This window comes from Plecotus auritus (assembly GCF_963455305.1).
Source record: "Plecotus auritus genome assembly, chromosome: 8".
Classification (NCBI taxonomy): Eukaryota; Metazoa; Chordata; class Mammalia; order Chiroptera; family Vespertilionidae; genus Plecotus; species Plecotus auritus.
Window position 1 is genome coordinate 70259826 of NC_137782.1, and position 288358 is coordinate 70548183.

The window sequence follows — 288358 nt, forward strand, 5'->3', positions numbered from 1 at the left end:
ACTATGCTAAGTTAGTTGAAGCCAAGTTAGAGAAAAACATAGGAAGAAATTTTAAAATTTCTTTACACAAACTCAATTCTTCCAGTGTGAAGTCCATCCAGGGTATTAAGATAGCATGTGGTACGTAGAATCTCTTTCACCTGCCTTAGGGAAATCCTAGACAATGAAACAGGTTCTTACATGAAAGACATTTCCTATAAAAAACATAAAATATCTATACATTTTCAAGGAGAGGGAAAGATAGGTTAGAGCAGTGGTCGGCAAACTGCCGCTCTGTTGACTAATGAGTTTGCCGACCACTACATAAGGCATTACCCTTACCCAGACATTTTGACTTCAGGTTAAAGACATTAGTACATTATTAAAATGTTTTTTAAGTGTTTTTCCCTAAAGCAGTGGTCGGCAAACTCGTTAGTCAACAGAGCCGCAATTTGCCGACCACTGGGTTAGAGCAATCAGTGAACTAAAGAAATTCCTGGGAAAAAATAAATAGGTTTGATCATTAAACAGAATGTTGGTGAGCTCTTAGAAAAACAATGAACTTTCATGTATCTGTTTGTTTGCAACAGAAAGTTGAACACCCACCTTATAGAAAGAAAAGTCTGTTCTATGCATCATAATTAAAAAGGGCAAACAACCATACCTTTATCTTGTGTAAACTAGTCAAAATTCAAAGTCTCAGGAGAGAAATTCTGATTGGCCAAGCTTAATTAAATGTCTGCCCCCTTGCCCTGTAAAGGCAGGTAAAGAGCTGATCTAGCTCCTTGGAAGATAATGTCTGAGATAGGAAGCTGATTTGCCCATGGGCCAAGGCTGCAGACACAGAGGTTATAGTTCATTCTCTAAAAGGAAATCAGTATGCTTTATTGAATGGATTCCAAACTACAAATGTTGGCAGTTGTCCTCTACAGTTGAAAAAATAGATTGGATTCATGATATGTTTGCCTCTATCATTTTTTAACAGTGTTTTTGGACAAGTAGATATGTAGGTGATTCATTCATCAAGGTCCTTGTGAAAATCTTATGATATCCTTGGAATAAGATAGAAAAGTGGAAGCTGGGAGATAACATGTTCATATATGGTAGAATAATATGAAAATCAACATTGAATTGAACCTCAACAAAGATTCAACTCTTACCCAGCCAGCATGGCTCAGTAGTTGAGTGATGACGAATGAACCATGAGATCAGGGTTCAATTTTCAGTCAGGGCACATGCCCAGGTTGTGGGCTCAATCCCCAGTAGGGAGCTGAAGGAAACAGCCAATCAATGATTCTCTCTCTTCATTGATATTTCAGTCTCCCTCTCTCCTCCCTCTCTAAAATCAATAATATACATATTATTTAAAAAGATTGAACTCTTGATGGAGAGAGTGCTGTATTCTTTTCTACTTAACATGATAATGAGGCATTTGAGTGAGGAAAAAAAGAGTTAGATGCTCTTTTAGTTGCAAGTGACAGAAACTCAATCAGAAAATTTTAGGAATGAATCTATAAGCACAGCTTGGATTATGAAACTTAACTGACATGATACAAATATTGTCTATTTCTCACCCTTTCTTGGCTCTGCTCCCTCTCTGTTGATTCACATCATGTAAGCTTCTTCATATTATGGTAAAGATGACCCCATGACTCCATTCTTACATTGTATCAGGTTAGCAACTTCAAAGGAGAGTAATTCCCAGCAGAAGCCCTAAAGTGACTGGCTTGGCCATGTATCTAATCCTGAATCAATAACAGTGGCCAGGGGGAGGGAGTATTCTTATTAGCCAGGCCAAAATCACATACCCACCCATGGAACCAGGGCATTAGGTCAGCTCTACCTAAACTACCTGGATAGAGAATAGAGAATGCTTTACAAAATTTTTTTGAGATTTTGTTATAAAGAAGGGTGATTCTAAGCAGACACAAATAATGAATATCTTTTAAAACTCAGATGTCTTTTAAGCACAAAATTGAGAGAAACAGCAAATATTGATAGGCTGGAGCTTCAAAAGATTTTAGTAGGCTAGTAGAATAGGCTTAAAGTAATAAAATTTAATTTGAACATATAGAAAATATAATGTTAGTATGAAAATCTCAGTTATATGAGTAATAATGGGGTCCTTGCTTCAGTGGCCCACCATGAAAGTTTTAGTTGTCTACAGAGTCAATTATTTCTTAATTCACTTATAAACAGCTAATGCCAATCTAGGCTGCTTTGTAAAAACTAAACTGCCACAGCGATTTTGGTCTCACTGTATCATGTCCTGCTTGGGTCATTTCTGGGTTTCTATGTTCAGTTTTGGGTAATTGACAATGACAAACTACATAACCAGGGAAAATTGTCCATATGAAGAAGAGGCAATTATTTATTGCCAAGGAAATTACTCACACAATATATCCCAAGTCAAATAGAAACAATATTTTCTCCGTAATTCACATACTAGTAAGTTGACTATGTCACATTTAGAGAGTTATACACATTATTTAGTGTTTTATCTAGTTTCTTTTAGACAGTTGGTATAAGAATAAGTAAAGCACGCCTTGGCTAAGTCTTTATTGACCCTAGGCCCTAGGGGCAAAGCAGTTCTTTAAATATGTAATCTATTAAGCATACACATTAAAAAGAGAATCCTTTTGGCCTTGATGCAAAAGAAACTAGTCATTAGAATTTTTTTAAACAGAGACTCATATGTTTGTGGACTAGTGTGGCTGTGGATACATATACAAATATATACAAATACAAACACAAATGTACACATGTTCATATATTTGTGCATTTGTTTAGCAAGACTAGGAAACTATTTTTGTATAAGAATAACTAGCACAAAAGCACTAGGACTGTTCTAACCCATGGGGAAGGACTGTGTTATCTCAGATGTTCTCTTTCTGAAGCTTCCTTTAGTGACACATTAACCCTTGTACTGTTGATCATAGCACAAACCAGTTTCCCTCACTTCCTGTTATCTTGGTCCCTCTTTAGAGTGAGGCACAGAGGGTGACTGATGGGAGGGAACATTTTTGGTACAAAGGCAATTGGCAAACAGGAAAAACAACCAGCTTACTGGTTACAGGTTAATAAGGACAGGAGGAGTTCCTTAGACTGCCCTTGGGCTGGTCAGCTTCCCTTGAGGTCAAAAAGTCCCAGAGCAGCTTTAATTGATTTTTATAGACAAGGAAAAGTGGTCCTAGTTTGTCATAAAAACAAAAAGAGCTCCTGGCTGGATCAGGCAACAGCTGCAGAAAGGGTTATGGTCAACAGAGACCTGGTTGCGGAGACCTGATGAGGCCGGTGTGTTAGAACACACTTTGAAAGCCATAAGCTCTATAGAAATAACTTGTGATTGTTAGCCAAGGGAATTTCTAGTCAGCCCGAGACTAACCACAAACAAAAGAGTTATTTGGGCCTGATTTTTAGATTCTTCGTTCCTATAATGGAGGATTTGAAATCAGGTTGGAAAGTCCTCTGTCATCTGCAATGGCTACAATGGCAGCCGTAAGAGGGACCCATGTAGTTTGGGAGACCTTCATAATAGTGCTTTCAAATCCTCAGCCTTCCCCCATGGGCCACTTTAAGGAATAGGCCCTCTAAGCTGTCAGTAATCCTCCTGTGTTCACCTAGGTGAGACATTCTATTCTCACAACATTTGCCTACTGTATTCCAAGTCACAGTTCATTTCCCCCCTGTACCACCTGCTTTCACACTCCTTGCAAAACCTTGTACTTTGGTACCCAATGGTGTTCAGCACAGTTTGCCTGTGATAGGGTGTCTTCTCAATGTGGGCAGCAGGATACAGAGTCTGCTGGTCCGCTCACTAGCTCTTCTGTCATTTTCCCCAGTGTTTCTTGATGCGTCTCCTGGTACTAATTTCCTTTAAAAGTATGCAAACAGTTATTGTGAAATTCTAAACCATTCTCCATTACCCGCCCCCCCCCCCCCACCCCTTCCCCTAACAACTCCTGATGGAAATCCCTGTAGGGGATAGCATGACAATCAGACATTATGTAGCAGAAGAAGGGCCTTCTATCAATCATGGTTCAGTCATGAGCACAGAGGCCATGCCACATATTCCAGTAGAAGGGATTTAGTATGTGGAACTAGTTACAATGGTGCTGGAAGAACTGAAAAACCAAAGGCCAATGAGACAACAGCTTAAGCTGCTACTCCTCCTAGTAGAGCCAGAAGGATAAAAGGAAGAATTAGAGTTATCAGAGTCCAAGAATCAGAGCCACCCACAGGAGTTCACTAATAGCAGAGTCTTTGCAGCAGAAGCAGAAACCAAGGAGGAGACACAGGCACTGCCCGAGGTCCTGGCTGAAGCTGAAAGAAAAGTAGTACCCTAGCTTTCCCTTCCTCCCCTTCTCCAGTCTTCCGAGTGTCTTTCATTGACTAAACTAAGCCTGCAGCTGGTTGGCAAGAGAGTCCAAGAAATGAAGTTTACAGAGGAAGGACAGGGAAAGGATATAAGAGCAAACAAGTAAATGACCCAGCATACTAGTTCTGATTCATTCTCAAGCTTTACACTTTCTGATAGTTTTGAGATTTCTGCTATCTGCCCCCAAATCTTTATTGATCCTGAAGAGTCCATTTTTAACATGCTAGTTTCTTTCTGCTAGTGGCTTAAAAGAGTGTTGATCTGGTTTTTCATTGTAAACTCTATCCTCCAACTCCTACCTCTGACCACCCACATATAACTAACTATGTATTTGTGACCATATTAAGTGGGAGAGCACATTGGTGTAAATGTTGACTGTTAACAGAGCATGCATGCAATTGATAGCAAAGATTTATGTAAATGATTGATATTCCTCTCACTTTCACCACTGACTGGTCCACTGAGATACTTCAATAGCTGGTAGGTCCTCCCACCTCTCTCTTCCATGATCCCTTTATTTTTTCCATTGTTCACCTTCATGGAATTTCTTGCTTCCTTGCTAGTTCTAGGCCATGTGTGAAGAGCAACTATGGCTGTGTAAGCGATTTAGCTATATTGTGAAAGCTTATTAAATGTTTATGATTTATTAACATTCTCACTAGATTCTGGATACATACTTATCTGTCTCTCTCTGAGTGTGTGTTCTTTGCTTCCTTTAGTATGGTATATCTTTCCCAGATTGATTCTGTTTCTTACTCAGGAGGGGTTATTAAATGATGCTTGGTTTTGCTTCTGTTTGTGGTCTTCTTAGTGTTCTGTTTCTTAACTGGACCATGAGTTTCTCTGAGGTTCCCCACATGCTCAGAGCAGAAAACTGCATTTGTGTCCTGTAAGACAAGAGTTCCTTCAGAGCCCATGACTTGAATGGCAAATGAGAGGGGTGGGAGTGGCAAGGGTTAGTGTTTATGAAAAGGCTTTTCACCCCAAGTCAGCAGACATGCTTGGTACCACACTTTCTTCTGCTCAGGAATGGAACCTGAAGGTGCAGAGGGTAGCTCTTTCATTGCCTCCCTGGCCCAAGACCTCTTTTTGTTGTTGTTGTTGTTTTGTTAATCCTCACCTGAGGATATTTTTTTTCATTGATTTTTAGAGAGAATAGAAGGTAGGGGGAGAAACAGAGAGAAACATTGATATGAGAGAGAAACATTGATCAGTTGCCTTCAACAAACACCCTAACCAGCACCAGCAATCAAACATCAGACCTTTCAATTCATGGGCTGATGCTCTCGAGGGGTCCTCAAACTTTTTAAACAGGGGGCCAGTTCACTGTCCCTCAGACCGTTGGAGGGCCGGACTATAGTTTAAAAATAAACTATGAACAAATTCCTATGCGCACTGCGGGCCCGGGACGAGTCGGCTGCTAAGCAGGACAGGCAGCGGCACCCAGTGGGCCGGATTAATGTCCTCGGCGGGCCGCATGTGGCCCACGGGCCGTAGTTTGAGGACGCCTGCATCACTGAGCCAAACCAGCTAGGGCCCACAACCTCTTTATTGAGAACTGCCAGAATTATCACCTTGTTTTCATCTCTGTTGCTCCCACTCTTTTCCAAGTCACTCAGTGGCCTCCCCACAGTTATCACACGGTAGATTAGTTTTGCATTTTTATAGAAATGCAGTCTACAGTATGAAAAATTTTGTCTGTGTAGTCTTTTGCTTAATATGCTTATGGAACTCACCGTGTAGTGTGTACAGCCACAGTTCAATTCATTCATTCTCTTTGCTGAGTATTACTCCATTGCTTTGGTTTGTTTGAATGGATATCTATTTCTTGCAATGAAGCAAGCCATGACTAAGGAAGATAATGAAGCATGAAACTGTCCTTCCCAGAGAAACCACAGGCATGGAGTAAGAATTCCCTGAGGAGGCCTTTCTGTCCTTCCCCTCATCAAACTGGGACATTCCTTTCATACGCAGGGAACTTCAGAGCAACACTGAATTTTGCTGAGTGGGTTCAGAACTCCATATGGCAACTGTCTTGGATCCTGGATACAGGCCAAAGAATGACAGTTCTTTTCTCCTTTCATATTTCTTTACCCTGTGATGGCTCATATCTGAAAATCTTACACTTACAATCTTCCATCAGCTCAATCCCATGTGTTGTTAATGCTTTGCATGCTGCAGTATTGAGCTGAAAAATACCATGTATTTTCATATAATATAAATAACTCATTGAATCTTCACCAGTGTTTCCAGATTTATGGCCACTTTGTGGAATGAAGATGCATTTTCTCTCTTTTTTTTCTCATAATTAGTTGAGAAATTTTAGTTGAGATAAGGGACCAGGGGAAGCCATTATGATTTGGGCAAGATTCCTCTCATTGTGCAGGTACTTTCAGATACATAATTCTGTTTGGTACGAGTAGCATTGTGTGGGTGGTGCACACTTTTATTATGTAACTACATCCTGCTTTCCCCATCAGTAATAACATATTAAAGAACACAAGGAAATTCAGGAGGGAATATTTCATAATATTTTTTAAATGACACTAACTAAATTATTCTTCAGAATAAATATGAGCAATAGGTTGACATTTCCAAAGCCAGTAGGAATTGAGGCATGATAATGCCACCGTATTTTTGTTACTATTCCTATAGAACTACAGTTTTGGAGGCCGGCTCGCTAATTTTCCAGCTTACTCTCCTTTGTGCTGCTACACTCTCCTCATGGGATGCCTGTAATCCCACTGACTCTTGTCTGGCAATGGGGACATTCCTTAATCAGTAGCTTTAAGAGTTTTTACCTGAGAAATTTAATCAAAGAAAATGCCTGAAGTAGTGTAACTAGTGGACTATCCAGCCTATGGGCCAAACAAAATGTAAGTTATTAAATGTCTTCAAGTATACAGGCTCAGATTGGCAAAATGAATTCACAGCCAGAATGCCCTGTCTTTCCTTCTAGGGAAAATGAGATACAAAATAAATACAGAGGAAAAAAGTAAATGGCCATTTGTCTGCTGGGGGTGAAGAGACTTACTGAGAGGTGAAGGCACATTCAAATTGGTTGATCCCATCAAGACTGACTCTGTTCTTGTGAGACTTGTCTTCTTTCCTCCATTTCTGTTTCTCTTTATCTCTCCATCTTTTCTCTCATACCCTTCTCTTTCTCTTTGTCCCTGCACAGAGTACAGATACAGGTTTTATGGGACTGAAGTTTATATAATATTATCTTCAGGGGCCAGAGTAGAGGAGGAAATGATGAAAATATATCTGGGAAAATAAACATTTATTTATACTAAACAACTAAATCACCAGATATCACAAATTCTAAAATGTTGAAAATACCTCAAGCATCATCTAATCACAAAAAGTAAAACAGTTTTATAATGAACTGCTTTATACTTTTTTCTGCACATTTGGCTGCATTCCATTTCTTGCCTCTTCATATGGCAATGGATTCAGTAATTTTTTCCTTATGGAGAACAGAAGGATAATTTAGTTCTTAGGCTAGCATGGCTAATCAAAATTTATTTTTTATTGTTCATGAAATGCATAGATCATGCCACCTCACACATAAGTACACCCATTCTGTTTAGTACTGCAACAAGTTTGTACCCTGCAAATCAGAGAATCTGATAAATTATATTTCACATTAAAAAAGAAAAAATTATATAGGTACATTTATCATTATGCATGCTGGAAAACTGAGTGTATTCTCATAGGAGAGAACTTGCGTTCTTGAATTTTTGACAGGTTCAATAAGAATAGAATCCTCCACTTACAACTTCACAAGTTCACAGACTAGCTTCTGGCTCCTTACATGCAAACCTTGTTTCTCCTCCACTACCCATATAGCTCCTGTGTCAGGTAGCTTTGACTATAGGACCATGGGATGCTCTGACATGACCTGGATCCTACACCTACTTGTCATGACACTGGCTGAGTTTATGCAGTGCGTGGTGAGAGTACTTCAGGGGACCATTCCTATGCTGGAGTTGACAACAATGCATGTTATACATTACACAAGTGATTCTGAACTGCTTAAGTATTTCCCACTAAATGGAAACTAAACCTATCTCCATTCAACTTTCCTTTATGCAGATCCCCCAAACACTCACACTCATTCAACATCACCTAACACCAAGGGAAGTATGCTGGAGCAGAAGTCGGAGTAGAAAGAGACAGCAGACTTAACTGATTGTGGTTAATATATTTTTCTTTTGAAAAATTTGCAAAATCAAAAGACAATATGAACCATTTCTGTGATCTGCCCCAGGACGTAGAGGGGCCTATAGGAATGAAAGCCCCAGCACTTAAACATCCTGGCGAGTCTTCCTCTGTTCATGCTGCCATTGTCAGACTTGTTTCCCTGTCTGCTGCTCTTCCAATCCAAGGAGTGTGGAGCTTTCAGGCATGAGGAGGCCCCAGCACCAAGCTGGGATAGTGCCATGTGTCCTAGAGCCTGGATGCTGCCAGGGAGACAGGTCTTACCACACACAGAGATGAGGAGTGGTCCTGGGCTTTCTAGATAGGAGAGGTGTGATTGATGCCCTCTGAGGTTGGGGTTTGGAATTTAGTCCTTTCAGCCTATGCATAAAGCCTAAAACATCATGCCCAGTGTTCAAAATTAAGAGACCCATTTAAATGGACTAATAAGAAGGCCTTGTGCTGTGCATTTAACTCCTTTCTTTCTTTCTTCCTTCCTTTCTTTCTTTCTTTCTTTCTTTCTTTCTTTCTTTCTTTCTTTCTTTCTTCCTCCCTTCCTCTCTCTCTCTTTCTTATTCACATTCTGAATATACTTATTTTTTCCCACTTACAGTTTACTTTCAATATTATTTTGTATTTATTTCAGGTGTACAGCATAGTGATTAGACAATAACATACTTTACATAGGTTTCCCTCGCTATTTCCTGTACCCACATGGTATCATATGTAGTTATTACAATATTATTGACTGTATTCCGTCTTCTGTACTTTACATTACCCAGACTACCAATCTATACTTCTTAATCTCTATACCTCTTTGACTTAGTCCCAAATTTTTCTCCCCTCTGGCAACCACCAGTCTGCTGTCTGTGTCTATAAGTTTGTTTCAATTTGTTTTTTTGGTTATTTTTCTCTTTTGATTCACATGTAAGTGAAATCATATGGTATTTGTCTTTCTCTCACTGATTTATTTCACTTAGCATAGTAACCCCTTGGTCCATCGATGCTGTCAAAAATGGTAATATTTCATTCTTTTTTATGGCTGAGTAATGTTCCATTGTAAACCACAGGGTTGTTTTTTTTTTTTTTTATCCACTTGTCTATTGGTGGGTACTTGGGTTGCTTTCATTATTGTAAATAATACTACAATGAACATAAAGGTGCATATAGTTTCCGAATTAGTGTTTGGCTTTCTTTGGATAAATACCAAGAAGTGGAATTGCTGGGTCATAAGGCAGAGCCATTTTTAATTTTTTGAAGACCCTCCATATTCTTTTCACCGTGGTGGCACCAGTCTTCATTCCCACCATCTATGTACAAGGGTTCCCTTTCCTCCACATCCTCACCAGCACTTATTTGTTGATCTGTCTTTCTTTCCTTTTTTTTTTTTTCTTTTTCCATTTGATTGTCTTGCTAGGAGGCAGAATTGAAAGCTTGATTCCTGAATTTTTGTTTGAACTATCTGTCATAGTTGTGTGTCCTTGAGTGATCCTTTAATACTTCTGAGCCTCAGTTTCACCATCTATAAAGAAAGTGAGTGAATTTGATGGTCTCTCAGTTCCCTTCTCTCACTAACATCTGATTTTTTTTTACCTTAATATTATGCCAATTTAATATATTATATTGCAATCTGCACGATTATGCTCTAACCACCAAGTTATTTCCACTAAATCTTAATAAGCAAAAGTTATTATGCATGTATTGTGAACCTGGTACTACACTGAGTGCTTGACATGTATAATCCCCTACATTCCCCAAAACCATTGTCTTTGGGAAATGAATGTATTGATCACTTTGCTGTCTTGGTTACTGTGATAAGCTTTTCCCATAAAGCCCTTATGATGCCATTGGACATAAAATGTCATAAAACTGAACAAAGCATGCAATTAAATCTTCACAACAACCTTAAGAGATGAGTGATGCTATTATTGTCTTTCTTATTTTAGAGAAGAGCAAACTGAGGCACAGGAAATGTAAGTGGTGGTGCGTCAAAGTCATACAGCCAGGAAGTGCCATTGTTATTGCCTTGGATTATCTCTGTGTCACAAATGAGAGTAATTAAGTTATTTACCCAAGATTATGCAGCCCCTAGATGGCAGAGATAGAAACAGAATCCCTATTGCCTCTAGATAAGGGGACAATGTAAGAAAAATTCACTAACTTGCAATCATTTCTATTTTCCAAATGGGATTTGCAGTTATCACTCCTTTGCTTTTGGATTTATGTATTATTAAAGATTATCAACTTTATATAAAGAGCTAGGAAATAAAAAAATTGATTTTGGCAGTAATCACTTAATCTTTGAACCTGTTTCATTTGGCGACATTTAAAGGAACTCTTATGCAAAAACTGGGGATAAAACTGCTCTTCTGGCATCAAATATGGAAGAAGTGGTAAATGATACTCCCTGTTTCATAGGCATCCCCTCTCCCTTGCCTAGCTAGGATTTATTACAATGATCCACCAGGTGGTGCTCTAGTGAAGACATGACCCTAAAGCTCTCCAACCCCAAGGTTTTATGCTTGGAAGTATTTTGAGTAGGTTAGGTGGTTACTTCTGAGAAAAAGGTGGCCCAGTCAGGGGGATATAGTTGACCATCCTGCCAAGAGAATACAGCCTGCAGACAGAGGAAAGTCCACAAACAGGAATGCTCAGACCAAGGCCAGTTGTCTCAGAAAAAGTCAGTGCTGAAACATCTATTCTAAGGAGGTATTAGAATAGCGGTCCGTGGGTAAGTCTGGTGGGACTAGAATCAGGTGTTGGAGTTTGTGTCTCTGCTACTGAATTGTGACTTTTGGGGGGGGGGAAGGATTTAGACTTATATCTGGGTTATTCAATTGAGGGTCATGAGCCCAATCCATAGAGTTTGTAATCCAACTTCCTGAAGTTGTGTGAAGAACTGTGTATATCTGGGGATAAGGTCCATTCCTTTCAACAGATTCCAATCAGAGGTAGTCAGTCCCAAAATGTAAACAACACCTGGGTAATATAATTTCTAAGATCTTCTCTAGTTTCAATATTCTACAATTTTTCTAAGACAGAGTCTATGGCTGACAATTTAATTGGATTAATCCCCTGGCCAAGTTCCACCAACATCCTTTCTTATGCACTCTCTAATGGTTTTGTTGGGGCAACCACACCTAAGTCCAAGGAGTCCTGAAACACCCTCTCTGGTAGATTAGGTGGCTCATCATGTGACTGAAATGGTTCATTAGGGACCAGTGGCCAGGACGGACCAGAGGAACTATGAGAGCAACATGCCAGATCCCACAGGAGTTCAGCGGTGGAAGCAGGTGCTAATTATCATCCTTTGGACGAACAGGATATGCATTTTTTGGGAGTGGGTAAGAATTTCTGGTTAGACAAGCTCCAAATTCTTTGGCCTACTTAGAAGGCACTACCAGTTCCATCAGCAAGGGTGAGATTTTGTTTCCTGATGAGTACCTATTCAGCTAAGAAGGAAAACCCAGTAAGGAGGTAGGAATATTATTTTCACAGGCATTGTCATGTAAATAAAGGCTCCTTCCAAAACCAGGCTGTAACTGGGAGGGAGTGTCACTGTCCCACCTTACTGGCTCAGGAAAAAATATCTCTTATGTCCTTTTTACAGGACTAGGTTTGGTAGCTGAGTAATGTAATTATGTAGATTACCAACAGAAACTGAGACTTCAACCTGTCCTAGATATCCATTATTTCTGAAGGAAGAGACGTGAAGAAGGGCAGGAATATTGATTATATACAGCCAATGGAGAGCTCTGTTATTAAACAGAGGATACTGTCTATACTTCCCATCCATCGTAAAGCTTAGACTAGGTTATGGAAATGATGGGAGCCAATATTAGTTCTTGAGGAGAGAACCTGGGAGTCAGGGCAATTCCTCCAAATTATCAAAATCACAGTGTTTTTTTGTCCAGAATGTGGGTTGAGTATAGGAAAGGAGTTCTTTTCTTGGACTTTGGAAGATCTAAACTGGATGAATGGTCTAACCTATGGCATAGGCTGATGGCTCTGAATCCTGGTTACATATTAAAATCACCTTTTAAAAAATTACTGATGCCTTGGGCCCATCCAAGACCAATAAATCAGAATATCTGAGGATGAGACCTGGGCATTTTTATGTTTAAAACATCTCTGCTGGTGACTTTAATATGCTGCCAAGATTGAGAACCACTGGCTTAGACAGATGATGGCAAATATGGGCCATATATTGCCAATAACCACTTCCCAAGCTCACAGAATGTGTTTAACAATTACAGAATTCTTTGTACAATATAAGGATATGTATACAATGTCTCGTGCATAGCTCAATCACTCAACTTGATTTATTCAATCAAGTAATAGTTGGTGGTAAGATGGGCTAGTAAATACCTTCCATCTCAGTGTAAAAGTTTGAATTTATTCTTTTCCATGAGAAAAGCAATGAGAATTCCTTTCTACTATTTGAATTTTTTATTCTCTTTCTTATTCTTTCTTCTCCTTTCTCTCTTTTCTTAGGTGTGCTATTTATATGCTAACTGCAGAAGGTTGGGATAAAAGTAAAATGCATGGAAGGAAAGAGAACAAGAACACTGTCATAGTTTTCTTGACTACTTGGCCCAGGGAATGACTAGGGGAACATAAATGTTTCTCCTCCACTGCCATGCTAACCTCAAAGAGCAGGAGCTCTGCTATAGCTCTCAAGACAGCTAAGCTGACTCAATGAGGCCACTTGGCCTGAGGAAGTGGTAACATTTTCAGAGTGGTGAATAAAGGGAATGGGAGTAAAATAAGACCATGCAAAAGGCTTTTTATAAAAGGAGACCTCTTTTGTTCCCTCACCATGTTGTCAGTAGGTGGGCTTGATCATGGAAGGCCACATTGGAATCAGGTAAAGGAAACACAGCTTGAGAAGAAGAGGAGGCAGACTCTAAACCAATGAAGAGGGCATTTCTCATACCAGGAGAGTGCTATCTGGGATGTGTTTGGAGGAAAGAGAAAGAATAAACTTCTTAGGTTGCTTTTAGTTTGAGCTGCCTTCAGTTAAGAGGATAAAAGAAAATTTTAAGACTCACACAAGAGCCAGTTCAATAATCCAGAGACTCAGAGACCCAGAAATAGAATGTGCATATTTCCTCTGTCTGATATATCCTTCAAAATTTTTTCTATTATGCACTTATCATAGGCATGTATTTATTTATTGTCTACCTCTCCCATTACACTTTTGGTGCCATGAAGATGAACTATGAGTATTTGGTAACATTGAATCCCCAATGCCTTGCATACTGGCATGTGGTAGGCACTCAAAATTGTGTGTTGAATAAATGAAAAGGTAAATGAGAGAGATGAATCTAGTGTGGCAGTTGGCAGCTGATAGGGGATTCTGGGTTTTTTTTATTTGGCCATGTCTAAATGGGAGAGATGATTAACTAACCACCTCTCTCTCTTGACCATTTCCTTTATCATCTTATATCATTGCATAAATATTCTCACAGCATTTATTGTCCAAAGAGGAAGAGAACAGGTGGCAATAGTTTATGGTTATCCTAGTTTGTTTTTTATATTTTAAATCAGTTCTTTGGCTTTTATTTCTCAATTTGATGAGGAGTTTTCGAGCCCCTCCATATGTGTGATGGGAGCAGAGACAGAAAAGGCTCAGGCTAAGACCTAAGAGCACTCCAAGAGCTCACAGACTAGAAGGGGAGCTCATTGATGGGGCAATTTTGAGAGCTTAGCTTGGGTTTCAGGGTACTCTGGGGACACAATGAGAGCTAGCTCACCTAGACAGCAATGGCTTCCAAGAGGATATTTGTGAGGAAAACGAGGGCAAACAGTGCTATAAAGACCAAGGGAAGAGTCAGGTCCAAGAAGGAGAAATGCCTTCACCTTGAGAGTGGTTAGAGAATGGATTGGAAGCTGAAGACAAAGAGGTGAGTCAGGCAGTCTCTGCAATAAGCGAGGGGTGAAGATGAAGGTCCACAGTAAGGCAGCATGTGGGGACGGTGAGGAGGGACAGACAAAGGCCAAAGGAAAGGATTGAGAATAGAGACTGGTCACAAGATGGAGAACTAGGAGCCCCCCATGGAGGGGACACTGAAAAGAAGCATCTGGAGTAGCGAGAACCCCAGGAAAAGTGGAGCTAGGCAGTTGAATTGGTAGGCTATAAACAGAGGGAGTGTCAGATGTCAGTGACTTTGGCAGAAACAACAGCCATGGTGAAATGGGGACAGAAGACAGATTGTAGGCGAGAGAAGCGTGAAGTGCAGACGAGTTATTCTAGTTCTTCACTGAGAAAAAAAGGAGAGAGATACCATGGTACCCAGACGAAAATGTAGGGCCAAGGTGTGACTTTTAAAATGGAAGAGAATTTCTCATTTCTGTAGGCTGAGAGGAAGTATCTACTGTAAAGGGAGAGATGGAAGGCAGAGGAGATGGGGTATTGGTTCTACCCTTTTGCTATGGCTTTCATGTTTAAACACTTTTGTTCTTGTCTTCGGTGACTCTTCTTTCTGAAGCATTTCCTGCTGAAACTAATCCAAAATTAGTCTGCAAGCATCAGATAGCATTTAACCAAATCTAATCTTGTCATACCCACTTAGCAGGTTCTGATAGTTGGGTTATTTTGTCCCTTGGCTCAAGGATTCTTATTCTGGTGTTCACAGATTCCCAAGACATTCATAGATAGAATTATACTTCAATGTAATTAATTTTCTTTATAATCAGATATATTTTGTTTTATGCTGTTAAAAATGTTACTCTGGGAAATGATGTATTATTGACTTTCCCTGTCTGCCAAAGAAGTCCGTGGCACAAAGATGCTATAAAGTCATAGCTGTGGCCAGCCTTGTATCTAGAAACTAATGCCTCTGTTTCAGGTTGACGAATTGGGGAAATAGATAAAACTGAAATACCTTAGCTAGCAGTTCTTCAACGATATGTAAGAATCACCTTGAGAAGGAGACACAAAGACATATTTCAAAAGCCCATATTTTGAAATCCCATCCAATGTGAGCCCGATTTAGTACATTTAATATGAAGACCAATAATCTGCATTTTGAAAACAAGTTCCTCAGTTAATTTTGTTGTAGATGGCCTTTGGAAAATGTGAGGAAACATTGCATACCTTTCCCTGTTGTTTTTTGTTTTTGTTGTTGTTTTTTAATGACTCCTAAGTACATTTCTATTTTATCAGATGTTTTCAGTGATTTTAGGAAATGTTAAGTCTTCAAAATTAAATCTATTCCAAACTTCCCAAAGGAATTCTGCTATCTCTAATATTTACACATGTGCACTAACCAGCCTACATTTATATTCATTTAAGTGTTCACAGAGGCTAATCACATTCATAGGACAACATGCACAACCCTGCAATTGGGGAAGGAGCTGTGTATATGGAGCCTTGCAGGATGGCGGGGAAGGAAACAGTGTTCCTTGAGAGGTACAGTTTTAAACTTTTGAATATAGCAGGGTTGGAAATGACTTTAAGAGAAGATAAAGTATAGCAAGTAATGACGCAGCCAGGAAAAAACCTAAATAATACAGTCAACAATTTTTTCCTGTGAAACAGCCATAAAAGAGACCAGGAATTTCCTGTAGTACCAAACCATTGGGCAGATTTCCCAGGGGGTTGCTCCTTATACCTGCTCAGAATTTCAGAGCATCCCAAGGGACACAATGTGACAAGATGCCCCATGCTGAGGAGAGCTCAGGACTGCAGCATTCTGTTGATGCTAGTTTGAGCTTCAACCAATGAATGGTTTTGCCAGATCTGATTAATGGTTCCAAGGAACAGTGGAGTCACTAATCTTCCAGATCTGGGAAAACCTTGAGTAGAGCCTTTATGTTTCTATCTTTTTGAGTTGAAGAAGGAACTCATCCTTCATCTCCAAGTCAATGGTACAAGCTGGCTTCTATTCCTAGGTATGTCAACAAATTCCTGCCAACAAAGTTGAAACAATATTTCAGCACTTTGAGGCTAATTGAGGAATTTTTAAGCTAAGTTTTGAATTAAAGCTAATCATGACAGAGGAAGTAAAAAACATAAGATTTCTCTCTGATGTCTACACTTAAGCCAAAGCCCGTATTCCAATCATAAAATGAGTTGAGTCTCTACATCTTTTGACTTCTGAATAATTTTAGGTCTCTGTACACTTGCAAAGGCACATCATATGTTCTATCCAACACTGAGCAGTCTGTGATCCCTTTGGTTCACCAAACAATGTCTGTTTAACAGTGCTCACTGAGTGTTTTGCTTGATCTGGTAGGTACTTGAAATCAGCTTTTGTCTTTATTAGAAATAAAAGAATTAATAAGAGCATAGTGTACTACTTCTCCAGACCCAGCAAAACCATTTTGCTATAATGGCAGTCAGTAATGTACAGCTTCCATCAGTTAAATAACACCAGCCAATGTATGACAAGATGAAACAGGATATAATTCTGGTACTTTTCTCTGATCTAATAGGAGATCCAAATAATCTTCAAGGTCATCATGTTGACAGCGTTCTTTCTTATCAGACATGGGTGTAATTATTCATGAAGCACTTTTGGATTCACCTGTTTATCTGCCTGTCTGGGCCAAGGAAAGCTATGTGCTAGACATCTTCCTCCCATGTTCTTATGGCACAATGGGGCTCATATATTAATTACATATTTTTAAAAATATTGGTGAATAAAGAATACAGTGATTGATCCTTCTGGAAGACTCTTAATTGCTTTTCAGTAGGCATTTGCTCACCTACCCCCCCCCTTTTTTTTCTCACAGAGCCCTCCCATTGTTATAAATATGAAAAATTTCCCAGACTTCCTTTTAGGTAGGCTAAGGGCATGTGACCTATCTTGGCCAATGGGAATAGAGGGAGAAGTCTGTGCAGAAGATCTCTGAGGATTTTATTTTTTTAATAAAAGACTGTATTTGAGAAGTGATCTCTTTCCTTTGTGTTTACTGGCTTTAAACCAAGTTGTGTGAAGATGTGTGCTCGTAATTATGGCAGCCACCTGGTGATGATGAGGGGAAACCAAAGACTGATACTACATCAGACTCAGTAGCATGTCATGTTTGAGCAGCTCAGTTAATCCTCTCTAGACACATCTGCCTCTGGACATTTTATTAAGTTCAGCTGGGTATTCTGTTACTTGTAGTCAAAGTCTTTCTAACAATGAAATTATGTTATCTAAAAGTTGGCATAGTTTTCTTTCCTTCATTTATTCATTCAACAAATGTTTGCTCAGAATCCATTAAGTGTTAGACACTGGGGCGATCATGGTGAGTGTAGTAGAAATTGTTTCTGCACTTATGGGGATTCCAGTCTAAGGGAGAGACAGAAACCGGTTAGGAGCTGTAGTGCATATATAAATTACATATGTTTTATAGCCCCAATCAGTTTGGCGATATGGGGGTTTATGGTCAAAGAAGGCTCCTCTGAGAAAGTGATGTTCGAGCTGCTATTGAAAAATGAGTGGGAACTAATCAGGTGGAAAGGATTGCTCTCATTGTGCTTTTGCAAATTAATGAATTTTAAAAATAATCCCCTAGGAGCCAATAAAGTCAATGAATAGGGTCACAGGAGAAAAAAAAAAAGTCACCCACAGATGTCACACGGTGCAGCCGATGACTACGGAATCAGGGTGATACATGGTGTTGACCAGCAGGATTCTTGTAGACCCTCTGCCTGATCCTCCTTCCAGGGGAACCTCAACAAACCTTATAAATAGAAAACATCGTAGTGTTTGTGGTAGCTGAGGTCAGGGACACCAGTTTTCATTTGCACGTTGTGCTCATTATAAATGATCTAATAAATTATCCCTTTCGGCTAAGAATTTCCATAATTGGTTTCAGCCTCAGGGCACTTTTTGTTTGTTTTTAAACATTCAGCCATTTTGATTTATGTGAATGTGAAAATACCTACATTTTTTTTTCTGCTTTGAATCCAATCTACAGAATATTATTTAGCACAAGGAAAACTCCAAAATAGCTGAACCTTCCCACTTATTTAGATTTCACCAAAGAGTCCCCAGGGTAGAATGAAAACATCTCTGAGCTAGGGTAATTTTACAAAAACTGCTTAGAGCTCAACAGCTATTTCTGTACTTTCGGAATTCTGTAAACATATGGGGGGAAATCTGTCCACAGTTATGCCGGAGCAGTGCCCAGGCCCTGAATTCTCCTATCGTTTTATTGTTGGGACGGTCTAGAGCCAGAGATTCCATGTCTGAGTTGGAAAGGCACTGGCGAGTTCACACCTTTCGGCTTCTGCCCTGTTAGACAAGGTCTCCTGTCTTTCCTTCCTTGAAAAATATGATTGTTTTATTCCCCTTTCTCCCCCCATTTATCCTTCCTTCTTTCCTGCTTTCCTTTCTTCCTTCTTTTCTTCTTTCCTTTTTTTCTCCATGTTCCCCCCTTTTCTCCTTTCCTTTCTTATTTCATTTCGAGAGATCTAATTTCCACCATGCCTATCCAGGATTACATTCTCTTCTAATTGCAAATTACCCTGATGGGTAGTACCCATGCATATCACTGTTTAGTTACTAAGACAATATTGTCTGTTTGCACCAAAGGGGGTTGTCATGATGAATGGCAGGAAGGATTTTGGTTTGTGGGTGAGAAGAGGAAACGCAGAGAGGGAAGTTTGTCTTAACTCTCAAAGACAGGGAGTATTTCTGAAGTAAAATACTTCTTATGTACGTCAGGGTCCTGGATGATGACAACTCCAGAATATCAGCCACTTTCCCGTTTTTGACCAGGGCCCATTACTGGGCCCTTCTGTGTGACCTCACATTTATACTTTCCACGTTCAAAGTGAGTTTATAAATAAGACTTTTGACAATTTATTCAAATGCGGTTTTATACACAAGCGTACTGCTATAGAGGTTAAAGATGAATGCAAAGATATCCATTCTACAACTTTACACTTGTGTCCTTTTTTCTTGAATCAGACAATCTTTAATGAACCATGAAGTAATATTATTTATGAATATGAACACTAATTTTACCACTATCATAATTATGTAGCATTCTATTTTTAAATTAAAAGTGTTACCATGTCCAAGGTAACTATCTAATATATTTTTGTAATTTAAAAAAATCAAATGATAAAGTTTCTTTATTTTTAATATTATAGGAACTTTTTAAAAAGTATTTTATCTCAACTTTTTCATGACCTCTGGGAGACTTTGGTCTTGACTCACCCAGGAAAGTATTATTTTGGTATTATAAACATAGTTTATAATTATCTGAAATCTAAAAAGTTACTGCTAGCAGTTAAGTGTAAAAACTCAGTAAGTCCCTTTCCTATTTGAATTTTGAAAACTGTGTGACTGCTGGGTATAATATGTATTAATACAAAGTAATTAAAGGCATTTTTTCTTAATGCATTTCTTTCAATTTTATTCTTTTGTTGTTGTTGTTGTTAATCCTCACCTGAGGATATTTTTCCCACTGTTTTTCAGAGAAAGTGGAAGGGAGCGAGGAAAGGAAGGAGAGATAGAGAAAAAGGGAGAGAGAAAGAGAGAAACATCAATGTGATGTGAGAGAGACACATTGATACATTGATTAGTTGCCACTGATAAGCGCCCCAACCAGGAGTGGGGAGTGAACCCGCAACCCAGGTATGTGTTCTTGACTGGGAATCAAACTCTTGACCCTTCATTGTGCAGTCCGATCCTCTAACCACAGGGCTCAATCTTATTCTTGAAGCCTCAAAACAGCATATAATGCTTAGAATATAATAGGAACTAAAAAACAGTTATTAAAAGGAACATTTCAAATAAGAGACATGTATTCTAGAACTGGCAGTTTTCTTGAACCAGGAAGGACTCAGGGGAGACAAAAGGAATCTCAGCTATGTACCTCAAATTTCTAAGTCCACAAGTTCATTTCTAAGTGTGGGAGATTTTTAGTTAAAATATATCTCTTATTATACAGGCCCACTGTGACTTTAAATGTATTTCTATTACTTAACAGAAATTACTAATATCTAATTTATAATGTGAACTGGGCTTCACAGGAATAAAACTGAATTTTCAAAAATAATGTAGCCTTTTAAGTAAGTCAGATACATTTATCAATGTACTTCCAAATACTTGGAAACACACATCAAAATGAAGAATCAGTCTGTCCAATGGAAGAAAATATTTGCAAATCATATGTCTGAAAAGAGGTTAGTATTGAAAATGCATAAATAAGGAACCCAGAGAACTCAATAGCAAAAAACAAACAAACAAAAATCCCCAAATAATCTGCTTTAAAAATGATAAAGAACTGGAGTTATTTCTCAAAAAATAAAAAAGACATAAAAAAGACCAATAGATGTATGAAAAGGTGCTCACATCACTAATCATCAAAGAAATACAAAACAAAACCACAATGAGATATCACCTCACACCTGTTAGGATGTCTTTTATTAAAAAGGCAAGAGATAACACGTGTTGGTAAAGATGTAGAGAAAAGAGAACATTTGTACACTCTTGTTGGAAGTACAAATTGGTACAGCCATTATGGAGAACATTAGAGATATTCCTCAAAAAATTAAAAATAGAACTATCATATGATCTAGTGATCCCTTTTCTGGATGTGTATTCAAAGGAATTGAAATCATCATCTCTAAGAGATATTTTCACTCTCATGTTTAGTGCAATATTAATCATAATAGCCAAGACATGGAAACAACCCAAGTGTTCATCAGAAATAATGGATAAAAAGATGTGGTTTAGACAATGGATTATGCAGCCTTAAAAAAAGAAGGAAATCCTGCTATTTGTGACAACATGGGTCAACCTAGGGGGTGGGGGCAATAGGGAGATGTTGGTCAAAGGGTACAAAGTTTCAGTTATGCAAAATGAGTAAGTTCTGGAAATCTAATGTACAGCATGGTGGTCATTCCACAATGTACTAAGCATCAGTCTGTACACCTTAAATACATACAATTTTTATTTGTCAATTCTACCTCAATAGAGCTAAAATAAACAAACAAATAGCCCAAGACTCTTGTGTTGAATCACAGAATATAAAAAATCAACTGAGGCTTCCAGCCAAGATGGCGGCATAGGTAAATATAGTACTCAATCCTCCCACAACCACATCAAAATTACCAACTAATTAGCCCTAGCCAGTTTGGTTCAGTGGATAGACGCTGAGCATTGGCCTGAGGACTGAAGGGTCCCAGGTTCGATTCCGGTCAAGGGTATATGCCCAGCAGGAGGCAGCTGATCAATGATTCTTTCTCATCAGTGATATTTTTATCTCTCTCTCCCTCTCCCTTCCTCTCTAATTAAAGAACTACCATCATTTAGAACCAGCTGAAATCTAGCTGAATAGAAGTACTACAACTAAAAAAGAAGAAGCCACATCACAACTGGTAGGAGCCACATCATGGAACTGGCTGGTCTTACACCTAAGTGTGATGGATAAAAATTGAGAAGGATATCTCAGCTACAGAGGTGCCCCCCGAGGAGTGAGGGGTCCCAGCCCCACATAAGGCCCCTGAGCCCAAGCTTCCAGAGTCTTCTTTATGAAGAAGAAGAAAAATATTAAAAATACATATTTATCAATAATTGAATCTAAAAAAGAACACAAAATAAATGAATAAGCAGAACAGAAACAGACTCATAGATTCATAGAACATTTTGTTGGTTTCCAGATGGGAGCGGGGTTGGGGGAATGGGTGAAAAAGGTGAAGGGATTAAGAAGTACAAATTGGTAGTTACAGAATAGTCATGGGGATGTAAAGTACAGCATAGGGAATATAGTCAATAATATTCTAATAACTATGTATGGTGCCTGGTGGGTTTGAGATTTATTGGGATGATTAGTTAGTAAGTTCTATAATGTGTAATCACTGAGGTATACACCTGGACTAATATAATATTGTATATCAACTGTAATTGAAAAATAAAATACGATTTAAAAAACAACTGAAAATATTTAATAAAGTTACTATTTTGTCTTATCTATATGTTTATGTATTGCAATTTACATATATATCTATCTCTATTTATCTCTGTATATCTACTTATATTGATACATACCTATAATCATATAACCATATATGGAAATCTAAAACAAAAAAGAAATATTAAAACAATTTTTACATCAATTAGAATACAATCTTATATTGTTGTATTCTTTCCATGATTTTTGAATGCATTTATTCCAGAAAGACCTCCTATGCAGCAGGCTTAAAGATACATGCAATCAGCAAGAGTGATAAGTGCTTTGGAGGCAGAGGTATCAGGATGGTACACTGAAGAAGCAGATTTTTGAATCAGGTATTTGATAGGAGTTTCCATGGAAGGGGAGAAGGAAAAAACATTTTTGGTTGAACAAAATTAATAAAGGAGCACATTTTTAAAGATCACTGAGAACTTTGGGTGACCTGAATAGAGGATGATTTTAATGGAGAAAGTGAGCAAAAATGCTGCCAAAATACGTTCACGTCAGAGTTTGAAGGACCTGTGCACTATGCTAAGTCATTTTTTTTGGCCCATTCCAATTATAAACTTCAGACATGGCTGTCTTTTCATTATTGAATCCACAGTGACTACCATTGGACATGGCATGTCATAGGTGCTCAATAAATGTTTGCTAATTGTATGAACAGATAGGAGTGTTTTAGGAAGAGAAGTGCAGGATCAAATCTGTGTTCTATTTATTAGACAAGAAGAGATATTTTCAGAGTGTTTATGTAGCAGATAGAAGCATCTCTCAAGCAATAATGGTGGGAGTTAGAATATGAAAACCCCAACTTCCTCACCTACCTTAGCCTAAATGAGCTATAGTTGTTCACAAGGGTAACATTGTCACTAAAATACCCTGTATTGGCTTTCTTCCTTTTCTGTTTCATGCCCTTACTTCCCCATGAGTATTTCCTGGGCTCTTGTAAAAAGACTGCCCATCCTTTCATTATTAACTCAAGTTGTGCTTTTGGGAGAATCAAGTTTAGGACAGTAAGATTGTAATTGTAAAGGTCTATACAGAGATTGTTAGGACCTCAGGTAAAACAGTGACCACGGAATTCCCACCATAATCTTTTCAGCACACCTTCCCCTAGTTATTCAACTGAGCTTTTATCTTGGTACTGCTATGAAGGGGTTTGCAGAAATGATTAAGGTTCAAATTAGTTGACTTTAAAGAAAGGGAGATTATCTTGTGTGAGTTTAACCCAATCATATGGGTCCCAAAGAGCGACGGGGGTCATCCTGGTAAAAGAGATTCAGTGTAAGAGTAATCTATAATATTAAAAGTGTAATATGCCAATTAGACTGGATAAAGCTGGGAATGTGAGGGTAGCCCGAGTCCTGGGTGCCAGAGGGAAGCCAGTGCTGGCAGCCAGGGGGAGAAGGCCTACTCTTGCATGAATTTTGTGCATCGGGCCTCTAGTCTATAGGGGTAATATGCAAATCGACTGGATGGTAGAACGACTGGTCACTGTAATGCGCACTGACCACCAGGAGGCAGACGCTCAACGTAGGAGCTGCCCCAGCCCGCAGGCCCTGATCAAGTGATCAGGGCCTGCCGGGCAACCTCTTGGTCTCTCCCCCCAGTTGGTAGGCTCTGATCGCCCAATGAGGAACGGGGAACTGGGGGTGGGTGGCAGTGGATGTGGGCAGCACCAGGCCAAGGCAGGTGTGAATGAGTGGGGCCCCGATAGCCCCGCTGGTCACCCCACACACAGAGGGTGACCGGAATCAGCGGCAGGGGGTGAGTCCAGCTGCTGGCAGCTGGAGAAGATCAACCCTGATCACAGGCCAGGCCTAGGGACCCTACCCATGCATGAATTTCATGTGCCAGGCCTCTAGTTTGATATAAGGGTGACTCTTTATTGATAACTTTGAAGATAGAGAGGCCATGCAACATGGGATGTGGGTGGGCCTCTAAGAGCTGAGAGCAGCTCCCAGATGACTACCAGCAGGGAAATGGAATCTCAGACCTACAACTGCAAGGAACTGGAATCTGTCAACAACCTGAAAGAGTTTGGAAGCAGATACTTTCCAGAGCCTTGAGATGAGAATGCAGCCAGTGAGTCTATGATCTGAAGACTCAGCTAATCTGTCCCTGGACTTCTTACCAAGAATATCATTAGATAATAAATTGTGTTATTTTTAAGCTGTTAAATTTTTTTGTAATGTGTTATGCAACTATAAAAAATAATACCCAAAGAAACGATGTTCAATTTAAAAAATATATATACAAGTCAGGTGTTAAAATTGAAAGGATTTGGTGACTGATTGTATGGAGTTGTTGGTTGAAAGAAAAAGAGGAATGATTTTAAGGTTCTAGTCTGGATTCATAATTATGTCATTAATGGGATAAAAAATGTGCAAAAAAGAATCTTTTTAGAGTAAGAATTCTTTTTCTTGAGTTTTCCATGTTTGAGATGAAGATACATAATAAACAATTTAAAAAACCAAAGAACTTGTATTCATACATGCATAACCCACGGACATAGACATTAGAGTGGGGAGACTTGGGATGGGGTGTGGTGGGTTAGAAGAGGTCAATTGGGGAAAAAGGTGGACATATGTAATATTTTTTAATAATAAAGATTTAATATAATTCAAAGCTTAGGAAAGCTTCTTTGTCTGAAGAATAAACAATGGAAGTCACATTTGAATGTCAAAGCTCAAAGGAAGGGTGAGGGCGCTCACATATCTGGTATCAAGATGTTCTTCCCTGGTTAGCCTCTCAGATTTTCGGTAATAGGGCTGTTTTGAATGAGGAAAGATATGGAATACTTATGGCAATGGGTATAGATGATGTGTTATCAATATTGTGTTCCAAAATATTTTGAGTAAAATAATTCTTAATATTCTGCTTGGGAGGTAGGGTGTGTATGGCAAACAGATGAAACTAAAACCACTGATCTTCAATTCTGAGCCAATGACAAATATTACTTGTCAATCTGATCATTTCTCCTCAGAACCAGTATCTTTTCAACCCAGTGCTTCTGGCAGCAACTAATTGATTATAGTACACATATATTTGCCATCTGGGGTTAGTTTAAAAACAATATACATTTAGTAACATTTACACTGAATCAAAAAAAGAGTTTTCTCTTAAAAGGGATTTTGTTTCTGTTTTTTGTTTTTGTTTTTGTTTTTTTGTTTTTTTGTTGTTTTTTTTTACAAATGGTATTTTCTTATCTGTCTTCATAATGCTGAGTGTTATCGGTTGGCCTCTGGAGGAACTTACTCAGATGGCAAAACATGGTTCTTGTAGGATCTCTGGGCAACAAACTTTGCAAAGCTAAATCTAAGTGTTAAGGGGAAGATATAAATAGGGATTTCTTTCATTCTTTCAAATGAAGCCAAATGGCATTGTCTTTACAAGTTATGAAGTTCAAATATTATAATTTTTAGTTCCTATCCTGGGATCTAGGATTAGTTCTTGCAGATCCAAGAAAGATGGAATAAAGTTAAAAGCCAACATAAATGCACAGAAATTGATCTCTTTTCAACAACAATAACAAAAATGGTTGAGTTGCACAGTCATGCATATTCATCGTCTATTTGCTGTCCCATTCTACCACATCATCTTGGAAGTCACTGAAACCTCTGCCTGAGACACAATTTATATGACCCAGCCTTAAAAAAGCGTAGGCAACTCCACTTCTGGATCACAGGGTGTTAATCTATTAGTCAATCCATAAAAGCTCCCACTGGTTTATATGGAGTTGCATCATCACATCACAGGTGGAGGGGCCTAAATTGTTTTAGGAGAAATATAGGGCTCTGTCTTCAGGATCGTGACCCATGAGTCATACCAAGGATTCCCAAAGCTGAGGCCAATGGGGACCTGGAAGAACTTGGCTTAGACACAGGGATATGACTCATTAAAAAGATGAACTGGTTTTGAAAACTAAAAAGAACCACCTTCTATTCTCTGCATACCTATCTTCCTTCCATAACACTCTCTGTCCCTCTCCTTCCTGCCCCCTCCCCAAAAGCAACCTAGGGTATTTGGTAGTGTTTATGAGATATATAAACTTATTGTTATCATTATTTACTTTTAGAGACCTTGCTTCATTTTGCTACTGGTGGTGGTTCAAGTTATCCTTTGAATAACAGATTGACAAAATGACTTTTTCCCCCCACTTCTTTTTTCTTTATTAATTAAGGTATTACAAATGTGTTCTTATCCCCCCATTGTCCCCCCTCACCCCCCCCCCCCCGCCACACACACACATGCCCTCACTCCCCTGTTGTCTGTGTCCATTGGTTAGGCTTATATGCATGCATACAAGTCCTTTGGTTGATCTCTCTCCCTTACCCCCACCTTCCTCTACCTTCCCTCTGAGGTTTGAGCATCTGATGGGTGCTTCCCTGTCTCTAGATCTGTTTTTGTTCATCGGTTTATGTTGTTCATTATAATCCACAAATAAGTGAGATCATGTGATATTTATTTTTCTCTGACTGACTTATTTCACTTAGCATAATGCTCTCCAGCTCCATCCATGCTGTTGCAAATGGTAGGAGTTCCTTCCTTTTTATAGCAGCATAGTATTCCATTGTATAGATGTGCCAAAGTTTTTTAATCCACTCATCTGCTGATGGGCACTTAGGCTGTTTCCAAATCTTAGCTGTTATAAATTGTGCTGCTATGAACATACGGTGCATATGTCCTTTCTGGTTGGTGTTTCTAATTTCTTGGGATATATTCCTAGAGATGGGATCACTGGATCAAATGGAAGTTCCATTTTTAGTTTTTTGAAGAAACTCCATACCGTTCTCTACAGTGGCTGCACCAGTCTGCATTCCCACCAGCAGTGCACGAGGGTTCCTTTTTCTCTGCATCCTCGCCAGCACTTGTCGTTTGTTAATGATAGCCATTCTGACAGGTGTGAGATGGTACCTCATTGTCGTTTTGATTTGCATCTCTCAGATTATTAGTGACTTTGAGCATGTTTTTATATGTCTCTTGTCCTTCCTTATGTCTTCTTTCGAAAAGTAACTATTTAGGGCCGTTGCCCATTTTTTTATTGGGTTGGACAAAATAACTTTTGCTCTACTTAAAAAAAAGGTTAGCCAAGTTAATTCACTAAATTGAGTAGTGTTGTGATAAATAGATATGATGTGTTATCCAGGCCCAGTTTCCTAATCATGTGAAGAACTCCAATTAGTAATTTATGAAGCTCATTAACACAAAGTCCAAGGCAATTGCTGAATTACAGCTCTAAATGCAGTGATGGGTGACCTGCAGGCAGAGTGACACCTCAAGTGTGGGCGGTGGTGGCTGTCACAGCATAGTCCCCAGTGCATGCCAGGGAAAGCTTGCAGTCTTTGAAAAGGTAAGACATAGTTTGGGCCAAAGGAAACAACACTTTGATTTCAGGCTGGCAGAACTCTTATTATGTGATGCCTAAAAATTAAGTTGAAAATAATTTTGATATTAATTTTGAAATGTAATATTTTAGCATTAATTCATTTCTATGACTGCTAAATGTAGCTGAGAAACTATAATTGAAAAATATAAAAAACTTGCCATTTTCTTCTTCTATTTCTGAATTTCTGGCCTAGAAACATCACCATGCAGAAAAAAATGGAAAAATCTAGCCTACAGAAAAGATGAAAATGAGTGATGACATATCTGACGTTCTAGAAGCTGTTTCAAATCAAATCTTCTCTCTACATAACTAAGTTGGGTGGGGAGCTGGTCTCAAGAACAGCTCACCCACACCACCTGGTCTGCTGCATGAACCTTCCAGAGCACGAAGCCTGCCCTCTGCCCCGTTCTCACCCTGACCCCTGCAGCACCCACCATGCCCCCATTAGTCACTCAGGAGGAGACATTCCTTCCTTTCCCATTCATTTGCTCCGGAGGAGAGGTTCTGATTTCCTTCTCTCCTGCAGTGCTTTTTCCTCTATATAGCTTTTAAGCCCAGCTCTCATTCTTTCCTTCTCTACCTGAAAGGCCCTATTTCACAGGCCACTACAATCTTGCCTGAATGACTGCCCCAGTGGTCTCTATACTTCCACCGCTTGCCACCATGGGCCATTCTACTCTCAGAAGCCAGAGCAGGATTAAAAATGCAGACATGATAGTGTCTTCCCAGTGTTAAACTGCAAGGACTTTACATTGCCGTCAGCACAGCCTACAAGGCCTTGGGTGACCTTGGCTGAACTAAAAAGCACCACCTTCTATTCTCTGCATACCTATCTTCCTTCCATAATATCATCTCCCACACCCCCTTCTCTCCAGCCACACTGGCATTTGGACATTTCTTCAGAAGCCAGTTCCCACCACAGGGCCTTTGTTCCAGCAGCTTCCTCCCTGAGCCTGGAGAGCAGTCATGTGCCCTGACAGCCTGCAGCATTTACCACAGGGTGGGTACTTGTTTTATTTCTGCTTTCACAGCTGAACAGGGACCCCTGAGAACATAGGCTTGTGTGTTACCAAGGCCTACTACAGAGTTGGTGGCAAGTAAGTACCTAATAATTACTTGCTGAGTGCTTCCTAGAAGTATGTCAGTTTTCTGATTTCTGAATGTCCTTATTTGATCATTCCTAACAAAATGGTTGCTTATATCGTTACTAAAATGTCACTTAGTGTACAAATTAACTTTCTCACTTCACAGCCTTTGTAAGCTCTGTCTCCTCCACCAGGGCCTCCACTGCTCTACTCTGCAATGAAGAGGAGTTCCATGACTTGCATTTCCCTGAGACTTCTAATAGAACTTTGCATGTGCATAGGTGAATGCCCTTAAGGATCTCAATAAATAAGTGTTGGATGGAAGGGTGGATGCATGGATGGATGCATGGATGGATGCATGGATGGATGGCACACAGATATATGGAGATAGATGGTGCACTATAGTTATGGATAATTTTCCTAGCCTGTTTATCTTTAAAGTATTTCCCCTGCCTATGAAACAATAGTTGAGTCCTTTATTCTCCAGGGGAACTGTCAATATCGTCTAGTGCCTGTGAAATAACTAAAACAAGAAGATGTATCAGTAGAAGCCTCTATCCTCAAGGCAATTGTTTAAAAATTTATTTTAAAGTTGTTTTATTTTTTTAAATTTATCTTTATTGTTGAAAGCATTACAGATGTCCCTTCCCCTCCCTCCCATTAGCCTCCTCCACCTCACACTCGCCCCTCCCCCCTCAGGCCTTTACCACACTATTGTCTGTGTTTATGGGTTCTATGCATGTAAATTCCTGATTAATCTCTCCCCACCCCACCCCACCCATCCCTGCCTTCCCTCGGATTCCTCAGTCTGTTCCATGCTTCTATGTCTTTGGATCTATTTTGTTCATTAGATTCCACATATGAGTAAGATCATGTGATACTTGTTTTTCTCTGTCTGGCTTATTTTACTTAGCATAATACTCAAGGCAGTTTTTAGGAGGGTGAATTAATTTGTGTTTTTAAATACTTAAAGGACCCTTAAGAAAAGACTCTATGAATAAAACTCAGTACAGGGCCACTGTTCCAGACTCCTGGTTACTACTCTGTACAACTCTTACAATTCTTTTAACTATAACTCCCCTTTTTAATTGGTGTATTTTGAGCAAGATTGGAAACAGATCTCTCTCCCTCTGTTTCCCTAATTACACTTAATATTCTCTAACAGACACCTGTATACCAGAGGGACGCTGAGAACCTCAGGCTATTCTACCTGGGTTTCCCCTCTGCAATTTATGATGAAATTTGACTTGTGAGTCCCAGCCTCCTCCCTTTCTCTCCTTTGGTTTTCGAGGTAGCAGACCCTCTGGTCCCTTTAGACCTGAACTCCCCCAGTTGAGTCCCACTTGGCATTTCCCGGTTCCTAGGTGAGGTTATGGGTATGCATTGAGACCAGAACTCATTGCTTTTTTGGAAAGGGCAAAATAAGAGGGGATTTTCCATATTCACATTTTTCCACAGAAATGTATTCATAAGCTTTAAACTTGCCCAAGCTATGTTAATGTATGTGGTTGACTTCTGTGCCAATTTTCATTGTGAATAAGATGCTAAATAAAAGGGTCCTTGTCTTTCCCCACTCACCTCCCCTCCCATAATTTTAAGTTCATAAGTCCATTTTGTAAGTGAATCAGGTTTTAGGACAGAATCAGGAATGATGTTGTTCTTTTAGTCGCTTACCGTGTTTGCTTTAAACCCTTGATAGGAACATGGGGCTTGTGACAGCAGCAGCTGAGGTAAACAGATGACTTTATATATAATGCTTTTTACAAGGTGGTTCAGTTCATTTCTAACCTTGGTCTTGGCGTCATGGAATGAGCCAGGGAAATTCCATCCCTTAACCCTACCCTGCATCTCCTCCCCTCAAAGTCAAGAGAATGTTCTATAGCCTGTAGTTTCACATGGCTTTCTCTGCAGTAGGGCTCGCAAAGTGCTATACCCCCAAGTACCAGAGAACCCCAATAGTATCAGCAAGTATTTTTATTATTATTATTATTTTAACCAAGTGACTGAATGTTCACAATAAAAGCTGCAACCTTTATGAGCCATTAGCTGACGTGTCCTGGCGTGTCCTGGTTGTCAAGCTGCAGTGCGTTTTGGTTCAAATGTTCCCTGCCTGTGTTTATTCCTGGTCACACCACACCTCCTGGGACCGTCTTTGTGGCATTTACTCAGTTGCTGACTCAAGTTGCAGGAGACGTGGGGGATAGTGGGAGGATGTCTGTAGATTCTGACTTGAAGAAATGGTCCCAGTGACTCTGTACATCTGAGATGTTGAAATCACCACCCCTCCCTTTCCCTGGAAGGTTCCGTAATACCACTTCGCCTAGAATATGTAGGGCTGGAGGGGCATTAACATAAGTGATAGAGTGAGAATCAGAATCCCTGATAGAAAGGGAGAGAATGTGGAGTTTCTTTTATAGAAGCCTGGGTTCCAATTCCATGCCTCTGAGGAAATAACGACTGGTTGCTAGCTGTGGGACCTTAGGCAAATTCTTTAGCCCCTGATTTCTTCATCTACAAAATAGCCATACTAATAGCACCCATCCTAAAGGGCTGTGCAAAGATTATTTGAGAAGATAAAAGTACAGTGTACTGTCCATAGTCAGATACATGGCAAGATGCAATATTATTATTAATCCTGCCATTTGCAACAACACGGATGGACCTTGAGGGTTGCGTGAAATAAGTCAGGAAGAGAAAGACATTTTGTATGATTTCACTTATATGTGGGATCTAAAAAACAAGGAAGAAAAATCAAACTAATAGAAAAAGAGATCAGCTGTGTGTGGTTACCAGAGGCAGGGGGTAGGGGAATTGGATGAAGGTGGACAAACTTCCAGCATAAGATAAATAAGTACGGGGGATATAATGTATGATGTAATAACTATAGTTAACACTGCTGTATGGTATATTTGAAAGTTGCTAAAAGAGCAAGTCCTAAAAGTTCTCATCACAAAGAAAAAAAAAGTGTTCTTTTTTTTCTTATTTGTAACTATATGAGGTGATAGATGTTAAGTAAATTATTGTGGTAATCATTTCATAATATATGTAAGTCATCATTATGCTGCATACCTTAAACTTATACAGTGCTATAGCTCAATTATCTTACCTAATAATAGACAAACATGTAAATTGACCATACCTCCGCTACGCCACAGCCAATCAGAGTGAGTATGAATTATAAGGCCAAATTGGTTGCTGCCCAGCTGCTCCAGGATGCCTGCTATGAGAGGGAGGGCAGGGGGTGAAGGGATCTACAGGAGCAGAGTGCCACAGCAAAGACAGGACTGCAGACTCTGGAGCAAAGACGAAGATGGCAGACTCTGGCCGGAGCGAAGGCCTGGGTCCCGGGTGCCAGAGGAAAACCGGTGTTGGAAGCCAAGGGTAGGAAGGCCTATTGCACGAATCTCTTCGTGCAATGGGCCTCTAGTATCTCAATAAAAGTAAAAACACTATTAGCTATTATTAATATTACTAGAGGCCCGGTGCATGAAAATTCATGCACTGGAGTGGAGGTCCCTCAGCCCAGCCTGCCCCCTCTCACAGTCCGGGAGCCCTCAGGGGTGGGAGGCGACCTGGCGATCAGGGGACGGTGATGCCCCCATCATACCTCTGCTGCTGCCAGTGCCGGCAGTGCAAGCCTTGGCCGGCCCTGGTTACCTGAGCCTCGGACAGCCCTGGTTACCTGAGCCTCGGACAGCCCTGGGCAGCTGGGCAGCTGCCATCTGAGGCTTGCCTGCGCCTGGGGCTGGCCCTGGGTGGCTGGGGGTCTGAGGGGACTGGGGGACTCTGGAGGCAGGCACGCAGAGCGGCTGGACCCACCTGGGGGTGGGACCGGCCATGCTGCATGCCTGCTGCCCCTGTGGGGCTGAGGGGACTGGGCGCTGCCATCTTGTGGCTGTGGGCACTGCCATCTTTAAGGGAGTGGCAATCAATTAGCATATTTCCTCCTTATTGGCTGTGAGCGCTGCCATCTTTGTGAGGATATGAGGTCAATTAGCATATTTCCTCTTTATTAGATAGAATATTAAGTAGTATTGATGTTAATATCAGAATCTAAATTAATACTTATAATCCATAATCCATAATTAATAATTAATACTATTAATAATAATAGATATCAGTATTATATAGTGATGGTCTTGCAGAGCCTCTTTTTCTTCATCTGGAAAAGGGAGATAGTAACAGGGTCATTGGGAAAAACCCTGACTTTGCAGGTTTTTTTTGTGAAGATAAATAAATGACTTCATCCAGTACTTCATCCATCAGCTTGTCACAAAGGATTGCTGTTTTTAATGTGTCGTTCCTGTCCTTCTCAGACCTTGCCAGCAAGTGTGGCTGATTCATTCTAGCCTGTGGAATAGTGCCCCTTCCAATGCTGCCTAAATGGGATAGCTGGCTAAGTGACCTCGGAGGCAGGTCGCATGCCTGGCGACAGGCAGGTGTGAGGCTCAGCCCAGTCTCCAAAAGAAGAGGGTCCCACAGCCTCATATGTCCCGAGTCACCCCTGGCACTGTGGATTCTGCCTGGCCAAGCAGTGGGTACAGTGTACAAGCTGTAGTCCATGCCAGCAGGCACCCAGGAGGAATGGGCTGGCTGTGGAGGGTGCCTGGGAGGCCCTGCTTCCCCTGGGGAGAGGCACAGGTAGAAGGAGATCACCGGAGTCTGTTTAGTAGACTTGTAAAGACCAGACTGGCTTCTCCACAGTTTAGCTGTTCTTAATCCAAGGCTTCTGGTACATGGATCTCTGACAGTCTGCTGGAGCCTGAGGAATGTCTTAAATCCATAAAATACAATATTTAGCATTACAAAGGAAACCAATTATCTATCAGAAAATTTATGTGATATAATAATAGATGTGTTTTTAATAGTCTATTAAATAGCACACTGTAGCAGGGACCTAGAAACGATCATAATTTTGAAGACATGATGAGTGAAAATGGCATTGTAAGATATCTCTGTGATATAAAAATATCTGTGATTTCTTTTAGAAAAAAAGTTGTGGATCTTGCTCGTGCCACTGTGGTTTGTTGCCTACATTCAGAATCAAGTGAAGTGCTGCATTTCATTCAGAGATTAGCACAAACAAAGCGGAATTTTCTCTCTGTCCAGGTTTATAGACCCCACAACTAGGAGCCCTGCTTAAGCCCACCTTGCTCAGCTCATCTCCTAGTTACTGTGCAATTGGAGGTTACGGCCCTAACTTCTCATTGTGCTGCCACCTCTTTTTCACCACGGCCTCCAGTGCAACCTCTGCATGCTCTCAGGCCTTCATGTAGTGTGCCTGGAACCACCACCCTGCTCACAGCAGACCTGTCTTGCAATCCCAGGTTTGATGGCCAGATCCTATCTTCCTTAGTTAGCCACTTGAAAAAGGCTGGGCGGATTTTTAAAGCCACAGAATACACCAAAATCATGCGAAGCACACTGAGGTTCCAGATTTTTAAACTGGAACCCTAGATCAGCTTTTTGGGTCTGGGAGGGGCCTTGGTTTCTATATTTTAAGCAACTTCCTACATGCTTCCAAGGCAGGTACTCCTTGAAAAAAAAATAGTATTTCTGCTAAGGTCCAAGCCTTTTCCTGATTGAAAACTATTATTTTATTCTTTATTCTGAGCAGCAAATTAATGAACAGCCAGTGAACAAAGGTGTGATATACAAACAGGGATACAATTGTGAAAGTGTGGAGGGAGGGAATGAAAGAAGGAAGGAAGGAAGGGTGAGAAAGAAAGAAGGGAGGGAGGAAGGGAAGAAGGGAGGGAAAACGATGTCTTATGTGCCATTAAACCTATGGGAAAAGAAATTTTTATCAGCAGCAACCACAGGTAAATATAAAATTAGCAAGAAACCAGATGGATGATTTCAAAATTCAACAAATATTTATAATGTGCTTATTATATACAGGGCACGGGTTGCACACTCAGAGCACACAGAGGAGCCAGGCAAGAAGGTGCTGATAGCAAAGATTCAGGGCTCGCTCTATCTTCTCTTTCCCCACTTTGAAGGACAAAGTTCTGCTGCGTAAGGAAAACATCAGGCTGAGTGTAACAATTTATGCCATCAAACCTCAGTTTATTGTGTCAGAGATGGCAACTGAGCAAAACTAGAGAGTACATTCATGACCATCGAGCATGTTTCCCGTCTATCAGCCACTAGGTTGGCTCCCTGGCTTCTTGTTTTGGAGACACAGGGGCTCCATCTGCCAGACCTTCCAGGTTTTCAAGGAACTCTGAAAGTTCATGGGAAATCTCTTTATGAAACTGTTCTAGTTATAATGTCTGCCTAACTAGTTAACTTTAAACATATCTACTTAAAAACAACTGCTTTAGCATTCTCATGGATTCCCTTGGGTTGGAAATCACAGGTGAACGGGGATGTCTTGTGTCTGCTCTACCGTGTCTGAAGCCTCAGTTTGGAAGCACAAAGGCTGGGGGCTGGAGTCATCTGGAGGCTTATTTACTTGTATGTCTAATACTTGGGCTGGAGCATTCAATGACCAGGACTTCCAGGTGTAGCAACTACACGTGGCTTCCCCATGTGCCCCAACTTCCTCACATCATGGCAGCCTCAGGGCAGTGGAACTTCTTCCATGGTGGCTCAGCGCTTCAAGCACCACACCAGTGTTCCCTCCAAAAAGAAGAAAGCTGCATGGCTCTTTATGACCCAGTCTTAGAAGCCATGCAGTGTCATGTCAGCTGTACTGTATTTGTCAAAGCATCACAAGCTGCCAGGTCCAAGGCTCTGCCTCTTGATGGGACAGTGATAAGGTTATATTCTAGAAGAGCATGTGGGCCAGGAATCAGGGTTGCCATCATCTTTGAAAAATACAATCTGCTGAAGTAACTAATTAGATATTTTATTTTAAAAATGAGTTAGATGTTTTATATATATAACACTGTAGAAAGCAAGTCTGTGACTATAGGTTAGGTATATCAGGAGGCCGCTAGTTTTAAACTTCTGCTTTAGGGTGTAAGAATTAAAAGGTGCTTAAAAATGGGCTCCTCTCTTTCAGGAACACAATCTGGTATTGTGAATTTTTAGAATTTTTATGAATTATATATTTACTATTTTTGCACCCTTATTGGAGTTGGAGGGGAGTTGGTGGAGGGGGCGGGGTTGAGACTAGATGGCACTATATGTCAGAATAACCTGAAAAGTAGGCCCTCCTCATTCCCGGTCCCAAGAGGTTGACTCTATATGCAGGGGGGGGGGGGGGGGGGTGGAGGGGGTATTTGCATTTTAAAATGCTTTTGAAAAATCCAGAAACATGAACTCTCACCTGGCCCATGTTGAGAAGCACTGTTCAAAACAGACCGCCACATTGCAATTGGAACTTATAAATTCTGAAATCACTCCTACATAAGGTCACCTAAAATCTTCGTTTCCTTGTAACACTAGCTCTAGACTCAGAATAACCCATTACCCACCTCCCTCTGTCTCTCATGATCATCTTTCTAAATATGTTTGAAAATTGACAATAAAGATTCAAAAAAAACTTAAGAGATATTTAATAGCTCAGTTAAGGACTCGCACTATCCTATATAATAAAACCCTAATATGCAAATTGACCAAATGGCAGACTAGTCGCTATGATGTGCACTGACCACCAGGGGGCAGACGCTCAATGCAGGAGCTTCTACCGGTTGGTCAGTGCGCTCCCACAGGGGAAGCACCACTCAGCCAGAAGCAGGGCTCACAACTGACGAGTGCAGTGGCGGTGGCAGGAGCCTCTCCCACGTCCACAGAAGTATTAAGGACCCCTTGGGGGATGCCTGACTGCCTCCAGGGATCGGGCTTAAGCCAGCAGTTGGGCATCCCCCGAGGGGTCCCAGACTGCGAGAGGGTGCAAGCCTGACTGAGGGAACCCCTCCCCCCATGCACAAATGTCATGCACTGGGCCTCTAGTAATGTTATATTATTGTTTTCTAGTCCCATTCATAGAAATAGTGACCTTGGAAAAATTCTAGAGGGCCTCCTTCTCATCTCTCTCTCCCTAGCCCCATGGATATGCAAGGAAGAGGCTAACAATCCCAGTCTATTTTCTTACTTAATAAGGGACCTTTTGCTCTGATAAATAAATACTGCTTCTTGTTATTTTATTTACAACCTGTTCACCAACTCAGCCTTTGACAAGTCTGTTCATTTCATAGAGTGATTCAGAAGGCTATCACTGAAATACACCAGAAATTCTGAGCCGTTCACCACAATCCTGTGTTCCAGGGTGGGGTATGTTGGGGAGGTTAAGGTTTATTGTCCAAATGTTAATTGTGTAAATAAGGTGGCAGCCCTGGCAGCCCGGTACCAGCCCCCCTCAACATTGGCATGAGTCCAGGGAGGTGTGAGATCACAGCCTCTGTCTGAGCTCACCTTTGCAGGTAATGGGGCAGGTATGTGGCATTAAACAGCAGGAAGGCCAGCACTTCTTAGTACATGGACCACACCTGCAGACCTGGCAGGATGTGCCATGCATGACTGGACGGAGGTGCTTGGTACACTCGGAGCCAAGGAATGGGTTTAGGCGGGAACCTGGGACTCACAATGAGCCCAGCCCCGTGGCTGCTTGAAGTCTCAGGACTCAAATGCCTTTGCTTGAGGAAGGCAGCTGCTCATTAGCTAGGTGACATTAACCAGTCATGTCACTTTTTGGCACTCCAATTTCCTCATTTGTATAGTGAGGGATTTGAGCATATGATTCCTAAGGTAACTTTCAGCTCTAAGACGCTCTAGTGCAGTCGTTCTCAAACTAGAGGAACCAAACACAATCACTTGACATGCTTGATAAAACATATTGCTGGGCCCCACTCCTTGAGTTACTGATCCAGGTCTGATTCAGCCAGAAAGTTCGCATTTCTAACAGGTTCCTGACTGCTGCTAAGCTGCTTGTTTGGGGACCACATTTTGAGAACCGTTGTCCTAGTCTACAATGCCTGGCTATGCTTTGGGAAATCTTCCTGGCTACCTTATATAGCTTCAATGTGGTGTGAGAAGGGCTCCTTTGTTCAAGGAATGAATGAGGTTTTGCTTTCTGAATTTCCCCAGCCCTTTGATGTTGCTTCTACCATCAGATAGACCACCTTTGAACACCAGAGTTTGAAATGAGAAAATAAAATGAGACATAGCTCATTTGGTCAGGACACAGGGGCTATATTTTACCCAACTCTATGTCTTGAAGCTTGCTTAGTAGTTTTTCTTAAACATAAGAAACACTAGAGAAATACTAGTTGAATTAAAAATAGTGTTCAAATGAGCTTTACTTACAGATTGCAATCATCAGTGTGAAGAGGTCCCTGATGCAAATTGTGCAGGAACCAGGCTGGCAATGTCACATTGTCAATCTGCTGTATGTAAGCTAATAGGGAATGGTGACGTCTGTGGTAAAGAGAAGAGGGCAAGGCTGGGTAGCTCAGTTGGTTAGAGCATTTATCCCGATACACCAAGGTTTCGGGTATGATCCCTGATCAGGGCACATGCAAGAATCAGCTAATGAGTGCGTAAATAAATAGAACAATAAATTGATATTTCTCTCTCTTTCCCTCCCTTACTCTCTCTCTCTCTAAAATCAATAAATAAAATCTAAAATAAAATAGAGAAAAATAAAGAACTTCAAATGTTTTCAGCATTTTACTGGCCCATTTGGAGCTTTTGCGCTACAAGGTTGTAATGTCTAACTGTACCTTTCCAAAAATCTCATACCATAGAGACAAGAAGGAGAAGGGAAAGTATTACTAGGTTATTATTCAACTTGCATTGCCTTAACTTGTATCGCTTATATTATAATTTGAAATACTTTTAGCATGGACAATGTGGCATATACTCTAGGCCAGTGATTTTCAACCAGTATGCCATAAGAATTTTTAAAACATACAGTACCTGACTATTTAGTCAGGGGCACTGACCTCTTTTCACTTAGTAGATTGTCAAATAAAAAATGTCAACAGGCAACATAATATTGGCTGTCCAGTGTGAATGAATCAAAATTATACCTATTTTTTTTATCAGATTGGCAAAAAATATATTTTTGGTGTGCCACAGAGTTTTAGTAATTAGTTTATGTGTGCCATGAGATAAAAAAGGTTGAAAATTACTGCTCTAGGAGCTTGCGGTATGTTGTTTGTAAAATAGTTCCCAGTGATTCCCACCTCCTGGTATTCATGACCTGTGTAAAACCCTCCCTTTCAATGTGACTTGTTTCTAACAAATGGAAAATGGCAAAAGTGATGGGATGTGGCTTTGAGAGTAGATTATAAAACACCGTGGCTTCTCTCTCTCTCTCTCTCTCTCTCTCTCTCTCTGACTGACTTTTCTCCTTTGCTGGCTGTGATGTTGAAGCAGGAGAGACCCACATAGCAAGGAATTGTGAGTAACCTCTATTTAACTGCTAACATGAACTGGATCCCACACCCTCAAGACTGAGTCTGGATGTGGATCCATCCCTGGTCAATCCTTCCAGTGGGACCATGAATGAAGCCAATACCTGGTCATTGCCTTTCAAGAGACCCTGAAACAAAGGAATTCCAGATGAGTCATATCAAGATTCCTGAGTCACAGGAACTGAGATAATAAGTGTGTATAGTTCTAAGCTGCTAAGTTTTAGGGTAATTTTTGTTCAACATGATATAACTAATGTAAAGCTTTTTATTAACATTGGATGCTTATTTGGGTAGTCAGCATTTTGAAAACTCAAATCATAAGACCATACTCAGTCGTATCCTGGAGTTGGCCTGAACTGGCTCATGAGAGGCAGTTGTGTATATCACTTTCTAACTCGAATTCAAGGACTTCATGTTAACAGCTTGAAGTCAGTAGGGTGTTAGTATTTATTCAGTGAAAATCAGCAGATACTACAAGTTTGAAATCCAGGTAACTAGTACACCACTGCCTTCAAAAGTTCTACTAAAAGCCCTGGAGCTCTCTTTATTTTGGGGAGCATCAGGAGCCTGGTAAATTAGCATAATGGGTATTAGAGGTAGTTTTCCATTGGTGGAATTGCAGTTGTTTAAGCCATGTGGGTTGTGAGAAGGTGCCATGTAGTATCCCTCACCCCCCTTCATGAACAGGGTGAGTGAATCTAAGTGTCTGCAAACTTCTGAATAGCATCATCAGTATAGGACCATGAGATGGTCCTGACTCTAGCTGTTTATAGAAGGATTTTGTGAGCTGACTTGGGCTAAATTCTGTGACTGAAGTTTATCTGTTATAAATGAAATTTCTGGGCAAGGCTCTGTAGAAGCATTTAGTAGAACAAATAATTAAGTCAAGAATTTCTAGCCCTTGGTATCTGCTTATAAATAAATAATTGTACTTGGAGCAAATTTCTCTCTATAAATTGTTTTTATTATTACATAGTACCTGGTGGGTGGTTAGGGAGAGACTGCTTCACTTACTTCAAATGGTGAAAAACTACCCATATTAATAATAAAAAAAGGAACCAATAATTATGAAAGATCAAATTGACTTAGGTCAGTTTGAGGTAACAGTTATTAATAACAACCATAAAATATAGATATAGTTATACATTCTCATTGTACACTTGACAAATTTGGAGTGCAGGTATGGGGGTCATCTAATTGAGGTCATGAGGCTTGCACATGATAAAGTTAAAGGGCTCCAAATCAGCTATGACCCCGAAGTCATGCTTCTAACCTCTCTGATAGAACTTATTTCCCCCTTCTTTTAGTATTGTAGTCTTAAAACCTTGGAGGGGAAATGCTGGGGAAGGAAACTCCACAGTCTCAAATTTCACAGCCTTCTCTGACAGGAAGTCCTCACCAGTCTTGAACTTCAGGGTTATCTGCTGTGGTTTAACTTTACTTTTTCATTTCTAGTTTAAAAAGCTCTGCACACTGTGTCAGGCACTTCAAACAGCTCAACCCCCCATTGTTGCTACCTGAAAAAAACAGATTCCCCAAAATAACAAGTCCTCAAAATTCAGATAACATTGATTCTCCTTAATTAATTGTTATATCATCATTTACAATATTAGAAAGTCTTATTTCAAAGAAAAGTTGGGTCAATGTCTTAATTAGCCTTCCCATCTCAGAACATGCCAGAAGTGTGATTGTGGCTTCTGCTCTGTAGGTGGTTTAGCCCTAGGACCCACAGGCTTCCCAAGGGAAGTCACTATCTCAGAGCTTTTCACTGTATGTGCATTTCTTCTGTCAACTAGGCCTTGGGGAGAATATCCACCCAATTTTGTGACTGAGGCATTATAGCAGAGAGGTGGAGACCATCAATTTCAAATGAGTTTAGTGTTTTGCAGATTATAATTCTTGGTGAATTATTCTTTACCTGTCTGTGCTTATGTTTTCTTATCTGTGAAATGGAGGTAATGCCCACCTCATAAGTCATTGCAAGAATCAAATTAGTTAAGATATAAAGTGCTTGGAACAGTGCCGAGCACACTGAAGTGCTCAGTTAATATTACTTACTACAGTTGGTGGGCTTGCTTGCCACTCCTGCTTCCTGAAAGTGCCAGTGCATGCTGGGAAGAATGTCTTTGTACTGTCCTGCTTGCAGTCGACCTGTATTTTAGTTCATCTGGCTTGTCTTTCATATTTCAGGAGCATTGTATGAGCTAGCTGTTGCTGTTTAACAAATTTCCTCCTGATTTAGCAGCTTAAAGCAACATATTTGTTTGTTTATTTTATCTCACACTTTTTGTAGGTCTGAAATCCAAGAATAGCGTACTGGGGTAGTTATGGTTTTGGGTCTCTCATGAAGTTGTAGTCAAGTTGTCCTCTTGGTTGCAGTCACCTCAAGGCTGGACTGGAGGATGATCTATTTTCAAGCTCACTCACAATAGGGGCCTTTCCATAGTCTGCCTGAATGCCCTGATGGCATGGCAGCTGGCTTGCTCCAGAATAAGCAGAGAGAGAGAGAGAGAGAGAGAGAGAGAGAGAGAGAGAGAGAGAATTCAACACAAAGCTACAATCTTTTAATAATCTCATATAAGAAGCAACATCCTATAACTTCTGCCATATTGTATCCATTAGAAGCATATCACTAGGTTCAATTCATAAATGGGTGCGGAATTAGGCTCCACCTCTTGTGGGAACAGTAGCAAAAAAAAAATTGTGAACATATCTTTATAACCACAACCAGTATCTTTCACAGCCTTGGAGGTCTTAGAAATTTGAGTTGAAGTGTATTTAGGAGATCAGCTAGCACTGCTGCCTCAGTGGACAGATGAGGAAAGAAAGAGGAATCAGTGACTTGTCCAAAGTCACACAACTTGCTGGCCACAGAGATGGGATCCAATTCTCCTACTGTTGCTATATTTAACTTTACCTTGTTTCCAAGTCAGGTTGATGGAGTCCCTCCATCGATATACTGTGGCATGTCCTGGTATGTTAGGGTATAGAAAAATTAGAATCTGTATGTGGTTTCTATAACTTTGCACTGACCAATATGCCAATAGCCGTGTATGTTGTAAGTAACATGTGGTGTAAAATATATATCAAATTTCTAAGACTTAGTATGAATAAAAGAATGCAAACTACCTTGTTAATTATTTCTGTATTGACTGCATGTTGATATTGGGATAAGTAAATATTGGGTTAAGTAAAATACTGTATATTACTAAAATTTATTTTCCCCTGGGTCTTTTTACTATTTTAATGGCTACTAGAAACATTGAAATCACATATATGACTTGGACTGGATTTCTATTGCACAGTGCTGCTCTAGACAGGCCAAACCGACATCCTCATTCTCCATGTCTTTGTTCCATCAGGATTGTGCCTATACCTACAGCCCTGTATCTGGCCAAGGTGCTTAGGTCATAGCATCACAGGCGGCTCCAAGGCTTCTGTTCTCCCAGCTGGAGCAACTGCTGACTCTGCAGAGTGAGTGCCTGTGATTTCATAAGTCTGCTCTTTCAGACCATTCTGAAGCATGTTAATAACTGAGGGTATCCTGGGCACCTTATGGCAAGGGTTTCTGATGACTTCCATGGTCTGATAAGCTCAAAACCTTCCTTGAGGATTGAACTTCCACCCAAAAGCTGGCTTCTAAAATTACCCTCTTTGGAAAGATCATGGCAGACTAAATAACCCCAACTGGGCCCCTTACATACTGTTCCTTCACTCCTTTCTTGCTTTTTATTTTCTTTTTTGTAAACTATGAGTCAGCATAGAAATATCCAGGCCCAGATTTGGTCATGAAGATTATTGTGGATAAAATGACCAATTGCATCTCCCCAGTTTGGAAGGTTGAGTGGTGGTGGATGTTGAAAGACAAACAACACAGGTCTCACAATTTATTGAACAGATTTTCAGCCTCATTTGCTATAGAGTGTTGCATTCAGGAGATCTGCTTGCTCAAGATTCTTGATTGTAATTTGTCTCATGTCTTGGGGAAGATAAATCTTCCTTGCATGTTGATTCAAAGTGGTTAGTCTGTACACTCTTTCCAAAGAGCTTCTAGCTTTGACTCCTTTCCTCTTGTTGATCAATGAGTGGGCCACAAAGCCTCTCACAGGCCTCTGCCCCAAACCACCCTTCTTGTTGACATTCCAAGCTGCTAAGCTCACAAATGTCCTGGGAGGACAGTAGCACGAGAACACTTATTCCCTCAGAGAGAATCCTTGACTTTCACGGTATGTGACTTGGTTATTTTCCCATCCTTGTAAGGACTTGACATTGTTTCAGAAAATAATGTTGAATTGGGGAATGTCATTTTCAGTTACTCTCTCATTGACCCGTGCCATCCAATGTCTTCATTCTCCTCAAAACCTTGTTTGGATTAAAGCAGGATATAAAAAAATAATTATATAAAACTGTCTTCAATGTAAAAGGAGTTGGGACAGTTTGAGGATTTCTTCTTTCTCACACACTTGAAAGAAGATAAAGACAAAAGAGAAAATCTGCCTTATTCTAGATATAAACAAGAACAACGGAATAAACAAGGACCATTGGGAAACAGGGTAAATTATGAGGGATCAGTATCTGATGACTTTTGATTGGATGAAGGCACAAATAGGTAAGTCTACATTTTTGTATTAGTTGTGTGCAGCATAGAAATCCCAGAACACCAAGTCTTTTGTTCTATCTACCACTTGAAATTCTACAAAGTTGTATGTATCACCAATGAATGGCCCAACCTATCTGGCCACAAGGGATGCTGAGATCTGCTAAGTAGAAGTAGGATCAAACCAGGAACCCTCTGAGTGTGGGTAAAAGGCGAGTGAAGTAGAGATGATGGGTTTGGGTCAGAAAAGACATCTCCTCCCCAAAGGAGAGTTTTCTGGAAGGCAGCATTTTATAACAAGTTGGGATCTAGTTTGTAAAACCTTTAGGTTACAAAGAACAGAACCATGACTGTATCAAGTATGATTACCGTAAGTTACTATAAAACAAGACAGACAGAAGCTAGTGCCTCCCTTAGAATAAGATAGTACTTTCAACTGGGGTAGATTTTGCCCAGTTGGGGGACACTTGGAAATGCCTGGAAATATTTTTGAGTGTCACACCTAGGGAGGGTGCTGCTGGTGTCTAGTAGGTAGAGGCCAGGATGCTACTGCACATTCTACAAAGGCCAGCTCCTGACAACAAATCCAACTCAAAATGTCAATAGTGCTAAGGTGGAGAAACTTTCAACCCCACTCCATGCTGGTGCTCTGCAGACCCTGCATATCAAAGCTTAAAAGATGAAGATAAATGGGTTTGGTATTGTTTTTCCTTCATTCATAAGAAAGTTCTTTATTTACCTGATTGAACAAAAGGGAGTTTCAAGATGAGAAGCTAACAAGAAATATCCATGAGTGCTATTGGCCATGATACTGTTATCTAGATTCAAAGACTAGACTTGGGGTTTTAATGGAATTTCACCTGAACATAATCCTGCAAAGTCATTATTATTAAGCACTGTAACTGATAGACAAGGACAAGACTTCCTCATTCCTGAAGATCTGAAGTAGAATGAAGACCCAACTGCCAGGAGTGGTTAGGGGAATGTCCACCAGGGTGAGCAGACAGGACAGGGAGTCCTATAGAGATGTACTGCCCTCCACTCTACTGGTGACTTCAGCTGCAGATCTTATATTTCAAAACATTTAGAAATGATTCAATAATGCACTCTTGAGAAATAAGGTTGTACCATTAAAAACTTCCCCCAAAACAAAAGTGCCCTTGTAAGTGCACACATTATTGCTTTGACCATAATTTTGTAATGCTTATGTGCACCCTGCTTCCTTACAGTTCCGCTAGCCACTCTTCTCTGCCCTGTTCTATATCCCTGGGGGGAGGGTGGTGACCCTTCCTGACAAATCACATGGATTCTCTTGTTCTCTAGCTTCTACCTGGCTTACCTACTGGGAGGCGCTGGCAGGACAACAGTGGGTAGAAGGAGAAAGAGATCAGGATACAGTAAAACCTCAATATAATGGACTAATTCGGGCAGGGTGGATGTCTGTTAAAGTTGAAAGTTCCGTTATATAATAAAGTAGGTTTTCAGAGTGCGTATGTTAAAAACTTGACAAATTTGTTGTTTACCTGGGTTCACTTATGTAGACACATTTGTATAATTAAAATTAGTATGTATGAAAAGTTTAATTTCACAGAAAGGTTTTCTATATGTATTACAGTACTTTTAAATGTATACTGACTAGGTCTAGTAACTGTGTGCATTCACTAGTCACTGCAAGTCAACAAATGCACACGATTGGGGCATGGCTTGGCGCATGTGAGAACAGCAGCCTGCAAGAGTTAAAACTGTACAGAAAGTCACACCATGCGACATCAGAACCAATTACCTTGAGATTCGGCGTGATCACATCATGCTAACATTCGCCTAACATTGTTTATGAGCAGTGACTCTTGGATTTAAATATGTAGACAATAGTTGTAGATATGTAATATTTATTTATTTTGGTGAAATTACTACAGTGTTTTTTCCCAACCTATGGCCTATTAGCTAAAATTTGTTAAAAATAGCAGTTAATGAATAAAAAATATTTTCTTAATTTAATTATAAGCAAATCTTGGTTGAAAGCATTTTAAAATTAACAGGGTGTTAATTTTCACATATGAAATACAGACCAGAAATTTTGCACGTTAAATCTGAAGTCCATTAAGTGGAGGGTTTACTGTACTTACTCCCCTGCCCCAACCTGGCCTGGCATCTCTTTCCTGGCGGTGACACCAGGCCTCCGTGATTGTGACTTGCAGTTCTCTTTGGTCTCTGCCAACCTCAATTTCCTCCTCTTACCTTTCAGGTCTACAAGTGGAAACAGCTTCTAGCTGATGCTAGTCTCAGAGTTCCTCAGCATTTTTTTGTTGCTTCCATTAAAATTCCCACATAGAGGAACAGGAACCCTCATTCTTTACAGGTGGGGATACAAAATAGTACAACCACTTTGGAAGACATTTAGGCAGTGTCTTACAAAGTTCAATGTAATCTTACCATATGATTCTGCAATTGGCCTCCTAGATATTTACTTAAAATAGTTAAAAACGTTTGTCTACAAAAACCTGCATACCAATGTTTATAGCAGCTTTATTCATAATTGCCCCAAATTGGAAGCAACCAGGATGTCCTTCAATAGGTGATGGGTAAACAAACTCGTACATCCGGACAGTGAAATATTATTCAGTGATGCAAAGAAATGAGCTATCAGGTCATGGAAAGACATGGAGGAAACTTAAATATATATTTGCTAAGTGAAAAAAGTCAATCTGAAGAGACTATATATGCTATGATTTCAATTATGTGACAATTTGGAGAAGTCTACACTATACAGATAGGAAAAAGATCCATGATGGCTAGAGGCAGGGAAGAGGGAAGGAGGGATGAGTAAATGGAGTGTAGAGAAGTTTGAGAGCAGTGAAACTATTCTGTATTAGCACAGGCAGTGGTACATACGTGTCATTATGCATTTTTCAAAACACAGAGTGTACAACACCAATGTTGAACCCTAGTGTTAACAATGAACTTTACCTAATAATGATGCATCTATATTCATCAATTATAACAAACTAGAGGCCCGGTGCACGAAATTCATGCACGGGGGGTGGGGGTGTCCCTCAGCCCAGCCTGCATCCTCTCCAATCTGGGATCCCTCTCAGAATCCAGGACTGCTGGCTCCCAACTGCTCGCCTGCCTGCCTTCCTGATTGCCCCTAACCGCTTCTGCCTGCCAGCCTGATCACCCCCTAACCACTCCCCTGTCAGCCTGATTGATGCCTAACTGCTCCCCTGCCAGCCTGATTGCCCCTAACTGCCCTCCCCTGCAGGCCTGGTCACCCTTAACTGCCCTCCCCTACAGCCCTGGTCTCCCCCAACTGCTCTCCCCTGCAGGCCTGGGTCCCTCCCAACTGCCTTTCCCTGCAGGCCTGGTCGCCCCCAACTTCCCTCCTCTGCCAGCCGGGTCACCCCTAACTGCCCTTCCCTGCAGGCCTGGTTGCCCCAACTTCCCTTCTCTGCCAGCTTGGTCACCCCTAACTGCCCTCCCCTGCTGGCCTGATTGCCCACAACTGCCCTCCCTTGGAGATCTGGTTCCTCCCAACTGCCCTCCCCTGCTGGCCATCTTGTGGTGGCTATCTTGTGTCCACATGGGGGAAGGATCTTTGACCACATGGGGGCAGCCATCTTGTGTGTTGGAGTGATGGTCAATCTGCATATTACTCTTTTATTAGATAGGATAGAGGCCTGGTGCACAGGTGGGGGCCAGCTGGTTTGCCCTGAAGGGTGTCCCAGATCAGGGTGGGGGTTCCCTTGGGGCATGGGGTGGCCTGGGCAAGGGGCCTGTGGTGGTTTGCAGGCCGGCCACGCCCCCTGGCAACCCAAGCGGAGGCCCTGGTATCTGGGCTTTATTTATCTTCTACAATTGAAACTTTGTAGCCTGGAGCGGAGCCAAGCTTTCTGCTCACACAGTGGAGGCAGCCATTTCTGTTTGGGTTTATGTATCTTCTATCATTGAAACTTTGTAGCCTTGAGTGGAGGCCTAGGCCGGCAAGGGCAGGCGGAAAGCTTGGCTTCCTCCATTGCCAGGGAAACCCAAGCCTCCCTCCTGCTCTCTGTGGCGGTAGCCATCTTGGTTGAGTTTATTTGCATATTCGCTCCTGATTGGCTGGTGGGCGTGACTTGTGGGCATGACTTGTGGGTGTGGTGGAGTGATGGTTAATTTGCATATTACTCTTTTATTAGATAGGATGGAACACGCTGATAGATGTTAATAATAGAGAAAACTTTGTGGGGTAGAAAGGTATATGGGAACTCTCCTTTCAGTTTAATTTTTCTGTAAACCTAAAATTGCTCTAAAAAGTGTGTACATATATAATAAAGTGAGTATATAAAGAGAATATATATAAAGCAAAATAGGTATAGATATCTGAAAACATATAGAAAGTGAAAACATGCTATCACACCTCTGTGCATAGCTTCATATTAATTTCTCTTTACTTTCCAGGGAAATTGTTTCCTGCCCAGTCCCTTGTTGCTTATAAAATGTGTTTTAGAAGCCAGAATACTGGTGGCTATTTATTTCACCAATGCTAAAAATTTAGTCAACAAGTATATATATCTTTGTTTCTATGACAATGTCTAGGCTTTAGCACATGAAGAATGATCAAACATCTAGGTTTGCCTGGGACAATCCTGATTCAGACCTGTTTTCCTGATGTAATTATTAACAGAACTCCATTTTATTCTTAAAAACATCAGAATAAAAAAATAATTTCTTAATTTAATTATAAGCAGAGTTTGAACAATAAATTATATATTGTACCTTTAAGCCTTTTCTTGGGAGAGAAGAGGAGTTACAAAGTCTTGTGAATAAAGTTGCGTTGTATTTGCTCCAGTTTGTGTGTTTGGACACTGTCTGGAACAGATAGACTAGACTGAGAACAAAGGTGTGTCAGCAAGGACCCAATGTTCCAAAAACAAATGGCATTATCAGATGAAACTATAACCTAGATCTTAAAATGATTGAATGCAGTTTCTGTGGTGAAAATTCAGCTTAAATAGTATAAGGACTTGCTAAAGTTGAACCTCAGGCTATGTAAGATCCTCAAGAACTTGCACGTAGAGAGATGGTACAGAGGGACTTTTGGGGGTCCTCTGTGCACTACGTTTACTGTGAACGAGGCACAGAACACAGAGGTCTTGCCTCTATACCCTTATATCTCCAAGGCAGCCCCAGAAGCCAGTTTTCCAACTTCCAAGGACAGGCAACTTCCAAATACCCTTCATTATTATTCATTCATTTAACATACCTTCTCAGGTAGGTACTGTTTTAAAAAACACAGTGGTGATTTAAGTAAGCAAGAAAAATTCCATTCAATAAATAGATAACCAAATCAGTGAAATAAATCATATAATAGTGAATGCTCTGAAGAGTATTGATGGAAAATCTGGGCAGGAGAGAGCAAGGGCTGCTCTCAAGATGCTAGTTCAGCTGATTCTGAAAAGGACAGGGAGATAGCCATGTGAAAACTTGGAGGTTCAGCTCATAGCCCCCTGGAAGTAGTGAAACTGTTAAATGAACAGTGTCCCAAGAGGAATTCTGATGAGTGCTTGAATGGTTTTTCTTGGTAAGGGGAAAGGAACTCAGAATTCCAAGTAATATTTGTGGGTACCCCACACTCTAGAAAAGAATTGCTGTCTTGCTGGCAGTCATTTGTTATTGATGGTAATTTTCTCCATCAAAATGCATCTCCAAAACTAAGGTAAATCATGTTGACCCATCTTCCCTACTCCAAGGCTTTCCCCAGCTTGTTTCAGTTGCTATGGCTGCATAACAAGTGATCCTAAAACTCAGTTGCGTAAAACAATGCACACTTAGTTTGCTCATGATGTTAGAATTGGGGCAGGGCTTGTTGGGAACAGCTCATCTCTGTTGCACTCGGTGTTAACAAGGGATGCTCAAGAGGGGACCTGGAATGGTCCAAAGGCATTCTCATTATATGTCTGGCAGTTGGTACTAACTCTTAGCTGAGACCCTAGCGAAGGCTGTTGGCCAGAAAACCTACATATAGCCTCTCCTTGGGGCCTGGGCTTCCTCGGGTTATGGAGGCTGGTGAGCATGCTGAGCGAGAGAGCCAGGGTGAAGGCTGTATTGCTTTGGGTGACCTAGCTTTAGATGACATATCATGTCACTTCAGCAAACTTTACTGGTCACAGCAGTAATGAAATCTGTCCAGATTCCAAGGAAGGGATTATAGATCCATCTGCTTTTGGAAGTCACAGTGTAGGAACATGTGGATGTATATTGGTGCAGCCTTCTTTGGGAAATATAATCATCCATAAAGTTCTATTCTCTGAGCTTCTTATCCCTCTGTTCTTCCACCTTTCCTCTTGTTTCTATATAACAGAAGCCCAAAAGAGCATATTGGGCAACTGCAGAGAGTAGCGCAATAGAAGAAACTGAGTGGGAAAACCCCCAAATCCTCATTGGTGAGCAGGCAGACAGGAAAGCCTAGCCTCATTTACTAGTAATGTTTGTCCCATGTCTTTGTGATAAGTGTTGAATTAAAATGAGTCATTGTCTATCATACACAGAACTGTTTGAAATATATACAAAGGAGATAGTCCCAAAAGGAGGGGGGATAATTAAGATAGTGAAATATTTATTTGCCCAATATTTATTAAAGCAGCTAGGAAATTAGAAACAATCCAAATTACCAACAATAAGAGAATAGCTAAGCACATTACATTATCTTAACATAATATAATGCTTCTTAGTCAATGATGGCACATATATAATTTGTGTCATTCCATGAAAATGTGTGTAAAAATGTTAAAAAAATGAGTCATTGTCAAATGAGTTTAGAAAATGTTGGTTTAAAGAAAGTAAAAGTTTTTATATGCCCTATTTTAGTGACTTTAACATGTCTATGTACATTCTCCAAGAGGGTGACATTGTTTGAAATTTTCCCCCAGCTTGTTTGCCCAGGGAACCTTTTTTGCATGCCATCCTTAGACAGCTTGTGGAACCGTTTAGGAAATTCCATTTAGCCAGTTTGCCCTAAGAGAGGTTATAGTAGCCCCACAGAGTGGGACGCTTCATGAGTTTATAAGGGGATGGAAAAATTCTTCTCTTCCAGGCTGACGCTGTGAAAGGAATGCAATGTCTGCTTTTCGACTCTGGGAGAGTGTTGTACCTTATGGTGCCTGAATGAAATAGCTGAGCTGAGCGTGTTCAATAAATACGTTGTTTCTAGTGCACTAGAATTCAAAACCAGAGCCTATTAGCAGGAGTGCTTCAAGGGATTACCACTGACGTAACCTTTCAGGGGAAAGGCTGGTTCATCTACAAATGACTCAGGATGTGATCAATGGTAGGAAGCCATGCTAGGGAGTAAGGAACCAACTTCACGCTGCCTCATTTGACCAAGTTCATTACCCATGTGTGATGAAATGAGGCGAAGGAGAAAGTCCTCCCAGATCACAGAAACATACATAAGAACTGTAGGTTAGAAATCTAGACCAACCTCAGGATGCCAAGATTCCACTTAGAAAAGGAAACACGACTGTGGAAATTAATGAGAAACACAGATATTCCAAGGGAGTTCAGAACCTGGAAATTAGTGAGGCCAAGAAAAGATCTAGAGGGACATGACAGAAGGCGAATTTCATAGGAGTTTGCAACATGATATTTGAGTGGAAAGGAGCTTGGTTTGGTTTCAGCAGCAGGAGGAAAATCCCCATTTCAAGCACCCCCAAAGGAACATTTTCACTCTTTGCAATCCTGGTGAGGCCTCACCTGGAATACCATCCTGGTATTTGGTGCCTTGTTAGAGTAGGCGAGTAGGGACTGCACTCAAATTTCAACAAGATTCAGAAGAATGCCTTTGGGCCTGGGTACGCCAATTAAATAAATCATATCCTTTTGGCCTTTGGGCATCTTAATTTCCAATGATCACATTCAGGAAGACTATGAAAACCCTGGAAGATTCTAAGGGAAATGTTCCCGCCCACAAGTGTACGAAGATTAAAACAGCCAATAAAGGGAGGAGAATACTGCTCTTGGAGAGTGTGCAGTTTCAACCAGAGATCACAAAGACACTCCATACTCAATAAGCATTCAATTTTATATGCAGCCTCTTGTGGACTCTGCTTGGACACATCCTGCCACTGGACACTTCAGATTAGCTGCAGCACTAGAGTCTGATGATCTTTCAAAAACCACGAATCCTTCCTGACACTGGCAAGGAAGCTTGGAAATATGAGACACCATATGTGATTTAATAGCAAAATGATTGTTTAGTGATATTCTTCCTTCTTTCAGTCTGACAAGAAAAAATATGTTTACAGAATAGTATGTATGAAACAAGTTATTCACACTTAGGCAAAAGTTTTGGATTTGGGCAAATCCTCACTGTGATCAGGATATTAAATGCACTTGCAAAATTTCTAGTATTAATTACAAAACCTAACCAAACACTGAAATAATATGATTGCTTCCTTTTTCCCTCTCTGGATCCACTTTAAATGATTTATTTTCAACATCCTAGTTCTATATTGGTCTGACTATTATCCCTCTTCTAGTTTCCCATACCCTACTTGTTTGCTGGTTTTTCTTCCTTCTCCTCCTCCTCTTCCTTTTGTCCTTATTTTTCTATACTTGTCCCTTCCCTCTCTCTTCACTTTCTTCTCCCATCTTAGGCTCCATATTCTTTTTTATTCACCCCTTTTGCATCAAGTTGTTTCCCTTATCACCGTGTTTATAAACCACACTTTATATGCAAGAAATTTCTTCTTCAAAGGAATTTTCTAGCAATTGTCTTTCCATTCTGAAAGGATCTTGTGCAAATGAGAAAAATACCTTTTTAGTAGCTTCTTTATGAACCATTTGGTGTTCAGCCTAAATTTGGAAGGAGAAATTGATGTCTATTAATTCATTGGCCTGTATTTTAATATTACTCTTTATAATGTAGGTACTAGGAAGAAGTATAAAAATTGATCTCCTTTTCCCAAAGAGCTTTTTAGCTAGCAAAGTTCATTAAACCCAAATGAGAATGTGATTAGAAGTCTTAAGAACAGGCACAGATCACAGATATGGTAGCCCGGAGGGTACAATGTAATATGAAACCTGTTTAGAAATTACTGAACAGGAGGGTCAATAAATGGTGTTGGAAAATGTGGCTCGGACCAGTGCAGAGGGATTTAAGTATAATGAGAGATGATGTACATAGAAATAACAGCACACAGTTTGAAATCACATAGAACTAAATTTGAATCCAGGCCTCTCCACACACTGTTTTACCTGATTGAGCCTCAGTTTCTGATCTTTAAAGTGAGATTAATTAATATAACCTACATTTCACTGTTATAAGACCTAATAATAACAAGTTGTAAAAATTAAATTAGGTGATGAATGAAAAATCCTTTGCATAGTGTCTGATACTTGTAAAAGTTCTAAAACGTAATGGCTCTTATTAATATTATCATCACTCTGGAAGCTAGCACATTTATTGAGAAAAAAAGAGTGGCTTTCAAATAATCTTTTAACAATGTATAGCTATTGTCTTCAGAAGGAAATGACGTGATACATAAAAATATTAATATATATATACAATGTTCCAAAATATATATACATACTTTAATAGCTAATAACTCTCTTAATTTTCACTCCTTTTCAGGTTTAACTGATTTGAAATAATGGATGAAGCTAGACCAAGCTTTGAACAAAGAAAACTTATCCTAAAGTGCCACTAGACTTTTTTATGGGAATTCATAAAAGATAAACTTTATGGCACAAAACCAGCAACAGTCAATGAATTGAAGACACACAAATACTGAACGAAATGATTCTTGATGTTTGCTATTGCATTGCTTTGCGTTATCAGCAGTGCCTGGACCAAAACGGTCATCAGTTTGAAAACAGGCATTGACAAAAAATTTTTTCATTTCTGTAGATTCTTTTGAATTTTGAAAATGACGTGTCTGTTAAACAACACTAACTTTATAATCGTTCAAAGTGTGTATACATTTTGGGGGAACATCCTGTATGTATAAATAAATTGCATTGTTAGTCTCAATTCTCTACCCTTTTCTATAACCAAGTGCTATGTGATTGAGTTTGCTTGTTTGTCCCCTCAACCATCCTCATGAGAAGAATATGCCAAGACAGCCCATAGGCCCCAAGAAGAGAATAAGTAAACTGGCGCAGGCACACCCCCAATAATCCAGTGGAGACCAGAAGAACTACCCATCCAACTACAATCTAGATCAGCCAGCTCTCCATCAACCTGCAGACATATTTGAATCGATAGAGTATGAATGCAACTTATTATGTAGCACTAGAGGTCCAGTGCACAAAAATTCATGCACTGGAGGGGGGTCCCTCAGCCCAGCCTGCCCCCTCTCACAGTCTGGGAGCACTCAGAGGCGGGAGGTGACCGGTGATCGGGGGAAGGCAACCCCATCACACCTCTGCTGCTGCCACTGCCGGCAGCACAAGCCTCAGCCAGCCCTGGTTACCTGAGTCTCAGGTGGCCCTGGGTGGCTGGGCAGCCACCATTTGAGGCTTGCCTGCATCTCTGGCCAGCCCTGGGTGGCTGGGGGGCTGAGAGGATGGGGGGGTGCTCTGGAGGCAGGTGCGCGGCAAGCCCAGGCCTGCCCCCTTGCCGTGCACCTGCCACCCCAGCGGGGCTGAGGGGACTGGGCACTGCCATCTTGTGGCTGTGGGCGCTGCCATCTTTGAGGGTGTGACAGTCAATTAGCATATTCCCTCTTTATTAGTTAGGATTATCTTGAGTCAGGTACATGCAGATCATGTAGAATAGCTCTTGGCATAGAGTAAGTGCTCAAAAAATAGTGAAACTTTTAATTTCAAATATTTGAAACAAAGCAAAATAAAAATTAATTCCCCTAGAAGTTATTCTTGAAAATGAGTATTTTTTTCATTATATTTCGACATTTGAAATCAGCCTTTATTGGTATTAAACATTGTAGATTAAAGACAGATACTTTAATAGATGTTTCCATAGATTGGTTCTTAGGAATAAATGAAAACACAATTAAGTTGTGTCAATGAGAAGGTGAGAGCTAAAGATGTCTACAACTTTAGTAGCCTTTGGCTCCAGAATTAATTGTATCATTTTTTCAATAAAACTATATTTTATTTCATCTAATATTTAAACTTGTTTGCAGTAAAGGTTGGGTTTCCAAATTATGCTGAGGGACAAAGGATAAGCAGCTTGATAATGATAGATAGTGTATTCACAGGTGATAACTAATTCAGTATGCCAGATTCCAACTACTGAGTAATGGAAACACCCAAGGCAGGAGGACATGAATGTGCTTTAAGATAAAAATTCTGATTGGTTCTGACTGGCCCTCATTTTATCTTCAGTGACTCTACCATTCTAAGAGATGCTCATGTTGGGAATTATTTACTCTCTCTGTGTCACCAAAGGTACATAATAAAAAATCCACAGAAATCAGATCACATCACTGTTTTGCAGTGATTCCCATCCCTTGGCAATCTCTCTGAAGTTTACTGTCCTGGACAGTTGGAGATTCTGCTAACATAAATCATGTGAACCATTTGTGGGATAAATGCTAGAGAGAACCAGGATGAAATATCTGTTATCCAAACTAACCCTTGTTCACAAGTTATGCTTCTTATGCCTGTTTCCTGGGGCCTGTAACATGGAGAGTTCACGTGAATTTCTCTTTTCTACTGAAAAATCAGGGAGGTAGGAAAGGGGTCAGATATTCTGACATTTGTCTAGCAAGTGAAACTGAGTCAGCCCTGGTCACAGTGGACCACACAGAGCCACAGGGAAGGGAAGCTGCTGTTCTTGAACAAAGGCATCATTTCCTGGAGGGTGAAGGGGGAATTTCATCTAAAATTCCCTTGCTGGCCCCACAGCAAAGGCAATAAAAGTCACTAGTGGTGCCTGGCTCCTTTTATTCTATCCATTTGTTTACTTTTGATTAACATTTTACATTCTTGTATTTATTTTGGATTATTATTTTTTTTTAAATAGAGCCATTGGCTCCTACATTGGAGGCTGACAGGGAAGTAGCGATGGGTGTTTTTGATTGGATACCTCTTTGTACAGGGATTGGCACACCAGCAGGTTTTCAGGTTGGTCGGTAACTTTTGAGATAAAAATGAGTCTCCCTTCAGCCCTGGTCAGTGTGGCTCAGTTGGTTGGAGCACCATCCTGTACACAGAAAGGTTGCAGGTTCAATTTCCCATTAAGGTATATACCCAGGTTGCAGTTCGATCCCCATTCTGGGTGTGTAAGGGAGATAACTGATTGATGTCTCTCTCTCTTCCCCTCTCCCTTCCTCTCTCTCTAACTTCTGTAAAAACATATCCTCAGGTGAGGATTGAAAAAAGAAAAGAAAAAGAGTGTCCGTCTCCTGTCACTAAGTGAATTGGAAGCTATGTGGATATTACCTATCAGAAGAGAGACCCTGGACTTCACATTGAAGGCTCCAGGCAACTGGATAGACTTCTCTTTTCCTCTGATGCCCTGCTCCAATTGCATTTGCCACACAGTATCCTTTCTGGCCATGTCACTTCTCTGCTTAACCTTCCCATATCCATTCTACCCAATGGCTTCCCACTGCGGTTAGAGTGAAATCCACACCTGATGTTGCCTTCCAAGATTCTATGTGACCTGATCCTTGCCTACATCTTTGAACTCACATTTCTCCAGGTCAAGCCCACCTCAAGGGCATGGGCTTATAGTTTCTTCTCCTGGAAATAATTTTCCCCATCTTTTAAAACCACATCCCTAATGCCTCCTCTTCGGAGACACTTTCCATCTTCATCCCTCTTATCTACATCATTCATATCATCAATCACCTGCTTTGTTTCCTTTCCAGCACATATTCCTGCCTGTCATTGTCTTACTCATTTACTCATTTGCTTATTTATTGTCTTTTTTAACAAGCAAAACATAAACTCAAAGATGGTGGGAACATCTGATATAAATGGCTATATCTTCAGTATTTGAAATACTCTTGGGCACAAAGTTATCACTCAAAAAAGACTTGTTGAATAAAGTAGCAGATACATCATTACTGTCATATTATTAAATACACTGAAGCCAGTATGAGTGGTTTCAAGGAGCCTCTTTTTATCTCTATGTCTACTAAAGTCTGTTCTCTGGGCATGTCATGTTGTCCACCCCCGCCGCTTCCCCTGCTGTGCCACACATACATACCCTTTGTCCAGCTTGACCTTCGAAACTCCTTTTCTTATCATCTCCATCATTCCTCTTGGCTGTCCCAGAGAAGTGAGTGCTTCCTCTATTCTTCTTTAAGTTAGAGCACTAGTCACACTGGGTAGTCATGTTTCCTAGAAGCAGAAAAAGTTCTATTTCTCTGATGATCTAGAGTGTTCAGCACAAGACTTAACCCGTTGAGAGACTTAATGCCTATTTGTTAAACCCGTGAATCAGGATGTTTTCAAACATGTCAACTTTATTACCTTTCTATGTTGTACATTAAACGCCCATGACGTCCCACAGGAAAGGCATAAGTCATCAGCCTGATTCTTTTTTTATCTCCCTGTTGAGCCTGGTAATTAACACCCTTAGAAGTGCATATGTTTTGCGAGGCTGCAGCTGAGGCTTTTGCGTGGTTAATCTCCCTCTGTACTGCTCCAGGAGGTAGGAGGTGTTGGAACCATTACCATACATTTGACAAGGCTAAAGCTAAATTGCCCAGCAACACTCAGTTGGTAAATGCTGGGGACAGGATTTGAACTCAGTCCAGATGGCAGAGCCTTCACTGCTAATCTTATAAAGCAAGTTTGATATAAATGCCACCAGCATTTTTTTGCCCTTGCAGACTCAGTATGGTTGCCAATATTTTACTTTAAAAGTATGATTAGGTTTCTCCCCTTTATAAAACCTCTCTGACCTCATGAAGACCTAATGAACAAATTCTCAGCTCCCTGTTGCAGCAACCAAGCTCTTCTCCCCAGCACACTTTTCCCACGGTCCTCAACCTGAGCACAGTACTCCAGCTCCTCACAGCCTTTTGCTGGTCGTTAAACACACCCGATTCTTTCTTTCTTTGTGCGTTTATCTTGTCTTGGTTCTGTTCACCTCTCTGGCACCAGCACGCATATATATATATATAAAATATATTTTATTGATTTTTTACAGAGAGGAAGGGTGAGGGATAGAGAGTTAGAAACATCAATGAGAGAGAAACATCGATCAGCTGCCTCCTGCACGCCTCCTACTGGGGATGTGCCCGCAACCAAGGTACATGCCCTTGATCAGAATCAAACCTGGGACCCTTCAGTCTGCAGGCCGATGCTCTATCCACTGAGCCAAACCGGCTAGGGCAGCATATATTTTTTATCACCTCTTCTGAGGAGCTGGTTGAGTCCCCTTGACGCGTCCACTGCATTATATTTACTACTTTGAATTGTGTATGTTCATTCCTTTCTCTGTCTCTCTTATCAACAAATTTCTAAGATCAAGGTCTGGTTGTTTGTGCCTATCCCGGTGTTTAGGACATGCTTTGGAGCATGATATATTCATATACTAAAGGCCCTGTGCACGAAATTGATGCACTGGGGCAGGGAGTGTGTGTCCCTCAGCCCAGCCTGCACCCTCTCCAATCGGGGACCCCTTGGAGGATGTCCAACTGCCGGCTTAAGCCCAATCCCACTGGGACATCCCTCTCACAGTCTAGGACTGCTGGCTCCCAACCACTTGCCTGCTTGCCTGGCTGATTGCCCCTAACCACTTCTGCCTGCCAGCCTGATCGCCCCATAACCACTCCCCTGCCGGCCTGGTTGCCCCCAACTGCCCTCCCCTGCAGGCCTTGTCCCCCTCAATTTCCCTCCCTCCCCTGCAGGCTCGGTCGCCCCAACTGCCCTCCCCTGCTGGCCTGGTCACCCCTAACTTCCCTCCCTCCCCTGCAGGCCTAGTCTCCCCCAACTTCCCTCCCTCCCCTGCAGGCCTGGTTGCCCCTAACTGCCCTCCCCTGCTGGCCATCTTGTGACCACATGGGTGTGGCCATCTTGTGACCACATGGGGGTGGCCATCTTGTGACCACATGGGGGTGGCCATTTTGTGACCACATGGGGACGGCCATCTTGTGCAAGGGTGTGATGGTCAATTTGCATATTACCTCTTTATCATATAGGATTCTCAAAAACAAACAAAAAACTTGCTAAAAGTGTAAAGAATGCACCCAACAGAACAGCTAACATGTAAAGGTGAAAAGCACCAAGTGTACAGGCTCTTTGGAATACTGTCTGGACATATCTACTGCAACTGAACGTGCCACATGACTCAGTGTTCTACTCCTGAGCATATAATACTAAAGAAATGGGTGTTTTGATCATCAAAAAACTTGTTCAAGAAAGTTTATAGTAGCATTATCCACAATAGCCAAATACTGGAAATCACTTAAATACATTAATAATAGAATGCATAAATAAATTGTGTTATATACGTACAAAGGCATACTCTACACAGCAATGAGAAGGGACAAACTAGAACTTGGATAACATGGATGAAGGACATGGATGAATATTACAAACATGTCTTTAGCCAACAACAGCAACAAGCCAGATACAAAAGAATATATCTGCATGACTCCATTTATATAGAGTTTAGAATTGGCAAAAAGAATCTATAGAATTAGAAGTCTGGAGAGCAGTTACCACTGTGGAAGGAGTAGTGACTGGAAGGGGACACAAGGGGGTTTCCTAGGTGCTAGTAATTAACCTGGGAGCTGGGGATACAGCTATGTCCACGTTGTGAAAGTTAATCAAGCTTTCAGACTTTTCTGTGTCCATTTTGTACTCAATAAAAAGTGGAGATAGAGAGTATAAGAGGAAAGGAGTAGGGAGAAATGAGGGAAGGAAAGAAAGAAAAGGAGAGAAGAAATTTTTAAAATCTATTTTTATTGATTTCAGAGAGGAAGGGAGGAGGGGAGAGAGATAAAAACATCAGTGATGAGGGAGAATCATCAATTGGCTGCCTCCTGCATGCCACCCCCTCCCCCCCCCCACACACACACACACAAACTAGGGATGGAGCCCCCAACCTGGGCCTGTGCCCTGACTGGGAATTGAACTGGGAACTCCTGGTTCATAGGTCCAAGTAAGGAAGAAATTTTATGAATAAGTTAATAAAAAGTTCTGATTTTTTATGAAATCCTAAGTCCCACAATTTACTTCAACTCTTTATTCAGAACCACAAAATCTGCATCTGAGAGGACACAAAATCCTATTTCGTTGGTTTGGGAGTCTTACCAAGCCTTGTTCATATCTCAAATTATATACAAGTGAATTCCCCACATTTTTAAGCACAGGGTGGTACCTCTGAGAATGGATGTGTACTTCTAAGCATCCACCAGCTATCAGGAAGCAAATGAACAATTCTAACTCACTTAGCTTAAAGCATAATTTTACTTGCTTTCCCAGGGGATTTCTGATTGTCAGTTGTACTTGAAGGAAGTGGGTATGAGTAGATACAGACATTTCTCCCTTTGCATGTAGTGGAAATGATAGGGGCGCACACCTCCTGCTAAATTGCAGTGACTGGATTCTATTCACAAGTTTAGTATGATAATACGCACATTGCAACGGCCACATTTCTTTGTAAGTCACAAGGCTATATTTCTTCCCCATGTCATAGAAGCCGGATTTGAACTGTGTTTGTTGGCTAGGGTAACACGGGAAGATCAAATGCAAGCTGTGTCAAACAGACCGTAGTCCTCTGCTGAGGAAAATGATTCTTTTTTTTTTTTTTTTCCTTTTCTGAAGGCCAGTAAGTGAGAATTTTAGGAGTTATGATGGTGTTGAATTTCAGATCTGGTAAACTGACAAAAAAGCCCTGCTGTGAATCGGAGTGCTTCATTTTGTATGTTTTGGCAGCTCCTTGAAAGCAGAAAGTAAGACTCGGACTGTCAGCCATCGTGTTTGATATTCCTTGATGTTGATACTGGATATGAAAGAACATTGTGCATTTGATTTGAAATGTGTGTGTGTGTGTGTGTGTGTGTGTGTGTGTGTGTGTCTGTCCTCGAGTTATTCCTAACTCGAGGACAAAGAACCACTAAAAGAATCACAGGTCATAAGTCAGCAAGTAAAAATATTTGAATGACATCCCCTAGCTGCTAATCTTTTCTAGAAAGGTACACACCTTTACTTTTATAGACAGTTAAAAGCAATTGTGCCTGTCCTATATGCTTATAATATGTATAATTATCTTTGTTGTGTATATGAGACTATGTGTTCATATATAAATTCAATCGTCAGAGCCTCATCTATGTGATGGAAACATATTAAGCAATGTTTTATTAGCAGAATGCTCAACAATTGACCTGCCTCTTTTCCCTTGCTGCTTAAACAAAACATTTCTTCTAAGGTATTGAGAATTATTTGGATTCCTTACAGATACAAAATCTATATCTTCCATTTTGTGCTTCAATAATAATCCAAGTCAAAATGTCCCTGGGAATTATTTGCTCTTAGTTATTATCAGTTAAATATTAATGTGCATAAATTTTTAAAAATTCCTGTAGATTGGTTGAATTGCAAAGGGATAATACTGAGAGGCTTGTGGGAGGAGTGAGTTGCAAGGAGAAAGGGAGAAGGAGATGTTTAGAAGAGTCCTTTTAGAATCTGATTAAGACCATGGATCCTTCCTCAGAAAAAAAAGTATATGCATGTATGTAGATATAAATGTTGATGACCATCTTTGTTTGGGTTCCCCCAGAACCAGAGGCAAGACAAAAGTTTGAGAGCAAGTACTGTACATGGACAGAAAAAGGAAGTGTATTGAGGTTGACATGGAGTAGGGGGAACAGGCAGGCAGTAAAGGGTGGAAAATTATTTCCACAAAGGTGAGTTAAGCCCCTGAGAAGTTCTGGAAAATGGTGCAACACACACCTCAATGTTATCCCAGCCAAAGACCTCAACACTTATCAGTCATTGTTTGTGAATTCACAGGGGCATCTGTTGGCAGTGTGCCGGGCAAAGTGGGTTCTGGCAGTCCCAGGGCAGACCCATGACAGAGATGCAGGTCTTGGCCATGGGTGGTCAAGCTGGTGTATACAGCAATGGTAAAACAATCAAGAGAGGGTGGGTAGATAGACTTTGCTATGGATATAGCTCATGTCCCCTGTTCATTTGATCCCCTAAAGGTCACCTGGGACTAGTTTTTTAAAGAATTTTCATTGTGGGGAAAGGGGCACCTTAAGGTAAGAAGGCCAATTTGGAGATGACTTCACCTATTAACATCTTTGAGAAGGGCCAATGTGCCCAAGAATATTTTCAACTTATAAAGTTGTTCTAGAAGGAAGGGCTTCAATGAGTCAGTGAACACCTTCAGAAAGATTGTAAAGAGTCCTGGGGACTCTTTAAACTCCTCTGACTCACTGTTTCTCATAGAGGCAATCATGTGACTTCTCTTTATGAGCGAGTCTCGATCTAAGGAATGGTATAATAAAGGTCTTTATCATTCTGGGGAAGAAGGGTGCCCAAGCGCATGATGCCATGAGACCAGTAGCTTCAACGCCCCTGCATGACACTCTTCCTATTTGTAATCTCCTCTACCCCAAGCAATGAGTTGAGTCAACAGGGCAATCCTATCTCAGACTTTAGGAAACTGAGTCTGGAGCATCAGTTGATGTACCAGAATCACCTGGTGAGTCATAGTAGGAATTAGGTGCTAGAACATCTCAATTCCAGGGCATCACCTGGAAATGGGTGTTGTTAATAACAGGCCTGGTCCTCTCAGGAGCCAGAAGGACTTATTCACAACCTGGGAATAGAGTCATCAGGGGAGGTGAGTTAACTCTTTCAGGTTACCATTCCATGACAAATGCCAGCCTAAAACCCTAGAAAACGGTAATAGGGTTTGCACTATTTCTGTGTTCATTGCACTAGGATCGCCAGTTGTCTGATCCATTTTATACTCATGTCATTGACATGTTGCTTAATGTTTTGGGCATTAATGGACAGAATCAGGAACCCTGCTAAGGTCTCTTAAAATGTTTAGATGAGCAAAGAAAATGGCAGATTAGCTTTGACAATATTTGGCAATTTCTTATCATTTTTTACATATTTGTAAACTTACTGTACAACCCAGAAATCTCACTCCTGGGTATTTATTCAGGAGAAATGAACACTTAATGTTCACACAAAAGCCTTGTGACTATTTACAGAAGCTTTACTCATAATTGGCAAAATCTAGGAACAAGCAACTGGCGAATGGATAACTGGTATACCAATAATACATTGTAGTGCATCCAATCAATAGGAAATTACTCAGAATAAAAAAAAAATGAACTGATACATCCAATAGCATGGGTGAATCTTTAATACATTATATTATGTGAAAAAAGCCAGACACAAAGGCTATGCATGATATAATTCCATTTATATGATATTTTATAAAAAGCAAAACTGTATAAGGACAGAAAACAGATTAGTGCTTGTCAGGGTCTGGGGATTAGAGAAGTTGACTACCAATGAGCAGCAGGAGGGATTTTGTGGGGTTTTTTGTTTAGTTTTGTTTTTGGGTGTGTTTTTTTTATTGAAGGAGCTGTTCTATATCTTAATTATAGTGATGTTACATGACTATATGCATTTGTCAAATTTCACAGAATTATATACTAAAAGGGGTAAATAAATTATACCTCAGTAAACCTGATTCCCCGCCCCCTCGATTAAGAAAGGAAAAATGGTAAATCCATGTTAGGTCACAAAGGTGGTAGTGACATAGGGAGGGAATTGGAAAGAGAGAAGTGTTATAAAAGCCATACAGAACTCTAACAATAATATAATAATATGTCATGGTAATATTATATTATTACATTACTATATTTTCTCAAAAGCAAAGCCTCTCTCTCCCCCTTCCTTCTCCCCCTCCCCCTGCCACCACTCTCTCTCTCACACACACACAGAATAACAAGCTTTGCAAAGTGCAAACATTTCCATTGCTGCCAAAGGTCAGGCTGAGGATGAAGCTCTAAACCTCGAATTTGTCCAGCTGTCATCCCCCAGTCTCAGTCAACGCTGTGAATGTCCAGCTCTCTCCCGAGCATACCTACAAATACATCTACTTGGAAAATACTGGCACATAAATTTAGAGAGGTTTAAAGTGGGAACGAATACCTCAACCTACGGGTGGAAAAAACCTGTGCCCTGCTCCTTGTGGCCAACCCAACCTGTTTGAACTGCTAAAAACACTCAGGGCAAAACAAGGAGAGCTGAAAAAAAAAATAAGCTTTTAAGAAAACAGTTCTCTCAATATTCCTAAGTTTAATAGCTCAATATTTAGCATGCGTTTCATAACTCCAGCTTTTTTTGGGGTGGAGGCAGGTAAGGGAAATGGGAATATAGTAAAGAGTTTTCAAAAACACTTGCTATTTGTAAGACTTCTTTTTTTATGTACCGTAACACATGCAGCCTTCTCAGGCATGGGGTCAGGATGTTTCCTTGCAGTGGAATTGAACACTAATGAGGAAAAGTGAGAAACTGGGTTAGGCTACCATGGAAAATATGAAGAGCCCTGAACATGTCAGGCCAGGGTCTGACAATGGTTCCAGGGTTAGTGGAGGAATTCTTTTTCCTTTCCCTTCTTTCCTCCAAGTATCTATCAGGGTTCTTGATGCTGATAAATGAATTATCAGTGGGTCCTGCACCCAAGAAGCTTACAATCTAGTAGGACATACAGACAGGCAGATCAATACCCAGGTAAACCAATGACAAATGGTCACAACAAAGTGAGACAGGGCTGCTGAGAAGGGGCTGACCGGATTGGAGATCATCCCTGTTCATCTTTTGGAGCCATTGGTAGCTATGTGGCTTTGGGCAAGCAACTTAACTTCTACCTCTCACATTTTTCATCTGTCAAGTGGAGATAGTAATAGCACCACCCAAAAATGTGTTTGAGGATTAAATGAGAAACTTATGCAAAGCACTGTGAACAGTGCCCAGCACATAGTAAGTAGTCATGAGTGGTATTAGCTTTGACAGTGATTTCATGGGAGGGGGAGGGGCTCGGCTGAGACCTCAAAGCACCAGGTATGTTTAAGCTGAGTTTTCAAGGAAAAGTAAGCACAGGTCACATAGATGCAGAGTACCTGCTTGTGGACCTTAGGGGATGTATCAAGTAAGGGGAGGTGGATATGAAAAGGGTTGTATGTGGGGAAAAAGCCTAATATGTTTAGGTTAAGACCAGAATAAGACCTTTGGGGCACCTACAGAGTGATGGAACCAAGGTACAAAGCCCCTCCCAAATGTAATGTGACATCAGTCAGTGTTAAACCATAAAGTATGGGCCACATTCCTGATTGACCTTTCACAACTAGATTGAATGCTTTATTTTGAAATGTTAAATCTCAGATTTCTTCAACAGAGTGTTGCATTGTTGGTGTTGGTGTTGCTAAGAATGCGGAATCTTCCTGTAGGGTCATCCAGGGACCTCAGAGTCAGCTATGGATGGTGTGATGGGGTTTTGGAACATGAAAACTGAAATGTGGGAAGAAGCCAATTGTGAATGGTTGGTCTTTGGAATCTTCCAAGGAGTCAGACAGGGAAAATTTGGTGAAATTTTTCACACTGGTTGAGTGACACAGAAAGGTAACTCTAGTGGCGTTATGGAACGAATTTCAGTGGCAGTCCCCATTCAGAATGGGGGCTATTGGTGGGAGATCAAGCTATGTGAGAAGGCTTTTATTAATACAGAAAGACCCTTAGATCTTAGGGGGACAGGGTCAGGAATGGGTTGGGAGATCCAATGAGGAGATAAAATGATAAGAAGCCTGAGACAAATTATTAGGAGGCTATTGAAATATTACCTCATTAACCTTCTTATTTCCCTCTGCTCACATTACTATTAGGTTTAATTTCACCTTGTCCCAATAATATATATAGTGAGAGGGGTGACATATCCATATAGCAGCTGTTCATCTGGGAAATAATACAACGATGAATAAATAATAATATAAGAATAAACTCTGAATCATATATATGAAATAAGTTGAAAAATGTGTACAACTATTCTTAAAGGTTGTTTTACACTTACATCAGCCTGCTCTAAAGCCAGAAGCTCACCTCCTTTTTATTCCTTTTGAAGTCCAGAACTGGGGCAGTGTAGAGACAGAAGAGCCAGGTGAGGGTGGGAGCCTTTCGACTCTGTGCACTTAGTGGTGGGGACAGTTGAATCAGCCTTCTGGTCCCATGTGCACTTGGTAAGAATGTTGCAATCTCATCTTAGTTTGGAGCCAAATCTCTGCTTGTTTTTGATATCTAGAATTTCTACTTTGGTTTGCACCCCATCTTTGTTTACTAAGTCACACACACACACACACACACACACACACTTATAAAACAAGAGTGAAATAAGATTCAGGGGAGTGTGGCCACCTAAAGATTTCAGGATTAGGTAGAAGCTACCAGCAACCTATTGTGTGTGTGATTTGGTGTAGTTGTTGTTCATGTTCTTATACAGGATGCATCACCATTTAAGTTTCTGAAGAGAAGAATTCAAGACTTACAAGCCTTCCAAAAAAATCTATAAGTTCATGTATGGCTATTTAAATTTTTAGGCAAGTTAATCTTCCTAGGCCTCAGTTCCTTCATCTATAAAATGGGAATAAAAATTGCACCTAAGTCATAGAGTTATTGTGAGCTTAACTGAGCTAATGCATGTGCCTGATGCATAGTAAGTGCTCAATAAATGTTAGCAAGTGTTATTTCTTTTTCTGTTTTTAACTAACACTTCCTCACGGGTTCACAGTCCAGTGCAGAAGCAAACAGAAATCTTTACAACATAATGATAAGTGCTGCAATAGAAGTTAGTGCAAAGAAATGTAGATAAGAGAATGAACAGGGAGGTGAGGAAGGCTTCACAGAGGAGAAGTGAACTTTGATCCGTTTCCTGGAGAAGAAATCTGGTTTCAACTAGTGAGGAAAGAAGTAACTGCAGGCCGAGGGAGTAGCCACTGCACTGAAAGGGGCTGATGGTGATGAGCCCACAGGGTCCCATGTGTGGTGGATGGAGGGGAAAGAGATGTGGGTGACGGATGGGTTGTGGGGGCATGTGTGGTTCCAGGCAAAGAACGTTAGACCAAAGAGTGTACATCTCCATGTGTTTGTGGATTTCTGAAACTTCTTCTTTCTGGGAACTTACATTCCAAAGTTGAACATTATTACATTATTTATGGAAAAGGCATAAGTAGTATCCCTCCACCCCCACATACCCATTTCTGCGACATTGATAACCAATGATATGTCTCCAGGGGAAAGAGCTTCAAATGCAGTCAGACTACGTACTATGATATAAGTTGCTGTGATGCCATTAACATTGACAGCCAGAGTTACCTGGACATTGGCCATGATTTCAGGGCTCCCCAACCTCCAATGATGCTATGATAGTAGGGAATATGCAGTGTTGCTCCTTATGCATGCTCCTTACCATCCAGGCTGGACCTAGGAAGAAGGTTCAAGGTCTCTGGACTCAGAAAGAACTGAGCTGTAATCCTGGCTCTGCTGCTTATTTTTCATTTGATCCACCGATCCACAGACCCCTTCTCTAGTCCCACCTGCCCTACTCTTGTATCAGGAGGCTGACCCCTCTGGACTGTACTCCAGGCTCCTTCACCCTCTGGCTTTGCTCGGGTTCAAGCAATGAGAGGGGTTTGCAGGATGTAGGAAGGCAAGGAGAGAGAGAGAGAGAGAGAGAGAGAGAGAGAGAGAGAGAGAGAGAGAGAGAGAGATAGAGATAGGTGGGGATATTTATTCCTCTCTCTTCTTCCCAGATTCTTTCTGGTTCTGGTGGTGGCTGTGTTCCTCAGTGGCTACAGCTCTTGCCAGGTGGCTCTTCTTGGCTCCTGCCCGCCCCCCCCTCCCCCAGGCTCCATGACATCCATTTCCTCCCCGGGCCCCCTTCAGCTCCCTGCTGTTGCCAGTCCCAGTGCCTGATCATCATCCCCTGTTGGTTCTTTTGGTTCTTCCCATTCCTCCAGAAAGAGCCCCTTTATTAAATTATTCTCAGCTAAATCCTTTCGAACATGTCATCTCTTTTCTGCTGAGACCCTGACCACATCAACTATGTACTAGTTGTACATGACTTTATTCAAGGACCTTAACCTCTTGGAATCTCAGATTCCCTGTTTGCTAAATCATATTAATAATGTTCTCTGCCTCATAAGGTTGTTTGGAGGAAACAATGAGATCATATGTTTTGATATAATATTTTTAAAACTCTAGTATGTTGCCTGTCACACAGAAGGCCCTCAATAAATATTAGCTACTATTGCTATTGCAACTATTACCAAAATTATCACTGTTAATATTCAGTAGGATTGAGGGATGGCAGATCTGGAAAGTACCTGGGGCGTTGCCAAAAACAACCCCATTATTTTATATTTGAGGAAACTGAGGCCCAGATGCCTGCCCAAATTCACAGAGCTAATTAGTGGCAGAGCTGAGGATAGCATCAGTTGACATTGAAAGAAGGCCAGCTGTGTTGACATCAATTCTATGTAACTTCTTTAATAAAGATGTTGATCCCTTCAGTGACGTCACCCACTTGTTTTAGAAATGAGTTACATAAGCCTGACTGCCTCCACTAACACTTTATTTGCTCCCTCTGAGAAGAGCATCATACTGTCCCAAAATAAGCAAGAATTCAAGAGAAAACCCCTGTTTCACTGCTCCTGCTTCCCGCTGCTGACTCATTTAGTCCTGGGCCTCTGAGCTCTCGCACATCAATCACCCATCCTCAGAAGAGCACGCTGGTGGGTGTCGTCACGGGCTCCGGCGCTGCCCATGCAGGAGCTGGGCAGTGACACCGCCCAGAGGCTCCCTGGGCACCGCGGAGGGAGGCCGCCTTCTGCCGTCTGCTACCCACCTACTGATCACTTCCAGCTGCTGCCCGTTTGCTTTTTAGAAGCCACGTCAGGACATGCTGGTCTATGCAGAACCCAGCAGACATGCCTTTTAACCACACGTTTTTGAAAGAACTAGATAAAAAGTGAACATGTGCTCTATAATCCTATTACTGGCATTCAGATCTCCCTAAGTTTTAAACTGATATACGGACATTTCAGCTTGGTAATGCCCACTCCCAGGGCCCATGGGGCTTTCCCTTCACATATAAATGCTTCATTATCTTTCCCCTTCAAACAGTAATAAACTTTAAATCACCTTCTTCCCTTTACTCTCAAACGTGCTCTGCGCCCAGCCGGCGTGTCTGCCAGTGCCGAGCTGACATGACCAGGTCTTATTGCACAGAAAGCCTGTGTTTGTGAGATGCCCAAATAAGTGGTTGATTCAGGGAAAAATATTAGTCGAACCATTTGTTTCACTGAATTAACGAATCAGTTTGGGTAAAGCAGAGGAGCTGGTGGGCCCGAGGGGGCAGAGCTGTGTGTCCTGGGATGATCTCTCCGTTTTCAGTACAAGGAGCGCTGGGCCCTCAGGACGATCCTGGGGGCACCGCTGTGGCTGAAGGCAACATTTCCCCCAGCAGCTGTTCTTCACATTTTCAGTGTAGATCTGAGCCCCTTCTCAGGCCACCTTCCACCCAGCCACAAGCAGTTTTCATCTTATCATGCTTGAAAGACTGAGCTTTCTCTTCTTTCTTTCCTTATTTGTAATGTGATCTTTTAAAGCAACACTTTTTTAAAAACCCAAAAATATTGGGGGACATTTGCTGTAGCATCTAAAGGTCAGGGATGAAGAGAAAGCTAAAAAGTAATAATAATAATAATAATATTGCGAAAATCAGTGTGAAAATTTCAAAAGTGGCCTTGGCCGGTGTGCTTAGTGGTTAGAGCATTGGCCCATGCACCAAAGGGTCTTGGGTTCGATTCCCTGTCAAGGGCATGTACCTGGGTTGCAGGTTCAATCCCCAGCACCTGTCAGGGCAGGTGTGGGAAGCAACCCATTGGTATCTCTCTCACATGGATGTTTCCCTCCCTCCTTCCCTCCCTCCCTCCCTCCCTCCCTCCCCTGCCTTCTACTTTCTGAAAAGCAATAGGAATAATATCCTCATGTGAGGATTTAAAAAAATTTTTTTTTCAGAAGTGGAGGAAACAATCTCTAACATGCCTACTGTGTGTCACGCATTTCACTGCATTCATTTAATTGTTATAGTAGTAACCCTGGAAGCTCTGTGCTATCAGAGCACCTGTGTGCAGTGGTGTACATTGTTTTATAGTATCAACTAGAGGCCCGGTGCATGAAATTCGTGCACGGAGGTGTGTGTCCCTCAGCCCAGCTTGCACCCTCTCCAATCTGGGACCCCTCGAGGGATGTCCGACTGCCCGTTTAGGCCCAATCCCACCACGATCAGGCCTAAACGGGCAGTCGGACATCCCTCTCACAATCCTGGACTGCTGGCTCCCAACTGCTCGCCTGCCTGCCTTCCTGATTGCCCCTAACTGCTTCTGCCTGCCAGCCTGATCACCCCCTAACCACTCCCCTGCCAGCCTGATTGATGCCCAACTGCTCTCCTGCCAGCCTGTTTTCCCCTAACTGCCCTCCCCTGCAGGCCTGGTCACCCCCAACTGCCCTCCTCTGCAGGCCTTGTCCCCCCCAACTGCTCTCCCCTGCAGGCCTGGGTCCCCCCCAACTGCCCTTCCATGCAGGCCTGGTCACCCCTAACTGCCCTTCCCTGCAGGCCTGGTCTCCCCCAACTGCTCTCCCCTGTAGGCCTGGGTCCCTCCCAACTACCTTTCCCTGCAGGCCTGGTTGCCCCCAACTTCCCTCCTCTGCCTACTTGGTCATTCCTAACTGCCCTCCCCTGCAGGCTTGATTGCCCCCAACTGCCCTCCCTTGCAGGCCTGGTCCCTCCCAATTGCCCTCCCCTGCTGGCCATCTTGTGGTGGCCATCTTGTGTCCACATGGGGGCAGGATCTTTGACCACATGGGGGCAGCCATCTTGTGTGTTGGAGTGATGGTCAGTTTGCATATTACTCTTTTATTAGATAGGATAGAGGCCTGGTGCACGGGTGGGGGCCAGCTGGTTTGCCCTGAAGGGTGTCCCGGATCAGGGTGGGGGTTCCCTTGGGGTGTGGGGTGGCCTGGGCAAGGGGCCTGTGGTGGTTTGCAGGCCAGCCATGTCCCCTGGCGACCCATGTGGAGGCCCTGGTATCTGGGGGTTTATTTATCTTCTACAATTGAAACTTTGTAGCCTGGAGCAGAGCCAAGCCTTCTGCTTGCTCCGAGGCGGCAGCCATTTTTTTTGGATTTATGTATCTTTTATAATTGAAACTTTGTAGCCTTAAGTGAGGCCTGGGCCGGCCAGGGTGTGTGGAAAGCTTGGCTTCCTCCATGGCCATGGGCAACCCTAGCCTCCTGCTCTTTCCAGCTCCGTGGCTGCCGCCATTTCTGTTTGGGTTTATGTATCTTCTATCATTGAAACTTTGTAGCCTTGGGTGGAGGCCTAGGCCGGCAAGGGCAGGCGGAAAGCTTGGCTTCCTCCATCGCCGGGGAAACCCAAGCCTCCCTCCCGCTCTCTGTGGCTGTAACCATCTTGGTTGGGTTTATTTGCATATTCGCTCCTGATTGGCTGATGGACGTGGCTTGTGGGTGTAGCGGAGTGATGGTTAATTTGCATATTACTCTTTTATTAGATAGGATAAGTCACAATGTAGCACTCACTGATCATCCTAAAAATACACCCAGAAATCTTGCACAGACCTAGTGTGGGCTGCTGCTGGTGGTGTGGTGTGTTTGGGGATGTGTGGGTCTGGATCCTTCCACCCTTCCCCCACCAGCACCACATGAAGTGCCAGCCCTATTAACCCCTTAGAAGCCCCATATCCCGCATTCAACATGAAGGCCATGTAGTAGGTCCTGCTACAGCTCAGAGTAATTGGGAATTCTCTGTGCCTCACCAATTTTTTCCTTGGGCTGCCAAATGGTGATTTAAAAGCTTTTACACTCTGATGCTGTTTTGCTGTTTCATGTTGCTATGCACAAGGCATTTTATATTCAAGGGATAAAAGAAGACAGGAGAGAAATCAATTCTAATTTCAGCAAGGCATGGTGTGACTAGCAGCCTTTGGGGAAAGCTAAATGTTAAAAGTATTTGAGTGGCAGTGTCTTATGGTTAAGTCCAATGTCCCATTTCAGAGATGAAAAAATGGAGGCCCAGGCAACTCAAGTGGCTTGTTCAAAGTCACAAGGACTGGTCTGTCTCCTGGGTCTTTCTTCTGTACTGGGAGCTTGTGTTCTCTCCGGCCCCCCCAGCAGAAACTCCCTCTGCGAGTTTGGGAAAGTCACACAATGTCTCTGTATGTCCCCCAGATGCCACCTCTGCCATTCTTTGTCCTTCTCTGTATCCAGGAAGCTATGACCCCTTCCTTTGCCCCTAGCTTTCAGCTGATGCCAGGGCAAGGCTGGAGTATTTATTCTTCATGTTCCTTCAGGTCAGGTTATGGTTTTGTCAGTGGCTCTGCTCCTCAGGAATGGCCATGGCCATGGCTCCAGTCATGTGGCCTCCCTTCATGGCTGTGATCCATACTGGGTACTAGTCACACGAATCTTCCCTTCTACTCTAAGTCTACAACTAGCGAAGGCTCCCACTGCCACTAGTCCTGGGATGGCTCTTCCAGCTATTTCTTCATCTTGTCCACTCCTCTGTATGCAGTCCCTTTATCAAAGTCTTCTCCGTTAAACCATCTTAATGGGCTGGGGGCTTCTTGCTAGGTCAAAAAGATACACTTATGGCAGACTTTTTCCCTTTGAGAAATGGCGATAAAAACTGTTTACTTGGGGTTTTGACAAGCGTCAAATAAGGTGATGTGTGTACACATGGTAGGTCTGGCCCAGGTCTGACACCTCTGGGCTGAGTCTTCCTGTGTTCATTCTGAAAGCAGGGCCTCACAAACGAATTCCTTGGTCTAGACATACATCAGTGAGACACACCACATTCCGGTTTTATATCCTAGGCAGCTGCTAGCACTGTTCGGCAAAGGATGCCCTGCCTCTCCTGTATCCACCTTTTACTTGAAAGACAAACCAGAATGACTCACTGGTGGCCTAATGCAGCAAAGAAGGGAAACAAGTTCTTAACAAGTGGGGTGTCACCAACTACGCTCCATTTAGAGTTCTGAGCCCAGGAGCCAGGATAGGCCTTGGGGAAAGGACAAATGGGGAAGTCCACTCCATGGGCCTTGCTCCACATTCCCCATCTGCTCTGCCAGTCTTCATCCTGTAACAGCTGCTTCTCCCTCGGCCTCATCTCTAGAATACTAACCCTCAGTCTTCCAAGGACTTCACCAAAGACAACCCCACTCCCTTTAATGTCAGTCGATTAAACTCAGTAAAATGCCATTAACATCTATGGATGTTAACCACTCTATCAAGGTGTGGGGAAGACCACTCTACCAACGTGTGGGGAAGACAAAAATGATCAAGACGTTGTTATTTCATCTGTGCCAACAATTACCATTGTGATTATCTGTGAAATTACCTGATTAAGATAAACATTCCAATCAGTCTGCTAATCAGAGAGGGCCCTTCTAGTTGGTTCTGGCTGTGCTTTGTTAGTGGTTAAGAGTGTGGATTTTGGAGCAGGGTGGCCTGTGTTGAAAACTCAGCTCAACCACATTCTTGCTCTGTGACTTTGAGGAGGTAACTTAATGTCTCTGTCCAGTGTGTGCTGGAGTCAACTCGAGAAAACTGATTGTGCATAACTCTTTCCAACTCTGCAGTTACCAATAGCAGGTTGGCAGTTTAAAAGCTCCCATGACATAGTGAGGATGTAACCCATAGAAACTGGCAAATGTTACATGTTGGGACTTTTTTTGCCCGGAGAGTCAGTTGTTGAGAGGTACCAGCACACTACTACCTCTTTCCCTATATTTCTTTGCCTCTAGAACTAAACAGTCCTACTTCATTGAGTTGCTGTGAGGATTAAATGATATTGAAGACATCCCTGTCACATGGTGTTTGCTACATATATATGACTGGGTATGGTGATTATTGTCATAGGCAGTGGAGTTTCTCCTTGTGATTCCTTTGGGTAATGACTCAGCAACCAGGCATTCTAGAAGTTGCAGGCTGCCCTGGCCAAGAGGGATGAAGTTCCTTCCATTTCCCTATCTAGAATCCTCTAAAACGCCGTTTTCTAAAAAAAAAAACACCAAACAAACAAAAACAAAACACAAAACAAAATAAAACAAAACAAAACAAAACAAAACAAAACAAGTCATTCTTTGCTTGGGAATGACTCAGCTTCCTTTTAGGGAGGCACTGCTCTGCTTCCCAGGAATCCACAGTGATTAGTGAAAGAAGGAATAGCCCTCCCAATTCCCCACCCCCACGATCATCAGGCTTCTGGGGAAGGAAGAAGCTTGTTGATTAGGTGCTGACCTGCAAAAACCACCAGCACAGGTGCCCAACAATTTCACCCTTGAGAAGCTGGGGTTGAGTTTCTGGGGTTCCTGGGGTTGGGAGGGTTCAGGACATACTGCAGGGTAATAGGAAGGACATGGGGTGAGAAAAAGGTTCCTGCCAAGTTGCGGAGAGACACATGATAGCTCAACTGGGAATGGAGAGTCAGGTTTAATATTGTTTCTGCTCCACACTTAATAATTGAGGTCAATGGTTTATCAAGTCGTCACTGAGGGCCATGGGGAGGCCAGGCATCTGAGTGCAGAAAGGCAGTAGTGAAGGCTGAGGCTGCGGGAAATATAATCAGAGATTATAGCACTAACCATTACCTGCTGATGCGATGGGGAGGCATTCCAAAGACCTGTGGCCCTTGACTTTTCACTGTGCCCAAACTCTCACTCTTATATTAGCTCCTGAAGAAATTTGGAAACATGTGCCCTCCCACCAAGTTAAGGCAAAGTTGCCCAAAAGACAAGTCTTACATTGGTACAGAGGCTCCCATCTGATCAGTTGCCATCTGTGGTCCACATCTGGAAGCAGGATCCAGAAACTGCACAGTGGATACTCCTACTCGCTTTAGATGAGATGTGTGTACAAAGAAAAGTGGAAAAAGACTTGATCAAAGGTATGCCTTTGGTGCAGTAGGCAGCCAAAGTAGGGACCCTAGGAAGTCAGAGGGTGTGTCTTCTTGGGGGAATAAAGTGCTGGGTGCAGGGCAAAACTAGGCAGGAGCCTGGCCAATATGCAAAATGAAAGCTTAAGGCCATGGTGAGGCCTGCAGGAAGCACGAGGGACACAGCTGCTTGGTGGACCTTTTCCCCTATGCTAACTGATGAGTTAGAAGGCCCAACAGGAAAGAAACTTCTGATAGCAAATGGGTCAAAAACGGGAAGGGCACTCGGAGGGCAGTAACCATGATGCAGCTCTGTGGCCTTGTCGGCAGCAGGCAGAGTGTATTTTTGGCTTGTGGATCTCGTGAGCAGAGAGAAATCAGGAAAGGGAAGCTGAGCATTTTAATCCTATGTAGACCATGGACTAATCCTACTCTATTTAATGCTCCTAACTGAGAAGCTGTGGAGACTTTTTGACAGCCTTAAAACTGCAGACATCAGTAGGTAGATGTCCTGAGCTGAGGGAGATGCATCCATCATCCACTCTGCCTATAACATGCTCCCAAGTCATCCCAAGAAGTATCAGTAATCAGAAGTGCTCACACTAGTGCTTTAATGTAGCTTATATCATCTCTCTCTCTCTCTTTCTCTCCCTCTCTCTCTCTCTTTCCCTCTCAAAATCCCACCCTTCCTCTCTGAAGGACATATGCCATTGGACCAGAGGTTTTGAATCTTCTAGAAATCACTATAGCATGCAGGAGAGAAGCAATCTTTCCTCCACCAAGTAAATATCTATTGAACACACTAAATGTCAGGTATATGCCTCACACCGGGAAGCAGAGATGAGGGGCAAGACCCAGAGGGGGGTCCTCCCATTTGTATTACCTTGTGTCTGGCTTTTCCAGTAGACTTTAGAACTTGTCATCATAACTTCCTGAACCCAGCTCTTTCTGTTTTTGTCCCTTGCACTCTGAAAAGCAAAGTAAATTCAAATCCAAGGTGTGGGGTATAGAAGTTTCTTTTCTAAGGACTCATTCTGTATTTTTTGCCCCTTAATGTGACCTGCCACCCACTCCACTTTGAATCAACACCTAGGAAATATTATTTTGTCCTCTGTGAAATGATGAAAGCTTGTGGATCATGCCCGTGAGATCATATGAGGAATCAATGAATCAATGCATAGAAAAATACTTATATAGTGCTTGACACATAGAAAGCACTTAGTAAATTTTAGCTATTATTGTTGTCAATGTTATTTAAAACTGATCAGAAATTATTGGGTATAGGTCTGGGACAACATAGTCAGGGACCAGTTCACACATATGTTGCTGAAGGTCTGAAGAAAGGAACCTCCTTCTCAGAAGATTTGCTTATTCCTGGTAGATGGGTCTATTCACATTTTGAATTGGATCCTGACAAACTTCAGTGAATATTTGCTTTTAGTTTTTTTCACAAATCTACCTCATATGCCTGTGTTGGGAAGGTGAAGATGGTATAGTTTTCATTTTAAGAGAAAGAAAGGAAGAGTGAGAATGTACAAAGGAACAAATAGATTTATTTTGGTGAATAATATCTTCTCTTGGTCTTATAACATGTGGCAAGATTTTTATTTCATTGTAGAATTTTCAGTTGTTTTTTTCCTTTTAAAGTGCACCTTCAGAGGAAACAAAGCTTTCTATTGACATTGAACATGAGTCATAAAAGAAGTGCTTTCCTTTTGAGGGATTTTTTTAGTTGTTTTTTTTTTTTTTTTTCATTGAGTTTTAGCAACAGGAAAATATGGACTTTCAGCATCCACAGGGATATGATAAAATGGAAACATACGTCCCCTGTTTATCCATTACTCAGAGCATGAGAAAACTCACAAATCACTCATAGACTTGCTAGAAAGTTTGATTCTCAAATAGCCTCTTGCACCCTTTATTTTTCTAAAACCAAATGGGTATTAGTGTTTCAAAGAAGTGAGGTTGATAAAAAGCAGTTGACGGAAGGCCCATATTGAATATGGGTCAATTATTTTTATTGCAGAAACACTAGAGAGTGGATGAGAGACGAATCCATGTGCCCGGAAGCCTGCTCGCACCTGCACATGTTCCTTGGCCTGCACTGCCAAAGAGGCCAGCATTCTGGCAATTGATTGGAAATCCCTCCTCACCTTCTTTCAACCATGGTCACATGTGTGCAAATGCAAATTAGCAGCTGGGCATAGTCAATAACATATGAGTTAAAGATATTTATCAACCCTTTGGAAAATTAGGTGTCTTGCCCAACTTTGTTGGGAATGCTACATGCAAACCAACTTTTAGAATCATTCAGCGGGTTCCTTCAGGGTCTTTGAATATATTTTGACAAAGTCAAAAATTCTGTTTTGTATCCTCAGCACCTACAGAATCAGTTAATGTTGAGTAGAGACATGACAAACACTATAGGATGAAGGGGGCTCCATCAGTAGCACAGGTGCCCAATTACGTTAGATGCTCAGCTGTCATGGCCAAGATGCCTGCCTTCAGTTAAAGTAGTTGTCCAATGAAGAGGTAAAACAATTTGGCTCCCCTGGCTCTCCATGTCCTCCTCTGCAAACTAAGGGATTGGACATTATCTGGTTATTTCCAGTTCACTGAAGGAGAGAGGTCAAAGCCATGTTTTGTTGCTAGGGTATTTCTTTTCTTCTGTGTAAGATAACTGGTTTTTAGGGTCCCTTCTTTTTAAAGTTTTTCTCCTGTTATTCCTTCTTTTTCATCGTTTTCTACTTATAGTTGCCCACCAGAAAATATATGAAGGAAAGGGAAAAACACATTTCCTGCCCTAATTCTGTCTTTAATGTATCCCCCAAAAGACCGCATCATAGAAAGGCTATTCAGATGCTCGGTTCCTTGTGGGTTTCTATTTTTATTGCTCTCTCTAACTTACGTGTTCATGTTTATTTCAACTTTGACTATAATTTCTTTTACTCTCCCAGATAAGGTGAATAATAATGCTAATATATGTTCTTTTAGCAGGGCATTACCCAAAAGCACCCAGTGTCCCCTGAGACGTCTTACTCCAGCCACCTTGCAGCATGGCTATTTTAACAGCTTCATGGGACTATTAATCATGTGCCTAGAGGAAATAGGTAAACCTTGAGACAGTTTAGCTCAGCAAATGTTTACTCATCATCTCCCATGTGCCTGGCTCTGATGCTAGGTGTATGGAGGGTACAAAGATGAGTATGTCAAAAAAAAAAAAAAATGAGTATGTCAGAGGCTCTGATAGAGGAGGCAGGAGAAGCTGAGTGAGAATTTACTTTTGCACAAGGTTAGGTAAGAAAGGCCCAAAGTGCTTAGAGGATTTAAGCAAGGAAGAGATTATGTACATATATGTGGAGGTGATATGTTTGTCAAAGACTTTGGGGTTTAACAAAGTAAAGTCTTTTCATACCCTTGAGTTCTGGGTATGGAATTCAAATCTCCCTCTCTTGGCAATGGGGTGTGTTGGAAGGCTTGTACGCCAGGAAACCATGACCCCACTGGCGCTTTGGGGAAGATGAAACTGGCAGGAATATTCACAGTGGTTGGTGGATGGGGAGCAGGGGGATGGGACCTGAAAGGAGCCTTCTCGGAGTCCTGCTCCTGGTTGTAATGCTTCTTTGCCAATCCCCACTCCATGTGGTTGGAGCAGCTCACAGCTATAAAAACGTGTTGACCCAAGAGGTTTAATATTAACCAAAGTTATAGTCAAAGTCAATTTGGAGGATTCGAGAAAAAATCTGATGCTAATAGAGAAATAGAAGTCAATATTTGTAATGTGAGTCACAGGCTCGAAATAGAAAAGTAAAACACATCACTGCTGCAGCTCCCTGAGGGCTGTGGGTTCCCCAGGGCAGCAGATCTGTGAACCGCGCTTGACTACCCTCTAGGGCTATTTTAACATTTCCTCTGGCCCCTTCCTCTAATTCCTAAATTCCAGAGCATGATATTCTAGTGGAATTTACCAGATAGCCAACCCCAATGAAGTCATGGCTTGTTTTGAGAGGGTCAATGGAAAAAGATTTTTCCTCCCAGCTGTGTGTAACCTTGCTCTCTAGTGATGTGACATGGAACTAACTTATCATGATTTTATTTTGTAGTCCACACTTCATTCCATAGTGGTTATCATTGTTTAAGTCCTAATATCTGCCTGTTGCCTATTTTGGAAAGTGAAGAGAAGATACTGGAAACAAATATATTCTGATATTTCAATATATATTTTATATGTATTTTTATAGAATAATACATATTTTTGTTTTATCAAAGGTTTGCTATATCAACACCCAAAAGGGAGGATGTTTTCCATGGAAGAAGTCAGACAGATTGAGAAGCTTCTGGAATTTTTTTTCATAAGATGGTCTTTCTGAGCATTGATCTGGTTTTATTCTGGCTCTGATATTAATCCCAGACTGAGGCTTGAGTGTCCTTTACTGAGAAGTTTGGAAAACTAGAGGATTAATGAGGATGGAGGAAAAGGAGGGCATAATTCACATTTATGCGAGAGAGATATAGCAAGCATACCCTCTGAATAGACATTACTTTCTTAACACAGTGCCTTAGCCAGTTCATGGTGTGTAATATGCAACAAGAAAGGCTAAAATTAGCTGCACTTTATCCAATATATTGGAGTGTCTTGGAGTCAGATAACATCTTATCATTAGTGCCCACAGGAAGAACAACTCATTCAAAACTGAGTCTTCAAGGGCTACAGTGGGTTTGATTATAGTCTGATATTCCAGCCCAGACTATCCTTAAAATGAATCCTCTGGAAGGCTTGAAAAATAAATGTGTTATACTCATACTCCCCTGCTTCCTTTTTATTTGGTTTGCAGGAAGTTATAAAGTTCAGCTTGGACAATATCTGCTTCAATGACGTGTTTATGTTAACTGGTTATGAGATTAAAGATGATCAGACAAGGAAGAAACAGCAAATGGTGATGATGGATGGGGCCAGGGCAGGGTTGACTGGCAATTGATGACCAAAGCTGGGCAAGTAGCTTCAATGCTCTGTCTCTGAGTTAAACATTTGTTCCTTCTTCCTATCCAGACCTGGTCAAGATTGGGTGGTTTATCATAAGTCACCGATCCCTGACCCAACATCTGCTTCTTCATCAGCACGATGGTCATAACCACCTCTCACTCCCAGCATGTTTGGAGAACTAATTAACGCTTATGAGGTGTTTTGAGATCACTGATAAAAGGCACTCTACCTGCCCAGGGTGTTATTATATTATTTTATTTTCCTCTTCATGGTCAGGATTGAGCCAGTGATAATCTAGAAATGAGACAAATTTGTTAAATGTGAGTGTGAAGGCCATCCTAACTATTGGATTTCTATTGGACTAGACATTGCACTTGAAATAAATATATAAATATATAAATATATAAATATATAAATATATATATATATAAAAAGAGATGCTGAGCTATGCTTAGGAAATCTCAATTGCTTTCAGGTTTGACCATCAGGCTACATTTGTGACTCTACTTAGACCTCCTTTGAAATGGTAAATCATTAAGAGCACATCATCTGCACACATTGCCTATAAAAATGAATTTACTACTTGGCTTCAGAAATGCCCAAACTACACATGACCTTGTGCAGATTTGTTTCTGTTCCCCTAGAAGATTGTGTGACAGTCATTGAAATCCTCCAGGATAGGATCCTCCTCTTACAAAACTCAAAACTATGATGCATGTGAGGTGAAGATTAAGAGGGCTTTTTTCCCTCCAAAGAAGGGGCACTGACCTGAAAGCTTGATGGTTATTACAGGATACTTCCATCAGATGTTTCGAAAGAAAGGTGGAGATGACCAAAGGGCAGGAGGTCACCTACGTAATAAGATCCATGTGAGACATTAATTAGAATGGAATGCCGAAGGAGAATGCATATGTCCTGACCATGTAATTCCCATTAAAATTGCTCTAAGTTGATCTTCATCTTCCTTGAGATTTTCCAAAAGGCCACATCTCATCTCCTCTGGAATTCTTTATAAGTTCATGGATGCTAAAGCTCATGGGATCAGCAAATGTCTCAAAATGAATACAAAATGTTATCTCCCTTTACATTTTTTCCTGGGGATATAGTTTATCCTTATTTCACTATATTCCTATCATGGTGTGTGATCCTTAGGAACCACTGTGCCATGTGAACTAGTGTAGAGGAGTCATGTGTATTTGAGTAAAATATGAATGATATTTATATGCAGTATAGATTTGTCTCTACTTTCAGATTAGCATATTATTTTAAGATAATATTTGTGTTTTCCTTGATGCCACATGCTGTTTTTTTATTGTCCTGTAATCCTTATCCAATCACAACTGCTCAACCAAAGTCTGAAGTTACGTACAAAGTATATGACCTTTTACTCACTCGGATATACAAAAAGCATCCTATGGGGTGTGTCTATCACGGCCCTTCTCAGTAGAGAGCAAAGATCATTTCTTGGAATTTGGCCTAAGGTTGAAGGGGGAGGAAACGGGGACAAAGGCTTAGTGTCAAGGTGGGACCAAATGCATACATTCTAATCAGTTTTCATTTTCCATTCTGCATCCCCCCCATGCAACATGCCACATAGGTATTTTAACCAAGAGGAAGACTTTAGGAAAAGTACAGGTAGTACAGGTTACCTGTGAAGATTCTAGAACAGGGAAGGGACATACAGAGCCAATGAAAATAACACTTAAACTCTGAGCTGAGAGAGTAAGTTGTGGAAGACCCAATGGCACATGGTATACAAATGTCTGCAGGGTGACCCAGACCGAAGATCAGGGCTGGAGATAGGGAGGGAGAACGGGGTCATTTCTCACCACAGTTCTATTAGGTATTGGTCTGGAGGTCTTTGGAAATCAATAGCTTCCAGCTCCCCCACTGCTACATGAACAGTGAATGTGCCATGAGCAAGTACACCCAGGGTATGCTCCAGGCCATGTCTTGAGTGGGTTCAGATTAGCTAAGGCATATTAGTTATATGCCTGGTCTGGTACTGAGAGAAACAGAGATTGGGCCGGGCAAGAACTTAGGGGCCACCTTACATATCAGCCTTACAGAGAGCAGCAGTTTCTAGTGGTCCCAACCACAGGGTCTACAGAGACAACAGCTCACCTCACAACTTCTCCCAAGTCTGTCCATGTTTGCTACCTCTCCCATCAAAAGGGAAAATTCGTTTCCTCACCTCTTTAGTCTGGGCTGACCTGGGGATTCTGATCAGTTGAATGCTGCAGAAGGCATATTCTGAGACTTCCAAACTCAGGCTTTAAGAGACTTTATAATTTCACCTTTAACTCTCCCAAGTCTAAAAAAATAAAAACGAAAATAAATGCCAGACTATCCTGCTGGAGGAAAGAGAGAGCAGGTGGAGACAGAAGCCCTGGAGGATGAGAAACCATATGGAAGTCCTTTGAGGAGAGGCCGAGAGGAGGAGAACCAAGGTGACCCAGCAGACATTTAGCATCAGGCCTTCTTGGGTCCTCCAGCCTACCCCAGCCAACAGCTGAGTGCAGCTGCATGAATGAGTCCAGCCACATCACATGAAGCAGAGACAAGCTGTCCCACTGAGCCCTGCCTGAATTCCTAACCCACAGAATCATGAGCAATAAAATGATGGCCCTGTTATACCACTATGTTGTAGGTTACTGCAACAGTGTCCGAGTGGCCCTGGAAAGTCAGGCAGGATTTAAGATTTGTAACCTCTCACATGAGTTAAGTGAGGTTTGGAAGTGGGAGATTTAGGCAGAAATGTGCCAGCAGTGTGGTCTTTTTGGTTTATAATGAAATCCTAGAGTTCCCAAAGTACAGCTCTTTGTGGAGAAGACTTGCAAATCCAGAGTATAAAGGCAGAAGAAGCCTTTAGTAAAATTGTGTAGTGCTATGGAGGTCAAGGCATTCATCCCCCCTCTTTGCTGTAGATGAAATTTCTAATAGGCCACCTGTCTTGGTCACAACTGGTGAGGGTGGTTGTGCAGACTGGATGCTGGGGGAGCTGGTGGGGTTATCTCAACCAGTTAGTGCTTTTCAGAAAACCAGCTCATGTGTCCACTATTCAGTTGAAAGTTGAAGAGAAGCCCATCCCTACCAACCAGACAGTAAGGAAGGTTTGGGGCTATATAACTTGGCTAGTACCTTGAGAGACAAAAAGATAAATAAGACATAAGTCATTTGCAAAAAGTCCACCATCTTGGGTTGTGCTTTTATTATTTGTCTTCCTCTCAAAGCTTCTCATGGTGTTAATGCTAATCAGATCTCTCTAGCCAAAGCATGCCAGGTGATGGGATTCGAAAGCCATTCCAGGTTCTGCTGACCTCTGGGATAGGAATTCAAACCCAAGTGTAGACCCTACAGCCCCATTTACCAGCATAAGGGGGCACAGAGCTACATGGGTTTGTATGTAATTCTGATTCCCACACATTTTTTACAAGCAGATTTATCCTCAGTGTCTCAGTGGATATGAAAATACCTAAATATTCAGCAAGAATCTAGTAAATCTCTATTATATGAGCCCCAAGCTAAGCCAATTGTGGAAGGATAGAGAAGTCTTCTTGACATGTTGGCCTGGGCACAGCATGGTAGCTCTTAATTTGCTTTTGTTGTGTGTGCTATTTCTAATAGGTTTTGTTATCTCCGTGCTTTGTGTTGAATTTCTCAGAGGTGCAGAGAAGTTGAGGCAAGAGTAAAAATTATATCATGAATTCAATCGTGAAAAAGCAGGATCTTGGTAAGAGAGGAAAGGAAGGAGGTGGAACAATAGGTTATCTACAAGCCAATCCCTCCTACTACCCCTTCACGGAAACCATGAAGAATGAGTCCAAGCTTAACACCCTTTCATGTCCTCTATCTTGTATTTGTGCACGTGACATTTGGGGGTTATAAAGGTGTTGCCATTGAGTTCACCATTGTTCCCTTAGAACTCTTAGTGGAATTCCATTAAGTCCTGATTTAACCCATGAATCAGCGCCATAGATTGGGAACAATTTGCCTTCCTGGTCTTGCTGGGGCAGACTTTACTCAGATTAAAAATGGTTAAAGTTCCAAGGGAATCACTAATTCTCTTTTGATGGGAAAAGCCCTCTTAATCTGACATTTCCTCACATTCCACCCATACTTTATGCTAGGGAAACTAGGAGATTTCCGGGTCTATGATATATGACTTAATGATTTGTGGAAGGCAAGAATGTTAACTTAGTTGATTACTCAAAAGTGACTGATAAGGTATCAGACAGATTAATTTGCTGCTTTTCTAACCTCTCCCAGAGGACTTAAGCCAAAGCCTCCTTCTCCATAGTTCATCTTTATTGCTCTCCACATGGAAGGTTATGAACTTAGGAAGGGAATAAGCATTGTGTTCCTTGTGTTTTCATTTGCTCCATCATTTCATTCTAGGGCGATAAGCCTTTATTGGTGATAACCTAATCCTCTCCTCAATAACCAATGGTGATGTCACAATTGGAATATTTTTGCCTCATAGAAAAAGAACCCTGATTACACTGAGCAATAGGATTTAGCAATAGGAGTAAAGAGTAAGGCATTCTAGACTTAATTCCAACACCAACTCTTATCAGGGAGATAAACATCCAGGGATCCTGTGATCTAAAGGTTGCTTTTGCCTCATGACCTTTAGATCCTTACAGCCATTTCCTCTGTTGAATTCTAGAACCCCAGATCTAGAAGTATCGTGAATGGAGCAGCTGACCATTCCTTTTGCCTGCAGAGGTTTAGAAATATCCTGCTTAGCCTAGTCTGGAAAGCCTATCTTATATGTATTCTTGAGAAGGTGATAACTCTTTGAAATGAGCCAATGAGGAGTTAATCCTTTATAAACGCTTAGTTCAGGAAATGATAAGGTTAAAATAAAAAAGTTTAAAAGTGAATTATAAATGGAGATGGTCTCAATTGCATCTTTGACTACTTGGCATTTAATATTCCAAAGGATGTTTCTAAATAATAAAATACCCTTTGGGAGGACATATAAAATTCCACAATATAATTCAATCTCATATTGGATTTTTTTAAATATACCAACAATAAGATATAAATATATCTTATATTTATAGTAGTATATACATTTATAGAAGATAAATATTCAAGAGTATTTTAACCTAGACCCCCCCCCCCATGAATGTTCATACAATTCAAAATGACCTACATTTTTATCTCTTCTGAGCAGGTTTGATTACTATTTATTACTATTAAAACACAAGTGCACCTGCATACTTTTACTTTTTTATTAGGAACACAGGTATTTTTTTTAATTTAAATTAGTGAGATACTTATGACAAGTGAATAGAGGCTTCACATGTGGATTGAGTAGGAAGTAAAATTTATTTAAGTGTTATCACCTAAAGCATTATGTCATTAATATTACAAAAGGTACAACAATGCCTTCACACTGAAGACCAGAGAAAAGTTGGGCAGAGTTTGGAAACAGTGGTGGTCCTAAAAAAAAAAAAAAAAGACATGATAGATATTTAGCATTAAGTTGTGTAGTCTTCAGTAAGAATTGTAATTCTATACATTAAGCAAATATTATTCAATTTAACTATAACCTATGGACACAGACAATAGTGTGGTGAAGGCCTCAGGGGGAGGTGGGAGGGAGAGGAGGAGGTCAATGGGGGAAATAGTCAGGGGACATCTGTAAATAATAATTTATATTTCAACAATAAAGATAAATTTAAAAAAAATGATAATCATCAGATAATTCCTTGATTAAGTCTTTGTAACCTACCAGTAGTTTCCTTCTAGTTTCAGACTCTAGAAGCAGTCTGTACAGACAAGGCAGCCTCTGGAGATGGGTGCGTTAAGTATATCATCCATTTGTCACCAAGTAAAGGAGACTTTCATTCCCCTAGCCTTATACATGCACTGAGGACTTTCCAACAGGGTGACATATGCAGGGCTTCTAACTCACTTAGTAGAATTGCCCTTGGTCCAAGATGCAGAATTATCCTACAGTACTATTTTGCTATTGACAAAGGTAGAAAAGAAATGGTCAATAAAAGTACATTTCCAACTATCCCAAACTGCATTATAGTGAGAATGACCCACAGAATGCCTTGCTTCTGTAGAGTCCTAATTTTCTAAGGCAAATAGTGTTAAGTATTAGCATTTCACTATTCAATGATTATTAAGAAATGAATTCTCTCAACCCTTGGGCTTCTTGGAAGCAATCACTCTGCAGTGTAGATTAGATAGACAGCTATAGAACAGAACGCCACTGACATCATAATCTTTACAGTGCCCTGATATGGGTGGAGAAAGGAGGGAGAATGGAGGAAGGTGCTCCCGCTGCAGAGGCAAATCAGGCCAAGGAAAAACATTGTAGAGGAGTCGGGAAGGAGAGACCAGTGGTAGGAAAGAGCAGCCAGGGGATGGAAGGACAGTGAATGTGGTTCTCAGGGCATGGATCTCTCAGCCAGCCTAGCTAAGGTTCAAAAACTAGTTCTGCAACCTTCTGGTTATGTGACTTCAGTATGTTACTTAACCTTTCTGATTCTCAGCTCTCACCTTTAAAAATTTGATAATAGTATTGCTTTCAGAGTCATAAAGATTCAATGGCATAATGTGTGAATCATTTAGCATAGCACCTAAGACAAACTCAATAAACAGCAGGTGTTATGTCAAAAACTGTATTATTATTATTATCTTTAAAAGCTGCCCCTGTGATAAAATGCATATATGCCCCCCCAAAGAGATGTATGAAATGAAGCCATTTTGATCCAAGGTGACATGTATGACACTATGTTCATTTTAAGAGCAATTCTTATTTACTCACTTATTTAACCAGTATCAATTTCTCAGCCACATTATTACAGGCACTGTTCCAGTCATTTGTGATATAAAAATAAAGTAAGGATTCTAGTCCTCAAGGAGCACCCAGTCTACAAGGGAGACAGCCACACAGATAATTACAATAAAATATAAGAAGGCAAGTAAGTTGCTACGGCAACTCTAAGATATGGATGGCAACCTGAAAGCAAGGCGACTAACTTAGGCTGTGGGAGTCATGAAAGCCTGCATGGAGACAGCACCCATTTTGAGTCTTGTAGGATTAGTGGAAGTTTTCCAGACTGCCAAACAATAAAAGAATATTCCAGTTAAAGGGACAGCATCAGCAAAATGACCAAGGTGTGACTCTGCCTAGTGTTTCATGAATGTGGGGCAAGGAATTGTGAGAGATGAGGCTGGAGAATGACATATAACAAGTTGCAGACCTGGGAAAAGGAGGGTGGAGGGAAGCAAAATGTGAAAATGAAGAATCAATGGGAGTAATTGATATGAGCCTGGAAGAAACTCAATGATGAATGGGGAAGAAGTGACCAGTGCAAAAGTGATTGTGTCTTGCCTTAAAAGAAGGAGAGATACCTCATCATCTAAGAATGCAGAGGAAGAAGGAAGTAAAGGTGGGTGTGGATGAAGATAAGCTTATAAGATAGTGGGAGATAGAAGGAGTTCACCTAGGAGAGCTGCTCTAATTTTAATGTAATAGTTGCAGATTATCCATTGAGGTTTGAAATGTGGACTGGATTGAACTGGAGATTTGAGGAGGGGGTAAAAGTCTGGAACAGTGGCTCAAGAAACTGATCAACTGTAAATGAACGAATTATTGAATTGTGCAAGGGCCCAGTGGAGGTTAATACACGGCCTATGTGGTGGCATCAGTTTGCATGACTGTGTTACTCTCTTTGGTCATGTGCAGCTTCCCAGGTTTAGGAAGAATAAGGGCAAATGATGCAGTAATTTATGAAAAAAAAAAAAAAAGGAGCACAAGGAATATACAAATAAAAGAAGAGTTGGAAGTTGGAAGTAATGATCATATAGAAGACCCAGGCTACAGACACAAAGACAAGAGGTCAGGAGACAGTGGATACATCAAGGATGGAGGCTTTAAAAGATCAAGGATCAGCACAGGTAGAGCAGAGAGACTTGGAAGGACAGGAAGTCAGGGAGTAGGAGATTAGGACTTAATATCTCTGATATATGGCAGTTCTGGGTAGTGGCCAAGTCTAGAGTGTGGATCTTGGAGTGGTTAGCTGTAGTGGAATGGAAGTAAAGTTCATTTTTATTTTTTAAAAATAGGTAAGAAAATTGGGAAGGCAGGTATTGGATGAGCTGGCTATATGGTTATTATAGATTGATCACAAGAGGTAGATTGGAGATGATGGTTATAATTCAAATGCCATTTTACCAAATGATGGGATAGACTTGATCACAAATGACAATGACAAGGGCAGGGAGATGGAGATAGAGTCAGACTTCAGAGGGATGAACTATTTTTGGGCAAGGGTAAAAAGTAGCTTTGGAGCCATGAAAAGGCTACCCATCATGATAACATAGCACAAGGCTATGGAAAAGCTATAGAATTACTGTAAAATGGGACACAAGACTGGGAAGTTTAAATAGAATGTGGAGAGAAGAGGAGTACTGGCCAGTGGAGACAGTCTAGATGTGGTAGGGAAGGAAATAGCTGGTGGCTAGAGAGTTCTTGAACTCCTGGCCACTTTAAGTATGGTTGAAGACCAGCAGATCAACATTGCCTGGTGCTTGTTAGAAATGCAGGATCTCAGGCCCCATCCCAGACCCACTGAATCAAAATCAGCATACTAATAAGGTAATCTGCGTACCAATTACAATTCTAGAAGCACTCCCCTAAAAATAGACATGATGATTACAGACGGGAAAGGGAAGAGTGACTATAAATTGTTTCTGATGATCCCAACTCTCTCTCCATGCTCACATGATAAATTAAGCTTTTTCAAGGAAGAAGAAAATGGTCCTCTCAACTCAGGATGTCAAAGTACCATAAAAATATCAGTTTTAATTCCCTGTAGGCTCAATGAACCAGTTCCTATCTCATATTCATTTATGCAAGGTGAAAGAGTGTCGGCACCAATAGGTTTCTTACCTTAATTTCAGAGAGAGAAAGAGAGAACAACAAAAAGCAATTGCCTATGGTTACATTGCTTTCAGACATGAAGTTGGTGGAGGAGCCAGGAGACAGAGCCAGGGCTCAGACTTCTCCACCACTGTGTGTTCTAAGCATCGAACCACACTTCCTCCTCAGCCGGTCCCTCCTGGCCAGAAAGCCAAGAAGAAATGATGCCAGGGAACCGGTAATTGTATAGCTTTTCCAGTGGACTGCTCCAGATACACATAACGGACATGTCAAAGCCTGCTCTCCCCTCTGAACATTCAGCAGTGACCAAAGGGGCTGGAGGAAGTGGGAGAAATACCATGAAAAATCCTGGGCTGCACCTCAGAGACTAATAAATAATTACTAATGGGAAAGAAAACAGAGGAAAGAGAAAAAGCAAAGTAGCAGGCAAGACAAGCAGAGTGGATTCTGGCCCACAAGAGAGGAACAAACTGGAGGTTAAATGCAATCGAAAAAATATCCAACACACCAAGTGCAGTGACCCAAAGACAGCAAAAGACAGAGAGTAAAGCTCGTCAGGGAAACTTTCTGTTCTCACATTTGCTCCCTCTGCTCACAACATTTCAGTGACTTATTGAAGCTTAGAATTCGACTGTTAAATCATTCAGCATGTGAGATTTGTCCCAAGTTAAATGGATCACTTTCACTTGTATGTTTTTGGATACTGGCTTATTTTTAAGGAAAGACTTGGTGGGTCTTTGCTAAATTATTGATGTGAGGGAGACTTTAACCCAGGCCGTAGGAATGACCGAATGGAGAAGGATGGGCAGGTGCCATACTGTAATTTGTCCACCTCTTAAATTATGTAGCATATGTATCACAATATATTGAATTTAAAACCTGAAGTATGACATTCAGTAAATAATTCACACTGGCTCTTTCATTAAGTGTGAGCTGAGGCTTAGGATAATGATATCCAATTTACTGGGGCATCGTTTAAATACAGATATGAAAAAGGGAATTTCTTTAGTTCTTTTGTAGATGACATGCATTGCTGTGCAAAAAACTGGAACTGAATTACACACACACACACACGTACACACGCCTTCTCCAGGGATAACTCAGGATAAAAATAAAAAAATACATTACCTTTTTTTAAAAATATGAGTTTGTTCACCCTTCTCCTGTCTACCAATTTCTTTAAGAGACATAACTGAAAGGTGGTTAGCTCACTAAGAATACTATTTTCGCCTCACAGAAGACTTTGATACTGAGAAATATGCCTGGGATTTTAGGGATAACTCTGATTCATACAGTAAATATCCATAAAGCCCCTTCTCTAGGTCCTAATTCTCCAAGTCCTATAGGGAACCCACAGCACAGAGATAAATCTCTGTTCCCAGGCCACTTGTGATCCAGTTCTGGGAGACTTTGCATGCACATTTGAAAGTTGAAACAACCGTGCAAAACAACCATGCATGCAACGTTTCAGGCAACATGCATCTTGGCTTCCAGTGGCTGGTACTGCCAAAACGTGTCTTATGGTTTTGCAGAAAGGAAGGAACTTGGGCTGATGTGACTACAAATATCTGAGCTAGAAAACTTGCATGGAAGTTAATGCCCCTTCTCACTGCTTCTTTCATCTACTGTTATATTGTTTCTTCTAACATTTTTATTTTATAAGCTGAAAAGCCACCATTTTAAATTCATACTACTTTTAAAATTTTGTGGAACTTATGGAGAGTATGATCAATAGGCGTAATTCCCTCTGCTCCCTAATCCCCCCATATCATGTTTGAGGCAATAAAGATATAAGCAAGGTCAATTGATATAACTTTTAAAAAGACTGAGTAGGTAAAAGAAGACCATTGGTCTGTAAATCCCCAAGGTAAGCTGTTTGGGTTTTGTTTGTGTTTTTTTTTGTTTTGTTTTGTTTTTTTTGTTTGTGTGTGTGTGTGTGTGTGTGTGTATTTTAAAATATATTTTTATTGGTTTCAGGGAGGAAGGTAGAGGGAGAGAGAGCTAGAAACATCAATAATGAGAGAGAAATATCAATAATAAACATCATTGATTGGCTGCCTCCTGCACGCCCCCCACTGGGGATCAAGCTGAAACCCAGGCATGTGCCATGACCAAGAATCAAACCATGACCTCCTGGCTCATAGGTCGAAGCTCAACCACTGAGCCATGCCAGTCAGATAAGGTACGCTGTTTGTAAATTTAGAGTACCCAGAGACATGATTTTTTACCTTGATCTTTATTAATATTTTCATTTAATACATGTTTATAGATAGAATATAAAATGTACACAGAGTGCTCCAGTCTTATAGTAGGAAATGAATCCCTCAGCTAAATACCCATTGTGCATGAGCCTGTGCCAGGTGAGGTGTCAACTGAATGCAGTGGTAGAGGCTAAAGACAAAAACGACCACTTCTGGTTGGAGTTATTAAGGAAGGTGTATGGAAGATAAGTGTTTTAAATAAGATACAGTTTTATTAGTTAGACATTGGGAGAGGGAGATGACATGCACAAAAACACAAAACCTTGAAAAGATGTGGGAACATAAAGCTAGAAGATGGATTTTGTACAAAGCAATGGATATGTAGGTAGAGCTTGGTCTTCTGGAACTTGTAAGTCAGACTAGGGAGGTGAAAGGTATTGGCTGAGCAGTGGGGAACCTAGGAAAGGTGTGAAGTGCATAAAGATGTATTCAAGTGAGCATTCAGAAGATTACTCTAATGTAGAGTGTAGAATTTGTTGAGTTGGGAGGGACAGTAATTAGGTGAGCCTGTTAGGAGGCTAACATTATGCATTTTAAGTACAAGATAAAAGTACTAACATGTAGGGGAGGCCGGGGGAAGGTCAATGGGGAAAAAAAAGAAGACATATATATTCCTATTTGTAATACTTTAAAAAATAAAATAAAATTTAAAAAAAAGTACTAACATGGTGATAATGGGAGCTTGCCATCTCCACCTTCTTGCCTCTAAGTCAATTCTAAACCTACTGATAGCTGGCTTACTATACTCCCTATCCCAAACAGAATTTATTGCCTTCCTCACAAGCCTCCTTCTACCTTTACACTCTACATCTCACTTATGACACCATTTACAGTGCCAGCCAAACCAGAAACTTCCAAGTTATGCCTGACTTCTTCCTCTTCCTCCTTCATCCAATCAACCTCAAGTTCTCCTTATCTAATCACATAAAAATTTACTAACTTAAATCCTTGTGACATCTACACTATCCCTACCTAGGTCATCTAATATTTTGCAGTCCCCTTTTAAGTGGTCTGTCTATGTCCAGCTATAACAAATAGTGTAGTAGTTCAGCATTTAATTTGATGCCAAATTTTCTGGGCTCACACTTCTTAGCTATATGGCCAGGGACACATTTTTTTATTTCTTTCTGCCTCCCTTACTTCATATGTAAAATGGTAAATCATAGTAGCTCATATCTCCTAAGGCTGTTAGAATAATTAAATGTGCTAATGTTTGCATAGCACTTAGAACGGAAGGTAAAAGGTGCTCTAGAGTGTTTTCTGTTTTAATTAAAATAAAAAATAATCTACCATTCCTCTCTTTGGTAGGTTGAAGTTTAAGCTTGTGACATGGTGTACAAACTTTTCCTCGGCCTAGACCCTGCTTAATTCTCCCAGCTCATCTTCTACCACCCCTAACCTCACAATTTTAGCCTAGATAACATTGAACCACATGATATTCCTAAAATACACCACACTCAATCATGCTTCCGGGTTATTCTCAAAATAGTCTATCTGATTGCCATATCCCCATCCCCTTTCCTCCAAACTGCTTACTCATTCCTGAAATGCTAACTCAGGCATCATTTCCCCCAGGCAGCCTTCCGTGATTGCCCAGGTTGGGCTAAGAGCCTCTCCTCTCCACAAACAAGATAATTTTATCACAGTATGAATTGTATAGTGTTGAAGTCATCTTTATGATCCTACTCCCAGACCAGGCTAAAGACTTCTTGAGGGCAGGGGCTGTGTCTTATTCATCTTTAAATCCTTCAGAGACAAGGACCATGATATATCTGTAGTAGTTTTTCATAAATATTTATTGAAATAAATGGGGAAAAATTAACAGGGTTGGCAATTAACTAAATGTGAAAGTAGTGAGAAAGAGAGAGATTAGAAGCTGATTTCAAGGTTTGAAGTCCAAGTTACTGTGAAGATCAAGGTCATATTTATAGAAATAGGGAAGTCAGAAGGAGGAACTTTGAGGGGAAAGAAAATAAAAGCAAAGCCTGATGAGTTAATTTTTAAGCAAACTAGATTTGAGATGGCAACAAACCATACAATTAGAAATATAGATTGTGTGCTACAACAAAGAAGCCATGGTAGATTTTAGAATGATTGTGTTTGTCATATTTCACTAAATTATGCTGTGTAACGAATATCCCCCAAAATTCAGTGGCTTCTAACTACAAAAGTCTATTGTTGTTCATCTAACATGTCATCTGTAAGTCAGCTTCAGCTCTGATTCTGCGGCTCTGTTCCAGGTCATATGTGGACCTGGTACATACTGTTCTCATAATGAAAGGTCAGAGTAAGAGGGGACACAGAACCAAACACACAATCACATTTAAAGCCTATTCTCAAATATGAAATACATATATAATCCACTCATATTGCACTGGCCAAAGCAAGTCACATGGCCAAGCCTGAATGCAATGGTGTGGGGAAGCGTGACAAGGGCATGGGAGAAAATAAGATATCAACAAGTAATGCACTCTAGCACAGTGGGAATAGTTGAAATTATATATGTGTAGCAGAAAATGCCCTCAATTTCTAATTGGAGGGGAAAGAAAATAGAAAAAAGACAGGAAGTAGCTTAAAGACACTCAGAGAGGTAAAGAGTAGAACCAGAATGGTCAGTTATAATGCAAGTCAAAGAAGAAGACAGCCCAAGGGGAGGTGGACACATTATCCAATACTGCAGTTGTCAACAAAAATGAGAATGCCACATGACTATAAGGGGGAAAATTGAGATGTTTGAGAGAAGGGATGCATTACCTTTGCACAGATTTCTGGCCAGGTTATACTTGTCTAATCTGGGTGAATGGTGACATTCATGGGATATTGCTTAGAATGGTTTTGGACTCTAAGTCCCATAAGAGCTGAGTTGCATGGACCAGAAGATAAGAAACTGGGAGTACATAACACAGTACTCCTAATCCTCATCAAATATTAGGGATATTGTCATGAGGTGGTGGGGTGAGACCTCCAGGCCTGGGATTAGTCTAGAGAGCAAGATTCCTAATGGTTGTTATGTGATTCTAGGAGGCAGGATTTTGCTCAATTAAGAAAAGAATCTTCTACAGCCTAGAAAATGCAACAACGGAATAGTAGCCTTCATGAAACACCAATTGTCAGAACCATTGAAGTTTCCAAGCAGAATCTAAATGACCATATAGCAAATATGCTGTGGAAAAGTACATGCACTGGATCATGATCATCATATGAATTATGTGAGCTAGCATATGTCCACCATTTACTTTTTTAGCTCTACAACTCCTTGTGAAAATGCTCAGCTTTCTTTTTCCTATTTAATAGGTGTTTTCAGGTATCTGAATGCTATGGTTTGAATTGTGTGCCTTAAAACGTTATGTTGAAACCCTAACCCCCAATACCTCAGAATGTGACCTTATTTGGAAATAGGGTCTTTGCAGAGGTAGTTAAGATGAGGTCATATGGAAATACTATTGGAAGTTCAGAATTACCTCACTGAATGACTAATATGACTTTTGTCCTTATAAGAAGAGAAGGGACACACAAAGACATAATGCCATGGGATGATGGAGGCAGAGCTTAAAATGCTGCAGCTATAAACCAAGGATTGTGGGCAGCTCCAAGAAGCTAGGGAAGAAACAAAGAATTCTCCCCTACAGACTTCAGAGAGAGCACAGCCTTGCCAGCATCTTAATTTTGGACTTCTAGCTCCAGAACTGTGAGAGAATACATTGCTGTTGTTTTAAAGATTTGAGCTCCAGTTTGAGGTCAATATATCTAGAAATTCTCTGGAAACTTCCTTGAGATGTTTAGTGGTTATAACTACTTGAAGGAAACAGGGAAAACACAGATTATCATTTAACTAAATAAAATACGTCTGCCCGTTGTGTTAATTGCAGGTGCAGTGAAAACTTTATACAGCAGTTCTGCCTTACCTGAGGTTTCACTTTCCATGGTTTCAGTTACCCACCATCAACTGTGGTCAAAAATATTAGATGGAAAATTCCAGAAAAAAAACAACTTATAAGTTTTAAATTGTGTGCTGTTCTGCGCAGCATGATGAAATCTTGCACTGTCCTGCTTCATCCTTCCTGGGATATGAATCATCCCTTTGTCTAGCATATTCACACCATATATGCTACCCACCCATTGGTCATTTAGTAGCTGACTTGGTTATCAGATCAACTGTCGTACTATCTCAGTGCTTGTGTTAAAGTAACCTTTATTTTACTTAAAAATGTGTAAGAGTAGTGATACTGGTAATTCAGATATGCTAAAGAGAAGCTGTAAACTTTATTATAGGAGTGTATGTATAGGAAAAAACAAGTGTATATGAGGTTTGGCATTATCCAAGGTTTCAGGCATCTGCTGAGGGTCTTGGAACTTATCCCCCATGGATAAAGTGGGAGAGGGGGCTACTGTATTCTATTATTTGCATTTTTCTGCAAAGTGTTTCTGAAGGTTACAAAGCAAAGGATATTGGGCTTGCAATTTAATTGAAAGGGTATGTCTTCAAGAAAGGTGATCTGTGCTACGGAAAGTATACTTGACTCTGTGGTGAATGCTCATCCAAGTATATGTGTGGGCACAGACACAAAGACCATGGTACAGATGTCTCTGGAAACAAAGGAACGTTTGCAGCCAAGAACCCACATGGGTTTATGGTCAGTCATGAGAGTACCCTAAAGGGAAGATTTTGCCTGGGAAGAGGCCAAGATTAGCACTAACTAGCTAAAGATACAATAAAAATAATAAATATAGAAGTTACCAGATCCAGACACCCATTATATGCCAGGAACATTCTATACTTTATTGTTACAATACCACACAAATTAGTGATGCTTATCAACATTTTCCAAAAATTGATGTTGTGAGTTTTACTAGTACAACTTGCTCAAAGTCACCCAGCTAGAAAGTGAAAAAGCTGAGACTGACAGATAGTGTCCAATTCCAAATTCTATGCTTCATTTTTAAAAACATATATTTTTATTGATTTTTTTACAGAGAGGAAGGGAGAGGGATAGAGAGTTAGAAACATGGATGAGAGAGAAACATTGATTAGCTGCCTCCTGCACACCTCCTACTGGGGTTGTGCCCACAACCAAGGTACATGCCCTTGACCGGAATCAAACCTGGGACCTTTCAGTCTGCAGGCTGATGCTCTATCCACTGAGCCAAATCGGTTAGGGCTATGCTTCATTTTTTTTATACTATGTTGCTGCTTTGTAAAAACCAGCTTCCATGTATTGAGATTTAACATAACAGAAAGTACTCAGCACTGTCCTTGTCGCATTGGGCTCACAGCCTTCCTGCTCACAGGCAGGCATCATCATTTTGCAAATGGAGACCCAGGCTGAAGAGGTGGTTTGCATGGTAGTGAGGATGCTAGCATTCAGAGCCACCAAGTCTCCAGGCCACAAATCCTGGCTTCCTCCCTTCCAGCCAGGCTATCTCTCAATGGAACAATGGGAGGGGTGCTACATGCACTAAGGACTGAAATTTCAGTAGCTAGTGTTCAGCTACTGGCCTGAAATAATGATATGCCCTTATAAGATGCAGATTCCCTTTAAACATACCCTCTTTCCATTCTGACTTCCCTGAGCCCCAGAAGAATGGGTGTTGACGTCCACAAATCAGCTCTGTCACTGGATTCCCTACAAAGCCATGGAGACCAGTGCCCTGAGAAATCATTCACATCTGAGACAGTTCTTCTGGATATCCAATTAGTAAATTTTAATAAAGTGATACATTTCATGCTTGGCATATGAAGGCTAATAATTATTCATCCTCCAACTCATAGCAGCATTTCTGCATCGTATTGCCTACTGCCATGTCAAATACATGTTGTTGTTTTCTCTCACTTCTTTCTATAAAAGTGCTAGCTGGTCAGTGCTCAAAGTTAGCACTAGTAATAAGGCATCATCATAATGTACTCTCTGACATGATGCCTTGAGGAGGACCCAACATCACTTTTTTGGTTTTCTTGACAAATGTTCATAACTTCAATCTAATTATGAGAAAAAAATTCAGACAAACCCAAATGGAGAGACAAAATAACTGAGTGGTACTCTTCAAAAGTTAAAATATTATGAAAGACAAGGTAAGACTGAAGAACTGTCACAAATTGGGGGAAAGTAAGGAGACATAACAATTAAATGCAATGTGGAATCCTACTAGTATATTAGACCTTGGAACATAAAGGGGCATTATTGTAAAAATGAGTGAAATTCAAAAACATCTGTAGTTGAGTTAATATTGTACCATGTTAATTTCCTTGTTTTTGTCATTGCGCATGGTCAAATTTGGTGTCATTGGAATAAGGAGTGGGAATGTTGGCTGGTTATAAGTGGTGATTCTTTTTAAAAATGAGTCACATTTTTAAAGATGAAAAGCCTTAACCGAAATGAATCAATCTATAATAGTGCTATTCCAGACAATATTGGGGAAGATATTTTAAGGATGAATACTTTGTATTATACTTCATATTGGCTTGCAAACATGACTGCAAACTCTTCATTAGCTCTCCTGACCCCCTTAATTAACTTTCTGAAAAACCAAGACTAATGACCAACAGGTATGAGGAATTAGTGGAGATCATGAGCTGATGGGTACAATTTGCCAGATCTCCTTTTTCATGCTGCTAAAATGAGGCCCAGAACCTTTATGGATACTTCCAAAGATTTATCTAATTTTATGATACATGATTATTCAGTTATCATAGGTATCTCCACTTACAAATAGGTCTGATGCCTTTACTAGCACACCTCAATTTGTGTCACAATTACTTTGGCCTCCCTGACAGGGACTTGGACTGCTAGGCACCTGCTCTTGCCTCATGGCCCCATTTTATGAATCACAATTGGCAGCATGCTTGACCAACAATTTCTCAGTTCCTGTGATGTGTGTGTGTACGCGCGCGTGTGTGTGTGTGTGTGTGTGTGTGTGTTTGTGGGTGTGTGTAAATGACAGTGGAGGTTTGGGAACATAAAAGCTTTCCTGCTCTTTGTTGAATAACACACAGAAAAAGTGCACAAATTATTAATTGCATATGTCAATGAATTTTCACAAACTGAACATACCTGAGTGAGGTCAATAAACAAAACATTGTCAGTGCCATGGAAGCTGTTGGTGTACTCTCTTGCTGTCACTACTCCACCAAGGGCAACCACCATCTTAACTTAACACTATAGAAGAGTTTTAGCAATGTATATGAATGGATTATATGGTATGTACTCTTTTTCATATGGCTTCTTATGCTCAACATAATGTTTATGAAATATCCATATTTTAATGTATGTGTTATTATATGCAGAATGTTCACTCTCATTGCTGTGTAGTAGTCTATGATGTAAACATACCACAATTTACTTATCTATCCTACTACCAATGGATACTTAGATGATTTTCTGTTTAGGGTTATTATGAATAGCATTGCTATGAGCATTTTAGGACATGTTCCTTGGTGCACATATGTATGTGTTTCTATTGTGCATGAACCTAGGAATGGAATTGCCAGATCACAGATTTGTATTATGTTTTGGTTCATAGTGCCAAGCAGTTTTCAAAAATGACGGTGTCAATTTATAATATTCTAAGTGCAGCATGAAAATTTTGTTTGCACTACATCCTTGCCAACACTAGGTATTATCAGTGTTTTTCATTTCAGCTCTTCTGGTGAGGATATGACCGCAACTCGTTTTAGCTTCAATTTGCAGATGTCAGATATTTGTATGTTGTCTTTGTGAAGTGCAAGTTTGTCTTTTGCCCATATTTCTATAACTGTCTTACCCTCCCCTTCTGACTTCTCTACCATCTTCATTCCTTGTAAGACTGTATCTTATTTCCATTTAAAAAATAAAAAAAATCCAACAGCATATAAATGGATAAATACACTGTGGCATACTTCATACAACTGGAGCACTGCCCAGAAATAAAAATAAATGATATCCGGATACCCATAACATCAATGAAATTCAAAAACGTTGTCCTAAGCAAGAGAAGCCTAATGCAAAAGAGTGCATACTGTATGATGCCGTTTGTATGACCTTCTACAAGAGACAAACTCATTTATAGTGACAGAAAACAGATCAGTGGGTTCCTGAGATTGGAAGGCAGTTTTACAAGGTGCATGAGGGAAGATTTTATGGTGATGGAAATGTCCTATTGGGATTTCAGTAGTGGTTACATGGAGGTGTACATTTTCCAAACTCTTTGAACTGCACACGTAAAATAAGTGAGTTCATGGTATTAAATTATACTTCAATAAAAATGATTAAAAATAAAACTTGTACTGAGCCCTACCATGTGTAGCCCATGGAATATGATCAAATTAGGGCTTTTCTTCAACCACGGTGATCAGTCCAGATGCCCAAAGATCCATGTGTGCTCCACTGGAGGGAAGGAAATGCAGGGCCGCCAACATCTTTTGAAATAACTGTTTTGATTGAAGACATCACAAAAGCCTGGTTCTGGCTACTTTGGCTACCTCATACCCCACAAATGGTTTAGTTTCCGCTCACTGACGGCTCTCTGCCAGTCACTCAACTATCCAGCCAGCACACTTCACAAGCTGGCTCATCACCACGTTTAAAATATACAAGGAGAACACAGGCATGTCCAGCCCTGGGCTGGGAGAGAAACCTCCCCAGTTAGTTTTCCCAACACTTTACCTTACAGGAGCCAAACTGCAGTTGTTTTTTTTCCCTTTGACTCTCAAGGGCAACCTGACAGGGACCATGTTTCAGAAAGGTCCTCTCCCATTCGGCACCAGAGCTGTGGTATTTTAACAGCCTCTCTCAGACCCTCCCCTGGGAACATATTATTATGCCATCATTAGTGATGGGCAAACCTCACTGGGTTTCCAGGTTTGAGTCTGTGCCAGAGTGGAGAGTTTCTCTTTTCTAACAACTCCAAATCTCCCCAATTTTCCCTTATTTGTTGTTTTTTGCCTCCTTGACTTGGTTCCTTCTTATTGACCTAGGTGTGATCTCCAACTCTTTACCTACTACTAACCCTAGAAAGAAGAAAGGGAAGAAGATGGGACAGGAAGCATGAATTCCCAGCTGGTCTCTCACGTGGCTGGCATGCCATCTCTCTATGTTGATGTGCCCTGTGCCAACAGAAGTGTAATCAGGCCCCAATTATTGATGTAGCCAGGAAAGAACGACGGGACATTCACTGTGTGCCCACAACAACACTTCCAGGAGCGCCCAGTGAATTTGCGGGTGGGTAAAGATGAGGCCTTTCAGAAGGCCAATAGGTGTAATTGACAGGCATGCGAACATCACTGACAATAGTGCCCTTAGGACTAAGTATTCAAAGCTATAGGAAAGCTTTAAGAAGCTGTGAAACATATATGCACATTCTTCATTTGAGGCAACAATTTCTGTTTCTAGAATATAAGAATAATCCATTAAACTCACTATATCTATACTCAAGCACTTCTATCAAAGATTCCTCTCTATGTTTTTCTTCTTTCAGAGGCAGGAGTGTTAATATTTATTCCATGAACTACTTTGTCAGTTAAGAAGCTGAGTGGCATGCTGAATTTATAAATTAGGGATACTATTTCATTCAAAACCATAGAGCCTTCATTTCAGGGCTGGAAGTCAAAGCCTGCATTTGTAAACTGGATCCACCAGCCAGGGACTTGTGGGGTCATGAGGTCAGTGGGGACACGTAGTTTCAAGCCCTTCCCGTCTTCCATTAGAAGAATCCCAGAATACAGCATGTCCTGTGACCTTGTAGAAGGCTGGGAATGTCCAGGTCAGAGGCAGCAGCTGGCCTAGGAGGGCTGCCAGAATTTCCAGGACACTGATGCATTCAGAATAGGAGAAAAGGGAACATTGGAGGGGGTGCCTGGCAGGAGGGAGAGGGGAAAGAAAGCATAGGGAGCCCTGAACTGATATATTCAGATTTGTATATTTCAGTATGAAAACACTGATGAGTCACTTAGGCTAATATGTATTTTCTCTTTAACACATTTTCTCCAGTTGGTCTGAAACTATACTGTCTCCTATGAGGAATCTCACAGTCACAACACAAAATTTGGTTTTCTGCCCAAAGAACGTCACTTTTTTTTGGACCAGATCCCCCAAATGTGTAGCTAAAGCTGGGAGAGCATTTCTCCCATAGTTTAAACCTTTCCGTGAAACTTCAGTAAAAGTACCTGTTTGTTTAGGAATTTTTCTAACAGACTGAAGAGATCTGTTCCCTATTAATTATTTTCTTGATTCTCTTTAAGCAGTAGTTTTGATTCTCCCTGAGCCTTTGTTTATCATGTTGTATTAGCATCTTTAGACAATAGCAGGTCAAAATAATGGAATGTGTATCCAGAGCATTATCTATTTTCCAGTTTGTCCATTTATGATTGCATTGATTTTATTTTTAAAGTGGTTTTATAAGTTCTCAGAAGGTGGGATGAACATAGAACAAATGATGTCAGAAATGCACAAACTGTAGGTAAAGCAAGGTAACTAGTTGCAATCTCGGGTGCCAACTTCCTTGATTAGGGGCTACTGCTAGCAGTGTTGTCCTAAGAAGGAACTGAGGCCACTTCCTGGCTGAGCAGGAAAGGGGGCCTGGAGTTGATTAGTAATGTCTGTCACGGCAGTGTCTTCATAGTAAGTTGGGAAGGAGATGAGCAGTGGAGTGCTAGCATAGACATTATGTATTTGCCTTTTCTGGTCTTAGCAAACTATTCATTCAAGCAACTAACATGTCAAGTGGAGTTCTATAGTAACTGATTAAATTGAATAGAGACCTGAGCATTTCAATTTAAGTGTGTAGCTGTATCAAAATATACTGAGGGCACTTCTAACCCAAAGATTCCTTATCTATGTAATTCTATTTTTATTCCAACAAAGAAAAAAGGACTTGAAGACTGTCTTATAGTTTTAGGCATACAGAGTGGAAGCACATTTATAATTTGTTTCAGGAATTGCAAGTCCCTTTAACATAAACACATTTGACATACTACCTACCCTCCCACACTGTTCAGCATTCTTTCCAGTTCCATGTTCCTTGCGTGTTCCATACTGAAGTTGTACGGCTGGTGTGCAAGGAAAAAGGGGCTTTTAAATGAGGACATGATGGTGTCTTTTTTTTCAGCCATTGATCTGTGCCTCTTTTTTACCTAGAAACCTGTTAGAAAATTGAGCAAAGAGATCTTTGGTGTTAGGCAGCACTGAGAAACCCAGTCTAGGTAATGAGTCAAAAGAGAAACAGTGGCCCTTCTTTGCAGCATATAATCCATAATTGCATGACCTTATGAAAAGTCCTTGGACAAATCTTAAATATTTAAATTTTAATAAATGTGATTGTTGGTCTTTAAAAAATGAATTATAGTGTCTTTACTGTTAAACAGTACCCCTTTTCCCTCATCCTATATAATAAAAGCTTAATATGCTAAGTGTCTGATCATCCAGTTGTCCGTTCAACCAATCAAAGTGTAATATGCTAATGACTAGAGACCCAGTGCATGAAATACATGCACAGGGGCGGGTCCCCTCAGCCCAGCCTGCACCCTCTCCAATCCGGGACCCCTCGGGGGATGTCTGACTGCTGGTTTAGGCCCAATCCCCTAAACCAGCAGTCGGACATCCCTCTCACAATCCTGGACTGCTGGCTCCTTAATCACTCACCTGCCTGCTGGCCTGGTCACCCCTAACTGCCCCCTGCTGTTGGCCAGGTTGCCCCCAACTGCCCCCCCCACCAGCTGGTCACCCCTTACTGCCCCCCATGCCAGCCTGGTCGCCCCATGCAACCTGCTTGTTTGTTTGGTCGTCCCTCACTAACCCCCCTGCCGGCCTGGTTGTATGCAGCCATCTTGTGAGGGCATGATAGTCAATTTGCATATTACCTCTTTATTATATAGGATATGCTAAGGCCGCTCAAATGCTTGCTATGGCATGCACTGACCACCAGGGGGCAGACGTTCCAACCAGTAGGTTAGCTTGCTGCTGGGGTCTGGCAGATCAGGACTGAGCAAGACAGGCTGGACACACCCTGGAGCCTTCCCACAGTTCCTCCCCAGCTGGCCAACCCCCCACATCCCTCCCCAGCCTGATCATGCACCAGTGGGGTCCCTTGGCCTGGCCTGCACCCTCTTGCAATCTGGGACCCCTTGGGGGATGTTGGAGAGCCAGTTTTGCCCCAACGGCAAAACGACCAGTGGCTATGTCATGCACTGACCACCAGGGGGCAGACGCTCAATGCAGGAACTGCCCCCTGGTGGACAGTGCACTCCCACAGGGGGAGCGCTGCTCAGCCAGAAGCCGGGCTCAGGGCTGGCTAGCACAGTGGTGGTGGTGGGAGCCTCTCCCGCCTCCACGGCAGTGCTAAGGATGTCCATCTGCTGGCTTAGGAAGGCTGGCCCATGGGGAGCGGGCCTAAGCCGTCAGTCGGAAATCCCCCAACGGCTCCCAGACTGCGAGAGGGCGCAGGCTGGGCTGAGAGACTTCCCCAAGTGCACGAATTTCATGCACCGGGCCACTAGTATATGATAAGAACCTCAATTTCACTAGTCATAGAGGATGTAAATTACATTTTGGTCTATGGGGGAATTATTTACTTACATGAGATCAAAATAATATGCTGTGTTAAATGTTCATAATAGGTGCTCAAAAAGTGCAGTTGTATACAATTGTGCTAAATAGCAAAACACTTGCCTTTCAGCACTGTACCAGTATTTGTCAGCTCTTTCAACAATAAAGCTGCATAGCAAACTACTCTGAATCTCAGGGGCTTACAACAACAGTATTTATGTTTCTCACTCATGGGTCTACAGATCAGCTGGGACTGTTCTGCTTCAGGAAGAGGGTCCTAAGGTAGGCTTGGGCTTTGGGTTGGGTTCAGATCTATCCCATGTGTCACAGTTTGAGGCTCAGGATGATAAGGCTGTTGCTCATTATGATCTCAGGAGTAGAAAGTGGTGAGTGAACAACCTTGTCTTGGAACTAGCACACAATCATTTCGAACCCACATTTCATTGATTGAAGATAGTCATATGGCCAATACCATTATGGATTGATAGAGAAATTGACTAAGGGTGTGAATATATAATTCTAAAGCAGGAAGCACATGGGAGTTGAGAACAATGAACTGATTTACCAAAAATATTATTAAGTTCTATCTAAAACATTGAATAGGAAAGGAATATAACAAGGTTTTAAAAAAAAATCAGGCTTTAGAGCCAGGGAGATCTGAGTTTTCAATGTGGCAGCATTTTTTTCTGACCATGTGACTTCAACAGCAACAGGTCTTATAAATGCTAGATCTGAAAAGTGTTCATCAGCTGGACTTTGTGGATATCTCTCCCTGTGTTCTGCCATGAATGGGACTCCATTTCATTTTGCTTGTCCGTTTCTCCACCTGACTGTCTGCTTTCTATATTTGGCAGTTTAAATTCCTCAAATGTGGCATGCTTTTGAATCAGTTAAGAGTCATTGTGCCAGTTGGGGCATAGATTTTTTATAATAGGCCACACTTGGTGCCAATGACCAGTTTATGGTCAGGGTAGGTGATACTCTTGGTTCAATTAGCCATGGCTGAGGGAAAGTCATATGAAACATAACTTCCACTGGGAAGTATGGCTAGTTGTCCACCAGAAAGTCATGCTTTTAAAGCAAAACTGCTGTTACGTTGGTAAGTCTCTTTCTAGAGAGGGGCCACAATTCCCAGTCCCTCTTGAGTCTAGGCTGGGCTATGTGACTAAGTCTGCCTAGTGGAATACTAGCAGAGATTATGTATAACACTTCTAAACAAAGGGGTTAAGAATCTGGTGACTTTCCACTGTCTATTTTCCCACTTGGTACTTAAACGGTGAAGACACCACAACCCCTAAAAAGGATAGAGCCACAAGATGGAAAGAGCCTGGGTTAATGACTGATCAGTAGAAGGCTTTTTGTGAGTGAGAAATAAGCAATTAAGGATTAACATTTAGGGGGTTGTTTTTATATCGGTTAACAAAGACTGTCCATTCTGTAGGATTGGGAGAGAAGAATTGTCCCTAAAAAGGGGTTGATGGTATGATAATCATTGGGATTGGGATGTGAAATGTAGTGAAGCTGAAAAAGCTCATCAATGGCAAAGACTTCAGCTGGAGAGGTCCCAGTATGCCTCCCTGAGATGGCATGATACTATGCTCAGCTGAGAAGGCTGACTTCAATAAGAAGTCAACTGTAATTGTCAGGAAGAGTGGCCTTTGTGAAGAATAAGCCACAAATCCAAACAGTTGTCCACATTTCAGCTCTCACTCATGAAGGACAACTTTCATTCAATACAGGAAAGTGTTTCCTTTGTGGGCATGTTACTCCCTTGGACATGGTTTCTGAAATATCTTAAGTCTAAGCTTTTCTCTCTTTTCTAAAGGGGCTTTGCTCACCCAAATCAACCAGTTTTAATAAAAACTGAAAATTCATTATCTTTCAGGAAGAGGCACACTGCCTTCTTGGCCTCCATTAGTAACAAGCCTTGGCACCAAGTATACTTAAGCTGACTGATGAGAAGAAGGAGCAGGGAGCTGTTCCCTCATGACTAACCTTGAACCCAGCCTCAAGATTGGGACTTTGATGGGGAAGAGGGGGAGGGTGGGAGCCTGGGCCAGAGGACTTTGCTAACGGAAGTGCATCTTGATTGCAGCAGGGTGTTGCAAGGCCAAATAGGAGTGGTGAAGAAGAAAGCTCAATCCCTTGCAGTTCTCCTTTCTCTCCCTTCCACCCTCTCCTTCTCCCCACCCCACCCCTTCTCTCTCTTTCCTGACACAAATCCACTTATCCAGTTGCTGCCCGCTTCCAGCTGGCACATCAGCCACAGGAGTTGAATTTACTCTACGCTCCAACACTTTCTCTGTGAGCTGCACTACAATGCTTCTGCTTTCCTGCTTAAATAAGGTTCCTGTCTTCCCTTGCTGGATCTATGTTGCTCAGTAATTGAGCCCAACCTCAGCCTGTGTGTTTCCTCCACCTACTCACCCAGTTCCTCTCCTTTCCTCTGTCAGGTATGTCTTTTTCTGTGGGACTGACTTCCTTTTGGACCCCAAGGGTCTGCTAGCTTGGTAGTTCCCAGTCATAGGTACAAAAGCAGAGACCCCTCCTTTTGGATCTCCGTGGAATAGTCATAAACAAGAACCCATAACCTCAGTCGTGGAATAGGAGCCATTCAGCTGTTAAAAACAAAGGCTTTATTCTGAATCTTCCTTTCCCAACTGATAACCAGAGGCTGTCACTGCAAGTGGGAAGGGTGGGGGTGGCAAGGCATTGAAGAGAAGGGAGCAGCAAGCTTATTAACCTTTCCAAGAGGCTTGTGATTCAAGCTTTTGGAGCTTAACTTTTTTTTTTTTTCTCTCCCAATTATTTTAATGATGCTGCAGAAAGTCCTAACTTCTGTGCTGAGACTGTGTTGCTGCCACAATTTGGGCTGATCACATGGTAACATTCCGACCCAGACTGGGTCACCCGTTAGAAAAATCAGCTTGGGAAAACCACTCCTCCTGCTGCATGTGTCTCACCCTCTCTCTTAAGGGGGGAAAAAGCCTCCGTTTTAAAGGCTTTAGAGCTTAAGTCTCAGATGTGAACTTTGCTTCAGAGTTTATTAGTTGTTTTTTATCCCCATTCACCATCCTTCCTCAACAAAAGTTTATGTTCACTCAGAATGGCAATTGTTTGATTCTAATTCAAACCACTTTTGTGTCATTTAGATCCAGGCACATGGCTTGATCTCAATAATAAGGGAACCAAATATTTTTGTTGCTAAAGGAACTGTAGTCATATAAGCCAGTTCATCAATCATTTTTTTCCTTCACAGTCTTAATGTATTCCTCATTTCATTTTGAGCAAGAAAATTAAGCCTATAACATAAACTTAAAAGCCAACTACTGTAGTCTGTACTTTGAACCCAGATACAAAAGTAAACATTCCTTCCTATTAAGTTTAGATCAAGATGTATTGATTTAGGAGGTTAACTAATACTTAGCAGGAGGCTGATTGGTGTTTGGAAATGTGGGAGCAAGAAGGCGGGGGAGTAGAAGAGGAAGTGACTTCTTTTGGCACATACAACTTAACTGGAAGCATTGCTAGGTTTTCAGTAACCCGCCATGAACATTGTCATGGCTGAGGGGATCGAAAAGATGGAGAACATCTTTCTGCAAAGCCAGCCTCCCTTCCCATTTAACAAGAGCAACTAGACAATGTTGAGGACTAGAGAAAAATCAATTCTAACTCAAATTGTCACCTACACATATGTTAATTTTTTAAAAAATATATTTATTGATTGATTTCAGAGAGAGAAACAGAAGCATCAATGATGAGAGAGAATAATTAATCAGCTGCCTCCTTGCATGCCCCACACTGTGGATCGAGCCTGCAACATGGGCATATGCCCTGACTGGGAATCGAACTGTGACCTCCTGGTTCATAGGTCGATGCTCAACCATAGGTCCATGCTGGCTGGGCCATATGTGAATTTTTTAACTTTTTATTGACATATCATCTACATAGGAAGAATTGCACTTACTATGAGTGTAAAGTTTGGAAGATTTTCACAAACTGAACACACTTTTGTAACAAGCATCCAGATTATGAAATGAAACATCACTTGCACCCTAGAAAACCCCCTCTTAACCCCACCCCAAGAGTAACCACTATTTTAAATTCAAATATCATAGTTTAATCTGTTTTGAAATTTCTATATATGGAATCATAACTATATACACTGAGTGGCCAGATTATTATAATCTCTGAACACATAATAATCTGGCCACTTTATATATATCTCCTATCTAATAAAAGAGTAATATGCAAATTAACCATTACTCCACTACACCCACAAGCCACTCCCACAAGCCATGCCCACAAGCCAATCAGGAGCGAATATGCAAATAAACTCAACCAAGATGGCTACTGCCACAGAGAGCAGGAGGGAGGCATGGGTTTCCCCGGCAATGGAGGAAGCCAAGCTTTCCACCTGCCCTTGTTGGCCTAGGCCTCCACTCAAGGCTACAAAGTTTCAATGATAGAAGATACACAAAACCAAACAGAAATGGTGGCAGCCACGGAGCTGGAAAGAGCAGGAGGCTAGGGTTGCCCCCGGTGATGGAGGAAGCCAAACTTTCCACACACCCTGGCCAGCCCAGGCCTCTGCTTAAGGCTACAAAGTTTCAATTATAGAAGACACATAAATCCCAACAGAAATGGCTGCCACCACGGAGCAAGCAGAAGGCTTGGCTCTGCTCCAGGCTACAAAGTTTCAATTGTAGAAGATAAATAAACCCCAGATCCCAGGGACTTCGCTTGGGTTGCCAGGGGGCGTGGCCGGCCTGCAAACCACCACAGGCCCCTCGCCCAGGCCGCCCCATGCCCCAAGGGAACCCCACCCTGATCCAGGACACCCTTCAGGGCAAACCAGCTGGCCCCCACCCATGCACCAGGCCTCTATCCTATCTAATAAAAGAGTAATATGCAGATTGACCATCACTCCAACACACAAGATGGCTGCCCCCATGTGGTCAAAGATCCTGCCCCCATGTGGACACAAGATGGCCACCACAAGATGGCCAGCAGGGGAGGGCAGTTGGGAGGGACCAGGTCTCCAAGGGAGGGCAGTTGTGGGCGATCAGGCCAGCAGGGGAGGGCAGTTAGGGGTGACCAAGCCGGCAGAGGAGGGAAGTTGGGGTGACCAGGCCTGCAGGGAAAGGCAGTTGGGAGGGACCCAGGGCTTCTGGGGAGAGCAGTTGGGAGTGACCAGGCCTGCAGGGGAGGGCAGTTGGGGGGGACCAGGCCTGCAGGGGAGGGCAGTTAGGGGTGACCAGGCCTGCAGGGAGGGCAGTTAGGGGAAAACAGGCTGGCAGGGGAGCAGTTAGGCATCAATCAGGCTGGCAGGGGAGTGGTTAGGGGGTGATCAGGCTGGCAGGCAGAAGCGGTTAGGGGCAATCAGGAAGGCAGGCAGGTGAGCAGTTGGGAGCTAGCAGTCCTGGATTGTGATAGGAATGTCCGACTGCCCATTTAGGCCCACCTAAACGGGCAGTCAGACATCCCTCGAGGGGTCCCAGATTGGAGAGGGTGCAGGCTGGGCTGAGGGACACCCCCCTCCCCCGTGCACGAATTTTGTGCACCAGGCCTCTAGTATATATATATATCAGAGGCCCAGGGCATGAATTCGTGCATGGGTGGGTCTAGCCAGCCTGGCCAGGGGGAGGGGACATGGGTGGTTGGCTGGCCTGCCTGCTGGTCAAACTCCTGGTCAAGGGGACAATTTTCATATTAACCTTTTATTATATAGGATATACACTGAGTGGCCAGATTATTATGATCTCTGAACTCATAATAATCTGGCCACTCAGTGTATACAAAAGCTTAAGCAACAGGTCGACCAGTCGACCGGTCGACCGGTAGCTATGACCCGCACTGACCACCAAGGGGCAGACACTCAATGCAGGAGCTGTCCCCTGTTGGTCAATGTGCTCCCACAGTGGGAGCGCCGCTCAGCTGACCAATGGGTACCAGAGCCGGGCTCATGGCTGATGAGCACAGGTACCACGCACTTGAGCCTCTCCCACGGACACTCCCCCTGTGCGCCCCTCCCCCATCAGACCAGACTGGAATTCGACAGGTATCTGGACTGACTGGGTGCGAGCCTGTGGCTGCTTCTCCGGCACCATGCGAGGAGCGAGGCTGCAATGACGAGCAGTGGCTGCACAGTCCTGGGCGTACCTGTATTGCCCTAGGATGGGCACGCAGAGACCACAGTGGAGCAGCAGCGAGCCTACCAAGTGGTGGCAGCAGACAAAGTGGGGCCGGGATGAGTGGGAGCAGCTTGGCACCCAGTCCAGGCTCGGGCTCCTCCCTGACCACCTGCCGCTTCCTATACTACTTCGTGCTGTGTGAGACCGACGTGGACAGCAGGCTGGGGCCCAACAAGCTGGTGGGTAAGGCCAGACTGCAGCGGTGCAGAGGTCCACTGATCCCCACAGGCCAGGCAGAGGGACCCCACCAGTGCACGAATCCGTGCACCAGGCCTCTAGTATAATATATTCTTTTGTGTATGGCCTATTACACTAAATATTATGTTTGATATTCATCCTCTGTTTGTGTGTATTGTAGACTGTGCACTCTCTTTGCTATTAATATTCCATTGTGTGAGTTCTGTCAATGGGTAATCAGGCAATTTCCAATTGGGCTATTATAAGCAGTGATGTTAGAAACATTCTAGTACATTTATTTTGGTGAACATTTGTCCATATCTTTGCTGGGTTTATTTCTAGGAAAGGAATTGCTGTACATAGGGTGTGCATGCGATTAGTTTTAGTAGAAATTGAACAGTGTTCCAAAGTGGCTGTAACCGATTGATACTCCCACCTGCAATGTACAAGAGTTCCTGTTGCTCTACATCCTTGTTAGTATTTGATATTTCCGGTGTTTATTTCAGTTCATCTGGAGGGCATGTAGTGATATTACATTGTAATTTTACTTTGCATATCTCACACTCATTAATTTCCATTTCTGTGTTTTAATTTCCAATCATCCCTTAGCCTAACAAGAGCCAACCTGACCATCATGTCTTCCCTCTCAAAGATGATCTTTTCAAGTCTTCCCTCTGCAAAGATATCCTCACATCACCTCCTCCACCCATCCACGTGCACTTTTTCTTTTGGTGAGCACTTACACATGGAGCCACCCTATTTGTGCTTGATTAGCCACTGGGTAGTGTTATGCTCTACGTGTTTCTCCTGTGTTATTCTGTCTTCCAACTGGAGGCAGAGTCGCTGAGGGCAGAGTCCAGCTCAGCAGGCCTTATTAACCCACACAAACCCACTGGGCTGAGTTCAGATGAACATAGGCTATATCCTAATTGAAATGGACTTTACACTTTTTGCCCAATCATTATGATGCCCAAAAGCTTTAGCCAGATGCCTGATATTGATTAAAATCACTCAAGTGTGGTGCAGTGGTTTGACCCATGTACCAGGAGGTCCTGGTTTGATTCTGGATCAGGGCACATGCCCACGTTGGGGGCTTGATTCCTAATAGGGGCATGCAGAAGGCAGCCAACCAATCATTCTCTCTCATCATTGATGTTTCTATCTTTTTCTCCCTCTCCTTTCCTGTCTCTGAAATCAATAAAGATACATTTTTAAAAATCACTCAAGACCCAAGAAGTTAAATAGAGCAGGAAGTTGAGTAATGTGGTTTAGAAAAAGGAAAGAAAGAAAGTTTGTTGTAGTTAGAGCTGGATCTGAATCCCACACTTCCTAGTTTGGTTCTTTGTAATCTTAAAAAGTTATTTGGTGATTCTGAGCCTCAATTTCCACATATACAGAAAGAGAAGAATAGAGTTTTGGTGAGGCTTCAACAAGAAAACCTAGCAAAGTGTTTGGCACTTTGTAGATGCTGAAAAATCTCATTTCTTTCTCCATGCCTTTCTTGTTAGGAAAGGACTCAATCTCTCAGTCTTATAAGAGGATGAAACTCCAACAGCTTTGTAGATATTTAGTTTGGTCTGGAATTAGCCAATCCCCTTTGCCAGCCTCTCTGAAATCAAGTTTTATCCTAAATTAGGTGGTGATTTTTGAAATAAATTTAATAACTTAAAAAATAACTCTTTTGAGATAAAATTGAGGTCTTTGCCGACATCTGACTAGATCCCTTGACAGCAAAATCTTCCTTGAGGCAAGGCTGGTTAATAGCTTTCTGTGTAATCTCTATCTTTCTGTGTGCTCAGCCCACTACAACAAAAGGGAGGCGCCTTAAGTGCAAATGATGCAGGTGGCATTCATCTCTGCTCTTACGTATGTGACTAAAGTTCAGACAGCTTTACTTCCAGAAGGGCTAAGTGAGTAAGAAAGGGATTTGTCTTAGGGCTTGTTGCTCTTCTCTGGAGGTTTCCAGCAGCCTTTTTCAATGAGCTGGCAAGCTCTAGAGTCACAAACTGATTTTTGCCCCTTAAAGTGACTCAGGACTTGGAATGGTGGCCTCTATTTTTCTTCTTGAACACTTGACTGTGCTGTGCCAGGGTGGGTTGATGTGTCCAAAACCAATTTGGCAGGTCATTCGTTTGTTTCCTCTGATAATGCTACACTGGAGGCAGGGTTACACAACACATTCCAGCTGGCTGGACTTCTGATATGAGTATCGCAAGAAGGTTCCACGGCCTTTAGTTAGGTTTAGTGGTCAAGATTCCAGTAGGCTTCTCTTTCTCTTTACTTTTTAATCTCCAGCCAATTTCTGAAGAACCACATTATAGTAAAACTGAACGTATTATACATGTATATATTTAAATATCATATAGTAGCAATCTTGGATGTTAATTCTGTAACCAAATTTGCTTACAAAGTAATTCCTGTATAGGTATTTGCTTTTTGCACCTAATAGGAGAGGAATGAGTGGGAATGTTAGAAGGAGAGACTTGGAAAATGCATTTAATCATGTACCAATGGAATAGGTGAGAAAACAAAGAATGAGAAAACAAAGGATCAGAGTGGTTTAACATCTTGTTTTCAAGGTCACATAGCCCTTTGAAGTTGGGATCAGAATCTTGGGTTCATTTAGTTCCAAAGCCTCAACTCTTTTTTCTCTCCTCTCCCACCTAGAATCCACATAACCCTGATGAAAATCTTTGAATATCAGAGTTAGACATGACCTGGGAGATCAACTTAGGTCCTATTAAGTAGAGAATTCTCTCTATGAGATCCACAACAGCTCATGGAACTTCTGGTAACCTACGAAAGTAAATACTTCACTCTTTCACAGGCAGCTGCTGGCCATTTTGGATAGCTCTTTCTCTTATTTAGACAAAATTCACTTCTTGAGACTTCTACTCAGTGATGGACTGGAGCGGGTCCATGCCTACTCACACCAATTTGAGAGCTGACTGTGCCTAACTCCACACTTAGTGACCTCAAGTTGGCACCTTCAAATCAAGATGGTGGGTGTGTTTAAAGCAAAGAAATTGCCCAAAACTACAAATCAGAACTTCTTTCCCACCCCCCACACTGAGAGCCCATTGTTAGACATTTATCAGCATTGGCTGCCTTAATCCTTAAGGACTGATTTTTGCCCTTTGTGTTTACATAGAAAAAGGTCAAATCTTCTTCTATAGCAGCCCCTGGGAGGTTTAAGACAGCTCTTTTGTTCACTCTGTCTTTCTATAATAGCTTCAGAGAGAGCAGAGTTTGAGTCTCAGGTCCGTCCCTTAGTTGCTGTGGAAGCATGAATAATTATTTAATCTCTCTAGATTCAATTCCTCTGTATGCAAAATAGTAATGATAAAAACAGACCTCTGGGGTGAATGTGAGACTTAAATGAAACATTGCACATAAAACATACTGCCTGACCTATAGAAAGCTCTTTGATTTTATTGTCAGAATGATCATTATTATTGATCATAGTTCCACAAACGTTTAGCGTTACCCAGGACCTCTAGCAAATGAAATTATACCTGTCAGAGTTTCAGCAGGAGCAGCCAACCCATGAAAAGGGTTTGATTTCAGAGAGTTTAATGCCCAGACCATGTGCAGAAGAGTAAAGATAGTTGAATAGTTAAGGGAAGTAACACAGATTGAGACGCCAAGATATACCAATAGGAAATAACTGTTACCACCCCAGTTCTGAAGGTACAAGAGAAAGGAGCAGTATTGCCAAGAGGGGCAGTTACACAGGAGCATAGCATAGGCATAGGTATAGCGACATACCCATCCTTAAACATGAGGCCCAGCAGAAAGAGAGAGGAAATAAATACTGTGACTTTTCCATCTCTCTCCTTACCTCCAACCTCTTGCCAGTACCTGCTAGAAGCCAGAAGCCAGAAGCCAGAAGACACAAGGAATGAGGATTCCATCCATAGTTAGTGCCTTATGAGACACAAAGCAAGGTAGAGCAGAGGAATGTAGTTGGGAGATGGGGTGAGGTTAAGTGAGTATGGAAACAATCAGAAGTGACCAGCCAGCATTTGAATTTCCAGTCTTATACACAATTTATTGAATTGACTTCTGGCCTCTTTTTTCCTGTAGAAGATCCAGACTAAAAAAATGTATAAAAATTTAACTGTCAGAAGTGTGGGAAAGATCTCAGTGTGTTTGGTTCTTGAGCTTAATTATGCTTTAAATTAGATAACAACTCATGGTTATCTAAAAACTCCCTTCCTTGATATCCACTATGTGTTTAGATGATTTATCTCCTTTCTTGTGCATTTTGCTATTGAGTATGAAAATATCTCCATAACTATATTGCAATTTCACCAAAATCCAATTTATCCTTGATTTAATGTCATCTAAGCCCTGCCATGAAAAATCTCTGGCTCATATGATCTTTATAAGCATTTTCCAGGCGCTTCCTTAGTAGCAGTTTAAGTTCATTGCTGATTCATAAGCACTTACCTGGATCTCATTGAGAACAGCATAATATGTGCTAAACGCTAAGGAGAAATGTTAGGATTGCAAATTCATTGATCTGATAGAAAATCTGCCTAAATTATTGCTCACCACTGTGGGAATAAAGGCTCCACAAACATGGGATCAACATAAAAAATTGAGTATGCCACAGACATCCTTCTGTGCTTTAAGGCATTTCAGAGCAGCTCTGTGGCTCCTGCTCCTAGGAGAGGTACTGCACAACCTTATGATATTTGAGTGCCTTAAGGAAACAGGATACCTCTGAAGTTAGGCCAGGGTACAGGGAAGAAGGACACCCCCTCTCAGAGGCAGCCTTCCTATGAGCTTGGCTCCTTCTTGGCTGAGCCCACCTATAACCCATGAGCCAGTCTGCTGCCTCTCTCTGTCTTCCCTCTACCTCTGCACTGGCTGATTGGGGCTGTTATGGTTCTGATGTTGACCTGCTGGCTGGACTCACATCCTCTGGCTTCTGAGATGGTCTGTATCCTGTTTGCTGCATCTGCTTTCCTCGGGTTCTGCTGTCAGTGTTTCCAACTTAAGTACACTAACATTGAACCCCTGACTCCTTTGCTGAGAGGATGCTGTCCTTGACAGCATGGGGCCCATTTCCCACCCCCTCCAAGAGTATCTACCTCATGGAAGGATCCACAAGCTCCTTCCCCTGACAACAACCCTTCTTGCCAGATGCTGTGCCTTGGAAACCTTCCTTATGTAAACGTGAACATTGCCCATCATTTGCACTAAGTTATGTTGGCTGGCTATTTGTGCCCAGGGCATACCAGAGTCACAGCATTGGAATTATTTTCTGTCATTCCCTCTAGTTTTAAAAAAAATTAATGGTTTCATAATGAACAGAAAGCATGACGTTATTGACCTGAAAATAAAAAAGCAAATGCTTATTAAGGCGTGTTGGTCACTATGTGTTAGAGGACAGGAATTCCTGGTGATGCAATCTGCCTCATCCAGAAACAGCACAGAAAACCTTTTCATATGTGCTAAGTCTGCAGCTGCAATGAAACCTCTGTGCAGTCAGCTCTGACTGCAGATCCTGGCTTCTCTACTGGGGTTCACATCCCCAGGGCTACACTGACAGTTCCTGATGGAGCCAGGTACCCAAATTCTCTATCCAGGCTTCAAAATTGATAATGTGAAAGCAAATAAAATGGTTGATAAGGGAGGATATCTACCATGTCTTGGTGGTCCTGAGGTCAATACAAATGATAATTGAAGAAAAGAGTCATCAGTGTTAAAGATTAATTATCTGTTGCCCAGCCAGCATAGCACAGTGGTTGAGCATCAACTTATGAACCAGGATGTCATGGTTCAATTCCCGGTCAGGGCACATGCCCAAGTTTCGGGCTGGATCCCCAGTGTGGGGCATGCAGGAGGCAGCTGACCAATGATTCTCTCCCATCATTGATGTTTCTATCTTTCTCTCCCTCTCCCTTCCTTTCTGAAATCAATAAAAATATATTTTAAAAAGATTAACTATCTGCTAAGTCATGGCAGTGTGAGGAGCTTTTCCTAATGGGTGACAGGTTTTTATGCATCATGCTTTTAACATATGGCAAGTTGATGTGATAAGAACAGAGAATATACAGTAAGGAGCTCATAGAAGGGTGAATTAGAATTTGATTGCATCTGGGTAGATAATTCATTCTCTTGAGCAACTCAACTCCCATGTCTGCTAAGTCAGCAACTAGAATTACTCCCATGTATATCACAAACATAACTCAGTTAGCTCAGGAGAAAATACAAGTCGGAATGTGTGTCATAATATCATTAATACAGGTAACTGGTACAGTTTGTCTACAAAATGCCAGGTTAATGAAACAACATACTTCTGTATATTTTAGATGAGAAATACTTTTTAAAACTTCTCATGGGTATCACACAAGTATTTCAAACAGAAGAAACTCAGTAGAGGGGTTTGATGAGGAGGAAATAGAAAGCCCTACAGGAGATAATGAGGCAATCCAGAGATTAGTAATAACGAGAAGCAAATGCCACCGCTAAGCGTAGCAGAAAGAAATGTGGTTACCGGGACCAGAATCTAGGTGCATCTATTAGAAGCTACAACAATGGTGAGTCTGCCCAGTGAAAGTTGAAATCATAGAGAAGATAATGTAGTCTGAAGCAGAAAGACTAGAGGAGAAATCCTGGCTTCTCCATTTCTTCATCCTCCAGTCTTCCATCAGAGCCTCCCTTTGGCTGAATCTACCAGGAAGTCAGGGTGCAAGAGAGCCTGGGAGATGGAGCTCCCAAAGTAGACTGTGGGAAGTATTGCAGACTGGTTAATCAGGAACACTTTGGGCTTCTCTGAAGACATGTATATTTGTATATTTGCATTAGCTAATTGACCTATATCTTAAGTGGACTTTGACCAGAAACGTTTAGCTCCCTTTTTCACTTACTTTCATTAAAAAAAAAAAATGAATGAAGAAAAACCACAAATAATCAGGCTGTGATGTATTTGCCAATAATTTACTCTGCGAGATATCCAGTTAGGTCTCTCTGTATCCATATATCTTCATTTCTTCTTAAGTGTTCTTTGCTGTCTCCCCTGATTCTCTTTTAATTTTAGCTTTGGGATTATCCAGTAAACAGGAATGATGATTTCATTCATTTTTATAACCTAATCCCTCACTGGGTGAGGCAAACTGCAGAATTGGGGCATACACTGGTAACTATTTTAGACTTGTAAATTTTATAAGTTCAAATATTCAAATCAATGCTAGAACACGAGCAGGGAAATGCCTGGTTTGATGATGTAAACACAGCAAACATCAGCCTAGAATGTAGGAAGGGAAATACAAGCAGAAACGCTTTTTCAGAAGCAGCCCTGCATTTTGGACACGAGCATTTTCTTTGGTCTGAATTGCTCAAGTTCATCAGAGCTTTAAACAACCTTTCCACTTGCTGCCATGGGGATCTGTCCTCTTGAAATCCCAACTGCAGAATCGTTTGCTTTTGAATTGTCTGCAGTGCAATCTGCTTCTAAACGTGTAAGGCACATCTGAAAGCAGAGGACAGGTGATGTCCATCATTCTATTATTTCTCCCCATTTTATAAAAGAAAAAACTGCAGCACAGAGAGGTTAAGGGTAACTGTTCTGAGGTTAAACAACTCATAGTTGGTGGAACCAGGATTTGAACACAAGCATTATTAACTTGTAAACTAGTATCTGCATTCTTAACGAGTAAGCTCTGCCATCCTCTTCAGTGTGAGTGTCAGGATAGGCAGTTATTGTTTGGCAATCCAGGGCTCTGGGAGTGAGCATTTCAGTGAACAAGGTGGGAGCTACCTGGCCTTTTATGATTTGGCCTCAGAAATGACTTAGTGTAACTTCCTCTGTAATCTCTTGTCGGAAGCAGTGGCAAGCCCACTTGAGTTCAGGAATGCAGGAGGAGTACCCAAAGTGTCAAAGTATTGGCAGTCATGCTTTGAAGCCATCACAGTGAACAAAATACCAGCAGCAATAACCGCAATATATGATATCCAGAATGGTGGGTTGGTTTTTATTTGCTGGAATGGCCTTATGATTTCCTATATTTGGTCCTCATTTATCTACAGCAGGAAATGGAAGGAAATAGAGTTTTTCCTTAAGGCAGTTCTCTGTTCCAACTGGTATTCTTCTAACGCCTCCCTTAGCTCTGACAACCTTCTAAATGGCTTCGGACAGGACTTCCACTGACTCAGGTTTCATTGATGTAGTTGTACCCAAATAGAAAATTTTCTGTTGACTATATTCAAAACACATTGCTAAGCCAATTTTCTTTAAATTCTCCTGAATTTCCTCCCCTGGGAGGATTATACAACTGCCAAGTTTGAATTTTGAACTTTCAGATGCTTTTGAGTAATAGTCAGTGGAGAGAAACAAGAGTATTTTGGTAAGGTGGTGTTGGTGTGTGTGTGGGTGTATGTGGTGGTGGTGGTGTGTGTGTTGTCCTCAGAAAAAAATGTATGTTTTCTATTTTAACTTAGCTGTAAATGCTGAGCTAATTTAGCTCAAATCGTTTGAAAGCAGGTTCAATTTATGGGGCCAGTGACTATCAAAAATTTTAAGCTGAAAAATATTGGAAAAACCACTCAACTCACCAGAATTCTGTTTCTGATTAAAATCTGAGTTTGTGACCAATGTTGCTTTTTAAAAAAATAGCTCTGGTGAATGCCACAATTAGAGTAGTCAATGATATCTTTTTATGATGTGTCCTAAGGGAACAATTTGATTGGTATACAGAGAAATTTTTCAAAAGAGGAACACTTCCTTCTGTGCCATGGTCTACGACAGGAATTCCACTTGCCGACAAGCAAATATTGGAGTGATCAGGCTGGTTCATCTGTCACACCCTCATAGCCAAGGTTAATTCTAATTACATGGCTGGTTGCCAAATGTGTTCTTTCCTCTCTCCACACTGTATAAGCAGTAAAATGACAGCCCACTACCATATAACAGTTCACTGTTGCATTTTCTGTGACAACCTCTAAATGTGGAGGGGTATCAATGAAATTGTTTTTATTGATTAAGGTTGAGCCAATATGAAATCAAATCATCCAACCAATTCAAGAAGAACTTGAATAAACCCAGTCATAAGGAATATTGTATATGGAGTATCTGAATGAATGGGTAGTTGACAGCGTTGACTTGATTAGAAAGCTATCATAGCATTCCCAGGACAACCAAACTTCTTTTCATGTCCACATGTACAATACAGAAAGCTTAATGTAACTCAGACTGTTGTTTAGCCAGTATAAGGTAAGGGTTAATTTTAAGACTACCACTTCTGGGATTGGATCTCCAAGATTTGAATCTTATTTTTACTCCTTGGAGTGGGGTGGCTTTGGACATATTCCTTTACCATCCTGTGCTTTTTATTTTCCCTCTATAAAATGGGGATAATTACTTCATAATGTTGTTGTGAGAATCAAATGAGTTAATTTATGTTCAGTGTTTCAAAGAGTGCCTGGCACATTATAAGTGCTCAATAAACATGACTATCATGTATATTATTGCCTGTTTCTAATATTCTTACCAATTTATCAACATAATTTCTGTAGTCATCACAACTGAGCAAGTGAGATAAATCCTAGCTTCAACATTATCATCTGCGGAAGTCATTTAGTGCCAATGGACCTTGTAGGATTGATTATAGGGCTATTCTCGCATGGTGGCATCTGCTTTTAAACCAAGCTAACTAAAAAACATGGAATAGTACCCAGCAAATAAATATTTGATTGCATTGTCCAAAGTAAAATGACAGAGTGGAACAGAACAATACATATGTGTGTTTTTTTAAAGAAAACAATAAGAAAAAAAAGGAAAGAAATAAATATACTGCTAGGGATCAAATAAAGGAAAGGGCACACTACTCAACTCAACACCTTTGAAATATGACAGAAACTAGAGACTCCAACATCCCTTCTTCTCACCCTGCTTCCCAAATGCAACCCTCACTTCCATTCTACCGCGAACAGATGGAGAAAAGACTGTGGGTGGACATCTATCTCCAATTTGAAGACATGTGCATCCCAAGGGCGTGGGAAAACAGGAAGAAAATGTCTCATAAAGAAGTCATGGGGATATCATGTAGAATATGGGGACTATAGTTAATAGTACTGTGTTGCATATTTGAACGTTGCTAAGAGAGTAGCTTTCTAAGGTCCTCATCATAAGAAAAAAAATTATAACTCTGTATGGTGACAGATGTTAACTGGAGTTATTGTGGTGACCATTTTGCAATCTATATAAATATTGAATCATGTAGTATATATGAAACTATATTATGTTATCTGTTATGTCAATTATACCTCAATAATTTTTTAATTTGAAAAAAAAGGAACCTGACAATTAATCTTAAATGAAAAAGAAAAGAGGATTAAATATATAATACAAGAAAATGTTACCTGAATGAAAAGGATTTAAGTAAACAAATCAAGTGTGCTGTTTCATGTGTTCTAAGATAAACTAATAAATAATCACGCACAGATACATCCTGCTAAAATTTCAACTTCTAAGGTCAAGGTGTTTTTCAGGAATACAGGTAGAAGAAGCAAGTTGCGAATAAGGATAAAAATCAAGCTGGCCTCCGACTTCTCCACAGCAATATCCATTGTCTGAGGCAGTGGAGTGATGTCAAGTTATTTGGGATAGAGGCTATATAAAGGGAGGTTAACATAAAAATCCTAAACTAAGCTAAGAGGGCATATAACTTTAATGCAACTGAATCATCTGCAAAAACTCAAGAACTAGAATTTTTAAATTAATAAATTACTTAATATTTGTAAAGCACTTAGAATAGTGCCTGACATAGAAAGCAGTATGTAACTGTTAGTTCATTCATTTAATGAGTAGAGTGAATTTCATGAAACCCATAACTCTTTAATAAAACCTACCTTAGGAGAAGCCCTGATAAGACTACAGGGGGATGCACTGAACTCATTTACATGTAAAACTAAAATTAAATCAATGTGCAAAATATGATTTCAGAAAGTTTATATTCTAATTATTGAACACTTATAAATAATAATAAAGCAATAGGAAAACAGGAGGTGAAGAACAGAGCTGAAAAATGTGTCCATGTACTGATCTCTCTATTTTTATATGGAGAATCAATAGACGATATCTGAAGTTGATGAATCAAGAAACAGAGCTTTCTATTATTCATGTGTTCAACTAGTTTATTTGAGGCCTTTTATGTTCAGGCACTGTTTTAAATAGTGTAGATTTAACTACAAACAAGGTATATAAGATCCTTGCCCCTTTATACTTTATATCCCATCAGGAGAAGACTAGTCCATGCAATTAGATAAAAAAGAAATAGATTAATAAAATAGCCCCACGTATAAATGAAAAATTACATTTGAAACCAGTAATAATAAATTGATAATTTAATATATGATGGGAAACTGGCAAGCCAAAATAAATTCCAGCTGAGTTAAAGATTTAAAGATGAATAATGGAATCCATTAAAATATTATAAGAAAGCATCAGTGACTACTAGTGTATGATATGGAGTATTAAAAGTCCTTTTGATGGGGTGGTGGGGGCTTGCCCGGGGTGGGAATGGCTAGCGGGTGGGGGTCAATTGGGGATAAAGGAGACATATGTAAAACTTTAGACAATTAAAAAAAATGTCCTTTTGAAGTAAAACATATAGCATGGAAGTTACAAAATTAGAGATTAATGCATTAATCTACATTTTTTAAAATATATATACTGAAAAAATGCATCATAAAGTCATAAGGCAGCCAAAGATGTAGAAATATATATAACACATTTCTGACAGAAGACTAATTTCTTTCACATGTAAAGAGGCTGGGAAAATGAAAAAGAAAATATTTAGGTTTGATAATAGTATTGTAATGTTTGTGTTGTTTGCTTTTTATGTCAGTAAGAAAAAGGCAAGCAATCTAGAAAGAAGGGTAAAGGATCTGATAAAAAACTAAAATATAGTAGCTAGTAAGTAAAAGCTAAAATTTTTCTATCTCATGCATAATGAAAAGAAGTGTAAATTAAAATGAGATAGGCATTTTATCTTGCCATTTTACCAACATTTGATGGCACACAAAGTTAAGGAAGATGCTGTTCATGCTAGAATAAATTAGTACATACTTTTTTGAAGGACGGTTCAGCTATACACTTTCAAAATCTTTTTTAAATACACACATTGTGATCCAGAAAAATCTATTGTTAGAAATGTGCCTCTGGACATGCTTGCAAACCTTTATATAAATTTATTATTAAAACATTCTTTTAAGACAAACAACAACAACAAAACACCCTGAAAATATCTATATGTCCATCAGGAGGTTGAAATTAAGAAATCATGCCCTAACCAGTTTGGCTCAGTGGATAGAGCATCGGCCCATGGACTGAAGGGTCCCAGGTTCAATTCTGGTCAAGGGCATGTACCTTGGTTGCGGGCACATCCCCAGTAGGGGGTGTGCAGGAGGCAGCTGATAGATGTTTCTCTCTCATTTATGTTTCTAACTATCTTTCTCCCTTCCTCTCTGTAAAAAATCAATAAAATATATTTTTTTAAAAAAGAAAGAAAGAAATCATGGCAATAATATTACCCTTAAAGACAATAAGTCAGATCTGTGAAAAAAGATCTCCAAAGTATATGTATTTAATTTTTTTTTAAAAAGTAGGATGTAGTGAGATATTAGTTCTTTGTGCAAAATATTTGCACACAAAAGCACACACATGCATATGTGCATATGCTAGCATACATATAATGTTTTAATTTTCATAAGGTTACATGTCCACTTATTAACCCTGGTTACCTTTAGAAAAAGTCATTTTGGAGAGAAAAGAAGGAAGGAGACCTTTACTTTCATTTTATATGTTTTGGTGCTGTTTAAGTTTTTTAACATATGTGTGAATTATTTTTTTAACTTAACAGGTTATTTGGGTAATGGGATTGTGAGTCATTATAATTTTTTCTTTACTTTATTGAAATACTTTAAAGTATTATATAAAAAATGTGATTTCATCATTATCAATTTCTTAATAGTTTATAAAGTTCTATTATGTTAAAATGAAAGTGAATTTCCTAAGTATTCAAATATTTTGTAAACTGGGAGCAATACTTTCGATTTAATAAGTGAGCACTGTGTTGGGGCTATGCACCTGCCCTTTGCATTCTTTCTCCCCTGATGGCAGCAGGTCCTTGTGGCAAGACAATAATAGCCTCTTACCCAGTTCTTCTTCCCCAACTCCCAACTCCAAACCTGCTTTCTCCAAAATGAGATCTTTCCATTTTATTAAAAATAGATATCATCGGAGGCTTTCCTGTTAAGTGGACTTGGAGGAGAGAGCACAGAGCTCAAAAACACTATGAAACACAAGAGGAAAATAACTTAGAATATAATTCTGAAAAGTGTTCAGTCTTAAGGTCAGTCCACCTCACTCAAGTTATTTAAAAAATAAATAGAAAGACAACTGGAGAAGAGCTGTTATCATTCAATTTCTTTTGCGTCTTAATTGAAGGTAGGAGCCAAATTAACCACATGGAGGAAACACCAACTAATCAAGATTAGTTTTAATTACTGATGTAGGACATGAAGCGAAAGTCAACTGATCTGAAAGTTACTTCCTATGTAAGAGTGCTTTTGGGGTTTTTGCTGAAAATGAAGGAAGACATGTGGGAATGCAATTCAGACATCTCTCCGTAGTTCCATAATGAAAATTGCTTAGAATGTATAAACGAGAATGTTTAGCAAATGCACTTAGACTGAAAATAGCCAAATGGTTCTGGTTGTGTCTGATTCTATGTTTGGTACTTTGGGATACTGTAGTAATCTGTAGCTAAAGTGAAGCAAAGTGGAACTTACTCTGAATTCAAATAATAAGAACACCTAAATAATTAGAGATCTTCACTCCTTATAATACTTTTATGGCAAATGAACAAATAACAAGTGGAACTAATTTCCTTCCTTCCTCCCTTCCTCCCTTCCTTCCTTTCTTCCTTCCCTCCTTCCTTCATTGCAACAACTACTCCTTAGTATCTCAAATTGTCAAAATAAATGTGATAAAATTTCCCTCTCTATATGTTTTTTTTTATTAACAGCTGGTACAAAGATAATACTTGGTCATTAACATGTCCTAAAATTTTCATTATAGTAACCTCACCAAACTTAAAATAATCAAAAATTAATAAATTTTGTTTAGTGACATTTTTCTTATAATTTTATGTAGTGTACCTATAATAATAAAAGTATACTATGCTAATTAGACCGGACATCCTTCCTTACAGACAAAGCCACAGAGGCCCCCAGCCACAGCAGTGGGCTGGGACCAGGGCCAAGGCCCTTGCACAAATTTCGTGAATCAGGCCTCTAGTAAATAAGTAAAATTGCAGCTTTTATTTCACTTTTGAAATGTTATCTACAATAATAAAAGAGTAAGATGCAAATTGACCATACCTTCGCGACACCCACCAGCCAATAAGGAGTGGGTATGCAAATTAACCCAACAAATATGGCGGGTTAATTTGCATACACAGGTGCTGAGCGGCTGGGGACGGGGCGGGATGCTTGCATCATTGCGATGGCGATGATGCAGACGTTCAGCATGGCCCCAGCCACTCTGGGTCTCTGGGCAGAGTGGGAAGGCGGAAAGGCGGCTGCAGCTGGAGCAAAGGCAGTGCCGGCAGCCAAGGGAAGGAAGGCCTGTTCTTGCACGAATCTTCATGCATAGGGCCTCTAGTACATAATAATTCTATTCATCAGCATATTAAAATAATTAACACCCCTAAATCCCCATCTTTTCTGTACATGGTAGTTTTCTGGTCTAATAATATGCTGAAACAGTAGTTTGCTGCGTCAGTACCAAGTTAGCAAAAATTGTTAGAAATGCAGGAGGTCTGCTGTTAACATTAATTTTCAAGGCATTTCATGTAATAGCTGTTTTCCTTATTTGTCTTATAAATTTTTCTACTCTGGGATTAGACCAAATATTGCCCATCTGTTAGCTACATTATGCATGCAAATTGGTCTTTTATTAATTGTTCAAACACAAAATAACACCCTAATAGCTTAAAATGATTAGTTTCCCATTGTAAATAGACTTCACTTACTCCTGGATATATGCTTACTGACATGAATGACCTTGGGGGAATAATTTTAAGGCTATAATCACTGATAGTTGGGAACTGAAATTTTGGATTCTGGAAGCCACACAAATCTTTTAAAGAATTTTCTAAATATCTACATACTTATAAATTGAGCATGTTCCTTTTTTTGCACTTTCTATGCTGGTTAATGTCATTCCAATTCCTTTTTCATTCCCCGTGGGCTAAGTGCCATCACATCTTATCTTTTTAGTCTTCTATAGCCTTCTCCTTCACCCCATGCTTTTGCTGAGTTCAAGGACTCCTCATCTCTTACTTAAATAATTACAACATCCTTTTAATTTGTCCTTCTGCCTCCGATCTGGCGCTCCTCCAAGCCATCATGCTCACTTGTACAAAAAAAGATTTTTCTCAAAGTAGATTCTATGGGGAAAGGTCCAAATTCCTTTTGCCCAGCAAAATGCTGGCACCCCTCCTTTCACCTCTTCTGTCCAGTCACACTAAATTGCCGGCCATTTCTTTAATGGATCTTGATGTTTCATGCTTTCCTGCCTTTACCCCTGCTGTTCCTCCTGCCTGCAATTCCCTTCCCCCTTGCCTATCTTCCCAACACCTGCTCAGTTTTCATGATTCAACTCAAGTAGTCCTTCTCTGCCCCCCGCCCTGGGGAAACATGTGATCTGCAAGGGAAGGTGGTCACTCTATTCTTGGTTCAATTTCTGTACCTTGTATAAACTTCTATTTGATAGGTTTGTATAATTCACCCTATTCATCTTTGTAGCCCCAGAAACTGCATAGCCTGGAAAAGTAAAAGTCATTGAATGAATAAATGAACAAAGTGAAGGAAATAGGTTTCCAAAGACAACAATTTTATTTCAGTCTTGGCAGAGTGTGATTTCAATTTGAGGCACTTCAGATAGGGCTATCTCAAGTCAGTAGAATATCCAGTGTTTATTTTGAGTTGCCCCAGAAGCTGACACTAAGGGATCTGAGTACAAGTCAGTTCCAGGGAAGTGGAGGAAAAAACACCATTGGGGGAGTGGAGAATCGAGGCATGGAAGGGAAGGCCTCCAATAAAGGAGGCATTATCAAGCCAATTATCACTGTGGGTGACTGGAAGTTTGGGAGTCAATTTCAATTATACATCTCAGAGAACCCCACCTCAGAGTATCCCACTTCAGAGTACCCCACCCAGAGGTCTGAGGGAGGTGATTAGTTGAACGCTGTTCCTGGGGGGTAATAATTCCCTAGCTCTTCTGGTCAGCCACACATGTGGGCAGAGCACACTTATCCACATGGGAAAGGGCCTTAGTTGGCAATCAGGTGTGCACTGGAGAGGTCTGGGCTGAGGAGCTGTTGAGGGCATTGACATACGGGCTACATTGGGTCTTCAGTGCCCGTGAGTGGTCATTGTAGAGTAAATACTAGAAAATGAAATATTTTCTCGAAATCTCTCAAGTCACACATATCTTGAATTATTTGCTTAGTCAGCCAGTTCTACATTAATTAGGGCAGAAAGCAAAACCTTTTTGTCTGCCATTAAGACAATTTGTGTAATATTCCCAGGGCCAGAATATCCATTAAGAATCATTGGTCAACATGATTCTCTTGAATTGCTATTGTTCAATCTAAGTATTTTTATCATAATTCTAACCTCACTGCCCTCAAAGCCCTTTTACCTTTGCAAAATTCTCTTACTAATTAATAGGTAACGGAGATGAAAAGAATTTGCCATTGGTCCCATGTGGGCTCTATGGAGCCATGAGGATGACTCACAGTCTAGAAGTAACTATGCCAGACTTACTGAACTGCATGTAGCCCAACAAATTGTGACAGGTGCAGAAACATGCAAATAAAGTTATAAGTAGTAGATGAAGAATCCCTGAGTATTAATTAGAACTCAGAAATATACTATTCTCCTGGGAGATTTCTTCTTGTAAAAAGGAAATAACCATACAGAAATTTTCCCACAAAGCCAACACGCAAACCCTGTGTTGGTTTTGCTAAAGGCCTCCAGATAGCGTCAACTATTTCATGAACTATTTGGAGATACTTTTCAAATACCGATATTTCCTTCTCATTATGTTCTTTCACTTGTTTACTCAACTACCTCACCTCACTCCTCCTTCAGTTCCATGTAGTCTCCTTCCCACTTCATTTTTCTTCTATACCTGTGATTTTTCTTCCATACCTCAAAGAGCTGCTGTAAACTCTTAGTTTATCTGTTGTTCCCCAAGTTTCACTGGCACTGAAGACTGTGGACCGGCTTATTCTGAAAAAAAAAACAAAAAAAAAACAACAACAACAAAACAAAACAAAACAAAACAAAAAAACGCCTCCTATGAATTCTAAGACAAGTTACCGTTGTCTGTTTTTCTGCAACGTCTCCTGCACCTTCCTTGGCAGTCTTTTCCTCTTCATGTGGCTAAGCCTTAGGTCAGAAATCTGCAACCCAGTCCCCTAACCTTTTTCCTGAACTCCAGACCAGTGTCTAATTACCTGTTCTATACTTCCATGAGGATATTTAACCAGACTCTCATAAGTACTTCCACAAAGAACCACCCCTGAATTTCCCATTGGTTCCTGTTCACATTCCTCACTCTTAACAGCACTTCTAGTTGTCTCTCACCCAAGCTCCAAACCTACAAATACTCCTTCCTCTCCCCATCTCCATGCTACACCTGCCCATCTCATCTCCTCTGTAGCTTTCACATAGGCTTATTTTTCATGTGGACTTTAGGCCCCCATTACCACTTGTATGAATAATTACAAAAGCTACTATCTGGTCCCTTTACCTCCAGTTTCTCTATACTCCCTTTTCCCTGCCACTATACTCTACCACACATGAATTTTTTTTCCTAACATGCATCTCCAACCATGGCATTCTTCGGTCAAATTATTTCACAATGATCCATTTATACAAAATACAGTCCAAACTCCTTAGACTACCAAAAATCTTGAGGTATGCCCTGGCCAGTGTGGTTCAGTTGATTGGGCATTGTCCCATGCACTGAAAGGTTGCCGGTTTGATTCCATGTCAGGGAACATGCCCAGGTTGTGGGTTTATTCCCTGTTTGGGGCACGTGAAGGAGGCAGCCAATAATTGTTTCGCTCTCACATCAATGTTTCTCTCTCTCCCTCTCCCTTCTTCTCTCTCTAAAAGGCAATACAATTTTGTTAAATTTAAAATAAAAAGCAAACAAACTCAAGGTCTTGAAGTCTGCTTACCTTTCAAAACTATGTTGGGTATTCTCTCTTTGCACCCCAGATCCACCCTTTACCTTGCTCTGTGACTGAGAGGTGAATCTCTATGGGTTGCATAAACTGAGATTTCCAGCTTCGACATAATCTCCTCCCCTTGTGAATGATCTGGATGTATGTATATGATGGGATATGACTCCCCTTATTAGGTTATGTTATATGGCAATGGGTGATGAAGTTTTTGTAGATATAATTAAGGTTCCTAATCAATTTGTGTTCATCAAAAGGGAGGTTATCCAGGTCAGGCTAATATAATCAGGTGAGTCTTTTAGAAGAGGGTCTGGTAAAGAGACGTTCTTCGACTGGATGAAAGAAGTGATCATGAGTGAATTCTAAGCTGTAAGGAAATGAATTAGGCCAGGAACCTCATGAATTTGGAAAAGTGCACCAAGCCTTAAATGAGGCTGCAGCCCTGACCAACACCTTGACTGCAGCCTTGTGAGACCCTGAATAGATTCCTGACCCATACAAACTGCGAGCTAAAGGGGCACCAAGCCATTACGCTTGTGGTAGTTTGTTACACAGCAATAGATGACTAAAGTACTTGTCCTGGTCCAATTAGGCCAGTGGGGATATCGGCAGATATTCAGACATTAGGAGAAAAGAAAGGTTAAGCCATGTATTCTTACTTCCAGCTCGTTCCCAGGTGTCTTTCCATCAGAGGTCCCCCCCTCTGCCAATGGCTCTCTCTTATAGCCACAGCTTCTATTAGACTTAAGGGTTGAAAAGCTTCCTAAAGCAGGGCAGGGTACTTCACCATTCCTTGTCATTTTCCCTCAACTCTATCCACACTTTTGTACAATTTCCTTTTGGTAAACTTTGCTAAATTCTTTGTTAAAGAATGTCCCATCATTTTCCTGCTGGGTCCCCGCCTGAAGAATAAGGATAAGGCAATAAATATTACTTACCTTAGTATGTATTGCCTTGACCTTATCCAAACCCAACTCCAAATATGAACCTTCGTCCTCAAAACACAACACTACATTTTATTTTCTTAAAAAAACACACATTTTTATTGATTTTTATAGAGAGAGGAAGGGAGAGGGAAAGAGAGAGAAAGAAACATTCATCTGAGAGTAGAATATCAATCATTGATTTCTGCATGACCCCAACCAGGGATCAAGCTCCCACCCAAGGTTCAAGGTCACAACCCGGGCATGTGATCTTACTGGGAATCTAACCAGCAACCTTTTGGTGCACAAGACGATGCCCACCAACTGAGCCACACCAGCCAGGGCAATCCTACATTTTCTTATCTGATGTCGTGGCCTTGGGTTGCTCCTACTAAATGGAATCAAGACTCCTACTGTATGGAATCACTGACACTTCACAATCTAACACAAGATCAAAACATTTAAATATCATTGACAAGTTAGACAAATACGTTGATAGTTGGTAATAAAATAACTTTAATGGATATCTAAAATAGCTTATTGGAAGACCATAATTACTTTTCTGATGCATGTGTTTATTTAACATTCATTTTTGGTGTCTCCCAAGTGCAAAAGAAAAATAACAAAACATTCATTCTTCTAAGAATCAATGATCTTAATTTGCATGTGTATAGTAATTCTAATTTTGTAACCTTTTTTGTCTTAACACATATCTTCACATTTATTTTTAACAACATCTCTGTGAGGAGATCAGCTATTAATCTCTACATATTATTCATGAAGGAACTGAGACTGAATTTGTTATTGCCTTAGATTGACCCAAGTGATGACCTTTCTGACAAAATACCCACTGTTTAGTAATATGATAAAAACAGTTAGAAACAAGAAAAAAGGTATATAAAGTCCTATCTCTCAAAATCAGACCATGATATTTTAGGCAGAAAGCCAAAAAGATACATAGAGTGCATAGCAATCAGAATCTTGTATGTAGGACCTTGTTAAATTTTCCAAGTCCACACATGTTATGCCATCTGAGACAGGCAGAACATGTATTTATTTACCCCGATCAACAGATGAGGTGAAGAGATGACTATTTTAAATTCAGCTATCCATCGCCAAATCACAGAATTACCAGTAGAAGCTAAGTCACCCAACCATGTCTTATTAGTAGACGGCCTAATATGTGCATCCTAAAATGCAATCTAGTCAAGTCACAAAATGCATTCTCTCTTAATTTTTAAGATGAAATCAATAACCCTGATTTGACTGAAATCAATAACCCTACCTTGACTTACTAGGCCTGGTTTTGCAAACAAATTACTCCACTCCACCCATCCTTCCTACCATATGTAAATATACATTAAATAGGTAAAAGTTTGACTAAATGCTGCTCTTTTGCTGTGCCTCCTGGTTCCTGTGAAAGAAACTCATCCAGGCAGAATTGGTGTTGGTGTCACACTAGTACCAAAGCAAGATATATGTTAAAAAGCCTGGAGGTTTCTCTGGGAAGTTGCCACAGGTTTCAATGGAATTACAATTACAAGGAACATGGATCATTGAATGCCTTCTATAGCCTTTACAATAGTGAGGATCATTATTTTAAGGTTCATTTGCATAATGGTTGGCCTAGCAAGAACAATGGTGAATGCTAATAGCTTCAGGATGCAATAAAACATTATCTGGGCTGAACTTCTAAAGGAGAAGTTGCCAAAGTATGACTCTTTAAGTACTTAATTTCATCCCAGGTCAAGTCCACACATAATCAAATACGGATTTCTGGTATTTCTTCAAAAACTGGCAAGAAATGACTGGAAGAGAAAGCAGCAACCTCCTTTATACAGAATCCTTACCTGGTAGGTTTTGCTTTTTTTTCTACATAATTTGCTGCCCGCCCCCCACGTGGCTGAATTTGAAACTACCATCTTCCCTCCCCCAAACAATTTCCCACTCCCACTCTTCCCACGCCCCACATCGGGCAAATACACCAAATTTGATGTACCAAGAAAGAATAAATCTCACCTTATGGGATGAAAAACTTTCACTGAACCTTTGGAAGAGATAGAGTTGACCATAGCTTTTTTTGTGGTATTTTAAAGGCAAACAGGGTTGCCTCAAACTAATAACCCTGCATTCTGAGATGAAGGTTGAAGGTGGCTATTAACAAAGAGAATAAAAAGAGATGTCATCTCCATTTAGATTTATCATTTTAACTATTCCTATTGTGTAGAAATTGAATAGGTATGGTCATCCTGTACTTTGTATCCCAATACAGTCTTGAGAGATTATTTATCTATTTTATTGACTTCTTTCTCCTAGGAGTTTGAACTCATTTTTACCACAAGAGGGCAGCCATCTCTAAAAAACAACCAAAGAAACTGGATCTTAAGACAGAAAGAGAGCCAAAATTTAGGAAGTTGTGCTTGCGAAAGGCATTCATTCAGCAGTCCCTCAGAAACCGCACAATCACCCATAAAGCAATCTTGTGATGGGCAATACTGAAATGGAATAGAGTGTCCAGAAATGCCAGTTTTCCCTCAGACTCGTGACTATCGAAGATTATTTCATAAACTAACCCATTTCGCAAGTTATGAAGGCCTAAAGCTGGGAGACATCCTTGATGTCATCACCAGAGATTTATTTTTCATCTTTACTTGAAGAGCATCCAACAGCTATCAACTTTCTCCTTCTCTTTAAAAGCTACATACTGCTTTAGGTCTCATAAGTTTGTTTTGTTTTTTTAAAAAAATCTCACTGCTGACAGAAACAATTGTTAACTTCTCAATTAAATTTTAGGAAAGGAGATAGTTTCAAAAGCACAATAAACACTTTAAACTTGTGTCTATGAGTAGAATATGTTCTATTGCCAAGTTGTTCGGTGTCCAGTGATTCAGAATAACAGTCAACTTTTATAGCCCTTTATTTCCAGGGGGAAAGAATTTTTTTAAAAATATATATCTTTATTGATTTCAGAGAGGAAGGGAGAGGGAGAGATAGAAACATCAATGATGAGAGAGAATCATTGATTGGCTGCCTCCTGCACATCCCCCACTGGGGATAAAGCCTGCAACCCAGGTATGTGCCCTTGGCTGGAATTGAACCTGGGAACCTTTAGTCCGCAGACTGACACTCTATCCACTGAGCCAAACCAGCTAGGGCAGAAGTTCTTGAAAATTTGCTGAACCTCAGCTCCCCATTTATTTTCCTAGTAGGTAGCCTTCCTCTGAAATACCTTATTTGACCTTTATACTTTCAGAAACAGCAAGTGCCTAATTCCCCTCTGTGGGTTGCTAATCCGATTTATGTGAGCAGAACCTGGAATTGTTTTAGCTTCCCAACTGAAAAAATAATGCACATGGGTAGTAGATTGTTATGAGCTCCTGCTTCAGATTTTTCCCTTTCTGGTTCACAGGTTTGGAGGTGCTGTGCAGTCAAACTTTGTTTTGCCATTTGGCCTTTTTCAAAAAATTTTTTGCCCTTGGCTTCTGGGATCATTTGGGTGACACCATTGCACTTTGTGTGGAGGATCCTGGAATCCGAGAGGGAGAGGAAGCCTGGAAACTCAAGAGTGCAGTGGACTTGGGGAATATTTCAGCTGAGAAAGACAAGGGACTACCATATGGCACAGACCTGCTGCTGGGGCCTGGTGGAAGGGGTTGGAACAGAAGGTTCTAAGGTCTCAAACCAGAATTGTCTTGTAGGCTTGGCTCACACTGTGCACACTTCCTCTGAACTACTAATCACCTGCCTCAGAGCTGGGTGAGATAAATATCACAAGGCATGAAGTGATTGCTACCATAAAAAGAAATAAAATCCCTCTCATCCTCTCTTCACGCTGCCACACACACACACACACATAGTCCATTGCACGTGTCATGTATAGCAGGATGACATCCATTTCATATATACAGATATGTTTATAGAAATATGTGCTTCATTAGCATATATTTACATGTATAGGTATATTTATAAAGACATACACACTTTTATTTGTATACTACATTTATCTGAATAAAATATGTGCACATTTACATAATATAAATGGACACATGTGTTTACATATATAAATACATATATCTGTGTGTTAAAGTTTAAATAACACCCAGTTTTCTAGTTTTTTTTTACAGAATTGACTACCCCAAGCCTATGCCAAGATGCCTTGTAATTTGGTTGAGTTTTGTTTTGTTTTTAATGGTCTATTACCGAAAAACTTCAAACTGAAAGTTAAATAACGGGCCAGTTAGGGAAATAAGGATTTAACCCCGCATTTGTCCCGGATTGCGCCCCTGGAGTGAGAGCAAGGGTCATGAGCCCCAGGAGATCTCCCGGGTGAGGACAGGGGCTGGAGGCGCGAGCGCCCCCGTCAGCTGCCGCGCTTCCCCGCCTTCGGCCCCACCCCGCCGCGGCTGCCCCGGCGCGCCGTCCACACCCCTGAGCGCAGCTCCCGCCCGCTCGGGGATCCCCGGCGAGCCGCGCCACCGAGGGGGAGGTGTTCGCTGCGGCCGGGAGGGAGACGGCAGGCGGCGTCCCCTTTAAAAGCCGCGAGCGCCGCGCCACGGCGCCGCCGCCGCCGCCGCCGGAGTCTTCGCCCCGCCGCGCTGCGCTGCGCCCGGCTCGCGCTGCGCTCGCCGCTCCGCTTCCCATACCCCGCCGGGGACTGTCAGCCGCCGCCGGACGTCAGCCTCTACGGGCTCCGCCGCCGACCCGAACGACTTCGGGGCGAACGCCTCCGGGATTTCTGGGGTCTCCGAGGCATCCGCGCGCCGCAGACCCGCTCGGGCTAGAGCGCCCGGCCGTGCGCGCCCCTGCGCCGTGGCCTCAGCTGCCCGGGCCGCGCCGGAGCGAAGGACCGGCGCGCAGAGCGCCCGGGAGCCGAGCCTTAGCGCCGCGATGCAGATCACTTCCTGCGGGAGCTCGGAGGCTAGGGACGCACCGGCCGAAGTGTGATTGGACCCCTGACTGGCCACAAACGGTACAGCAGCTTGGCCCGGGGGCTAGGAGAGCGCGACCACCCGCCTCGGCGGCCGGGACTCTGCTGGACTCGCCGGAGAATGCGCCCGAGAACGACGGAGCGCCGGAGCCGCGGGGGTTTCAGCTGGCTAGCGCGGATGGGGGTGCGCTGGAGTAAGGCAGAGTGATGCGGGGGGGCAACTCGCCTGGCACCGAGATCGCCGCTGCGCCCTTCCCCGGACCCCCCGTCGCCCAGGATGGCTGCTCCGAACCATGGGCCGCGGCGGAGCTAGCGCGGAGCGCCCTACCTTCGCCCCCCGAGTCCCGGAGCCGGTCCCGCGCGGGGCCACGCGTCCCGCGGGCGCTGGTTCCTGAGGACGACAACAGCACCAACTTTTCCTTTTTCCATTCCCTTCCCTGCCCCGCACTCCTCCCCCTGCTCGCTGTTGTTGTGTGTCAGCACTTGGCTGGAGACTTCTTGAACTTGCAGGGAGAATAACTTGTGCTCCCCAGTTCGTGCCGGTGCCTTGGCCCCGGTGGACCTAGCCGTACCGCCTCCGAACCCCGTCGGCCCTCCACTCTTCTGGGCCCGACCCCGATACGCCGTTCCCTGCCTGAGGAGAGGAACTGCCCGGCCGGCACCCGGGAGGAGAAGGAGGAGGCAAAGGAAGGGAACTCGCTCCCTGCGCCAGGTCCTTCGGCCAGAGCTTTTTCCATGTGGAGGCTCTTTCAATGGACGTGTCCCCGCGTGCTTCTTAGACGGTCTGCGGTCTCCTAAAGGTAGAAGACGTGGGCCCGGGGCTGAGACTGGGGGGGTGGGCGCGGTGCCCGGGTGGCCGCTAGAGCTGAGTCCTTCCCCATCCCGGGTCCCGCCAGGCCGGACGTAAACAGACCCCCCTCCAAGTCCACGTGCAGCCGAGCCCCTGCTGGAATGCCCCATACAAGTGCCCCCCCCGTTCCCCTCCCCCCCCCCCGGGCGACAGCCTCGCCCTTTTGGCTCAAACTCTTCCGCCCCTCCTCCTCCTCCTCTCTTAGGTATTTTATTAGGGCTGTTAACACTTAGATGATTAAAGAAAGTCAGGATCCCCTTGAGAGGATGACCCTGGCTTTCACCCGTTAGCTGCCAACCTGTATGTCCTGCTATGGGACATCCCTTCTCCCTTCTTCAGGTTTCTCCTGGAGACCTGCTGTCTCTACTCAGAGCCACGTCCCATTTGGGAATTTACTGAAAGTTGGGGTTTCTCCCTGTTTGTTTCCAGGAATTCGAGGGACACCTTGTACTGACATGTGAATTAATAGATATTAGCTATTAACGTAATCCCAGGAAGATACCTTTGTATCTTGACTGCATTAGGGAGAAGGGTCCGGGATTGGAGTGGGCTGATCTGACATCTCTGAGGTTAGAGGCGTGGGCCACAAGTTGTAAGCGGCTTCGGAAGTTGTGGCCTTGAGTTTACTAGGTCTGGAATTCATAGACTTTGTGTGTGTATCAGGAAGTTCTATACAGTGCCTCTAAGGAAGTCACATGCAACATTTGTGCGTGTTTTTATGCAAGCGAGCGCTGAGTAGTGTGTGTTTGAGTTTGTTTAGAGGACAAACAAGGGGTGTCAGACCCAGTAGTGGTTTTCCCAGGTTCCCCGCACTGTTTCAGCGCGAGTCTCATAGAAAATAAAGGTGACAGTCATTGACGCTGGGGGGAGGGGGTCTTTCAAATCATGTCAGAGAAATTAAGAGTGGAATGGGAGGGAGAAAGCCTTAAGGCTCAGGAATTAGGGCCCTTCCATTCTCCGAAACGTTCTAGCTTCAGCTGCTCTGAAGTATTCCCGCAAATGGTGCAAGCCAGGTGGGCACCCTGGTGGAGGAGGCGGGCGGACCAAGCGGGAGCCGAGGCTGCGGGGGCGGAATGGGGGAGGGCTGGGCGGGGAACTCGGTGACTCATGTCGGCCCTGTCTGCAGGTCGACCATGGTGGCCGGGACCCGCTGTCTTCTAGCGTTGCTGCTTCCCCAGGTCCTCCTGGGCGGCGCGGCCAGCCTCATTCCCGAGCTGGGCCGGAGGAAGTTCGCGGCGTCAACTGGCCGCTCCTCGTCTCAGCCCTCGGACGACGTCCTGAGCGAGTTCGAGTTGCGGCTGCTCAGCATGTTCGGCCTGAAGCAGAGACCCACCCCCAGCAGGGACGCTGTGGTGCCCCCCTACATGCTGGACCTGTACCGCCGGCACTCGGGCCAGCCGGGCGCGCCCGCCCCGGACCACCGGCTGGAGAGGGCAGCTAGCCTCGCCAACACCGTGCGCAGCTTCCACCACGAAGGTGAGGCGTGGAGCAGGGGAGTGAGGGCGGGGACAGGGGCGGGGAGTCATCCCGCAAAGCGCCCCACCCTGCGCAGACTGCGGGCATCCCTGGAAGGGCAGCTTGGCCAGGGCTCGGAAGCCTTTTCCAGTCTAGTCTCTGTAAGAACCTTTCTGAACCTGGCTGTAACTCACTGCCTGCCTGTGTGGTGGGGGAGCCAGGGATTCCCCATTGGTAAATCCGCACCCTTTTCCTGGCTTGCAGCCAGCAGAGCGACTCCTCCTCCTGGAACTGGAGAGAAATCAAGTGATGGGAAAGATGAGGGCAAAAGGCATGCCCCTAGTCAGCTAAACGTGCAAGAATTCCATGGGGGAAGATGAGAAGGAGGAGGGCAGATTGGGATCACTTTCCGTCTGTTTGGAAGCCCTCACTCTATAAATCTGCCTCTCCTGCTTAAGCGGGAGTTTCAGGCTAGACAGAGCCAAGGGCAGAATTTTCAGAGATTGTATTGAAAAATCAAAGCCCAGGGTCCGAAGTCTTTCTAATTTACAGTTGATCTGAGCCTGGTTTGGAAATTTTCGAATCCCTATCTAATCCCTGTGGGAGATCAATTCCACAATCAATCTTATTGTTTCCACAATGACTTTCTTGTCTTGTGCTTAAATCTGAGATGAACTCCCAGTAGAGACAAGGGAAGCCTCAGATAAAGCTCTTGCAGCAGCTGCCTGTTTTTCTTCACGTGCATTGAAATGTGGATTTTCTTTTATGATACTGGATGCGGTTTTTCTAAGGTAGGGTATTCTGCTTGTTTCATCAGAAAGGCATTCCGTGGATATGCAATGTCTTAGAGCAGCTCTTGGAGACCTGTGTTGTACCAACATTTTTAGAGCAATTGGTCAAAAATATGATCCACTTCAATTCTTTTTCTTCACTTTTAAGTTGCCTACATCCTAAATAGAGCACAGGTTCCTTCAAGTTCTAGAGAAGGGTACAAAGTTGCATGTCACCAGGCAACCACTTGTTGGCTATTGGAGAGTTGGGAGCGAAGTTCCCTTTTTCTTGCCTTGCCCTGCTGAGGTGGTAAATTTCAAGTGGAATCTACAATCTGATATGTAGAAATGTTTTCGTCATAACCTTGCAATGATTAGAGAGCCAGCTCATCATTTTCAGCTGATGCTGGTTAGAATAGTTTTTCTGGGGGGTAGAAAAATAAGAACTGCTTGAGCCATCTCTCCTGGAAGTTTAGCATGGAAACCATTCTTTACTTTTAAGGCCAGGTATGTGTCTCTTATAACATAAAAGGAATATCATTTAAATCATTTGACACCTAAAACACTCAGTTGCATGAGGATTCCATCAGTGATGGCTACATATTTCTTTCTCTAGAAGTAGCTCAATCAAAACCGAACGGGCTGCAAATTATTTGAATGTGTTATTTTAACTTAAATAGCATGCTTAGTTAATACGTCAGAACCTATATCTTTAAAAAATGTAAATGTTATATGTGAAATAGTACAGAAGTTACCAACTTGCTTAAAATCAACTTTTAATAGATCTTAATGCAGTTAGATGATAGAGAAAAGCTATGTAATTTTTGCCCCAAATTTCAACAAATCCATTTCTTGTTACAATTAGTATATCAATCAACATTAGGCTACATAGTGCACTATTTAAAGACCATTTTTTATCTGTATAGCCAGGATTTGGTTTTTACAAACATCCCTGTGGCATGGATAGCACTAAAAATCTCTTAATAAACCATATGATTAAGATGGCTGGCTTAAGAGCAGAATTTGGTTCATATAGAATTAATAGGCATTGATCTGGTAAAGGACCAAAGGGTCATATTGCAAGAATTACTTGTTGGTTTTATTTGTGGGTGGGATCTGGAAGATTCGGTGAAATTATGAGACAAGAGATATGATGGCATTCTTCCAACCAATGTGTGAAGATAAAGGGACCACATGGAAGGTGATCAGAGACAAAATTATCAGTTGTCATTTCTCCTCTTAAACTTTGTCTTGTCCTTTCTGCAATGGCTTTTTTATTCGGGAAAGCCCAAGTGCTGAAAAAATTTTATTTTTTCAGTCATTAAGAAGTGCTTTGACCACATAAGCCTTGCAAACTGCCACTGAGTATAGAAAAATTACTTTTCTAATTGGAAAGAGTATTTTGTGCTTTGCTGTAGTGAGAAACACATTGAAATGGGTTGACTTCATTGGCTGTGCAAACGGTCTTTACAGTTTCCTATAAGGTTGGAATATACAAGGACCACATGCTTGCTCTCTAGACTCTGAAAGACAGTCTTTTTGCATGAAATAATTGAACTATTTGCCTCTATGACAAAAGTTTTGACATAGAGATTAACCCCATTCCCACAGATAGAATTATTGTGAAAATATCCGTACAACAGGCAAGTTCCCCGTGAAGGAGAACTTGGGTCACATTCCAAGTGCAACCAAAGGATTTGGACAGTAGACACCTCCGAAAGCAGTACTTTCCTGGTGTGCTTCCCTAGTGTCCCCAGGTGTTTCAGTGTGATTATGAAAGACCCCTATAAGTAGGAGAGACATTCTATTTGGAAGTGCTCAGAGATTGAGGCTATGGTGCCCAGTGGTAGTTCTTGCACTGTTTTCTGTTCTCTTGTGTGTGTGTGTGTGTGTGTGTGTGTGTGTGTGTGATTCCTCTGTCATCTCTCTTGCTCCCTTCTCTTTGAGCTGTTTTGTCTTTGTTTTTGAGACTCACCCTTTGTGTATTTCACTAAGTAGTCAGAGGACAATAAGAGGGCACTAAATCATTCCAAAAGTGTTGGAGCTAAGGGCGGGTAGAAGCCAAATCAGGGTTAGTGATTATGGCCATTATGACCATACTTGTCCTTTAGCTGCCATCTCCTTTGTTGTCTTTTTAAAAAAACTGAGTCATTGTAACCTTTGTGTTTTATCTTTTCTCCTTGATACAGCAGTTCTGTAACCATTATTTTATATTCTAGAAAGTATCATTTATTATTCTCAGCCACTTTGATTTTATTTCAGGACAGTAATTTCCAACCTTACTGATTTTCTGGAATATCCCCAGGTTTTTGTTATCTTAATGGACCTTTTTTTTGGGGGGGGGGGTGTCCAGATTGTGTTGCAAATTCTCAAAATATAATGGTCACTCACTTTTTTTGCTAAAACTCACCATACTATAGGACAAAAAGGCAGCCACAAAATATCAGTGGTTCCAAACAAGATCTGTATGTCCCAGTGGGCCCTGCCATTGTACTCTTCTGCTCATTTAGTTCTTTGTGCTCCCTCCTGCCACACTTGGGTAGTGTGTTTCTATCCCTTTAGCTGGAAAATAACTCACCGTATGGTTATCATTATATTAATTATTAGAGTACTCATAATAGTTCTGACTTTTGCTTGAGTTTTTGACTCATCTCTATGTTATGTAGTGCCGTCTAGTGGCCGGAATCTTGGGAAATGCAATAGACTGAAGTCCATAGCTCTGCTCTTCATTTACTAGCTCTGTGACCTTAGGAAAGTCACATAACCTCCCTGAGTCCAACTATTTCATTCACAAAAGGGAGATAGTAGTTTCTCTGGAATCAGTTTGATGTGAGATAATTCATATAAAGCTCTCAGTCCCAGACCAGCGAAAAGAAGCATTCATCACCCTAGCTATCATTAGCATTATTACTTCTTTCTTTTAGGTCACATTCTCCCCTTACCTAGGAGAGAGCAGGCCAGAATAGACCTAGGCTGGCTGGGAGAATTCAGCCTTATTTTTGGATTATTTTGATGTAGATGAATAATTGACAGAGTATAGATGGTTCTTCGCTTTTGAAGGAGAGTTTGAATGCCCTTGCCTTATTTTTCTTTCCCCTACATATTTGCCATCATAGCTTCATTTATTTGGTTAAGAACTTTTAAATAAATGTGAAGAACATTTATTTGGTTAAGAACTGGGTTCAGGAACCCAGGTCTGAGATAGGCTGGAGTCCTCAAATCCCTTGGCAAGTTCAGATTATTCCACAAGAGTTATTTCCAGAGAATTAACAACTGTATAAACCTCCAAAAAAGCATACATTACCTACTTAGGTCAATGCTCTCTATTTTCAGACTCCCAGGCTTGCTGTGATCATTTGCAGAAGTTTTTTTCTTTTCTTTAATTTACTTTATTTCACATCGGTTTTGATTTTTCAGCTCTGAAGAAAAACTTAATGTTGGGGTTTTCAGAGAACTCGCTTACTTCTGTGACCTGAGTCTGTAGTCAGGGGTGTGTTGTCTTGCAGGCTTTTGTATTAAGGAGAAAGAGGGCTCCTTCAAGGAATAAGTTGACTGAGATGAAGCTTAAAGTCAGAGAAAGGTCTTCACATTACTTGATGTTATTCAACAGTGCTCCCCACCCCCTCCCCCTTTGTGAAGGTAACTAAGTGATTATCCTTTTTGCCACTTATCCCCAGTGAGATTTTGAAGCACATGAAATTGCCGTTTTTATAGGTCAAATATGGTCAAAAGGTGGCAATTTTATCTGATTCAATTTTATATTTATCTTTGGAGGGTTATTGTTCTGTTTTCTTCCTCCTTTACATTCATCTTCTTTACTTCAATTACCTGTCTCTCATGCTTGCCTTTGAGAATGTCCCTTCCTCACCTCCTCTGACTATGTGTGTGTATCCACGTGTCTGTGTTTATAATTTTTTGAAAATTTATGCATTTAGATTCAGAGTTTCTTCTCTGGGCACCTTCATTAATACAGCTGGTCAGCATTCCTTTTTCCTCTGGTATCCTGTTTACTCTGGTAGGCCTTGGCTTCTCTACTTAACGAATGCACTCAGGAAAAATATCAGAGGGCTCCTGAATTTCAAGGAGGAGAGGAAAAGAAGCTAACTACAGCTCTTGATGCTTGTTGGGAACCGCTGAGGGAGAGCCCAGTTCCATTGGTGAGAGGGTTATTTTAAAAATAGTGTCTGGTCTGAAGTATTGCTCACTTACAATGGGGTTTAGAATGTGGGTGGCTCTCAAAAGGTATCGCCAGTAGGTGTGGGTTAGAGGGCTCACTTCTTGGACTGATAGTCTCTGTGTCCAAGTAGATGAGTTTTAGGAGGTCTTTCTACTTCATGGGCCTTGACTCATTCCTTGGCCAACACTAGTGGTTCTAGGGATTTTCATATTATTTAACAAAAAGGCACTTAAAAATTTGCTCCCAGCAAGTTGTACTTGAATGTGAAAAGCATCCCTTAAAAGGTGTACCCTCCAGTATTGCCTTACCTGGGAGCTTGCTAGAAATGCAGAATCTCAGGCCCTAACCCAGACCCACTAAATCAGAACCTGCATTTGAAGATGTAAGGTGTCCTACGTGTTTTGTGTGAAGGTTAGAGTTGGAGAAGCTTCACATTGAAACATTGCTCCATAATTTGGCATAACCAGCTCCTGTTGAACTCAGTGCTTCCACTTAGCTTGCATTGATCACGGCTGCTTTGATGATGAAGGTTTACACAGGTTTCCTAGCTCTTTGAGAAATACAACAATAAAATTAATGAAAATATGGTATCCTCTTATGGTGATGACCTGGAACTATGGCCAAATAGATTTTGTTAGCATTTACATTGGATCCTGAAGGAAGCAGATATGTTTTTTGAAAGTCAAATGACAGAATGTGGTAAAGCTAGAGGAAAATGAACCTAAATATTTCAGATTCTAGTGTTGTGTACTATCAGTTTAGTAACATTGTGTACCTATGACGACTTGCACACTACAGCATTCAAGGTGCTATGCTATTTTTTTATTGTTTGCTTAAAAAACAGTACTCATTATTGAAATTCAGGAATATTAAATCAGAAAGCATTTATGCATAACCCACTTAAATGTCTATTTTGAAATAATGACAGTAGATATATAAAGATTATTCTGTAATAGGATGAGATTATCTTCCTGTGTTATATCTGTCATAATGGCCTTTTTATAGATTTTTATCAGTTTTTTTTTTGTTTTGTGTCTATTCATGGGTAGGTGTTTGTTTTTTAAGATGATTTATTTTTTGAAAAGGTAAAGGAATTACAAACAGAGGAGAGTCATTATGTTTCTTCTAAAAGCATCTAAAATGAGATTTTGATGTTGAGGTCATAAGGAGGTGAGAGGACAGACACTTGGGAAGATATTTCTCTTGAAATTGTCTGGCCTTAATTACTACAGTGTTCCAGTACCACCCTTACGTTTGCAAAGAAGTAGATTCCTGTACATGCCTTTGTCTCTGGATTTTTGAGTAAAATAGTAGGGTGTGCTTTGCAAAATGTCATCGTTGATGTTGAGTTTCAGAGTCTTTAATTAGGAAACTGAAATCTGTATATCGAGATTTGTAAATCATCTAAATTGCAGAGCAATGTTTTAGAATACCGCTTAAGGGATTGACATTAAAGCCTTTTTCTTTTTACAAAATGCAATAATTTCCTCAAATCCTCACTCATTAGACCTCTACTAACTATAGTGCTGACTTTTTTTTTTGGCCCTAAAGTCTGTGAATTCCAAAGAAATGCTTCACCATTTCCCCCATTATTATAGCCACCTGGAAGCAGTATTCATGTATTGCATTAAAAACATAACAATGAATGATGACATTGTGTTTCATGATATGCATATTAACATAAATATTAGAAAAGAGAGATTTAAAGGGAGACTTTATTTTTAGCTAAAAGGGGGAACTTTTTTTTATCTTCTGGCTGCCAACTTATATATGGGTGAAATCATACACTGAAGTAAGATTTACAAATTCTTACATATAATCAGATTGTCATTACTTATCTTACCCAAGTATTTTTCTTCTTTTTCCTCCCACCTTTTTATATCAAATTAGAATCTTTGGAAGAACTGCCTGAAATGGATGGAAAAACAACCCGGCGATTCTTCTTTAACTTAACTTCCATTCCCACCGAGGAGTTTATCACCTCAGCGGAACTTCAGGTTTTTCGGGAACAGATGCAGGAAACTTTGGAAAACAATAGCAGTTTCCATCACCGAATAAATATTTATGAAATTATAAAACCTGCAGCAGGCAACTCGAAGTTCCCGGTGACCAGACTTTTGGACACCAGGTTGGTTAATCAGAATGCCAGCAGATGGGAGAGTTTCGACGTCACCCCTGCTGTGATGAGGTGGACCGCGCAGAGACTTGCCAACCATGGATTTGTGGTGGAAGTGGCCCACTTAGAGGAGAAGCCGGGTGTCTCCAAGAGACACGTTAGGATTAGCAGGTCTTTGCACCAAGATGAGCACAGCTGGTCCCAAATAAGACCGTTGTTAGTAACTTTTGGCCATGATGGGAAAGGACATCCTCTGCACAAAAGAGAAAAGCGTCAAGCGAAACACAAACAGCGCAAACGCCTCAAGTCCAGCTGTAAGCGACACCCTTTGTATGTGGACTTTAGCGATGTGGGGTGGAATGACTGGATCGTAGCCCCCCCAGGGTATCATGCCTTTTACTGCCATGGGGAGTGCCCCTTCCCCCTGGCCGATCACCTGAACTCCACTAATCACGCCATTGTTCAGACGTTGGTCAACTCCGTTAACTCTAAGATTCCTAAGGCGTGCTGTGTCCCCACGGAACTGAGTGCTATCTCCATGCTGTACCTTGACGAAAACGAAAAGGTCGTATTAAAGAACTATCAGGACATGGTTGTGGAGGGTTGCGGGTGTCGTTAGCACAGCAAAATTTAAAAAAATATATATATATATATATGTATATATATATATATTTTTTTTTTTAGGAAAAAAGAAAAAAAAAAAACCCAAGTTGACACTTTAATATTTCCCAATGAAGACTTTATTTATGGAATGGAATGGAGAGAAAAAAAAACACACAGCTATTTTGAAAAATATATTTATATCTACGAAAAGAAGTTGGGAAAACAAATATTTTAATCAGAGAATTATTCCTTAAAGATTTTAAAATGTATTTAGTTGTACATTTTATATGGGTTCAACCCCAGCACATGAAGTATAATGGTCAGATTTATTTTGTATTTATTTACTATTATAACCACTTTTTAGGAAAAATAGCTAATTTGTATTTATATGTAATCAAAAGAAGTATTGGGTTTGTACATAATTTTCCAAAAATTGTAGTTGTTTTCAGTTGTGTGTATTTAAGATGAAAAGTCTACATGGAAGGTTACTCTGGCAAAGTGCTTAGCACATTTGCTTTTTTGCAGTGCTACTGTTAAGGTCACAAGTTCAAGTCCAGAAAAAAAAAGTGGATAATCTACTCTGCTGACTTTCAAGATTATTATATTATTCAATTCTCAGGAATGTTGCAGAGTGGTTGTCCAGTCCATGAGAACTTAATGTCCTTATTAGGTGGAATATTTGGATAAGAACCAGACAATGCTGATCTAATATAGAAACCCTCTCCCCACCCCTTAATTTGCAGAAAGAGTAAAGCAGGACCAATAGAAATAATTAGGAAAATGATAAACCTGCAGGAAAGTGAATGATGGTTTGTTGTTCTTCTTTCCTAAACTAGTGTCCCTTCAAAGGGGCTGGTCTGGCCAAAGGATTAAATAAAACATAAGATTTCTTCATTATTGATATTGTGGTCATGTATAATTAAAATTCATATCCAGTGGCCCTCATGAAGACTTGGAAATTGATTTGCATTTAACTTTTACCTCATCTGGGAGCTCTTTATGCTCAGAAGGACCCAATTCTCTAACTTCTCCCAACACACAGCAAAACTGCACTCATGTTTTCTGCCCACCCCATTCTCTGTTCGATCAGCTTGCTTTTCTTTCCAAGGTTATGTGTTTGAACACATTTCTCCAAATGTTAAACTTATTTCAGATAATAAATTTCAAAGCTCTGGCATTTCATTTTATAAAGCCCAACCTGTAAGAAGAGAAAATGATGTGTTTGTACAGCATTCACAGTGATTACCTCGGGTTTCCATTTTTTGCTTCTGAAGTTACCCCTTTTGGAGGGAGGTGGGGAAAAGGCAAGGAATGGTAGGAAATTTGCAAGCAAGTCACTTGATAATTCGTATTTGCACTAAAGGAATTACCAGTGATTTAGTATTTCACATGAACCTCTTTGGGGCAGAAAGATTTAAGAGAAAACCAAAGCTACAAAACAGGCAAAACCTGGGGAATCCAAGATAAAGTTTCAGAGATGATATCCCATGCAACAGAGGCAACAGTGCCAATAAATTAGAAAGGGAAAGTGTCTGAGATCAGCTTCTACAAGGACATCTGCCAATTGGACTGAAGCCCAAGCAGAATGAAGTCAAATTAGGCTGCTCAGAATGAACACTTAACAGTGGCAGGGCTTCTGTGCTCCCGGGCTGAAATCAGACCCAAGGAAGGGTTCTGTGGGTGGGTATGTCAGTACAGCCAGCGAACCCACAACTCCCTATTATTTCACTGGAAGTATTTTAGGTCAGTTTCTAGGAATTTGTGTCACCTCGGATCCTGCTAAGATTGGTGAGGCCTAGTTCTAATATCCTTGCCTTGGAGTTGGCTGAAAAAAAAAAAAAGTAGTGTGTTAGCAATGGAATAGACGCTTACAACCAGATTCTTCCCAGAAATGAACTTGCAATGACCGTGAACGTAGTTACATTTTGGGTGTGATAGGCTTAATCCTTGCCTCGCTCGAGATTATATAGATCATATTTTAAAATTAATAACGAGCTGTCTTTTATTCCTTTTGTTATAATCTTTTAGTTTCTTTTTATCTGTATTCCCATTGCTCTTGTGTAGGTGAGGATCATGAGGATTAGATCCAACTTGACAGGAAAGGGTAGGCTCTGTCCTCCAGCCATTCTCCACCCTTTCTTGCCATGGGAATGAGGGACACACTGCACAGTCTTAACAGCTTAAATACTCTAGAGAGAGAGAGTATAGCACAAGAATTTACATCTATTTGGCAGTTGCAGCCACTCTTGATTTCTGTTTCATTGGTTCTGATTTACTTGGTTGAAATGGTTTTCATTGATATCAACTCAAATGTTTCCTCTTGCATGTTATATATATATATGTATATATATGTATATATATGTATATATGTGTAAATATATACACATATACGGTATATAATATGTATAAATATACATATGCAGAATTATGTAATAGGTATTTCATATGTATAGATGATGGCATTTTCAGTTTAGTTACAGAGATTTTGTAATAGTTGAGGACTCTGTCCCTCTTGGCAGCTCATTTGAGAAACAGAATATTCTTACATTTTATGTTGTTACACACATTTTGGCTTAAGTTCCTCATCCTGAGAAAAAAAGTGTGTCACAACTATTGGCATTGACTCTCTTGAATCTTCAGTCACCGTTCTGTAGGAACCTTGGAATCCTTTTAGAGTTGGTGCTTTAAGAAGTGTAGTAGTTTCTGAATGTGGGGGATCACCTTTCAAAGTATATTAAATTGTGTCATCTGTTTTTGTGCTTGTCTGGGCTGCGTCATGCGCCTCCTTGGCCTGATTTTAACCTGCATGGCAGGTCCAGAATGCTCTGTTCGTATTTGTTTTTTTTTTACTACAAAATTGGGGAGGGGGAGGATGAATGGTTTACACATTTATCTGTGCTTCCATCTTTTCATAATTTCTCCTGCAATTGCTACTTTACATTGCATCTCAAGAGGCCAAGAGTGGAGAGATCTGTAAATCTGATCTAGCAAGCTACATAAGCACTAGATAATCTAAGTTCTATATTTTCCCCTCAGATTTTTATTGGAGGTGGAAAAATCATTTGTGCAATTCACAGCACTTTTTAAAATAGCATATTTCTATTCTATAGTCATATTAATATTAAGATATTGACTCACTGAATGTTAGATGCCACAGCCCCCCTCCTCGGCCCAATCTGTTATAAGGCCCAAGGAGCATAGCCTTGCAGTGAAGATAAGTGTGACACAACTGGGCAATTATAAAGAGGGAAGACTGCCCTGGCACTATTCCTTCTCTGTTTTATTTTTTATTTTTTTTTGCAAGGGACAGGTAGGATGAGATGGGGGAAGAAATGCAAGTCCACTTCTCAGGGGTAGATTGCTCTCCTCCTCCCTCCACCCTGCTGACATAAATTACAGCCTTATGTGATTCTCCAGGGCAGAGTTTCTGACCATCTCCCTGCCCTGCAAACTTCAAAGTGAACTTCTACCTGACTTGCTCTAAGTAAGACTTCTTAGGTTTTAATGTGCACATGAGTCACCAGCACTGCCTGAGGGAGAATGCAGCATTAATGTGTATACAGACCCGTTGGGATCGTGTTATAGGTTCTGTTTCAGTAAGTCTGGGGTGGGGCCTGAGATTCTGCATTTCTAATGTGCTCCCAAGTGAAGCTGTTCTTGCTGTCCCCAAGGAAAACTCATAATTATCTTCTTAATCACATCAGCAGAAAGTTGGGGCTCCTCTAACAAGTAGCACTTACAGGGGAAAACAAACAACAAAACCTGTATACAGGATGGCATTTGAATACATTTCACCATACCTGAAATGATGCCCTACATAGTTTTTTCAAAGGCATTCTTTCCCCCCACAAGATGACTGGCAATTTTGTGTTCTAGCCACCCTCAGACATGAAAACACTTGGTTGCTTATCTTGTAAAATCTGCCTTGCTTGCTTGCTTGGGCATGTACGTAGTCAGTTTAGTCAAATACGTGTCAGTACATCTATGTGGATGGGGGAGCAGGTGCAAGCCCTTAACGTACTTTAAAAAGTTTAACACTTAAGTCAGTCCACTGAGTTGATCCTGTGTGATCTTAGTGCCAAGCGTCTGAGTTAAAAGTTTTCCCTTTGAAGACAGCAACTAGATGTCATACATTTGAAGCATTTGTTTATACTAAAAGATGATGCTTGACTTTTTTTTTTTTTTGTAAGTTTTAAGACAGTTTGCTGTACAACACTATTGAGCCTAGAGGGTGATATAAAGCTGCCCAAAGCTGGTGTTTGAGGTTTGATTTCATGGAGATTGGAATTTATGATGCCGAGGCTAGCTTTGCATAAGGTGCTGAAGTGAATGGGCTCAGGCTAGAAAAAGCTAAGGGAAACAAACAAAGGGAATCAGCAAAGAAAGAACTTTGTGTTTGCACCTTCTTTTCAGCCAAATGTCCCATGAGGGTCACCTGGCAGCCTCATTTTACTGTTAGGGGAGCACTTTTGAAGATTTCTTACAAGCAACACAGATTTGAATATTTGTTGAATAAATTCTGGGATGAATGAATTTCTTATATCAAATATACCTTTTATATATACTACCTATGCTGTATATAGATATTATATTTGCATATATTATATACATACATATATATTTTTCCTTTGGATATTATGTATATGTATGTACATATATACATATATATTAAATATGTATGTGTATATATTCCTAAGGAAAATTTTTGATTTCTTCCTTTCTAAAGTCAAAATGTTGAGTGTAGGGTGCCTACGTTTTTATTCATTGGGTTTCTCATTTCATTTGGGTTTCTATGTTTTGGATTGAGTGCCTCTGAGGTGCTTCAGCAGCATGCCAGGCACCGACTGGAACACCACTTCCAGCCTGAGTTTGCCCGTGCCCTGGGCCCCCTCCAAGGCAGTGCCAGGAGTGCATTATTGTTGCCGTCCGCTCTGATGAGATCTCTCTGCAGACCAGCGATTTGCTTAAAGCTTCCCTCGTAAGGAGCATGATCTCATCTGGACTGCATTTACACTGGAACCACTTGGCCACAACACTATGAGAGAATAATTATTGAACTATTTTACTGTACAACTATTTCCAAATTGTTGATTTTTTATTGATTTCAGGAGGCAAGCTAATTGCCCCATGGCAACTTGATGTGAACGTTTAATGAAGATCAGGAAACAGAGTTTATGAAAAGCTTTTGTATAGTAACTGCAAAGTTTCAAGAACTGTTTTATACTTCCTGACAGTGCTGGGCCCAGCTTAATGGTTTGTTTTTATTACTTAAGAGTGTAAACCTTGCTTTAGCCCAGTGTGTGGAAACTATACCCTCATCCCGCATTACGCATTTGCAAGTTGCTTTTTACTCACTCCCAACTTCCTTTCCTGCCATCTACACTCAGGGACTTTTTCTGTTTTAATTGTCTGAAAGCGAGTTTCTCTCTTTGCACGCTGAGAATCTTAACACACGCACACGCACTCATGAAGTTAAGTGTCTGTATTGTTTCACTTTGTTTTGGGTGGAGTTTCTTTTCAGCACCCGGTTGCTAGACAACCACCCTGACAAAAGTTAAAGATTGAAAAGGCATTTTTAAAGATGTTGAAGCCTGGCAGCTGACTATTTTATCTTTGTCTTTATATGGGAGGCTTAGTTTTCTTACCAGGTTGCCCTGGCCTTTTGTTGGGTAGATGGCTGGTAGGAGATTATTTTGATGTTGAGCTCTGAAGGCATTATCTGTTTGAGAACTTTCTGAAGTGTTGTTCCCATTTGCTGGAACACGCTTCCCACCTGGATGGACCAAATAAATAAATATATAAATAAATAATAATAAAAAAATAAAAATAAAAAAAGCCAGCTTCGTTTCCAAGGGTGTGTTTTAAATTACTAATAAAGTTGAGCTCCAGCTCACAGCTGCTTCGATTGTTGCAAGGCAAAGAAGGAGGGAAGAGATTGCTTTCTGAGGCAACATTCAGAAACACAAGGCTTTGGTTTGTGGAGAACACAGTCTCCAGGAAGCTGCATTTGCTTTTTTGGTATATAGTATTGGAATTTTTTTTTTTAATTCTTAAAAGCCTAATTTTAAATCAAAGTCATTTAAATCGCTCATTTCAGGGAGATGTTTCAGGAGCGTGTTATAAATACACGATCTTTATACGTCTGCCAAGTTGGACGTGTGTGCACAAGTCCATTTTGCATGTGTACACAATTTGTAGCTGATGTGCTTTCTTCACTTCAGGTCTGCCCTTTCCCTCGTTCTTCCTCTGAGATGCTGCCTCTCCGTCTCTCCTCTTCGCAGGGTTCCTTATGCTGGAATCCAGTCAAATCCATGGAAAACTTTACCAACTCCACTGATTCATTTACAGGCAGGATTTCCTGGCATGGGGATCAAACGGGGAGCCCTGAAATTTGTTCATCATAGAATGTCTTGGAAATTAGGATCTTCTGAAGCCCATCTGGCCTGTGCATATAAATTTGACAAAATTTTCTCTTATAAGGAAACCTTACCATTGAGTTAAAAATCGCTCAGTCACTGGGTGTCACTAGTAAGCCTACTTTCCTCATCAGTACGCTAGTATTGTCAATACTATAAGCCATGACAAGAATGATGCTTAAACACCAGAGCTCTGCAATAGGTGTATTTTCCTAAATGCAAATAGGAAAATAGGCCCAGGAAAAATGCAAATATTTCTAGTCTCATAGGATTTGGTGTGTGTTTGCAGCCTGAAGATAGCTTGGCTGAGTAAAAGAAAATCTATCATCTATCATCTATCTATCTATCTATCTATCTATCTATCTGTCATCTACCTTTCTACACACATACACACACATATGAGATCAATTCAGCTTTCATGAAAAGAGAGGTGATTTTTAAAAAACTATCTCAGTACAATAACTCCTTCCTTGGTGATGCTACTGAGCATTTTACCCATGTAGAGAAGGGCTCAGAAGTTACTTTTGATGGCTCCCTTTTTATTGAACTGTGGAGAAACAACAGTCTCAGCTGAAAAGAGAGCTGAAGGCTAAGAATTCTAGAATCCTTTACCAACAACAGCAGCCCTAAGGAAAACCTATCCCTGCCTTGAGGAAATACATTTCCTAAGCTTGTCATCCTATCTAATAAAAGAGTCATATGCAAATTAACCATCACTCCGCTACACCAACAAGCCACGTCCATCAGCCATGCCCACCAGCCAATCAGGAGCGAGTATGCAAATTAACCCAACCAAGATGGCGGTTAATTTGCATATCTGGGAGTAGAAAAAAGCCTGAAGACAGTGTAGAAGGAAGCCAAGCGTTGCAGAAGGGAGCGAAGCTGCGGAGAAGCAAGCAAGTGGGGCTGTGGAGAAGGGAGGGAAGCAGGTGTGGCGGGGGGTAAAGGGAGGGAAGCAGGCAGGGCAGGGGAGAAGGGAGGGAAGCAGACCTCTGCAGGAAGCTCTATTGCAGGAATCTTCCTGCAATGGGCCTCTAGTCTATATATATAAAAGCCTAAGTGACCATCCCACTGTTCCACCGTTCCATTTTTGGATTGGTAGTCATGCCGCTCACTGACCACCAGGGGGAGGATGCTCAATGCACAGGCATGGAAACATGGAACAGACTAATGAATCTCAGAGGGAAGTGGGGGGAAGGTGGGAAGAGATTAACCAAAGATCTTATATTCATACTAGAGGCCACATGCACAGGTGGGGGTCCCTCGGCCTGGCCTGCAGGAATCGGGCCGAAACTGGCAGTCCGACATCCCCTGAGGCGTCCTGGATTGCGAGAGGGTGCAGGCCAGGCTGAGGGAGCCCACCGAATCCGCACACTGGCCTCTAGTATTAGATAATACGTAAGTGAGCTCCAGCTCCTCTCTCTCGAGTGCCTTTCACTGAAGATCACTTTTACTGATGAAGCTGGTTGAGGTCCAAGATCTGAAAGATACTTCCCTTGTGCCTTGTTATAACTTCACCCGTTGGTGTACTCACGAGTTCACTGAGGTACTTTTAAGGACATGGCATGAAGGAGCAGAGAGGGTATTGCTAGACGTTTGAGAAAATGATCAGGTGCATTCCCACAGAATGGCAGGCAGTGCCTCTGAGAACCCCTATTCCCAGATAGGATATGAAACTGGCACTGCTGCTTACCTCAGGGAGACCAAGGAGCCTCTCTGGATGGGTGTAAGTCCGTGTATTATGTACCATTTCTAGGAGGTTTAGGAGGATGATGGCGTATCAGCCTCAGTGGAGTAAAAATAAGAAGTTTCCTTTGTGGCAGCTGTTGCCAAAACTCAACTCTCTGGAAGGCACCTGATTCAGGACCCATAAGGCTGTCCAGGGATGAGGCAAGTTAAGTGGTGGTCCTTCTTTGCCAGGCGTACAAATTGGTGCCTTGAATCTTGTCCCCATCACTCACCCAATCCTAAAAAAAACAATTAGAATTTTCCTATACTTCTATTTTATATTCAGCTCTCTTTCTCTCCCTCTGTTTCTCTTTCCCTTCCTCTGGATATCAGGACTCTCTGTGGGGATAAGGAAAGATGAGAGGGAAACAGCAACTTGGACTGATAAGGGAGAGGGATAGGGTTTTATGTTGTCACAAAACAGAGAAAGTTTGCTGAATCAACTGAAACTGTTCTGGGGTCTCTTCTGAGAGGCCAGCTTGGAGAAGGAGCAAGGTCCCTTTGTGATTTTTCTTTTCCATGGTGATGGAGCTGAGTTTTGGGAGAGGAGTAACTACACAGACTTCCTTTTTGGAAAATGCTCATGGTGGGGGAGAAGTTGCTCTCCTCCCCTCTGTGATCAGCCTCTGGGATGCTGGGAAGAAGGGCTGTTCCAGCGGGTAGGGGTGTGGTGGGGTGGGAGGGAGCTGGCAGCCACTTGGCCTTCAGCAGAGTGTAAGCACAGAGCAAAATGCTTCTGCATTGCAGCCAGAAACAGTGATTCATTTGATTTTAATTTTGACGTTAGCATTTTTCTCATGACTCATTGATAATTTCATATGGAATTTAAAAGGCTGAAACAGTTATTTACTTTTTAGGAACTTAAAACACTCAGGGGTGGAATTCACTTTTCCCTCTAAAACAGAAGATGCTTCATTAAAAAAGAGAGAGAGAGAGAAGGAGGAGGCATTTCTCCCCCTCTTCCCCTCCTAGTTCCCACCTGTCCCTCTGTCCCATCTGATTTCTCACTAATGTTGACCACCGTCAGGCAGTTTGGGTCATCTTAATGTCCCTCTTATCTTGAATTCCTTTCACCACTATATATAAAAATAGCTATAGGTATTTTCTAAAGAGGTGTTTATTTATCAAGAAATTCCTCTCTATTCCTGTGTTTTGAGAATTTTTAACATATATGAAAAATGCATTTTATACTTCAATTTCTGTGGCCAGATGATTGTTCTTCTTTAGTTTTTTAATGTGGTAGATTACATGAATTGATTTTCAAATATTCAACAAGCCTTGCATGACTGGAAGAATCCCTACTTGGTCATAATTCTTTTTTTTCCCCATGACAAGTGGGGTTCATTTCAGCAAAAGAAGGATTATTCAACATTCAAAAATTAATCAATGTAATTCACCATATTAACAGAATAGAGAAGAAAGGCTCTATGCTTATCTCAATAAATTTATAAAAAGGCTTTTACAAAATTCAACACCGACTCATGATTTTTAAAAAAGTAAAGAAAGGAAAATAAACTCTCTGCAATCTAGGGATAAAGTATCTTAACCTGACACAAGACATTTAATCAAAATAATACAACTAAAGCTGACATCATATTTAATGTTGACTAATTATTTCTTTCCTTTAAGATTTGGAACAATAAAATGAAATAGTGTCTACTCTCACACTCCTGTTCAACACAGAACTGGAAGTCATTGCCAGTGCAATAATCTAAGAAAAAGAAATTAAAGGCTTAAGACTGGAGCAGAAAATAATGGAATTGTTTGTCTTTTTAGATGACATGATTTTCTTCTTAGAAAACTCAAAGGACTCTAAGGAATTAATTTTTATGGGTATATATATTTCTTAGGGCTTAGCACACTTTACACTTGACATATGTTCAGTTACATAAATTATACCTAAATGAACTTTAAAAATATAAATACCAGCCATGATCACATGGCTCAGTTGGTTGGAGTGCCATCCCATGCACCAAAAAGGTTGCAGGTTTGATTCCTATTCAGGGCACATACCTAGGTTGTGGGTTTGGTTCTTAGTTGGGGAGTGTGCAGGAAGCAACCAATTGGTGTTTCTCTTTCACATCAATGTTTCTCTCTTGCATCAGTGTTTCTCTCTCTCTCTCTGTCTCTCACTCTCACTCTCTCTCTTTCTCTCTCTCTTCCTTCCTCTCTCTCTAAAATCAGTAAACATCCTCAGGTGACAACAAGTTAAAATAACAGAAACATCAGCCAAGGAGATTGACATACAGTTCTCAATAAAACAAACACAATGGCTCTGAAGCATAATAAAAAGTATTTTGTCTCACTAAATTAATGTAACTAATTATAAATTTTCTTGTTAATAAACATTTTTAAATACAGCATACATAAGTCAAATAAAATAGTTTTAAGTCTAACTTTGCTGTATCATCAAGGAAACAACCCCCCCTTAACTACCACCCAAATCAAGAGACAGGGCATTAACCAGTCTCCATTGTGCCTTCTCCCAAACCAGCCCCTTCAAACTTTCCCAAATCATTAGACTGTATTCTGACAATGAAATAAATTTTTCTGCTGGTGAGTATTACATAAATAATATGATAGAATGTGTATTCTTTTGTGTCTAGCTTATTTCATTTATTTGTCAGGCTAACATGAATAGGAAACAACATAATGAAATTTCTAAATGCATAAACCTATAGTCTCAACAACTGTACTGTGACATTTATTTTACAGATGTCTATGCATATATGTAGTGACTATTAAAAATATAGCAATAAAACGTATCAATAGAGAACTTATTCATTATTTAATGGTGTCTACATAGAGTGAAATATTTTTGAGACATTTGAAAGAAGGAGCCCATTCTTTTTAAAGGAACATTTAAAATACACACATGTTTACATAGTATATGTAAATTATATATGGAATAATAATTAAAAAGTTGTTTCTGGTTAAGAAAAATGGGTGAGGTGGAAGTTTTCTTTTTCTTTTTTATTTAAATCATTTTTTATTTATTTATAGTGTACACCCCTGTGATTTGACATATATAACTTACTAAGTGATCATCCCAACAAACCTCATACTCATCTGACACCATATATAGTTATTAGAATAGTATTGACTATATTCTATTTGCTGTACTTTGCATTCCTATGACTATTCTGTAACAACCAATATGTACTTCTTAATTCCTTCACCTTAGTTCCTTCATTTCCTCAACCTCCCTTCCATATGGCAATCATCAAAATATTCTCTATATCTCTGAGTCTGTTTCTGTTCTGCTTGTCCATTTATTTTGTTTTTTAGATTCAATTGTTGACAGATATGCATTTATTGCCATTTTAGTGTTCGTATTTTTTATCTTTTTTGTCTTCTTTTTTCTTTTTAAAGAACGCCCTTTAACATTTCATGTAATACTGGTTTGATGGTGAATTCCTTTAGCTTTTCCTTGTTACATGTCCTTTGATTCTAAATGATAGCTTTGCTGGGTAGAGTAATCTTGGTTGTAGGTCTTTGCTTTTCATCAATTTGAATATGTCTTGCTGATCCTGTCTGGGCTGCAAAGTTTCTTTTGAGAAATCAGTTGACAATCTTAAGGGAGCTCCCTTGTATGTAACTAACTGCTTTTTTCTTGCTGCTTTTAAGATTCTCTCTTTGTCTTTAACCTTTTGCATTTTAATTATGGTGTGTCTTGGTGTGGGCCTCTTTGGGTTCATCTTGTTTTAGACACCCTTTGCTGCCTGGAGTTGTATGTGTATTTCCATGAACAGGTTAGGGAAGTTTTCTGTCATTATTTTTCAAATAGGTTTTCAATTTCTTGTTCTCTTTCTGGCACCTCCATGATTCAAATGTTGGTAAGTTGTCCCAGAAGCTCCTTACACTATCCTCTTATTTTTTATTCTTTTTTTTCTTTTTGCTGTTCTTATTAGGTGTGTATTAATTCCTTATATTCCAAACTGCTGATATGATTCTCAGCTTCATATACTCTACTGTTGATTACCTGTAAATTATACCTTTTTTCAGTTAGTATAGCCTTCATTTCTGACTGGTTATTTTTTATGGTTTTCATGTCCTTTTTTATACTCTTGAAGTTATCACTAAATTCATTGAGTATCCTTATAACCAGTGTTTTGAGCTCTGCATCTAGAAGATTGCTTATCTACGTTTTGTTTCTGGAGTTTTGTTCTGCTCCTTCCATTTGGGACATGTTTATTTGTTTCCTTATTTTGGCATCCTCCCTGTGTTTGTTTCTATGTATTATGTAGAGTGGCTACATCTCCTGGCTTGCTAGAGAGGCCCAATGGAATTCTGTAGAGGACAGTGGCACAGCCTCTCCAATCACCCAAGCTAGGCATTCCGTGCAGGCTATGTGCAACCTCCTGTTGTAAGTTGAACCTTGATTGCTGTTGGCACATCAATGGGAGAAATTTTACCCGCCCCCAGGCCAATCAGCTGCAAGGACTGGCTGTGGCCACTGACCACCAACCACTGACCACTGTGGAGGATCAACATGCAGGGATCCACCCCACAGACCAGGACTTACTTAAATGGGGCTTTGATGCCTGCTGAGTCCACCTCTGTAGTGTGTCATTTGTGGAGGTGGTTGGGTGGTGCTTCAGTGTGGTCTGAAGCTGTCCACTGGGTGCACTGGCTTTGGGAACACCTGGGAGGTGCAGGTCAAGGTCAGCAACCACTTGTGTTCTGCACAGGGCCACCTGACATGAACTACAAAATTATCTACAGATGGTTGCTACCTAGTGCTGGGTTTGGAGGTGTCCAGGTAAGGCCAAGCTCTGAACCAAGGCTGGCTGCTGCTAGTGCTGGGCCTAGGGCCACTTAGCCAGAGGTATGGGGCAAGCTGAGGCCAGATGCTGCTTGTTTGAGAGATTTTAGGAAAGTCTGAAGCACACGCCAAGACACACAATTCGTATGGAAAAGCCACTGGAAACAGCTTGGGTGCTCCTGCAAGTTGGGTGGGGTGATGTCTCAAGGAATCACCAGGGCAGGGCAAACAGTGTTAACCAGGTTGATGAAGACTCAGATATGGTGCCCATGTGCCAACTCTGTTGGAGGTGGATATTAGAAAAGGTACAATGGTCTCTGCCAGCACTTTTGTCTGACAGACAGTTGTCCCCCTCCCCCAGTTCTCACCCTGATGTCAAAAAATTCAGTTCCTCCTGTATGTCCCTAGAGCCTTTTGTTGCCTCAGTTCTGGAGCTCAGAGGGATCAAGTCCATGTAAGTTCGTGCATGGGCTCTTTAAGTGGAACTGCCTAAGACTACATAGTCCTCTGTATCACTCAGCCATAATCCTCACTGTTTTTTTACAGCCAGAAGTTATAAGGACTTTTCTTCCTGGCACTGAAACCCTGTGCTGAGGGCCTGGTATTGGTCTGGGACCCTTCATCTTCAGTGGGGAACTCCATAGCCAAGGTATCCCTCTTGATTTTATCTGCCACACATCTGCCACGCATGGGTGTGAGATAAGCCCCCGTTCTGCACCTCAGCCCCTCCTACCAGTCTCGATGTGCCTTCTTTTTTAAATCCCTAGTTGTAGGATTCCCAGTCAGCTAGATTTCAGGCAGTTCTGAATGCTGATGGTTCTGCAGTTTAGTTGCAATTTTGATGTGTTTGTGGGAGTATGTGAGTACCGCATTTACATATGCCTTCATCTTCTCCAGAAGTCCTGAATTCTCTCTTCTCTGTTAATATATTATTAAAGATTTGTGCTTCCATTTTTATAAGGGAGAATGGTCTATAGTTCTTCTTTTTGGGAATATTATTTTTGTCTGGTTTTGTTGTAAGGCTTCATAGAATGAATTAGGAATTGTTCCCTATTCTTGAATTTTCTGGAAGAAATTGTAATAAAATTTGCATTAATTCTTTGAGCATTTGGTAGAAGTCTTCAGTGAAAACATCTGGGTCAAAGACTTATTTTTTGGAGAGGTTTTAAATTATAAATTAAATTTTAATTTTTAAAATAGTTATAGGGCTATTTAAATGATCTATTACATATTAGGTGATTTATAATAGTTTGTACTTCTTGATGAATTTGTCCATTTTATTTAAGTTTTCAAATTTGTAGAGCTGTTTATAATATTTCCTTATTATCCATTTGAGGTTTGCAGGGTATGTAGTGATAGCTTCTATTTTATTCCAGATATTAATACTTTTGTATCTTCTCTCTTTTTTGTCAGTCTTGCTAAAGGTTTGTAGGTTTTAATGATCTTTTCAAAGAACCAAACTTTTTGTTCACTGATTTTTCTCTGTTTTAATATTCATTAATTTCTGCTCTGATCTTTGTTATTTCCTTCCTTCTTCTCACTTGGATTTACTTTTGCTCTTCATTTTCTTGAAGTGAGAGCTTAGTTTATTGATTCTAAACTTTTCCTCTTTTTCATGTAAGCAACTAGTGCTACAAATTCCCCTCTCAACACTGCTTTATCCATGTCTCACACACTTGGACGTGTTACATTTTTATTCATTTTTAATGAGACTTTCTCTTTGACCCATGGATTATTTAGAAGTGTATTGTTTAGTTACCAAATATTTGAGTACACTTGTTTTGCCTTTCTGCTATTGATTTTTAGTTTGATTGCATTGTGGTTGGAGAACATACTCTATGTTTTATGGCCAATATTTGTTCTATCCTTGAACAAATCTTATGGATACTTTAAGAGAATGTGAATTCTGCTATTATTGTGTGAAGTGTTTTGTGAGTGTTGTTTGATGGTGTTGAATTCTTCTATGTCTTGTTGACTTTCTGTCTAGTTATTCTATTAATTGTTGAGAGAGGGATGTTTAAGATTTTTCCTTCCAGTTCTATCAATTTCTGCTTCATATATATATATATTTCATATGCATAAAATATACTGTGTCACGTGTTTTTACATCCTTTTGTTTTCAGCCTGCCTAAATTATTATATTTGAAGTTACTTTCTTATAGGTGGCACATAGTTGAGTCACATTTTTTACTCCACTAGGCAAAATTCTGTCTTTTAATTGCTGAAATGTCTTTTTAATGACATGTAATACATTATTGATAATTGCTTAAGCCTGCCTTTTTATTATTTCTATTTGTGCTCACTGCTTTTTATTTCTTTTTTTTTTCCTGCCTGACTCACTTGAACATATTTGAGAATTCTATGTTAATTTTGCTACAGCTTTTCTAATGTATCTCATTGTAAAGTATTTTTAGAGTATATAAATATGTACCAAAGTGGAGAAACTCAAGTGTAGAAATCTTACCTCCCTTTACCCATTTATAATATAGATATCTTAAATATTTCCTTTATGTTCATTGACAATCACATTAAGCAGTGTTATAATTTTTGCTTTAATCATCAAATGCTGGAGGCTATTGGACTTTGATATTCAGCAGGGCTGAAAATCAGCATAATATTGCCCTGCTGCTGGCCGAATGGCTGAAGGCAATCCCCTAACCCAGTGGTCCGCAAACTCATTAGTCAACAGAGCCGCAGTTTGCTGACCACTGCCCTAACCTGATAATCCTTTTTTGTTTTCTTAACTTTACCATTGATATGCCTGTTTGCACTCCTAAAGGGCAAATGTGTATTCAAGTAAATAAAAGCTGATGGGTCCGGGGTTTCAGAGAACCTCTCTGCTAGAGAGAAAGGCTTCTGCCTGGTCCCCCATGCCTTCTAAATTCATAATTCTTGTCTAGTGTATTCATTTGTGCCTAGCCCCTTCTCCAGATCCTGAACCCTAGCCGCAAATGGATGCAGCGTTCACAATCAAACATCATTAGAAAAATCAAGAGGAGAAGGAAAGTCTGTGCTTAACTCACGTATTCTTTCTGTGGACTTCCTTACTTGATGTTCCAAGAACCCTTCTCTTGGATGCGTGTGCACCTGAGGGCAGTGCTAGAGAGCAGAGAGCAGCAGCCAGGGGGACAGGCAGGGCTCCCAGGTTGGAATGCTTGAGCTATTCCTTAGCTGTTCTTTTAAGGTTGTCTGCTGGGAACACATTCTCTTAGTTTTTCTTCACCTGAGACTGTCTTGGTTTTCCCTTCAGTCCTGAAGGACTCTTTCACTGGGTATAGCACCATGGGTTGCTAATTCTTTTCTCTTAGCACTTAAAAAGGGTTGTGCTACTTCCTTCAGGCCTCTGTGGTTTCTGTTGAGAAATACTTTGTCATTTGAATTGATCTTTCCCCTATCTCAACGTGTCATTTCTCTCTAGCTGCTTTGAAGATTTCCATTGTCTTTAGTATTTTAGAAGTTTGACTATGATGTGTCTTGAATGGATTTCCTTGACTTTTTTTCTGTTTGAGGTTCGCTCAGCTTCCTGAATCTCTATATCAACCCCCACCCCTGACTTTTGCCAAATTTAGGAAATTCTCTCCTTTTATTTTTTGGTTACTTTTTCAGCCTTATCTTCCTAATTTTCTTGTAGGACTTTGATAACAAGATCTTTTGTTATAGTTCCACATGTCCCCGAGATTCTGCTTTATTCTTTTCAGTCCATTTTCTCTTTGTTGTTCGGACTGGATGATTTCTCTTGTTCTAATCAAGTTCACTGATTTTTTTCACCTGCCTTGTTTGTTCTGCTGTTGATCCCACCTATTGAGTTTTTATATCAGTTATTTTGTGTTTTAGTTCTAAATTTCTATTTGCATTTTCCTTACATCTCCTATTGCTTTGTCAAGACTTTCTATTTGTTCACTTTTTTCAGGGATGTTTATAATTGTTAATCAGAGCAGTTTTTTGACAGCTGTTTTAAAATCCTTGTCAGATGATAATTCAAATGGGTATCTGGTGATTGTCTTTTCACATGTAGTTTGAGTTCTTTCTGGTTCTTGGCACAAGTGGTTTTTTTTGTTTGTTTGTTTGTTTTAATTGAAACCTGGACAGTTTGGATATTATGTTATAGAATTCTAGATCTTATTTAAGTCTTGTGTTTTAGCAGGCCTCCTCTGACAGTACTCTGGTGGATGATTGGGGGAGGGGTTCTACCTCCTTACTGCCATTTGTGTGTATGTGTGTGTGTGTGTGTGTGTGTGTGTGTGTGTGTGTGTGTGGTGGGGGGTGGGAGAAGTCCAGATTCTCCATTCTGCCTCCCTAGACAACCAGGGAGTGAGGGGCTCCTTGTTACTGCTGGATTGGGTGGGCTTTTAGGGTCCCCATATGGCTTCTAGTGACACTGTGATTTGGGGTGTTCTTGTTACCACTGAATACTGGTGAAAATTCTGACTCTTCATTAGGCTTCCTCTGACACACCCTGAGAAAGAGGGGATTGGAACACTTTATTTGAACCTGCCAAGGGAGGATGTCTAGGCTCTGCCCTTGGCCTTTACTGGCAATGATGGGGGTTGGGCTGTGGTTCTTTTTCTGTGTTATTTAGCTGGAGCAGACTGGTTATTACCTGAAAGGGTTTTTTTGTTTGTTTGTTTGTTTTGTATTTCTAGACTACCCCTTTCATCGTACTTCAGACAGAGAGAGCAGGTTTTCCTTTAGGCCATTTTGTAGTTGTTATCCATGACTGTTGGTGATTTCTGGGGTGCCAATTTTCCAGTATCCAGTCTGGAATATATGAAGCAAAACATAAAACTTAAGGAACTCATCACCTATATTCTTCATGGTCCCTGGCAGGGCTGCCTTCCTCTTTTCACCTTTCAGATCTTCTTGTGTTTGTTTATATATAACTAGTGGCCTGGTGCATGAAATTTGTGCAGAGGGTGGAGGGGGGGTTGTCCCTCAGTACGGCCTGCACCCTCTCTAATCTGGGACCTCTTGGGGGATGTCCAACTATTGGTTTAGGGATCAGGCCTAAACCGGCAGTTGGACATCCCTCTCACAATCCGGGACCACTGGCTCCTAACCGCTCACCTGCCTGGCTGCCTGATCACCCCTAACCACTCTGCCTGCCAGCCTGCTCACCCCCAACTGCCCTCCCTGACAGCCTGCTCACCCCCAACTGCCCCCCCCCTGCTGGCCTGCTCGCCCCCAACTTCCCCCCACCCCCCCGCCAAGCCAACCTGATCGCCCCTAACTGCCTCTGCCTCGGCCCCGCCACCATGGCTTTGTCCAGAAGGATATGCGGAAGGTCTCCCGGACCCTTTTATTAGTATAGATATCCAGGGCTTTTAGTGGAACTAAGCAGGAAGAATAAGGAAAAGTACGTCTACTCCATCTTCCTGGAAACAGAAATTCCAGCAGGTAGTTTCATTCAATCTCCAAATGCCCTTACAAATTTGCAGATCAAAGGCGATAAAATTATTTCAATTTTCCAGAGGGAAAAATTGAGACACTTATAAGTAATTTACCTGATCAAAGTTGCTTAGAAATATGACCTTGGCTTGAAGTAAAGCCTTGGAATTTTTAAGTTATTATTTTGCTTTTCCTTTTCCTTTCTGTATTTGTTAGGAAAAAACTGGGAGTAGGAGTGGGGAGGGTGGGGGAGCAAGGATGGTTACCAAAGAGAAAAGTAAAGGATTAGTCTGACTTAGATGTAGCGAATGTGTAGAATTATAAAAAGACTTTTCAAGAAGATATTAAACTTTGAAATGTTGTCAATTTCCATAAATTGACCATATGCTCCTTATATTTACTCATTATGTCTCATCTTATAAATTAATGACTTCCATTATTTATACTGTGTCCTGATACTTAAATGGCAGGGGACACATTAAATAATCACCACCACTTCCTTGATTAAAGACTTCTGTAGAGATGGGGAGGATGGAGAAAATGCTTCTTCACTTTGCAGTGATGCAAGTTAGTACAACTTTCATCTGAACACTTTGGGTCCTAAAAATTCTCTAGATTGCTTAGTAGTATTTCAAAAAAGAGTTTAGCCTGCTCTCTTAAAACCTATTATCTAGAGTTCTTTAATGGTTTCCAATATTGGAAAGGCAATGGTAAGTTCAGAGAATTAAGCTCCCTAAGTGAATTTTCCTAATACAATATTTACAGGCCTCTTCTTTTTCCTATTTTAGTTTTGATCACTAATACCATTCTTCAAAAATTACTGTCTATATGGAATTTCCTCAAAAAATTAAATATGGGACTGCCATTTGACCCAGTGATCCCACTTCTAGGAATATATCCTAAGGAACCTGAAACATCAATCAGAAATAATGTATACACCCCTATGTTCATAGCAGCACAATTTATAATAGCAAAGATCTGGAAACAGCCCAAGAGCCCATCAGTAGCCGTGTGAAAAAAGCTGTGGAACATTTACACCATGGAATACTAGGCAGCAGTAAAAAAGAAGAATCTCTTACCCTTTGAGACAGCATGGAGGGACCTGGAAAATATCATGCTAAGTGAAATAAGCCAGTCAGAGAAAGACAAGTATCACATGATCTCACTCATATGTGGAATCTAATTAACAAAATAAACTAATGAATTGAGTGGATCCAGAGACATGGAAGCATGGAACAGAGTGTGGAATCTCGGAGGGAAGGTGGGGGTGGTTGGTGGGTGGGAGATAATCTACCAAAGACCTGGTATGCATATATGCATAACCCATGGACACAGACAATAGTGTGGTGAAGGCCTAGGGCAGGGGGCTGGGGTGGACTAAAGGGGGACAATGGGGGGAAAATGGGGACATATGTAATACTTTCAACAATAAAGATGTATTAAAAAATAAAAAGAGATGGAGTTAATTATCAGTTAAAAAACAAAACAAAAACTTACTGAGTCTAAAATCAGCCAGGCTGGTGTGGCTCAGTGGTTGAATGTCAACCCATACAGCAAGAGGTTGCAGGTTTGATTCTGGGTTGAGGGTTCAACCCTCAGTTGGGGGCATGTAGGACTCAGCCCATCGATACTTCCCTTCTCATCAATGTTTCTGTCTCTCTCTCCCTCTCCCTTCCTCTCTTTGTAAAATTCAGTTAAAAAAAAATCTTTAAAAAAACACGTCCTGAGTCTAAAATCAAGAAGGGATGGGAGATGAAAAGGCCTTTTAGGACTAATTGACCTATTCACTTGATCCTTTTGTGGCCATGTTGATTCATCCAGTTATTATGAGTTTAGATCTGGCATATATTGTAGGAACTGAGGGTGGGTGAAACCTCATGAGTTCTTAAAAAGAATATGGGGGCACAGGGAGGGTGGTTGGCTGGTAGAATAAGGTAGGGGTACAGTCATTCCTATGGAAAACGTTGTTTCTTTCCAGGAAGATTCAAGAGCTTTAATAACAATTCTGGCTTTGCCCAGGGATTTGGGGCTCCATCTCAGCTCCTTACTCTTCTGGAATGCTCTGGAGTGCCTGTCTTCAGTCCTGTCCCCTGGTCTTCCCACAGAACTTGACAGGGGTAAAATGTCTCTTTGAAGGTATCAACCTCCAGGCTTTTGTAAAGATTTTAGCTGCAGGTATTTTCTTTTCTAAGTTGTTCACAGTGTGTTCCAGCCTTTCAACTGTAGATCTGGCTCCACTGATGCTTTCAAAGTTGTCTCAGGTGGTTCAAGAAGCTCTTTTGTTACTTTTACTGCAATGAGCCTTGCTCCCTACACTTCCTTTGTTGGAGGCCAAGGCCACTTTCTGCTTGTGGGGAAGGGAAGAATGGATGATGATATCTCTCTCTGCTTTCTCTTTTCTTCTTCCTGCATATCCTTTCCTTATGTAAAAAAAAAAAAACAAACAAATAAAAAAACACAGCCACACATAAACTACCTGGCCAGAAAAGGACCTTCTGTCCCATGAGCTTGGCAGGGGGCAGGCTTGGAGGTTAGGGTCAACTGAGAAATCATTTATATGCGGCTGATTGTCACCTCAAGAAATGAGGCCAACAGGAATACATGCATTTCCCCTGACAGGGAAGAGCATGAGGAAATGGGAACTGGGAATTAGCCATCTCACAGGAGCTGACTGGGCCTCTGACAGTCCTCTGAGACCTGCTACCCAACAGATCAATGAGGTGGGGGTTTTGAAGAGGTGAAGAGCTTACATTGGTGTTGGCTACTGTGAGGATGGCTGTTGTTTTCTGTAACTCCAGGAAAGTTGCTTTATTAGCTTAACAGTATTGGCAAGTGCCAGTGATCACAAATCTGAGTTGATGTTTTTTAAAAAATGTTTGCCAATCTTCTACTTGAAGTTTTTCATTTGGAGATAACTGTTTTCTCAAGAGCCATCATTCTGGGTGGATGCATGGAATTCAGAAAGGCATCCATCCAAATATCTTTGCTTCCTCTCCACAACACAGTTATTTCTGATGGCTGCAAACAGTAAGAAATACTTATAAAGATGTAAAAATTTTTCAGAAAATCTTCTTTGAAGAAAAAATTAAGTCTAAATCACATGCTCATAAATTTCCTAACGAATCAACAAAAGAGTATCTTATTTCAACATTCATTTATTTTTTAAAAATGTATCTTTATTGTTGAAGGTACTACAGATGTCCCCCATTTTCCCCATTAACCCTAACCCCATCCCTCCTTCACCCATCTCCCCGCCAGGCCTTCACTGCACTATTGTCTGTGTCCATGGGTTATGCATATGCATATAAGTTCTTTGGTTAATCTCTACCCACCCCAACCCCCACCCTGAGATTCATCAGTCTGTTGCGTGCTTCTATGTCTCTGGATCTAATTTGTTCATCAGTTTATTTTGTTAACTAGATTCCACATATAAGTTGAGATCATGTGATATTTGTCTTTCTCTGACTGGCTTATTTTGCTTATCATAATATTCTTCAGGTCCTTCTATGCTGTCTCAAAGAGTAAGGGATCTTTCATTTTTATAGCTATATAGTATTCCATTATGTAAATGTACCACAGCTTTTTTATCCACTCATCTACTGATGGGCTCTTGGGCTGTTTCCAGATCTTAGCTATTGTAATAGTGCTACTATGAACATAGGGGTGCATATATTCTTTTTGATTGGTGTTTTGGGATTCTTAGGACATTAATTTTTATATATCAGTTTGAATTTGGATACTTTATGTCACTTTTTTTCACACTTCATTTTGTTTCATACAAGAAGGCATGCTAAAAGATGTGCAAAAAATAATGTAGTTTACTTCTAGGCTCAAGCATTCAGTAATCTTTGTATGTAATACTTCTAAATGCAATTTTTTTTTGTACCTGGAAAGGAGATCCCTTTGTCTAAATATTAATGTCTCAATTAATTAATAAGCTTATTTCTTATTAATTTTATTAAAGAAAGGAGACTTATGTAACTTTTCAAAGTGTAGGTGTTGCATCACTTAGTTATTTGTACCTGTCAAACCTATTAAGTGTTTAAATAATATTGGGAAGGCTTACAAGTTCACAGTTGTGCCTGGAGAGGGATACTAGATTAGAAAGATCAGTTACCTGACTATTTGCATCAATTTCCCAATTTGGGGGGAGATATTCTTCAAAATTAACAAATAATTATAGGATAACTTTTACATACAAGGAGGTATTATAGACCCTGGGATTTCAATGGCGAATACAAGCTTACAGCACTTTCATATCTAGTCTGCATGCTGACTGTTTCTTCTGTACTCAAAGTACTGACCATTGATGTTCTCTGGGATGCTACAAATGCAGAATCTCAGATTCCACTCCAAATCTCCTGAATCAGAATCTGCATTCTAACAGGATTCCCAGAGTATTCAGTGGATATGAAATCCTGAGAAGTTTGCCAGCGGTCAGTTTAAGAACCCAGGCTATAGCCAACCAGTATACGGCATTTCTCTGACCAAAGAATTGGCTCAGAAATGGGTATATTTTCAAGGAGATGCTGGTAAAGGAAGTTTTTTCCTCTTTAGAGAGAGTCAAAGGAAGGAATAGCCTTTTCCCCTCTGTCAGTTATGTTGTCCAGGTGTGATTCTGGTCTGATGTGCACTGTCGGACTAGAGGTGAGAAAAGGCAGAGGCAAGAGCAACACAGGGACGTGCAGCAGCGGCTGATTGAGCCATATCTGATCCCCACCCTACCCCTGGACTTCGTCAGTTACAGGAGCCAATATATCCCCTAACATCCTAACCGACTCACTTGGATAGACCGTTTCCTAGAGCCTTAGTGGAAAGGCCCATGTGTCAAAAAACAACATACACCAGAGTGGGTAAACCTGGCCAGCAACATGTCAGCCTGGGAGCACCCTTCGTGCCGCCTGCCAAGGGGGATAAATGAGACACAGTTTTGGGAAATCTCTGGGCTTGGGACCAATTTGGGAGGCAAGGTGGAGGAGTGAAACTGCATATTTTGCTGATAGAGAGAGCGGTGAGTCATAGAGATATACAGATGTGAAAGAGAGAAGCCCTTGGATTCCTGAAATGGGATCTACAAGGTGGCCTCAGGCAGAATCAGTCTTCTGTGCTTCCTGCCTGCCTCTTGGCACCCTTACTCATTCTCACCTAGTTTCTTCCACCACCCAAAACAAACCAGTGGCCCTCTGTGGCCTTCAGTTCAGTGCCCTTTTCCTCCTCATCTTTCCTACTTCCCTTCCCACCTCATCCCATTGCACTCACCCAATCCCACACACCAGGGTTGTGAGGCTAGCATGGGGATTGATATTTGTTTTAAGGAGGGCTTTCTTGGATAGGTGACGTACCCTCACATTAAACTAGTAATGGAGAGAGACATCAGGTGTGGATTTCCACTTTCTGTGCAAACAGCCACCTCCATTGCCAACATATAGGACCGCCCCTGGAGATATGAAGTATGTATACCTACTACCATTTATGGAGCACATTTGTGTGCCAGGCTCTGTGCTGTTGAATTTGAAATACTATGTGTGTTTTTATTCTCTTAGCTGTCAAAGTAATAAATGATTTTATACTAATTTTTGAGATGAGTTACCTGAGGCCTAGAATGGTTAAGGATTCTTACCCACAGTTACTAAGTGAGGAGCAGAGATTGAAACTTCATGTTTAGATGGACGAACACCATGTTATATTGTTTGTCTGTAGTGCTTAGGCCTTGATTACCTAGTTATTATTTATATTCTCCATCAGGTCATTGCTTGTGCATTTTGGTCACTGAGTCAAAGGGTGATGGGTGCTTGGGTCTAGTGACACATTCACATTCTCTGTGTGTGTTGAGCCAAGTCCATACTCACCAGCCAGTTTTACCAAGGAAGTGTCTCTAAGTGTTTTAGTGCAGTGAGATTGCTTATACTTTAATTGTTACCAAGGTCCTTTAAGCATATCTCAGGAATGTTTTCCTACAGATACTAGACCTAGATAGATCCTTATAGGGAATTTAGAATCAAACAAAATTGACAATTATTTTGTTGGTGTGACTAAAGAAAAAAACAGAAAGAACACTATTTACCAAAATTAGGAATGAAAGAGGGGATATTAGTACTAACCATGAAGAAATTAAAAAGTTTATAAGGGAGTATTATGAAGAATTATAGGTCAACAAATTAGCTAACTTAGATGAAATAAATTCTGGAAAGACAGAAATTACCAAACCAACTCAAGAAGCAATAAAAAATCAGTCTAGAACTCTGACAAGTAGATACATTGAATAAGTAATTAAAACTCTTCTTGCATAAAAAAGCCAAGGCCCAGATAACTTCACTGGTGAATTCTATCAAATATATAAATAATAAATATTACCAATCCCTTCACAAACTCTTTGAGAAAATACATGAGGGTACTCTTTTCAACTCATTCTAAGAGTACCAGTATTACTCCTAGATAATACTGGTACTCTTAGATAATACTGGTACTGATATTAAAGCCAAGCAAAGTCATCATAATAAATGTATAGACCAATATCCCTTGAGAATACAGATGAAAAGTTTTAAAATATTAGCTAACCAAATCCAGCAACAGATACAGAGATTTATAAGGCATGAACAAGTGTGATTTATCTTAGGAAAGCAAGGTTGGTTTAGTATATGAAAATCTATTAACATTACACACCATCTAACTTTTTAAAATTATAAAACTTATATAAGAAAACATAGAAGAAAATGAGAAAATCTCCATTACTTTGGGATTGGCAAAAAATCCTCAGCTATAACACCAAAATCAAGATCTATAAAATAAAAACTTCATAAAATGTACTTCATTTAAATTATAAACTTTTGCACTTCAAGGGACACCATTAAGAAAATGAAAAGACAAGCCACAAGCTGGATGAAAGTATTTGCAAATCATATATCTGATAAAGGCCCTACATTCATATGTATAAAGAAGTTTTACAATTCAATACTAAGAACAACAATCTAAGTAAAAGATGAAAAATTATTTGATAAGCATTTTACCAAGAAGATATATAAATAACTAATATGCACATGAAAAGATGTTCATCAACATTAATGATTTGGAAAATTCAAAGTAAAACCACAATGAGAGGCCAGCGGAAAGGCTATCATAGTAAAGGTGGACTATAGAAAATATTGGCAAGGATATAGAAAAACTGGAACCCTCATACATACTGATGAGAATGTAAACTGATGCAGCCATTTTGGAAAAACAATTTGACAGTTTCTTATGAAGTTAAACATAAATTTACTATACAACCCAGTAATTCCACTCTTAAAAGAAATGAAAACATATGTTCCCCTAAAGACTTTTATGTGAATGTTTAAATCATTTTATGTATAACAGCCCCAAAGTGGAAACCACCCAAATTTCTTTTTTTTAAATTTAATAAATCTTTATTGTTCAGATTATTACAATTGCTTCTCCTTTTTCCCCCCATAGCTCCCCTCCACCCGGTTCCCACCCACCCTCTGCCCTTACCTCCCCACCACTGTCCTCATCCATAGGTGTATGATTTTTGTCCAGTCTCTTCCTGAACCCCCCCATCCTACTCTTTCCCCTGGAGAATTATCAGTCCATCTCCTTTCTATGCCCCTAATTCTATTATATTCACCAGTTTATTTTGTTCCTCAGATTTTTAATTCACTTGATTTTTAGGTTCACTTGTTGATAGATATGTATTTGTTGTTCATAATTTTTATCTTTACTTTTTTCTTCTTCCTCTTCTTAAAGAATACCTTTCAGCATTTCATATAATACTGGTTTGGTGGTGATGAACTCCTTTAGCTTTTTCTTATCTGTGAAGCTCTTTATCTGACCTTCAATTCTGAATGATAACTTTGCTGGGTAGAGTAATCTTGGTTGTAGGTTCTTGCGATTCATCACTTTGAATATTTCTTGCCACTCCCGTCTGGCCTGCATAGTTTCTGTTGAGAAATCAGCTGACAGTCATATGGGTGCTCCCTTGTAGGTAACTAACTGTTTTTCTCTTGCTGCTTTTAATATTCTCTCTTTGTCTTTTGCCCTTGGCATTTTAATTATGATGTGTCTTGGTGTGGTCCTCTTTGGATTCCTCTTGTTTGGGGTTCTGTGCGCTTCCTGGTATTGTAAGTCTATTTCTTTCACCAGGTGGGGGAAGTTTTCAGTCATTATTTCTTTAAATAGGTTTTCAGTATCTTGCTCTCTGTCTTCTTCTGGCACCCCCATAATTCTGATGTTGGTATGCTTGAAGTTGTCCCAGAGGCTTCTTACACTATCTTCAACTTTTTGGATTCTTTTTTCTTTTTGTTTTTCTGGTTGAGTATTTTTTGCTACTTTGTTTTTCAAATCTTTGACTTGATTCTTGCGTTCCTCTAGTCTGCTGTTGGGTCGCTGTATAATATTTTTTATTTCAGTCAGTGTATGTTTAATTTCTAGTTGGTCCTTTTTCATATCCTCGAGGGTCTCGCTAAATTTATCAGCCTTTTCTAGGATATTCTTGAAAAGCCTTATAACCGTGGTTTTGAATTCTATATCCAGTTGTTTGTTTTCCTCCATTTCTTTCGTTTGTGATCTGTTTCTTTGCCTCCGCATTTTCATTGCTTCCCTGAGTTGGTAGGGTAGCTTTGTGTGCTAGGTTTCCTATATGGCCCAGTGGGTCAGCCTCCCCAGTTAACCTGAGGTGGACACTCTTGGTGCACCCCTTTGTGGGCTGTGTGTACAGTCTTGTTGTAGTTAAGTCTTGATTGTTGTTGGCATCACTGAGAGGAATAGACCTCCAGGCCAGTTGGCTGTGAGGATCAGCTGTGTCTACGCTGGGAGAAGTTTGGTGCTGGAGACAGCCTTATAGGATTAGACTTGCAAAATTGCAAAAGCCTCTGTGCTCAGCTTGGATGGGGCAGAGTCTCAGGGCGGAGCAGACAGTCTTGGCTTCCCGTCAGCCCTGTCCTTGCGCGCACGCCTCCAGACCTCTGCCTTCCACGACTCCCCTGAGTTTCCACCTGACAGTCCAGATTTCCCCTGTAAGAGCGTGGGTCCCCAGGGGCTCGCCCGGAACTAGGGTTCAGTGCAGTCGGAACTAGGGTTCAGTGCAGTCAGGAGCTTCCGACTCCCTTCCGCTAGGGAATGCCTGCGGCAACCTCCACATTCAGCTTTCTCTGTGAGCACTCGCATGTGCGTGCGCGCGTCCCCAGACCCGCTGCGACTCCCCTGGGTCTCCGAGTCTCCGAGTGCCTTTCTCTCTACCTGACAGTCCAGACTCCCCCTGTATGAGCCTGGGTCCACGGGGTTTCGCTCGGAACTGGGGTTCAGTGCAGTCGGGGGCTTCCTCCCCCCTCCCACCAGAGAAAGTCAGCCAGGCACTCAGTCGCCCTTCCTCTCTGCGCACGTCTCTGTACTTCAGCCCTCCTTTGCTGCTCCTCTGATTCTCCGTGAGCTTTCCTTTTTCCTTCTAGTTGTAGAACTTCCACTCAGCCAGCCTTCCTGTGGTTCTGGATGGTGTCCGTTCTGTCTTTTAGTTGTAGTTTTGAAATTATTGTGCCAGGCAGCAGTTTAGGTGCTTACTTATGCCGCCATCTTCTTGTGTGGTTAATTTTAAAAAAAAAAAAAGGAAACCACCTGAATTTCTATTTGAGGCCTAGAATGGTTAAGGATTCTTATCCACAGTTACTAAGTGAGGAGCAGAGATTGAAACTTTGTGTTTAGAAAGTGGTTTATTCATGCAATGGAATACTATTCAGCAATAAAACAAACTGTTGATACATGCTACAATGGGATGAATTTTGAAAATATTTTGTTAAATGCAAGAAACCAGAGGCAAAGACAATATATAGTATGATTCTCTTTCTGTGAAAAGCTCAGTGAAAGGAAATAGAAAGGAGATCTTTTTTGGGGTGATGAAACCGTTTTCACACTGGATTTTTTTAATGGCTGCATAACTCCATAAACTCACAAAAATGTGTTGAATTACTTAAAATAGGCAGTTTATGGTAAGTTACAGCACAGTAAAACTGTTAACATTTAAAAAATGATTTTCTAGGTAAAATCGACTAACCAACAAGCAAGCAAACCAAATACAAAAACAAACAAACAAAAACACCCCAAAACATATTATACCAAACAACTTTTTTTAAATGCCAGTTTTGCCTTGAACCTATGGGTCGATGTTGAAATAGTGTCCCAGAAACAAGGCTAATGGGGGTGGGGGGCAATGGGAGGATAAGGACACATATGTAATATCTTAATCAGTAAAGAAAAAAAAAAAAAGAAACTGTAAAAAAAAATTAACACAGTGTCCTGCCCTTTGAAAATGCTAGGTCCTCATGTACGGTGTATTCCTGAACAGCTGTAAGTTTCCTTAGGTACCTGTTTCTTCTATTTATTTGCTATCACCTTTCTAGAGTCCCCCTAGGAACCCACAAAGAGTCAGAGCTCAGTCAGTGTTGACCAACACCCCTGAAGAAGCCTGTTGTTCCCTCCTAGTGGGGGCAGGACAGCATGTAATCCTTTCTCAACCTAAATTCTCATGGGAGGAGAGGGAAGGCACAGAGCCAGGTAGCTAATCAGGACTGAGCTTCACACTATATATGGGCCTGCAGAGATGATTTTAGTCTGTAACTACGAATGTCACACATTCTTGCTCCATAAGGGGCTTTCAGAGGTCACCTGGCTGAGCTCACAGCTTCTCAGCTGGTGACCACCTGTCTCAGTGACTCTAACACTCTGGATTCAAAATAGTAAAAACCTGTGCTCTTCTCTGGTTCAAGCCAACTTTAAAGATTTAAAGGGCCCTGGGTTCTTTGGGTAAGGATTTCTCACTGTAAACATAAAGGATTTTTATCATTATCAAAACATTCTGAAAACATTTGACCCAATTTCATATCTATACACAAAGTAACTATGTACTAAAGCCTTACTAGCTGATGTTTTCAAGGTTCCAGAAAGTAAGAAAGTGGTAAATACTACAAATGGAATTTCTCTGTAGACGCACAATTATACGAAGACCATAAGCCAAAAAACAAAATGAAAGAAGCCTATAAAATCTGCATTGTCCAGACTTTTCTCACTGTTTCCTCAAAGTCCCCCGGCTTAAGACCCCAGGGAACTGGCAGGTGCAGATTTCCATGGAAACCAACCCTAAAAGAATGAAAACCCAAAGAGAGAATTGTGTGAAGTGCTCTGGCTCCTGTGTAATTTCCTTGCCAACAGTTTTAGAGGTCAACCTGGCTTATTTCTTGAAATTAGAGGCCCTGCTGCTAGGATTTCCCCAAACAAGGCCGGTTGCTCAGCATCATTGGTTGGAAGTCAACAGATTAGGGCTGGTTCTCTGCTTCTAGAAGAATAGCCCTCACTACTTGGCCTCAAATATTTTTTATTCTGGCCTCATTCTAGTGAACCTGAGCCATGCTTTTTTTTTTTTTAATATATTTTTATTGATTTCAGAGAGGAAGGGAGAGGGAGAGATAGAAACATCAATGATGAGAATCATTGATTGGCTGCCTCCTGCATGCCCCCAACTGGGGATGGAGCCTGCAACACAGGCATATGCCTTAATCGGAATCTAACCCCAGACCCTTCAGTTCACAGGTCGATGCTCTATCCACTGAGCCAAACCAGCTGAGTCATGCTTTTTTATTTCACTTTTAGGTTGTGTTTATTTATTTTAAAATAGTAATTAAAAATAAATAGGGATATTTAAAAAACACATTCATATATAAGCATATATAAAATCATATATATGACTTACATATATGATTTTATAAACATAAATATATATATAAATCATATATATACACACAAATATATATTTCTATATGTGCTTAAAAATATTATGACAGTACAAAATGTCAAAAAGGTAAAAGGAAAATCTCTATGACTTCCTCTTCCCAAAAGCAAAATGGTACAAGTCTTAGGATTGAGTGCTATTCCTCTAGCATTGGCCAGAGAAACACCCTCACTAACGGCTGCCAAGGTAGAGAAATGCACCTCACTTTTGGAAAATCTCCAGACTTGAAATCAATTTGGGTACTTTTCTGTACCTTGCTTCATCTATAATAATAAAAGCCTAATATGCAAATCGACTGAATGGCTGAACAGCAGAACGATCCTCTGGACAACTACGCTATGACACTCACTGGCGCCAGGCCAGCCAAGGCAGGTGCAAAGCAGTTGGTCGGGGGGAGGGGAGGGGGGCGCCACTGCCCCATGATCGCCCCACAGAGGGAGGCCCAGGCCACCCTCTGTGGGGCGATCGATGGGGGGCTTCGTGATCTATCACCTTGCAGAGGGAGGCCCAGGCTACCTGGAGGTGCTGCAGAGGGTGGGCGGGGCGTCCATCTGCGGGGCTATCAATTGCAGGGCTCCTGGACTGTGAGAGGGTGCAGGCTGGGCTGAGGGACCCCTCCTGAGTGCACAAATTTCGTGCACTGGGCCTCTAGTAAATTAACAAAAATATAGTTAAGAAGACACAGGCCCAACTCATGTAATAGATCAGTGGTTCTTGAACATCAGAGCATATCAGAATCACCTGGAGGACTCAGCATACCCCCCCCCCCCCCGCTTTTCCTCCCAGATGGCCAGGTTCAACCCTCAGAGTTCCAGATTTGGTAGGTCTGGCTGGGGTCTAAGAATTTGCATTTAAAACCTGCTCTCAGTGGCTGCTGAGTGCTCTGGGCAGATGAAGAGATTCACCTCAGTAATACAGCATGCCATTATAGGAACTTATCAGATAATTTCTAACCAACCCCATATCATTAAACATTGTGAATTTCTTTCTATTCTCTCATTGCACTCCTCACAAAACTGTATGGTGCAATAATATGAATAGCCACCATTTTTAAGTACTCACTGTAGGTCAAATACTGTGTTTACCCTCACAGCAATTTTATCCTGAAGGTATTGCCATTATCCCATTAAAATATATATTTTTGTTGATTTCAGAGAGGAAAGGAGAGGGAGAGAGAGATAGAAACATCAATGATGAGAGAGAATCATTGATTGGCTGCCTCCTGCACACTCCACACTGGGGATCCAGCCAGCAACCTGGGCATATGCCCTAACTGGGAATCGAATATGACCTCTTGGTTCATAGGTCGATTCTCAACCACTAAGCCACGGTGGCCAGGCTCATTATCCCATTTTAAAGATGAGAAAACTAAGTCTCAGAAACTAAATAATACAAATAGGTTCATGACAACTAGTAGGTGTCGGAGGTTGGAAATTAAAGGCAGATTTGCCTGATTCAAGACCTCACGTTCTTTTCACAGTTCCTGCCTAAAAAGAATTTACAGGCTAATGGGTGAAGTAAGGATGGCACTTGAAGGACTAAGAATAATAGAAAGTGGCAAGTACCATGAGAAATGCAAAGTAGAGGAATTGGTTTAATCGAAGGAGTCAGGGTGTGCAATTTGTGCCGCCACTTATGGCCCCATTCTTAGAAGTGCTTGCCCTTGGTTTAAAGCTCTAGTGTCATCACCTTGAAATTCTTAATAATATTTTACCAAGGGTCCCATATTTTCATTTGCATTGGGCCCCACAATTATATGGCCACTCCTTGAAGGGTTAATTTACTCTTCAAATGCTTCAGCATTGCCTTAATAACCACTAAACCGATATGTCTACAGAGTGCACTTTTCACTGTTCATTAACTGTTTACTGTACCTTCGTGGGAGAGAGGGCATTTTCAAATGATTTGTGCACATTTTAATCATATGCTGCTTTGTTTTTCATCTTCAAGTAGACACACTCCTGAGATGTTTTTTTAAAAATCTTTAATACATTCAGAGAGGCATTCTTTTTTCAAGAATAAACATCATTAGGAAGATAAGTCTGAAGGAAGGTAATACCATACACAGATTTCCAAAATCAGCCAGAAAATATTTTGTTTGGGGAAGAATCATTCGTTATCCCCTGTAGCCTGCCACAGATTGTTTTTTTAGTATATTGTTACCCTAACTAGAGCTTGAAGTCTCTGAAATTTAGTCTCCTATGAAAAGCAATGTGGAGATTCTGAAATTTTACTACATTCGCTAATTCCATATTTTTTTCCCCTGGGAGAAAGAAGTATTTCCACTTTTATACACTGAAGGTGGGAAAATGCCATTCTGCATGCAGTGCACATCAACTGTGTCCCAGGGGAGTGCGCCTTGTGCATTTCATATTTCACGCTGTAACAATGTTATCCGATTTTATAATTAACATTAAACTTTTATAGGAAAAAGGGCCTTGTTATATTAGTTTTTAACCTTTCAGTATATTTAAAGCTTATTTCATAAGGAGCCATATGCTTCTTCATCACCATCCTAAGCGGGCTCTGTTGCTAAGTGTTATGGGATCTGGTAATGAAAGATACATACACAGTGCATTCACCCAACACCAGGGGCAGAATTAAGGGAGCAGTGGGAGCCTTAACTCTTGAATTTCCTGACTTCTGTGGGTTTCATTTGCAATTTCAACATTCCAGTGATATTTCCTTTCTTACACTCATTCTTTTTTTTTTTTTTGTCTTCCTCAACATCTCTACCTCCTCTCCATCCCAGATCATAGCTATTTAAATGTCCATATTCACTTTTTTAAAAAGATAATTTTCATTTATTTTAAGTCTTTATTGTTGAAAGCATTATATATGTCCTCTTTTTCTCCCCCATTGACCTCATCTAGCCTGTTCCCACCTCTGCCCCAGGCCTTTACCATATTATTGTCTGTGTCCATGGGTTATGCATATACTAGTACTAGAGGCCTGGTGCATGAAATTCATGCATGGGGGAGGGGGCAGTGGTCCCCTCAGCCCAGCCTGCACCCTCTCACAATCCAGGACCTCTTGGGGGATGTCTGACTGCCAGTTTAGGCCTGATCCCTGCGGACACCCCTCTCGCAATCCAGGACTGCTGGTTCCTAACCGCTCACTTGCCTGCCTGATCACCACTAACTGCCATTGCCTGCCTGCCTGATCACCCCTAACTGCTTGCCTGCCTGCCAGATTGCCCCTAACCACTTGCCTGCCTGCCTCATCACCCCTAACCGCCTCTGCCTGCCCGCCTGATTACCCTAACCACTCTGCCTGCCTGTCTGATCACCCCTAACCATTTGCCTGACTGCCTGATTGCCCCTAACCACTTTGCCTGCCTGCCTGATAGCCTGTCTGGAAGGTCGTTCGGCTGTCCAATCTAATTAGCATATTACACTTTTATTATTATAGATATGCATACAAGTTCTTTGGTTGACCTCTTCCCACCCACCTAACCACCCTCCCACCCCCACCTTTCCTCTTTCTGACCACATCTGTTATACATTAGTTTAAAATGCATTAGTGCCATCTCTCAAGGTTAAATTATTGCTTAAATGTTTTCAAACTATTGCTCAGTGACACAAATCCATCTAAGACAAGACATATAATAAGAAAGTGCTGGTGAACTGAACAGGTATTTATTGAATTTTCCAAAAATGTAAATGGAAAATAGCTTACATGGGAATAGGTCCTCAAGTTTGTACTTAAAGAAAAAATAGAGACTGGTAAAAATGGCCATTGAAAATTGCTTACATCATTCCTCAGGAATATGTGTACATGTGTGTTTAATATAACAATAATCTTTACTAAAGCTAAAATTAAAGAACCTCAAGAAAAATTAAAGACAACTGGGCAGCCAGACCATCTGCATTCTAACACATCCCTGGTGGTGAAAAGGAAGTGGATGGAGAAGGTTCACGTGTTCTGGTCTGCCAGGTATTTCTCTCTGTTTAAATATCAAGCATCTCTGATATTAATTTACGTTAATTGATTTCTAGTTCGTGAGGACTAAGAGGACTAAGAGAAATGACAGAGTTTCTATTGACACTGTCATTTCTAGCTATAGGCTTTGAAGATTCACAGGTGGTACAGATATAGACTTGGCATAAACTTGAGTTTTTGTAGCACTAAAGCAGTGCTCCTCAGACTTCAGTGCACCTGCACATCCCCTGGGGATAATGTAGAGTTAATTGGAGGTGCTACCTGAGACTCTGCATTTCCATGTTCCCAAGTTGGCTGCTACTGTTGGTCTGCAGACTGTACATTGAGTAGCTAGCATATAGTGATAGTGAAGTATTGGGAATTGAGAAAAGAGTGGCCACGAGATCCACTTTCACCTCTGCCTTTTGTGCTAATAGCTGAAAATGCCTTGAGTCCATCACTTGAACACAATGTTATAAAGGGCGGAGGGACTTTAATGTGTTTCTTCACCAAATGGATATATAAGCTACTTGGAACGGTAACTTATATATGTACAAAGCACTTTAAATGTAAAAACATGTTACCTTTTATAATGTATACATGTATATTTTCAGTTTAACATTTTAAAAACCAGGATGCTGAAACTGTTCATAATTACCAGCAAAGATTAAGGTCTGCATTGCAGACCTCGAAGCCTAAACACACAGGTGAAAGCCTCGTGAGGAAATTGACGGTCACTTATACTTTAAAAGAGACCCTCCATCCTGAAAATGTATAACCTTATGTAATGTCGCCTGCTCAGTAGTTAATTATTTTTTCAATTAAAAAACAATTCTTTGTGTTAATTGAAACTCTGCAATTGGAAAGATTTTGGCCTTGCCAGTGTGACTCAGCAGTTGAGCAGTGACCCAGGAACCAAGAGGTCACAGGTTCGATTTCTGTATCTCTACAAGGTCAGGGCACATGCTAGGGTTTCAGGCTCGATCTCCAGTCTGGGGGTATGTGGGAGGCAGCCAATCCATGATGTTTCTCTCTCACCAATGTTTCTATCTTTCTATCCCTCTCCCTTCCTTTCTCTCTAAAATTCAATAAAAAATGTGAAAAAAAAAAGATTTTGTCTCTGGACTCCGTTGAGTTAGAGAATATAAATCCACTATCTATTTAAAGAAGTCACAGTACATATGATTTACTTTCCATAAGCCATGTGATTTCCTCTTAATATAGCAAGGTATTTTTGGATTAAAGATGATTTAAAAAAAATGATTCAAACTCTGTATCAAAAATATTATGGCCGATAACCCTAACCACTGTAATTTTCCTGTAGAATAGGGTATTGCACTGGAACTCATCTAATAATTAGAGCTTCATCTTCCTCCATTATTCTATAAAACAATAACATATTTTGCAATAATAATGTCCTTTGACTAGACTCCAAAAGCACATTGTCAAACTTTGATAATTCAAAGATTCACATTTTTTAAATATTTGCACTCATTAAAAAAATTCTAGATTGAATTTTCTACCCACTGAGATAACATGGAAAATAATAGTACAAATAGTAGGAAGATTTAAAATCACATTTAACTAACTGCATAACTAATGTATAAAAATAAACATTTATTTCTTTCATGGGAAAAATAGACACAGAAGCCCAGGTTATTTCTCAAGAAGTTGCTGCTTTTGGACACTTGGTTTTTCCAGTCTTCTTTTAGTGGAAGGATTGAAGAGGGTCCCTGGTGAGGATGGGGTGACAGCCAAGGGTGTTGGGAGCTGTGAGAGTTCAGGGTGAGGCCGCTGACCAGGGTGCTGAGAGGGGAAATTTTTAGAAGTGCAGCTGCCTGCCTATTCCAGTGAGCAGTATGGGTGTGCAAAACTCTGCACTGACCCTGTAGTGCTTCCCATTGGGGTTCCTGGTGTGGAGTCGAGTGGGTGATGTAACAGGCAGTTGCCTTTGTAGACAAAATAGCAGTAATTTAGAGGAGACTTGGAATTTATTATGATCGCCATAAGACTTTCCTGTAGGGAATATGCATTGATATTTCGTATTTGTCCAATTAAATTAAAAAAATGTTTAAAAACACATTTTAACTCAGAACTTTTCACAAGCATGCATATCTTTCATGGGACTGGATGGGAGCTCAGGGAAATATTGCCTTTGGTTCAGTTCCGTTGCCATATATAATTAAAGAGCCACCACTGCTAACCAGGATATTTTCAGGATGTATTATTTGGGAATTGCAGTTTTAAAATGCTTTTATGTCAAAGCTTCAGAGACCCAAATCATAGGGAATTACACCAGATAATATTTGATTTTTCTTTCACACATTGACATTTGGAAGGAGGCAGTGTAGGGATGAAATGGAAGTTCCGTATTCCTACAAGGCCTTAGACTTGTTTTTTCTATCCCACCTTTGTTTTGGAATTGAAAGATGGCTGCTACAGTGCCAGCTGTGGCCTTCACTTTCTAGGCAGGCAGAAAGAGGAAGGGGAATGAACTCCTACCAATTCAGCAAACTCCCTTTGGATAACTCTCCCAGGCAACTTCCTCTTCCCTGTCATTGTCCACACTCATCTAGAGAGGATGGGCAGTGTAGATCGCAGCTGCCTCCAACCACCCAAGGGTTTTGTTAGTAAGAAGGAAGGGTGTTATGACTGTTGAGTAGTGAGCTGGTGGAATCTTGCCACAGATGTTTGGCATTTTAGTGAACCATGATGCGGGTTCATAATGACATGGCACGTATACTCTTAGAAAAGGCCATCCACAGCGGTGTTGCCCATCGGGTTGGATGCATTTCCCTCACATGATCAGAATAGCTGGCACATTCCTTGCAAGTATTAAAAAAGAAAAAAGAAAGGAAGAATGAAAGCAACAGCTCCGCTGTGGCAGAATGAAAGGTGAACACTGAGGTGTCAGTTCTAGCATGGTAGATGGGATTGTTCACTCTTTCAGTGCCCCCTTGTGCCCAATATATTGTAATGGGATAATAAAGTTAAGCACTGTCAAAGGAGACTTGTTGGAAAGCTTTTTCCATTAGTTATGGTGTAGCAATGTGTGGTTTTAGCTACTAGGAAAGCAAAATGAATATATATATAATATATAATATTCATGGTATTGGAACAAAAGGTCACAATGTTGAGGCTTATCTTTATTATGACAAGAGGTTTTCTTGTCAAAATATAAGTTTTACTTACATTTAGATTAGTTTTTTTTCCTTATATTTCTGCATGGTCTGGATTGCGTGTGTGTGTATAGTTTGTGTATTAATTCTTAAATATACAAGCTGTGAATTTGGGTTATAGTTTACAAACAAATTTGATCATTTGGAATTTGAGAGACTTTTGTGAAAATAAAACACCCTTTAGGGTTGTGCAGACATCAAAATACTCTTTACTAAAGAGGGTATGGATCACGGTCCTTCTGATGAATTTAACAGGAATAGGATAAATATTTTTTTGCACTAAAAGAAACACGAAAAAGCATCATGTTATTCTTTATCTTATAACTTACCTTCTAGCTTATCTTATAAGTAGAGATACCGATTTTGTTTTTGGAGACAAAAAGGACACAAGTTAGATGATTATATTAAGACTAGAGGCCTGGTGCACAAAATTTGTGCATGGGATTCCCTCAGCCTGGCCTGTGCCCTCTCAAAATCTGGCCCCCTCAGGGGATGTCCGACTGCTGGTTTAGAGATTAGAAAAAAACCTTCTGGGAGGAAAAAAAAACAACAACAAAAAAACAGAGGCCACTCCAGCAAGGGTGGGTTCTGAGGAGCTAGGCTTAACTTTCTGTGTGAAGACTCACCAGGACAGGGAAGAGAAGAGGAAGGAGTGAGTGTGTGTGTGTGTGTGTGTGTGTGTGTGTGTGTGTGTGTGTGTGTGAGAGAGAGAGAGAGAGAGAGAGAGAGAGAGAGAGAGAGAGAGGAACACCTCCCCAAAGACTCCAGACTCTTTTGTTCTAAACACAAAACTTTGCTTTCCACACGTTTATCGCATGTCTAAACACAAACTATTGTGTACTTCAAGCAACATGTATTAGGGAAGGAGAATGCAGCCTTTAAAGCAAAGGGTGGGGGTGTCAGAAGTGAGTAACTCCTCTCGTCCCCCCAGCTAAAGCTCCTCGGGGGCCTGCCTCTTTGTGAATCCACATTTATCTCTTGGCATGTGGGAAATTAGGGAGCACAGCATTATCCTGGGAGGGGAAGGTTACGGGACTGCACCCGTGGTACTTGCCCCAAGTTTCATTTCCTCACCCTCCCAGGTCGCTTTCTACCCCACCACTGATCCAGTTAATGGGGTTGGAGGTCTTCAGGCGGAGAGAGTGCTGGGGATTGGGTAGTCCAGGTCTGAGGCCCATCCCTGCCAGCTTCCCACCTGCAGGCAGCAGCTCAGAGTGTTCCACATGCCAGACTCAATCTGACTGGGTGTGGGGAAAGATTAGGCGGCTCTATGGCAGGTGGCTCCACAGCTAGTGCCTTTGAATTGCATGCCTCTTGGGGCGGGGGGTGGGGGGGAAGAAAAGCCTCCCCAGAAAGAGGTTTTTCAAAAGCCTTCAGGGATTGGGAGGTTGGCTGGCTGGGACCTTCCTTACCCCAGCTGCTGGCAGCCGGCCACACCCCCCACCTACACCCTCCTTGGCCTGGCACTGCCTGTGTCTGCCACCACAGGCACCAATCAGGTGATCTGGGTGGTCAGTGCACGTCATAGTGACCAGTCGTTCTGGTTGTTCCGCCGTAATGGTCGCTTAGGCTTTTATATATATACATAGTGTTTCACCTTTGACATGTTGCTACCAGGCATTTACACTTGACTACAAAAGAAAACACCGAGGCCTCTAACATGGTCTGCCAGACATAAAGCATCAAATTAAATGCATATTAAGATCTACATAATCTTTATGCAAGCTCAAGGTAAGCTAGAATGTAAGTTTGTTTGGTTTAATTTTTTAAAAAAAATTGTACAACTGTCTGAAAGGCATGGGAATATGTGCTGCAAAATTTACCAGCAACACTGTCATCAAATATTGATAAACATGGGCAGCAAAACTAAAGTTCCCCACACCCTTGTTATGGGTAGGTATCCACTGAGCATTGAGTTAGTCTTGCTGGTCTGGTCTTGCTATCAGATTCCCATAGAAGCAACATTTAGAGCTGTAATCATCAATAGAGGCAACTAGACAATTCTCTCTTTACACAGAGGAAGAATCTGAAATTACAAAGGAGAAACAAATCCTCTCTGAGTCTCATGGGCCAGAGAGAGAACTAGAACTAGGGCCTCATCCAGAGTTCATGTTAATGCCAAACTGCTGCCACCATATTTGCAGAAACTTAGAGGGGTAGCTACCTGCTATCCATCTATGTCTGTGTGACTAGTGCCTGGTAGGGCTGGGACTGGATCTTGGAAGTTCTGCCTCTTTGTCTGGGGCTCTCTTCTGATAAAGTGGCCTTGATCCACTCCAAACTTCCTTTGGAAAAAAAAAGAGTCAATATATAAGAATAACACTGGGCTAACACTATCAATAGGAAAATTAAAATTTTTCTTCCACTTGAAATAAACGTCAGTTTAAAGTACAGTAGAAAAGTAATTCACCACCGACAAAGAGAAAGGAGAATCTTTGGAATTTATTTTCAGTAAAAGATCCTGAAAGTAGAGAACCCCCCTGAAACTCTGGTTTTATTGAGGCCCATTAACATGTGTACTTGTAGCAAAAGTATGAAACTCTTAAAATCTGCCCTTTCAAGAACTTTGAAAAGTTATGTAGGGAGTTATAAGTACATAGATGAAAATGAACACTTTCCCTTGGTAGATGTATTTGAGGAGCATTGAGGAACCATAAAGATAAACTGAGGGTAATAGAACCTTACCTGGTGATTTTCAGGGGTGAGAAGAAGAGGCTAAATTGCCTAAAGCAAAAGGAGAAAGAAGGGCAACTTTATATTAAACTAGAGTCCTGGTGCACGAAATCCGTGCACTCAGGGGTCCCTCAGCCTGGCCTGCACCCTCTCTCAGTCCAGGAGCCCTCCAGGGATGTCCAACTGACGGCTCAGTTAGACATCCTTAGCGCTGCTGCAGAGGTGGGAGAGACTCCCGCCATCGCGGCTGCACTCGCCAGCCATGAGCCCAGCTTCTGGCTGAGTGGCGCTCCCCCTATGGGAGCACACTGACCAACAGGGGGCAGCTCCTGCTTTGAGCATCTGCCCCCTGGTCAGTGCATGTCATAGTGGCTGGTCGTTCAGCTGTTCAGTCAATTTGCATATTAGCCTTTTATTGTATAGGATAATGTATATGGCATTGTGCTCAGAAATTCTTATTTGGGGTAAGAAGTTTACCTTCCCTGACAATGTGATCATGTTGACTAGTTTGATAAAATGTTTAGATATATAACCTTTGTGTTTCTGTTCAATAAAAACCTAAGTACAAGTAAAATATCTTTGCTTATTCTGTATCAATATAATTAGATGGATAATGGGAAAATCAGGCCAGACCTGCATGGCTCAGTGGTTGAGAATCAACCTATGGACCAGGAGGTCACAGTTTGATTCATGGTCAGGGTATGTGCCCAGGGTGCAGGCTTGATCCCCAATGTGGTGTGTGCAGGAGGCAGCCAATCGATAATTCTCTCTCAGCATTGATGTTTTTCTCTCCCTTCCTCTCTAAAATTTAAAAAAAAAATGTTTTAAAAAAACCAAACAAACCCAAACATTAAAAAAAAAAAAAAAAGGAGAGTGGGAAAATCCAATCAACATCTAACTTTGCACTTAATATCTCTTCCAGTTGGGTTATAGTGGAGATTCTTGGCATTTCTGTATGAGAGTCTATTCAGTTATTATGTTATGGAACTCTTCTGTAACTATTTTCTCTCTTTTCCGCATCCAGCATGGCTACAGAGTGGGTCCAATTCCTGAGTAGAGGTGGCTGGGGATTGAGAAATAAAAGAAAGAGACAAGACACAGAGATAGAAAGAAAAGCTGGGGCCGGGTGGACCATTGCCCTCTTCTGATGGAGAGACAGTGACCCAGAGCTGATGCAGCATGTTTATTTTATACCCCCAAATACCAGGAAGTTTCACCAAAAGGTCAAGACAAAGGAGATTATTTGCATTCTTGAGTAGCCCTGAGCATTCCTGGTGCTAGGCTGGATTTAGATATGAAAATCCACTTCCCCACACCATGGTCTGAAATGAAGGTCAAGCTGACAACACCCTTGCCCTTTTAGCAAGGCGTGTTCCCAGGGCATGGCTTTGCTGACACCACTGGGTTCAGCTGACAATAATTAAAGAATGCCCATGTGCCTTCCCAGGGGGCCCTCTACACTCTTCTTTACCTTAACTCTATCCATAAGCAGCCTTTATATCCTGGTCTCAAAGGTAGTGAGTGAATAGGTGATTAGTAAATGGAACTGTTAACATACATCTCCTCTGTTCACTATGTCTTTGCTCTTCCAAATGAGCTGGACACATTAGTATCACCTGGGAGCTTGTTTGAAATGCAAATCTCAGGCCCTCACCCTAACATGTTAAATGAGGACCAACATTTTAAAAAGATTTAGTTGTAAATTGTATACACATTAAAGTTGAGAAGATACCATTATCTATATAACACTCTTCACATGGAAATGTTAATTGTGAAGCTGATAAAGTCTAAAATATGCCCCACATGATTTAAATGCCTAGTATGGGAAATACCTGGCAATATCTGGGGAATAAAATTAATCTGTGTGTATATATGTATAGAGTTTTGTACGTCTCTGCTTGATGTTTCTTTCCTCTATTTTATTTTATGCCAACAATTCAACTATTCTACTGAATGAGACATACTTCTCTCTTGGAGAAATTCAGACTCTGACCAAGGGAGCCAAATTAGTGTTTCAAGGGTCCCTAGCTCAGATGTTCTTAACTTGAAGTGGGTCATAGACTTGATGAACTTGATAGCACAAGGGAAGCCAAGAAAACTTCTTCAGGAAAATGTTCTCAATTTTGGATGTTAAAGCAACCAGATTAAGCCCAAGATGGAGTTGCTCATGCTAAGCCTTATGTCAGCAAACCAAAACTTTAATAAATTCCTATGCTCCACTCTCCCAGAAAAGAAAGGCTTAGGTCAACCAATCTTAGTTCTTGAGTGTTCAGCACAAATTACCTGACCTGGTCCCAAGACTTCCCTTTGCTTCATTTAAGGAAAGTAACCCTGCTTTTACCAATCAGTACATGCTCAGTATAACTTCCTCTATACTTCCCACATTAATCTAAAAAATATTTTGCATTGTGAAATTATTTGGAGCTCCTTTCTATTTGTTAGATAGGATGCTGCCTGATTCATGAATTGCTGAATAAAAGCCTACTGGACCATACATTGTCCATGGATCTTTTCTTTTAACATGGGGAATTCATGGTAATACTGGAGCCTGTCTGTAGATCTCCTTAGAAAGTTTTCCTAATTGGGTTCACTTTGACCAAATTGTCTGGGATTCTTGAATCTTAAGAGATTTCCCAAACCCCTGAAATCATATTTAAAAATTTTATGTTTATGTGCATTTTTCTGGGAAGAGAAACCATAATATTAGTCTGGTTACCAAATAAGTCCATTTCCCAAAAAGCAGGTCTAGTCGATAATAATAATTTTGTTTCTTTTCTTTTTTTTTTTTAATATATTTTATTGATATTTTTACAGAGAGGAAGGGAGAGGGATAGAGAGCTAGAAACATCGATGAGAGAGAAACATCGATCAGCTGCCTCCTGCACACCTCCCACCGGGGATGTGCCCACAACCAAGGTACATGCCCTTGACCGGAATCGAACCCGGGACCCTTCAGTCCGCAGGCCGACGCCCCATCCACTGAGCCAAACCGGTTTCGGCGATAATAATAATTTTGAAGGTTTACATAGGTTTTTACTACTTAGAAAATCCTTCACATTTGTTATCCTTAGCAATTTGACAAAACGGGTAAACTGGAGATTCAGGGGTGGGGTCTAAAGAATGTGTAAGTGAACGTGTAAAGCTTAGCTATACATTTAATCACCATTCCCTGCCTGTTGAACAGGTAAGCCTTTGAGGGGCCCTTCTCTAAAACTCACATCTACCATATTCACAAGTATTCCCAAAAAGGTGTCCTGATGTCCCAATCTTTGTTCTTCCTGGGTATCGCCAATCAACCCCAATTTCCCAGGAGTCTGATCAAATCCTTACAAAAGAAGTGGTCTCCCAGGTTTCCTGTAGTAGGCAGGCAGAGTCGACCCACTTTAAGGACCTTCATGACCATGAAGAAGATGAAGAAAGGGAACAGAGAGGGAAGGACAGAGAAGTTGGCTTAGAAGGAAGGCATGGAGGAAGGAGATGAAATGGTATGACATTCTCTTTCAGAGAGTACTAGGGGTTTCAGTTGAATAAAAAAGTTTGCTTAAAATGCAGTTGGAAAGCTTTCTCTTTGGGAAGGATGATTTGAATATTATTTGAAGTTTAGCCCTGGCTGAGTGGCTCAGTTGGTTGGAGCATTGTCCCCTACACCAAAAAGGTTGTGGGTTCAATCCCTGGTCAGGGTGCATATGGGAGGTAACTGATTGATGTTTTTCTCTCCTCTCCTCTCCTCTCCTCTCCTCTCCTCTCCTCTCCTCTCCTCTCCTCTCCTCTCCTCTCCTCTCCTCTCCTCTCCTCTCCTCTCCTCTCTTCTCTCTCTCTCCCCAAAAATTCAATAAAAACATATCCTTAGGTGAGAATTATAAAAATGATTTGAAGTTTAATAACATTCTTTAAAGAGTCTCAGCTTGCCTAAAGTTACCTGGTTAGTAGAGTATCAGCTCCATTCACAGTGAGGGTATTTCAAAATATACTAGCTCATTGTAGTCTCCATTTCTTAGTAATCTTGAATGTCTTCACAAACATGAGCAACTGTGATACATTTTTCTTTGAAATACTTCATGCATTAAAATATTTATTTTCCTTTTGGTCTTTAAGCATAAGAGATAGGCAATGGACTAAATTATATTCTTTTTTTTTCTTTAATGGTAAATTTTTGAATTGTAGTTTCAATCACATATACAACTAGATTCGACAACCAGGGAACATTCTAGGTTAGGAAAAGTTGGCATGTTTCTTCTTTGAAACTGAATTTCTTCTTAGACGATGGACATTTTGGAAAAACTGTCTTTTAGGAGAACGTTTTGTGGATTATTTTAGAATGTAGGTGATGATTCTTTTTAAAGCTGGACTTCATATGAATTATAGTGCCTAGAATAGTCTTGTTATTTCATTTTAATTTGCCTAATAGTAACAATTTACTCTAATTGAATCTTTTAATCGAGAAATACCAGGGCACTTTACAAGCATTAATTAATGCTCCCAACTCCCCAGTGCGGTAGGTAAGTGTTAGCCTTGTTCTATAAATGGGTAACTGAAAGAACAGAGTTAAGTGACTTGCCCAGGGCCACCCAGGAAGCCAATGGGTGAAAGGCTGAGAGAAACTGCCGAGCCTGATGATCATCCCCTTGGTTCTCAAGCTGGAGGCAGGCATGCATTTTGATTTATGTGGTATAAGAGAAAAAGGAGAAATAGTGGAGATCCTTTCATCTTCACTTCTTTGTTTCATAGATGAGGGAACTCAGTCACAGAGCAGTGATGTGACTTCACTACCCAAGATAAATTTGTCCATTCACCCATTCCATTCATTCAACAAATATTAATTTGAGCACCTGTCACATGACAAGCATGCTTAAATTCTGGGAACACACTGACCAAAACAAAGGCCCTGTTTCTGAGGAGGTTATAAGACAATGGAAGAAAGACTGGCAATAAATGTTATGCTATATCAGGTTGTAATCAGTGTTTTGAAGAAAAAAAAAAAAAGCACCCAAAAAAGGAGAGGAAGTGTCTGCTGGAGAGTAGGTGTTGCTACTTTATAGATAGTGTGCCATAAAGATTTCATTGGTAGAAAACATTGAAGTAGAGAATTGGGAGGCAAGACATTTTTCCAAGTAGAGGGAACAGTATATGCAAAAGCCCTGAGATAAAAGACAGCATCTGGCTTATATGAGGAATAGAAAGGAGGCCTTTACCCAAGAGAAGTAAGCAAGGTGAAGAATCTTAGGCAATGAGATCAAAGTACAAAAGGGGACAATATCTTAGAAAGCCTGGTCAGCCATTGTAAGGACTTCTGCTTTTACCCTGATTGACATGTGAAGCCATGAGGTAATTTGGGAAGAGGAGTGATGTAATCTGACTTAAGAGTTGTGAAGGATTACTCTGTTGTTATATGGAAAGAAGTCAGGGATGCAGGGGGAAGTGTGCAAATAGGAAAGCCAATTAAATGGGCAAGAGATTGTGCCAAAATTGAATATTGACCAAGATAAATGGCATGGAATATGAAAAACTGTCATGGACTGAACAGCTCTGGCATTAAAATCCATTAACTTTAAGGCACAAGATTTTTTCCTTATTATGTTGGGTGTTTCATAGTCTTCAGAAGATTTAAAATATTCCTCTGGGTAACAGCAAGTGTAAATAAGTTTTCCCCAATGTGGACTCTTTAAGATACAGATGCCTAAAGATGGCCAAGGGGTGAGCTGCACCTTAGGTGTGGATGTACAGGTCATTCAGGAGAGACACATTCCAAGACACTGATTCTGTGGATCAAAAAGAGAAAGGAAGGAAGGGAGTTGGTTATGGGCTGAGCATCTCCGCTGGAGGCTGGAGGGTAGTGCTGGAGATAAGCTTGTGAACACCAGGTCAGTGGACTCAGGTTCAAATCCCAGCTCTGTCTTGGAAGCTGAATGACTTTGGAGGCAAATTAACCTCTCAGAGCCTCAGTTTCCTCATCTGTGAAATGGGGTTAGTAAAACTGGCTCTTTCTTTAGGTCAGGTAATTCACAAGCTCAGATCCTGGAGGCAAAAGACCTACTATTTCTCAGTAGTAGTCAGACTCATTAAAGATGCATTTTTATTATTCTTAGGTTTATTAAGCAAGCTTTCCCATGGTAATGCTTATAAAACAAGTCACTTTTATACTTTAGCCTTCATTGGTAACTTCTTAAGAGCTTCAAGAAAATTTAGCAAGAAAATCACAGGCCTCAGTAATTCTGTTGGTTCTTTGTCATCTGGTATTTTTAAGTACACACTACATTACAGAGTCTAAGATTCTTAAATAGTGAGTCATCATCACTTAGCAAGATGGTTCTTTGTGAATGAGTCTATCAATTAGGACGTTTCAGCTACATGTAACAGAAAGATATGCCCAACAGGGTCTTAAGTGATAAGGACATGTAGTTACTTTTCATGTGAAGGAGTCTGGTAGAGGTTGGTAGACCAGGAATGGTGTAATGCTTCAAAGATCAGAGTCCTGTGATTTCTGTATCTTAGAATGTATCATTCTTATCATTCTGCTTATCTCATAGTCTCAAGACAATTGTTCATCTTAACCATCCTAGCTCTGGACATTACATCCCCACTGCAGTTACATTCAGAAAAGCAGTGGCCAAGAAAAAGATGCTGTGCTAACCAGGCCTGCTCTTTTTATGTTAGAAGGGAAGCCTTCAATAGACATCTCCTTATCTCTCATTCATCAGTGTATGTCCACATGACATTTCTAGACCCTTTTGTATCCTTGAAGGGAAAGGATTATCATGCCTGCTTAGAGCAATCATGAGTCATTCCATACAGATGGGAGGAACCTGCATTGCCTCAGATCAAGATCTCTGCCTTCTCCTGAACACAAAATTAAGATCCTTGGAACAGGTATAAACTACACTTGTGTTCATGTGGGGGCAGGGGGCAGGATTACAGTTGGGCAGGGGAGTGTCTGAATCAGTCCTTTAGATAGGATAGTGAGTGCTGACGTTTTTGGAGATGACAATTAAGCTGTGATCGATATCTTCCCAAGGAAGAGGAACCCAACCTAGTTTGTTGGAAGAACAGGGATATATCCATGGTGGCTGGGTGTGGTGGGAAATGAGGCTGACAAGTAGGCAGGACCAGCTTAAGAGTTTGGATCTTACTCTAAGTAAAATGAGAAGCCATTGGAGAGTTTTAAGTACAGGAATGAGAAGACTTATGTTTCAAAAAGCTACATCTGGCTGCTGAGTGGTTAATGAATGGAAATGGCAAGAGGAGAAACAGGGAGATGGATAAGGAGGCTATTTCAGCGACCAAGGCAGTCTAGGGTGGAGGCGTGGGCTGCGATGGATGATATGGTAGCCAGTCATCACTTTTCCCTCCTCCTAGTGTTTCCACCCTTGTGTAGTCAACTCCCACATTTTACCAGGGTTAATCAATGTGACAAACAGAATAGAGCAGAAGTAATATTCGGTTGCTCCTGAGATTAGGTCATAAAAGACTATTGCTTCCATCCGGTCGCTCTCTTTCATGGGTCTTTCATGCTGGGAGAAGCAGGCTACTGATGTAAAAATATTTTTCTCTCCTTTCCGCATCCAGTGCAGCTAAAGAGCGGGTCCAGTTCCTGAGTAGAGGAGCTGGGGATTGAGAAATAAAAGAAATAAAGAGACAAGACACAAAATGGAAGGAAAAAGCTGGGGCCGGGTGGACCGCTGCCCTCTTCTGATGGAGTGACAGTGACCCAGAGCCCATGCAGCGTGTTTATTTTATACCCCCAAATACCAGGGGGTTTCACCAAAATTTAAGATAAAAGGAGGTTGGGTGGGCTCCAGTCCTATTCATTCCCTCAATCCCGGTGCTACACTGGATTTACATATCAAAGCCCACTTCCCAACACCTGGGCAAAGATAAGAGTTAATGCTGATAACACCCTTGCCTTTTGGCAAAGTGTGTTCCCAGGGTGTGGCTTTCCCTGTCTCCTTGGGTTCAGCTGACAATTTAAAGAAATGCCCATGTGCCTTCCCAGGCGCTCTTTTACAGGCTACCATGTTATGAATTACCCTGAGGAGAAGCTGATGTAGCAAGGAACTAAAACCTCCAGCCAGGTGCCAGCAAGGAACTGAGCCATGCTAACAACTCTGTGAGTGACCTCAGCTGAGCATCCTTCCCTGGGTGAGGTGACTGAAGCCATGGTTGACAGTTTGCTGCCTCATGAGAGAACCTGAGCTGGAATGACCTAGCTAAGTCCCTTCCAGACTCCTGACCCTTAGAAACTGTGTGAAATAATACATCCTTGTTGTTTTAGGGCTCTGTGTGCTGGAATGATTTATTGTACCACAATAGATGGCTAATACAGGTGGCAGCAGTGCGGATGGAGAGAATTCGATTTTTAGAAAATTTGATGCCTATGGATTCAGCAAAAATTCCCAATAGATGTTGTATAAGGACTTAGAGAAAAGAGTCTTATCAAAGTTAGCTTTCACAGAGTTTTTACTTGAGAAACTGGGAGGATTTTAGTGTCATTTACTGAGATGCGGAAATTTTGATAGAAGACCAGGTTTGAGTAACATAGTCAAGAGTTACTTTTCGGGGCATGTGAGAGATGAGAGACCAGTTATTTCTCAGGTGGGCAATTGACTATGAATCTGGAGTTCTGGGGAGAACTTGGGAATGGAAAAACAGATTTCAGAATCTTTAGAATAGATTTTCCATAGATTTAAAGATTGGATCTGGATGAGAGAACCTCCAGTGAGCGTGTAGAGAAGGGAAGGGGTCAGGGCATGGCCCCAGGTCCCTCAGCATTGCTGCTCCTATTGTGAACATCGACCAGGGAATGAGAAATTAATATCTACATTAAAACACAGATCACTTTACAAATTAAAACTCAGAATGGGAATACATATAAGTGTTAAGTTGTCCATGCTGGGCCTATTCAATATTGGGCATTCCTACTAGAGAAACCTTTTAAACCTCTTTATGATGTGGCGTTTGTGCACTGTGGGTGTGTGTAAAGATTGCTATGGGACCTTAACTCTTGAACTTCCTGACACTTGGTGAATTTTCATTTGAAACCTTCCTATTGTATGACCATAAACTTACAAGTTAAACATGTACAGCTTTGCACAGTGGCTTCCAATGTGTTGAATTTCCAAGGAAACATATACCATGGTATTGGATATTTATGAGTGTAGAGAAATCTAAGGCAATGTATTTCCATTTCATATTCTATAGCAAATTACAGCTCGGTATGGGCCTTTAAAAAATAGATTTGCTTTACTTCAAACAACTTGCCGACCCTGTGTTTTTCTGTTGGTACAGATACTCCTGAGGGCTCTTTTGTAAACACTGTGGTGTCCTGGAACCTGGTCACCCCCACACCCACACCCCCCAGACTCCTTGGAAACAGGAAAAATAGGTTATCTTTTGCCTTGAGAGTTTACTTAGGGAAAACTAAGAGCAATTTTCCATTTGAGTCAATTTCCATAACATTGAAAGCTTTTAGTCTTAGAGATACAAAAATAATACAGTATGTTTTCAGTGGTCAGGAGAATACATGTCTAGCATACCTTGCAGAAAGCTACATGACAGTTAATGCAATTTCTTGTATTGGTAGGATAATGGGACTGAAACATACCAGAACTTCCTGAAAGTTGAATGTGAATACAATCTTCTCCCTTTGCTCTCTGGACTTTTCTTTTTCCTATCTCAAGGAAGACTGGGTCCCTAGAGCATAAAAACTTTTGATTTGGCTTTACGCTTACAATCTGTAAGAATACCCCCACTATCATGCCTGTACTTCAATCATGATATGTTACCAGCAGGTGGCAACAGTGAGTGCAACAGAATGAAAAACCCCAGGTCAGGATCTCTGCAGATAACTCCGAAGGGTGGTGTGCCAGTGTGTGCAGAAGGGAAAGGACTGCTATTTATTTAAATAGAAATGTGCTTCCCCACTCTATCCCACCTCTTCAAAAGCCCGTTCTTTTTCTTCCACTGACATTGATTTGGATCAGGTCAGTACCCTATTAACCAGAGGGAGGTCCTTTTAACAGCCTGTAGATCTTTTCCTCTACATCAAGGAGAGGGTGGTTTGCCAGTGTTTGTTAAAGAGTTCTCATTTTCTGACTTGCCTGCCCCTATGGGCCTCTTAAAACAACGCTGACAGCAAGTGGCAAAGAACAATTTATTACTGAGAAGACTGAGCAAGAACTGACTAATTTGACCCTGTGAGTGGGGCATCAGAAAGCCAGAAAGGGATGACTGGGTTATTTGCCAAAACACAAGAGCACCAGAGCCCATGGGTTATAAAGGCTGGCAGCAGCTGCGGTCAGTTCCCTGACGCCGGCTCCAGCTGGTTGATTCCTTTGTGGATGCCATCGCAGAGAGAGGGAACTAATGTTCGCCTGCGGTGGGTTCTGTGATTTCAGAACTAGTGTTGTGACAGGCACAGTATGGCAGCGCAGACATGCTTGGGCTTGTGCATGCCCAGTGGAGGTCTCAAGCTGTCTTTCAGGCCCAAGGAGCAAAGTCACCTGGGAGTGAGTGTTTTTCCAGGGAACATTTGCTCTCTAGGGATACAGACCTTTGGAAGGGCATTGTTTGCAGGCTGCGGGTAAGACAAAGCATACATGAGTGAGGGTGAACTTGTCCCATGCGTGGGTCTCCTCTGAGCTCAAAATCACCTTATAGACTTCAAAGATAGTTAGATCTGAGCCATAACAATTAGTCAAGGGAAATAGATACAAAAATTCCAGGACACAGTAGCAGCCACAGCCTTAGTGGGGCAATTCTAAAAAGGATCCCTTCATTTTGGTCTGAAAGCAAGTGTGTCTTCAGAAACCTCTTGCCTCCCATCCCACTCAAAATCTGAACTGTTAGCAGCTTCCTGAGATACAATTCTTGTCACCCATGGGGCCTCTTCATGGCTAAGAACAAAGACATTATATTTTTCAAAGGAGGGGAAATCGTATTTACCTCACCACCTAAAAAAGTTCATTGTAGGAGCTTAGGCAATGGCTTTGGTCTTGCTTGTCATTGACATTTTAACTTCTTGGCAAGTTATAAAATGTTTGCATTTCATTTACTTATCTGTCAGGGTAAGCATCCTGCCTTAGAGACTCCATGTAATAATAATAATAATAATAATAATAATATTGATAACTAATTATGACTATTACTTAGTCACATTCTAATTGCTAGACCATGTGGTTCTCACCTATACTCCTCACATTACCAATAATCCATGTCTGGCTCTTTCTCTATATTCCAAAGCACTTACCTATTAATTAATTAATTACATTTATTGACATAAGATCTATAAGTGCAAGAATTGTTGGATTCTTTTCTCAGTAGATTTACCCCAAGTACTTTGAAAGTGTTTGACATACAAAAGCATTCAAATTAATATTTAGTAAGTGAATGACAACAAAACACTCCTGCAGGTAGGTACATACACATACACATCACATACATTCTCAAACACACTCATATAAACTATTTTTATTATAAATTATTCTTATCTCTTATTCAACTAGACATAGCAGAATATTTAGAATAGCTTAATAGCCTGCTTCCAATTACTTTATATACTGAAAATACTTCTCTTAAAATGTTCTAGATTTTGATCTTTCATAGTCATATGACCATCTCATAATTATTTCATATTAGAAAGATAATACTCTCTAAAATATGTGAATAATGAGGTATTCTTTTATAAAATAGAAGTATTTTCTTTTATAAAAATAGTTCAGAAAAAAGTTATCTAACTCATCTAAATGCACATTTCAGTAGTTCTTCTTGTACTACCTTCATAGTGGGAATGCAAAATATGTTATTAACCAACCTCATTAAGATCTAAAATGAATCCCTTTATGTGTGTGCACACAAGTGTGTATGCATGTGAGAGTTTGTGAGAGATGTGTGAGAGTGTGTGGGTTGGTGAGCATATGTATGTGTGAGTGAGCATATGTGTGTATGAGAGTGTGTGGTGAAGTCTACATGGGCACCTTATTACTGCTGTTTGTCTGTTTCAGGTCATATTCTAGACATTCTATTGACATAACTGGCCCTTAAAATATCCCAGAGCCTAATCATTACTTCTACTGTTCTAAGGAGGATAATCCTGAAGTACAGATTAACCAAGAACCTGTCCAAATATTATGCAAATTTAACCAAGAATCAAGTCCAAGTCTTCGACATACCTGAAAGATTTTGATCTTTCATAGTCATATCACCAATACATCTCCACCAGAGAATGGCATTATTATAAGTAATGATGATTTTAGTCTTCATTGTAATGTCCTAACTTTTTCAAATTGATCAAAAGCAGGAGGATGTGGGTGGAGTTTGCTGACTTGAAAATGTCTTAGATCCTAGTGTGACCTCCATATTCTGGATTGCTTTGAGGAATAGTGGAACACATAGCAATGATTAGCAAAATTATAGTTTTTTCTCAGACTCAGACAACAGAATCATCTGAAAAAGATTAAATATCAGAATAGAATGGGGAGGGTAAAAAGAGTCATGAAGGAAGATCACCTTCGACATAAAACTAAACACGATGACATCTAATATCAAGGAGGATTCTTGCACTGTGCAGAATTGGTTTGTCACTACAATGATCATTTTGAAAACCAAATCTTCTGCTCTACCACTATTACAGTTTTCGTCCACTAGCAAATGAAGAGAGTTCCTGGGCTTTGGGGATCATGTAAGCTATTTTATACAAATAACTAGAGGCCTGGTGCATTAAATTCATGCATGGGGGAGGGGGGTTCCTCAGCCGGGCCTGCACCCTCTCCAATCTGGGACCCCTCAGTTGATGTCCAACTGCTTCTCGTAATCCAGGACCGCTGGCTCCTAACTGCTCACCTGCCTGCCTGCCTGATTGCCCCTAACTGCTCACCTGCTGGCCTAACTGCCCCAAACAGCCTCTGCCTTGCCCCACACCCAGGACCCAGGATTCCCTACTCCAGCTGGTCACAGGCACCTGGGACCCTCACTTCCCTCCCTCTGGCTGGCCGTAGGCACCCAGGACCTGGGCTGGCTTTGCCTGGGCTGGCCACAGCTGCAGGGGACTGTGGGCGGGCAGCTTGTCCCTCTCCCAGGCCGCAGGAGCAGGCACAGCCGCTGATACCTGGGACCATGGGGCGGGCGGCTTGTCCCTCTCCCGGGCCGCAGCCTGCCTGGTCCCCATTCCTCTCTCGTGAGCTCATTTGTGCCTGGCTGGTCCTTATTCCTCTCTTGGGAGTTCATTTGTGCCTGGCTGGTCCCCGTTCCTCTCTCCCCAGTATTGAGTATCTGAGCCATTAAGGCGTGATGGTGTGATGACCACTTGCATATTAGCTCTTTAGCATATAGGTTGGGTGGGGCAGAGGAAATGGGTTTGTTAACAAATGGTTTTTCACAACTGTCATTGAATTCCTAATAAAGCGATCTGAACATTTTGGTTTCTTTGATGAGGTCATACTTTTGCTTCTTGCCACTTACCAACATATTTCTAGAATTTGGGGAATAAAAGACTTTGGTTCAAAGTTTATAAAATGTTTTGTGAACTTCAGAGGGAAAATCAATGTAGTAGAATATCATTAGAAAGTGATTTATTAGGAATATTTAACCAGAGTAAACAAGTATTGTGCCTGGATAAAATTTTAACTAGTAAAGTCTTAATTGAAGGCCTAATAGTAGCTATCACTGAATTTAGATTCAAATTGTATATTAAGTATATAGCAGCCTATGATATTATGCAAAATATTGTTTTGCATATTCACCAAGTTCTTCCATATTTGCCTAACTGAAGTTCAAGAAATTGGTGCACATTAAAGTTATAAAATGTGGCACACTATTACAAAGACTAACTTTTCTTTTGTTTTCCATTTCTTTTAAAAAATATATTTTTATTGATTTCAGAGAGGAAAAGAGAGGAAAAAAGAGGAAGAGATAAAAACATCAATGATGAGAGAGAATCATTGATCAGCTGCCTCCTGCACACCCCACACTGGGGATCGAGCCTGCAACCCAGGCATGTGCCATGACCTGGAATGGAACAGTGATCTCTTGGTTCATAGGTCTATGCTCAACCACTGAGTCACGCTATCTGGGCTGTTTTCCATTTTGTAATGGCTCTGATGATTTGACCAAAGGTATTTGTTAAATAGAACAAATTTGCTAGGAATCTCTGTGTACCATATAATTTTCAAGTGACATTTATGATCTTTTATCACTTTCAAATAATATAGGCTGTTATGGAAAACATGTAAATGTTTTAAAAGCATAAAAAAGAAAGACACTGATCTAGAAATTAGCACTGTTAATATTTTAGGATTTCTTTCCTGTCTTTTTCTGCTGCTACGTTTTACATAATCTATACCATTTTGTGTTTATTTTTTTACTTTATACTATTGTTTCACATACTATGAGCTTCCTGTATTGTTTTGCATACTATGAGTTCTTCCTAACTATATTTTGTAATACCCTGTGAGAGTGGGAAATTAATAGCACAAATAACCAAACCTTTCTATAATTTAACAATATTGTTTAGGAAAACATAATTTAGATCAGTGATTTTCAACCAGTGTGCCCCAAGAATTTTTGAAATATTTAATACCTGACTATTTAGTCAGGGGCACTGACCTCTTTTCTCTTAGATTGTCAAATTAAAAAATGATAATCATCAACACAACAATAGCTATTTGGTGTGAATGAATAAAAATTAAACTTTTTTAGATCAGCAAAAAATATAACATAATTTTTGGTGTGCTGCAGAATTTTAGTAATTAGTTTATGTATACCATGAGATGGAAAAGATTGAAAATTGCTGCTTTGGATGATGAAAAAACAATGAAAACTAAAAAGCAAAGCTTCATTTATTTGGGGGCACTACTAAGAAAATATTAAGTGCCCATTAAATGTTTCCTGGCTTCTTCGTAATCATGCACTCACGTGACAGTGGTTTAAAACCATCATTCCTTCTCTCTCATCATTGATGTTTCTATCTCTCTACCTCTCCCTTCCTCTCTGAAATCAATAAAAACATATTAAAAAATAAAAATAAATAAAACTATCATTCCAATTTTGGGAGTAAATTTTTGAAAGTTGGATTTCAGACTGGGAGGCTTACTGGGAAATAAAACCATTAAGAAAAACACAGAAATCCATGGATATCCTGGAAGATAGTTAGGTATTTTAGGTTTCCTAAAGTAATGTTAGGCCTGAAGGAAGGCTGACACTGGTCAGCTTCTATTTTTTGTACTACGATGTTAAACGAAATAAAAAGTATTCCCATTATCCAGGACACATACATACACCACAGTTTATGGCTTAGTAACATTTAGATAGAAAAGATGCTATTTTTCTGAATATCTTTGTGTTTTCTCTATGATAATGATCTGTAGTTTCCTTTGGCTTTAATTTGCTTTGTGGGGGTGCGAGAACTATTAATACAGTTTTTTAGTCTGTTGAAACTTTTAAAAACCTTTGAGCATACAATACCCTCACTTTCCAAGATACAATATAACTCTTATTTATTTAACGGGCGGGGGAGGGGGGACAGAAAAATAACCTCTAGTCAAATACCAACACAACATTTGTAGGCCAAATTGTTCTCTTTGCTATTTCTGAATAAATCAAAGTAACACATGGTTAGTGGGATGTTTTAGCTGCCGAGGTAGCATTCTTTTTGCACCCAGGACTTTGAGACTTTTGGATTTTCAAACTCTGCCCTGACCACCTAATATCCTAGAGCTTCAAATACACTTTTGAGTTAAGCAAGACAATTACAAATGTACTGACAGACCTGGCTAGGTAGCGAGGTGGTTTGGCACATCCTCCTGTACACCAAAAGGTTGCGGGTTCAATTCCCAGTCAGGTCACAGACCTGTTGCAGGTGGTGGGTTCAATCCAGTCTAGCTTGTGTATGGGAGGCAAAGGAAGGCAAACTATTGATGTTTCTCTCTCACATCAATGTTTCTCTCTCTCTCCCTCCTCCTCTCCCTAAACATAAAAACATATCCTCAGGTGAGGATTTAAAAAAAAAGTACTGACACAGTTGAGAGGAACATTAATTCCTCTTATTTAAAGTTATGAAAAAAGACACCAGTCATGAGCTCCTGCTTCAAAATTTTAGCGTTCATGTGAACATTTCAAATATGGGAGATACTTGAGACATCTCTGTCCTGCCCAAAAGCAATTTTTATTTTCCAAAGAGTAACAACTCAATTATTGTACCCCAGTAATTATAATAGCACCTCCTCCTGTTCCTCTCAAGAGTCTCTGGTTTAAATGATGAATTACACTGAGTGGCCAGATTATTATGATCTCTGAACGCATAATAATCTGGCCACTCAGTACACACACACACACACACACACACACACACACACACACATACACACACACACATATTAGAGGCCCAGTGCATGAATTTGTGCATGGGTGGGGTCCGGCCAGCCTGGCCAGGGGGAGAGGACATGGGCGGTTGGCCGGCCTGCATGCTGGTCGAACTCCCGGTCAAGGGGACAATTTGCATATTAGCCTTTTATCATATAGGATATACACTGAGTGGACAGATTATTATGATCTCTGAACGCATAATAATCTGGCCACTCAGTGTATATGGCTTCTTTACTAATGGGAACCAAACCACAAGCCTTGAAAGAGAGGCACAGGTTCTATAACTAGACCAAACTAAGTTCCTGGCAAAGTAGAGAGGAGCCTTCTAACTCTCAAACCAGGGTCAAATTTATTTTATTGATGCTATTCATGATCTCATGTGAATTTAATAAATGTAAAACCCCCTTGATCTTTGACCAAGTAGTGCATGCTGAGTGACGCTTAGTGATGCTCTCACTTTGAGAACCTCCAACATACAGTGTTGAAGCAACTTTTTCATATTGTGAAGGTAGAGGTGTGAGTGTGCCCCTCCCCCAGCTATAAACATTCACTTTTCCTTCTCAGTACATAATTAATTTTATATATGCCAGGATTTTCATACGGTAAAAATTAGAGAGATGAGGTGGAAAATTAATTTGAAATGCAAAATTCATGAAAGAAGCTAGGGTGATGTGAGGTTGGGTTGGTCACTTTTTTTTCATCAGGTGGCATAGGACCACTTTTTTGATGGTGAAACTGGAAGGCTATCCAGTTGAGATGAAGAACATTGCTTCTACATTTATGCGAACCTTGCTTCTTAAAGTGATCATGATTCGTCAACATCATCTGGAGATTGCTGGAAACTGCAGAGTTAGGAGATGCCAGGGCTTGGTGAGAGCTTCCTGACTCCATCCTGGTTAATTTCCTATAGTGAGCGATTGCTGAGGAAATGGCGTCACTGAATTGGAGGCGGCACCCAATGTTTACCTTGATATGGAGGAAGCACACACACAAAAAGGTTTTAATTGCAAAAACTCTTTCCCATTGAGATATTAGTTTCAGGAAGTCTCTGCTTTCAAACTACTTACGAAGGGAGATTGAAGTTTACAATAAATTGATCTGAACTAGTTCTGTTTTCTACATACAATAAAGTTCTGAACTGGAAATCTGGGTAAGGAACACCTGCATCACTCTCTTTCATTTGTAGAAACCCATATCTAGAAATAGATGTAAAACCAACATCAGGTAAGAAAAAGAGGAAGGTTGGTGAGTTTACAATCATAAGGAAAGCATCATTTCAACCCGGGGAAGGTATCTCAGCAGTTGCTTAAGTCAAGGTTGTGGGAATCTAGTTGGCAAGAACGAAGTTATGGATGGATAAGCACCACTGAAGTTAGATTCACCTGGAAGTTCTGAAGGTGGAGTTACTAAGAATTTCCAGCAGTGTTATTCCAAGTACTTTCAGTTTTCCAGGAATAATTAGATCCAAATGATAAGACAGTGGCATTGGATTCTCATTCTCTCCTTTTCCTCAACAACAAAATGGGAAGACTTTTTCCCTGTGAAATGCATATTAAAAAACAGAATTCTGTATGAGTCAAGTAAAGTTACCTTTGCAACTGTAGCAATGGTGAGTCACCATTCTAAATTACTTGTCAACGCTCAAAACCCTGCGGTTGCTATGAATGACATCGCCTTTTCTGGAGCATGCCTGGAAGACAGCCCCGCGAGCACCATTTTCTATCTGCCTTTTAACAGGCGGAGCTTTCAAACGCACATTTTCCTTTGTGCACCTGCAGTTTTGAGTCAACAAAAATTGCCAACCCAGGGTGATAAGCTCCATATAAATAATTAATGACAGAGAACTAATTACTCCTGCATTAGGCCACCTGCACCCTCAAAGCTCAAGAGCCCCAGGTGTGAAAATTGCAGAGACAACTAATTGTGAGCGGCATTTCATCACGTAAACCCTGCAGAGGAGGCCCTGGCTGCTTCCTGCTCACATTTTTTCAGGGTTCAGTAGGCAGAGCATGGGTGGGACTGGCTGAGTTTGTAACTGTCTCAGACAACACAGTGACTCTTGAAAACTGAGCCCTTAGAGGCCACCAGGAGGTAATAGGGATTAGGCTTAATTAAAAGAAAATATGCCTTGAAGGATATAGTTGGAAATTGTTCCTTGAGGTATGTGAACCCTCTTGCAACAAACCCTAGGTCAGAATGCTACACTTAGGAGGTATGAGAGTTTTATGTCATCACTCAAGTCGATTCAACCAGAGGACTTCAGGATTTTAGTCTCCAAATACATTCGTGAAATTATAAAATCTATACATCTGAAGTTTTAAAAATGTACATTTTTTTTTTATGGGGATCTTTGTTTTGGTGCATTGGGTCCTGTGTGTGTGTGTGTGTGTTAGTGTGTGATGTAGGCTCCCCCTATCAAGATCTTAAAATTTTTTTTAAAAGAAACCTAAAGAAGACAACTATATAGAGTATGCTGTCTTAAACACCCACCGGTAGAAGTTCTCAGGCTGTCTTGTAGAATACTCTATTATTTTGTGTTGGCTTTGGAATGAAAAAGAAAAAAACAACAAAAAATACATTTAAAGTTACTACCTCTAGCCACATCAAATCCACTGATTTTGCTTGGTGCAAAGCTTGGTTTGAAGATCCAGCTCCTCCATTAACGATAGTGTCTTGCCAATTATTACCCGTCTCATGGTTTGAAGGTGAGTTGAGGAAAGGAACATTTATGAAGTGACAGAATTCAGGACTCTAAGCACTTAGAAAATATTCCAGCTGAATTTGTTCAACTATATATTTTCCCTTTAATACACACACACACACACACACACACACACATACTTTTATGTGAATTAGGTCATAGAATACCTATTGTTTTCATCTTGTGAGTTTAAAAACTAAGAAAAAAATCATTTTTTGGCTTAACTTCCTTATCCACTCCTCTCCCTCCCTTTCTACCTGTAAATGAGGTTAACAAGCTACAGTTTCCTCTCTGCTCATTATTATATTTAAATTGATATTTTAATAAATATATAGTGATCTCTAGTCACCATTTAAATTAATAGACTTTTTATTGATTTGAGAAAGAGAGCGAGAGAGAGAGGGAGAGGAACATTGATTTGTTGTTCCACTTATTTACGCATTCAGTGGTTGTTTCTTGTATGTGCCCTGACCAGAGATCGAACCCACAACCCTGGCATATCAGGATGATGCTCTAACCAACTGAGCTACCCAGCCAGGGCCTAAATTAATAGGCTATTTTGAGTAGTTTCAGGTTTACATAAAGATTGAGTGGAAAGTACAGAGATCTCATCTACTCCTTCATCATCCCTCCCCCAGTTTCTCCTATTATTGAAATCTTGTATTAGTGTAGTACATTTGTTACTGTTGATGAGCCAATATAGATACATTATGCATGGTTATTATTATATTTTTAACTAAAATCCATTAGTTAGGCTTTTCTCGTGTTTTACATTCTGTGGGGTTTGACAAACATATCCACAATAACAGTATCATGCAGAAGGTTTAACTGCCTTAAATTTTCTAATCATTTTTTTTTTTTTTTTTTTTTTACAAAATAAGATATATGTTACAGTCAACTGCCTGGGTGGATTTACCCCCTTCCTTTTAATGGCTGTGTTGTTTTCCATGGTACAGCCATTTATCCAATCATTTATCCAACCACCATTTATCCAACATTTCCTCTTGTGGAGAATTCACATTATAACCTGTGCATGTTCTACTTTTACACCTACAGGATGCACTCCCAGCAGCAGGGCTCAAAGATCAAAGGCTATATGCACTATTAAGTTTAATAAGCATCGCCACATGGCTTTTAGAGATTGTTGCATCAAGTGTGACATTCCCAAGAGAGATATGCAAGTACTTCTCCCCCTGCCCCAATCTCCACCAACAGCAGGTGTTTCTGGCAGTTGGTATTTTTAAACACTTGGCAATTTTTGCTTGAGAAAGACTCATAACACACTAGTTATTTATGTTGGCTCTGCATTCTGACTGGGTTAGAGTTCCAGCTCTTTCACTTTCTGTTCAGCAACCTCGGGCAATTTGCTCCACCTCCCAGTACCTCAATTTCCTCATCTAAAATATGGATGGTAATAATTCTGATTCTATTACATCATAGGGTTGATTGGTTGGCTAGACAAGATAATGCATGTAACAGGCTTAGTTTGTGCCTGGCTTATTCACTTAATGATAGTTGTTATTAGAATGTTACAGATTGACTATTAGACCCTCTAGGCCAGTGGTTGGCAAACTCATTAGTCAACAGAGCCAAATATCAACAGTACAATGACTGAAATTTCTTTTGAGAGCCAAATTTTTAAAACTTAAACTTCTTCTAACGCCACTTCTTCAAAATAGACTCGCCCAGGCCGTGGTATTTTGTGGAAGAGCCACACTCAAGGGGCCAAAGAGCCACATGTGGCTTGGGAGCCGCGGTTTGCCGACCACGGCTCTAGGCAATATCTAGGAGTAATACTTCATTATGATATTCCTAGATAAACTGTGTATTTCTACCAAATTTGACGTGATACACAACGCAGGGCAAACATTCCCTTACTGCCAAACCACAGAATAAAACATTCCTCTGTAAATGTGCAAAAAAAATCAAATTAAATCCAGGTTATTATAGAACCTTACTTGGTTTAAGCACAAACCTTTTGTTAGTGTTGAAGCTACCATCTTGGCATATCAAATTTATTTAAGTGTTATGTCTTCCTTTCCCATATTTAAAAACAAAATAGAAGCTGTTACTATTGAATTATTAAGTAGCCTCTCTTCAGATTTTGTTTTTAATCCTCTGGTTAGGCAGCCTGTAGCTGTGCCTCAGGGCATATCACTATGTTCCCTGTGATTCTTTGAGCCCAAGATGGTTTTTTTCCGATTCTTCCCTTTCCTATGCTGTTTTTGCTACTCACTTAAAATTATTCTTTAACAGAACCTGGGAGCATCCTTTGGGGAGAGAGAGAGAGGGAGAGGAAGAAGAATGTCCACATTATGTAAAAAATGGAGAGCAAAAGTATAAGGGGCCTGATCTAACTCCCTTCTAAACTTACCATTCAGAATGGGAAATATACCACTTTCCACTAATTTCAATATATATCAAGCTGTGAGCCAGAAGGGGAAGGACTAATGTTTGACCTCTGTATTTGAAATGGAAGCATCACCTTCCAGGAGCCTGTAGGCCAGTGGCAGTAAGGTAACAGGGCCAGTGTCCCATTGTAGCCCCAAGTGAAAGGGCCCCTCCCTCCATGAGAAGTCTCATGATAGGTTAAGAACTTGTGAACACCCTGAGAGTGTGGCTTCTGGTCTCATGCTGGGCAATGTCTAGTTATGACAGAAAGCTGCTTATGTTAGGTAAAGATCTTGAAGAATTGTGAGGATTTTTGCATGTTTGGGGACTTTGGTTCTATCCCGAAGCAGGGGCTATGGCTTATGAACTGGATGGCCTAGTCTGCATGGCCTGCTGGGATGGCCCTTATTTCTGGACATAAGTCAGGGCATGTTTTACCAGAGAGTTTTTGTTAACTGCTGTAAGTAATGACAGGGATTGAAATTCCCAACACCTTCTCACTATTTTATGGGATTTGTGTGAGACTATTCTAATTAAAATTGGTATTGACTTGAAAATCAATAAAATTCAGTTCCTGAACAGTAACATTGAAAATTAGTTTTTGTTTTTACAAACAAACTCTAACAAATTCTTATATGACTCCACACCAAGAAACAATTTATGCCCTAGATATTTTGACTTATTAATTCTGTAAATTCTGATGAATGTCCATGGTATATAAAAAGTGGGCAGCAAAAGTATAAAGGGCCTGATCTAACTCCCTTCTAAACTCACCATTCAAAATGGGAAATACATCACTTTCCACTAATTTCAATATATATCAAGCTGTGAGCAAACAGAACTGACCCTAAGTGAGTGTGAGAAGAAGACGGAATTTCTGTTTGGAGGGTTAGCAACAGAGTCACATGGCAGAGAAAGTAGCCAGACTTTGAATAATGGGTATAGAGAGATTCCAACATCATCAGTGAGAGGCAGCCTTCCCAAGAAGCAGTTGTGTGTAGCTGAGAGTGCGAGGAATGTTCTGGAGAAAGGGAATAGATTGGTTTGGATCCCAAATGTGTGGGGTCAGTATTAATTTAATATGTTCCCTTTTCATCCAAATAAAGTAGTGAATCAATAAAAAGAAAAACTCCTTGTCACACCATGCATCTCTACACTCACCAAATCTGTTCACCCAAATCCAAGAAAAATGGTGGACAAGAACTCTCAAATTGTGAAAGGCTATAGTGTTGAGGGTCTTGAACAACAGTTTGGGGAAAAAAAGGACTTTCTCTCTGGAATTCACAGGGAATTATTAAAATGTTTTGAGCAGGCATGGTGGTGGAATTGTCAAAGATGAGACAGTCCCTAAGAGACTCAGGGAAAATAAGACATGCCAATTATTTATATGGATGGGATGATGAGATGGGAAAAACCAGAGAGGAATCTGAAGCTTTACACTGTTGAGGATTGACTGGAAAGTAATATAATTATCGAATGCTTGAGCTGTAAAGTGTGTGTATATAGCTTGAATCTCATTTTCCTCACTTCCTAAAAGTGTAACTTAGGGAAAGTTTTCTTATCTTTAAAATAGATGTCTTTATAGAACCCATATTATTGAATTGCCTAAACAAACCTGTGCTCCAAAAATTTTAGTTATATTATTAGGAAAACTAGAGGCCTGGTGCATGAAATTCGTGCACCAAGGGTGGAGGGGTCCCTCTGCCCAGCCTGTGCCCTCTCTCTCACAGTATGGGAGCCCTTGGGGGATGTCTGACTGATGGTTTAGGGGAGCAGTCCTAAGCCAGCAGTCGGACATCCTTAGCACTGCCCTGGAGGTGGGAGAGGCTCCTGCCACCACCGCTTCTGGCTGAGCGGCGCTCCCACTGTGGGAGCGCACTAGCCACCAGGGGGCAGCTTCTACATTGAACGTCTGCCCCCTGGTGGTCAGTCTGTGTCATAGTGACTGGTCATTCCACTGTTCAGTCGATTTGCATATTAGCCTTTTATTATAAAGGATATTTTAGGCAAGAACACTTATTTTAGACTTTCTCACTGAACTACTCGCGTCTCTTCAGTTTGTTAGAATCACTATAGTGGAGGCAGAAATCAAAATTAGCATGCAATAATGGGGCGAATTTTGCCTGTTTTTTTATTTGTAAATTGCATGTAGAATGTCATGGATGATTTATAGAAGTTCTGGTAATAAGGATAGAGAGAGAAGAGGAAGAATAGGAATTGTAGGGTGGGACATCCTGCACCAAGGCAGATAATTTTTACCATGGAAATCGTGTGTGATGGGGGGATGGGAAACTGGCAGGAGAAAGCCTGAACCATGTGTGTACTCATTACACTGCTTATTTTGTAAAAGATGTGGAAAATTGCATGCAGAGTTTGAAAATGACCGTCCCAGTTATGATTCACTAAAGAAGTCACTCTCGGCCTCATCGACCTTGGCATTTTTTCAGAGGTCATGTTTACACATAATTTATAAAGTTATAACATGTGGTTGAAAGTTTCTCTGGCATATTTAGAAATGTCAGGGAGGGCAGTTCTCACCATTTAACTCAGCCTGCCTTCAGTTTCTGCCTATGTTTTAATTCCGTAAGTATTTACTGTGCTTAGAGCAAAGAAAGGTTCTAGTTTTATGTACTATGGACCACAAATCTGGAGCCCTCTGGAGATTTAGTTCCTGTTGTGTCCACCACTTGGCTCTCAACTGGTCAGTTTTCTTTTTTTAAAAAAATATATTTCATTGATTTTTTTACAGAGAGGAAGGGAGAGGGATAGAGAGCTAGAAACATCGATGAGAGAGAAACATCAATCGGCTGCCTCCTGCACACCTCCCACTGGGGATGTGCCCGCAACCAAGGTACATGCCCTTGACTGGAATCGAACCTGGAACCTTTCAGTCTGCAGGCTGACGCTCTCTCCACTGAGCCAAACAAGTTAGGGCTCCCCTGGTCAGTTTTAAATAATGAAGAAATGTTGTGCTGTGGACTCTGAGAGCATCATTCATCAGGCCCCTTACCTTGGTCCTCTTCATTTTCTCGGTCTTAATTGGGGAAAGGTCTTCAAAAGCTTTGAAGAAAAGTCTTCAGGGCAGGTGTCCTGTGCAGCCTCGCCTGGCTGCTTCCTTTCCCTTATGATATGATACCATGAAAGGGAGATGACTTGTGAAAGGGCCTGACTTATTTCTGGGGAGTTTCCTTGGCTAACTTGCTTTTTCTTAAAATCTGCATCTGTCTGATATTGGTTTGTTGATCCGGGAGCTAAGCAGAATAAATCTACTCCCCCTTTTGCATTAAGAGAGATTAATTTGGAGGCTATCATGTTCCCACATCTCTCCTTGTTTTTCTTTCTGTTACAGGCTAAATTTCCATAGTTAACACTGTTTTATATTTTCTCTTTCTAATACTTGGAACCCATTCTATTAGTAATTAACAGTATAGTGTTATGTCTTCAGCATCATTTAATTTTTTGTTGTTGTTGTTAATCCTCACCTGAGGATAGTTTTCATTGATTTTTAGAGAAAGTGAAAAGGAGGGAGGGAGAAACGGCGGGGGAGTGGCGGGGGGGAGGAGGGAGAGAGGGATAAAGAGCGAGAGAGACTGAAAGACATCGATGTGAGAGAGACACAGCATTTGGTTGTCTCCCACACGCACCCAGACTGGGGCTGGGGATTGAACCTGTAATCTAGGTATGTGACCTTGAATGGGAATCAAATCCAGGACCCTTCCGTTCGAAGGCCAGCACTCTAACCGCTGAGAAACACAGGCCTGGGCAGCATAAATTATCTTGATAGGCATACTGGGCTTTCACAAAGTTGAACAACTAACTTTTAAGATTAGTTTCTCTCTGGAGTTAGCATGTCGACTGTGGAACTGATCATTTTAATTATTTTACCAATTTTTCTAAAGAAAACTCCTTGCGCCTAATTTCCAGGGTTTGTCAGTCTGCATTCCAAAGAGGTTTTGTTGACCAAATTCGATTTGGACATGCTTCATATTTTTTTAAAAAAGAGTTCCTAGCCTTTGGGACAAAATTATTTCATATTATTAATTCCCTTACAGCAGTGATCGGCAAACTGCGGCTCGCGAGCCACGTGCGGCTCTTTGGCTCCTTGATTGTGGCTCTTCCACAAAATACCACAGCCTGGGCGAGTCTATTTTGAAGAAGTGGCATTAGAAGAAGTTTAAGTTTAAAAAATTTGACTCTCAGAAGAAATTTCAATCGTTGTACTGTTGATATTTGGCTCTGTTGACTAATGAGTTTGCCGACCACTGCCTTAACAGCAATATCAAAGCGAGCTCCTTCGTTCATTTGTTCATTAAACGCTTACTGAGTGCCTTGCAGATTAGGTCAGTAGTCATAAAAGATGAGTAATGTTCCTGCCAAAAGCCCCCCTGGTCTGTTGGCTTTGCTTCTCCCATAGATGAATCCCCTCATGCCTCTGAGTGCCTTCATATTCACTCCGGTGTTTCAGTCATGGACTCTGGAATCTGGAGGAGCAGAGAAGCCAGGGGGTCTCAGCCTCAGCTGAGAACTGAGGTACTTGAAACTCAGAGTGGTCAAGTCCTTTGACCTTTGTCCCACCCTGTTCACCAGGCTCTGCAAGTAAATACATAGAAAGTCATCAAAACCACCTTGGGGTTGAATGACATTGTCTTTACATCAAAACAAAAAATGACAAACGAGTTCTTTTTCGAGTGGATTATGTTGCTCTCCATAGATCTCAGAGATGATTTCTGGTGTTAGCTGGAAGAGGACAATTCCCAGGGAAATATTGAGAGGCCGTTATTAAACTTCCTGATACTTCTAAGATACTGGTACAGATTTACTGTGATTTTGCAACAAGTTTATCTGTAGGACATTTTTCTAGCCACCTCAACTTTGAGAACCAAAGCAAAAACCCAGAGGGAATCATAAAAATTCTTTGAGCAGCCAAACAGATGTTAAAAGTTCTATAACTGAGTTTTAACAAGAGCATTCTGCAAATTCAAGAAATAGCTAAATGCTGTCCATATATTATCTTTAAGATGGCAGGGTAGAATTTCATTAATTTTAGAAAGATGGCTAACATCTATCTTTTAATGATGGTGGAATCGTCAGTTATGTAAAAAAATTACAAATGTGGAATGAAATTGGGTTCGTGAGATATTATTATGATCTGTTGAGTAGATTTGAAATGGAAGATGACTTTGGAAAGAGAGAGTGACTAGTACAGGTTTGAGAGTTTGTTTGTTTTTTAAGTAATATTGTTAAATAAAAGGATATTTGAACTTAGGCCTTGAGACCGTGCCTAACCCTTTGAAGCTGTCACTCAGGCTTGGGGCTATGTGGTGCATGCTTTACCTCATCTCATTACTGACTTTGGACCCCATCATTAAGCACATTATTTAAAGTATCGGTCAAAGTCTTTAAAAAAAATGCCACTAAGATGCAAAAAAGATTCTCAAATGTCACGAATTTTGAATGGCATTGCATACAATAAAATTCCAGAACTATAAAACAACTTGGTTAAAGTTGTTTACTGTATAGGAGAATTTGGACTGTGACCAAGTTATCTAAAGTATAATATTGTCATCCACCTGGGCTGAGCCTGACTCCCCATGAGCTTTTCACTGAGGTAGGAGGTCTTGAACTAATTAGTCACTTCTTGCTAGAGGCCAGGGATTAAATCATGTTTCCTAGAAACTTATAATTCTATAGATCTGTTTTCAAAGCCTTGTACCTCTCAACAGTGTCACCCATCTGCAACGTTGCATGGTATTTTCCCACCAGTACTTGACTGCCTGGATATAAAAGGAGAGAAAGCATATGGTTGGATTGACCTAAGGTGCAGTTAAAAGACAAGGAACTAAGGAATTAATAGGGCAAGTAGAAGTTGAAAGGACAAACCAGAATGGCTAGGCTGGGTAGGAAAGAAATCCAGGAGGAAAAGGGGAAGCTGGTAGGACTAGACTAGAGGACTTAGTGACTGAGGAAGATGGGAGAATGTACTTAGAATAAAATTTCAGAAGTAGAACAGTTCTGAATGCAGGATATGGCCATGGAAGTAGATTAGCACAGGCAGTAGTCATTTCAGTTACTGGATTCTGGTAGACAGAGCACCATAGATCTGATAATATCTAAGTTGTCTCCTTGGATGTTGCCAATTAGCACAGGCTATGGTGGTTTAAGAAGACTGTCATGCAGGTACGGAAGTCTTCAGTGAATGATGTTATCTAGGAGCTAATAGGTGTCAATCTTGTGTAGGGATAGGGAAGGATGGAGTTAGGTATCATAAGGCTCTGCGGAGAGAGGAAGTTTTGCAGGAGGTTGGAAGGCGGCGAGGAGCAAGGAGAATGCTGATGTTGAATGTGTCCCTGAGTGGTGGGAGATGGGACAGTCTCCCTTGGGAAAGTTGCAAAGGGGAAAGGAGTGAACTTGTGAAAGGGCATGTTTTGTTTAGCAGGGGACACGTTTGACCTCCAGTTTCTTTAACCCGTAAGATTCTAAGGATCTGTTTCCCACATTCAGGCTTCTCAGCATCATCTATGGCAGAGAGAGAGGCCAATGCTACAACCTTCAAACGAAGAGTTCTGGTTGCTTTGTTTTTAACACCTTGTTTGAAAATCAGCAGCCTGAATCGGCAAGCCTCATCCTTCCCCCGTAATGTTCCACAGCTGTGAATTCTCCAGTTAATTACATGTTGGGTAATGAGAATTGCTTTTATCTGACTAAATTTCAGTTTTAAGCTTTATTAATGGGCTTTCGTTTTGGCTCTTGTGGGAAAAGGGCAGCAAAGAGGCCTATTAAATTTTCTCTTGGTTTTTATATATCTTCCTTCCTTCCAAATAGAACAATAAAAATGTGCTTCCTTCCTTCTCCTGTAACATTCTCTCATCTATTATAACCCAGACCCCTTTCATACCATTTCTGAATCCCAGCTATGCTACTTATTAGTTCTTGAGCTTCTCCCTGCCTCAGTTTCCTTATTTGTAAATTGATTATAATAATGTTATCTGCCTTAGAGGGTTGATGAGGTATAAGACAGGTAGCATTTTCAAAGCAGTAAAAACAATGTCTGGCAATAATAAGCCCAATGGGAAATGTACGTTAAATAAAAATATTCCGTGTGTGTGCGCGCGCGTGCAAGTGTGTATGTTTGGTAATGCTTTAGTAGTAAAACTTTCTGGGAACATTGCCACAGAAAACAAAAACACAAAGCCATTGACTAGTGTTGTCATCTTTTAAAGATGAAAGTCTTCTTTGTGGAGCTCCCCATTGTGGTTCTGCAGACCTGTATATCTTTAGTAGAATCCTGTGAATAGACACATCCTTAGTATCAACTTGGTCACTTCCTTTGCCTCTATCACTGAGGCCACTTATCTCTCCACTGTCTCACACTTGTTCCAGCTAAAGATTAGGGATTGCAATCAAAGTCTTCGTAGAGGATTGGAAAGCCTTCTTTTGTGTTGGTACGCTATCCCAGAGCCTCTCAAGGCTAGTGGTTGGGCCATTTAAGGGCCTGAGCTGAACTTAATTGTCAACCCACTTCCTAACCAAACCTCTAACTCAATTAGCACTTATTTGACTGTCTAAATCTTTAGCTTGAAGCACCCTGCCAGTTTGGGTGGGAGCTTTTGGTATTAAAGACTCCCTTTTCCTGGGAACTCAGCCCGGACAAACCAATTCATTTCACACTTCTTTCCAACCGCCTACAAATGGGAAGCAAATCTCCATCCCAGTTCAGCTACTGGGATTCTAGCCAGCAAGCTGATAGATCCCATCAACCCATCTCTTAGATTACCTGGTTTTTTCATACTTACAATAACTTTGGAATAATACCTTTGCTTGGAATAACTATTTAATTGAGGGGCTTCACATGTTCACTGGCAGTTCCTTTGGGAAAACCAACATTTTTGAAGATGGTGTTTGTGTCCCTCTTAATGTCATTTTATAACTTGAGTGTTAAAGATTGTTAAGCAAACAAGTACAGCCTTCAGTTTTGTACTAACATTTTATGACTGGTGAATTCAGTGACCTTCTACTTAGGCTTTGATCTTAATTATTTTAAATATCATAGGGTCTGATTCACAAGGCAGTAACGGCAGATCATTATTCCTGGCATGATTAGTCTAGGTTAGAAATGAGCTTTGATGCCCCCGGCACTATGCTCTAATACTTTCTGAAATGGAACACCTGTGTAATGGCTGCACAAATCATGTGGTGAAATCAGTCTCTAATTTAATGAGCTCTGACTTCACATTTGTGTGGTGATCTCTAAGAGTTAAATGGGTATGCATAGTTTTGAATTTGCTGTGTTGTACAATTACATGCATGCTCCACTTATGTAACTTTTTACCACTAATTTGTATGAGAAAACTTTGCATCGATAAGCATCTGCAAATTGAAAATGAGCCTTTAACTCTATGTATACATCAATCTACTTGCCAAAATGTAAAGAACAGTAACAGAATGTCCTCATGATTTTTATCCTCAGAAACTTTGGGTGAAATCACAAGTGAATATGAGATTTTTAGCACCTACACCAGAGGTTTAGTACATGGCCAATTGCTATTTAGAAAGTTAATCTTTAATTTTGTGGTCTCTGTACCAACACCTCACCTGGAAACTTCTCCACACGACAGAGTAATTCTTTTAGAAATTGATTTAAATCCATCCCTTGCTGCCTAAAACCTTTCATCTATACCCCTCTCCCCTCCATGTCACTCAGAGTAACTACTGTTACACATAGATATGTTCTACTCAAACATTTCAAGCCAATGAACAATCTAAGAAACATAATAATTCTTCCTGGAGTGAATGGAAATTGTGTATCATATGGTGTCTACTTCCCTAATCATATTTTAACATGCAGTTACTTTTCACTTCCCCAAATCATTGACACTACTAGGGTTTATGTCACTGAACTTCCTTTACTGAAAAGGAAAGGGACTGCTACTGCAATATCTATATTGCTGCCTAATCTTCCTTGTTCAGAATTCTAGGAAATCAGGCTTGTGGGAAGGGAAGGTGGCAGACTGAAAGAGAATGTGCCTAGAATTACGCAGCTTCTCAAAAGACTACCTGGGAAAACCTGTTATGCTGATAAAATTGAACTTCTCGCTCTTCTTTCTTGCTATATAACTTGTGTTTCTTTTCCTTCCCTCCTTCCTTCCTCCCTCCCTCCTTCCCTCTCTCCTCCCTCCCTACCTCCCTCCTTCTCTCCTCCCTCCCTTCTCTACTTTCCTTCACACCTTCCTCATGTTCCTTTGAGAACTAAAGCATATTGTGAATTGCTGACTATTATCTAAATGTCTTCATGTTTCTTGCCTTATTTTAAAGATATTTTGAGTTGTTATTGCTCATGTTTCTTTAAACAAATCCCCTAGAACTCAAAGGTCAAGGTATTTTTATGTAGCAATTGTATGGATCTCCGAAGAAGAGGCCCCATGCCTCTGCTCTGAGTGCTCCACAGCATTTGAGCAGTCCCGCTCAGCTAGTTCACCTGGAAACACCTGTCTGGCTGACAGCCTTTTATGGGCCAAAGTTTTTGCCATCAGGTTTCATTAAAATCATTTGAGATTTATACAGATTGTGTTTTCTATAAATCCCAGCAATGATATCTCCCATGGCACATGTTCTGGAATTTTGACAATCTGTTACCCGGAGGTAAAGTCTATATCCTCCCTCCTTGAACCTGGATGGGCCACTAGAATTGTCTCAATGAGTAAAGTAAAATGAAAGTAAGCACTATGTGACTTCTGAGGCTGAGATTATAAAAATGTGTGTATCAGAACGTCCGGGATATTCATGCTGGGAGGAAGCCCCAGCAGCCCATGGGGAGGCCACCTTGAGAGGAACCATGGCCCCTAGCTTTTAGCTCCAGGTTAGCTCCCAGCCAGCATCCAGCCCTGAGCCAACCGTGGGAGTCAGCCATCTCAAAGACAGGACCTCCAGCCTGGAGGTGAGTTGCATGGGCAGAGATGAGCAGTCCTGACTATCCCATCACAAACTGTGTATTCATGAGAAAAGTAAATGACTATTATATAACTACATTTTACTAAAATTTAGGGTGATTTGTCATGCAGGAGTAGATAACTGATAGTTATATACATATATATGTTAGAAATTCATTTATGGATTTAGCCAGAGTTTGGAAGACACTTAATGATCAAATAGTACAACCTACTCATTTTATAACCAGAGCCACCCCCAAAGAGTAGCCATCGCCCCAGCTTCCTCAGCTTTTCTGAAGCATTTACTTTGTCCCAGGGCCATAATTCGAATGCAAAAAACTCTGGAATTCTGCCCAGGATTAGTTTAACTTTCTAACAACTTATCACATTAGAAAATGATGCACTATTGTTCCCAGGCCTATGTCAGACTCCTAGAAGGAAAGATGGATGATCCCTGAGAGACTTCACATCAGGAATGAAAGGAACAAGTGTGAATTCCACGCTCAGTCACAGCCATCATCTGGGCAGCTTTAGCTTTGTTGAGGGGGAGGAAGTGCCTAAAATAAGACATGCTATAAAAAGGGAATGAGCCTTCAGGGAGGGGTAAGATTGAGGCTAGCAGGACTGACTCGCTCTTGAGAGCATGGCCTCCAAAGAACTTGGATAGAAACTAAATCCAGAGAAGTGTGTCTGTAAAGAACCATCTTTATAGTCTGGCTGGTGTGGCTTGGGAGCTGAGCATTGGCTCATGAACCAGGAGGTCACGGTTTGATACCTGGTCAGGCCATATGCCTGGGTTGTGGGCTCAGTCCCCAGTAGGGGGCATGCAGGAGGCATCTGATCTATTTCATCAATGTTTCTATCTATCCCTCTTCCTTCTTCTCTCTCTCTCTAAAAAAATCTATCTATATCTATATCTATATCTATATCTATATCTATATCTATATCATCTATATCTATATATACTGTATCTATGTGTATGTGTGTGTGTGTGTGTTTGTGTGTGTGTATTTAATTTTTTTAAGAACCATCTTGACAGTACATAGTAAGAGGAATACAATCTACTAGGTGTGGGTTGAGTGTTAGAAACCCCTGGGCAGAGACAGAGTTCAATGCCAGGCAATTCTAAGCAAAGTCCATCCATGCAGTGGTGAGGACCTCCCCAGTGTCTGCAATCCAGCCTTTCTTGGAGAGAGGCCGGCCAGGTCAGGCAGCCTGTCTGAGCTGTGGTTCAGAACAGCACTCTCAATCTGAAGAGAACTGGATGGCCAGCTAGTAAGGAAGGCAGACAGAGATGGCTGTCCCTTAGGGGGCTAACTTGTATTTTTATTTTTGGTCTATCTACTGCATAATATTGTTCAGGATATTTCTCAGGCTGTAAAAAGTAAAATGGACATGTGTATGGGCCCATAACACTGTGAGCTTTTTTGCCTTGACTGTCATTTTTTTTAACGTTCTACTGATTTCAGCATAAGCTCTCAATCACTCGATTCCTTTTCCCTGCAGATGGTATAGACCCAGCTTAATTGTAGACCCACAGAAACTTGAGTGAGATCATCCCTTGGGTGAATGGGTCCTTCTGCCCGCTTGCAGAGGTGGTGGAGGGGAAGAAGCAGGCTAGAGACAGGTGCGCAGCAAAGAGGATTACCTGGTGATTGTATGGCCAAGTGGCCCAAGCAGGGGCCTGAGAACACCAGGCAAACACTGAAACAGTCTTAGGAACAATTTGGTTCTCTTCTGTAGAGAACCAAATAAAAAAATGAGGGGGGGAGTATATATATATATATATATATATATATATATATATATATATATCCTATCTAATAAAAGGGTAATATGCAAATTAACCATCACTCCACGACAAAGATGGCCAAGCCCATAGCCACAAATATGGCGGCATAGGCCAGAGCCACGGAGCCGGCAGAGCGGGCGGGAGGCTTGGCTTCCTTTGTCGCTGGGTGATGAAGGAAGCCAAGCCTCCTGCATGCCCAGGCCGGCTGCTGAGGGAGACATGCAGGGAGTGCAGTGGGGAGACATGCAGGGAGTGAGCGAGGTTCCCTGTCTGGGGGTTCCAAATCCGCCATTGGTTCCTTTTACCGCTGATTCCCCTCCTCACAGGTATCCCCCATGCAAAAGCCTTCCATGCAAATATGTCATGTCCTAATGGGTGAATCCTAAACCGAATGAGTGTCACATCTGGGCAACCTAACTCGCATTAGAAAAAGGACCCGAGAGTAGGGATTTAGGAATCATGAAGCCATTGTGACCTGCTTGGTCTCTGGAACTGTTGTCAAACACAGGCAGTCTGAGACCCTCCCAAACACCAACTGAGCTAAACCTGAGAACCAAGATATTTTCAAGGCCCAAAGCTGATGGGGGTAAAGGGGCAGGGGAGCAAAACAAGCAGAACAGCCAACTCAACCAAAGGTGCAGGAGCCTAAGGTAATGCAGAGAAATGTCCTGGCCACCGATGCTCTCTGGCAGACGTGGTGCCCACAGCCAGCTGAGGGGAGAGGGTGTGTATGTGCAGCATTTAAGGCCACCAGCAGGAGGGAAAGTCTCTGGCAGACGTGGTGCCCACAGCCAGCTGAGGGGAGAGGGTGTCTATGTTCAGCATTTAAGGCCACCAGCAGGAGGGAAAGTCTCTGGCAGACGTGGTGCCCACAGCCAGCTGAGGGGAGAGGGTGTCTATGTTCAGCATTTAAGGCCACCAGCAGGAGGGAAAGTCTCTGGCAGACGTGGTGCCCACAGCCAGCTGAGGGGAGAGGGTGTCTATGTTCAGCATTTAAGGCCACCAGCAGGAGGGAAAGTTGAAGCATGCCTAAGGATTTTTTGTAGGTGTCCCACAGTTGAGAAGCAGAGTCAGAATCAAGCAGCGAAGTCTTACCTCAGCGCTGGGGTGTTTAAAAGTATCTAAAAATAGCAGTTCCATTGCTGATTCCACTGCCATGTTTGCTGTGGATGGAAGGCGCGAAGAGGACTTCCAGGGCAGCCCTATAACCTCAGGGGTGACAGCAGCTCTTGAGAGGGAGAGACTGCAGGACTTACGGTGTTCAAAGAGCTAGCCCTGCAAACCTTGGCCTATCTGGAAGCTCGGTGCTGCTGTAAGTTGCTGGCCCCGCCTTCCCCAGCATGGAGAGGAAAGGTGGATACGGTGGCTCCAGTGGTCCAAATCCTGTCATTGTCTCCATTACCTAGCCTCTGCGCCCTCCAGGACAGCCTCAGTACCAGTGCAGAGGAGGCTTTGGAGAGGGTAGTGGTGAGGAGAATGCTTCTGACTCTAGATACCAGTGAAACCGCTATCAAGAGCCTTTCTAGGGCTGGCAGGAAAATGCAGCAATGAAGGAAGAATAATGTCTTAAAACAAAGAGGTTGGTTGTTTTTTTCTCATCAGCAAAATGTGAATATTACCTAAACCACAGACTTTGCGAGAATTAATTGAAATAAAATTCCAGAAATTGTATAACAGCAAGGCTGAAGTGGATAGGTTGGTTGAGCATGAACGTGGTCCTGTATACCAAAAGGCTGCAGGTTCAATTCCAGGTCAGGGAACATACCTGGCACATGCTTGGGTTTCAAGTTGGATCCCTGATCAGGGCTCCTAACGAAGGCAATTGAAGGGATGTTTCTTACATTAATGTTTCCCTTTATATATCCCTCTCTCTTCCACTCTCTCTAAAAATCAATGGAAAATGAATTAATGCCATATCTACAAATGTGGATAATCTAAAAAGAAAAAAAAAGAAGTGTGGGGGGGCACCCTACCAGTTTGTCTCAGTGGATAGAGCATCCGCCTGTGGATTGAAGGGACCCAGGTTTGATTCTAGTCAAGGGCATTTACGTTGGTTGCAGGCACATCCCCAGTTGGGGGTGTGCAGGAGGCAGCTGATTGATGTTTCTCTCTCATCGATGTTTCTAACTCTCTATTCCTCTCCCTCTCCATTAAAAAAATCAATAAGATATATTTAGAAAAAGAAAAAAAAAAAAAACAGGGTAAAAGAGGTTGAATGTACTGTATAATTTAAAGCTTGTAAAATAATATAACTTTTTAGGGGCATATATGTTATCTATACTAATAAAAGGGTAATATGTTAATTAGACCAGACATCTTTCGAACATCCATCCGGACATCCTTCCGGACAAAGCCACGGTGGTGGGAGCTGAGGCAGAGGCCGTTAGGGACAATCAGGCTGGCAGGGGAGGGCACTTAGGGGTTACTAGGTTGGCAGGGGATCAGTTAGGCGTCGATCAGGCTGGCAGGGGAGTGGTTAGGGGGTGATCAGGCTGGCAGGCAGGCAAGCGGTTAGGAGCCAACAGTCTCTGATTGTGAGAGGGATGTCTGACTGCCGGTTTAGGCCCAATCCCTATGGGGGGTCCCAGACTGGAGAGGGTTCAGGTTGGGCTGAGGGACACCCCCCCCATGCACGAATTTCATGTACCAGGCCCCTAGTGTATATATATATATATATATATATATATATATATATATATATCCTATCTAATAAAAGAGTAATATGCAAATTGACCATCATTCCAACACACAAGATGGCTGCCCCCATGTGGTTAAAGATGGCTGCCCCCATGTGGTTAAAGATGGCTGCCCCCATGTGGACACAAGATGGCTGCCACAAGATAGCCAGCAGGGGAGGGCAGTTGGGAGGGACCAGGCCTGCAAGGGAGGGCAGTTGGGGGCAATCAAGCCTGCAGGGGAGGGCAGTTACAGGTGACCAGGCTGGCAGAGGAGGGAAGTTGGGGGCAACCAGGCCTGCAGGGAAGGGCAGTTGGGGGGGACCCAGGCCTGCAGGGAAGAGCAGTTGGGGGAAACCAGACCTGCAGGGGAGGGCAGTTAGGGGTGACCAGGCCTGCAGGGGAGGGCAGTTAGGGGTGACCAGGCCTGCAGGGGAGGGCAGTTAGGGGCAAACAGGCTGGCAGGGGAGCAGTTAGGCATCAATCAGGCTGGCAGGGGAGTGGTTAGGGGGTGATCAGGCTGGCAGGCGGAAGCGGTTAGGGGCAATCAGGAAGGCAGGCAGGCGAACAGTTGGGAGCCAGCAGACCTGGATTATGAGAGGGATCCCAGATTGGAGAGGGTGCAGGCTGGGCTGAGGGTACACACCCCTCCCCCCTTGTGCACAAATTTCGTGCACCGGGCCTCTAGTGTGTGTGTGTGTGTGTATAAAATTTACTCCTTTATCTTCAGAAATTAGGGTTATGCCTAGTATATAGTAAACATTCAAAAATATTTGCTGGAGAAAATGAACATACACAAACCCTGCAACTTCCCCACAGTGCGTCTCTGGGATAAACTCAGGCCGCAGACCCTAAGTTTTCAGTCCCTGCAACCATCTTCCAAAGTTTCTTTCACTTCCTTCTTTAAAATTAGTAGTGAGATAGATGAGCAAGGGACCTTTTAGTCAGACATTCTTGTCAATATTATGGAAAAATACATTCTTCTGACCATTCTCTAAGTGAGTAATCAAAACTTCCAAATGCAGTAGGATGAAGACTATGCATTCTCAGGCATACAAATCAAACAGAATATCCCCAGGCCCCTGCCTGTCCCACAAAGTGCTTTCTATTTCCTGCTTAAAGTAACATAGGCTGTGATCAGGCACTATTAGTTTGGGATCCTTAGCCTTCTGTTTGCGAGGCTTCTTCCTCTTGTTTCAAATGTCCAAAGAGAAGAGACTTGCCACACACACACCCCTCCCCACCCCCTGCCCCGCACCTTAAATAAAGAAAAACAGAAGTTAATTCACCGGAGAGATCTGTGGACATGCCAGGTTACAGCTTCCCAGGAGCAAGGAAACCTGACTCTCCCTTTAATAAGCAGATGGTTGACCTTGGTGACATCCACTTACCACTTTTCCTTTCTCATGTGAGGCCCTGGGAGGTGGTTTTCCTCTCTTCTCTGGTAGATATATTATGAAATTCCAAGCGTAGACATTTTCAGGACAGAGAGCAAGGTATTACAATGAAGCAGAGCACATTCTCTGCTTCCAGTTCTTTCACATGTTGTAATATTCAGGGGTCATCTTCTTGAATGAAATGATCCTGTTCTTGTGGTTCCGTATTCAAGGAATAAGGGTATCCATTTATCAAGCTTACTTTATCCCAGGTCCAGGAAGATGCTAAAGTATAGGAGTTAATTTTATGCTCCAGGCCAAGTTCCTCTGAAGATTTTGGATTTCAGCCTCATTCTGAAGGTGATTTCATGCCATTCATGAGGGTCCTCACGAGATGAAACCTCATTGACATAGTGCAAGCAGTGAAATCACCTGTAAACTGTTTTTTTCCTCCTTCCTTGTTTTATTCTCCTGGGATCATTTCTATTTCCTAGGGGATCACCTCTCAAATAAGCTACATGCACCCAAGTCCTTACCTCAGGCTGTATTGTTAGGAGAACTCAAGCGAAGGCAAACTATTACATGAGAAGGGGAGCAGATAATACTGTGACTTTTATATGAAATACACAGACAGTGGTGTGCTGGTTCTCAGCTCTCCCAAAGAAAAATCCCTGCCTTGTAGCATGTGATGATTCCTGTGCTGTAATACTTCTATTCTGACCAATGTCAAGCTACTAGTATATCTCTAAGCTCAGTGGGATGGGCTGTGTGCCATCACTTCTCTAGATGCAAGCTGGCGTCAGGACATCACTCCCAGAGCCCAGATCAATACAACCATGCAACTGCCCGTGGGTAAGTAGCAATTAAGAGTGTGGATACTGCCGAAACTGGTTTGGCTCAGTGGATAGAGCGTCAGCCTGCGGACTGAAGGGTCCCAGGTTCGATTCCAGTCAAGGGCATGTATCTTGGTTGCGGGCACATCCCCAGTGGGGGGTGTGCAGGAGGCAGCTGATCGATGTTTCTCTCTCATCGATGTTTCTAACTCTCTATCTCTCTCCCTTCCTCTCTGTAAAAAAATCAATAAAATATATTTTTTTTAAAAAAGAGTGTGGATACTATTAATGCTCTATTGTCTGTTAGATGCTCAAGCTCATTGTACTGCATATTGCTTTATTTATTTTAAGCATTAAAAATGCATGTTTTACCCAAACACCTATATTCAGAATGTAAGTCATTGATATTTGAAACTGCCTTTTTATTGCATAAGAAACAGTTTCTATCTCCCCAGAACAAAACAGGTGGAAGAGCTATTTACAAAGGAGCAAGCAGGGTAGAGAGAAAGTAGATTTGGGTCTATGTTATTAATCCTAGGTCTGAAGAGGTGACGGGAAGGTATAGTTATCAGAGGGCTGTGCAGAAAGAGCCAGCTGACAGGAGTTGAAAAATTGCAAAAGATATAGCCAGCCCACAGTAATTTGTCAGGAGGCTGCAGGGGTAATTATTCCAATAGTTCTCACCTCTTTTCCAATCTCCTATGAGGGCAATCCATTGGCAAAACCATCTCTGCCCTTGAGAAGCTTACAGTCTGGTTCTAGTAGAATCGGTGCATTCATTTGGGCCTCAGAAGATTCACTATATTGGCACAAGAACACGTTTCACAAAATGAACGAATTGAGGCTCTAATGAAATAGGTTACAATAAAGTTAGGTTGCAGTATAAAATAATAATAGCTCTTTGGCTGTTTGAAATGATCAGCGGAAGTGGAATCAAATGTAGTGCTGATCTGTTTGCTGGGAAGGCCGTACTTTAACTGTATAATGAAAGTACCACAATCGAAGTTGGGAGAGTGGAAATTTACAAGGCAAGTACGCCAGGGAGCATTCTGAAGGAAATCCAGGGAAAGGTGTCTAGACAATATTAAGGAGTGGCTGCACAATGCCGTCAGCTGGTGACACAAATAACTATCTGTAAAGTTAGTGGCTCAAAATGGTTGCCATAGATACTCCTGGAATGGAACAATAGGGTTTCTAGCAATGCTTTCTTTCCAACATATTAAAATGTCTGAAGGAAATCTCTTTGATTTTATTTTTTATTTCTTGCCTTCTGACCTGTCCATGTGGAAAGCCTCAGGTTTTAGAATATGGGCCTGGGAGCAGCCATCTACCCTGACCTAGATTTTGACCTCATTTTCCTTTTCAATCTTTGGTCAACAGGTTTCAGAGAATTATGAAGCCCAAGACTTGGATTTAATCTTCACTATTGCTTTCCATTAGTGAGAATTTGGGAGTAGGGCAAGGTGGAGAAAGTGTTGCTTTTAGTAAAAGTTTTTGAAAGATATTCAAAGAAATGATTCTTAAGTTGAAGTCATTGGACTCCTGGCAGCTGAAATTTCTATTGAGTTTCAATCTGTTGCTTATGGGACACGGCATCCTGCAGCTTGTACGGTGCATGCCAAGCTGCCATGCACTCAGCCCCTCCTCCCCAGGGCCACTGCTTTAGTAGGACATTTTTCTGGAATGTGGTTTAAGCTCATCTTTATAAAGACAGAAGAGAGAGGAATATGATATGCTAGACAGAAGAGCAAGAGAGTTTACCAGGATGCTTTTGGTTACAATTAAGAAAAGACCCAACCCTAACTGACTTTGATTTTCATATCTGTAACGTTTATAAGGCTTCAAACCTGGTTTGCTCCTCTTTCCAGTGAGTCTCTCATTTCAGCCCTCTTCTCTGTGTTGTTTTTGTACTTGTGGTACCAAAAGAGCTACCATGGCACCATAACCACACCCTGCATCACCCAGAGCATAAGAGTCACTGTTCCAGAATCCTCAGGGAATTCCCAGAAGTCACTGTGAGTAGACTGACTTAAGTTACACACCCATTCCCTAGATCAATCCTGTGGTCAGAGCAATAGAGAGCATGATCTTCTCCACCCTTAGTCTGTGCCTCTGAAACCACATTCACACAAACTAGGCGTGGAATGGATGGTAGACAGATCGCCATGGCTAAGAGTGAACGTGAAAAAGAAAGAAGAGAGGGCCAGAGGAGAGTTTGAAAATAACAAGGTTAATTTTACTCTGCAACTGGTTCAGCCATACCAAAACTATTTGAATCAGAGGCAGTGTCACTGAAGTAAGCTAAAGTGGTTGTATCAAACAATAAGACAATTTTAGCCCTATTGCCTATAAACTGTGCGGTTTTGGATGGGTTGGTTTATTTTTCTCTCTCAGTTTTTTCAACTGTAAGGTAGAGTTAATAATTACTATTATGCAGGATTGTATTGATAATTAGCTAAGATAGTGTTTCTAAAGTCCCTACTGTAGGAACTAACATAAAATAGACACAAAATATATGGTGAAATTAATGGCCAAAATAACAATAATTTATTGCTACTATATTTAGTTCATTTTATGCACTCCCAAGGTGGTACTAACTATATTTTAGAGTTGTTTTGATAATTATATAAGTGCCTCTAAAGGATTTGGGAATAAGAATATATTTTATTTAATATTACATAACATAAAATTATTATTTATCCATAATAAACTATTACTAATTTTACATTTTATGTAATTCCAAAGTGCTAATTTGTAAAGCAGCAATCCCTTAAATATTTAAATTTAAAAATGGTAGTTTATAAGATTTGTCTTATTACCATATGGCTCCACAGCATAGTCATTGTGAAAGGCCAATAAATAAACAGTCCTGGTTATGATTCACTATTATTATTTGTTAGCTGTGATTACTAAAGGCTAACTCTTAACATGTATTCATTTGTTTGCAATGCTATATAATTTCCCCCTTTTAGTATTCAACACCTCATGTGCACAATGAGACAATTTTGAAAAAATAAGGTTCAGATGGCCATGACTGGATTAAGGATTGAGGTCCATGGATGGCAATACATTGCTAGGTTGTACGTTCAATTATATTCTCAATGAATTGTCTTTAGAAATCTTATTCTCATAAGCTGCTTTTATAAACTCAGGGGCCTTAGGCAGTGGATCAGATGAAATCTGTACATCATGGCAGCCTTTAATGTATGTTTTGAATTATTTGGCCTTCAACATTCAAAACGGTAATATGTTTCTCACATTATACTCTTCCATATTCACTACCATTTGTTAATTACTCATTTCTGGTATTTTATTGTTTAATTCCTATAGCAATCTTGTTTTTAGTTTCAACTGTTGTGTTCTGTCAAAAGCTCTTTTTAACATAATCAGTGGTTAATTTCTGTCTCATGATCCATGTCATTTTCCTCTAATTTTCCCTAAGCATTTCTTCCATGACTTCTCTGGGTTCTTTTCCAACTTTCAACCATTTCAGTATAGCCTAAAATACTTAAACTTTGTTTAAGTCTCAGAAACACATGTGATTATTTGATCCAGTAAATAAATGATTAGCAATTCATAGGATTATTAAAGCTTTTTTATGTCCTATATTAATTTTCAATTGAAAGACAATATTAGAAATTCTAACTTATTTTTAAAGAGTAAATAAAGGTTCAGAAATGCATGTAATTCTTATTAAATGCTCATACTTGTCACCTGTAAGCATTGACATTTATCAATTAACAGACTTGATTTATCAAGCAATCTCTGTGTGCTTGGTCATCCTTTAGCTGGCATCTTCATGTGAAAATCACTCCTACTGAGTCTTCAAGACACATACATACATACATGTGCACACATCCTAGGTTATAGGGGAGGACAAAATTGCATTTAGAGATGAACAATCAAGTGCATTTACATTTCTTGGAATTGGATCACTAATTAAATGAATCTTTGGTGCTTTTTGATATCAGGAAGTAATAACATGGGCTATCAAAGCGTAAGTTCTTTGCAAAGAGTATGTTTTAAAGTCAGGTGTGTCTTATAAAACATCAGATTTTAATTATAAAATGAAACCATTAAAAGAAGAAAAAAATCATAGTGCTGATGAAATGGTAGTTTCAGTAAGCACAAGGGCTTTAAACATGACTAACCACAAATTATTTATAACCAGATAGAAGAGAATAACAGGAATGATATTCCTTGATAAAGGACTTCAAACTCATGGGACAGAACCAGGTTTTTTCCTAAAGAAATTTCCCGAGACTCCACTTCGAATATGATGCATTTGATAAAAGGATAGTTTTTATTTTTCAATTTATTTTAGTAAAATTAGAGCAATATAATGTAAAAAGAGTAAATAAAACTCAAATAATAAACTAATTGAAATAAAATTATCCTATATAATAAAAGGCTAATATGCAAATTGTCCCCTCGGGAATTCGACTGACTGGAAGTTTAACTGCTTGCTATGATGTGTGCTGACCACCAGGGGGTGGCCCAGAGCGAAGGAAGGCCCTGGCTGGCAGCCAGCGGCTGGGGGAAGGAAGGCCCTGGCCAGCAGTCCGAAGGCCCCAATCAGCCCTGATCGCCAGTCAGGCCTAGGGACCCTACCTGTGCACGAATTTTATGCATCAGGCTTCTAGTCTTTATATAAAGCATATTATAATTACGTATTCTATGATGTACACTTTCATATACTTGAAACCAGAATTGCCTCATTTAAATTGATTGAGGTGCCTCTTAGAATGCTTTTTACTTAGCTCAGGTAAGTACCCTATATATGACTTTGGCATATGGCATTTGGCAACAAACCCTTCACTACAAGAGTGTTTAATGGGAAAATAAATTCTAATTTGCAGGCTTGCCCTGTTGAAAACCATTTTAAGGAATGTAATGTGTCTTTGGTAAGAGGATTGTATTTATTCATTCACATCCCTTGTTATCAAATGTATGTTGACCAACTTATAAATATTAACAATTTTTATCTCTGTGCGGTTGATATAAGCTACTTAAATGGTAGGTTTGTGAAAATCTTATGTTGTTTATTCTTTTGCCATTGAGATGAATAAAAAGACTACTTAAGGGTTCCTGAGTTTTTTTGCTGTGTGGCTGTGGGCACACTGCTTTGCCTTTCTGAATCGTAGTCACTCCATCTGTAAAATGAGAGGGTTAAAGCAGATTATCTTTAAAATGTCTTTCTATTTCAGATTTTAATTACATTGTTAGCACATTAATATGGGCAAGGTAACTAACATGGGGCCCAACTGTGTACTTCTTGTCTCAATTCAATGCATGGAGATGCAGTTTACCCAGTTTGTAGGTACTTGCTGGCACCTACACGAAGCAGCACAGCTTAGATGAGCATACATGGAATTAGAAAAGTTCTAGATTCTTTTTGGAGCTTCTTCCAAGGGGAAAGATATTTCCCAGGTCTCCACGTGAGCCAATAGCAATAAGAACAGAAAACCCAATTAACTTTTTAACTTTGAACTCCATCTTCAGACAACCTTCACTCCTAGAACAACAATAACCACTTTCGGTATATGGTTGAAAATTTATAAATGCCCTTAGAATTTTAGAACTTTTCTTTAATGTTAACTTTAACTTTCATATATACACACACACACACACACACACACATACATACATATATATATATATATATATATATACACACACACATATATACACACGCACACACACATATATATAAAATCTGCCCATATTATACATATGTAATATATATACAATATGTATATATTATTCTTTTTATATATATAATATATGATATGTATATATTATTCTAGTGGGGACCCTACTTTCAATTGTTATTCTTCCCAGAACATTTCTGAGGATATTCCCACCTATTTTTCTCTGTCCCAATCCTGACAATTTTCTTATAATGTTTGCATTTATTTTATTTAGGTGTGTTCACTCATTTTCCAGTGTTCCACACTAGAAAATAATTTCCATGGAAAACAGAACTTTAGCTGTCTTGTTATTCTTACATACCCAGGCCTGACTGACACAAGTTTATTGTGTGCAATGTTCATGAAAACACTGTTTTAACGATTATCTAATATCCTTCCATAATTTTGAGGCAGTTTATGTAGTCCTTTTTGACAGATGAAGGAACTAAAGATACAGAATAAATCCAAGTGGATTAAAATTGCTACAAAAAATTATTACCTTGAATATTTAAAACAAGTGTATAACAACAATAAAAAAATAAGCAAGTTAGTAATATATCTGATGAGAAACACACTTGAAGCAAAACCAGGAAAGAAGTTGAAAAACGAAGAGATGGAGAAATATCCACCAGGAAGTGCAAGAAAAAATGGACAAATCCATAATTATAAAGGGGTATATATGCACATTTCTATCAGAAACTGACAAATGAAGCCAACAAAAGATCATTACAGATACAAAAATTTCAACAATTAACAAGCTTGATATTAACCTTACCCTTTAACTTGGCTGTTGCTTCTTTATTATTCTTTTCCTTTAAACGGGCTTCATTGAAGTATACTTCAACGAGAGTAAAAAGCATAAATATTAACTGTACTGTTTGATGCACTTTGACAGATGTGTACACACAGGTAATAATTGCCCCAATTAGGATTAGAGCATTTTCATTATCAGAGAATCCTCCTGTGACCCCTTCCAGTCAACTCCCACACCCCATCTCCAAAGGCAACCCTGACCTGATTCCTATCACGAAAGCTTTGTTTTCTTCTGTTCTTGAACTTCATATAAGTGAACTAATATAATATATTCTTTTAACAGTTTGTCTCCTTTCACTAAACAGTGTTTTTGAGATTCACTGATATTGTTGCATGGATCAGTAGTTCATTATTTTAAAGATAAGTAATAGTTTATTCGAATACTTCTATTTATAATTGACATTTTTTTATTTAAAAAAATGAAACATTTTAGAGTTATTTTCTTTTTTTAAACTAATTTTTATTTTTCAATTACAGTGGACATTACATATTATATTAGTTTTGGGTGTACAGTATAGTGGTTAGACATTTTAATAACTTGCAGAGTGATCACCCTGATAAGTCTAGTACCTATCTATAGACTGTTTTTATAACTGTCAATTTGCACATCTTAATCCTTTCCCCTTTCACACCCATCCCCCTAATATGTCCCACCCATTCCACTTCAGATAGAAAGATAAACATTTCATGCAAATGGGAACCAAAAAAAAATAAAAAAAGCTGGGGTAGCAATACATACATCAGACAAAATAGACTTTAAAACAAAAACTATAACAAGAAACAAAGAAGGACCCAGCAGTTTCACTTTTGGGTATTTATCTGAAGAAATCCAAAACACTAATTCGAAAATATAGATGCACCCCTATGTTTATTGCAGCATTATTTACAACTAGAGGCCCAGTGCACAAAATTTGTGCACTCGGGGTGTGGGGTCCCTCAGCCTGGCCTGTGTCCTCTTGCAGTCCAGTACCCCTCAGGGGATGTCTGACTGATGGCTTAGGCCAGCAGTTGGACATCCTTAGCGCTGTTGCAGAGGCAGGAGAGGCTCCCGCCACTGCCGCTGTATTCGCCAGCTGTGAGCCCGGCTTCTGGCTGAGCGGTGCTTCCCCTGTGGGAGTGCACTGACCACCAGGGGGCAGCTCCTGTGTTATCTGCCCCCTGATGGTCAGTGCACATCATAGTGACTGGTCATTCTGCAGTTCGCTCAATTTGCATATTAGCCTTTTATTATATAGGATAGCCAAGATAAATACCCATCAGTAGATGAATGGATAAAAAAGCTGTGAAATATTACTCCTCCATAAAAAAGAATGAAATCTTTCCAGTTGTGACAGTATGGAGGAAACTAGAGGGTATTTTGCTAAGTGAAATAGGGTAGACAGAGAAAGACAAATACCATACAATTTTCCCTATATGTGGAATCCATAAAACAAAATAAGTGAACAAACAAAACAGAAAAAAACTCAGAGATACAGAGAACGTTTTGAGGGCTGCCAGTTCATTCTATTATTTGGATAAGTAGGCTGGTGTGGATTTACCAGTTTGCATATTTGCTCACTTTTGATCAACATTTGGATTGTGTCTAGGTCTTGGTTATTCTGAATAAAGTCTCTATGAACAGGTAAATACAAGTCTTTTGGTAGGTATAAGCTTTCATTTCTTCTGGGTAAATACCTAGAAGAAGAGTTGCTGGATCATATATGGCAAGTGTAAGATTGACATTACAAGAAACTGCCAAACTGTTTTTCAAAGTGATTGTATTATTTTACATTCTGACCAGAAATATATGGGAGTTCCAGTTTACATTCTCACCAACCTTGTTTTAGTCATTATTGTGGGTGTGAAGCATGTGTGAAGTAGTATCTCAGTGTAGTTTTAATTTACATTTTGCTGATGGTGAGAGATTTGGATGATGTTTCCATGTGTTTGTTTATTTGGATGTTGTATCAAAAGATCCAAGCCTTTTGCCCCATAAGAAAAAAACAATAACCAGGTTGTTTGCCTTATTATTAAGTAATGTGCAATTTTTATATATTCTGGATATATAAAAGGCAGAATGCCCCTCCCCCCACAAAGATGTCCAAGCCCTAGTCTCTGGATTCTATTCTATGCATGTTACATTATAAGGCAAAAGATATTTTGCAGACAGAGTAAAAGTTAGGGACCTGAAAATAGGGAGGTTGCTTTACATTACCCGTGTGGGCTCAGTGTCATCACATGAGCCCTTAAAAGCAGAGAACTTCCTCTAGCTGGAGGCAGAAAAGATGAAGCAGAAGGAAAAGTCAGAGAGATTGGAAGCATGAGAAAATTTGACACACCATTGCTGGCTTAAAGATACAGAGGACAGTGTGACAGGAATATAGGCAGCCATAAGGAGCTGAAAGAGGCTCCTGGCTGACAGCCAGTGAGGAAATGAGGACTTCAGTTTAAAAGTCTCCAGGAACGGAATGCTGCCAACAACCTGAATGAGTTTGAAAGTGGATTTTCCTCTAGAGTCTCTAGTAAGAGCCCAGGATGGCTGACACCTTGATTTTGGCCTTGTTGAGACCCAGAGCAGATGAACCAGAAAGCCCACCTGGATTTTCAACCTACAGAGCTATGAGATAATAAAATTGAGTTGCTTTAAGAAACTAAATTTGTGGTAACTTGTTAAAGTGGCAATAGAAAACTAATGCAAGACTCAAGTCCTTTGTCAAATAAATGCATCGTGAATATTTTCTTGCCATTTTGGTTTGGCTTTTCATTTTCTTAATGGTGTCTTTTGATGAGTACTAGTTTTTAATTCAGGTGAAGTCCAATTTATAGTTTTTTATTCTTATCATTCAGAGTGGTCCTTATTTTGTTCTTGGGAACTGATCTCTAACATTAGGTCCTCTTTTTTTTTCAGGGGATTTTGTACTTTTTCAAAGTTATTAAGGTTTGTCCTTCAGCTTCCAGTACTGCCCAATAACAGTTAAAATGTATCAGATCATTGGCTAACCAGGAATCCTCATAATTACACCCACATTTATTATCCAAGGTCTCCCTCCATACAGAATCATTCATCCTTATTTCATTAAATAGGTATTGGTTCATTTTTCCCAAACCATTATTTTCCCATATGATTTTATGATGGGCTGTTTTAATTCTACCAGAAAGCAAACTATCTTAAGTGCATATTTCTTTAGCTGCCATGTACTGAGCCTTGTCATGTGGCAGGAAGTCCCCCAGGAATATGTTACAGCTCCAATCTTCATAAGAACCCTGCAAAGTAAGTATTATTGACACCACTTTAAAAAAATAATATTATAGTTTAGCATTTAAAGGAAAACGCAAACATTCTGAAAATCTATTGCTTTGAGTCTTACCAATTTTCAACTCAGATCCCCATTAGGATGTTAACTTATGTATATCCATAAATTTCTCTTTGAAGTAGAACTTTACCAGTTTTTACTTTTTAAATAATATAAATATGCTTAAAATTTTTTTTGGATTCTAAGATATTTCTGTTTAAATACTTGAGCACAAAAGCTATAAGGAAAATGTAATGAAGAGGAGGGGGATAACACTGTCTTAGCTTAAAAAATCAGAAGGCCTGTGTATGCATTTTGTTTCATGACATCTCTTTCATAAGACAGGCATTGTTTTCTTTAACCACACATGGAAAAGAAGGGAATTTTATCACCTCGAAATTTACCTCTCTTAGTAAAGTTCTTATTTTGGCAGGTTTAGGAACTCATGAGATATGTACTCTGGCTGTTGTGGTTTTTGTATACCCGTGCCACCTGGATCAAAGATGGCTCAGAATCTCACCTGCATTGGGCAAACACTGCTACATGAAACTCAATCCACTGTAATTCATTCTCTTGAAATCTTTATAAAGAAGTTGCAAGGGAAATGCATGGATAATTACTGTTTATGCTTAAGGACCAAATTTACCCCTTTCATTGGGCTTGAAGGAGATGGTAATGAGCTTCTTTTGTGGCCCTGCCATTCACCAGAAGACAGCTCTTTCAAGCTGAAGGCTGGTTTAATTCTCTCTCACTGAATAGCATTTCAGCAATGTTGCCAGGGGAATTTTATTTTTGTGATTTTATTTTTTTTAGTGAAAGTATTACATCTAACTGTTTTAAAAAAATCAAACTCTACAGAAAGGGACAAGATGAAAAATAGCAATTATATATCCATGCCATGCACCTTCAAACCATATAGTCATTACTAATTGCTAGAGGCCCGATGCACAAAAATTCGTGCAAGAGTAGGCCTTCCTTTCCCTGGCTGCCGGCACCGGCTTCCCTCCAGCACCCGGGACTGGGCTTCCCTCCTCCGGCTGCCAGCAGGCACCCAGGACCTGGGCTGGCTTCCCTCCAGCCCTGGCTTCATCAGGAAGGACATCCAGAATGACGTCTGGTCTAATTAGCATATTTCCCTTTTATTATTATAGATTTCTTATAGACTTCTGGGGGAAGAGGAAATGCATGCTTTTTAAAATTATACAAATGATTCTTTATATAGTAATTTCCTTCTTTTTTCTATAAAAATGTAACACCCCTACCCCAAACTTTAATAATATATCTAGGACATCTTTTCTCTTAAATGGTTGAAATTGATTTTTTTGGTGGTTTGACCTAATGTCTCAGGATATAAATGTAGCTCATTCTTTGGACCAGTGATGTAGTGGTCTCTATTTTAATTGAATTATATTTAACATACAATATTGGTTTCGGATATACAGCGCAGTGATCTAATTTGTTTATACATTATGTAGTTGTCTCTTATACAACAGATATACAGAAATGTATCTAGTCAGCCCTAGTTACTAAGCACTCAGTTTGCCTACATTATTTTCTGATTATATAAATGCTAAAATTAATATATATTATACATTTACAAATATATTGTATGTAACATGAATATATATTATATATTATATATGTAAATTTATATTATATATTACATATATAACATGGATATATTATAAATATATCCCATGTATATAAATTTATTTCTTGGAATACTTTGTGACTTTATCTGGTTGATGCATTTTTAGCAGGAGAATTTCGAGGTTGAAGAGAATGTACATTTTTAAATCTTAATTTTGTCAATATTTCCACCAAAAATGTTGTGCCATTTACCTGGGCCCAGCAGTACAGGACAGTGCCTCAAAACTATTGCAACTCAGGAGTTTTAATTTTCGCCAATTTTATGGGTAAAATTTTTATCTGTTTCATTATTTAGATTGACTTTTAAAAATAAGTGGTTTTGGCCCTAACCGGTTTGGCTCAGTGGATAGAGCGTCGGCCTGCGGACTGAAGGTCTCAGGTTCGATTCCGGCCAAGGGCATGTACCTTGGTTGCTGGCACATCCCCAGTAGGAGGTGTGCAGGAGGCAGCTGGTTGATGTTTCTTTCTCATCAATGTTTCTAACTCTCTATCCTTCTCCCTTCCTCTCTGTAAAAAATCAATAAAATATATTTTTAAAAAGGCGGTTTTGAATAGCTTCTTATAGTTTTATTTGCTTTTTGTATTTCTCTTTCTACAAAATTTGCATTTTTAAAATCATTTAAAGATCATTGACTCATTTCCACTGATTTGTGGCTGTACTGTGTAAGTTCAAGAAATTAGCTATATGTCACATGTTTTTCAAGCATAAGGAAAATGTTAACATGGTAAAAGTAATTTTGAGACTATTTCACAGCTTACATATAGGATAATTTCATTTTTTTCAGTTTTATTTTAATTTCATAAGCATTTTCTTAAAATATTAAAACAATTTTTATTTGTTAATCTGATAAAAATTTCTTTTCTCTATGATTTCTGTATGTTTTGTCTGACTTAGTCCTTTCCTGCTCCAAAATTATTAAAAATTCATCTCTATATTTTTCTAATATTTCTAGCATTTCCTTGTTTTCTTTGAAAGACGCACATATGTCTCTGTTTTCCCCGCAAAGTTCTGGTTATAATATTCCATCTTAGGATAAGACTATGCCACCACAATTAATTTTAGAAAAAGCATAGCTATCTCCAGTAACTTTAATTACTATAGCATAGCTAAGTCATGGTCTGCATTAGTTAAGCATTCCTCAAAACTGTCCTGCCCTGATTCATGCTCCCAAAACAACTTTGCAATCCTTACAGTTTGGTTTTCTGGAAGGTGACGATGCTCTGGAGTAGGAATGTAGCTGGAATCCCACCTGTAAATGATGAATTTGTATTCTGATGCAAAGCAATGTTTTCTACAACAGCGTTTCCCCTTAAAGTTTCAGACTTTCAGAGATGAGACTGAGTTCACTCTCTAGAAGCTGGAGGTAAGTGCGACTTAATTACAGGTTAAGGAAGGGGTTCGAGTCTGTTCCTAATTTAGGTTCCCATCTGAAAGGTGGCTCAGATACTTGTCCCACATAAGCCCAGAGGAGAGGCAGAGAGAGAGAGAGAGAGAGAGAGAGAGAGAGAGAGAGAGACCAGGTAACAAGATCTTCCCTGGGGCAAGCAAATGTTAAGGCAGCAAAGTTGGGGGGTTTGGTGTTGGTTTTGTATGTTTTGTTTGTTTGCTGGCTTGTTTTTTTTCCAGGAGTTCATTGGCCCTAGACAGCCTGGCTTCATTTAGGGAAAGGTCCGTGGGCGTCTTGTGGGTTTCACTCCCTAAGCCTCTGCAGTACCTCTATGAGTTGCAAAAACAACCATGTGGGATGCTAATTCCGTCTTTGGTTTCTTTTTGGTATCAAATACTGCCAACTTGGCCTTAAATGTGTGCCAGATGCGCTATGGTTTTATGATGTGATACCGTTAGGAAGTCTGGGTGAAGCATGAATGTGCCTGGCTTCTGCCCCTGGAGTGGTTCCTGTCACTGTGGCTACGGCACAAGCTCCGAGCTGAGAACTTTGCTGGGTACTTTGGTGAGAAGTGCCTGGCAGTGAAAGGTCATTGAGTCCCTGGTGACAACTTCAGGTTCTCTAGTTTGCTGTCTTTTCTCTGATGGCTGGATCTCTGGGTCCTATGAGAACTTGTCACAGGCTTGCCTGGGGAGAGACGCAGAAGCCTCACCAGAGGGCAACACACACTCAAGGCTTGTCACAGAGTCCCAGGGCAATCCCCCAATGTGCACACCAAGGGCACTGTTGCTTTTCCATTTGAGACTATGTTTATTGATGAGAGAGAGAGAGAGAGAGAAGAGAGAAACATTGATGGTTGCCTTCTGTGTGCTCCCAACTGGGGATTGAAACCGCAGCCTTTTGGTGTATGGGACAATTTCCAACCAAATGAGCCTCTCGGCCAGGGCTTCAATTAATATTTTAAGGACATTGTCATCACTGATGGGTAATGAAACTTGAACAAATTTACCTTTTGAGTAGGAAATGAAAACAAAAAGAGAGGGATACTTAGAGGGAAAAAATGTAACTAGAAAGTTTAAGTAGAGGAAGAGATGATTTGAATGGAAATGGATTCTTTTGAAGACTGAAATATATGGACAATTATCCCAGTTCTATATATACGTTTTATAAGAGACATACTCCAGACACTATAAGTGAACATTATTTTTATTTACATTTTCATTTTACTTCTATTGCTTGAAAGCAGGTGCAAAATTGGTTACAATTTCGTGCTTTGTTTCTGATTTTGACCAAAGATGATCTTTTTCATGTCTAACTGTGATCAAAGATGTACTACTACGTAGTGTTAAAATACTGTCCACTTAGAAAGCTAATCAGTGTTATGAATCAATGAAATTCTAAGATTTTTAAATCTTGAAAATGCAAAGGCAAATTGCAAGTTCTATTGGTCCCTGGGCAGACTTGAATATTTTATTTCTGAGACCTGTTTGCTTACTCTGCTAGTATCCAGGATCAATTAGCTTAAACCAGGATATTTACTGTTACTGATAATAGTAATTACAAATGGAAGGAAAATCATAGAGGAAGACAGCGATGTACCTTGGGCATTATTTCCATAATAAGGTATTTACAAAATGCAGAGCAATGAAAGGGATTTTTACAATGAATCAAAATGAGGTACCAAAGACCAGTTTGTTTTCAGCATGTGGCAGCGGATCCCATCTCCTGTAACAGGGTCATAGCCTCTTGCTAACAGGCTACCTTCTTCACGCCATGTGACATTTGCTGTCCAGAATCATATTTAGATTACATGCACTATTAACTTGTAGTAGAGGCAAGGAAGATAATCCATTCCCTTCATTTCCCTCTCCATTTTTTTTTGACACTTGTCCTAAGACAGAGATGCCCAGTAGAACTTTCTGCACTAATTTGGTAGGCTGTGGCCACATGTGGCTATTGAGCACTTGAAATGTGGCCAGTGTGGCTGAAATTGAGAGAGGCAGATGTGGCTAGTGCTGCCGCTCTGGACGGTGCAGCCCTAGGTTAAGTTTACGTAATTTCCCCCGTGAAGATTAGCTTGGGGTAAACATCACCAGCCAGCGTTTCTTAAATGACAGCACTGGTGAGAAAATTTCAAGTAATCGTTTATAAGTTCCACAATTTAACTTAGGAAGATTTTATAAGACCCTAGTTCCCCCTAATACATTTAGGGAAAAGTTATTGATTATATAAGAAGCTCTAATACCACTTTCTAAAATGCTCAAACAAAAATGCACAATTTGATAAACAAATCTTATCACTTAGATCTTTTTTTTTCTTTCTTAAATACTTTTAAGTTATTCTGGTGTGATCAGCTTAGATGTAAATTTAGAAGCTTCTTGTATTTATCCCAGACTGTTTGAATAGAAATCTTATGTGACAAGATTTAGAGAGGAAGGATTTTTCTTTCTATATTTTGGTGCTATGCAAACTGTCTTCTTCTAAATCATGAAGGGGTGGGAGAAATGCATGGATTGGTTTTGCTTCACAGCTCTGGGAAGAGCAAAACTTTTGTTTCCATGTGATCCAAGATGACTGATATCATCCCAAACACTGTACCATGGTAATAAACTTTTTATTCCCAAGTGAGTGATTTTTAATTATGTAAACTAACAGTCACCAATGAGCATAATCTGTGCCAGGATTTTCCTCTGAGGGACATAATATGATAAAAGGTGATACTGAGGCATAGAGATTGAGATATCAAGAGCTAGGGTGCATGCAATACACTTAGTTTGACTTTGTAGGTATTGATTTCATTCATAAACCTATTTAACCATATGGACATATTTTTACTTCTTTCTTGGGAAATCATTGTCCATTTCCAATGCATATGTATATGAACATTGGATTTTGTATGTGCATTATTATGCCTGTGACAAGTTGACAAATTTGTTCACTCTTTCGTTCTCAGGGCCTCTGTTTAATTATCTGATGTGAAATACACACACACACACACACACACACACACACACACGAAAGAAAGTGAATGCAAGGTGAGCAGGTATGTGTTGTGGGCAAGTGGAGCTCATTCCTTTTGGGACATCTGGGAAACATGTAGAATATACCTCAGATATGCCCCATCTGATGGGGCAAGGAAGCTGATGTATTTATCTACCAACCTTTGTCCATCTCCGCTTGAACAATGCTTTCCAAGTCTGTTAACTGCCAAGCTCTACAATTAATGACAACTAATGAGCAGAGTGGTCTTCCATGACTTTGGAAAATACCCAGAAGCAAAGAATTACAAAAATAATGGCATTTGGAAAAAGAAAGTGAACAATAAATTGATAACACTGAAGGATATAGATGGAACAAGAACAGCATTTACTACATGAGGGGGGTCCAAAAAGTTCAAAGAAGAGTCTTGTTGGGCTTCTAGTGAACGGTCCCTGGGGGGTACCATAGTTGAGTTCAGCTGTACCATTCACTCTTGGATGACTTTGGGTGAATCACATGAGAAAAGATGAAGACCTGGGTGAGTGGCAATGAAGCCATGCTGGGGTGATGGGAATAAGGGGAGTAAACTGGAAAACATTCATGAGCCAAAGCCAGCAGGACTTGGGGATTGATAGGATAGGAGATACAATGGGAGAAAAGGGGACAATAAAAACAGGATTCAGTGGTCTAATTTGGGTGACTGGGCAGATATTAGTGCCAACAACTGCATCTGTGAACTATGGAGGATAAACCAGATTGAAGGGAAGATAATAGCCTTGAAGTACCCTGGGAATAGATCCTCAGGAAATGAGCTAGAAGGCTATGAGACATATAAGTCAAAGTTAGAGAATATTTCTGGGCAGGAAAGAGAGAGTTAAGAATAATCAACATTCTGACAAATCTTCCACGATGGTCAGTGATGGACTGGGATCATAGAAAAAGTAAAAAAAAAAAAAAAAAAAAAAAAAAAAAAGGAACCTGTGGATATAAAGAAGGAATAGGGTTGAGGATGGGAGGAAGGAGGATGAACAGGAGTATAGCATCATGTGAGGGAAAGATGTAGTTTCCAGAAGGTCAGCATGGTAAACCTATAAGATAGTAGAGACTGAGACTATTCTATAGACATTATCTTATACATGATGAGCATCTAGCCCCTCTGTTGACTATTCCTCTCTTTGACTCTTCTCCATACTGTGTCTCTGCATATTCTCCTATACATTCCTCAAAACCCAATTTAGAGGCATTGCCCCCTTAAAGGCAGGCAAACTTCCCAAGCTTGATGCTTACCCATCAGAGCTATAGAAGGTGCTTCTTCATTTGACCCTTTTGCTCTAATGCTGACCTCTGTCATTGCATGCATAGTACCTACATGCTTACTTTCCTCTCCATACGGCAGGATCTTCAAGGTTACTGTAGCAGACTGATTTGCACTGAGGGCCCCACTTTATATCCACTCCCTTTGGTAGTGCCCTCCCACACGTGGACTTGAGTGTGTGTATTCTTTGAGCCAATGGAATGATAGCAAACTTGACATAACAGAGGCTTGAAAGTGCTTGGGCATTTTAACTTTGTCTTTTAGAACTGGTACCACAGGTGACAAGTCCAGGCTGCTGGAGGAAGAGAGATCACTTGGAGCAGAACCAAGTTATCCTAACCAAAGCCATTCTATAGCAAACAGCCCCTAGCTGAGTCAATAGCTGAATTTCCAAGTGCTAAGTTTTGGGAAGATTTGTTATACAGCAGTACCTAATACAATCAGAAATCATGTCTTACACATTTTTTAACATTAGCACATTTAGCTGAGTACTTAATATAGTGAATGATCCATAAACATATGTTGAACTGAAAAGTATAGAAGATATGGAATGAAAATTCTAATCTATTAGAAAGCATTTTTCTCCTCTTTTTCTACCAAACATCATTACTATGCCCCAACTTTTTCACTTACTTTTACCTCTGAGATGTCAGGAGCTAAATCTGTAGGGTGGCTGTGGGATTTCCAGCATGCACTGTGTGGTTTGAAGTCCGCAGACAAGGGAGCATGGCTTCCTTCCTTGGCGTGCTGCCCCACGCGTGGTAAGCGGAGCAACCATGCCAAAGTGGCAGCCGCTGTGTGGGAGCCCAGCTCTGCTGCCATAAATTAGGCAGGGGCAGGAAGGCGCAGTGGGAATCCGCGGTTTCAACTACCTAGTAGTTCATTTTTGTTCTTGTTTTTCAGTTAGCAATCTGTAAAATTTATTGCAAAATTAAGCTCCCTGCTCCAGAGTCAATAATATTCCTGGTGCCAGGTGGTGTAATAATTCACAATAAGGGCAGGAATTGGAGGGAAGGAGACTGATTTAGGAAGTAGACTTCCAATCCCTATTTGCTGCTGCCTACTCCCTGCTGCTAAAGGTCAGGTAAGTAGAGAGCTAAGATTACAGCCTCATAATATCCTTGGAGGGCTAGAATTTCTATTGGGTTTGAAATTAAAACAAAAACTATTTCTTTTGCATGATGGATTCCTTTGATCCTTCCCACCTCTGTTTCCATTTTAGCATAAAAATAGAAACATTCAATTTCATATTTTGTTTCTGGCATCCAAGGAAGAGGTACTGTAGAAAACTTGGCCCCGTGCAAGCTTCCTGTAGTGCTTTCTAATATCCTACCATCAGTCTCTCTGAACTTGAGGTGCCATTGGAGATCTCTCTATTCCAACATCTTCATTTATAGATGCTAACCCAAGTTTGTATGTAATTAATGAGTGTTAACATCCTACCCAGCTATCTATCTGGGACTAGAACCTAGATCTGATTCCCAGACCATACACCAACTGCTTCACTCTACATTCTGCTACTTAAAGGATTTCAACTTACTACTTTAGACTTTTTTTATTATACAAGGGTGGGCAAAGGTAGGTTTACAGTTGTGAATATATGAAACAGAGTTTATTCTTTTATTATTTATTAATTATTATATTGTTTTTCCATATGAACAACTGTAAACCTACCTTTGCCTATCCCTGTATATAGTATCTTTAAAAACTTCTCTTCATTCCCTACTTTTTTCTTTTTAAAAAAATTTTTTTTGTTTAAAGTATTACATGTAGTAGTACATATATCTCCTTTTTTTCCTCCATTGACCTTCCCTCAGCCTCCTCTACGCCCTGTTGCATGCACTCATCCCACCCCCGCAATGTCTTGTGTCCATTTGTTGTGCTTATATGCATGCATACAAGTCCTTTGGTTGATCTCTTCCCCCTGCCTCCCCAACACTCCCCAGCCTTCCCACTGTAATTTGACAGTCTGTTCGGTGCTTTACTGCCTCTGTATTTATCTTTTTGTTTATCAGGTTATAATGTTCTTTATTTTCCATAAATGAGTGAGATCATGTGGTATTTTTCTATCATTGCCTGGCTTATTTCACTTAGCATAATGCTCTCCAGGTCCATCCATGCTGCTGCAAATGGTAAGAATTCCTTCTCTTTTATAGAAGCGTAGTATTCCATTGTGTAGATGTACCATAGTTTTCTAATCCACTCATCTCCTGATGGGCATTTGGGCTGTTTCCAAATCTTAGCTATGGTGAATTGTGCTGCTATGAACATAGGGGTGCATATATCCTTTCTGATTGGTGTTTCTAGTTTCTTGGAATATATTCCTAGAAGTGGGATTACTGAGTCAAATGGGAGTTCCATTTTCAGTTTTTTGAGGAAACTCCATACTGTTCTCCACAGTGGCTGCACCAGTCTGCATTCCCATCAGCAGTGCACGAGGGTTCCTTTTTCTCCGCATCCTCGCCAGCACTTGTCGTTTGTTGATTTGTTGACGATTGCCATTCTCTCTTTTTTTTTAATTAAGGTATTATATGTGTACATATCTTACCATTGCCCCCCCACCCCACTCCCATACATGCCCTCACCCCCCAATGTTTTGCATCCGTTGGTTACTCTTATATGCGTGCATATAAGTCCTTCACTTGATCTCTTATTTCCCTCACCTCTCCCTAAACTTCCCGCTGTAATTTGACAGTCTGTTTGATGCGTTACTGCCTCTGTATCTATCTTTTTGTTCATCAGTTTATAATGTTTTTCATTATCCCCAAATGAGTGAGATCATGTGGTATTTTTCTTTCATTGACTGGCTTATTTCACTTAGCATAATGTTCTCTAATTCCATCCAGGTGCCTACAAATGGTAATAATTCCTTCTTTTTTATGACAGCATGGTATTCCATTGTGTAGATGTACCATAGTTTTCGGATCCACTCATCTGCTGATGGGCACCTAGGATGTTTCCAAATCTTAACTATTGTAAATTGTGCTGCTATGAACATAGGAGTGCATATATCCTTTCTGATTGGTGTTTCTAGTTTCTTAGGATGTATTCCTAGGAGTGGAATTACTGGGTCAAATGGGAGTTCCATTTTCAGTTTTTTGAGGAAACTCCATACTGTTCTCCACAGTGGCTGCACCAGTCTGCATTCCCACCAGCAGTGCACGAGGGTTCCTTTTTCTCCGCATCCTCACCAGCACTTGTCATTAGTTGATTTGTTGATAATAGCCATTCTGACAGGTGTGAGATGGTATTGCATTGTCGTTTTGATTTGCATCTCTCAGATAATTAGTGACTTTGAGCAGGTTTTCATGTGTCTCTTGGCCTTCCTTCTGTCTTCTTTCGAAAAGCTTCTATTTAGGTCCGTTGCCCATTTTTTTATTGGATCATTTATCTTCCTTTTATTACGTTGTATAAGCTGCCTGTATATGTTGGAGATTAAACCTTTATCAGTGATAACATTTGCAAATATGTTCTCCCATACAGTGGGGTTTCTTGTTGTTTTGTTGATGGTTTCTTTTGCTGTGCAAAAGCTTTTTATTTTGATGTAGTCCCATTTGTTTATTTTCTCTTTGGCTTCCATTGCCCTAGGGGAAGTATCAGTGAAGAAGTTTTTTTGGCATATGTCTGAGATTTTGCTGCCTGTGGATTCCTCTAGTATTTTTATGGTTTCCCGTCTTATATTTAAGTCCTGTATCCATTTTGAGTTTATTTTTGTGTATGGTGTAAGTTGGTGATCTAGTTTAATTTTTTGCATGTATCTGTCCAATTTTCCCAACACCATTTATTGAAGAGACTGTCTGGACTCCATTGTATGTTCATGCCTCCTTTGTCAAATATTAATTGCGCATAGTGGTTTGGGTCGATATCTGGATTCTCTATTCTATTCCATTGATCTATATGTCTGTTCTTGTGCCAGTACCAGGCTGTTTTGAGGACAGTGGTTTTGTAATACAGCTTGAAATCTGGTATTATGATCCCTCCAACTTTATTCTTCTTTCTGGATTGCTGTGGCTATTCAGGGTCTTTTTTTATTCCAGATGAATTTCTGAAGAGTCCTTTCTAGGTCTGTGAAATATGCCGTTGGTATTTTAATGGGGAGTGCATTGAATCTATAGATTGCTTTGGGTAGTGTGGACATTTTAGTGATGTTGATTCTACCAATCCATGAACATGGTATGTTCTTCCATCTGTTTACATCTTCATCTATCTCTTTTTTCAGTGTCCTGTAGTTTTCCACATATAGGTCTTTTACCTCCTTGGTTAGGTTTATTCCTAAGTATCTTAATTTTTTTGGTGCGATGGTAAATGGGATTGCTTTTTTAGTCTCTCTTTCTGTAAGTTCACTATTGATGTATAGAAATGTCATAGATTTCTTGGCGTTAATTTTGTATCCTGCTACATTGCCGAATTCATTTATTAAGTCTGTTAGTTCTTTGATGGAGTCTTTCAAGTTTTTTATGTACAATATCATGTCATTTGCAAATAAGGACAGCTTTACTTCTTCTTTTCCAATTTGGATGCCTTTTATTTCTTCTTCTTGTCTAATTGCAATGGCTAATACTTCCAGTACTATGTCAAACAGAAGTGGTGAAAGTGGGCATCCCTGTCTTGTTCCTGTTCTTAGGGGAAATGGTTTTAGTTTTTGCCCATTGAGTATGATGTTAGCTGTGGGTTTATCGTATATGGCTTTTATTATGTTGAGATATGATCCTTCTATTCCCACCTTGTTGAGAGTTTTTATCAAGAAAGGGTGTTGGATTTTGTCAAATGCTTTTTCTGCATCAATTGATATGACTATGTGATTTTTATCTCTCAATTTGTTTATGTGATGTATCACATTTATTGATTTGCGGATATTGTACCATCCTTGCATTCCTGGGATAAACCCTACTTGGTCATGGTGTATGATCTTTCTGATGTACTGCTAGATCTGATTTGCTAGAATTTTATTGAGGATTTTGGCATCTACGTTCATGAGGGATATTGGCCTGTAATTCTCCTTCATTGTGTTGTCTTTATCTGGTTTTGGTATTAGGGTGATGCTGGCTTCATAGAAGGAGCTTGGAAGTGTTCCTTCCTCTTGAATTTTGTGGAATAGTCTGAGGAGGATAGGTTTTAGTTCTCCCTTGAATGTTTGGTAAAACTCTCCTGTGAAGCCATCTGGCCCCGGGCTTTTGTTTGCCGGAAGCTTTTTGATGACTGCTTCAATTTCTTCCATGGTTACTGGCATATTGAGCTGTTTAGATTCTTCCTGATTGAGTTTTGGAAGGTTATATTTTTCTAGGAATATGTCCATTTCCTCCAGGTTGTCCAGTTTGTTGTAATAGAGTTGTTCATAGTATTTTTTAACAATCCTTTGTATTTCGGCGGGATCTGTTGTTATTTCACCTCTTTCATTTCTGATTTTGTTTATTTGGGTCGTCTCTCTTTGCTTCTTGGTGAGCCTGGCAAGAGGTTTATCAATCTTGTTTATCCTTTCAAAGAACCAGCTCTTGGTTTTGTTGATCTTTTGTATTGTTTCTTTGGTCTCTATGTCGTTTATCTCCACTCTGATCTCTGTTATTTCCTTCCTTCTGCTTACACTGGGCTTTTCTTGTTGCTCTTTTTCTAACTCTTTGAGTTGTAGGGTTAGGTAATTTATTAACATTGTTTCTTGTTTTTTGCAGTAGGCTTTTAGAGCTATGAACTTCCCTCTCAAGACTACTTTTGCTGTGTCCCATAGATTTTGGATTGTAGTGTTTTCATTGTCATTTGTTGCCATGATGTTTTTTATTTCTTCCTTGATCTCTCTGGTAACCCAGTCATTGTTTAATAGCATGATGTTTAGTCTCCATGTGTTTGATTTCTTTGGGTTGTTTTTATTGTAGTTGATTTCCAGTTTTATGCCACTGTGGTCTGAGAAGATGCTTGATATGATTTCTATCTTCTTGAATTTGAAGAGATTTTGCCTATGTCCCAACATATGGTCTATCTTTGAAAATGACCCATGTGCACTTGAGAAGAATGTATATTCTGTGGCTTTGGGGTGAAATGTTCTTAAGATGTCAATTAATTCCATCTGGTCTAGTGAGTCATTTAGGATTGATGTTTCTTTGCTGATTTTTTGTTTAGAGGATTTGTCCAATGGTGATAGTGGGATATTAAAGTCTCCTACTATGATTGTATTGCAGTTAATCTCTCCTTGATATCCTCCAGGAGTTTTTTTTATGTATTTGGGTGCTCCTGTATTGGGTGCATATATGTTTACCAGAGTTATTTTTTCTTGTTGGATTGCTCCCTTTAGTATTATGAAGTGGCCTTCCTTATCTCTTGTTATGTCCTTCACTTTGAGATCTAATTTGTCAGATATAGGTATTGCTACCCCAGCTTTTTTTTCAGTTCCTTTAGCCTGAAAAACCTTTTTCCATCCCTACACCCTCAGTCTGTGTGCATCTTTTTTTCTGAGGTGGGTTTTTTGTAGATAGCAGATATATGGGTCATGTTTTCTTATCCAATCCGTTACCCTATGTCTTTTGATTGGGGCATTTAATCCATTTACATTTAAAGTTATTATTGATAGGTACTTATTTGTTGCCATTTTTATTCTTTACCACTGTGTTCCTTCTTCGCTTCCTATTTCTTTTTTTTTTTTTTTACAGCAGACCCTTTAGCATTTCTTGCATTGCTGGTTTGGTGGTAATAAATTCCCTTAGTCCTTTTTTGTCTGTGAAGCTCCTGATTTCACCTTCAATTTTGATTGCTAGCCATGCTGGGTACAGTATTCTTGGATTCAGACCCTTCCTTTGCATGACTTTGTATATTTCATTCCATTCCCTTCTGGCCTGATGAGTTTCTGTTGAGAAATCAGTCTCTAGTCTGACGGGGGTTTCTTTGTAGGTAACTTTCTGTCTCTCTCTTGCCGCTTTTAAGATTCTTACTTTGTCGTTGGTGTTTGCCAATTTAATTATATTGTGCCTTGGCATCGGTGTTTTGGGGTTCATTTTGTTTGGGACTCTTTGAGCTTCTTGGATTTGTGTGGGTTTTTTCTTCCCTATATCAGAGAAGTTTTCTGTCATTATTTCTTCAAACATGTTTTCTATTCCTTGCTCAGTTTCCTCTCCTTCTGGAACCCCTATTATGTGGATGTTGTTTTGTTTCGTGTTGTCCCAAAGTTCCCTTAGGCTCTCCTCCTGATTTTTAATGTTTTTTTCTAGAAGCTGCTCTACTTGGGTATTTTTTCCTACCTTGTCTTCTAGCTCACTGATGCGGTCCTCTGCTTCTTCAAGTCTACTCTTGATGCTTTCTATTGAGTTCTTTACAGCTGCAATGTCATTTTTCATTTCTTCTTGGTTCTTCTTCATTTCCTCTTGGTTCTTAAACATATTGTCAAATTTGTCTTCCATTCTTTTCAGCCACCTTATGACCATTTCTCTGAATTCTTTCTCTGACAGGTTGCTTGCCTCTATTTCGTTTACTTCCTTTTCTGGTGATGCCTGCTTTTCATTCATATGTGGGCTGTTTCTTTGTCTCCCCATGGTCTCTCTTCTCTGGGTGTCTGTTTTTGTAGTTCTCTCTCTACTTTCTGTGGTAGAGTGTAGAGCTCCTCTGAATCCGCATGCTTGTGCCACTCAGGGACCGATGTTCTTGGGTTTGCAGCTGTTTGGTGGGTTTCGTAGTTGTAGATTCCCCGGGCTTTTCCGGAGTCTGATAACATCCACTTTCCCCCTAAAGATGGCGTGGTCTCCTCCTCCGAGCCGGTTCTCCGGGATGGAACCCAGCAGCAGTGGGGGCTGCCTGGTCAGGGGAGCCCGGTCCAGCAGTCTCCCACAGTCTCCTGGAATATAGCTGTCCCTCAACTCACCAACAAACACTCCCTGTGTGACCACACACTCTCCCTTTGTTTTCTTACTTACACACTATCTTGCAGTCTGCCTTCCCCTTGGCAGCCATCTTCCTTTCTCCCTATTATCTCCATTTTATAGGTCTCCCTACTTTTTTCTTTTTGCAAAATGGTCACCACAATAAGTCTAGTTATTGTTATTAAGTTATATTTTTTAAAATATGTTTTTATTGATTTTACAGAGAGTGAGGAAGGGAGAAGGATAGAGAGAGAAACATTGATTTGAGAAGAAACATCTATCAGTTGCCTCCCATATGCACCCGGACCAGGATTGAACCTGCAACCTAGGCATGTTCCCTGACCAAGAATTGAACTGGTGACCTGGTGCATGGGATAAACACTTAACCAACTGAACCACATGGGCCTGGGCAAATCCTATGTCTTAAAGGGTCTAAATTATGTGTCTAATTATGTAAAAGGACCATAAAGCCACATTTTCATTCTAGCTGCAAAGCATGTTATTATTAATTTGCTTTTAGTTCATTATCTTTACAAAATTACTTCCTGAAAGACAATGATTGAAATGCTATATTCAGTTATTCAGTCTCTTCTTTAAAATGCCTACAAAATCATCTTTGCAATTTGGAATGCAAGGTTAGTGTTTTGGGAATATATTTAGCATTTGGGAATTTTCCTCTATAAGTTAAGTGTCTATGCATTTCCTTCTTTCTTTTCTTTTCTAGCAAAAACAAAAACAAAAACAGGAATTTACTGATTCACGTCATTAAAAAACCCTGAGGTAGATTTAATTCTATTTCTCAGTCTGTCATCTGCAGGGTTGGCTTTCTTGTTCAATGTCCCCATTTGTTCTTTTAGAAATTTTAGATGGAATTTCTTTCTTTCAAACCCTGGGTTCTTTATGGGAACTGGAGCTTTAGCCACTGCAAAGGGCTGGCTATAAGGCATAGATTAGAAGGAATTGCTTTGATGTTTTTCAAAGTCAAGAAAGAATTTTACACCTCTCTGAGTATCCCTTGACTGCAGGTAAAGAATGTACCTCTCAGGAGAGGTACCAATTAGAGCTAATTGTATATGACCTGATTGATCCGTGGAGTGCCTAGAGTTTCTAATTGAATTTGCTATTGTCTCCATGAAATGAAGATTTGGTTTAGTTGCAAATTGTGGATTGGAGGGCCTGGCTGCATTTTCCATCTGACCAGAGTGATACTGTCAATATAATGGCTTAAAAGGGGCTGTGTAAAACAGCCCCTGTCACAGAATTGCTTCTGTAAAATCAAGGAAGGTTCAGGAGAGCTGGATCCCAGCATCTGGGAGAGAATGCTGGCAGGGGATTGAGGGAACTCACAGCTCAAGACCTGATGCCTTTTCCCCAGTTATTTGTCTGGTGGGTGGGGTGGGAGAGGCATAGAAACTCCTGTGTTGTGAACCTTCTGTAACCTGACCTGGGACTGGGCAAGAGGAGCCTGGTCCCAGCTTCACCAAGACCTTGAAACTCAGCCCATGCTGATTAAAACTTGCGAGTAGGTGAGCCTTTTCAAGTGCACTAATTGTGTTACTGTGGATAGAAACTGTGAAAAAAATGGGTGTTTTCAAAGTCTCCAGCTTGGGGTGAATCTTACTTCTAAGATGATTAAACATCTGTTCCATTCTGAGATTTGGAATCAAGTAAATGAATAGTTGGAAAACAAATTAAATAGGCATAGTTAAGCAGTCAATAAAATGGTTTCATATCTGATGATGTTTATTCTGACTTAGTTGAAATTAAATACTTCAAATGGGTATCATCTGTTCAATTCTATCCTTAAAAAACCGAATTAAAAAACACACGTTGATATGATGCTCATGGCATATTTGAAGCTGTTTCAAAATGGCAATTGTCTATACTTGAAGAAACTTTCTTAAGTTTACTCTTTCTTTGTAAGTATAAATAGTGAGCATTCTATGACCTTCCGTGGGAAACTAAATTAAGTGTAATGCTATCTCCCTCCTTGTAAAATAGTACTTAAAATTTCATACTCAATTGCCTTTCTTGCCTCACACACATAGACACATGTTATTCCACCATCTACCAAGCACCCTAGACATTAAGTTTTAATGTCTGCCTTCCGGAATCCAGGTTACAGAGTTTAGAGCAAAAAGCGAAAAAGGAAGCATTTCCTCAACTAGCCATTTTCTTCCCAATTTACATAACAACAAATTGTCTATAATTGATTGTACATGGAGCAGATGTACAGGCTGCATATATAATGTTGTGGTGAGAGGTATGCACTTTAAAACTGGACTCAAATTCCTGCTCCGCCACTTATTAGCTGTATGACCCAGGGCAAGTTATTTAAATTGTTTGAGCCCCAGTTGGCTCCTCTACAAAGTGGGATAATAATTCCACATCTCTCAAGGGATGTGGATTAAACAAATCAATCTATATAAAGTCCTTAAAATCGTGCCTGGGTACTATTACACTTGCATAGACAATATGCACGTTCTCTTAGAATACCCTGTGTCTTAGGAATCTCATATTTGTGAATTCAAGTAGTCATGCAGTAAGTTTTCTTTCAGTTATGCGAGACTCATCTCATTAAGGTGTTCCAGTTTGAGGCTGTTTGGTGTCCACATGCCCCCTCCTCTTGAAATCAAGGATCATTTGCTTGTAGCTTAGAGCCCTTCTGCTTTGAAAGCACCCATCACGAAACCCTAGAGAATGCAGCTTTGAAGGTTTTAAAATCGTTTCCCCCCCTGCCTTTTTTCAGGCTTATGGAAGTTTTAGTATTCTTATCACAAAAGAGAAGAGAGGCTGATGTGCTAGTGGAATAGTTTTAGTCAGGGAATGAGCGACTGGAGCTGATTTGCCTCTGGCATCTGCTCACCCTCTGTACAACCTCTTAAAATAGTAAAATGCCATTTTTTCTAGAGTCCTTCTCATTAGGAAATGTTTTTAAAGATCTCTTCTAAGCTCATTGGAAAGCTCATGGTAGTCAGGTGGTGAGGTTTACCTGGCGTAGGATTTGTTTCAGGTTGTGCCATAAATCAGCAAGTGTGCTACTTTCTCTGGTCCTCTTTATGATTCTGATGGGGACTGAGTCATTCTTAACCTGAAGCTTAAATAGGTGGGAAGTAGAGGAGAGGGAGAGGAGAGCATTAGAATAGAAAGGAAAAGAAAAGTAAAAAGAAAGATTAAGCCCTCAGATTTGAAGGAACCCTTATACTTACCCAGGCTGTATTCTCCAGTCTCTCTCTAAGACAGATGAACTCTGAGGTGCCTCTCTGTCAGGCATCAGGGTGAACAAATTCACAGGTTCTCATGTTATGGGACTTTTATTCTTTCGCATAATGCAAAGTGGATGAATGATCTCCTGCCCTTTTTAAATGTGTGAACTTTTAAGTTTTGACTTAAACATTGTTTTTCTTTTTGTAAGGATCATGACTCCATGGTTGCCTCCATTTTGAAGTTTGTCCTCTGTAAATCCAAGTATAATCATTTCTATCTTATTTCATGGTCTTTGCCAATTTCATTGATTTGTTGGATGGTAACACCAAGAATACTTGGGTATATTACAAATTCAGAATAAGAGTCTATTTTTTAATCGTCACCCAATGATATGTTTACTGGTATTGAGAAAGAGAGAGAGAGATCAGTTGCTTCTTGTACGTGCCTTGACTAGGAATTGAACTGCAACCTTTTGGTGTACAGAAAGATGTTCCAACCAGCTGAGCCACTGGGCCAGAGCCAGTAAGAGTCTATTATTCCTTGTTTACTTTCTCTTTTACAGTATAAAGCTAGAAACTTTTCATCAAGGTGTCAAAACATCATTAGGTATGAGATAACAGTCATCCTATATTATAAAGAGCTAATATGCAAATGGTCATCACACCCTTACACTGTAATGCCATAAAGGCTTAGACCAGGGGTGGGCAAACTTTTTGACTCGAGGGCCACAATGGGTTCTTAAATTGGACCGGAGGGCCGGAACAAAAGCATGGATGGAGTGTTTGTGTGAACTAATATAAATTCAAAGTAAAGGAGCGGAGGGGAGAGCAAGAGAACCCTCCGCTCTTTCGGATCCGCGGGCCGGATAGAACAGCCGAAAGGGCCGGATCCGGCCCGCGGGCCGTAGTTTGCCCATGGCTGGCTTAGACACTCAACACTGGGGAGAGAGGAATGGGGACCAGCCAGGCTGCGGCCCGGGAGAGAGACAAGCCGCCTGTCCCGCAGTCCTGGGTACCTGAGGCTGCAGCCCGGGCAAAGCCACCCACCCACAGTCCTCTGCGGCTGCAGCTGGCCTGGGTGAAGCTGGCCTGGGTCCTGGGTGTCTGTGGCCGGCCAGAGGGAGAGAAGCCCAGATCCTGGGTGCCTGTGACCAGCCAGAGGAGGGAATCCTGGGTCCCAGGTGCGGGGTGAGGCAGAGGCGGTTAGGGGCAATCCAGCTAGTAGGGGAGCAGTTAGGGGTGATCAGGCTGATAGGGGAGCAGTTAGGGGCGATCAGGCAGGCAGGCAGGTGAGCAGTTAGGAGCCAGTGGTCCCGGATTGTGAGAAGCAGTCGGACACCCCCCAAGAGGCCCCAGATTGGAGAGGGTGCAGGCCGGGCTGAGGGACGTCCCCCATGCATGAATTTCATGCACTGGGCCTCTAGTTAATAATAATAGCTGAGGAAGAAAACATTTATACACATAAAAAGGATAAAAGTAAAGTGTAAAAAAAGGTATTTTATTCTTGTTTCTTTGTTTGTTTGTTTGTTTGTTTTTGTTAATACTCACCCAAGGGTATTTTTTTCATTGATTTTTTTAGAGAGAGTGGAAGGGAGGAAGAGAGAGGAAGAGAGAGAGAGGGAAAGATTGATGTGAGAGACACATCAATTGGTTGCCTCCTTCACATGCCCTGACCCAGAGTCAGGGATCCAGCCTGCAATCCAGGTACTTGTCCTTGACTGGACATCAAACCACAACCCTTTGGTTCTTGGGCTGATGCTCCAATCATTGAGCTACACTGGCTAAGGTGAAAAAGGAATTTTCAAAGAGTTTATAATATCTTTCCCCAACAGATGCCCTTTCCAAATTTTCTATTTTTTCTATTTGACTCTGCCCTATGGGTCATTCTTTCTGAGAACCCTAAAGATAAATTCACAAATGGCTACTGAGTTATTATATGTATGCCTTTTCACTGCTTGAATCTTGACTTCTTAAAAGCTACCCCAACCTAAAGAGCCCATAATCTACGTGTGGAACACTTTTGCAGAAATTTCTCTGGCTGTGTGCCCCAATACTCAGTGGGCCATTAGTGGAGTGACTCTATAATTTATCATTGAAACTAGGGCATTTTTTAGAGTGGTAGGAAGCGCTCCTAATAATTATCTCACACAAATTGGGCTGAATTCTTAAAGGTAGTAAATAAAAACTTACTCAAAAGTAAGGGGGGAAATCAAATTAGGAATTATTTTCTCGCAGTAATGTTTTAGAAACTACTGTGTACCTTGTATCTGCTAACTCATCATAGTAACTGTATTAGGTAGATATCACTATTCCCATTTTATGGCTGAGAAAACTGAGCTTCTAAGTTAGAAGTACAGTCCTTTGTCCAAGGCTACAACCTATTATATGTTGGGGATAATATTGACTTTAGAGAGGTTAGAAATTGTGAAAGGAACTGACTGACTGAATGAATGAATAAGGTGATAAAAAAAAAAAAACAGCACATCTCATTCATATGATGAAGAGAATTCTGTGTATATTACCACCCGACTTTTCAGAAATCTGCCAATTTGAAACAATATTCTTAATTATTTGATATTTCCTGCACCTATTTTACTTTGACAACTTCAGAAAGATAATACCAAGTTCCAGCAAGCAAGAAAGCTCATTGCTGTTGATAATTTCTTCAAATGTGAAACTATACAGAGCTTCCCAGTCAAAATATTTGACTAGCTGAAAAAAGTTCTTATACTTAAAAAAAATTATCTTTATTGTTTAAAGTATTACAGACATCCCCTTTTATCCCCCATTGACCCCCTCCAACCTGCACCCATCCCCTCCCCAGGCCTTCACTTCACTCTTGTCTGTCCATGGGTAATGCATATATGAATATAAGTTCTTTGGTTAGCCTTTTCCCATCCCCCCAACCTCCCTCCCTCTGAAATTCATCAGTCTGTTGCATGCTTCAATGTCTCTGGATCTATTTTGTTTGTCAGTTTATGAGTTCATATACCTTTATTCAGTAATTTCACTTCTAATAATGTATTTTTCAGAAACAGAGCTGGGCCTTCATACTCTTTGTATGGAAAAGTCTTTGGACACAGGCTGCCCTGTGGAGGGGTTGAGACCTTTAGCTAGAGGCTTTCTTCAGCCAACTTTAAGATGGTTTCTTATGTTAAACTGGGCTAACCATCTTGTTTACTGTGCATGGTTATTTTTGGAATCAGTGAAATGTGGCTGCATCTCAAAGCACCTCAAAATATAAAACATGAGATGTGAGAGATGTTGTTGTCAGTCCTATCACTCTGAATGAATTTGCCTTCCATCTGGACTGTATGAGGACCTGGTTTTTAAAGGAGGTCTTTCCGTGACACACTCAGCTTTGGAAAGATTCATAACATATGAACATATTTCTCCTCTTTGCATTCTCTGAGACATTATCTTTAAATGGGTAAATATGGCCTGTTCAGCATGACTCAGTGGTTGAACATTGACCTATGAACTAGGAGGTCACAGTTCAATTCCTGGTCAGGGCATGCAGGAGGCAGCCAATCAGTGATTCTCTTTCATCATTGATGTTTCTACCTGTCTATTCCTCTCCCTTCCTCTCTGAAATCAAGAAAAAAATATATTTTAAAGAGGTAAATATGATGTTTGGTGACTATCTGCCATGTACTAAGTATGACACACTGACTTTTAAATGGTCCCCAGTTATCCCCCATCCTGGTCTTCATGCCTATACGTAATCCCCTCTCTTGGAGTGTACACAGTGTGGTTTGCTCCTAACTAATGGAATATGGCAAAGTGGGTGGTTTGTTACTTACATGATCATGTTATAATAGATTGTAAATTTCTACTTGTTAGCAGACTCTCTCCATTGACTCTTCCTTTCTGGCTCGATGAAGTAAGTAAACTGTTGTGTTAAGGAGAACCACACAGCAAGGAACTGAGGACAGCCACTATCCCATAGCCAGCAAGAAACTGAGGCCCTCAGTCTGAGAGTTCACAAGGAAGTGAATTCTAACAGCCACGTGAGTCTAGAAGTGGATCCTTATGCAGCTGAGCCTCAGATGAGAATGCAGCCCTACCTGTCACTGTGACTGCAGCCGTGCAGAGGACCCAGATAAGCCATGGATTTCTGACATTAAAAACATAATAAATGTGTTGTTTTAAGCTGCTAAGTTTGTGACATGGTTATGTAGCAAGAGATAACTAATATACAAGGTGGTAATAATAATACACTCTCAAAGGCATATATTCCTGAGTTATTTTTCCAAAATGGGCATTTTATGAACTAAGCCAATTATTTATTCACTGACCACTAGTACAAGAGAGTTCACTCAGGGAATTTGGATGGAAGGTGCAGTAAACTCAAACCCGGGAATGAATTCCATAAACAGTACAGCTAGCTGTACAACTCTAAGAAAGTCACATAACCACATATATTTTTACTAGAGGCCCAGTGCATGAAATTCTTGTGCGGGTAGGGTCCCTAGGCCTGGCTGGCAGTCAGGGCCATTCAGATTTCCTGCCTCCCCACCTCCCCACCTCCCCATCTCCTCCTTCCCTTGCTCCTTCAGTGCCCCACTGCCACCACTGGTCATTTACCATGTTCCATGCCACCCCCTGGTGGTCAGCACACGTCATAGCGAGTGATCGAACTCCTGTTCTCCCAGTTGAACTCCTGAGGGGACACTTTGGGTATTAGCCTTTTATATATATATAGACTAGAGGCCCAGTGCATGGAATTCGTGCACTGGTTGGGGGGGGTGGTTCCTCAGCCCAGCCTGCCCCCTCTCACAGTCTGGGAGCCCTCAGGGGATGTCCTACTGTGGGAGGCAACTGGCTGATGAGGGGAAGGCACCAGCCCCATCACCCCACTGCTGCTGCCACTGCCGGCCGCTGCAGCCACCAAAGTGTTTTCATCAACACGGACTCCAGTCCCTTCACCATGAAAAATTGACAACTTTCTTTAGGCATTTTCAAGATGTCTCTTTATTAGGATATGACATTTCTTTCTTTTTTTTTTTTTTTTTTATCCTCACCTGAGGATATTTTTCCATTGATTTTTAGAGAACATGGAAGAGAGAGGGAAAGACAGAGAGAAACATCAATGTGAGAAGGACACTTCGATTGGTTGCCTCCTGCATAAGCCCTGACCTGGGCCTCGGCCAAGGAGTAGCCTGCAACCTAAGTACATGCTTTGATCAGAATCGAACCTGGACCCTGCGGTCCACAGGCCAAGGCTCTATCCACTGAGCAAAACTGGCTAGGGCAGGATATGACATTTCTTACCACCTCCATCAGCGGACCTTCATTTTTTTTCCTCCAGGAGTGAGGTGGAAAAACCCTAGATCACTTTCTTGGATTCTTATTACCCAAGTTACCAAGAACACTGTGAGTAGCATACTGGGAGCTTAGCCAATGAGTGGTTAGAAAAGGTGTTTCCTCTGGAGCTCTCATGCAGAGGCGGGACTTCTGGTGCACCATGGCTCAGGCAGGCCCAGGCTCCCTTGCCTGTGTCTGCTCCAGCAGCCCCCCATCTCTGTCTCCGTCTCTGCTCCGGGCCTCACCTGCGAGCGCAGCCTCCTCCTGACTGGTTGTGACTGTTATGGCATCCTGGGTAATTTACATATTACCTCCATATATATCTGCTTTATATTTGCAGTGAGATAATATTCACCTTACAGGATTTCTGAGAATTAAATGAGATAGTGGTGTAAAGTGTTTGATATAGTGGCTCTCAATAGATTCCAGCTTCTTTCATTTATTTCAAAGGTTGACTGGAATTTAATCAAACTGACACATATTCTATTTATAAATGGCGAGGAAGTGTGTTCATGAAACTGAGAGAAGCTAACCTCAGTAGAGGATCACATTGCCTTTTTTTATTGTGATTAGATTAACCAAGTTAGCTGGACATTGGCTAAATTAGTTTTGTCTACTAAAGCCAGGTTTTGCTAATAAAAGTGGGAAATGGTTTGGATATTAAATCTGGGGGACCTACAGGTTTCTGAAAGGACTAAAGGAGGCCATGTTAGTGACTGCAATGTGCGTGTTATCTAGATAGAATTTTTTTATTCATTAAACAAATATTGAGCACCTACTACGTATTTGGCACTATCTGTGATGTTAAATTTTTAAATTTGGATATAGAACTCCTCATTAGAGGTCAACAGATTTAAATTTTCAGGGATAGGCTTTCATTAGCCCACAGCATCGTGAGATGATATTTTTAAAGTCAGGATTGTTGAGGTATTAGTATAGAATGGCAAACTATTCAGCAATGAAAGGAACAAACCAATGATATATGCAATAACCTGGATGAATCTCAACATCATTATTCTGAATGAAGAAACCAGGCAAAAGAGAGTGTATATTATATAATTTCACTCATATAAAATTCTACAAAGTTCAAACTCTCCAGCAATGGTTTCCTGTAAATGGAGCTGATGACAGGGATGGAGTGAACCAGGCTTGAAGAAATTTTGGGAAGTGATGGAAATGTTTGGTATCTTGATTGAGTGTGGTGATAGCTTCACAGATGTATACCAATGTCAAAGGTCATCAAATTGTACAATCATATCTGTACTTTATCATATGTTAATAATAGCTCAATAACTTTGTAAAAGTGATTCTAGGCCATTTGATGGATATGTGGAATAAGTTTCATTGTTAGCTGACATATAACCTATATCTAATCTAATACCATTTTTTTGTAGTGGAATTTTAGCAACATCTAGGACAGGGAAGGAAAACACAGTATCTCCTTTTGACTGTAAATTATGTAAACTTCTAAGGGATTTGCTATAAAGAAAGTGTGCAAAGTCACTGGAAGACATGAAGCATTGTCACTGGGGAACAGATTTTTCTCATGAGCATTTAAAATATTTCCCTTGATTTTAGGAAATGAAAGGTTCTACCATCAGAGTTTGGCTGGTGACTGAATGCAAAAACATTCTCATTTTGATTTCATAGAATCTGTAGTAATTATAAACAAACTCTAAGTCCTTTTATACTACCATGATTCATCTTGTATATTTGTGAAAACAAAACCAAATACCTTTTTATGTCCCACTCAGGAAAGTCTTTCTCTGAACATTTTTTGTTTCCAGTTGGGATTAAATAGATATGTGAACATCTGAGTGGACTGATAAACATAATAACATAGCAAAGGTAAAGAGTGGGCATTAAAAATGTAAATGCTGTACTTTTCATTGAAATGTTTTGGAATCATCATACCTAATAATAGACAAACATGTAAATTGACCATACCTCCGCTATGCCCACAGCCAATCAGAGTGAGTATGCAAATTAACCCAACAAAGATAGAGGTTAATTTGCATACGTAGGCACCCAACAGCCTGGGTCCCGGGAACTTTCTCAGCACCCAGGTCACTCCGAGGTAGGCCCCCGTGGGTCCTGAGAAACCTGGGAAGGGCCTGAGCCAGGGGGCTCCTGGGCAGGGGCGGAGCCGGGTGATCGGGTGATCCGAGGGAGCTGGGGGTCCCCTGCCCAGGCCCCAAGCCCCCACCAGAGGCTTAGGGCCTGGGCAGGGGTGGAGCCAGCAATCGGAGGGAGCTGGGGGTCCCCTGTCCAGACCCCAAGCCCCGGCCAGAGGCTTGGGGCCTGGGCAGGGGGGAAGCCGGACGATTGGGCAATCGGAGAGATCTGGGGGGCCTCTGCCCAGGTCTCGAGGCTTCAGGCCTTGGCAGGGGTGGAGCTGGTGATGGGAGGGAGCTGGGGGGCCCCTGCCCAGGCCTGGAGGCTTTAGGCCTTGGCAGGGGCGGAGCCAGAGATCAGAGGCGATTGGTGTGAACTACAGAGGGAATACCTTTTTTGACCGCTCATTGGCTAAGCTCCCTGTTTGCCTCTGGTAATATTCTTAGTAACTTGGGTATAAGAATCCAAAAAGGTGATCTAGGGTTTTTCCACCACACTCCTGGAGAAAAAAAGGAAGGTCCGCTGCTGGAGGGCTAAGAAATGTCATATCCTGCCCTAGCCAGTTTGGCTCAGTGGATAATGCCTAGGCTTGCCAACTGCAGGGTCTGGTTCGATTCTGATCAAGGGCAGGCTCCTCCCTGGCTGGGGCCCAGGTCCGGGCCTGCTGGAGGGCTAAGAAATGTCATATCCTGCCCTAGCCAGTTTGGCTCAGTGGATAATGCCTAGGCTTGCCGACTGCAGGGTCTGGTTCGATTCTGATCAAGGGCAGGCTCCTCCCTGGCTGGGGCCCAGGTCCGGGCTCATGCAGGAGGCAACCAATCAAAGTGTTCCTCTCACTTTGATGTTTCTCTCTGTCTTTCCCTTTCTCTTCCACATTGTCTAAAAATCAATGGAAGCATATCCTCAGGTGAGGATTTAAAAAAAAAATGAAGAAAGAAATGTCATATCCTATGAAAGATATTTTGAAAATGCCTAAAGAAAGTTGTCATTTTTTCATGGTGAAGGGACTGGAGTCTGTTGATGAAAACACCTTGGTGGCTGTGGTGATTGGCAGTGGCTGCAGCAGCAGGGTGATGGGGCTGGTGCCTTCCCCTGATCAGCCCCGTTGCCTCAGTAGGACTTTCCCTGAGGGCTCCCAGACTGTGAGAGGGGGCAGGCTGGGCTAAGGGACCACTCCCCAGTGCACAAATTTCGTGCACCGGGCCCCTAGTGTATTTATATTTGTACTTTTGCATTACTTGATTTTCTTTAGATTGAAGATGTGTACTATTTTATAGAAATCTTTTTTCCAGTAAAAAAAAAAATACCCCTCTGTTGTGACTACTTGACTTTAGAAAAGAAACTATGTAAATAACTTAGAAATACTTACTGTTCATTATCTATGTGATTCATTCCAAATGACTTATTCCCCCCCTCTACTTTTCTTTCATGATTCCCATTTCTTTATCCTTCCCTTTATGTTATAAGAGAATAGCTCAAATTTTATTCTAATTAAGTTTATTGATTTTTTTCCAACATACTACCTGTTCTTCATTGTTTCCAATGACCTTTTTTTAAAAAAAAGTATTTTTATTGATTTCATAGAGGAAGGGGGAGGGAGAGAGAGATAGAAACATCAATGATGAGAATCATTGATTGGCTGCCTCTTGCACGCCCCCTACTGGGGATCAAGTCCGCAAACCAGGTATGTGACCTTGACCTGAATCAAACCTGGGACCCTTCAATCCGTGCAGGCTGATGCTCTATCCACCGAGCCAAACAGGCTAGGGCTCCAATGACTTTTGAGTGAACAGTTTGATTTCTCATTTATAAGAACCCTATACGGTCTTCAGAGTGATACCTTCTCATGACTACTGGTTCATGTCTTATGTATGTATATGAAATACAATTAGGTTACATGTTGAAGACTTTTAAGATTTTCTTTCTTTTTTGTACTGTTTTATAAAGTGATAATTATCCCACTTTCTCAGGTTTATTCTCTTCCTTCTAGGTTTGCTGTATTTATTCTTAGTCTGATGTATGAATATATCACAATTTATTTCTCCATTCCACCATTGGTGGACCTTAGAGTTTCTTCTAGTTTGGGTTTATTACATTAATGCTACCATGGTTATTTAAAAGATATTTCTTCTGGTTTACATAAGCCAACTTATTTTGGTTATATAAAAGGGAATAGAATTTTGGGGTCATGTGTATGCACATCTTCAAGTATACTAGATAATGTCCAATCATTTCCAAAGCAGTTGTACCATTTCACAGTCACCCAGTAATGTATGTCTTCAATTGTCAGACTTTGTAGCAGACATTGTTGGTGCCCCCACCCCCATATATTCTGGCATTCACCATTTTCATGCATGACCAAATCCAGGGCTTTGAACTACAAACACCTGCAACTTTTTGCCTGAAGGCTTTCTTTTACTGCCATAGTCCACTTAGCTCACAGGCGAAGCAGTCAGGAAATGCCCAGGAGTTAATGTTCTCCCCATCTAACCCTAGAAGCTGCCCCAAAGGAATCACTAACCAAACTGATGTATAGCAACTCCAGTTTCCTCTTCCCACCGTGGGATAACTCTGAGATGTATTTACCACCACCTGGCGATTTTCAAGGGATAAAGGCCTATTTGATAACTTGTTCAGTAATAATACTTTTTTTTGGCGGGGGGGCTTTATTTTCTTCCCTACCTCACTTCTCCACTTCTGTATTAATGATTCCTAGGAACATCTTCAAAATAAAGTATTTGCACTTGAATCATTTTCTGACATTTTTCGACATTTATGGAGTGAGCCTCCCTCCTGTCTTCCCACATAGCCCTGTGGCCTTACTCTAAGTATTATACTTAACTAGTGACCCGGTGCATGAAATTCATGCACATTAAAAGGGGGTTAATTAGAAGAAATACTTTAATATTGCTATTTGCCCTTTCTCTATAATAGAAGTGTCAGAGATGAAAGAAAATTAGTAAAATGTATATGAAAACCTTCCTCCTATCAGAGTCTGGGGCTCACCATGGGACCCAGAGTCAAATCCCCGCTCACCCACATGCACCTCAAAATCGTGTGAGACCCAGACCCGGCCAACGCGCCCCCCCTCACCCCCCCGCATTGGACTAGATCCAGACCTGGCCAGTCCCACCCTTGTCAAGCCATGCCAGGCAGGGGGCATAACCTCAGGTCCTCTGGCCTGGCGCCAGGATGGGGGGCGTGGCCTGAGGTCCTCCAGACCGGACTGGGGCAGGGGGCATGCCTTGAGGTCCTCCGTCAAGCCCCGCCAGGTGGAGGACACAGCCTGAGATCCCCTGTCAAGCCCCGCCAGGTGGAGGACACAGCCTGAGATCCCCTGTCAAGCCCTGCTGGGTGGGGGGCATGGCCCGAGGTCCCCCATCAAGCCCCACCAGGTGGGGGGGGGCGCAGCCTCAGGTCCCCCGGCCCAGCCCCACCAGCAGGGGGGCGCAACCTCAGGTCCCCCGTCAAACCCTGCTGGGCAGGGGCATGGCCTGAATTCCCCCGACCCAGCACTGGGGGTGCACCTTGAGGTTCCCTGTCAAGCCCTGCTGGGTGGGGGGCATGGCCTGAGGTCCCCTGTCAAGCCCAGCCAGGCAGGGGGGTGCAGGCTTAAGTCCCCTGGCCTGGTGCTGGGGTGGGGAGTGTGGCCTGAAGTCCCCTGTCAAGCCCCACCTGATGGGGGGCATGGCCTGAGGTCCCCCAGACTGGTGTTGGGGTGGGGGGAGCAGCCTGAGGTTCCCTAGCCCAGCACCAGGATGGGAAGTGCACCTTGAGGTCCCCTGTCAAGCCCTGCCAGGTGGGGGGACCTGGCCTGAGGTCCCCTGTCAAGCCCCACAGGGGCGGGGGATGGCGTAGCCTCAGGTCCCTGCTGATTGCTTGTTAAGGCTCCTTATGGGAACTTGGCCTCAGCTGTGGGTGCAGCCATCTTTGTGACAGAGTGATGGTCAATAAGCATATTCCCTCTTTATTAGATAGGATTGTCTTCCATGAGGAATGTAAGCTCAATGAGAGAAGGGACTTGATTTGTTTCCTTCACAGCTCTATCACTGCTATCTAGCAAAGTTTCTGTTATGTAGAAGGTAATCAGTATTTCTAGAGGAATGACTAATCTTCAACAGTGTCAGGAAGTTAAAGGACCCATGATGAAAAATAAAACAGTGAAAGGTGACAGTGAGTATAAGGAGGCATATCTTAGAGAATTGGAGTATTTTAGAGAATAGCTCTGAGGAGGAATATTTGACCTCAATGAAGTGTAGGAGAAAACTATACAGACATATAGGGGAAGAGCATTCCAGAAAGTGGAAAGAGTGTGTGCAAAGGCTCTGAAATGGAAGCATAATTGACTCATTCAAGGATAAGAGTTTGGCTAGAGCAGCACCAGAGAGAGTAACAGGAAATGAGACTGGAGAAGTAGCCAGTGATAAATAAATGAATGAATAAATTCACAAATAAATGCATAGGATAAAAAAATGATTGGATATATGTATGAGAAGCAGCAAGGTACAGTGAAAAGACTTAGACTTTCTTATGAATAAATTTCCTAATTTGTAATATGGGAATATTAATATTTAACATAGAGGAACTGAGGATTAAAAGAGAGTTAATAAATAAATTGTCTACTCAGAAAGGCTCTCAATGAGAACTTAGTAGTTGTAGTAGCAATAGTCATTCTAGTGTAGATGTAGTAGTAATTATTCTAGTGCAGAAGTAGTATTAAAATATTCTGGAAGTTGTTGTACAGATAATTTTTTCAAGCAAAAGAAGGGCCAAAGGTAGATACTGAAAGCACCTAATATTTGAGCTCAGTTATCCTATATAATAAAGAGGTAATATGCAAATTGACCCTCACACCCTCACAAGATGGCTGCCTATGACCAGGCCGGCAGGGGGGTTAGTGAGGGATGACCAAACAACTGAACAAGCAGGCTGCGTGGGGCGACCAGGCCATCAAAGGGGGGCAGTTGGGGGCGACCAGGCCAGCGGGGGGGGGGGGGGGCAGTAAGATGCGACCAGGCTGGCAGGGTGTCAGTTAGGGGTGACCAGGCCATTGTGGGGGTGCAGTTGAGGGTGACCAGGCTGTCAGGGCAGGCAGTTAGGGGCAATCAGGCTGACACGCAGAGGCAGTGAGGGGCAATCAGGCTGGCAGGCAGGTGAGCGATTAGGAGCCAGCGGTCCAGGATTGTGAGAGGGATGTCCGACTGCTGGTTTAGGCCCATCCCCCAAGGGGTCCTGGGTTGGAGAGGGTGCAGGCTGGGTTGAGGGGACCCCCAGCCCCCGTGCACAAATTACGTGCACTGGGCCTCTACTAAAAGAATAAAAAATTATGAAAATCAATAACCACTTTGAATGTAAATGGCTTAAATGCTCCAATCAAAAGACATATAGTAGCTGAATGGATAAGAAACAAGACCCATATATATGCAGTCTATAAGTGACCCACTTCAGCACTGAAGATACACACAGACTAAAGGTAAAGGAATAGAAAAAGATATTTCATGCATATGGAAAGGGAAAAAAAGCGAGGGTAGCAATACTTACATCTGAAAAACTAGACTTTAAAACAAAGGCTATATTAAGAAACAAAGAAGGACACTACATAATTAAAAATAATGAAATAAGATTATTATGATGATTAGTTTTATCCATTGTTATTAACTAAAATCATTTGTGTTTTCCACGTTATATACTGAGTGAATCACTTTGATTCCATGAGTAAACCTGGGATGTGTCAAATATATTTCTTTTAGTGTCAGTTGGAATTTATTATAATAACCTAGTTAATTTATAGGGTTTACAATAGACACTCAATAAATCCATAAATAAAGTACATCATAGTAGGCCCTTTGAAAAAAATATACCAGGAAATATAAAACAAACAAACAAACAACTGTTTGATAACATTGGGACCAAATATTTCATGTAAATTGATCAGCAAATTAGGACTCTCTCTCTTTTCTACTCATCTTTTCTCCTGTCTAGCTCCCATTATAATAGCACCAACTCGTGGATTTTATACATCGTTCTCTCAAAGCATTACTTTTGCATTGCACACAGTATGAATGTTGTTAAGATGATCTGCTAGTTCTGAATGCTTACTTGTAGTTGGGTTCTCTTTCCTGACTGACAAGTGCATTGACAAAAAATATAGGATCAAAACCACTTGAGGCTTATGTAGAAGAAAACCTGGCTGGTGAATTACATATAACTTAATATTTCAGGGGTACATATATCATAAAACCTGTGGCATTTGGAAGACATCAGTACTCTAGAAATTAAAAAAACACATTTATCTGTCATTCATTACCTATGGCTTGCAGAATGCAAATTAACATATCAGTGAATAAACTAGTTACACAGGTGATGGAAGATCCAAGAAGCCCAACATTGACTATTGAGATAACCCAGATAATAGCAACAATAGGAAGGCATTACCACCCCAATGTCTAGAACAGTGGTCAGCAAACTGTGCTCGCGAGACACATGCTGCTCGTGAGCCGCAGTTTGCCGCTCTGTTGACTAATGAGTTTGCCGACCACTGGTCTAGAAGAACAAAGAGAGAGGATATTACCAGAATCCAGGGACCAGGTTAACACAGAAGCTAGAACCTTGGTGGACTTTCCTGATAAGGGCTGGAGTCATGGAGGAGATATAGTCACTGCCAGAGATGTCACCTGAAACAGGAGGGAATGAGCAGGGGCAGGGAGAGATACCCTTCATTCTTCCACCAGTACCCCACATTGGCTGAACCCAGAAGGGAGAATGCTCACATGGAAGCCTCGGAAACTGAGTACACAGGGCTCACCCCAATCTTGATGCTGGAGAGTGCAGAACAGAGAAAGAGCAGAAAAAGAGCAAGGAAGGGATTTGAAAACAAGCCTGGGACCTGTACACCAAGAAATAAACAACCAGAGTTCAAGAACCTTAGAGAATGGGAACTTCTTTTGAGAACTCTTCTGTGAATTACTTTCAGCCCCAAATTCTAAGTCATTGTGCCTTATCAGTCTGATTTTCAAGAGAGAGAATCTGTTTCAAGTCTTCACCCTGATCCAATCAGCCATTGTGGCACACTGGCACTTAAACCCCCATGGATTCCCTTTCTTAAAAAGACGTGGCCCAAGGGTTGGGCATATACCCCACACTTTGCCTGACTCTGGTACATTTCAGCTAACTAATACCTTTTTTAGAGTTTTTAAATCTATATTCTTATATGAGATTGGTCTATTCTGGTTTATATTTGTCAGATTTGGATATCTGTATTATGCTAGAAATATGACATTAATTGGCTAGTTTTGTGTATTTTTGTAGTAGAGGACATAATGTAGGAAATACCCTTTCTTATAATTGTTTAATGAAACTGGGCAGTAAAATAACTAACCAGAACCCCATTTTAGAAGCATCTTTTAATAACTCCTCAATTTGACTCTTATTATTGGTCCTTCATTTGTGAACATTCTTCCCTTCCCCAAATTTATTTATAATATAAATATTTTTAAATGTTACCTATTGCTACATGCATTTCTCTTTTAAATTTAAAAATATTTTGTTATATCTATGTTTTCATTTCTTCATTTCATTTTATTTAAGAGTAATTAGAGCTAAGATGAAATCAATTCTATATTGTTTCTACTTTCTAGCCTATTAAATGTTATGCACTGATTTTTATTATTGCCTAGTTATTTGACTTTTTGTTTATTTTGCAATTCAAAAATATTTTCCTGGGCATATTTATGTATCACTTAGTCTCTCTTCACTAAACTTAGTAAACTTTTTCAGTGTGCTTGCTTTCCCCCCACCCCCCAAACCTAGATATTTTAAATGCTTTTTGTGATTACTTAAGTTTTCATTTCTACCAGTTTTTCTATTTAGAATACACTTACATCATTGGTTGGATCCTTAATTTTTCAATTCTTTTTAGTCTTGCCCTTCACACTGAGGAAAATTACAGGTTTGTCCTTTATTTTAGTGACCAATTGTCGACAGACAGGTTCCTGAGACAGGCTACTTTCAATGCTAAAACTGGGGAAGCCCTGGGCAAACTGAAGCATTTTGGTCAACACTAACTGCATATCACTGACTTGGTCTTTCACAGCATCTTGCTAGTACTTACTCCTTCCAACCATCCAATATGAGTTTTAATTATCCTAGATTTTTAAAAAAATACTTTCCTCCTGTTCCTCACCCGGGTGCTCTCCCTTTCCATCGTATCCTATTATCATTGACTGCAGTCTGGCGAATTCTTTATGTCTTCTCCTCACTTTTTAACAATCTTTTTTTCCCCATCTAGTAAAGATGCCACCAGTTTTAAGTGTTATTTTACAGTTCCTATAGTAAGTAATTTTAAGGAATGGTGTCTTTTGAAAATCCACCATTGTTCCTTTTCTATAAATATGAGTATGCAAACCTGTTTTTAAGACCAAAATAGTCAAATATCCAAGTTTCTCTAATATCAACACGTTATGTAGTGATTTTTTAGTCCGTTTATTTCTTTTATACATTCTTGATATGTGCAATTAATGTTTGCTTTCACCACAGACAAGGGATGTGGATTTCCCTTGGCTTTATCCACTGTCTTTTTTGGGCGCTATTGAATCTCAGATCCAAAGGTAGACAACAGGTATATATGCACGTGGTCTAGGCCAAGCTATTCTGCTTCCTCTCCCCATGGTCTAGGCTCTGCTATACTGCTTTGCCTCTTCCATGACCACAAAAGAACTTGTAACTCCAGCCTGTAGTCAGTCCTTCCAGTGTCTCTCAAAACTTATTAGTATGAACTAGCTTCTGCCTTCCTTTTCCCCTTCTATCCCATTCCTTTATGCCAACTTCTGCTTTATTGTTTTCTGGGAAACAGAAATAAATGCAGAACTACAAGGGCTGTAGTAAATGTAGTCTAGCCTCCTCAAGCATCAGCAACCAGGTAACAACAACAAGAACAGCAACATTCATTAGCACTTGCTATGTGTTACTCATTGTGGTAAAAGCCATAGCTAGGCTATGATCTTATCCACTAAGTGGTCCAACTTTCTTGTTAGTGAAGTTTGTGTACCTCTAAACTAGGGGAAGATAGTAAAGCAGGGTCAAATTTATTCCTACTTTTTATCCAGTCAATAGATGAGTTATGTTTTCATCTAACCAACTCCATTAACATTCTAGTTAGTGACAAGTCCTTCTATATTCTAGCACCAGGTTGCTCATAAATTTTCAATATCAATATTTTTGAGAGTTGTAATATTTTCAATTGTCTTTTTAAATATTTTGTTGAGAAATTTAAAAGTTATTCATTATCTTTATAATTGTATAACTTTGTTTTGTTTATAAATTGGAATCCTAGGAGCCTTTAACAGGTAGAAGTACTGTGATGTTTTCTATCGCAAGTGGTAATAGACACAATTCATAAATACTAAAAGCAACTTATAGGGTCATGTTATTAAAAAGATCAACATTAGGATGGATGGCCAGGTGAAGCTTAAGCCTGGTTCCATTTTTTCATGATTCTCTTGGCTTTTCTCTAACCTATACTTATTCTTTGTTCTCAGACTTGCTTCTCTAATATTGGCAGATTTGTGTATTAAATTCTGAATATTAAGTCATGCAGAAAGGATTGTTCTGTCAAACTTTTGAAAAAAAAAAAAAAAAAGGTCCTAAGCTATGTTCTACTTCTATGACTCCTGAGTTACTCTTTGTTTTTGGGATGGATCACGAGGTTTACCCTGGGAATGTAACTGCAGTCAGTCCTTCCCAAATCTTTTGGCTGCTACCTATACAAGGAAGTGGGAGGAGACTGGTCCCCAGGAAGACAAGGTCATGGCTATAACTTCATTCAAATTCTCTAAAAGTAGGAAACACACCACAACGCCAAGGCCTTATTTCCTCTTTCTGAAACAAGTATCTAATAGGTGGTTCTTGAAAACTTTTAGTGAAATATTGCTGGGGTGAGAATATTTTGTTCTTTAATTTAGAAAACACTTCCTCTTTTGACTGTGAACATTCAATTCTTTTTTATCTGGGAAGTCCTAATGAAATAAATCATATTGTTCTCATTTTCTATATTTTTTTATTTTTACATTTATGATATTTACTATGTATGTCTTTGTACTGTTTGTAGATGAACAATGTTTCAACACCAAAGCTTTACTAGTACATGACTATTCGGTGTGTTATCTTTGTCCTTCCTATTAAATTAAAAGTGCACAATACATAGGAAGTGAGTCTGATTGATTCTTGTCCTCATCCTTGGCCCCTTTTGTGTTCTGCACAAGCCTATGCTAAACAAAATTCCACTAAATAAAAGAAATAAAAAATATTCCACTGGGATGGAAAAATTTGCTCCAACACAATCACTACCTACACAAGAGTTTCCTATCTACGCTCTCATCTCCATCCAAATTACATACTCAGCCTTATCTCTTCCCTCTAATTACACCCCCTCTTGACCTGTAAATGATGGGAATACCTCACTGACCTTTGCTGAACTGGTTTTAAGTTTCTCTCCTGTTTGAAAATCTAATGCCTTGAATGTGTTTTTTTTCTCTGTAAGCTCTCAGAGGGCTGTGTCAAAATCTATATCCTTTGAGTTATAATATACCTAGCATGATATTAAGCTCAATTTGGTTCATAAAAATTGGTTTATGATTATATGGTTATTTATTATTTATATGGTGTGATTATATAGTGTGGCTCTGAACAAAGTCATATAAAGTGGAAGTACATAATATCAAGGAATGCACCTTAAAAAACTGCATTAATTTAAACCTTATGTAAAAGAACAGAAATACAGAGGGTCCTAAAGTAAGGGAATATAAATTCACTTCAATATTTTGAAAGGAAAAACAAATTCATTCTCTTTCTATACATTATATAAATACACACATCTATACCATTACTGAATGAAACCAAACAAAAATTGTGTCCTGACATGAATATTTTTCATGCTTGGAAAAAGTTAGCTGACTCTTAAATCTCATTCCTGAAACTAGTCTTCCATTTCAAATTGGAAAGATCTATGCATTTTTATTGAAGTTTTAAAATACCTCGGAATAATACAGAGCATTTTTTGAGATTGATTTAATCTTTTTACTTTTACTCTGATAGCAATGAGACTCTTGACTTGCAGTAGTCATCACTTTCCTGCCCTTGCCCAACAGACTGCTCATAAATTATTCTGGTGCATTTTAGAAAGATGGCTATAATACTAAGGGTTTCACTGTCTCCTCTTCCATTTTCCTTAAGGGCAAAATGCAGTGAAACAAAATGAAATCAAATTACATAAAGGAATTAAGCTACAACTTCATAAAAACTTCTTATATTTGTCAGATTATTAAGATGAATGAGCAACTCCAATGGTTTAACCAGTGCAAAGGAGATGTTAGCATTCTGAATTTAAGAGGGTTGACTTCTCTTAAATTCTGAAGTGCTAACAATTAAGTATTAACTGGAACCAGAGGAAATTATTTACATAGAAGCTGGATAACTCTTAACTCTGGCACCATCTCTACATGATGGGTGGGAATTAATGGATGATTTTTTTAAACTTCAGATTCTATCAATGTGGGTTTTTAAAAAACCAACTTAAGTCTATAAAAACTGCATGAGTGCTAAACTGAAATGATTACCTAGTAGGACAGATGGTTCACATTCAAGTGAAATTGATAAGTTATCCAGTTGCAAGGACAGTGTTAACACTCTGAACATGGAAAGTTAATGCATCAAGGAATGAAATGATCATGGAAATGTTATTTCTTGAAGATCTGCTCTTCTGACAAAACTAAAAAAAATTGAGCTCAATTTAATTCCACAGAAATGATATTAATTAGACAAACTCCAGGGCATAGTTTGTGTACAACGTAACAGTTACTTTCACTTAATTCTCAAACCACAAAGTGAATTGCCAAACATGGTTTTTGCATATATTAATTTGAAATAATGAAGTGTGCAAATCTACCACTATTGGGGCCTTATTGAAGCTTAAAGTCTATGATTTGGATCAATAGGATCCATATAGATTTAATGGTTTAAGGAATAGCTTCATGTGATTATCTATACTCAGCTGATTCCCTGAAGTGGTAATGGGCTGTATATGTGGGAAACACAGAATACTACATACCATCGTCTAAAGAATGTCCCTTATCAATTGGCCAGGTTGCTTTCACAATTTAATGAGTTGTAATGGGAGAAAAATAAGCACAGTTTTGAGGGAGGAAAGGAAGTCTTTCACCAGTGTATTAACAATGAACAACATTTATCCAGCATTAACTTGCTGTAAACACTGTGCTTGACATGGAGTAGTCCTTACAGCCATGTGGCTAAGGAACAGTAGATGCCACATATTGCAGAGAACATAACAGAGTCATAGATTGTCCAACTCTACTGAACTACTACATAACAGAGATGGGATTCAAACCCAGCCTATCTCCCTCCAGAGCCTTTTCCTTACATACTTGTGTTCCAGGAACAGCTGCTATATTTTCAAGAAATGGAGTGTACACTAATTTACACAAGAGCAGAAAGCCCAACTAGGTATATTGGAAACTAAAATAGAGAACTGAACAGCCATTAGGAGCCAAAATCTCTTTCATTTATATCAAGTATCTCTCTTCAGTTCTATCTTATTTTTATGTCCTTCAGATGGTTTTCTCTGCCTTCAAATTTCCACATGGTCCAGCATAAGCTAATAACAGTTTATGTGTTTTAAATTAAAATTTTCAAGAACCATAAGCACAATTGATTCAGCTCATCACTCATAAGTTGTTGGATAGACAACAACTTATTAAGATGTCTTGTTAAGATATCCAATCTCATTCCATGAATGGAAAGGGCAAGAGACACTAGAGTAGCCATGGTCCAGGCTAAGGATAGAGACACTGCAGGCATACAGACATTCCCTTCTCCCGAGGCAAATAGACCTTTGGTCAACTCCTGATGCCTTGGTTCTCATCAATTGTACAAGCACCAAAGCCAAGGAAGGAGTTACCTAAGCCCCCAGTTCACTTCTCTGTGTATGATGGGGACTCATTAAATATTATGGAACTACAGTCACTTTTATTTAGTTAGTCTTGGCAAGAGATAAGTCATGTTCCCATGATTTGGTTCTTTCAAATTGGGCGACGGAGCTGGGCCTAGAAGGTGAGTGGGAAGTGAAAAGAATAAACCTCTCAGTGAGAGAAGAAATTTCTTGCTGGGTTCACACCTGGGGATTCCAAAGGATTTAAATATTGCAATGAGATTTCCTTCCCTTTACTCTATTCCCTGTTTCTGTTGGGGGGCAGGGGGAAGGGGAGGGCTCTACTCATATTCATACTGAGGCAAAACTCCCTCAGAGGGATCCTTCATGGGGACTCACACTTCTTCTTTTGTCTTTGTCCTTCTTCAGAGAATATTTTTTCAATTACCAAGCACACTCTGCTATTCTAGAACCACCATTGCCTCAAAGGTGTGAGCTTAAAAGCTACTGTTCACTTTGCCAGCATCATGATGAAATCATTCCTATGTAGTTTAGATTCCCCTAAGTACAATATTATTGTGTTATGGCTCTAAAAATTAACCTCTATGTCCTCATTCTGGTATATGGCCTTGCTGGCAGAAAAATACATGTGACATTATAGATCCTTAACATTCTTTATACATAGTTGAGGAAATTACGTAGTAACTCCATTGTCACCTTTGGTTACCTTTCTTAAGTTGGCTTTAAATTTTGTTGGCTTGGCCTCTGAAGAGTGGGAAAGCTTAACCTTGCTTAAAATTAACTTCTCAGTGCATGGAGTTTAAATCCAGACCCCTGTTTCTTGCTGCAGTCCCCTTGGCCAGCTCATGGACCAATGGAAGCATCCTTTTTTCTTTCTTTCTTTCTTTTTCTTTCTTTCTTTTTTTTTTTTTTTTTTTTTTTTTTTTGCAAGGAAAAGCCAAATCTTGACATAGCAAGGTCAGAACTAGGATTCTAGGAAGTGAGTTTGGCTGCACACAATTTCTCTGATTCCAAAGCAAAGCAGTTAAGGAGACAGCTTGGTAGTTGTTTTATTTTCTTTAGAGTGGACTTATATTATCAATGGCAGAAAGCCATGAACCACGAAGATAAAATAATGCTAACCAGAGTGCTAAGTAAAGAAAACAAAGATGGCTCCACAATTAGTAGCATTATATATGTTAGTGCTAAGTAACAACAGATGTGTCTACAGAGAGTGAAGCATTCCTTGCAATCCATCAGAAACCAAAGACCTCTGATACCACAAGCCATTATGGTTATCTTGGGCTTGGAGGAATGATGGTCAAGTTCATTGGTTTGGCAAAGTGGGGTTGCTATTGAGGGTGTTACAATCTACCTGTGTCATCCTTACCATGCTGTACACTTGTGCTGAGTTAACAGGGCGATGTGTGCTGTAAAATCTGGTTCTGTAAAGACATGCACTAGCCATGAGTCATTAGCAAGCATGCGGAGCTAATTGGCAAAGTACTCATAAAAGATTTTGAAGGTGGGTTAATTACAATTCATTACACCGTAAACTGTCCCCAGGCTATTGTTAAAAAATGCAGGAGTTTCAGGGCCCATTATTTTATGATTCATTTTGCCATGTTGTGAAAAACAGACTCTAAATCAAACTACATTTATTATGGGTCAGACCACAAAATCTTTATTGGTTTTTCCAACATTCCACCCTCGTTATATGAATTCATATGGACTGCACATTTCTGTCAATTGGCAAGAAAGCATGAAATAAAATTTATGATATTTTCTTACCTTATCCTCAGTGCAGTCTTAAAAATCACAAGATCTAATTGCTTCCCCTATTTCTCCAAGTTCATGAGAAAAATAAGTATTTCAAAATCAACTCTAAAGTTCTGATGACTGGAAAAAGCTAAAGAATAATGAAGCCTGCCTTCTGAAGGAATAAAGAATAACCTAAGATGCATCCTCCTGTTGAAATTGATTAAAGCTGTTTTTCCCCACCTAGAAAAATGACTAGAATGCATTTTTTCTTTGGGGATTATTTTGAAGTCCATTGGCTTCCCAAGCATTAACCTTGTTCTTCTTGTCCCCACCTTTGAAAGATTTTTTTTTAAAAAATAACAACAAAAAGGCAACATTCATTTAAAAAAACTGATACAATTGCATGCCTCCTGTTATTACCACAGACAGACTTTGTCAGAATCATGTAAGATCTCATAAGTAGTCATTCTGTACTATTATATGTAATTGGTTGTTGATTAATGCTCTCAATTATGTCGATTTTCACTATGTGACCTGAACCACCTTGAGAGCGACAGCCTGGGTATCCTTATTACCGGGGATGAGCAAAGAACAAAATGCTAGGTTCACTTCCAGCCCTCAAGAGTTCAGCAGCTCATTTGAACCTTATCTGAACTATCAAAGTTTTGACTGCAGAAGCCCGTGTTTGAGGAAGGGGAGGAAATGTGCAGTGCAAGGTAGGCTTGAGAGTGGAATGGGGGAGGGGAATTGTTGGAAATTGTACAAGAATGAGTTTCTTCTGGCAATCCAGTGCTTCCTGATTCTGGCTGGGCCAGAAATACCACAAAAGTCTTTCTTGAAATTTTCAAAATCTTTGGAAGGCCTTCCTCTAAGCAGTTTGCCACTTCTGCACACCTGGGTTTTGGCAGACGACAGAAGACAGAAGTATGTGCAGGGGGAAACAAATTAATAGAAAGATACCTGGACACTTGAGAATTGTCAGAAGAGGTTTATCTCTAGTGGAATAAAACCTGAATGGTTTGGCCCCGAGTCAATGATTTTAACCACTCCCATCCCTTACAGAAAGATGGACCTGGAAGGCAACATTAGAAATCACTAGGCAAACCGCTTATTGTATAGAGGAAGTCAGGGTGTCCAGAGGAGCCATGTGACTGAACCTATGCAGATGAGGACCAGAGCAAAAACTAAGAGCCAGTGAAGGAGCAAAAGGGAGGAAGGAGTGAGACAAACACATTTCCAAAAGGTTGGCGTTCTATCTTTCCCCTGCCATTAATTAGTGGTATGACCTTGGGCAAGTCATTTCATTTCTCTGGCTCTCTATGGACCATTTCAACCACAAAATACTGAGTTAAACATTTCTGTGGGATGGGAGTTCTAAAAAGGGATGATTTAGAAACAGTACCCAGCTGGATCAGAAGTATGCCAAATAGAGAGGAGAAAGCATGGCGCCCAGAAAGGCTGGTAAATCAGGAGAAAACTGAATGAAAAGCAAAGAACCTGATGAGGTGTTTATTTTACATTTGGTGACAGGCAGATAATTATTTTTTAAAAAAAAGCTTGGAGAGGAAGTAAAATTGTGTGATGTGGTTTTTTAAAGTCAAACTCACCTAAAGTTGTGTGAAATAAACAAACCAATTTAAGAGAGGGGAATGAAAGGGAGAAGTGCCTCAAAGAGGGAGACACAAGGACAAACTAGTTTCCTAAACTATGCTTGGTGGGACTTAAGGCAAAAAGTATGGAGTACCCTACTCAACCAGACTGATCCCCAGTTTACCTCTTGAGAGTAAGTTTTTGTTTAAGGAAAGTTTTTTGAGACTAAAAAGAATCTTGCTAATTGCTGAACTTGCAAGAAATCAAGAAAACTAGTGTCACTTTTATGAGTTCCTGTACGGTGACTCTTTTAAAAGATAAAATTCCAGAACTTGGAGAGGACAAAGTTCTGAAGTGGCTATCCTGTATAAAATAGAAATGGAATTTGCAGCATGGTCATTCTGATTGGGAAGTAACGTTGGCACTAGACATCCAAGGGAAGAGGGCTAGCCCTCTTAGAGTGGAGTGATTGACATTCCAGTTTGGGTCATGGTCTCTTGACCATATGTGGTGTGTGCAGGGGAGAGAAGCAGCATCCACTATCCTGCCCCTGCCCTGCAGTAATATTGGCCTCCAGGAGAATCTGATTACAATAGAGAAATTGGGGAAAGGCAACAGTAATCATAACTCAAGAGTATAAACATCAAGAAGGAAAAATATCCAGGAAAACAGGAACAACTAATAAGCATAATGGCATAGATACTGATCAAGGCCAGATTGGCTGTCTTCTAGAGGACAATGTTGGCATGAGTCTGCTGGACAAGCCTTCCCATGTTGATGTAGTAGCAGCGTGATGGAAGCAAGGGAGAAGGGGTCCCTGCCTATAGCACAACTAATAGGAAGATGCTTCTCCTTGCGAGGCACAGAAATCATTTATTATTTTTTTGTTTTTTTAATCTTTATTTATTTATTTATTTATTTATTTATTTATTTATAAATCTTTATTGTTCAAATTATTACAGTTGTTTCTCTTCCCCCCCCCCATAACTCCCCTCCACCCGGTTTCCACCCCACCTCATGCCCTTACCCCCCCCCACACACACACACACTGTCCTCATCCATAGGTGTATGATTTTTGTCCAGTCTCTTCCTGTACCCCCCACACCCCTTTCTCCCCAAGGATTGTCAGTCCACTCCCTTTCTATGCCCCTGATTCTATTATATTCACCAGAATATTCTGTTCTTCAGGTTATTTATTCACTTGTTGATAGATATGTATTTGTTGTTCATAATTTTTATCTTTACCTTTTTCTTCTTCTTCCTCTTCTTAAAGAATACCTTTCAGCATTTCATATAATACTGGTTTGGCGGTGATGAACTCCTTTAGCTTTTTCTTATCTGTGAAGCTCTTTATCTGCCCTTCAATTCTGAATGATAGCTTTGCTGGGTAGAGTAATCTTGGTTGTAGGTTCTTGCTATTCATCACTTTGAATATTTCTTGCCACTCCTGTCTGGCCTGCATAGTTTCTGTTGAGAAATCATCTGACAATCAATCATATGGGTGCTTCTTTGTAGGTAACTAACTGTTTTTCTCTTGCTGCTTTTAATATTCTCTCTTTGTCTTTTGCTCTTGGCATTTTAATTATGATGTGTCTTGGTGTGGTCCTCTTTGGATTTCTTTTGTTTGGGGTTCTCTGCACTTCCTGGACTTGTAAGTCTATTTCTTTCACCAGGTAGGGGAAGCTTTCAGTCATTATTTCTTCAAATAGGTTTTCAGTATCTTGCTCTCTCTCTTCTTCTGGCACCCCCATAATTCTGATGTTGGTACGCTTGAAGTTGTCCCAGAGGCTCCTTACACTATCTTCATATTTGGGGATTCTTTTTTCTTTTTGCTTTTCTGGCTGAGTGTTATTTGCTTCTTTGTATTTCAAATCTTTGACTTGATTCTTGGGATCTTCTAGTCTGCTGTTGGCTCTCTGTATATTATTTTTTATTTCAGTCAGTGTATGTTTAATTTCTAGTTGGTCCTTTTTCATATCCTCGAGGGTTTCACTAAATTTATCGGCCTTTTCTAAAAAATTCTTGAAAAACCTTATAACCGTGGTTTTGAACTCTATATCCAGTCGTTTGCTTTCCTCCATTTCTTTCATTTGTGATCTGTTTCTTTGTCTCCGCATTTTGGCTGCTTCCCTGAGTTGATAGAGTGGCTTTGTGTGCTAGGTGTCCTATAGGGCCCAGTGGCTCAGCCTCCCCAGTTACCTGAGGTGGACACTCTTGGTGCACCTCTTTGTGGGCTGTGTGCACAGTCTTGTTGTAGTTAAGCCTTGATTGTTGTTGGTATCACTGGGAGGAATTGACCTCCAGGCCAATTGGCTGTAAAGATCAGCTGTGTCTATGATGGGAGAACTTCTGTGCTGGAGACACCCTTATGAGGCAACACTTGCTTCAGTGGGGCTTTCGTGCTCACTGCGTCTGCCCCCTGAGTGTGTCCCTTATGGATCTGAGGAGTTGTAATCTGGATGGTCCTACTCTGACCCCTGGGTACACTGGCTCTTCGATCTCCAAGGAGGTGCTAATTTCGCCTCTGCCTGAGGCCACCCAGCAGGAGCTATGGAGAGATCTGCAGATTCCTCTTCTTTGTTTGGGTTTTGGAGGTGCCCAGCTGTGAAGCAATGCAAGCTGCTGTGGGGCTTTGGGCCTTCTTTTGGATGTTCTGGGTCTCTCTGCCTCAGCTGCAGTTTGTTAGATAAGTTTAGATTTCAAAGGACCAGGCCATTCATATGCAAAAGCCTCTGCGTACAGCTTGGATGGGGCGGAGTCTCAGGGCAGAGCAAACAGCAATGGCTTCCCATCAGCCCTGCCCTAAGAGGCCCTCAGGTCTCAGTGTCCCTTGGTAATCACTGCATGCACCTCTGAGAGAAAGCCGCCCTGGAGTTCTGCCCACTGCCAAACAGTCCAGTTTCTCCCCGTATGAGTCTGGGTCCCCAGAGTCTCACCCAGAACTGGAGTTCAGAGCAGTCGGGAGCTTGTGTCTCCCTGCGGATTGAAAAAGCCAGCCACGTACTCAGTTGCCAGCCCTCTCCATGCACGCGCCCCCGTACCTCTGCACTTTACTTCCGCACCTCCTCTGAGTCTCAGTGTGCTTTTCTCTTCCCTTCTAGTTGTAGAATTTCCATTTAGCCAGCCTTCCTGTGATTCTGGATGATGTCCGTTTTGTCTTTTAGTTGTAGTTTTGAAGTGGTTGTGCGAGGCAGCAAGTTCAGGTGTTTACCTATGCTGCCATCTTGGTTTCTCTCCCAAAAATCATTTTTTTAAAGTTATTAAGATTAAGATTCTTTCTTTTCTACCCAACTGCCCTTCCCAGTTCCAGCTACATGATTGCTTCCTCACTAAACTCTTACTCTGAGGCATGAAGTCTTTAGCCAGTATCTCACCGTTCTCCCTGCTGGGATTGCCTCAGCTGAATAGAGCAGAGAGAGCTGTCGATTTCAGAGCCAAGTGCAGAAAGCAGCTGGCTCCCAACTTGTTGTCCATGGGAGCCAAGCAGAGCAGAGCTGACAATTGCCTGGGCCTGTGGGAGCAAGAGGCAGGCACCTGTCAAATGCTGCAGTGCATGCTTTCCTGTGCCGGGCTCTCTGGGGCACCTGCTGTGAGATGGCAGTTCGTACCACCACCTTCTTCCTCCACAGAAAGCCAGCTGCCTGCCAGCATCCCCCTAACTTCCTTCTCCAGAAAATATTTTGGTCCCTAAATAAGTTTCTCTCTCCCTCTCTTCCTCCTCCCTCTCTCTTAATCTCTACAGGGGAAAAATACTCCAAAGGGAAAATGATAATACCTTTATTTTGTTCTTAAATGTGGCTATTAAAGATAGCATGCCTATTCTTTGGGGAAGGACAGAAGGCACATGGTATTGCCTGTGTTTGTGAGGGAGTCTAGAGAAGGGATTTGAGTGTGTATATTTACCTGTTATCTCGGTCTTGAGAAACTTGAAATCTGCATCTAGAAAGACTGGCCCTCTTCTCTCCTCAGTCCTGAGTGAGAATGCTAGCAAATACTGTGTAGATTCTTTCATTTCCAGGTGTGCTGGGTTCAGGCTGACCCCAGGGAGAGGGCATTGGAAAACGGACCACAAAGCACTGGACGTGAATTGGAATGGGCATTTCATACATCCAGGATGAAAAGGCTTATCAGTAGGTCTGGCCTGCTCTGCCTCAGGAAACACTGCCCACTGGATTAACCCTTTGGCTTGGGATGTAGGTACTGGCTTGGGAATCGAGAACTAAGTTTAAGATCAGCTCTGTTGCTAACCCAACGTGGGCCTCCAGCAAGCGTTTTCCTTTGCTGGATTTCAGTGCCCTCATTTGCAAAATGAGAGGGGTAGACATCATCTCTAAAATGCTATGATTTTCATAAATTGGGCCACACTTACTTTGTGGAGCCAGTAGCACTAACCTGAAGCCCATGAACCAAGTACACTTATTCCAAGTTAGTTTCTTTCTTCACACAGGAAACAAAAAGAATATAGTGTTGCAAAGATCCCAGGGAATCCGTCCTGTTTTTAGAGGAGAACACTGAGATGACAGCGGCGTGCATGCCGGGCACATTCCTTCACCATAACCACACAGAGCCTGCATATATTTGTTGTTGTTTTTAATTGCAAACTTTTCTAACAATCTGCCCTTTAGAAATGATTGCCCCTCTCTGAGGATCAGATCACCACTTAGCCAGTTCTCAGAGTAAATTAACTGAAGAATGCTGAGCCTTGAATCTATGATTAGGATGCCTGGTTAAGTAAAGATGGTCGTGTACTTTCCCAAATGGGTCAGCTATGGCCCCAGATATCCACAACAGAGTGGCAAATGACTCACGCTGGCTGGTTTGATAGCCTCTCAAATGCTGGGTTTACAGCTGGATTTAGGGCTGAATGCTGGAGGTAAATCTAAAGGAGCAGAAAGGGGCTGGGGAGGGAATTGAGAGTCAAGGGAATTTCCATCAAAGCTTTTCAAAAGCAGGAATCCATTCTACCTTTGTCAATGGCTGTGGTTTGCTAGGATCAAGATCAAAGGAATCACCGTGGGCAGAGCCATGACAAATGCGAGGCTCAGTCTGCTGAAACCTAGCATTAGCCCCTCTCTTAGGCTGCCGTCTAGACTGGAAGTGGGTGCTTCTGCCATACCAGGCTGAGTGTACGTATAGTCAGTGTGCTTCTCTGTGACAGAGCAGAGGTCAAAAGCAATTCTCTATCCCCTCAGGGAAGTCCACAGCCAGGGCCAGCCCAGAGAGGCATAATGTGGCTATAGCTCCAATCAGAAGAGTAGCTTTCCTGGAAAACAGGGGAGGGGGAGAGCGGGGCATGGAGTAAGCATGGAGCTGGGTGGTTGACAGAGATGCAGATGTTAGTAAAATCCAACTGCCTTGAGTTGTACATCTTTCCTCATCCTTCCTGATGGCATTGGAAGGCTGCTTCAAAACTCTGCTAAAATGTTGCTCATCTGCAAACCCAAGACTCTCCCAGACATTTGAACTGCTATTCACCAAGAACAACTATTGGTATTTTTTTAAGGTCCTCATGATTCCTCAGGGCTTCAGCTAATTTTCTAAGACAACCCAAGTGCCTGATGAAGAAATATTCTGGATTCAGAATAGACAATGCTACTTTCCATGTTGTCTGTTATGTAGTACATCTGCATTACCCACTGTTTCAACCCTCATTTGCTTCTTGAGAACATCAGCGTAGAAAAAAACAACAAAATAGATGTCAATGACACTTTTCAAGATTTTTTTGCATGCATCATCTTATGTGGCATTTATATTGACCTGGTGAGGTGGGCAGGGGATATACTCTAGCACATTTTAAGAGTGGAGCTAAGAGAACCAGAAAACTCAGGAATCAGGGTTTCAATTAAGATTCTGACAAATAGTTTGAGTATCATTCAAGGCAAATTTTACTTTCCTTTTCTAGAATCTGGTCATCAAATGGGGGCAGGGGACTAAGGCTGGGGGTGGGGTAATAGTGTGCTAACCTTCCAAATGATTATGCCCCTCACGGTGCAGTCACCAGACAGAAAAACTTGCAGCCTTGAAAAATGACAGTTATGGATATAATGCAAAAAAAAAAAAAAAAAAAGATCATGATACAATGCTACACAAGATTGTTTGCATACTGACTTTATAGCTTTGTGAAATGATATATGTGGAAAGGGGGGAACGGAAGCAATGTAAAATATAGCCAAGGTTACAGTAGAATAATTTTTCATGTATTTTCACCTTTTTCTATAATATGATTAGTTATATTATTCCTTACAGATTTAAATGTAACCAAATCTGTGAATTAAAAAAGAGAGACCTCCCACCAACAATCCCAAGCCCTACAAAGGGATTTGTCACTTATGGTTTCAAGCAAATTATCTGAGCTTTCGTTTCCTTAACTATAAATGCACTATAAAGATCTTAACTTATAAGTATAAAGTCCTTACTTTGTGCCAGACAATTATCCTGAGTATTTTTACTTGTACTAACACATTGAATCCTCATTATACCCTGAGAAGTAGGTCTTATTAATATCCACACTTTACAGATCAGGAAACTGAGGCAATGAAAGGTGAAATGAGGTCAGACTAGCCTCGAATGGGGGATCTGAGAGCAAATCGGGCTAGAATAGTTCCGAAGCCTCAAGTGTGACCCCTGAGACCTATGACTTCAAGGGATGGTTACAAAGTTGAGTCTTCTTTCTTGGGAAATCTCTGTTGCAGAGCTGGCACATTACAGGCACTGAATAGATTCAGTTCTTTCTTAGATTAATTCATTTCTAAGGCTCAAATGTACAGCTATTAACTTATATAGCTGATGATCTAACAATTGGGTACTAAAAAAAAATCAGTGTAAATTCGTCATTTGGTTGCTAACTTCATTGGGGTTAGTCAGCTGGGATTAGCGATCACAAAGAGGTACTTTTTGGAACCACAAGGCTAAATTTAGAAATGCATGCTTTTGTATAAAGCAAAGTTATCATGAACATGTTTTAACATTATCTAATATTTCTACTTTCTTTCCTATGATCGTTTGGGACTCAAAGACAGGAGGGAGGCTCATTCCATAAACGTCGAAAATATTTTTCAATGTTTTTCTTCTCCAGTAATCTCTCCTACTAGAACTAGGTATGATAGGGGATGGGGAGGTAGCTTTATACCTAGAAAATGGAACCTATGTAGTTCTTATTCTTTTCCTTGCAAAAGGTTGTTCTGTATGAGCTATTTTGTATGCTGATGCCCATAGAATCTTGAGAGCCCTTTTACATGAGTTTTATAGGCCCACTCAGTGACTTATGTACTTAATGCTTAGAAGCTGCATGTTGCCAAGCTAACTCTTTTTTAAAAAATATATTTTATTGATTTTTTACAGAGAGGAAGGGAGAGGGATAGAGAGTTAGAAACATCAATGAGAGAGAAACATCGATCAGCTGCCTCCTGCACAACCCCTACTGGGGATGTGCCCACAACCAAGGTACATGCCCTTGACTGGAATCGAACCTGGGACCCTTCAGTCTGCACCCTGACGCTCTATCCACTGAACCAAACCAGTTAGGGCCCAAGCTAACTCTTAACATCAAGAAGGCTTAAGTTTAGCCCTAGCTGGTTTGGCTCAGTGGGTAGAGCGTGGGCCTGCGGACTGAAAGGTCCTGGGTTCAATTCCAGTCAAGGGCACATGCCTGGGTTGTGGGCTCGATCCCCAGTGGGGGGCATGCAGAAGGCAGCCAATCAATGATTCTTTCTCATCATTGATGTTTCTCTCTCTCTCTCCCTTTCCCTTCCTCTCTGAAATCAATAAAAATATATTTAAAAAAGAAGGATTAAGTTTAAGTGAAATCTCCAAGCCCAACTAAGAATGAGTTTTAGCTACTTTCATGTCCTTGTACAGTTGCTCATATAGCAAGATGAGCAGGCACCACCTTCCACTAATTTAGGCATCTTGATATTTAAGTTTTGTATGAGGATCAAATGACCATATGAATTTGGGCAAGTTGTTGAACCTCTGTGGATCTCTTATCCCTCTGGAAGTTGAGTGAACTCTATTCATTAAACAACAAGCTTCTTCCCTTAGTAAAGCCTAAGATTAGGTTGAATTATTACCATGTGAATAAAAATATTGTTTTATGTGTGCTTTTTGATGCCCACTTAAAAATACTCTTATGTTGTACATCTCTCACTTAAAAGGAAGCCAGAAACTCAACAGCAAAGTGAGAGGTGGGCGGTTGTTCAATAGGGTGCCTCCCATAGGACAAGTCAATAATTCCTGCTTCTGGTGTTATCCTCCACTCTCTTTGGACAGTTTTTAAACTAGACAACAAGTTTAGGTGATCAACTACATAACAAACAAGTGTTGGAATGCCTCAAGGATGGACTCCCAGCTTCTTGGTGGGAAAGAGGAATCCTCATGAAGAGTCAGGAGTGGAAACCATACCTGGTACAAGTTTTGTTAACTAGACATTGCCCTACTAGTTTCCCTTAATTATTGCTCAGGTCTTCTTCCTTCTAACTCCAGCTCCCCTTCCTTCAGGTTGACCACCGCCCCCCGCCCCCATGAATTTTACAACTCATCTTGTTCATTTTCTATCTAAATGATTAAAGCAGGGGTTGGCACCCTACCAGGACCAGCCTGCTAAGTGTTCATTTATTCCCCATAATTTAAGGCTTCCTCTGCCAGGAGTAATAATCCTCCTCCCTCAGACCACTCTGGCTGCAGAGCCTCAGTGCCAGCCTGGGGCAAGGGAAGGAAGGGAAAGAAAGACAGAGAGGAATATAATTGCTCATAGATTTTAAAAAATATTTTCCTGTTAAGGATTCTGGAAAAGAAAGGTGCACTAACCTTCAGACCACTTTTTAGGGAAGGTAATTCTGGAAAAGGAAAGGAGAGTGTGTGGTTTTGAAATATCTCTGCTTGAAGAAATAGAGAAGAGGTTAAAAAACTAATAAAAAACAGGAGCAGCTTAAACAGACCAAATAGTGTATCAGGAAGGATGATAAGGGAGCTATTCCTCTCTCATTATACATTCTTTCTCTCCTTTCTTTTTATTGTCAATCTTTATTGACTAAATGAATATGTGGAAATAGAACAAGTGATGGAGTCCATTTTTTTAATGGAATGGATAAATGAATGAATTAATTATAGATTAGTGTTTCTAAAATCTGACTTTTCTTTAGAATCAACTGTAAGCCCTTTTCATAATATAAATCCCCGATATGTCCTTTGGAAATTCTGATTCATTAGGTCACAAAAGGAGCCCGGGATCTATATTTTTCAGCTGCTTCCCAAGTGATTCCAATTGTCAGTCAGGTTTGGGAATTCATGGCCTTGAGCACAGCTATAATCTAGATTTGATTTTCTATTATTTTCATTCTGAATGAGACCCCTACACTGATTGGCCCCATACTCAATTTAGTTGCATATTAATTAATCAGTTGTTATTTCCTCCTTAATTAAATCAGCTTATTACCCTGCCTGCCATTCTTGTATGTTGCCAATGAAACTTGATATTATTTTACAAGAATTTGTCTTAGACGCTTTTATATTAAAATAACCAGAAGGTTTCCCATTCTGTTTTATCTCAACTTTTTTGGAATTGTCTATTCACAAATAAATCAAGAATCCTTACTTAGCTTATTTGTTTATTTTGATAAAAATGAGGATTTTTCCAAAATCCATGAGTCTTATTTATTTATTTATTTATTTATTTATTTATTTATTTTAAAATATGTTTTTATTGATTTTAGAAGAAGGGGAAGGGAGAGATAGAAACATTGATGATAGAGAAATATTGATCAGCTGCCTCCTGCACATCCCCTATTGGGGATTGAGCCCATAACCCAGGAAGGTGCTCTGACCAGTAATCAAACTGGTGACCTCTTGGTGCATGGGACGACACTCAATCAACTGAGCCACACCACTTGGGAAGAAATCCATGGGTTTTAGAAAACCTAATCTCATCTCTCACTCTCATTTCTTAATCATTTATATTTATTCAATAAATCTGTATTGAGTATCTCTAGTTTGCTAGGAACACTGGGGATACAAAGATGAAAGGTATCTTCCCTTTCTTTATGAAATGTATAGACTAGTGGGTAAGTTGGATAAGAATGTAGTTATTTTACAATCCTGATATGGTAAAAATAAGCATGGGTTAGGAAAGTTGGGGTGTATCTTGCGTCAGCGGGATGATAAGTCTTGATGAAGAAAGTGAAAACCAAGATTTAGGGGGTGCAGGAAGGCTAAAACCCTGTATCTACAGCCATAGAAGTGATGTCCTTCAAACCTTGGAGAGCTAAAAGCAGAGTTGTGTGTGTGTTGGAGAGGTTGGTGGTGGGGGATGATATTGGAGATGCAGACAAAGACCATATCATGACATATATTGAATGTCTTCCTAAAATTTTGGATTTTACACTGAAGCAATGAGAATCCCATGATGGACTTGAGCATTAGATGGATATAGACAGATATGTGAAGAGATGCTCTCTCAACATTGTTGGGGGAATGGAGATTTGCCTGATCTGAACTTTGCCAGACCAGAGGCTTCAAGACCATGGAGGAAATAATAAGGACCTGAAGAAGGCACCCTGGGGGATTTAAAGAGAGGGGGCAGAGGGAACAAATGAAGTGGTAAAAATAATTGATAAACCTCAGTGACACATAGGTGTTGTATGTGGCAGAGTAGCAGTAACAAAGGAAGGGGACATTAGAATGATTCTCATGTTTTTAAAACTTGACCACCTAGAGAATGTAATATGATTCATGAAAGCAATTGTTTGGCTGATTTTTATTCATTTTTCCTGTGGTGTCCAGGAAAATGCTGACATGTCAATGTGAGGACCTAAATCCAAGCACTTGAGCAAGTGTTATTTGTGTGTGTGTGTGTGTTTTAGTTTTTTTTTTTTTTAGTTCTTATCAAGGCTGAAAAATCTTCTAAGTAGACATGAAAGAAACAGCAGGGCCACGACTACTTTGAACTCACTGCACATGATTCCTTTCATATAAGATGTGCTTGACAAACATTAATTAAATCTCCCAGCACCTCTTTGAAGTAATGCAGGAAATATGTACAGGTGGGTAAACTGAGGCCGCAGGAACTGGAAGGAGAGCCTGAGGACATACTAGGGCAGGTGTAGCATTTAAAAAGACCCCCAGAGGAGGCCCCTGTTTCTCTGATGAGGCCAGATGTAGGTGACTGTGTTTAAGCAAAGGTCTTCCAGCAAGTTCTCTAAATCAGGCAGGATGAGGCAGGTTGGTTATTTATTCCAGTGGCCACACTCTCTGACCTCAGACCTGGCAGCCTTGAGTCTTATAGCACACCTTGTCTGCTCATAATCCAGACCTACCTTCTCCTTCCTGAAATCTTCAGCTGTGTCACATCCATCCTGATGCTTGCTTTGTTCTTGCAACTGGCTGGTGGTCCTGAGAGTTAGAAGGTGAGGGTGCTTGATCTCATGGCCAAAAGAAGTAATCTGAGTAGTTTTTGTACTTGAGTTTCCGCTTTTTAGTTCTTTCTTTCTTTCTTTTTTTTTTTTTTTTTGCAGATTGAACTCTTTGGTTTAGTATGCAGAGTAGGAGTGGGTACATGGAAGAGTTGAGCTGTGACGTAGGCCTATAAGCAGCCAGTCCCTGAACTGGCTGATGGCGGAAGGCTGGTGCACAGTACACATTAAAATTTAATCTTCAACAGAGACAAAAGGGATGGTTGCCAGAGGGGGGAGGGGTTAGGATGAGTCAAAAGAGTGAAGGGGAATATAGTCAGTAATATTGTGGTAAGTTGACAAATGAGTACTAGAATTAGTGGGGTGATCACATTGTAAGGTATAAAAATGTTAAATCACTATATTGTACATCTGACATTAATATAATTAATATACTATTGAATACCAACTATACTTAAATAGAAAAAATAAGAAATAAAAACCTCATCTTCTGCTTGCTAAACTAGATGTATCCAAAAAGATGGGCCTTGATTAACTGCATCTGCTACCTAACTATTGATTCAGTCTACTCAATTTGTTATTCTATCTATCTATCTATCTATCTATCTATCTATCTATCTATCTATCATCTATTGCATATCTGATGCTGGAAATGATATTAGGTTCTATAATGATAAAAGATTAAGTCCCTGTGCTCAGAAGGCTCTTAGTCTAGTGCAGGGGTGGGCAAACTTTTTGACTCGAGAGCCACAATGGGTTCTTAAACTGGACCGGAGGGCCGGAACAAAAGCATGGATGGAGTGTTTGTGTGAACTAATATAAATTCAAAGTAAAGGAGCGGAGGGGAGAGCAAGAGAACCAGATAGAACAGGCGGATCCGGCCTGCAGGCGGTAGTTTGCCCAAGGCTGGTCTAGTGAGTGAAACACAAAATAAATAGATAAACATAGAAACAAAATCAGCTCAAAAATAACCAATGCTTCAGAAAGCAAAAGACTCAGAGAGGAAATATAAAAAGTAAATGTATTCACATATGTTGTTGAAAAGAAAAAGAGGGGAAGGACATTCACTGTCTCCAATGGGATAAAAGGTCTTCGTGATAACCCAATAAGATGTGCAGATCACCAGCAATTTAACACACTACAAAGTTAAGAGACATGTTTGAAACTTATGGTAATCCATACATTTTTATAGTGCAATTGGCCTTCTCTGCAAAGGGAATGAATTAAAAACAATTACTAAGGAAAAAGAACACATTTTAAAAAATGATTTGAAGTTAGTGGGATTGTAAACAATGAGATTTCTGCATAACACATCAGTAACATCAAGTGTGAATATTTTTGCCCTTCTTCACTGGATCTCTATTTCTGGCACATTCTTCTGAATCCATTGTCCTTCTATTCTTATTAGAAGTTTTCATTTTTTTCCCCAGAAGTATTTCTCAAGGAAATCTTTGACTACAAACATATTCAGTAGCCTTACTAAATGTAATGGCCCCTTGGAAAATCCTGTTCCAGTTAAAATTTCTAAGGAATCCTTTCAGAGATGAGAGTGATCTAGATATTTTATTCATTAGTTTGGTTAACCATTGCTTTTCCATTTTTATTTACTACATTCTTCTTTTTCTCTATGATTTAGTTCTCTAAAACATTTGGGCAGTTTGCATGAAAGGGGCTATATCATAAATGCCTTTAAGGTCTATATGATTTATACATACAGCACTCATGATTTATGTCTCAAATGGCCATGTTGGTAAGTTTTTTTTATTAAATTCTTGATTTATGTGAAATAGATAAATATGCGGATCATTCAGAACAAGGGTGTCTGTGTCTGGGGGTGGACAGGGGAAGGACGGGAGGGATTTGTATGCATGAATAACTCCCTATTGGTCCTAATGGGATTTGCACAAGGAAGACTCCTGTATTCCACGATACAATCTTTCTTCATCCTAACATGTGGTTAGGTATATGTTATTGATATCATAACTTTAATTTCCGAGCCATGTTAAATCGATACGTGTTTTAGATGTGCCCCTTAAGGCATGAAACTTAAAAGAATATGCTTTTTTTCTTCTCTCTCTCCCCATGTTGCATTTGGCAAATTACCTTGACATTCTAAAATGTTTTATCTACCTCTGATTTTAATCTGCTTGAGGGCTGCACATTGGTTTTACTCTGTGTTATGTATAATCCCTTATGTTTAAGAAGTATTTAGCACCATAATAGCAGAAAATGGAACCAAGAATGTTTCTTAACAATGGGAGCATTTCATAAAAGACGATACTTAATTCAGGTTTCCTGTAATAGTAATAAAACATTTTTAAGCTCACTCTCATCTGAAGAAAGGAACTTTCACCCTTCTCAAAGCTGAGTTCTGTGAGAAAGTGTGCATATGCATGTTTCAAATAACCAAACCAATAAGTCCTATTTCTCTCCTTATTATAATCAAGGGAACAACCATTCTAATAAAATTGTGTTCAACAGTTCCTCTATAAACTCTCTCCCTCATCCTAACTCCACCTGGTATAATATAAAATGTAATATACTTTGGAGGCATTTTTAATAAAACTCTTTCAGATGACTCTATGTAGCAACACAATTCATTTATAGTTTCCTATTAGTTCACCTTTATAGTGGCTTTAGTCTTTTTCTATCTCATGGGGTAAAAATGTCACTATTTGTTTCATAACCAACATGTATTTCTGTTTACTTAATCTCTTCATTTCTTAGTGTTTCACATATAAGAACAAGGTTGGGGCAGGGAACAAAAAAATTCCTCATACTCCTATGATATTATGATTCATATTTTATATGAATCTTACCTTGCCCTAGAAGATATTTTTATTATAAGGCCTTATATTAATTTTATTATTTATGAAGATAGAGAAAGTGAAAGGAGGAGCGAATTCAAGTTCATGACTTATCCTTTATTGGTGTGTGTGTTTTCTAAAAAGGAAAGGAGAGAGAGACAGTGGCAATTAGAGAGAGAGACAGGAGAGAGAGATTGTTGTTCTATTAGTTATGTATTCATTGGTTGCTTCTTATATTTGCCCTGACCAGGGATTGAACCCACAATCCCTTGGCATATCAGGAAGACTCTCTAATCAGTTGAGTTACCCAGCCAGGGTCCATGATTTATTCTTATTAAAATAACTGCATGCTTATTCTGCATTATCTTCAGGGTCGTAATAGTGTTTTTCTTTCAAAATTACTTTCTATGTAGATAAAATGAT

The 288358-nt window shown here is 40.7% G+C and overlaps 1 protein-coding gene across 1 annotated transcript; it reads left to right on the plus strand.

The window, feature by feature from the left end:
• Positions 1-133565: 133565 nt before the first annotated feature.
• On the plus strand, positions 133566-143997 carry BMP2 (bone morphogenetic protein 2). Its single transcript, XM_080684820.1, has 3 exons — positions 133566-134804; positions 135981-136330; positions 143147-143997. The coding sequence occupies exons 2-3, from the start codon at positions 135988-135990 to the stop codon at positions 143989-143991; spliced, it is 1188 nt and encodes a 395-aa protein (XP_080540946.1). The 5' UTR covers positions 133566-134804; positions 135981-135987; the 3' UTR covers positions 143992-143997.
• Positions 143998-288358: the final 144361 nt, after the last annotated feature.

Excerpts from the sequence above, each read along its gene's own strand:
- BMP2 (XM_080684820.1), top strand. The coding sequence starts at position 135,988 with ATGGTGGCCGGGACCCGCTGTCTTCTAGCGTTGCTGCTTCCCCAGGTC. Across the intron at positions 136,331-143,146 it reads GCGCAGCTTCCACCACGAAG|AATCTTTGGAAGAACTGCCT; the intron begins GTGAGGCGTGGA and ends ATATCAAATTAG.